This window comes from Desmodus rotundus, chromosome 11 (genome assembly GCF_022682495.2).
Source record: "Desmodus rotundus isolate HL8 chromosome 11, HLdesRot8A.1, whole genome shotgun sequence".
Taxonomy (NCBI): domain Eukaryota; kingdom Metazoa; phylum Chordata; class Mammalia; order Chiroptera; family Phyllostomidae; genus Desmodus; species Desmodus rotundus.
The window spans coordinates 60,801,438-61,075,250 of NC_071397.1; the positions used below are offsets into that span (position 1 = coordinate 60,801,438).

General features: G+C 41.3%; 3 protein-coding genes, 1 long non-coding RNA gene and 1 pseudogene across 4 annotated transcripts; 1 reads left to right on the top strand and 4 right to left on the bottom strand.

Annotated features, from left to right (window-relative positions):
- Window positions 1–16,136: 16,136 nt before the first annotated feature.
- On the bottom strand, window positions 16,137–89,651 carry SEC63 (SEC63 homolog, protein translocation regulator). The gene is made up of 21 exons (XM_053913621.1): window positions 89,355–89,651; window positions 70,353–70,452; window positions 65,794–65,908; window positions 61,136–61,248; window positions 56,398–56,459; window positions 55,697–55,755; window positions 54,420–54,470; window positions 53,183–53,291; window positions 50,479–50,573; window positions 50,249–50,381; window positions 48,873–48,965; window positions 47,924–48,078; window positions 46,204–46,351; window positions 42,626–42,708; window positions 38,226–38,285; window positions 37,849–38,022; window positions 34,450–34,608; window positions 31,759–31,860; window positions 26,502–26,600; window positions 20,766–20,870; window positions 16,137–17,214 (listed from the first exon to the last, which is right to left on the bottom strand). The coding sequence occupies exons 1-21, from the start codon at window positions 89,476–89,478 to the stop codon at window positions 17,071–17,073; spliced, it is 2,283 nt and encodes a 760-aa protein (XP_053769596.1). The 5' UTR covers window positions 89,479–89,651; the 3' UTR covers window positions 16,137–17,070.
- A 12,166-nt stretch (window positions 89,652–101,817) lies between these two features.
- On the bottom strand, window positions 101,818–103,617 carry LOC112297221 (peroxiredoxin-1 pseudogene; annotated as a pseudogene).
- A 24,721-nt stretch (window positions 103,618–128,338) lies between these two features.
- OSTM1 (osteoclastogenesis associated transmembrane protein 1) lies at window positions 128,339–164,192 on the bottom strand. Its single transcript, XM_024551784.3, has 6 exons — window positions 163,702–164,192; window positions 155,085–155,199; window positions 142,855–142,952; window positions 139,875–140,042; window positions 137,558–137,723; window positions 128,339–131,243 (listed from the first exon to the last, which is right to left on the bottom strand). Exons 1-6 carry the CDS (start codon window positions 164,101–164,103, stop codon window positions 131,188–131,190), a joined length of 1,005 nt encoding a protein of 334 aa, XP_024407552.1. The 5' UTR covers window positions 164,104–164,192; the 3' UTR covers window positions 128,339–131,187.
- A 68,274-nt stretch (window positions 164,193–232,466) lies between these two features.
- Window positions 232,467–235,003, bottom strand: LOC123478828 (uncharacterized). The gene is made up of 4 exons (XR_008425599.1): window positions 234,943–235,003; window positions 234,699–234,832; window positions 234,267–234,392; window positions 232,467–233,592 (listed from the first exon to the last, which is right to left on the bottom strand). It is a non-coding gene; the product is annotated as an uncharacterized lncRNA (long non-coding RNA).
- NR2E1 (nuclear receptor subfamily 2 group E member 1) lies at window positions 234,382–255,443 on the top strand. The gene is made up of 10 exons (XM_053914244.1): window positions 234,382–234,481; window positions 235,651–235,923; window positions 240,518–240,663; window positions 243,817–243,904; window positions 245,346–245,581; window positions 246,906–247,052; window positions 249,060–249,156; window positions 249,544–249,693; window positions 249,949–250,054; window positions 253,996–255,443. Exons 2-10 carry the CDS (start codon window positions 235,899–235,901, stop codon window positions 254,156–254,158), a joined length of 1,158 nt encoding a protein of 385 aa, XP_053770219.1. The 5' UTR covers window positions 234,382–234,481; window positions 235,651–235,898; the 3' UTR covers window positions 254,159–255,443.
- Window positions 255,444–273,813: the final 18,370 nt, after the last annotated feature.

The window sequence follows — 273,813 nt, forward strand, 5'->3', positions numbered from 1 at the left end:
AAAACAAACAAACTTTTTGGACAACCCAGTATTAAGGACAGAGTATGAGAAAGAAATGAGTGTTTACTAAGCTAGATATAAGATGGTAGAGAGAGGAAAATGAAAAAATAAAATGTAAACCATGACACAGAACAGTTAAATGATGGGAAGCATGACTATTTCTGTGGTAAGGAGGAGAGAGAATATGAAGACACTGACAGAAAGGAAACACAAGCGCGGGGGGTGAGGGGGTCTTCTGGAGCAGGGCTGACTCACAAAAGCATCAGACATGCCGTGTTTTGCCGTGTGTAATGCACACCCACATTTTTCCTGAAAGCCCAAACTTTCAGGAAAAAAATCTTTCATTTGAATTTTTTAATTCAATTTTTTATTTATTTATCTATTTATTTACATTTAGACACAAAATCAATTAGAATGTTTCAAGGTATTATTCTGCATCCCAATATCATTATTGCTTTCTAGAGTTATACTTTTAAAGCATAAGCACAAATAAAAGGATTTAAAACATTTATATAGATATGGAATTAGTAGTACCCATGTATAATGCACATCCTTATTTCTCCCTCAAAATAATGTACAAAGGAGTGTGCATTATATACAGCAAAATACAGTATGTCCAGAAAGACCACCAAGGAGGCAAGGCACCATGTACACAAGCGATTAAAGAATCCTCTACTGCAATCTCTTTTTATCGTAAACATTGAGAAAAAATTACTAACGTGCTCACAATGTATCAAGAAGCTGTTGATTAAAATGATTTACAGGTACTGCTTAGCAGCCACAAGCCTCAAATGTCCTTGAAGGTGTGCAGAAGGGTGTCAGGCCCTAGAGGCTCCTGTGGCTCTCGCTGGATCAGGGCTTCCTCACCTACCGAATCACTTTATTTTTAAGAACAGAATCCAATTCCTTTTCCCAACTACTCCCTCCGAAGCCCCACATTGCACAGGCAGTGTCAGCAGGGGGCTCCCTCCCTGCAGTCAGCTCTCCCTCCCTTGCGCTCAGTGCCAGATTTTGCCCCTCTCCAACAGACAACAAATTCTAGGGAGACTAAAACATCATATCCCCAACATACTGACACAGAGGATCTTGCTTTGGTAAAAAGGACCATCTGAAATCAGGCTCGGGAGTCCAGAGAAAGCTGTCCTAACGCTGCAGGACATGATGGCCTTAACCACCAAGGTAGCATTGCTGCAGCCTCGGTATCTCCCAGGGGCACCAGCCTGGGAGAGACTGCCTGTGCTGTCAGCTCGCTTTCGACTGGACTGGGCTGCTGCTGGAAAGGTGATGGCTCTCTGGGAATTACAGCGTAATTGACTGGATTCTTTCTCTGCATGAAGCACCGGAAGAACTGGGATTTTCTCACTGGCTTGCATGATTTCCTGTTTCTAATTAGTTTATATCTTTTGAGGATGATACGGTGACTAAAGTCAGGTTGAAACTCATCAGTGACTATGCTCCCTTAGAAAGAAATATGCAAGGTATCATTTTTGTCACCAAACAGCAAATGGGGTCCCACTGCCTGCCACCACCCTCCAGGCAAAATTCCGGAGGCAGAGGTTTGGTGATAAAGAAAAGGAGTCTTTATTCAAAAGCAACACAAATTTGGAATAACAACTTTCTGCATGCATTAGTCACTTTAGCCTATCAGTTAAGGGTAAACTCTTTAACTCTTTAGTTACAGCTTTAGTCACTTAAGCCCATCAATTATGGCTAAACTCTTTAACACCCAAGTTCTCCTATCATTCCCCGATAATTATCTTACTTTTACAGGGTTAGTTTTTAAACCAAAACAACATAAAATATAAAAGCCACACAATTTTGGAAGAATGGCAGGTTTCTGCCTCAGAGGGCTCCCTTCTACCACACCCAAAGAAGAAGAACTCTGCCACCCTCTGCCAGGCCAGCCCAATCCTACGCTGAGCCTGGAGTTCCTTCCCATCCAAAAACCATCTGTTGAAAAACACAGGCAGCTGCAGCACAATCATCCAGGCATCCTCGAGGAAGAAGAGAGAGCCAGTGAGTGAGCCTGAGAGCTAGAAAGCCAGTGCCCCTCTGAGAGCCCAGTTCTGCTTCTTTTATTTTAAATCTTCTCGCCCATTATTCCATGCGCTCTGGAGGCCTTCAGCTTTTCAGCCAATCCCGTCCTAGGCTGTTTACCATCACCTCCTCCTACAGCCCTTCCCTACTCCTCCCCACGGATATGATCAGATCTCTCCGTATCATTTTGAATCCCCTGATTTCAATTGTGTGTGACAGAACATGGAGTTGCATTAGAGTTTTATCATCTGAGTAAAGGAAGACTGTGGGAGCACTTTTGTTTTGTTCTTTGATTTTGAGAGTACATTTGTTAAAGCTGGGGACAGTGAAATAAGGAAGGGCTTAGGGTAGAAGAAACAACAGGAGAGAGCCTAGGTGGGGCTGTTTTGGCTCACTGAGAAGTTGGAGAAAAGGAGGTCTTGGACACAGGTTCAGGGGGTTAGCCTGGGACAACCTGCCTCTGCCCATTGCTCCCCTGGTTGCAAGTCTTGTGGGGTCCCTTAGACTTTAGGAGATGCACGCCTGAGAGGGAAGAGGGGGAAGGGAAAGGCATGGGCGTGGTCCTGGGAGAGAGAGCACGAGCTGGGTCCTTTATATCGAGGGTTTTAAAAGCTGGGGGTTTAGGAGAGGACCTCAGTAGAACATTCATTAGCTTTATTCTGATGCTTCAAAAATGAGATTTATTCCCTTAACTCATGTGTCCTTGGGTGTGGTTTGCACAAATGGTACTAGCTGGATTTCTGCTTTCCCTCTGCCTGAGTAGGGTGATTTAAGCAATTTACCCTCTGGTTGGGGAGGAGTAGTGTAAACTTTTTACTCTTAAGTGTCCTTGATTAGGGAAGGTAGGATTTTGCAATTTAGTAGATGGCCATTTAACTGCCTGTCTCAGTTTCCTTGTTGGACCTGTCCTGGCTTACTAGCCTGTTTCATCTCCCCCTAAGAGCCTTCCATCCCTGAAATCTTTTGGGGGTGATGTGGGAGGACGGTATGTCTTCAGTAACTGCTTCCTGCTGACAAGGGCTGTGGTCCCAAGGCAGGGTTTTAAGAGACCCAAATTACTACGAACATTTATTACACACATTGTTGATTTTTTTTTTTTTTTACCTCAAATCCTTCAAATGCCTGCCCTTGTTTTTCTTTCCTGGACTTGTTCCCAGCTCACCATTGAACTCGGGTGCCACCTTCGTTGGACAGATCTGTGAAGAATGCTCTGCTCAAGGTCCTGTTCCCATCTGTGGTCAAGAAGACACGGAAGGCCCTGCCTGGGAATAGAGAAGGACCCCTGCCTGAGGGGAGGTAAAAGGCTCCCTTTCCTGAAGAAAGGAAAGTGCCTCTCCTGCCAGGACCTCTCCTGCAGGAGGACCTGCAGCTGGCCTCTCCAACCAGGTACAGTTGTCCAACAGGAACAGCGCCTTCTCCCTGGAAGCCAGCACCTCCTGGCAGCTGAGGTCCTGTGTACTGAGGTACTGATGGGACCCCTCAAAGAGTCATCTTTCAGGCACCAGTGAATTGCACCTTCACCATCAGGGTTTCCTTGGTGTTATGGGTTAAACTGTGTCCTGCCCCTGCCAACGATATGTCAAACTCGTCAGCCCCAGTACCTCAGAACATGACCTTATTTGAGATACGGTCTTTATAGAGGTAATCAGGGTGAAGTGAGGTCATTAGGGCGAGCTCCAATCCAACATTACTGGTGTTCTAATAAAAAGGGGAAACTTGGACACAGAGGCAGACATGCTTGGAGGTAAGACAATGTAAAGAGACAGAGGGAGAGGACAGCCATCTACAAGCCAAGGAGAGATCCCTGGAACAGACCGGCCCTCACAGCCTTCAGAGGGAACCAACCCTGCTGACCCTTTGATTTCAGACTTCTAGACGCCAGAACTGTGGGCCAATACATTTCTGTTGCTTAAACCACCCAGCTTGTGGTACTTTGTTACAGCAGCCCTAGGAAACTGATACACTTGGCTTTCTCCCCTCCAAGACCAAGCAGGTCTGGACCAAGGGGAAGATGTAGATCTGAGCCAGCCTGATTCTGGATGGGATTCCACAGTGGAATGAGGGAAACGAACTCCGCAAGTGCCAACCAGTGTAACTAGGGTTATAAAAGACTCCTTCCCTTACAGGGAACTGAGTCCTTTGACCCAAAATCTAAATGGAATGGACACACAGTATGTGTGCATGTGTGTCCCATGGGATACATGTAGAGTATGAAATGGTTACCCAGAAATGAAGTGCCCAGGAGGTGCCCACAAGGCCTCGTTCAAGGTGGCACGCAGGTAGTGCCACGATTTCCCCCCACAGGACAGTTCCTACTTAGCTTGGACTCTAGTCAGAAAGTAAACCTCTGCCAAAATATCAAGATACTGATCTGCCCATAAAAATGAACGAATATAAAAATATCCCCCCACTTACTTTCAAATGCATAAAAGAAGCTGTAAAACTGTTATTCTCGGGAACATTTGAGATGTTGCTCCCTGGCGTATGTTGTAAGTTTGGCTGAAATAAACTCACAAAAATTCAAAAAAACCTCCATGAAAGGAAAGGTTCCACAGACATAAAGGACACTAGCTTTAGCTGAATGCCATGATTAAAATGATCCATTGCTTCTTTTTAAAAATCTATTAAGAAAACTGATGGCTTGGTGGGGCAAGTCACAGACAAGGTTGTACTTGAGTTTAATTGAAACAAACAGAGAGGTTGGAGTTTTTGTTAACTGGTTGGGTGTTTATAAATGGAATTTAAAATACTATATAGATAGGAAGACATTCAAAAGACCCAACAGAAATGACTCTCTTGTAGTGAGGGCTTCCTGCATTCTTTATTACCCCCACAAACTTTCCCCTCCTCCCTCCACAGATATTCATTCCTGGCTAGAGTTGCCAGAAAAATACAGAGCACTCTGTCAAATTTGAATTTCAGGTAAGCAAGGGATGTGTATGTGTAATATAAGTGTTTCCCAAACATATACTATAAAATATACATTTAATATAAATATTGCATGGGTCACACTTATACTAAAAACTAAAGTTGTCTAACTGAAACTCAAATTTACCTGGGCATCCTTGTTTGTGTGCTAAATCTGGCAGCCCTGTTCCTGGCCCCAGAGCACGTCCCCAGACAGCTCAGGTGGGATGTGTGGTGGCGCGTCCTAATGAGGATCCAATTTATTGTGGGGGTAGCTGCATTTCCCTCGCTCTGGCGAGAAATGGAGAGCTCACTCCGTAACCCCTCTGCGGCAATGGACTAGCTCCTGACCCAGGGGGAGGTCCGGGGTGAAGAGGCTGGTGCCTGGGACTTTCGGGCAGCCTTCCCAGGGGGCAGGGCGCCAGCTCCATCCCTCGGAGAAACAAACCACAATGGAAATGGCAACGCCTCCCTCCTGCGTCTGGGGATCCAGGCAGAAGGAGCTGGGTGCTGGGAGTGGGGGCCTGGTCGGGACCTGGCATCGGTGAAGTAGCGGTGCTCGGACCGCCCTGACTCCGAGTGTCTGGGGCCCGGCCAACGGCCTTCAGGGAGCCGGTGGAGGCGAGCGACAGCTTCGGTGCGCCAGCCACACCCGCGCAGGCCTCGGGCGGTCCCTGTCCAAGTCCGCAGGCCGGGCCCGGCACTCCTCGGCCACCTCCCGCCCCCTGGCGGCCACAGCTGGAGACGCCGCTCACTCATTCTGTTCCCGCTTGAATCTGAACACCCGGGACTCAGCGCCTGGACTGGGGATGAGAGTCCTGGGAGAGTTAGTGCTTCCTGGGGCAGAAAAGAGAGTGACTGTTTCCACCTAAGACACCTCATTCAGTGTCTTCACGGACAACGGAGTCACAGCTGTGCGTCCCCCAAAGCACCTACCTGGTCACCCAGTTCTGGTGGCAGAACTGAGCCCCACAGAAGATCCCCGCTGCCTCCCCAGAGCACCTTTGCCCATCTCTCCTGCAGGTACTAGATAGCTAGCTAATGCTTTGCCGGGGGCCCCCAGTTAGACCACCTTGAACACTGTGATGAGGGAATCCCATCTTTTCAAATATGAGACTTGACAAACTGTAAGAAAAATACAAGTGGACATATTCCTTACTCAGAATTAATAATATTCTTAGGCTCTTGCTGCTAACTCAAAATGAAAAGATCAAGGCCTGGGTCTTGTTCTACATTATTCACACAATAATTCCATCCCCTCTCCCCTTCCCACAATGATGTGGGAGCATCCTCTAGGCAGCCAGAAGAATCTAAAGGCAGATGAGCTAAGTGAAAACTAAGGGCAAGAGATATGCTAACTTTCAATTCATTTTTTGCTCTCCTTCTCTGCCCCAAGCAAGTTATCAGAGACTGTCAAAGTCTTCAGTTCATGATGGCTAATTTTATGTGTCTGTTTGGCTGGGCCGAGACACTCTGATATTTGGTCGAACACTGGTCTGGATGTTGCTGTATTTTTTAGGTGAGATTAACATTTAAATCAGTAAACTTTGAGTCAAGCAGATTGTCCTCCATAATGTGGGTAGGTCTCCTCAATCCGTTGAAGGCCTCAAGAGGAAAAAGACTGACTTCCCCCAAGGAAGAGGAAGTTCTGCCTCTTGACTCGAGACTGCATCGACTTTTCCGTGCGTCTCCAAGCCTGCCAGTGCACCCTGGAGACTTCCAACCTGCCATCCTCCACAATTGTGTGAACCAGTTCCTTAGAATAAACCAATATCTATCTATCTACCTCTATACATAGATAGGGGCTTAATAATAGGATGTATAACTATAGATGCAGCCTGTTGGTTCTGTTTCTCCACAGAACCCTAGTTTGGCATACCCAGGACCTGGTACCCAGCTCAGCCCAGATCCATTCTCCTCACCTATTCCAGAACTTGGCTCCAGCAATACAACCGCTTGTCAGTTTTTCCTCTCCAATAGATGATTTTCTTCCACCTAAAACAGTGTTGTTTCATCTTGTCTGAAAAAAAAAAAATCTTGATTTCAGTTCCCATCCAGCTCCTGCTGTGTCCTGATCCTCTTTGCAACAACATTCTTCTAAAGAGTTATCGGTGCTTCCCGTCTCCACGTTCTTCCCTCCCATTCTTTTTGTGCCTTTTTATGGTGAAATATAACATATATACCAAAAAGGGAGAGGGCGTAAAAACAGAAGCAGACAGCGTCATGATTTGTCCCAAACGCCCTTGCTACCACCTGCCAGGTCTGAAACCCGCACAGTAGCGGGAGCACAGAAGCCTTCCCCTCGGCCTCTCCTGCTTCCTACCCCTGCCTGCCCCCAAGGCAACCACCATCCTGACTTTTATAGAAATCACTTGATTTATTGTATTGTTTCACCCTCTAGGCATGCCTCTCTAAACACTGTGCTTTAGTTTAACCTAAACTGTTGCTTAACTTTAAATAATGGAAGGATAAAAAATGTCTTCTGTGGCTGGCTTCTTTCACTCAATATTGTGTTGGTAAAATTCACTCACGTTGACATATGTAACTGCATTTCCTTTATTTTCATTACTTTACAGGATCCCATTGCTTTAGTTATCTATTGCTGTGTAACAAATTACCCCAAAATTTAGCAGCTTAAAACTTGCATGTATGATACCACCTATATGCTGAGAGTCAGGAATCACTTGTGGCCTCGCTGGGTGTTCTGGTTTAGGGTTTCTCACGCAGTTGCCATCCAGCTGCCACCTGAGGCTGCCATCTCGGGGACTTCACCAAGACTGGAGGGTCTCCTTCCAGAGTCACTCACACGGCTGTTGACAAAGAGACTAGTTCCCCACATATGGGCCACTCCATGGGGCTGCTCATGACATAGACTCCCCAGAGCAAATAGTCCATGAGGAAAAAAAATGTGAGTGAGTTCGTTCCCTGGATGGCGGCTGCAAGGTCTTTTATAATGTATATTGTCACCTAACCCTAGACGTTACACACCAACACCGCCGATGTGTGCGACCGAGGACAAGACCGTCCTGCTCCGGTGCAGGAGGGGCCCCCAGGATGTGAGCACCAGGGGGAAGGTTCATGGGGACCATCGTGGAGGCTGCCGACCACAACCTTTGTATAAACACAGAAACATTTATTTATCCATTCTATCATCAATCCACGTCTGGTTGCTTCTAGCTTGTGGCTGTGCAGACAGAGCTTCTATGAACAGTCTATCGGTAATATGTGCATGACTTTCTGCCGGGTAAATACCTGGGAGTATCATTGCCAGGTTACTGCCTGTGCATGATGGGAACTCAGTGACTAACGGCAAACTGTGTGACGAACTGATGCGCGAATTTACACCCCCACCTGGGGTGGACGGATTTCCAGTTGCTCTCTATCCTCAGTACCGCTTGGCATGTCAGCCTCTTCATTTCCTCCATTCTGCTGAGCATGTAGTGATAACCCATTGTGGTTCTAATTTGCATCTCCCTGATGAAAAAAGAGGTTGAATAGCTTTTTTTTTAAAAAAAGATTATTTATTTATTTATTTTTAGAGAGAGATGAAGGGAGGGAGAAAGAGAGGGAGAGAAACATCAACGTGTGGTTGCCTCACATGCGCCCCCCACTGGGGATGTGGCCTGTAACCCAGGTATGTGCCCCAACTGGGAATCAAACCGTCAACCCTTTGTGTCGAAGTCCGGTCGGTGCTCAATCCACTGGGCCACACCAGCCAGGGCTTGAATAGCTTTTTATGTGTTTTTGGACCCTTAAGCTATAGTGTTCTGTGAAGCAGTAGACATGGAGACACAGCAGTCAGTTCCTCCTTCAAGGAGGTGGTCAGCAGACAGCCTCCAGCCAGCAGCAATTTTAGGGTTGGCCTTGACTGCAGAGAATCACCTTGTCCAAGGTCACCCTTGTCCTTGGGAGCCCATGCTCTGACTGAGCAAGGCCATTTCATCCTGACACGGGACACGTTAACAAGCAATATTCACTCCTGAGCCCCCACTGGGTTGGCCCAGACTTTGCTGGGCCTCCACGAAGTACAACTCCTTCCCCTGCGCAAGCCTGCTTTCCACCCCTTTGGCTCAGAACAAACATCTTGCACCCCAAACTCCTTCTCAGGGTCTGCTTCTGAAGAACCCAGTCTGACACAGTGTCTTTTTAAGCCTACTGCTCCTTTTCCTAATGAGTTCTCTTATTTTTCTTTCTTGTCAATTTCTAGGACGTTTTGCTCGGCGTGGTTTCAAGTCCTTTGTCAATTACACGCGTGGCACACACTTTCTCTGGCTCTGGGGCATGCCTTTTTCATTCTTTGTCATGTCTTCAAAACCAGAAATCTTTCATTTGGATGTAATTCAATTTCTCAGGGTTTTTTCCCCCTTTTTAGACACGCTCTTTGTACCTACCTTCAGGTCATGAATAGGTTCTCCCACATTTATATTCTAACAGTTATTGTTGCTTTGCCTTTCAGATTTAGACTCAGGAGCCCCCCGGAATTACTGCTGTAGAAGGCATGAGATGGGGGCCACGCCCATCGCCCCAGCACCACGTTTTAAAGTCCTTCCCACTGCCCTGCAGCGCCTCCCAGTCACACGGATCAAGCGTGTGAGTCCGTCCCCATGGGTGGGTCTGTTTCTGCTTTTGTCCCAACGCCACACTGTCATAAGTCCCATTCCCTTTCCATCCCCCTTGGGCTGGGTTTTTGTCTCCGCTGAAAATTGCTCCTGTGCAGGTTAGAACACCACCAACTCGGGGCAAACCCAGTGGTCAGCTCTGCCCTCGGTGCGCTTGCCTTCTCAGCAGCAGTTGACACCCGTGCCACCCACTTCCTGTGGACAGTGCCTTCCGGAACACCACAGCCTGGGGTTTCCTCTGTGGGTGCAACTGTGAGTGCAATTTACTTCACATCTGGGCTGCGGAGAGGGCGCCCTGCAGGTTCTCACACGCATGCTGTCATCAGCTGGCTCCCACAGCGAGCCCGCCCTGGGGGGCAGCTCCCAGACCGAGGTCCGGGAGTCCGGTTTCTGTCCCCACATTCCAGCTCTGCTTGTATTAGGCTGCGGAGGGGGTGGGGGCCAGGCACTTGCTTTAATCAGATTACACGCACTTTACTACCAAATGCAAAAAAAACTTCACAAATCCTGCTGAGATGGAAGAAAGCTCTCTTTCCTCAAGATTTATTTTCCACTTTGAAAATGATTCCTTTTAACACACTGACACATTCACAATTCTACTTAAAATTCAGTTGTAGTAGCACCAAACCAAAACTCCCTAGTGAAACGCAGAGCTCCTGAGGTGTCACTCCTGGCACTGTGTGAGCCACCCTGTCATTAAGTCAGAACACTGGAAAGATGTGGGGGTTTCAGTGTACAAAGAAATAGCTCTGTGAATCATAACACCACAGTTTCACTGCCAGTTCTCAAAAGCACTTTGCTGAAAATCACATCAATCCTTATAATTTCCACGATAATAGGCCCAGATCAGTGCGTGCGCGTGTTTAAATTATGTTTCATTGATTATGCTATTACAGCTGTCCTGATTTTTCCCCCTCTGCCCGCCTCCACCCATACCCCCCACTCCCTCAAGCAATCCCTCCACCATTGTTCATGTCCATGGGGCAAGCGTATAAGCTCTTTGGCTCCTCCACTTCCTATACTGTACTTTACATCCAGATCAGTGTTTTGAACAGGGCTGGGGGAGATGGGGTAGGATCTCCTAGGGCAGATGGGGAGGATTTCCTGAGAAAGAGTAAGTGCCGCGGTCTGAACCAGGAGTTGGTTGTAGGAGCTCTGTAACTCCAAGACACTTGGAAGGGCACCTGACCTCCCTTTAGCTTGGGGCCCCTCCTGCTGCTCCCCCTTCTTTCTCTCCCCTCCGTTGTGTCAGGAAGAGGAACCGCAGGATCTCGGAGAAATTGGGAAAGTGATGTTACAGCACAGCCAGTGACTGGGGGCCCAAGAATATGGCAGAAAAAACACAGGTTGGAGAGACTTAGGATGTGATTATAAAGGGACTAGACTAATTCTATAAAGATACAGATGCAGACTAAAGTAGAAATGAGGGAGGCTATAGTCATGCCAGAAATATTATTGGATTTTGCCTTGGGAATCCACAATATGGTTTAAAGATCATGATTTTTTTTAAAGTCTCATTGAATTTTAGTCACATGCCTCATTTTTTTAATCAAAATATCAGCAAATTTTATTACCCTCTCTATTCATCTGCATCATCTCTAAATAAATTTTCACAGTCAAAGCAGCCCTGGCCAGGTAGCTCAATTGGTTGGAGAGTCCGCCTGTACACCAAAAGGTTGTGGGTTCAATTCCCAGTTAGGGCACACATCTAGGTTGCAGGTTCGATCCCTGGTCAGGGCGGGTTTCATTCTCGGTCGGGGTGCATGTGGGAGGCAACTGAACAATGTCTGTCTCTCACATGGATGTTTCTCTCTTTCTCTCCCCCCTTCCTCTCTCTCTAAAGTCAATAAACATATCCTTGGGTGAGGAACAAAAAAAAAAGTCCCTCAAAGGATGATCAGGTGCCAGCACAGCTGTTAGAACAATATTTCATAGTTGCCCCATTTATTTCAACCGACGGAGGTTCCAAACACGCCCTGGGCTTGGGCGGCATCTCAGGGAAAAGGGCCTCACTGAAGGAACGGCAAGTCTCCTCCAAGGACCCAGACTCACTTGGAGGCAGTTTGTTGGGAAGATAATGTGGAGAATTTTTGTCGTCATTATTCTTGGGGAGGCAGGACAGGTTTTGGGTTGTGGTTTTGGGAAGGGGTGCAGAGAGCAATAATCAAAATGTGTTATGGTCACAACGAATAATATAGTGTTCATTTTTTTAGACACCCCTTTTCCCTTGTCATGCTGGACCAGATTCAACTTGGAAAATTCTGGTTATTTTTTAGTTGGGGGACTATCTTCATTTGTATGAGTAACATAAAACTGTATTTGACAATAAGATGAAATATTTGCAAGAGGTTTAAATGCACATTATTCTCCAGGAAGATGACCTCACTGGTCCTAATTTTTACTCATTCCCTTTGGAAACAAGTACTCTGCACCTCTTTGTAAATAGAGGTCCCATAGATTTTGAATACCAACTTTTGAGCGTTTTCCATGGGTACCTCACGTTTCTGCACACAGCCTTTCTTCCAGACTATCCTTTTATGGCTGCATAAGGAACAGCCTTGGAAGAGAGAGCATCTCCCTATGGACAGTTTTGCTTGCAGACCCTTTAAAAGGGCTTCCTGAGCTCAAAATTCTTCCACTGTGACAAACACAGTGCACGCGCAGCATCCGCCTGGCCTGCTCCACACACCCCCATGGAACCTGGGGGGCAAGAGGAGCAGGTGGGAACAGGGAGCTCCCGCAGCCTGTGGCGCCTGTGACCCGGGGAGTCCCGTCTTCTGCCCGTGTGCAGGGCCCTATGGTGGGTTAACTTGTTAGCTTGCACATCGAGTACGAATCTCAGACTCTTCACAGCTCTTGACAACAAACATCCAAAAAAATGGAAAGGATTTCTTTGTCCTACCTGACTCCCTCAAGCAAACAGTCTAATATAGTGTACGGTTCTGACATAATGCATATGGATTGTCTTCTGTCATTTGTTGCAAAGGGACTTAACATTTCCAGCCAGAAAATCGAGAAATTGAATGTATAAAAAAAACACACACGTAGGAAAGAAAATGGTTAGATAGGAATAACAAAAATAAAGGGAAAGGAAGTAATCCTAGAATGTGGGACTATAAATTAATTACAAAGCATGTCTTTAGATCTTGGTTCTTAGTCCCACAAGCCAAATCAGTCTATGCTTCAGAAAATTATAGCCTCATCGCCCTCTACTGGAACCAGACTGAAAACTACAGGGTAATATAGCCTCAAGTTGCTCTTTGTGGAATCTGCACTCCTACATGGTACCCATTGCTGCCATTATCTAGATTTTGACCTTATCTATCCAGATTTCTGAACCTCAGATATTCAGAAAGGTAAAAGGAATACAGCTCCTTTTGCATACTCAGCCTGACAGGTTCATGCTGAACCACCTAGTGCTGAAGAGCGTGGGTAGTCCTTACCACATTCACCTGTACTTTATAGCAGCCACTGATTGCAGGGGCAAGAAACAGAGCTGTAGCCTTTGCTGCAAGAAAGCCCAGCCCTTCCGCCCCCACCTGCCCCACTTCCATTCCATGGAGAGCAGCTGCTCAGACCCCTCCCCTCACTTATAACCCCCATCAGCAAACCTAATCAGCTTCATCTCCAAAAGTATCACTTTGCTTCTGGGGGCTACTGTAGGGCCGGACACAGTGAATGCCAACCCCTCGATTCCAACAGAGTAACATTGACTTATGACCTCAAATGGTGAGTGCCAAAGGTCCAAACCTTAATTTTAGCTTAAATGTCACCGTATCAGTATTTCAAAAAGTGTATCCAAATGTTTTTTTTATCATGCATTGAAATCAGAAGGAATGTATAATGCACCAATAAATGTATTTATTTATAAATTATAGAAGTGTACAATTGTACAATATATTATGTACATTATAAAACACACAAAAATAGAAATTTAAAAGGATGAGGTTAAATACAATAGCCATTTTAACATTTTTCCAGTGGACCGATCACCTGCATACCCCCAGGAAGTGCACGTCCCACCTGACGCCGCAGCCCCAAAGCAGGCCATGATCGCTGTATTTGGATTGTTAGCTCAGGCTACAAGAAAATGTACAAGATCACAGCTTTTTTTTTTTTTTAAGTTTTGCAAAATAGCCCTAGCATCAAGTCTAAATATGTGAAGATGCTTGATGCTAACTTCTTAAGACACGTCTGGACTAATCACTACACAACCGGGGAAATGTCCCACTATGGTTCACTGATAAGCAGTTTCGGTGTAAGGCAGACTGACGGGATTTCATGGAGCTCACGCAGTAAGAATATTTGGGGAGAAAAATGCTTTAAAGAAACACAAAAATAAGGAGGAGGGTTTGCCTACTTTTTAAAAAAGCCAACGAATAGCACCTAAAAAATCCCTCTGCCTAGTGTAAAGACAAAAAAAAAAAAAAAAAAAAAAGGCATTCTGAACAATGGCAATTAGGTAATGCAAAATGATTAAAATAGCCCTGTATCTGCCTGCCCTAATACCAGTGAGTCCTTAAGAACATGAATTCCTTTATTTTTATAGCCCCAGTATCCAATCACAGACACAGGCAGAGGCACAAAGAAACTCAGTAAATATGGAATGAATGATGAAAAACCCCTCAGCAAATATGTGAAGTGATGGATTACATTTGAAATAAGAATTGTTGCTAAAGAACCCTCCAGTATCTCATTTTCATTGGCTGAAACAAGTAGCTGGACAGAGATTGTGGTTAAGAACATGCTCAGGGAGCCTCATCACAATCGACACACACCCTCCCCTTTCCACCCTCCTCCCTCTCTGCTTCCACCCAGGGCCTGAGCTTCCCGCTGCGCGGTGGAGACTATTGCCGGATGGGCTCGTCCTTCCCCAGCCCTCAGTGCAGGCTGGCAGAAACACAAGAGTGTTTGTTCTATACAACCATATTCAATGTGCTCCTTAAGTTTTAAAAATTGACAATTTTAAAGGACATGAATATCTGACTTTGAGATTGAAATATGCACAGAGAAGACGAGGTGGGGCCTCAATCAAGTTTCATAACCCTAAAATTGCCAACTGCGGCTTCCTCTTGGGAGAGTTACCCTTTAATAGGTACTTCACCAGTTTACAGAGATAAAAAATATTACACAATTTAAGTAACTTAACTTCATAATGTGTCACGTTGTACACACACTGAGGGTTCTCATCTGTTTATGTTCATCTATTCTGTTGACAAAATGTCACTGTTTCTTGATGGGAACAAAACATAAACTATAGTCAATAAGGGTTTCCATTAGGTTTATGCAAACCAGGGTTAAGTTTAAGTTGGTTCTTAAATCTCAGTCAAAAGAAAAAAACGGGACGTAGAGTCGACAGACTTACTGGAGAGATGAGAACCGTGAACTGAAGGCTCAGCGCGTTGGCTGCTGCGGCGTGGGGTCCACCTGGAGTACCCGTGAGAGGAGAACGCGCTGGTTTTGTCGGGAAGTACATGCACAGAGCAGGGCAAACGTAGGCTCACAGTTGTGAGTACGCGAAACACGGAGGTTACTATTCGCTATTTTCCACACGAACAACTGTGAACCTACTTTTGCCCCACCCTGTGGGCCACACAAAGGACAAAGGAAAACAGACTGGTGGGTTGAGGTGAAGTTTTTTAAGCGCTATGGCGAGTTACTGGGTTGTGACATCATCCCTACCCGAGTCAAACAGAAAGCCAGTTATTCTAATGAACTTATAAAGCCTCTTTAAGATAAAATAGCCACTAGAATAAATACCTTTCTTGAAAAGTACCGGTCAGGAAAACCAGGTCACATGCACGCTACACAGGCATTTGTTCGCTCCCTGCCTTGCCTTCACGCCACACGTCTCGACCTCCCCTCTCACCTGATGCTACTACACCCGGCTCACTGCCTTCCCACCCCGCAGGCGACCAGCGGCTGCCTCCTCTGACACCGGAGCTTCCCAGTAAGACCAGACTCAAAAAATAAACCCACTCCCTACTTGTAAAATGAAACATACCCTTGGTCTCATGCCTTTAAAAAGAAAAACAGGTGACGGAAGTTCCAGTGAAAAAACTAATTTAACCATATTATAGGAAATACTACATCCTCAATTTAGAACCAAAAAACCCATTCATGTTCCTGGTTAATTTTCAAATTTTATTTCCAACTATTGTAGTAACAAAATACCAGTGGTAATTCTGCATGGCAAGTGGCAACCTTTTAAATAAACAAGGTCACAAATTAGTATTCCAGTAGTATTTTGGCCTATGAGGATTTTGATAGGAGAGGATTATTACGGTCAGTCCTATCACATCACAGACTGCGCCTCCTCCATACCTACTCATAAATGCCCATCTTACCTCAATGATTCATCACGCACCGTCTCTACTCGTTATAAGCACTCTGCTTCCGGGCTGCACCTGATGAGGGGAAATTCCTCCCACTCGTGGGATTTTCTTTAGTATACAGAAATAGCAGTCACTTCAGCAGTAATGTACAGTATTAAATTTGTAGTTGAAAAATAAAAATTATCTTATTATAGCCTTTCTCTGGGAGTAAAAAGACACACACCACTACAAACATAAAACGAGTCAAACTTCTATTTTATTGACAGGAGTCCAAAATGAATACAAAAATGCCTCCTTCGCATGTTATATATTTTTTACCTTAAAAGGCTTCTGATAGAGTCAGGTAGGTTAAAAGCTAAGGATGTGTTTCAGCTTTTATAGTGAACCTTTGTAAAAAGGTTTAATAACATAAGTCACCAACATCAGAGAACATATGGTCCCACAATCACTTTTAGATCTATAGCTTATAAAACGAATTAGATCCTCATTGATCTGCTCAAAGAGAGGCTTACAAATGTTTTACACCATTAAAAGCCATTTTTATAATCTGTCCGATTAACTCTGGGAAATTAAGGAAAATCCCCAAATGTAGCCCTCTATATTATGTGGAATGTGAGAGAATGCCAACTTATGACCCATGATAGGTAAAAAAAGGTTTAAAGCAATAAATGGAGCTATTATAAATAATCTTGTATCACTGTAAAATGTCAACAAATGAATGACGGAGCTTATCAAGATTAAAATGAGCAGATGTTACTTATAACAGACCTGTGATATTTATCATATTCAATGGTTGCTAAAACTAAAGCTGAACAAATTAAGTTGCTCATTTATAGATTGTTTTTCATGTACTTTTTCTTTTACTGGGACCATAAATTGATCAGATAATACATAGCCCACACTTCTGGACAGTTATACAAGAGTTTATTATCATTTGCAAATGAAATAAATGCGCCGTCGATACTTGGAAGGCTTTATTAACAAGCCTTAAACATTTTTCAGACTGTACCAAGGCACCAGCACTGCCTAAGTTATATTATGCACCCATTTCTAGGAAAGAACTAACACCTCCCTCAACATCAGCTCTGCACTGTTTCTGGTTTATTTTACACTTCCAAAACAGCAAAAATTTGCAAATATGTGCAAATATTATGGTCCATTTGCAGTCCTGCTTAGTCATCATCTTCCTCTTCTTCTTCCTCTTCCTCAAAGCTATCTTCGAAGCCCTCGCTGTCCTCCTGGTCTTCATCCCCCTCTATTGCTGTATCCCACTGTGGGTGATTTTCTGGCATGGGCTTAGCCTCATGAACTTCCAACTATAGAGAAGAATTAAACGTAGACATCAGAAATTTGGAGATATATATTGGAAGAAGTACCTGATAAATAAAAGGTTTTCTTTGACCAAAGCAATTATAAAGAAACAGATTTTGTATTTGTAACTTTGAATCTGAAACATTCATTTAGAATAGACATTCACCCCAGAAATAAGGTAAAGCTATTAATATGTAAAGACAGATAAGTTTCTGATATTTTGATTTTATAGGTACTATTTATTCTGTGCCATGAAAGATTAATAATTATGACTCTTGAGCCAGAAAAATAAGTGATGTTTTAATAAGTCTTCTGCTGAGGGAAGAAAACCTCAGATGTGACTTTCTAAGAGGTATTTTGTGGCTTCCACCCTCATGAAGTAAAATCCTACAGCTAAGGGAGAGAAGTACGGTGCCCTCGCAGGGAAAGAGGCGCGCTGTTACCGGCTCCCTTTACTCTGGGGCTCCAGCACGCAGCAAAGTACTACTGCAGCATGGTCCTCCTAAGCCAACAGAACACCTTTTTATAAAAACCTGAAGTGAAATAGTAAACACTGACGGAGTGTGGTTCAAATGATACTTATACAGAGTATATACTCTAAAATGCTAAAGAATAAATTAGTTTTAAAAATTAATAAACAGTATTTTTATACACTAACAACAAACTATCAGAAAGGGAAATGAAGAGAAGAATTCCATTTCCAATTGTATCAGAAAAAAATATACCTAGGAATACATTTAAGCAAGGATGTAAGAGACCTGTACTAGGACAATTATAAGACACTGAAAAAAGAAACTGAGGATACAAATAAGTGGGAGCACGTACTGTGCTCAAGGATAGGAAGACCTAACACTATTAAATGTCCATACTACCCAAAGAAATCTACAGATTCAATGCAATTCCTGTCACGATACCAATGACGCATTTCACAGAACTAGAACAAATATTCCAAAAATTTATGTGGAACCACAAAAAAACCCCTAATAGTCACAGCAATCTTGAGAAAGAAGAACAAAGGTGAAGGAATCACACTACATGATATCAAACTATATTACAAGGCTACAGTAATCACAACAGCCTGGTATTGGCATAAAAACAGACACACAGATCAATTGATCAGAATAGGGAGCCCAGAAATAAACCCATGCCTTTATGGTTAATTAATATTCAACAGAGGAATTAAGGCCAGGCAATGGGGTAGATCGTTTATTCAACAAAGGGTGCTGGGAAAATTGGACAGACACATGCAAAAAAAATGAAACTAGACCACCGACTTACACCACACACAAGAATCAACTCAGAATAGGTTGAAGACTTAAATGTTAGCAGAAACCATAAAAATTCCAGAAGAAAAATAAGCAATAAAATCTCAGACATTTCTCGTAGCAATATTTTTTCTAATATATCTTCTCAGGCAAGGGAAACAAAAGAAAAGATAAACAAATGGGACTACATCAAACTAAAAAGTTTTGCACAGCAAAGGAAACCATCAACGAAATGAAAAGACAACCAACCCACTGGATGGGAGAACATATTTGCCAATGATACCACTGATAAGGGGTTAATATCCAAAATTTATTTAAAAAGAAAAAAACTTTAAAAACCCAACACCAAAAAAACAAACAAGCCAGTTTTAAAATGGGCAAAGGACCTGAATAGACACTTCTCCAAAGAGGACAGATGGCCAACAGACATATGAAAAGATGGTCAACACCACTAATCATCAGAGAGACGCAAATTAAAACCACAAGAATTATCACTTCAGAATCAACAAGTGTTGGTGAGGATGTAGAGAAAAGGGAACCCTCATGCACTGTTGGTGGGAATGCAGACTGGTGCAGCCACTGTGGAAAGCAGTCTGGAGTTACCTCAAAAAATTAAAGAACAAAGAAGTGATTCCACTTCTGGGAATATATCTAAAGAAAAACGAAACACTAACTAGAAAGAATATATGCATCCCTATGTTCATTGCAGCATTATTTACAATAGCCAAGATTTTGAAGCAGCCCAAGTGCCCATCAGTAGATGAGTGAGTAAAAATGCTGTGGTACATTTACACAATGAAGTACTACTTAGCTGTTAAAAAAAAAAAAAAAAAAAGGGAAATCTTACTCTTTTGCAACAGCATGGATGGACCTGGAAGGCATTATACTAAGTGTAATAAGCCAATCAGAGAAAGACAAGTACCATATGATTTCACTTATGTGCAATCTAATGAAAATAAACTAACAAAACAGAAGCAGACTCACAGATGGAGAACAGACTGACAGCTGTCAAAGGGGAGGGAGGTTGTGGGCTGGGTGAAAAAGGTGAAGTGATTAATCAAAACAAAACAAAACAAAAAAACCCTCATAGACACAGACAACAGAATGGTAATTACCAGAAGGAAGGGAGGGCAGGAGGACATAGAAGGGCGGGGATAAATGGTGATGGAAGGAGACCTGATTTGGGGTGGTGAACACACAATATACAGATGATGTGTTATAGAACTGTACACCTGAAATCTACATAATTTTATTAACCAATGTCACCCCAACAGATTCAATAAAAATAAAACATAAAATAAAACAGACAATTATTATCATAAGTATGGCATTAGATTTACTGACAACTCAGGCTCTTGGCCATGCATTCATTTAATTGATGTATTTATGGCATCTACTGTGTGAGTCATGTTGGGCAGTGTGCTGAATAGGGACAGGTGGCCAAGGGAAATGGCTTGATAAGCAGGCAGTGGGAGTGATGGGAGGAGACCTTTGAGGGCCCTGTAAGTTACCAGAAGCCTGGCTGGCAGCCTAAGGTGAAAAGCAACCAAGGACCTCAGGCACTGTTGGGAACAGGTGTCGATAAGGAAACTCCTAGTGATGGGGTCCTTTAAAGTGTAGCTTTTACTCTTGTTTATTCTAAACAACTGTCACTTAGAAGTGCCTACTATGAGCTCTTAGTGTCTGTGCTAAATGCTTTATATACTTCATCTTGACAATGGCGATCTTCGAGCAGCACCAGTTGGGAAATTTCCCCAGGCTTTTGAGTTCTGGGAAATGGCTAAGTGGGGAGGATGACCTGCCCTCTCCAATGCCAAGGCAGGACCCGCCTCCACCTTTCCTCATGACTCCCAAAAAGCTTGAGGATGACACCTGTTCACCCCATTCCTTTTGATAAAATGAACCTTCTCCCTATTACAACAATCTAAATAAAATCATCTCCTTAAAACAATTAATAAACATCCCAACAGAATCTGTGGGAAAACACGTCCCTTTGTAAAGAAAACAGAACCCCTGAAAAGTTACAGCATATTACAACACATTAAAAGGTATCACTTAAGTAATTTATAGTCGGGGTTCTAAATGATTACAGTAATTTATATTTAAGGTCCTAAATAGTTACTCCTTTAATGCAACAACTTCAGTTTATTATTGAAAGACTAGTCCTTCAAATATATCATATACAAACTTTTCCCCTCTATTACTCTAAATCTTAAAACTAGAAATGCTTCCCTAATATATTAAGCACTTATCAAACAGACAACCATATTTAATGAAGTCACTATTCTTACCTTCAAAGGTTTTATCTGATCCAAACCCATATAGGAGTCTGATCTCAAAAACACTGTATACTGATAATTTCCAGGCTTGCCTGGTGCAGGAAACTTCAGTTCTACCTAGAAGATAAAATCAGCACTTGAAATCTATATCTTGAGTGGCAAAAACAGCTCACTGATAAAATTCCTACACCAGAGTATTTAATAGTTAGGTGTTTACTTAGATGATACAAGACATCCTAACAAATGTTACAAAAGTTCTAACAACAAATATATACATACGACATTTATGTCAAATATTATGTCTGTGTGTACATATATATACACACACATATATATACACACACAAAAAGAAAACAATTAGGCAGAATTGAGAGGGTTAATTTGTATCTCCACAATTTAAGAAGCATATTTGAAGCAACAAAGTTCTATGTTGACCTGGACAACATGAAGAAATAAAGTTACGGTATAAGAGTAAAATAATGAAATAGTGGAATTAATAAAATGTACTTCACCAGGAAGGTAGTAATTCTTGCCAAACTTCCCTATTTTTAAGATAAATGCTGTGAGATCATTGAAAATATGTATCTATTGGTCTCTGCTCCTGGTTCCTGGCACAGAGCTCCTCAAACCCCTGTAACTTCCTAAGTGGTGAGCCCCGGGCTTTGACCCAGGTTCGTAAATGTCTTCAAACTTCTTAGGTGCTAGGAATGTTTTGTTCTAATGAGGTGACTCCCGGTGGGCTCCTAGATAAGAACTGGTCTCCGGCAAGACCAAGTCATGGTTAAAGAAGCTTGAAACTTTCAGTCCCACCCTCCAATCTCCAGGGAGGGGCTGGAAATCCAGTTAATCACTAATCACACCTACATGATGAAGCCTCCATAAAAAACTCCCAAAGCAAGGGTTCAGGGGAGCTTCCGAGTTGGTCAACATAAGATAGTGCTGGGAGAGTGGTACGCTCAGAAAGAGCGTGAAAGCTCCGTGCCCCTTCCTACATACCTTGCCCTGTGGATGTTCATTTATATTCTTTACCACATTCTTTTATAATAAACGGGTTCATGTGTTTCCCTGAGTTCTGTGAGCCATTCTGGCAAATTACTGAATCCAAGGACAGGGTCATGGGAATCCTGATTTTAAACTGTTTGCAGAAGTACAGGTGACAAGCTGGGACTTCCATTTGGCATCTAAAGTCGGGGAGTAGAGGACAGCAGCCTTGTGGGACTGAGCCCTTAACCTGTGAGATCTCACACTATCCAGGTAGACAGTGTCAGCATTTAATTAATACTGACTGTAGGACGCTTAGCTGGTATGACAGAGAATTGCTTGGTGTTTGGGGGGGAAACCCATACATCGATGTCGTAAGTGTCGTGAAGTTGCAAGTAACATGAGAGTAAAGGAAAAACACAGAAGTTGTTTTACCTTTACACACGCCCCATGCCTTAAAAGGTCAAGAAGGTATTTTATTTCCTATCAAATCATAAACGTCAAATACAGAATTATAAAGTCTTAGAAGTTGCAATTCTACTTGGACAAAGAAGAATACGTTTTTAAGATAACATTTGGAATTTCTGGTGACCTGCCTCCAATCTCCAAAATCCAGATTTTGTAGGCAAGATTATATGAGGTCTGTCCAGAAAGTATCCAGTCATGAAAAAGAGAGACGTTTATTAAAAAAGATACAAGAAATATTGTACATAGGACAATAATGCCTCAGTCCCCTTCAAGGTAGGCACCTTGGGATCTCAGAGTTCTCCCAGTCTCTTCCACCATTCAAAACACTCTTGCAAAATCCTTTGCTGGAAAAGCCATCAGCTGTCCCATTGTATTTCCTGAATCTCATCAATGGTCTGAAATATCTTCCCTTTCAAAGGTGATTTTAGTTTTAGGAAAAGCTAAAAGTCAGAGTACCAAATCTGGGCTGCAGGGGGCTGAGTCACCTGGGTGACCTGATGTTTCACAAAAAAACTCAGCATGAGCCATGAATCATGAGAGGGTATGTTGTTGTGATGAAGCTGCCAATCACCAGTTGCCCATAGCTGCAGCCATTTTCATCATATTGCATCTCTCAACTGATGAAACACTGAGGTAGTGCTCCTTATTAATTGTTTGGCCTGGAGGGGAATACTTGGGATGGATAACACATTCCAAATCAAAAAACACAGTTGACATAATCTTGATCTTGTTGCAACTTTGCTGTGCCTTCTTTGGGCTTGGAGAACCAGGTGACTTCCATCGGGATGACTAGGCCTTTGTTTCTGAATCATAGGCACCCACAATTCATCTCTGGCTATGATCTTCTTGAGGAAATCAGGCTCATTGGTAGTGATTTGAATCAAGTCATTAGCACCTGCAGCACGATGTTCCTTCTGCTCTGATAGCAGAGGCTGCAGAATGAATTTTGCTACGATACATTTCATGCCTAGATCCTGCATCAAAACCTCAGACACAGTAGTTTTGGAATCCCCAGATCAGCTTCTAGTTGTCAGTCACCAATTTTTGTTGATTGCAGCCCATACATGTTCAACATTCTCAGATGTTCTGCTTGTTGCAGGCCTTCCAGAATGTGGATCATTTTCAACAGATTCTCGACCATCTTTGAAGCATTTGTGTCATATTTTTATTTGCGCCGCACTCATTGTACCATCCTAGAAAGCCTTCTGAGTCATGTGAATAGTTTCCACAGAGGAATGTCCTAGCTTAATGCAAAATTTGATGCAGATTAATTGTTCTATTTGCTCATTTTGAATGTGATGGCCACACAGTACAAATGCTCACTCAACAGCATCTACCACCCCCACTGACTAGTACAGTGAAGTCGTGATTGTTCACACATGCACATTCCAGTCCACCCTCCCTGGCTGCCAGGTTACATCCATGTTGTACGAAGTACTCTCACTATACTAACAATGGCTACACTTTTTCTGGACAGACCTTGGTATATTAAAGCATGCCATTAAAACAGACTAGAAAAAAATAATGGGAGAATCTTTTTTATTAAACTAATCTGACAGTTTGGCCTTTCTAGCTATAACATAAAACCTAAAAATCAAAAAAGAAAAATTACTTAATCACTATTAAAGAACTCCAAATAAATAAATGGATAAATAAATATTTATATTTTTGTTTGGTAAAAACAACCTTAATACTAAAACAAACTTTGGAGCAATATTTGTAATACACATAAGAAAGGGCTGATTTCATAATATTAAAAAATATTCCCAAAACCAAATCAAAGATTAATAACCCAATAAAAACGAACAATGTTCACAAATAGATAAAGAAATACAATTCAAACACACTGAAATTCAATCTTCTGTTTCACTCTTTAGAGAAATATATATTAAAACTACACTGATACAACTAGCGTAGCAAAAATTGATTCGGGCAAGAATCATCAATGTGTGCTAAAGTGAGTGGGTAAAAGACTTGAAGAACAGTCTATTTACACAGTGCCCAAGTATCACCCCACGAATTAGAAGAAAATAGTGTTTACAAGAGAGAAAAGCCTTAACTGAATGAGCAACCATAACATCACTAACGTGGGGCAAACTAATATACTGTGCCCCAGATGTGATACACGAAGAATGTTACAGCACCTGGGTAGGATTTTTGCCCAAAATATTCAAGATAAATATAATCACAACCAATGAGACAGATTCAAATTAAGGGATATTCTACAAAATACCTTGCCGACTCTTCAAAAATGTCAATGGCGTGAAAATTAAAAAAAAAACAACAAGAAATGTTTTAAAGAGGAATGGTAACCAAATGCAATGTATGATCCTTGACTGAATCCTGATTTAAAAACAAAACAAAAACTGTAACAGACTTTAGTGCAATATTTGAGAAAATATGAACACAAACTGCATATTAGACAAATGATACCACATCAATGTTAAATTTCTTGACTATAGTGTTATTCTACTTATGTAGGAGAAGGCCCTTAATATTGGGAGATACACGTTCAAATATTGAGGGGTATAATGTCATAATGTCTGCAAGTACCTTAAATGGGTCAGAGGGAGGAAATACACACACATGTGTATTTTCTTTGTGTGTACACAAACAGAAATACAGAACATACAACATGGGAAAATGTTAACAATTAGTCCATTTGGAGAAGGGTTCATGACATTGTGTTTACAATTTTTTTATAGGTTTTAAAGTTTTCAAAATAAATCAGAGAGAAAAAGTAACACTGAGACGCCATTTTTTACCTTTCTAATTAGCAATGGCATTCAAAATGTCTGACATACTTGAGAAGCAATGGGCACACTTAAACATTCATTCTCCCAATGGAGAAATAAATATCTAGCAGTATCTATCCAAATTAAAAATATAGAGCCTGTGATTCATTAATTCTACCTCTATTCTACAAAATGACATATGAGGTTATTTACTGCAGCAAAAGACAAGAAACCGGTAAGTCCATTAAATAAAGTACTAAATAAATAAAAATCCATACAGAAAGAATATCAGGTAGCTGTAAAAAGAAATGAAGAAGCTTTTTCTGTATTAACATGGACCAAATTCCAAGTTATATAACTAAGAGAAAAAGGTAAGGCACACAACATGGTGTATGCTACATGTTTCTAAAACTGGGGACAATACACACACGTATTTGCTTATAATTTACAACGTCACCCGAAGAATGAAGATTTGATAACAGTGATGGTCTCCAGGAGGGGAAATGGATGAGTGAAAAACAGAGATGCAAGATGTTTCAATGTGTACATTTTTGTATATCTTCTGAAATACTAAGTGCAAGTATTATCTATTCAAAAATAGGTAAAATTTACATTTTAAAAAATTGCCCAAAGAAATATCCTTAAGTTGGCTCTACCTTTAAGTGTCAAATAATCAAACTACTTCATTCATTTATATTGGCTATAAAGGGGGAAAAGAACTTTCTGGATTAAGCCCTGGCTGGTGTGGCTCAGTGGATTGACAGCTGGCCTGTGGAAACAAAGGGTCGTCAGTTCAACTCCCAGTCAAGGAACACGCCTGGGTTGTGGGCTGGGTCCTCAGTGGGGGGCATGTGAGAGGCAGCCCACAATGTTCCTCTCCCTTTCTTTCTCCCTCCCTTCCTCTCTCTCTAAAAATAAATAAAAATCTTTAATAGAAAAAAAATCAGTATCATAAAACTATCTCAAAATTTAAAAACCTTGCTCTTGCAGGTAACTTACCCAAGTAGACAGAACAGAACCTTTTCCTAGAAAAGCAAAACTAAAAACCCAAGAAAAAAAACAAAAAAAAACAGAAAAGAGCTCCTAAGGGGTAAAAAATGTTCATCACAATGCTATAGTAGTGATATCATTAACAGTGGACAATGCCACATAATAAAAAAATTCCATCTTTAAATACCTAATCACCCATTCTTACATTTGTTTTTAAGAAGAAAAGTATATATCTTAGCACTAATCCAATGAGAATAAAAATCATACTTTTTTGTACAATATAATTAAATTCTAGGAAGAAGGAAAGGCATACATTCTTAGACACTAACAACGAACACTCCCAAAAATAAGATGTGGACAAGTTTTTAAAAGACTGATCAAGTTGTCCACCTTTAGCAATTGAAACTTTATAAATTTGAAATGAGCTTCCCCAAGAGACATCAAAGAATAAAATGTCTTAAAATGAAATACGCCAAGTATGATGAACTGTTTTCTAAAAAAGAGTTTGTGAAGCAGCAAGATGATGAGGTGCTGCCCATGGCTGCAGACTGAAGAACTGCTGCTGGACAATTACCTCCTCTGTGTCTTTCAGTGTACACACGTGGTATGGCATAGATATTAAGGTCTGCTCCTTCCTATCCGCAATGTACAGCCACCACCATTCTTGTTTTTCCTGCACAAGAAAAAAAAAGGAATATAAATAATTAGAAAGAACCAGAAAAACACAGTTTTACCTTGTTTCATTTAAGAGGTATTGTCCTTGTTTTATTCACCGCTATACTGTATAAAACAGATGTATAGTAAATATTAACCAAACAACTACATTTTTCTTGCCCATTTGTAGATTCACTCTCCAAAAGAATTTTGTATGTAACTTTGGGGTTTCAAATGACCCTTAAGCCCTACTGATGGGCATTTGTATTAAAAACACTTGTAACCTTAAATGACAAAAGATTTTCTAAAAAAAATAAAACAGTATAAACTATTACAATATCACCTAGCAAATAATCTTAGTAATCTCTGACAGTAATAAGCAAAAGCCAAAAAGTAGGAGTGGAAGAGACTTGGGCAACCAAATGAGAAATCAATACATTAAAACACATTACTCATAAGAGACCATCTTGAAATCTAAGAGCCTATTTATACCTTTCCCTGCACATGATTTTACTTACTACTAAGTTCAGCATTTTTAGTTGTATTTCATAAATGGTTAGTTACAGGGCTGGGTTAAAAAAAAAAAACTGCACTGGGATGCATAGCAGGGATACCAGTGAGAACTGACGGGAAAAAGAAAATTTAAAAAAACAAAACAAACAAACAAAAAAAACCTGGCAGAGCAAGGATTCTGGAAACACCAAACTTTAGTCTGCTTGGTTGGTGATCATCACTGTATTACAACACACCAGTAATTACTTAGGTGCTTAGGAAAGATATATTTCTAAAATGGCTTAAAAAATGTTTTGGAGGACTTCCTGCCAAGATGGAGGTGTAGGTAGACACTTTTTGCCTCCAAGCACAACCAAATGAAGGACAACAACAATTTAAAAACAAAAAACCACCAGAACTGACAGAAAATCAAACTGCATGGAAGTCTGACAAACAAGGAGTTAAAAGAAGAAACATTCACCCAGACCAGTAGGAGGGGCGGAGATGGGCAGTCGGGTGTAGAGGACTCACGGCAAGGCAGTGGCGGGAGGACCCACATTTGAATGCAGATAAACCAGGAGGAACAACTGGGGAGTAAGACAGACCTTGCAACCCAGGGTTCCAGCGTGGGAGAAATAAAGCTTCAAACCTCCAACTGAAAACACCTGTGGGGCTTGAGGCAGCAGTGGGAGAAACTCCCAGACTCACAGGAGAGTTTGCTGGAGAGACCCACAGGGTCCTAGAATGTACACAAACCCACCCACATGGGAATCAGCACCAAAAGGGTCCACATTGCTTGTGGCTAGTGGGAGAAGTGACTGACAGGTGGTAGAGTGTGGAGCAAGCGCCACTGTTCCCTCTCAGACCCCTCCCTCACATACAACGTCACAGTGCAGCAACATGGGTTGCCCCACCCTGGTGAACACCTAAGGCTCCGCCCCTTACTACCTAACAGGTGCGCCCAGACAAAAAAAAAAAATGGCCCAAATGAAAGAACAGATCAAAGCTCCAGAAATAATACAACTATGCAATGAAGAGATAGCCAACCTGTCAGATGCACAGTTCAAAACACTGGTAATCAGGATGCTCACAGAATTGATTGAATATGTTCATAAATTCGATGAAAAAATGAAGGCTATGCTAAGTGAAATAAAGGAAAATGTACAGGGAACCAACAGTGAAGGGAAGGAAACTGGGACTCAAATCAATGGTGTGGACCAGAAGGAAGAAAGAAACATTCAACCAGAACAGAATGAAGAAACAAGAATTCAAAAAAATGAGGAGACGCTTAGGAACCTCCAGGACATCTTTAAACATTCCAACATCCGAATCATAGGGGTACCAGAAAGAAAAGAGGAACAGCAACAAATAAAAAACTTATTTGAACAAATAATGAAGGAGAACTTCCCCCATCTGGCAAAAGAAATAGACTTCTAGGAAGCTCAGAGAGTCCCAAAGAAGTTGGATCCAAGGAGGAACACACCAAGGCACATCATAGTTATGTTATTCAAGATTAAAGATAAGGAGAGAATCTTAAAAGCAGCAAGAGAAAAGCAGACAGTTACCTACAAAGGAGTGACCATAAGACTGTCAGCTGATTTCTCAAAAGAGACCTTGCAGGGAAGAAGGGGCTGGAAAGAAGTATTCAAAGTGATGAAAATCAAGGACCTACATCCAAGATTACTCTATCCAGCAAAACTTTCATTTAGAATGGGAGGGCAGATAAAATGCTTCTCTGATAAGGTCAAGTTAAAGGAGTTCATCATCACCAAGTCCTTATTATATGAAATGTTAAAGGGATTTATTTAAGAAAAAGAAGATCAAAAATATGAACAGTAAAATGACAGCAAACTCAAGAGTTATTAACGACCACACCTAAAACAAAAACAAAAGCAAACTAAACAAACAACTAGAACAGGGGCAGAACCACAGAAATGGAGATCACATGGAGGGTTATCAGGAGGGGACTGGGAGGGGGAGAGAGAGGGGGAAAAGGTACAGAGAATAAGTAGCATAAATGGTAGGTAGAAAATAGACAGGGGGAGGGTGAGAATAGTACAGGAAATGTAGAAGCCAAAGAACTTATGTGTATGACCCATGGACATGAACTAAAGGGGGGGAATGTGGGTGAGAGGGGGTATGCAGGGTGGACGGGAATAAAGGGGGGGAAATGGGACAACTGTAATAGCATAATCAATAAAATGTATTTTAAAAAATGATTTGGAGCCAAAAATAAACACTAAGATATTCTAAATACTAACTTAACCCAAACACCACCAGACTATTGTAAATTCTCAATTACCCAAAAGAAGGTTTTAAAAAAATAACTTTCTACTGAAAAGTTTCAGAGAAGATGTCGTGTTTGTAAGCTAAAATCACTTGTACTTTCTACTTTTATCTTTCCAATAATGCTACACTGAAGGTTCTTTTGTTTAAATGACTTATACAACAAAGCAATGCAACATAGATAAGCAGAATAAGTAAGTCACAAGTACATGACTAACCCAACTTCAGCCTAACCCAAGGGTTAGGACTACCACAATAGGTATATGTATAGAAGTTTGTGTGTTTTGCACACACAAAATGGGTAAAAACATAAGGGATTCGAAGTGGAGTATTGATACCTGGGCTTTGTGGGCCATAGAGTCTGTTGCAACTACAACTCTACCATCGTAGCGTGAAAAGAATGAGTGTGGCTGTGCTCCAAAGAACTTCATTCACAAGTGCAGGCAGGGAAGCAGGTTTGTCTGCAGGCTGCAGTTTGCCAATGGTGTTTTTAAACCACACAGACCTGGGTTATTTCACTTCTCTAACTGCCACTTTTCTTCTCTGTTAAATGATGAGAGCCTACCTCAGGCTGTGTAAGTAAAGAGGAACTGAGATAATACAAGTAAAATATATTAGAATGTCTAGCATATAGACTGCAATAATGTTATGATTATTAATGAAATGAGGTAAATGCCTCTGTTATTTAAGTGCATTTCTGACATTTCATTGTCAGGAATACCGTGTCAGAACATGCATGTTACATAAGAAGCACAGGGATACGTTCAAGGACGTATATTTCTCCTTGGCCTCTCCACTTGGAAAGTGCCTCTTCCTCCCCTCTCCCAGACTACTTGATTCAAATGAGACTCATTCAAGAATACTTACTAAGAAACATGTGAGTATCAATCTATGGCATGGCACCTGTGCCTAGACTCCTTAATGCACATAGTGAAAGTGGGAAAAGATGCTTTTCCACTGAGTTATTTGCACTAAAAACAAAATTTGTTTTTGTGTGGGATTCCCAACCATTCTTTACATATTAAATGTAATGAGTTTCAATAACATAATTATTGACATAAATCTTTAAGTGGGTAGTGCGGCAGTTAGGGTAGTTGGGCAGGTGCCTTGGAAGGTAGACAGGTAGGTGTTAGGAAAGTCCTACATAAATTTTATCCGGTAAGTGGTACTTTAAGATGCATAATGTGCAGATGCAGATTAAATTGAAAAAGGGTATTTTTACTGCTAAAATGTTCCAAGAAAGTGAATGAATATTTTGCCTATTAACTAAGCATGGTCTAAAATGAAACTATTACAAGGATAAAAACTATGCAGCTTATAGAATCCCATGGCACTTCAAAAAACCCATCACTGAGTGGAATTTATTCACTTGATTTCAGGAGCCCTGGCGTTGGCAGACTACCAGTGCAATGGGCAAAAGGCCCCTAACAGATGGGCTAATGCTCAGGACACGCCAGAAGATCAGCAGGCGCATTAAGATGGAAACCTGGGCTGACGTCTCTCCAAGTCAAAACAACAGTCTGTGCAGAGCCACTCATTTATTATTAGGAAAGCCAAATTACTTAGGAATTTGCTTTCAGCAGCCCCCAGCAACTCTGGATCGACATTCTAAAGCAAAAGCAGATGTATACATAAAATCACCTGCCAAACATGAGTAGTAAACAGAAGGTTCTGTGGCAAAGCTGTGAGGCAGTCTGTGGAACCGCTTCGCTGAACTGAGGCAACAGTTCTGGACCTCTAGCCACAGACAAACCGTCAAGTGTCAAGCCTCAAGCCAATCCCAAATTCATTTGAAAGACAAACATAGCCTATCAAGGAGATCAAAGTTGAGCAGGGCACAATCACAAAGTAAACAAGGACAAGGGAACAAAGAGCACTGCAGTGATCTGTCCTGAGCTAGGGGCTCAGCCAGGCTCAGCTCTTACTGAAATTAGCTGGCCCCACGATTCCCATGGACTGGGGCAATTACTGGGCCCAGAGAGCGTCTAGTGGCTCCAGGTGGCCAGTAAAGGCCCCTCAGAGAAAGCTCATGGGTCAAATTTAAGAACTTTTTCTCCTATTTAAAACTTGATAGCAGTGAGAGATTCACAACAGCCACATAGAGCCAAAATATACATTTATGTGATTAGCTGCCTGAACTGCTAATGAAAAAATAATCATCAAGCACAACCCTTAGTAATCTGGCACACAAAAAATAAAGCACAGAAAACCACAAAAATTATTTAAAAGTTAACAATCCTCTTTTTAAACACATTCACTGAACACAATTCATATTGAAATATATCCTTCAAAAATGTGGCCTTTGAGCCAGTACCCACCACAGAGAGATAAATGGCAACTGAGAAATATCTGAGAGAAAGTAAATGGAATAAAGAAAGGAGTGGGCATGTATAACTCACCTCGGGAAAGTACAGACTATAAACAGGATGCGTTATCTTTGATTTGGTTTCCAGTAGAGCTCTCTCCTTTCGCTGTATACTTTGTTGTAATTCTTGCCACTCCTAGTCAAATAAAAATTAAATATTTGAAATCAAGTATGTTTTTGATCATTTTGAATAGTTTCTATCTTTTTCTAGCTATCATTCCTGATAATGCTAACTACTGCTAGGTTTAGCCCCACAATCTGATCATTTCCCTACTCAAACCTTACAACGCTTCTTTTTAGAAATCAAATCTAACCCGTCAGCATGACTACACAGCCCTTCACGATCCAGTCTCCCGTGGCTGCGCTCCTCCTAGCACTCCTCAGTCTAGTCATCTCACACTACCTAGACTTTGCAGAACTCACAAAGCTATTGCTCTCCTGCCAAACCTTTTCGATTTTTGTTTTCCCCTTTCTCTACCGAGTAATGGCAAATTCCTACTCATTATTCTTTCAGGAGCATCTAATGCCTGAAGTATGAGCTCCTGAGTTCCACAAATGTCCCCCTACTCTCTGCTTTGTGCTGTCACTGTACCTTACACTAAATGAGCATAATCTCTTTTGTACTATAAGGTTTATCTGCCTTGCCCACTACTCTACCATCATTCAAGGGAAAAACTATTTCATGTTTGTATCTAATGCAATGCTTGCAATGTGACAGATAATAATTATGTTATTTGCATAATTTTTTGTCAATTGAATGTAGTTTTGGTCATCTGAAGAAACTAGTCTGTTCAAACCCTACCTCTACCAAACCTAATCGGCTCAAAAAGGAGTATGTCAACTCTTTCACAAAGCAAGGCTGGGGATAATTTCTTTGCTAGGTTTTAATTTTCTGGCTATCAACTTAATTCCCAAAGTCAAAAACAGTCAAAGACCAGTAACTGTAAAAACAGCCTTCCTTATTTTTTCCCCAATGGCAGGTACATTATTTCCTTTATTCTTATTCTTTGCCCTTTTCTTTTTCCCCCCTTTCTGGCCTTTGCTTTTGCCTCAGAGATTATTCAGGGATCTCTTTTTCTCTCCTAACCCACAAGGGTTATTTTGGATCCATGGCCCAGTCAAAAAGAACACCACAAACATAAAGGGACCAGCTGCAGTTTAGAAGTTCATTTGCAGGGAACTTCTTTCCAATAACCATTCCTTGTCCACCAAATATTCTTTCTAGTGTCCTCCCACAAATCATGTGCACAAACCATGTGCACCTTAATGCCATGCCATGAGATTTTGTTTTCTATTCTCTACCCTCACAATCTTAATTGCTTAAAGATTCCTCTTCCTTAATGTCTTATATACCTCTTGAAACAAGGTGACATTCTAAAAATCTTAGCTTTTCCCTTTACCAACCTCTTGACAGTACAGTTCACAGTAATGTTTCTTTACCCTAAACATTACACTGAACTGCTACCTATTTCATAACCCACTTTCTCTTACTCATACTTCCAGAGGCATCTCCAGCACTGGACATTGCTTTGAAAGACCAAACTGACTTCATCTCAACCTAGGTGTTAATCCACTTAGCAATTTAAGCTTTAAGAAAATTAGGATTTCCAATCCTTGTTAGAAACTATTTTTCTTTACAATTCTGACCACTATTCCTCAAAAATAGTCTTACAAAGCAATATAGGATTATAAAATATACCGGAAGCAAAACAAGCAACAAGCAAGCAAGCAAATAAACAATAACAAAAACCAAAACTATCAGAGGTATAATTCCAATTACTGAAATCTATAAGTCTTTCAATTTTTTAAAAGTTTAAGATTTTATTTATTTATTTTCAGAGAAAGGGAGGGAGAAAGAGAGGGAAACATCAATGTGTGTTTGCCTCACAAACTGACAGTAACCAAAGGGGAGGGGGGAAGGGATGGGAGGGGATAACAGGAAAAAGGAAAAGGGTCATCAAGGAACATGTATAAAGGACAAATGGACAAAGCCAAAAGGGGTAGGATCGAGTATGGGAGGTGGGGAGGGGTGTGGGGAACTGTCCCAAGCGTGGGAAATGTAGCTCAGCCCCCACTCGGAAAAGCCATTAGGGGGCGAGGCTGGCGGGCAGGACCCAGGTCCATGGATAGGTTCTCCAGTGGGAAATCAGGCCTGCATTGTACCTTGACTGCTATGAGACTTGCTCGTGCTAAAACTCCCTCACCCTGAATTGAGGCAGCAAATGTTTACTGACTATCTTTAACTTCCTAAAGTCATGCTAAACCACCTAAGTATGGAGTGTGAGCAGTTTCCCCCTCCAGCTGTAACATCCTTCTCTTTGAAGTAATTAGCAGTATTCTGTCCTTTGTTGTCCTTAAAACGTAATCACCTGTGGTGAACCTGTGCCTAGTAAATGAAAACCATCCTCCATGTAATGTGCCCAGAAAAACAATAAAAGCCTGTCCAGGCGGGGGTCGGCTTTCTCTCTTGGGGTCTCTCTAGCCCTCTCGCCCTCTCTCACTTAGAGAGTGGCTGTGCTGTTCCTTTTTCTCCACAGGATTTCTGTAGTCTGTGTGTATTTGTATATTACAGCCACAACACTGGATCCTGCCGGGCCGGGATCCACATCAGAGAGGTGGGGCAGTGGGGAGTCGTGGGGGGAAAATGAAGACAACTGTACTTGAACAATAAAAAAAAATAAAACTAAAATTGCATAAAAATTTTTTAAACGTCTGTAAGTCTTACTGCTTCATCATCTTTGTTTTGCTTTTCATCTTGTTCTCTATCAGAGTCTTTGTCACTACCATCCTCTTTTTCACTCTGGGAGTCTCTATTGGTGTCTTCTTCTTCAGAATCACTGCCTTTATCAGAAACTTCTTCTTCATCTTCCTTTACTGAAGCTTCCTAAAAGGAGAAAGCAACCAAAAAAGTTCTGAGTATTTCAAAGACTGTATCGCTCTGAGTCCCTGATGGTAACTTAACTAGTTCAAATTACAATTTCACTATTCATAGAGAATTTTAGAAAATTATAAACATTCCTATTTATAAATATGTGCATATGTGAAGGTCAGACTGAAAGCTTTAACATTTGGCTTATCTATCTGTTGTTAGCTATTTTACTCATTCCTCATAGATGGTAAAACAAAGATATTTTATTCCCATTTGCAATGTATACTACCTCAATGGCTTAGGTGGCTCAAGGAAGTTTATAGAAAAGTACTGTTATGGGAATTTAATGTTATCTTCTAGGACTCAGAGTACAATGCAGTAAGGAAAGCCAATATCCCAGACAAAATACTTACTAGTCCATTTCAAAAAGCAAGAAAAAAAATAAACAGCAAATTAAATGCAAAGAAAGTAGAAATAAAACAGAGTGGAAATCAAAGAGAAAGCAGATACACAAAAGGGAAACCCAAACAAAACCAGAAGTTGGTTCTTTGAAAAGATTAATAAAATTGATAAACATTATTAGGCAAAACTCACTCACCAGAGGAAAAAAGATACAGAACACAAATTACCAATATTAGGAATAAAAGAGGTATAGCTACAGATCCAAAGACATTAAAAACAAAGGAGATTATGAACAACTTTATGTCAATAAAGTTGATAACCCAAGAAAAGAAATGGACAAATTAACCTGAAAAACACAATTACAAAAACTGATATAAAGGAAAAAAGGGAGGATATGTTGAAAACAAAAACTCTGTAACTAAATCCTTTTTAAAAACTCTAAGCCCAGACGGCTTCTCTAGATAATTCTTCCAAATAAGAAGGAAACAAACCCAATCTTACACATATTCTTCCAGGAAAAAGAAAGACCACTTCCTAACTTGTTTAACGACGCCAGCATAAATCCAATACAAAAGAAGAATGACAAACCAATATTCTCTCATAAAAAGAGATTTAGGAATCGTAAAAAAAAAAAAAATCAGGTCCAGATATATGTAAAAAAGGATACTACATTATGACAAATGATAGTTGTTCCAGTAATACAATGATTGTTTAAACTTTTTAAACATATTGATATAATAAACCATTTTAGCAGAGAGGAGAATTATTATACAATCATCTCATCAGATGGAGAGAAAGCATTTAATAAAATTCAGTATCTGTTCATAAAAATTCTGAGCATGGAAATAAGAGGGGAACACTTCCTTATACTGAAGAATATCTACAAAAACCCTAGAGCTAACATCATCACACTTCGTGGTGAAATAATGTTTGCTTTCTCCCTGAAGTCCGTAAGGAGACATGGGTAGTCACCATCTTCACTTCTAATCAACATTACACTGAAAGTTTTAGCTAGTATATTAAGACAAAAAGGAAGCAAGAGCATAAAGATTAAAAAAAAAAGCAAAACTGTCTTTATTCCCAGGTGGCATAATTATATATGCAGACAATCTTTTTTAAAATACCTACAAATGGTTAGAATTATTATTAATTCATCAAGACTCCTTGATACAAAATCAATGTTTAGAAAGCAACTCTATTTTTCTATATCAGCAATTAAAATTGCAGAATGATTTTTTTTTAATGTTAACTGAAGAAAGCATCAAATACCTAGCAGTAAATCCAATGAAAGACGAACCATAGCTCTGCCACTGGAAATTACCAAAAACTGCTGAGAAAAATTAAAGACCCAAATTAATAAAGATAAACCATGATTGTGAATTAAGAAACTCAGTACTGTTAACATGTGAATTCTTCCCATACTGAACCACTGATTCAATGTAATACCAGTCTAAATTGCAGCAGGTTTTTTTTACAGAAACTGTCAAGCTTATTCTTGACAATTTAGCTGGAATTTAGCTGGACCTAAATAGTCAAGACAATTTGAAGAAGTGAAGTAAGAGTTTGATGACTTACACTAACATATTTCAATACTTAACATAAGGCTATCATAATTAACAGTGTGGTACTGGCACAAGAATAGACAAATTACCAATTAAATGGAGTAGAGAGTCCATAAACACACCTGCACATACACTATTATAGTAACTGGTTTTACAGCAAATCACCATTAAAATTCAGACAGGAAAGTATGATCTTTTCAGCAAATGGTGCCATAATCCCTACCTCACACTACTCATAAAAATTCATTCAAGACATACCATAGTGCTAAATATTATGAGCAAAATAATAATACTTATAATATAAGAAAACAGAAAAATATCTCCATATCCTTGAGAGGCAGAGATATCGTAAACAGGACACAAAAGAACTAACCATAAAAGACTGATGAAATAGACTTCATTAAAATTAAGAACCACCAAAATCTACCATGAAGAGTGAAAAAGGACTCATATCCAGAATACAGAAAGGAATCTTAAAAATCCATAAGACAAACAACCCAGTAGAAAAAGAGAATATCCAAATGACCAGTAAGCATGTGAATAACCATCATTAGTCATCAGGTAAATACAAGTAAAAATCACACACACAGAGAGACTACAACAGATCTATCACAGTGGCTAAAATAAAAAAGACTGGGAAAACCAAACACTGGCGAGGATGTGGAACAACTGGATTCACTATTTGCTGGCAGGAGCATAAAATGGTACAACTTTGGAAAATGGGCTCTTTCAACAAGTTAAACATACACCCAGTTTTATGACCCAGCAATTCCACTGCTAGGTACATACCCAAGAAAAATGCCCACAAAAGGAAATGCACAAGAATAAGCATAGCACATTTATTCATCATAGGCAAAAACTAAAACCAACCCAAATGTCCACCAACCATGGAACAGACAGATAAACCGTGGTATATTCATACAACAGAATACCACACACACACACAGAGGAATGAACTGCTGCTACACTCAATACAAATGAGTATCACAAGCATGATGTTGAATCAAGGCAGCCAAACATAATTCCACTTACATGAAGTTTAAGAACAGGCAAAACTAATCTATGGTAATAATAGAATAAGGGGGAGAGTAAGAAGGTGGATGGAAGGGTCACTGATTGAAAATGGCACTGGAGAGCTTTCTAGGGTGCTGGTTAAGGTTTTATATCTGGATCTGGGTATCATGAGTACATACATATGTAAAACTTCAGGAGCTGTACAATAAGGTTTAAATATTTCAGTTTATGGTAAACCCCAATAAAGATACCTACATAATAACAATAATAAACTTACACTCCCAATGACTCCATTTGCTTGTTTTTGTTTCTGATGCTTTGATTGTAATAAGGGCACAGGGATAGGTTTTTTTTTTACAGTTTTCTTTTTTTTTGATTTAGTGGTTTTCTTGGGTCCTTTACTCTTCTGTTGCCATCCTCCTTTTGTCCTGTTCTTGTTCGGATCACCTTGCTGTAAATCATAACACACACACACACACTCAAAAATCACAGCAATTGTTTCATTTGGGAGTCCTAGTCATTTTTAGATGGAAATGGCTAAACTAAATGTTTTCATAAACTGAATGATTATCCTGAAGCAATATAAATCAGTCAGAGAATGAAACAAAGTATTTCTATCACCAAGAAAGATAGGTAAGAAAACTCAAGTTTTACCACATCTTCTGCTGGCTGTTCCTCTGCAGCACAGATGGACTGCTCCTTTTCAAATACTTCCTAGAAGTAGTGAGAAGAAAAATGTAGTCTGTCAACCTGTATTTATCTTTCAGATAAGCAAACCAATCTTCCAAAATATATTACTACCAAGCTTTTAAAATGAAGAATATGGGGAGATGGGTAAGGAGGACAGAAGACTGAAGCAATCACTAAATGATAAACGTGTGCAAATTTAGCAATTACTAAATGAAAATTCAGACATTACCTCTGAAATATCACATCTGTCCTGAATATTTTTGAAAAGTACACTCTACTGAAATTTACAGATGCAATGACTTAAGATATGTCAACTCATTATAAACTAAAAAATATTTTATAGTTTAAGTTTTCACTTTTATTCTAATAGTAACCAGACATGACTATTTTAATGTTATGAAAATACGAATGTTATATTATTTTCATTATAACATGAAAACATGAGACCAATATTAGTTTATTCATTATCGTCAGTGATATCGCTCATTGGGTCTGTAACTAAGAAGTGGAACACCAAGAAAATCCACGTACCATCCACCATAAAATCCATTTAGAATTAGTACATTTAACATTAAATTCCATAAAAATCTATACAAGAAAATGATAAGTGATGTGGGTTGTGTTTAATAAACTTCCTGGAATTATTAAAGCTAACAAGTAAAAACAGTAACAACTGTTAGGCTCTAAACTGTTAGCCTAATCCAGGAGTCAGCAAACTATGTTCCATTGCCTGTTTTTTTAAACAAAGTTGTAATGGAACACATTCATGCCAATTTGTGAGTTCAGTAGTTGCTACAGAGATGATGTGGCCTAGAACACCTAAAACATTTACCACCTGGACCTTTATAGAAAAATTTGCCAACTCCTAGTCTAATTCTGTCATCTCTGCTTCATTCCTTCATTTATTACTGGGTTGTAATGGTTAATTACTCTGAGAAACCGGTCATACAAGAATTGAACAATGAATACTTGATTCTTTCCCTTCAGCCAGAGCAGTTTGTCTTTTCTTCTGCCATTTACTCCAGAGTATCAACAGCCCAAGACTGACTTTTTTGTTCATTTCTTAGGCTGGAAATTCCAAAGCATGTAGGTAATATAAATTTAGATTCTAAACCCAATCCTGACCACTGGCATAGTTTCCTCTTCTCCCAGAAGGTACCTCTCAACCAGATCCATGACACAAATGCTCACTTACCACTTGATACCATAAAATTCAACACCTTTTGACTTGATATACCCTACTACAAAAGATGCTTTTCCTACCACAGGTTTTAGACATGAGGTTTAAACGCAGCAGACGTTTCCTGTAGATGCTCACAGACTCCAGAGCAGAACAGGCTAAAATCTACTACTAGTTGAATAAACTAACTTAAAATACTACAGTCTATTAAAAACAAGTTACAACTAGAGTTACAACTTGAGAAGTAATACAAATATGTAATAAAAACTGAGAAAAACAAGACGCAGATAACATATACATGACTGGATTTAATCAAAGAGAATGAGAGAAATACCATTTTTATGTATATGCACATACATATATACAACCACAGAGAAACAAACAAAAGGATATACACAAGCCTGAATTCTGGTCACTGGGGGCTGACAAGGGGCTTCCTGAGGGAGGTGAGTGAGAGACGGGATTCGTGATAAAAACATCACGTAACTCTACGGATATTCACGCATTAGGATATCTAAAGGCGTGAGCTTCAGAACTGACCACCTCAGAATGATAGGATTTTAGGTGATGTTAATTTCTTCCTATACTTTTCTGCATTGCCGGAATTTTTTTCTCAGGGTGAATTCCTCACATTAGCAAAAAGTTAATTTCATTATAATTTTTTAATTTTATAAATAAAAAAATAAAAGGGGAGTAAATTCTCTAAATAATCGACTAAAAAGGAGTAGGTGGTAAAATTCTCAATAAAAATCAACAGTGACCTCTGTATAGCACTTTCAAGTTTAAGAACTATACCCATATTACCCTGTTATTGTAATATTTTATAAAGAATCAAGTCACCACATGAAGAAATAATCTATTTTCCAAGATCTTTTTGTGTGGGTGATAACTAATGTGAAAAACTACAAGAGTTCATTTAAAATTTCAAAACAACTAAAAGAACTTGCAAAATTCAATTATGCTACTCAACAGTTTTGATTTGAAAATGTATAACTTAAAATGAGAAATTAAATATAAAAACCTTAAAACATAACTTTTTTCTTTTTACCACATTTATTGAACTTCTGGTCAAGATGGAGACATTGACAAACACACTTAACCTCCTCGAAAACTACAGAAAAAACTAAAACTAGACTACAAAACAAATAACACCCAGAACTGTCAGGAAATTAAACCATCAGGATTTAAAGAAGCCACATTCATCCAGATGGGTAGGAGGGGCAGAGACATGGAGAGAGGTGGAGAGGCACAGAGAGGCAGTGAATGACTGGCCCCACATTCACATGTGGTGGATAAAAATCAGGAGGGATACCTCAGGAGCCAGGGATCCTGACACCAATCAGACCCCCCAGCAGCCCAGGGTTCCAGCACCAGGAAGATAAATCCCTATAATTTCTAGCTGTAAGAACCAGTGGGGGGTAGGGCAACGGAAGAAACTGCCAGATTCTCCGGAGACTCCTCTTAAATGGCCCACACAACCTTTGGACTTACACAGAGCCACCCCTTCTGGGATTCAGCGCCAGGACAACAGCTGGAAGGGCACAGGAGTCATATAGAGAGAAAGTGAAGTGACTGGAAACAGGGCGAGTGCTAGGAGACAGCTTCTTCCCAAACTACCTGAAGCCAGGCAGCTACAGTGTCCCCTCTCCAAGACCTGCCCCCCACACAGAGCCCCAAACTGGTGAAACAGGTTACCCCGCCCTGGTGACCTAAGGCTCCACCCCACACAATTTACAGGTCTGCTCTTCTACAATAGGCCATACTACTAAGATAAGGAATCAAAGCACCTCTACCTAATACACAGAAACAAACACAGGGAGGCTGCCAAATTGAGGAAACAAAGAAATGTGGCCCAAATGAAAGAACAGAACAAAACTCCAGAAAAAGAATTAAACGAAATGGGGATAACCAACCTATCAGATGCAGAGTTCAAAATACTGTTTATCAGGATGCTCAAAGAACTCATTGAGTACAACAACAGCATAAAAAAGACCCAGGCAGAAATGAAGGTTACATTTAGTGAAATAAAGAAGAATCTACAGAGAACCAACAGTGGAGGGGATGAGGCCAAAATTAAATCAACAATTTGAAACATAAGGAAGCAAAAAGCATTCAATCAAAACAGCCAGAAGAAAGAATTAGAAAAAAAGAGGATAGTCGAAGAAGCTTCTGGGACATCTCCAAATGTACCACCATTCAAATCATAGGGGTGCCAGCAGAAGAGGAGGGAGAACAAGAAATTGAAAACTTATTTGAAAAAATAATGGAAGAAAACTTCCCTAATACTGAAGGAAATAGACATCCAAGTCCAGGAAGCAAAGAGACCCAAACAAGATGGCTCCAAGGAGGACCACACCAAAGCACATCATAATTAATATGCCAACGGTTAAAGATAAGGAGAGAGTCTTAAAAACAGCAAGAGAAAAGCAGAGTTACCTACGATGGAGTTCCCATAAGACTATCTGCTGATTTCTCAAAAGAAACTTTGCAGGCCAGAAGAGACTGGCAAGAAGTATATTCAAAGTGATGAGAAGCAAGGACTGACAACCTAGATTACTCTCTCCAGCAAAGCTATCATATAGAATGGAAGGGCAGATAAAGTGCTTCCCAGATAAGGTCAAGTTAAAGGAGTTCATCATCACCAAGTCATTATTACATTAAATGTTAAAGGGACTTATTTAAGAAAAAGAAGATCAATACTATGAACATTAAAATGGCAACAAACTCACAATTATCAACAACTGAATCTAAAAAAACAAACTAAGCAAATAACCAGAACAGGAAGAGAATCATAGATGTGAAGATCACTTGGAGGGTTATTAGATAGAAGGGAGGAGAGGGAGAATGGTGGAAAGGTGCAGGAATTAAGTAAGAAGCATAAATTGGTAGGCACAAAATAGGCTGGGGGATGTTAAGAACAGTATAGGAAATGGAGGGGCCAAAGAACATATGCATGATTCATGGACGTGAACTGGGGTAGGCGGTAGGCGGAATGCTGGAGGGGATGGGGGGTACCAGCCTGAGAGGGGTAAAGGGGGGAAAGCTGGGACAACTGTAATAGCATAATTCGTAAAATATGTTTAAATAAATAGATAAATGAATAAATGAATGAATGAACGTATTGGGGTGACATAAGTTAAATAATACATGACTTAAAGCATAAAAATATAAATAGATTACTTACTGCCATTGTTTGCCTTGTCAATTTAACCAACACTGTGACTAGAGATCCTACTGTGATGTTGTTGCTGTCTTCATCATCCAATACTATAAGATGAAAGGAAAAAGTTGATTAAAAAATCAAAATTAAACCCTATGTCAACACGAACAACAAAATTTAACTTACCAAAATGAATTTGGTACTTCAGCATGTCAAATATACTGTATTTTAAACTTACTCAATAAAAAATAATTTAGTGACTGTCTACCCTGTGTAAGGTTCTCCAGTATATGCCTTTAGCAATGTACTCATTTAAATCCTTAAACTAGTTCTATGATAGATTATTATTACTTTTCCTTTAAAGAATAAACTGAGATTCAGAAATAAAGTCAAATGCCTAAGGTGACAGAAAGGCTAAACTAGCAATGCCAAGTTTCAAATCCAGGTTTTTTAAAACAAAGTACAATGTGAGGACTACAACACCATAGCTTTCTCTCGCAGTGATACTGGAAATAGGATTGTGTCACTCTACTAAAATGTGCAAACCTTACATTCTCAATATTTTCACCTGTATGATCAGTGCCTATCAGAAGGAAATAATCAAAGCTAGCATTTCAAACCACATCAAAAGAATTTATTTTTAAGGGAAGTTCAAAATATTGTTTATATTTTTAAAAATATTTTTGCAATGTTTTTGTAATTATGTTTTGCCATACATACATTTGCCATACAGCTCGAGTCTAATAATAAATTTAATATTAAAATTACATTAAAATAAATTAACATTAATATAACTTACCAAACATTATCTTCTATCAAATGTAGACATAACTAATTTTTCCTCCAGATTTTATCTATAAATGTCTTCTTCACTATGTATTTCTGCGTACAGGTTTTTCTAAGTTTGCTGTGCTTATTTTACGTAGGTCTAGACCAGCCTACTCTGTTCTGGCCTGCACTGACACACCACCAGTTGGAGAAGAATGGCCTCCAACAACCTGTAACTGCTATCTCCTGTACTGGCTGTGAGGTGCAACAGCTGGGCATCAAAAAAGGCTGTAACACCCTTTCTTCAACCTGGAAGTCTCCTTTACCCCAAATAAAACTTGAACTATATATTTATCCACACAGCAAAGTTATATGTGCATGAGTGCTGCACACAAATTAACAGCTGGAACAATGTTAATTTGTTGTTAATTTGCCTGCCTCCTGATGCGTAAAACTGAACAAGAAATTAATTCTACACATCCTCTAGAAATGTGGGGAAAGGGATCCACCGTCCCCAGCACTGGATCAAGCAGATACCCCTTTTCCTGCTTCTGTCATTCTTCTACTCTCCCTCCATTAACTATGGTACTCATATTACACATTTGGACAGCACTGTAAAAATATAAAATAAATTGTCTCTACAAAATACTATGGAATGAAGCACATCCTAATGATCTGCACTGAGACTGAATAATCTCACCTTACTTACACATCTAATAAAAAATATCTCAAACAGTTTTTTAAGCAGCACGTATTTTTACAACCCTTGATATATCCAAGATTATCTCTTCAGTCCCAAACTAGATTTTTGAGTGGTTTCTGATTAAATTATTATGGTCCTGATAAAGTTTTATGTTTTTAATGTTTGAAAACTCATGGACCCACAAGGAAATACTTCCCCATCAAAGATGTCCCAGTGTTCACTACATATATCCCACATGCCAGACAAAGTGAAGCCAGAATGCTATTTACCCTGCTTTCTCAAGCACCCAGTCTTTGGGAGCCATTAATTTCCTCAATTCCAATTAGAATGCAAACTCAATAAGGCAGAGGCTTTGTCTTAACCACTGCTTCCCTAGCACCCTGAAGGAGAGTCATTCAATATTTGTTGAATGAGTAAGTGCACAATGTTTGTGTTATTCACTTAAGACTTAGCCTAAGATTCCTTGTTTTAATCCTACGTTTATGGCCTATTTCTCCAACAAGACTACCAGCTGTTTAAAGACAACTACCATTCCTAATGCATCTTTTATTCCTGGTCCCACAAGAATGTTACTGAAACAGTAACCTAGTACAGCATGTCAAAGCTCGGAACAATGCCACAATGAAGAAATGGAGCAGATAATCTCTAATTCTGTCATTCTATGATATTATTCAGCAATTAAAATGGGAACAAACAGGGCAATTATGTAGGTAAAAAAAAAATCTCTACTTTTTTCACTCCAAGCAAACATAAAGATAGCAGTGAAGTCAAGAAAAACACATGTAATATAGCAGAGAATATGGTAATTTTCAAGGCTTATTTAATATAAATAAGTTGGGTTTTTAAAATTAATTTTAGAACTAAGTAGCTATGTTTTTTACACTAACAACAGATATATTTTAAGTATCCTTCATTACATCTGGAACTCTCATTCTTCTTTTTTTTTTTTTAATTTTTATTGTTATTCAATTACAGTTGTATGCCTTTTCTCCCCATCCCTCCACCCCACCCCAGCCAGTCCCACCTCCCTCCCCCACCTCCACCCTCCCCCTTGATTTTGTTCATGTGTCCTTTATAGTAGTTCCTGTAATCCCCTCTTCCCACTGCCCCCCCCCGCCTATTGTTAGATTGTTCTTAACTTCAATGTCTCTGGTTATATTTTGTTTGCTTTTTTTCTTGTATTGATTATGTTCCAGTTAAAGGTGAGATCATATGGTATTTGTCCCTCACCGCCTGGCTTATTTCACTTAGCATAATGCTCTCCAGTTTCATCCATGCTGTTTCAAAGGGTATAAGCTCCTTCTTTCTCTCTGCTGCGTAGAATTCCATTGTGTAAATGTACCATAGTTTTTGGATCCACTCGTTTGCTGATGGGCACTTAGGTTGCTTCCAGTACTTGGCTATTGTAAATTGTGCTGCTATGAACATTGGGGTGCATAGGTTCTTTTGGATTGGTGTTTCAGGGTTCTTAGGGTATAATCCCAGCAGCGGAATTGCTGGGTCAAAGGGCAGTTCCATTTTTAGTTTTCTGAGAAAATTCCATACTGTTTTCCACAGTGGCCTCACCAGTCTGCATTCCCACCAACAGTGCACTAGGGTTCCCTTTTCTCCTCATCCTCTCCAACATTTGTTTGTGGATTTGTTTATGTTGGCCACTCTGACTGGTGTGAGATGGTACCTCATTGTGGTTTTAATTTGCATCTCTCTGATGGCTAGTGATGCTGAGCATCTTTTCATATGTCTCTGGGCCCTCTGTATGTCTTCCTTGGAGAAGTGTCTGTTCAAGTCCTTTGCCCATTTTTTTAATTGGGTTGTTTGTCTTCCTGGAGTGGAGTCATGTGTGGAACTCTCATTCTTTAAAAAGTTAAGATATTCCTGAAAGTTGAACTACAGGAGTCCTCAAACTTAATCCTATTATGAGGATAATAAAAGTAGGACTCTATGAGTGTTCTCAAAACTGTTAGTATATATCATTTTCCATCACAGTAAATCTGACAGGTAACTATAGTTCTGCAAAGTCTAACAACAAGTTATGTTATTAAATGAAGTGTTTTGAGAACCCTGAGTCAAATAAACAAGAGCCATTCCATCAAAAGGGAAGTAGTGTTCCACAGAGGAACCTCCCACTTACCCTGTGACTTTATGTCCATAGTCACATACGGAAAACTCCCAAGAACAGCCATAACCTCTTCATATTTTTCATCTTCAAGGAAGTGTAGTAGACTGCGACGATCTGCTTCTTTTAAACTCACCAAATCCTGGATAGTCTTAATTTTGTACTGAATTTAAAAAGAGAGAAAGAAAATAAATCCTCAAGTCATAAAACTTTCCATGAAGAAAAATTATTAGTATGTTTACTTAAAATCCAAGAATGTGGAGAAAAATGTTAAAATTTTATATATATTTCAAAGCAGCAAATAAAATTGTATAGCATTTCACGGCCTTTTTCTTCAGGGAAATTTAAATTTAGGATTTTTAATTACAAAGTTAATACACAGGTTTTTTTTTAATTAGAAAAAATAGGGGGCAGAGGGGTATAAAGGGACTAAATGGTAACGGGAAAAAATACAATAAAGATTAAAGATTTTTAATTTAAAAAATAAATATCCAAAAAAAGAAAGTTATAGGAAAAAAACAATATTCATATAGAATCTTGACCCAAGCAACAACTGTTGTTATTTGATGTGCTCAGTTCATTGACCTTTACTTTCGATTTTAATGATAAAAACCTTTATGAGTATGAATTTATCTCCAAGTACAGCTGTATCCTAAAGGTTCTACTACAGAATACTCTCATTTTTGTTATTTTCTAAATATAGTGTCTGTTATTACAGTAATATCCATCTTAGCTAAATGGATACTTAGGAGAGTAATCTTAATTTTCAGCTGTTGGGTGCTAGTTATTAATTTTACTTTCACAAGCAGAGATTAGATCATGAGGCATGTGACATGCCTGCTTTTGAATTCTGGTACTTCCATTTATGACTCAAAATGTGATCAAATTTATAAGTATAACAATTACTTGAAAAGAGAAGTCTGATGCAGATTTCTTACATATGTTTATTAGTTTTACCTTAATACACTATCAAATCTAATGGCTATCTTCTGCCTATTTTATCTAACACATTCAAAGTAATATTAAAATCTCCTACGAAATTACAATTTCATTCAGTGTTTTCTTATATTTTCTCAAGTTTTTCATTTTTCATGTCTTCACTATAAACTGTATTTTCTAAATAAGAATTATCTTTATCTACTTATTTAGTTTTTTTAGTTGTTTTTTTTTTTTTTTTTTAAATTTAGAGAGAGAGGAAAGGGAAAGGTGACGGGAGAGAGCTGTTCCACCTACTTATGTTTGCATTCACTGGTTGCTCCTTGTATGTGCCCTGACTGGGGATCAAACCCACAACCTTGGCGTGTCGGCATGATGCTCTAACCAAATGAGCTAAATGGCCAGGGCTGATTGATTTATTTTTGAATGCCTATTCTGTTCATACTAAACTCATAAACCATCACCCAACATTTAAGCCACATATAAAATTACTGGAAAGTATACAGTGCATTTTTTACTTGGTACATGTATTTTTAGTAACATAATATAAAGAACAAAGTGTTAACTACTATAAAGGCACTGGCCACATAGTAAAATCACTTGTAGTTGTAAGATATTAAACAGTTACCTAATCAAGAAAATGTTAACAGAACCACTTGAGGGATAGTTTTAGAATATTTAAGATATTCTAAATTTAAGAAATTCATAATAACCATTCCTAATAGAAGACTTTCACTCATGCTATCTTTAAGTGACATGACAAACTGCTTCAAACGGATTCTGAAGTACAAAGAATTACCTTTTTATGATTAGAAACCCTTCTGAGATTGTCCTCTTCAATGTGAGGGAGCTGCAGAAGGGGAGACTTAAACTGCTGAAGGCCTTGCACAGCCATCTGAGAAAGCTTCATGCAGTTTTCTAGGGATGCCAAAGTTGGAGCACGAAACTCCCTTTCTTAGAAAGAATAGGAAGAAAGGCAAAAACAGGGCTGGACTTTTTATATGTTCAGGAGGATACAATTCATGACAAAAATAAGATTTATGTGAACATCCTTAACCCTTCAAATTTTAAAATCACAGTGTTAATTTTCCTTTAAAAGTTATTGGATAAAATATAAAAAATATATATACAAACTTGGTCAAATGAACATTATCCAGCAACAACCATTAATTTAACATAAAAATTCTTTGCATGACCTCCAAAAACAGTAAATTATCAGATATTATCAGTATCAAGAACACACTGACACCATGCCAAGAACTGACATCATCCATAATAACAAACCACATCCACATCGCTACCTCCTTTTCTATGAGCCTCTCCGTCCCTTTCCATCACTGACCACAAACTCCCTCCGCCTTCTTTCCCTTCATGCAAAATACTACATGTCAGATGAATCATTACTACATAACTTAAAGAATTATTTTAAACTCACTGTTAAAATACAGAATAAGCTGACTCTAAAAATAATCAGAGGAAGGAAAAAGATATTTTAAATCTTTGCAAACAATAAATAACAACAAAGAATAAAATACAAAAAAATTAAATTCAAAATATAAGTTATGACAAATGTTTACATAAAGGAAAATGTAAGGAAAGAAATAAGAAAAACCATAAATAAAACTAGGAAAGCTGATTCAACTTATAGATGGAATTATAGTTAAGTACCCATAAAATCTTCTAACTATGAGGTATAATCTGCATATGCTTGCAAGAAAAAGTACAACATAATTGTATCTCCTCCTCACCTTCACGACTCCGGGCCATTATTATTAGTTGGCAGATTACATTAACCACTTCTTGAAGTAGGGAAGGGCATTTTTTCAACATAAATTGCTGATCTGCAAAACAATAGAAAACCTGACAAATCATTCTACCTTTACAGTCCAAAAACTAATACCAAATTTAAGGTATCCTACAAACATCTCATATGACCTCAGAATTTTACAGGTTGAATGCATGAGTAGTCTAATCAGTAGCACTATGCCACAAATCAGTTAGAAAACCCTAACTCAGAGTAAATGTTTCGAAGGCAAATTTTTAATATTATGAAGGTAGGCTTTATTAATTAACCCCTTACCTTTTCTTTTGGAAACAGTCTAATTTTTCACATAACTTACTATATTTAAGAACTTTAGTAATTTTCTTCTGGTGCATGTAACATTCTAAGAGTATAATTATGGATAAATTCAAAGGCTAAGATTGAGGAAAATGTCAACTAAAGGCACAGAGAGAAAGATAGGAAGAGAAGGATGAGGAGGAATGGGGGGGGAAGACTCATCATTTATTCTGCATATAGTAGTTAACCATTAAGATCATCCATTTTTAGGTTAATACTCAACCTAAAACATTCTGTTCCCTATTTCTTAGATAATTGGTTAAAATGGAGGCTTCATATCTTCACAAAACATTAGGAATAAAATTATTAGTTAACTTGCAACTCTAATAACAATGCTTAAATAGTGCTCCTTCATTCCATCATAAGCATCCTATCCTATCACCAATCACTGAGCATGAACTGGCCTTTGTTTCAGAGGCATTTGATTATATTATTGGTTTAAGGGGGGGAGGCGGGTAAATTCAGAAAGTACATTTATTCCCTAAGAATACTTTATTTTAAAACTTCAATTGAAATAATGCAAGTGAAGAAGAGATGACACTGTTTCATGACATCCCTCAAAACACCACTGTCTCAATCTACTGCTCTTCTTTTAATTATTTAATTAGAACAGATGGCTTCAAGTACTTAAGAAGCTTTAAATAAAGATTAAAGAGTGGTGGTGGTGGAGTAATGGAGTTGATCCAGGTATTTGCTGTGAAATCCATTTCTTTCTCCTCTGGACTTGTTGCATAATCTAAAATTGACTGAATATTTCTCCTATAGAATATTATCTCATTGTGAAATACTAAATTTTAACATTTGCTGTAAAATCTTACTTACTTAGACCTTCCAAGTATTTGTGAAGTAATTATGTAGCATACAGATTTCTTTTCAAAATGCCCTTGAACAGTTATTTAATTGAGGAAAAAAAATAACAGTGATGAAAACACTGCACCATGAGGGCTAATTAAATCCACTGCTTTCATATGACTAAAACCCTGCAGAGAGTAGAATCACAAATACCTTCTTCAAGGGTCTCAGGAATTTTCATTCTAGCAAGATGAGACAGTAAAAGAACTCTGGCCTTCAGGCTATATGGACAGGTAAGTGGAGGTTCGTTCTTCTTTAAATTAATGCTGCCAATTTCTCTGATTAGCTAGAGTAAATAAAATAATTATTCAAAAATACACATTCAAAAAAGCATTGACTTTAATAACTAAATGCTTATTAAGGAATTTCAAAGATGGCCTAACCTGAGGTATTAGAATATTATCTGTTGGTCTGCTTGTGGCATCTTTATTATATTGAGGATCAAATTCAGAGGCTCCAGCCAAAACCATGATAAGACCTAAGAAAACAAGAGAAATATGAAGGTAAGTAAATATATTTGCTCACCTATTAATTTCCCCTCGTATGATACTTCATTAATCCTAGAGTGAGGCAGTTTTCCAACCACACACAATGCTTAAAACCAACTGAACCCAACTACTAACAAGTATTCATTTCTCCCATAAAAAAGTCTCACTTTTTAAAATGTCCACAATACTACTTTTCACAAGTAAATAGAAATATACATCAAATTAATAGCCCCAAAGCAACTGAAAGCATTAAAATCACTTCAAATAACATCTGTTTCTAGGCCCAAGCATGTTTTCCATAGAAACTTTCTATAGACCATTAAGTATTCCATGTGATATTAATAATGTTACGTGAAAAAAAGGGGTTCTGTGGTTAAATATGGCTAATAATGAGTTTAAGAGAGTTTTAGGTTTCTTCACTTTATAACTCCTCATAGCCTTCTGTCATTTACAGAAACTTCTATTACACAACTCTTGAAATACACATGATTCACAGCCACGTAGGGAGCAGAGCAAAAGTAGGTTTACAGTTCAGTACATGTTTATTGAGTACAGAGTTTATTCTTGTATTAGTATTTATTAATTATCCTATTTTCCGTACGAACTGTAAACCTCCTTTTGCCCAGCCCATATATTAGCATTACTCTTGTTGGCTTATACAAGCTCTTCAATGACTGGCATTATAGTTATCACAGAAAATACATGCAATGTATTCACAAAAAGCAGGGCAGCATAGAGGTTAAGTGCATAAACCCTGGAGTTTTCACATCCTAGCTAAATGACCTAGACAATAGTCTTCACCTCTTTATAGACCTTAGTTTCTTCATATGAGCCTGCCGCACAGTAAGCACAGTAATGTGAGTTATTACTATGACTACCTTCAAATGTTTTCATGAAAATTGTTCCTAAGATGGCTATATAAATGGTGCCAATGCTAAAGCAACCAAGGATATATAACCAAACCCACCAACTAAACAATGCGCTAATAGAATTAATTGTACAAAGCTAAGTACTGCCCTCAGAAATGAAATACAAATCAAGGACACTGATGCAAAAACCACATTAAAATATATTATAAACATTAAATATTTTCGTAAGGAAATAAGTTCGACATTAATGTTTCAATCCAGCATAAGGAAGAGTGATATGTGTGCATAAGGGAAAGTAACATTCACTCTTCAGAAATCAAAGATCTGCTCATTCCTCCGAAATATAAGCTCACAGTCATATGATCCCGAGAACTCTCTTTCTGGTTACCCAGACAGTAAAATTGGCAAATCCACAATAGAGAAAACTCCATTTAGGTTTTGGAACAAAAAATTTCATTTTCCAGTGAGGCACAATTTAAAACTTGTATCTTCTTTTTTCTTTTTAAGGAGGGCAAGAAGGATGTCTATGATTTCTGCATAGCAGTGATTCTAAAAGAAAATACTATATATTCCAGAGATAAAATTTACATTAGCTTTATGGGATCAAAGAAAGTACCGTATTTTTCAGACTATAAGATGCACTGGACCATAAGATGCACCTAGGTTTTAGAGGAAAATAGGAAAAAAAACCCCTGCTCCACCTCTGCTGCCCCCCGCACCCCCCCACCCACCATGAGCCAGGTAAGCTACATTCCCCACCCCCGCAACACCCCCACTACCCCACAAGAGCCAGGTAAGCTACATTCGGACTATAAGACACACCCCCATTTCCCTCTCAAATGGGGGTGTGTATCTTATAGTCTGAAAAATGTATTATTTAGGATGGCACTTTTTTTATATAAGAAATGTTAAAGTAAGACTCTGGGAATGAAATATCCTGGCAGTTTTCTTTCAACATGCCCAAAAACTCCACTTACTTTATTGTAATTAATAGAGTATAATGTACTGGTTTATGGCTCAGGAACCAAACTGCCTGGGTTCAATCCCGGCTCTGTCACTTACTGTGTATCCTTAGGTTCAGTTTCCTCACCTATATCATGTGCTTAAAACCAACACTTACTTATGGCGGCACAGCAAAGATTAAATGAGTTAATACATGTATAGAGCCTAGTAATGTCTGGCACATAACAAATACTCAAGAAACATTAGCTGGTATTATTACAAAATTAGCCCACATGAAGCTTTAGCATAGAACTTCTGGGGAAAAAAAAAACAGACAGCTGAGTAAATGAGAATAACAAAAATATATCAATAAATGTAATAAAGTCCTGGCAAGTGTGGCTCAGTTGCGTGGAGTGTCATCCCATAGAGCCAAGGGTTGCAGCTTCAACTCCCAGTCAGGGCACATACCCAGGTTGTAGGTTTGAGCCCTGGTCACGGTACATACAAGAAGGCAACCAATCATTGTTTCTCTTTCACATCCATGTCTCTCTCTCCGCCCCCCTTCCCCTTACTCCCTCTCTGAAAGCAATGAAAAAAATGTCCTTGGGTGAGGATGATAAAAAAAAAAGAAATGTGATAAAGGATGTTAGCATTTTCCTCCAGCTTTAGTTACATGAACTGAGTATCCATAAAACTGTAAAATGGAATTTCTCCAGTTGAATGTATATCATCTCCACATAAATGACTCAGAAAATAACCTAATGTCATAGTTACTTAAATTTACTTACGTTTCATGTCCATATTTCGGGTTTTATAAACAAAATATGTATAAATCTGTGTAGTGCGTATTAGAATCTGGTCTCCACTATAGCGTATTGAGCGATACCACCAAGACCCCTAAATACAAACAAAATTAAACAAGAAATAAAGCATGAAAGCTACAATAAATGTTAGGTTTGATAAAGAATATGTTTATGGTCAAATTTTATAAATGTTCATAAACCAATAAAAATACCTCAGCTTTAGAACAAATGCCTTCATTATATATTTCAAATGATTTATTTAGCAAATATTCATATTGCCCAACGCATTTGTACTGCCTGAACCTACCTCACTACATATATGTATCATTAAAGCATTAAGTTTCAGCTAGAAATTGTTTGAAGACAAAATAGGAATGAAACAACCCATTACTATAAGCAACAAGCTGGTTCCTGACACATAGCATATCTTCAATACTTATTTAATAGATAAATGTAGGAACAATTCGATAGCTAGTAGACTGCTTTCATGCACATTACACAGCTGGATGCTCACACAAAAGTCCTACGGCAAAGGCACAACAGGTAAATTACTAGCCTCACTATAGGAATCAGAAACTGTACGGTCAGGAAGACCAGAACCAGTCATAAATCTAATAAATGGCAAGATCACAACTTTATGGTATCTCCATCTTGAGGCGCTATACAGCTGTTTTTAAAAATGAGGTTGCTCAATATGCTGTACCCCTAATATCTGAAGCAAAAAAAGTCCCAGAACAATACATATTACCATACACGTTTTAAAATGTGTGTATGTATACATAATACCTAGAAAAATACAGGGTAGGTTTACAGTTGTTCATACGGAAAAAATACAGTAATTTATAAATCATAAGAAGAATAAACTGTGTTTTGTGTACCCACAATTGCAAGCCTATTTTTCCCCACCTTGTATTTAAAAGGGAAAACACCAAACTTAAGCAGTAGATTATCTCTGACAGAGAAATGGAGTTGAGGGAGGTGGTGAAGGAAAACTAAATTTAAACTACCAGTTGTGTCTAACTTTTGAATTGGGAGGTAACATACTTTAACATATCAAGTGGTATTACCTTTAAAAGACTTTAAATAGCTGAACATAAGAGTCTTAAATGTCAAAGGTCAATAAATTATATTCTAAAACAAATTATAATTTTACAGTAAGACTCCAAAGCATGCCATCAATTCCCTTTCCACAAATACATTAATAAAAAGAGCTAGAACTTACCACAACAACTGGAAGGATAACCATGAATGCCAATCCATATACAAGTAAAACCTAGAAGAGAAAAAAATTATGGCCTTCATCAGGCAACTTATAGTAATATCCATAAACACTTATTTTGAGGCTTACATGGGGAAGGCACTATTAAAAGCATTCCTCATGTATTACTTCATTTAATTCTTCATTTCAAACCCTCTGAGAAAGGTACCATGATGATTTTCGTTTTGGAGAGTGAACCTGTAGCATATGTAAGTTACACGGCTTGTCCTAGGTCACATAGCTAGTAGGTGAGAGCTAGGCCTGGCATTCCAGATACAGAACCTATGTTCTTTTCCACTATAATAAATTACCTTTTCATTCACGCTATAAATAACACCAGCAAAACAGCTTTATAAACTGTATTTCCCTTCCAGTCAAGTACTTACATATTCATACCTTCATAAGTGATTAGTGCCTTGGAAATAAGTAATAGAATACTGCCTGGTTCCTTTGTCTAAACATCAAGGAGTAACTTTATAATGTTCTGTTTGAAGTCTATTGGTCTCAGATTTTTCTCCCACTGAGTGATCCCAAATCTGGTAGCTATCTTTCTCTTCTCTAGTATTCCCAGAGTAACCCTAAACATGATAAACGCAATTACATATAGCAACTATATACCCTTTAAGATAACAAATGTTAATCTGCCATAAAAAAACATTAAATAGCCATTTCAAAACAAATCACAGACTATATGGATTTTGGTTTTTTATTATTTCAAAGACAACTCCTAGATAATTATTTTCAAGAAAGTAGGGAGTCATCTATTCCTGAACAAGAGAAATTCCTGATATTTTAGAGTTCAGCATCCATAACTGACTGATATCCTACTGCCTCATGAAGTACCACATGGAATATATACTATAAATTTAGAATATGTTAAAATTAATTTAGCCTGGGTAAATGTGAAATAAAGGATAATTTAAATTTTGAGCACAACTTAGGATAAATACAGATACCATAAAAAACAGTAGTTCCCCAAACCGAGGGTAAGACCCAATCTGAAACTGCCTCCAAAAGAAAATCACCACAACTTTAAGGTTTTAACACTACTTTTAGAATACAATGCCCTAAACCAGCAACCTAATAATGATAACCAATTCTCTTCTCCATTTTGTAAAAAGTTTCACAATACAGTTAAATTAAAAACCACATACCAACATTTTCATTGTAGTAGCTCTCTTTATATTACCAAGATATGTCAAACACATCATAATTTATCTCATTTAAATTTAAGCACTCACCAAAATTGAATTTTTCTGGTCAACTATCCAAGCTGGCAGGGCAATTCCAAAGCTGGTGGCTAAAATAAGAAGAATATTTCTGTACTTTCAGTTTTATTTATATCCCAAAATTCTGTCTTCTACCCCTCACAAAAAAACTGAGAAAGATCATCTTATTATGTGTGTTCCCATTACACAAATGAATGGATATAGTTTATATCTGAAATTAAATTTTTCCAGTAGGGGAAACAAAATTCAATTTAAGTACATGAATTCTTTCTTTCTAAAAAAAATCTAAATTCTTTTATATTTCCTGAGTTTATGTGAACACTATGAATATGTGAGAAAATGTCTAAAGTCAGCAAAGAAAAACTTTTTTCCATCCAGTTTTTTCAAACTACTAACTGGAAATGATGAATGACAGTGACTACTCTTCTCATCAATCTAAGTTCTATCTTCCAAACTAGTTTCTAGAAAGAAAAATAAAGTTAAAAATTAATTAAAGGGCCCTGGCTGGCGTGGCTTAGTGGACTGAGCACCAACCTGTGAACCAAAGGATCACTCATTCGATTCCCAGTCACCGACTCAATTTACATGTCTATTTAACTCCAAGTGGTTGTAATTTTCCTACTGATAAACTAAGAAAATCAAAATATTTTCAATCTAACATTTTAATAATATATACCATACCCCCAATATTTTTTAATTATCATTTAACACACCTTGAGGTCCATCTGGATTTCCAAATTCTTCCCAATTTTTCCGAGACTCTTCATCAGTTAGACTAGCATCAAAGAACAAAGTTCAATAGTTAGAAAGCCCCATCTGAAAAACAAGTCCTCACACATACAAACTCCATTAACCAACTAACTCATTTGTTAAAGATATTAATTTCAGAAAATCAAGAAAACCCTCTCTGAAATCAGGGGGAAAAAAGGAAATAGGGGAGCAAGGAATTCTGGACAAAAAATACCAACTATTAAGACTTGAAACAAATTCCCGGTTGCCTCGTGGGTCTTCAAGTTTAGCCACTCGAGCCAGGAGATGAAACTTTAAAGGCTGACACAGTTTCTCAGAAGGCAGGGAGAATTATAGTTGCCTTTTTTCTTATATGCTCACACATTTTCCAAAATGTCTTCAATGAACATGTTTGCACTTCAATAATGATATGTATCTATATTCTAAATATAAAATTCATAATTAATAATAATCCCTCCAAAACTGGCACCTTATTTTCAAAAAAAGAAAAGAAAAACACCTATAAACTCCATTGCTGTGGGAAAGGTCATTTACCTTGTATTGAGAGCAAACTTCCTCCAAAGTCAACTGCCCACAGAATTAGAAAAATAGTCTGCTACAAGAACAGGCTGGCAAGATGTATTCAAAGTGATGAAAAGCAAGGACCTACAACCAAGATTACTCTGTCCAGCAAAGCTATCATTTAGATTGGAAGGGCAGATAAAGTGCTTCCCAGACAAGGTAAAGCTAAAGAAGTTCATCATCACCAAGCCCTTATTATATGAAATATTAAAGGGCATTATTCAAGAAAAGATCAAAACTATGAACATTAAAATGACAACAAACTCACAACTATCAACAATTGAATCTAAAAAACAAAAAGAAAAAGAAACTAAGCAACAACTAGAACAGGAATAGAATCATAGATATGCAGATTATCTGGAGGGTTATCAGCTGGGAGGGAGTAGGGGGAGAAGGGGGAAAAGGTATGCAGATTTAGAAGCATAACTGGGTAGGTACAGAATAGACAGGGGGATGTATAGGCAATGCAGAAGCCGAAGAATTTACATGCATAACCCATGGACATGAACTAAGGTTGGTGGGGTGGGGCAGAGATTGCTGGAAGGAAGGGAGAAACCAAGCAAGGGGGGCGGAAATTGAGAAACTGTAATAGAATAATCAATAAAATATACTTTAAAAATGTTTAAAGAAAAAAGAAAAATAGCCACTAAAGCAACAGCTTCCTAACATAGGCAATATGAAAGTGACAGAGTGATTTTTTTAAATGCCTGCATATAAATATAACCCATGACTTGGGCGATGGCTAAAGGTACAAAGTGAGAGTGGTTTTATTCCAGGTCTCATATAGATATTAAGAAAACACTAAAACTTTTATTTCCTTCAAACACTTTACAGTGTTGTTAAAGAGATAAGGCAGACACACACTCACACAAAATGACAATAAAATAAGGAAGGCATTCCTGGAGACCAAAAGATTATGTTTATGTTCAAATCTAATTTTTGCCCTATTTCTATTTCCCAGAACATATGCACTTAAGATACGATATAGAGTTTACTCAACCAAGTTCCAGGTTGAGAGAGAGAGAATGCAGAAGAACCTTCATAAAATAGCAAAAATTTTCAATAATTTGAAAATATTTTTAAACTTACTGATTTGACCATTTATAAAAAATAAGTACCTAAACATCTTTAGTCCTTTATTTAACTGTGTGCCTCTACTTAAACTATTTAAACTAAGACACAGTAAAATACAGGAGCCAATGGGATTCATTATTAGAGAGATTTCAAGTTAATAAGGAGTGGTGCTAAGATTCTTTTCTGTTGAGGGATATTTCTCAAAAAATTTTGCCCCAGTTTACCTGTACAGTTGTATACCCAAAGCTTCAGCTATTCTTTCTCTCAATATTCTGTCTTCTAATTAGATTCTTTTCCTCAAAATAATTATCTCAGTCCCTTCTGCCTTTCTGGTGATGACAGCACAATAGACTGCTCTATTCTCTGTACCAGGGGTGTCAAACTCATTCTCACCAGGGGCCACATCAGCCTCAAGGTTGCCTTCCAAGGGCCAAATATAATTTTAGGACGGTATAAATGTAACTACTCCTTAACAGTTAAGCAGGAGCTCGGTGCTGCTGCTGGGTAGAAACAAGGTACCTAGCTGGATAAAGTAAGGTGGAGGGCCGGATTCGGCCCACGGGCCTTGTGTTTGCCACATGTTCTCTATACAGTGCCCTCAGATTTTGCAAAATAAAGCACAGCTCACATCATAAAGGCATTTGATATTTAATCCACACACATACCTGATTACAATTCCATTAACTCTTTCATTAAACCAACTCATGCAACTGCTGTGTGACAGGCACCATGCTAGATACTCAAATAAAAGGATTCATCAACTTTTTAAAGTCAATGATTTCTTTGCCACTTACTAATGCTTTAGTATAACACCATTCCTAAGACTAAAGTATTTAAAAGCTAGGTGATTTGTTAACTCATATATAACAAGCTTAAATAAACCCAATGATGCTAAGATAACTTTTTTTAAAATTCAATCAGTGTAAAGTTTCCTAGACATGATTATATCCCTTCACTTTGGAGGTGCAAGGCTGTATCATAGATCCAAATATAAATCTAATGGAATCTGTGCCCTTTGCTCTGTAATATATACACATTTACAAATATACATAAATTCTGTATACAATTGTGGGACCCCAGATTATAAATCCTGATCTAGAGAATGCTTTCATTAATGCTTTCATTATATTTCATTAGACTGAGTTGGCTATGTAGAGCTAAGTTACATATTCATGTGTGCAAACATATGAAAACACGTTTTTAAAAGCTGAAATAGCTTTAAGGTAACATCTCTGCTGCCCACTTGTTATAAAGTAGCTTGAAGTTGGGTTTTTACACCTGAAAGCCAAATCCCAACTGCATCCAGAAGAATGAACCAGAAAATTCAATAGTTGATCTAACTCCTCAAAAATAACCAGACTTCCTTTCCTTTAAGTTAATATCTTGTATGAAGAAATAGGAATGACCTAGCTAGTTTATTATAATGGGCAAATAAAGGAAGAGACAATATCCTGCATAACCAAAGCAAATTCTAAAAAGCTTTGTATATCAAAGCCTATAACTTTTACACTCCAGAAGGTGCTTGAGTTATACTTATGCTCCTAGAGTTATACATAAGACAGTACCTTCAAGTCAATCAGTTAGAACTTATATTTACTAAAATGTACAGCCTTATCTCATTTAGTTATACTTGTACAAGTTACAAGATCTCAAAGTCTGGGTCTCATAATCATTTACTTCATTTGTGTGATATGGAACATCAACTAAAACATCTTATATATAAAATACTCTGTATCTCGATCATGTAACTAAGTTAAAACTAAAGGCCACATTTTATTCTGTTCTTTTTAGAATAGTGATTATACATTATAAAGAGTCAGATTTCCAGTAATGTGAGAACAAACTCATGAACTTGAAAATGTTACAGTACCTGAAGATAGGGTGGAACAAAATAACTGCACTAAAATTAAAACTACTAATTAAGTAATCTTGTCTATGTGGCTTCCTCTGGAAATCTTCAATTCTTCTTAAATAACCCAGAAAGAGCAACTAAGGCACTGACATATTTGTGCAATGAGAGTATGTGCTTGAAGGAGACACAATTTAAAAAGAGGAAAAGGAGACACCAACAGAAAGATGTTAATTTGGAGGACATCGGCTTTACAGAAAAAAAAATGTAGTACATACATACTTCAGGAGCTCCTGAATTACAGAATCACATTCATATAGATAACAAGCAATCCACAGGAAGGGGGGGAAGAGGAGACACAGTCAGCATACTTTTATCAAGAACAAAAGTGAGTAAAACAATTCCCTAACTTTTATCATTCACATGCCACTTTTGGTTTGCTATTATACCTGAGTATCCTCTTATTTACTTATATTTGTAAAATTAGATCACGAAATTATTACATATCACTGAGTCCTCAAAAACCAGACACCTTATCTGTATTTTACTCTTTAATTCAACATAAGAGCTCTGTAGATATATCTATCATGAGTCCAGAAGAATCCAGCTAACCGTTATCTCTTGTAACAATAACGCTCAAGGAATAACTGCTTCTAATTTTATGTACTTTATCCTGTTTCCCAAAACTTAAAACTGGTCTTTAAAGAGTTTAAATGAGACAAGCTACATTGCCTAAATACGAGAAACAGATCTAGCCTAATAAAAAGCCTAGAAATGAAAAAGGCTCAATTCACATCTCACTACTTAATTTAACCAACTTCGTATCACAGATGCACTACTCTAAGTTACTTAAAATTAAGGTTTAGATTACTGTATTTTTCGGACTATAAGACACACCTAGGTTTTAGAGGAAGAAGATTAGGGGGGTGGGGGAGAGGAACCCCACTCCACCGCCCACCCCCCTCTCCCTGCATGAGCCAGGTAAGCTACATTTGGACTATAAGATGCACCCCCATTTTCCTCCCAAATTTGAGGGGGAAAGTGCATGTTATAGTCTGAAAAATATGGTACTATTTTAGGGTTTCCAGACAGTGCCATAAATGACAGACTCAGCATTTAATAAAAGGGCATGACAACTATTTTAATTACTATTTTATTCAAATAGAAAATTATCTTTACCACTCTTAAAAATATGTAATGAGCCCTATGACACTTACGCTGCATAAGCTTTTGCTATCCTCATGAACATAACTTCATCACCTCCTTTATCTGGATGATATTTAAGTGACAGCAAACGATATTGTTTCTTAATTTCTGCTACTGTTGCCCCCTAAAAAGAAAAGATTTTTTTTAGTAAAAATGACCACAATGCAATAAATATAAAATCCTATTCTGAACTTAAAAGATGAACTAGTTTTTATCCTATATATTTTGTCCCATAAATTTCACCCCATGTACTTTTTAAATGAAAGTGTAATTATTTGACCCTGGCTGGGTGGCTCAATTGGTTGATGCATCACTTCGTGCAGCAAAGTGTGCAGGTTCAATTCCAGGTCAGGGCAAATACCCAGATTGCAGGTTTGATCCCAGTTGGGGCACATACAGAAGGCAACCAATTGATATTTCTTTCTCTTTCTGTCCCTCCCCCCACCCACAAGTCAATAAACATATCCTTATGTAAGGATAAGGATTTTTTTAGAAAAATTTAAATATATATACTTATTTTGTCCAATACATTTATTTTATTGAGCATCTACTATGTGCATGCAGCACACTAGGCACCAATGATATGAGAATGAAACTATGAACAACGCAGGTTTGAAACCACAGGTGTACTTATGTGTGAATTTTTTTGGTATTCATGGGTTTCACATCACAGATTCAATTAACTGCAAATCAGAAACAGTAGTTTTGCATTCTCAACCAGTTTCCCTACTGGGAATTGAAAATACTGTTTTCCCTCCAATCCAATAATACAAAGTTATACTCTAATTTTTAAAAAAATATTTTATTGATTGTACTGTTACAGCTGTCCCTCCTTTGCCCCCCTTATCCCTTCAGACAATCCCCCCACCTTTGTTCATGTGTATGGGTTATGCATGTAAGTTCTTTGGCTACTCTATTTCCTGTGCTGTACTTTACATCCCCCCATGGCTATTCTGTGACTACCAATTCTGTGAGTACTTCTTAATCCTCTCACCTCTTTGCCAATTCCCCCACATCCCACACTCTCAACACACTCTTCATATCCATAATTCTGCCTCTGTTCTTCCTGCTTGGTTTGTTTTTTAAATTCAATTGTTGATAAGTATGCATTTATTGCCATTTTATTATTCATAGTTTTGATCATCTTTTTCTTAAGTCCCTTTAACATTTCATGTAATAATGGTTTGGTGATGACAAACTCCTTTAGTTTTCTCTTATCTAGGAAGCTCTTTATCTGTCCTTCTAAATGATAGCTTTGTTGGGTAGACCAATCCTGGCTGTAGGTCTCTCTGCTTTTCATGATTTTGAATATTTCTTGCCAATCCCTTATAGCCTGCAAAGTTTCTTTTGAGAAATTGGCTGACAACCTTATGGGAACTCCTGTGTAGGTAACTAACTGCATTTCTCTTGCTGCTTAGTAGATTCTCTCTTTATTTTAACCTTCAGCATTTTCATTATGATGTGTCTTGGTGTGCACCTGTTTATATTCATCTTGTTTGGTACTCTCTGTGCCTCCTGGACTTGCATTCTATTTCCTTCACCAAATTACTGAAGTTTTCCTTCATCAATTTTTCTTATAGATTTCCAAACTCTTTCTTTTCTTGCTCTTTCTTTTCTCTTTCTGGCACCCCTATGAGGTGAATGTTTGTTTGCTTGCAGTTGTTCCAGAGGCTTCTTACACTCTCCTGGATTTTCTGGACTATTTTTGTTTCTTGTTGCTCTGCTTGGTTGTTTTCTGTTTCCTTATGTTCCAAATCATTGATTTGATTCTCAGCTTCATCCACTCTACTGCTGATTCCTGTAAACTCTTCATTTCTATTAGTATATCCTTCATTTCTGTCTAGGTCTTTTTTTATGTTGTTGAAGTACTCACTGAGTTCCTTAAGCATCCTTAAAACCAGTGTTTTGAATTCTGCATCGGAGAGATTGCTCATCTCCATTTTGTGTAGTTCTTTTTCTGGAGTTTTCTTCTGTTTTTTCATTTGGGCCAAGTTTCTTTGTCTCCTCATTTTGCCAGCCTCCCTGTGTGTTTCTGTATATTAGGTAGGGCCACTATGACTCCCTGTCTTAGTAGCATGGCCTGTAGACTCCAGTGCCACAGCCTTCCCTATCATTCAAAGCTGTGTACTGGAGGTGCACCCTTTTTGCACGCTGAGTACACCCTCCTCTTGTAGCTGAGCCTTGTTTGATGTTGGCAGGTCTATGGGAGGGATTTACCCAGGCCAATGAGCTGCAAAGACTATCTGTGAACAATGACCACCAATGTCCACCCTCCATGGAGGGTCAGCTGTGCCAGAGCAGGGTGGTGGTGCTCTGATGTGGTCTGTAGCTGTGCCGGGTGCCAAGACTCTGGTGCAGGTCAGGATCAGCCACCACCTGTGTTCCACCCGGGGCCACCCAGCATGAGCTACAAAGCAATCTGCTGATGGCTGCTAATTGTGCTGGGCTTGAAGGTTCCCAGGCAGGGCCAAGCTGTGATCCAAAGCTAACTACTGCTAGTGCCCAGCCTGGGGCTGCTTAGCTAGAGGTATGGGGCTGGAGGCGGGCCCATAAGTTGGGTGGAGTGGAGCCTCAGATAATAGCCAGAGTGGGGCAAACAGTGCAAGCCAGGTTGATGGAGTCTCAGATATGGCTCCCACCTGCCAGTTCTGTGGCTCTGTGCAGGAAGAGATCAAAAACGGCACAATGGCCTCTACCCACCTTTCTGTCTGGGAGAGAGCTGCCCCCAGCTCTCACTCTGATGCCAGACACTTCAGTTCCTCCCCATATGCCACTGGTGCCTTTCAAGCTGCTACTATGGTGGTGCTGGAGCTCAGAGGGAATACATCTGAGTAAGTTCAGCACGGGCCCATTAAGATGAACTGCCTGGGAGTCCAGTAGTTTTTCTCACCAACTGCAATCCCACTAGTTTTTGCAGCCAGAAGTCATGGGGGCTTCTCTTCCTGGCACTGGAACCCTGGGCCAGGGGGCCTGGTGTGGGGCTGGGACCCCTCACTCCCAAGATATCCCTCCCTAATTTTTTCTACCACATGTGGGTGTGGGCCCCATTCACTCCGTGTCTCCACGTCTCCCACCCTTCTAGATTGAAGTGGTTTCTTTAGTTCTACAGTTGTTGGATTTCCATTCAACTCAATTTCTGACAGTTCTGAGTGATCTCTGGTTTGTAGTTTAGTTGGAGTTTTGGAGTGGTTGTGCGAGGAGGCGAGCCGTGTTCACCTTCTCGTCCATCTTCCATACTCAATTTTTTGACTAGGCAGGACTGGCACCCCATCTGCCACACAGGTCATATGTAACGGTGTATTTAAATAAAATAAAAGGATAGTCATATTTAAATATCAAGAATGATCATGGTAAATTAAGTCTGGCTGAAAAAAGCCTCCAATCAAAGGTTAATTTCCTTTCTAAGAAATAATCTGAAGAATATGTGCTGAAGAATATCTGGTTTCATCTTTTTGTCAATATTTTAATATTAAGCAAATAATAAATTTACCTTAGTTGTTTTCTGATTAGACTTACTTTCTAATAATAAGCTTTTGACATTGACTTTTCATAGCATCAACCTGTCCCCAAACCTTTTAATCTTTAAAATCTCTCAATGACCATGACCATCCCAACACAAAAAGATAAATGATAGGGACACTTTTCTCCTATAAAGCAGAAAGCCGGAAGATAAACACACTCCTTATTAGTGTTATACGTATCTCTGGGTCAAGCCATCTACTGAGCAGTGACTAGAATTAAAAGAAGTAGCTTGGAGAAAAAATGGAAAGAGTACTAGATTTCATTTGGCTAGGACCCCAGACAAGTTACAAATTTTCCAGGGCTCATTTTCACCATCAGAAAAAAAAAAGCTACCCCTGACCAGTGTAGCTCAGTTGGTTGGGCACTGTCCCACAAAGCAACAGGTTTCCAGTCAACTCCTGGTCACACCAGGATACCTACCAACTTTGTGGGTTCAATCCCCAGGCAGGAAACATATAAAAGATGTCTTTCTCATATCTATGTTTGTCTCCCTCTCTTTTTCCCTCCCTTCCCTTCTAAAAATAAATAAATAAACAAGTAAATAAATAAAATGATACCACAAACAATTAAAAAAGAAAAAAAGACTAGATGACTTCCATCATTCATTTCAGTTCTAACTTTCCACTGACATACCTAACAAACTAATTTTCTGTTGGGAACCTATCAATCAAGTTCAATCAAGAGATTACCCAAAGGATACAACCAAGGTCAATCTGAATTTCTATGACAATGAAACCAGTTCTTGTAAGACATAAAGAGTTAACACTACCTTAGAGTCTATTAACACAGGGTCAAAAGACTTTAATCATTCAGCTAACATATATAAACCTCCTGGTTTTAACTTTGCATTAAACCCACCTTACACATGTCCTTTAAAAACATACTCACTAACCTCTTGTCTTCAAATATTCTGACATTTTAGCAATTACCAGTCAATCCTTAACAGGATGGCAATAAACATCTATAGCTTAAAAAATGTACATTAGAATAATAAATAATAGATTAGATATGTATCTTATTTTAGTAAAAAACTTAACTGACCAAAGTCTTATTTTTTAGGCACAGTTCAATTTCTTTTAGGATATGGACTTACAGTACTTTCGTGGGATCATTAAACTAATGTGCATTATATAAGAACACTACTTACAGGATCCAAATTTAATACTTCATAAGGATTGTATTCTTGATATTCTCGGTCTGTTTTGGAAACTTTGTATGCAAGGAATAAGAATAATGCCCATCCTGCAAGCAGAACTACTTTCCTGTTTAGAAAAAAGATAAATGAAGTATAAATAAATACATCTGTATGGTTTTCCTTTCAGAGACATAATGGCAAGATCAAGGCATAAAACAATCTAAAGTAGATTCATATTGCTATGCTTATTGACTCAAATTCTAAACTCCTGTGATAGCAAGAAAACAGTGTGTTTTTCACCTTGCACGTCTCCAGAATCTTGTAGAGTGCCTGGCATTTAATATTCTCTCAGTTACTACTTGCAGAATTTTAAGTGCTGAAGTAAATCCAGCTTATTAACTTATTATTACATTTGATCAAAATATATTAATACCAAGTATTTAGTAAACCATTTAATGTAAAAAAAAAAAAAAGAATTGTTCTTGATCTTCCAATAACTTTTAGAAAAATAAACTACAAAAATAATGGGTCAATTGTTCAAAGATAAATAAATAGACATGTTTATAATAGTGAAACTTTGGACACAACCTAAATGTCCATTTATAGGGAACTAATTAAATTAATGAAGACAGAGCCATACAATGGGACATATTTTAGTCTACAGCCATACCACCCTGAATGCACCCAGTCTCATCTGATTTTGGAACATATTTTAGCCAAAGACATAGAAAGATATACATAATAAGGTTAAAAAATGATATACAAGAGTACTTAATTTGGGGAAAAAACTAATTTCTTCTCTCCGATATGTTCTGTTTAGTGAAAATATTTAAAAGACTGATATCAGCACTGGAGAGATTAAAGAAAAGAAGGAACGCTCATATACATTACACTCTGAAAGAAAATCTGACAGTATGGTATTAAAAGACCTGAAGAAGTACATACCCTTTTAACTATCCATCTACTTTACTTCAAGAAACTTAGAAGGAAATAAACTAGAATTAACTAAAGAAAGTGTAAAAGGGTGGTCACAGATACAAATAACAGCAGAAAAAAACACGCACATAAGTGCCTATTAATAGAGTACTAGACAAATAAATTAACAGTATGTCCACACAGTGAAATACTATCTAGCCATTAAAAATACTTGCGGTGGAAAATTATCTACCTTGTATTAATATTATTAAATTTTTTTTAAAAAACAGGTTTCAAAGCTGTATGTACATGTAATATAATCATATTTTTAAATAAGTTTATTATAAATAAAAATATGGAAAGCTAAATCATCTTAATAGTGGCTATCTTCAAGTGATGAAACTGAATTATTTGGTTTTTTTATACCCTTTGTATCAAAATTTGTTACACAAAACAGTTTTGTCTTTTGTTAAACAAAGACAAAACGGATCATAGGAAGCCTAATCAAATAATATCCGGAGTGAGCTGTTTTCAAAGGCAGAAAGAAAATGTTCCATGTGTTTAAGCTCTTGTTAGGAACCTAGCTTTGGAATGAGACTCTAGAATCCAGTTCCAACTGGCCTGCTTACCTTTATCACCTGATTTTTCAAACAAAATAAATCCCCATCTTCCAAAGTTCCCTAAGCCTGTCCCACTATCATGCTTTTGCTCTTTGGTCTTTCTACCTAGAATTCCCATTCCTCACCTCTGCCTACCCAAACTCTATTCACGCTTCGAGACTCAACTCGAAGTGTTTACCCCCTAAGAAGCAATCCTTAATCCTCAACAATGGGGAGACTGTGGTTACAGCCACAAAGAAGCACAAGCCGTGTCTTTCTTCCTCAGACTCACTGCAAGCTCCTTGGGCATCTGGACAGGATCTTAATTAACTTTTGACGAACTTCCGAGTAGCTTAAACACAGTTAGCACTGAGATGCAAATTCCTTTCCATCTGGCCAAAATAGTTCTCTAAGCCTCACTAAGGGCATAATAAATACTGCAAGCTGCTTTCCACATATCTACATGCCAAAGAAGAAGAGGGAGCCCCACCTGGAGCACTCCCATGTTTCCCTGGCCATCTAGGGAGAGGCAGTTACAAACATGGGCACTGGAACAAAACTACCTGAGGCCAAACCCCAGCTTCACTGCTCCGTAACTGAGAGGTCTTAGCAAGTTGCTTTTAGTCTTTTAAAACTCAGTTTCCAACTTTTAGGGTAGGTGTGAGAATCAACTGATATTAGGTACCTAAAGCACCTACAAAGTGCCTCAGAAATAGTAAATAGTCAACTCATATTAGCTATTAGCTGTCGCTAGTAACTCCACCCAAATCTCAGCTCAGACCTCATTACTCAGGGAAGCTTCTCTGTCTCCAGCCAGCTCAGAGTCATTCCTCCAGTCTTTCATGGCATCCCCCTCACAACCCTTACTAAACTCTATTATCATTATTCATTTACTTGCCAAAAGCTCCCAAAACTGTAAAGAGTTGAAACGTATCTAGTTGTTAATCACAACATATCGGCACCTAGTATAACACCTGACACATAGTGTACATAGTAGGTGCACAGTAACTACTTACTGAATAATAAAAATAATTTAAAATAGTAATTTTTAACTGAAACCCAAAGTTTACTAATACCCTCAATATGCTAAAGAATACATGAAAATATACTTTACTCCCACACAAATTAATAACTCCACATTTTCTTTTACCAACTTTCTCAACAGGCTAACAAAGCTCAGAAAAACAAAGATAAAGGTGAAACTGAAAACCACGAAAGCAAGATTTAAAAGCAAACAAAGGTAGAAAGAAAGAGGAAAAAAAAACCTGGGAATATGCTACACCCCTTGTTAGATGTCTTACTTGTAACATCTGGTTCTCTGAGCCAAAGAATAAAGGGAGGAGAGCAGAGACCCAAGACAGAACCACCACGCTGATGAAAAACCTACCACAAACAATAAAACTACGCTCTAATTTCCCAAGGGCCAAAGCAAAGGTGTAAAGATAACAGACTGCATCATTCTCTGTGACCAGTTTTTTTAACCAAGAGGAGGTTGCTGTCAAAAAAATTACAGTGTAGGTTGCGTGTATCCAGGAGACACATTCACTACTAGTATGTGCTGAAATGCAAAAAAAATTTTTAAACACTGCAAACACACAGCTAGTCATGACCTTGAACATATGCACCTGATATATGTAACAATACTTAAAAAAAAAAAGAAGCATTTTGGTTCCTGTAAAAAGATAAGCATTTTACTACAAATAGCTTCGGTAATTCACTCATGAATTTTTTTATTTTTTTACTAAGCATACTTTAAAAATTGTTTTAGACGTGATTTCCAGAAATTAAGAGTACTACACAATGACTGCCTAGTTTTGAAAGAATGCTTCAGGGTTAAGTAGCAAAAGAGGTTTGATGGTTTCTAACCTTAACCAAATTGTTACTAGTATCTGTGAACTCTTCCTTACTTAAACATCCTTTTAATCTCTATCTCCAGTTAAGTAAACCAGTTTATTAATCACTGGAGAACTTCACAGAGTTGGGGTTTTTTCCTTGAAAAGTGAGGTTCAGATACCCACTATGTTGACCAAAGCCCAGAAAAGAGGAGACTGGGAGGCCAAAAATATTTGTCTTGCTGCTTCACAAAGGTTTAACTTAAAATAAGAAGCAATAGCAAAAAATAAACAGTGAACATAAAACTTCTCTTGTAAACACTTATTGTGACTTTTAGTTTCAAATCACTAAAGAACACAACACCAAAGCCAAGATTTCCCTTCCTCTCCAAAGTAACTAAACCAGGCAAAGTCAAGCCTTACAAAGAAAAACTATTTAAACCCCCTGAAGTTACTAATTTCCTGTTAGGTCTTCCCCTCCTACCTACTGGATAGGTAAATGTAGTTAATTCACAAGTTACGGTCCTCCAATAATGGCAACTCTTTCCCCTGTTACCAGTTCCATCCATTCCCTCTAAACTGAGACTTAGGGTGAAGAGCTGAAGCCTAAACTGTAAAGCAGCACACCCCTTTGCCTCACAAAAGCAAATAGGCCTGTTTAAGCAGATGAGCCTGCCGAAATACAGGGTGCTAGGTCCCCAATCCACCACTTTAAGCTACACAACTTTGGTCGAGTTAACTTATTTTCTTAGTTACAGTTTCCCCATCTCAGAAAAAGCAAAAACATCTGCCCTGAAGTTAATAGAAAACTAATGAGATAACACATAAAGCCCTAGCACAGAACCTGGCATACAGTATATGCTCAATAAACTTTATCACCATGAAATGTCACTTGATCATGTCACCTCCCACCTTTTGATAATCTTTTAAAGATTCCCCTATAATCTTTACAACAAATTCAAATCCTGACCCAAGATGCACAAGGCTTTCCCTCCAGGTTTAACATATCTTTCTCTCCTCCTCCCCTGAGTCAGGAGTACACTCTCCTTTGAATTTATAAACCACTCTGTTCAGACAGCTCTCAGATTTACTATTCACATCTTATCCTTACTAAGGCCACAATTTCTTTACAGATACATATTTTATTCATTATTATACCCCCATTTTAGATGATATCTAGCAAAAAGTAAACACTAAGTTTTTTTTATTGAAACCAATTACTTACTTGACTGTAGGAATAATATTTGGCTGGGGGTTTAATAACCGTAAACGATACCACATACATCTTCCATACACATTTCTGATATTCTTTAATCGAATTTGCTCTGTCAAAAAAAAAAAAAAAAAGGTGGTAAGTTAAATCATGTTTCAGTGAAAGCAAAACTAGACTTAATTCCGTCCTAACCTTCATCACCATGCTAACATTTTCCTGGAACATGAGAGTACTGCCTACTTAAATGACCTTTCAGAAAAATTCACAAGATAGAACAAATAATCTATCTGGCAAACTTTATTCAACTTTTGAATTTCAACTTTTATTCAACTTTTGAAGGTACCAAGGAACCATTTTTCATGTGAGACTTCAATAACTGCCAATTGAAAAATGTAGTAACTGACTTGCACCCAAAATATTCAGTCACATAATCAGTAATTTCTGAGATATTCTCTCCTCCTCTCCCTTCTACTAAAGAAGGAATAAAAAATATGAAACAATTGAAACCTGTGGTTTATTAAGGAAGCTAAGCAGAAATGATAGTCTTCAAACATGAAAATTATATTAAATTAGAAAAGTCACCTAAACCCATAAGAAGTTAAAATAGATTCATATAAGAGTTATGACAAAAAGTATTATTTTAATCCCCAGGAAAAACCTGCAATTCAATTGAAAAGAAATTAAACCAAAACCAAAATATCACGAGCTTTACTATAAAAAAACTACAATCAATTGGTTTGACTAATGCTCCCAAGTTTTTAAAAAAAAGTTTAAGTTTTAAAATAAAATACACACTCACAAAGACAGCATGCAGAAAGCAAAGAACAAATAAACACCTGCCCCTCCAAAGGCCAAAGCCAAAGCCAAAAACAAAGGTTCAGAAGACCAAGAAGGCAGTGCTATAGAGCATCCACAGCGACACACAAAAGAAGAAGATCCACGTTTTATTCACCTTCTGGCCCAAGACACTGCAAAGACAGCCAAATCATCTCAAAAGAGCAACAAGCTTGACGACTGTGCCATCATCAGGTTCCCCCTTAAGACGGAAGTCAGCCATGAAGAGAGAAAACAAAAGCACACTTGTGTTCACTGTAGATGTCAAGGCCAAAAAGCACAAGATCAAACAGGCTGTGAAGAAGTTCTATGACAATGACATGGTCAAGGTCACATGCTGCTCAGGCCTGATGGAGAGAAGAGGGAGTATGTTCAACTGGCTCCTAACACTAAATGATGCTTTGGATGTTGCCAACAAAACTGAGATCATCTAAACTGAGATCGTCCAGCTGGCTAATACTAAGTTTTTTCATGGTATTAAAAAAACTACAAAACCACAGTCCTTAAATGAGATGTCAGATAAGTAAAAGAACTTTACATGTAATAGAATGGTCTCCGAAGCCACCATGTAAGAAGTCCAACTATCCTGTTACCACCATGCTCTGAGGGAAGCATGCACATGGGAGGGCATATGGCAGGAGGTATCAGAACCAGGTGTGGTGCAGAAGGATCCATGTAGGGGAAGGGTGGTGCAGAAAGGGTAATAAGCAAGGGAACTGATCAAGTAACTACAGGGGAGGGCAAAAGTAGGTTTACAGTTGTATGTGAAACCAAGTTTACTCTTGTATTATTATTTATTATTGTATTATTATTGTTGTTAACCTACCTTTGCCCATCCTTGTACATTAGGATAACTGGAATCAGTTTTTCACTGTCACACATATCAGAGAAGGGTCTGACATATATACTAAAAAATAGAAAACAAGAACGAACCTCGTGGCGTTAAAGTGGAATAGACTAATATCTTTTAATACTGATGTAGCTCTACACACATACACACGTATTTCCTAGCTCCACCTAACAAGAGACTAAAACAGTGAAATCTCAATAGTAGTGAGCATACCTCACACCCAGATCTTGACTTCTAAATATCATTCTCCACTAACAAGAACCAGAGATCAAAGTATCTTCCCACAAAAAACATTACAAAAGAGAAAAGAATGATTTCACAGTGGGGAAGTGTGGTAGGCTGAATCCCTGCCCCCAACCCACTCCAAAATGTCTTCATCCTAACACCCAGAACCCATGAATATATTAACTTACATGGACTCTATAGATGTGACTACACTGAAGATCTTGAGATGAGGAGATTATCCTAGGTTATCTGGTGGGCCCAATATAATCACAGGGGTTCTTATAAGAAGGCAGGAGGATCAAAGACAGGCGATGTGTCAATGGGAGCAGAGGCTAGAGATGTCCTTTGAAAATAGAGAGAGGGGCCACAAGCCAAGGAATGCAGGCTATCTCGAGAAGATGGAGAAGGCACGGAACCAGATTCTACTCTAGGGCCACCAGAAAGAACCAGCCCTGCCAATACTGTAACTAGTCCGGGAAACAAATTTTGGGCTTCGGACATCCAGAGCTATAAGAAAATAAATCTGTGTTGTATTAAGCCACTAAAGTTGTGGCAATTTGTTATAGCAGCAATATGAAACTAATACAGAATACCTGGCAGTCACCACCTTCATCAGGTTATCAGTGAACATCACCAGCAATGCGACAAACAATCATACAATCTGACAGAAGGCAATGAGAAGAATATAGAATCAATTTTGTGAAATTCCTGCCTGAATGTAATCATTAAAAAAAACAACAACAACAAAAAAAAAACACCACACACCAAATTCAGGTTCATTCTATAAAATATTTGGTCAGAAACCTTTAAAAGTCAAGAAAAAAAAAACTGAAGAACTGTTTCAGACTTAAGGAACAGGTCAACTAAATGTGATGTGACTATGAATGGAATCTTCTACTATAAAGGACATCATTGAGACAAGTGACAAAACTTGAATGGGATCTGAGAATGAAATGGTAGTAATGATAATTTTCTGATTTCCATGGTTAAAATATGGACATTTTTGAAAATACCACTGGAGATTTTTTTCATCTGTATTTCACGAAATTAAGCCTTCACAGTCTCTCATTTTCAGGTTCGAAACCAAGTAAACAGCTGACAAGATTGTAAGAACAAAGCTGAAGTCTATTAGCCAGACAGTTTGATCTATTCAAAGAAATGACATTCTCCCAATGTCCCTGGCCAAGAGAAAGTACACATGGTTTTCAGCACCCCCAGTGTTGTACCTTGTGTACATTATACCTCACTCTTCCAGTCCAAAACTTAAATCTTACCCTTTTAGAAGAAGGTTTAAGTCAGACGATAAGTACTACAGGGTATGGTTTATACCAAAGTGCAATGGCATTTAGATTTCGACCACAACTAAATATTCATAGTACACATTCCAAATCTCTATATGAATGACCTCTGTCAAAATATCACAAGTCCATCCAATTTTTATATGACACTTAGAAAAATACAAAGAAGTTCACTGATAAGTTTCTAGTTTATAGAATTACTAGTTCCACGGCCAATAAAAATTATGTTAGTAATATTACTAACATATGTTATGTTAGTAATATATGCTAAACTTCCTTAAGAAATTATCCACATTCATAGAAAAAGGAATTACAAGGTCATAAAACAGTTCTGTAGTTTGAAAACAACGTAACACATTATGGTTGCTCTCAGCAGCTGAACATAAAGTTTACATGTCTGTGGGAGTAGTTCAGGTTTGGGGGGGAGGTTATTATTATGGTTATGCTTCATAAACTGTGCGGTGCCTTTGCTAAAACAGTCACACCCATCTGTCCATGCCAGGGTAATTTGCCAGGCTGCAGCATAACTGAGTGAACTCATAGCACCCCATTCCTAGAACCCAAAGAGGTAAAATATTAGCCAGGTCTGAAGTCTTCAAACCTCTGTGCCTGCTTACCACAACAAAAATATTTTTAATCATGTACCTTCTTGTAGATTTCTAATTTGGCATCTAAAATTTTTCATCATAGGCCCTGGCCAGTGTAGCTCAGTTGATTGGAGTGTCATCCCACACACCAAAAGGTTGGGGGTTCAATGCCCAGTCAGGGAACATACCTAGGTTGAGAGTTAAACTTAGGGCACAAATGGGAGGCAATTAATCGATATTTATTTATTTATTTCTCTCTTTCTCTCATCAATAAACACATTTTTAAAATATAAAAATTTTCATAAGTTCAAACAGTTGCAATAGATGCCATTTCTGACATAAAGTTGACATTTTAAAGTAAAATAGTTCCATTGCTTTTAAATGCACCAATGACATCTAAAAAACATACCCACCACCATCCATTTATAAAAATTCATAAACAAGCCCTTCATTCTACTTCCCCCATATAATTTTATCCTAATTTACTTTTACCCTGGTAAGACATTTGTTATAATACTGACACAAACTTCTTAAAATTATTTTTTTTGTATCACTATGACTATTACATTTTCCCAACTTTATATTTCAAAAATTTTCAAGCCTTCAGCACAGTTCAAAGAATATTAAAGTGAACAATATCTTTAACCTAAATTAACCAATTGTTAACATTTTGCAACTGTGGCTTTATCTTTAGCTTCCTCTTTCCTCCCCCTTCCTTTTTTTCTCAATTATTTTACAGCAAGTTGTAGACATCAAGACATTTCACCCCTAAATGCTTTGGCACATACCAAAGATTTATTACATACCATAAGTTTACCATACTTAAGTTTAACATCTATAAGGTTTTACATGTTAAAATTTCTGACACTACATTTTTTTGATGTTACTCAGGCAACAGAAATATTACACGTTGATACATTATTAAAATAAGAGTAAAATATGCTATGCTTTCACTTATAAGAAACTTGTAAACATCCTACATGTTAAAAACAGTTAAAACTCTAAATAATATAACTTATTTTTAAAAATAAAAAGTACACTTCTGCCCATGTGGCAAAATATAAATATAAAAGATAAAATATCTTTATCTTCTACGTTAACTATATCTTGCCAAAATTTGAAGTTGCAAATTATCTTGGATCAATCAATTTACAGAAAATATATGCTGTGTAACCTAACTGGCAAAGGCGGTCCTCACTGTTAAACCAATGAAATGAAAATTAAGCAAACGCAAATTGGTCAGAAAACTCTGATTTCAGTTTTTAGTTCAGATAAATATATCTAAAAATTTTGATATTTTGAGGACTATAAAAATCACTTGTAAACAAATATTAGGACATGCTTTTTAATGTAATTATTAAAGTCAAATGATATACAGATAATTCATTTAAAAAAAACAGATGTACCACACTTCTCTTTCCAAAATTCAAAGACTCCTAAAACTATTCCTAAATCCTAAAGGATCTAAGAAAATGGTGCCAAGAATCAAAAGGTCACATTCCCCATCCTAAAAAGTCTAAAAAATATTATGTATCAGTTTCTTCTACCTATTCAAAGCCTATCTGCAGCGAGTTGAGCACATATCATTGTCGGGACAATCAAGCTGGCGAGCTTGATTACTTCATTCTGAAAGACTGAAAGAGCCAAGGAACAAAAACAGCCTGGGTAAGGCGGCTCCCCCCACCACCCACCAAGTCTCAATTAATGGATGGTAGTTTGGCATACTCAGAGGTCATTGTGAGGCAAACCTCACAATCACAAGTGTTATCACTGTAAATAACCTTTGTAAAGACCATTTTAAAAATACAGCAAGTGGCTACATTATGGAGATTAAAAATGTATATCTGCAGGATGATCAAAATATGGAATGTTACATAATGACACACCTGTGGCTTGGAATAAATTGTCCAGTGATGGTATCACATTCAGAACCTAAAAGTGCTATATCCTGAACAAATGTAAACAAAACATACATATTCTGAAGAACTGTTAGGTGAGTCAAAAAATAGCTCTGGTGATCACAAAGACACTGAGGTTGAATACATGAAGAATTTGAAAACTGTTTCCTGAAATATTAAGGGAAAAAACTCTTTTTAATCTTCACCCTAGGATATGTTTATTGATTTTAGAGAGAGAGAGCCAGAGGGAAAGTGAGAGAGAAACATCAATGAGAAAGAGAAACATCAATCAACTGACGAACAGGCCCCAGCCTGCAACCTAGATATGTGCCCTGACCCAGGATCGAACCTGAAACCTTTTGGTGTATAGGACAACACTCCAACAAACTGAGCTACCTGGCCAGGGCAGGGATAAAACTATTTTTTAAAGTACTATATTTTATAGTATGTGATTTTTAAATATGCAACTAAAATTTATAACTTAAACATTTTAGGTAGATATTACTTCATCCTTAAAAGGACGTATGTTCCAATTGGCCAAAAAACTTGTTTTCATTTCACTGAGAAATAGAACTATATGTCAGATCTTGTCACTTCTCTGCTTATAAACCTTCAATAGTTTCCCATTGCATCTAAAATAAAATCCCAGCCTCTTACCCTTACTTACAGAGATAATGCATCCCAGCTCCCTCTCTGATTTTATCCCAGATTATTCTCATCTGCCACACTCCTGCCACTTTGGTCTTCTGTTCCTGGAATATGCCCAACTTTCTTGCTTTAAAAGCTTTTGTACACAACTCTTCCTCCAGCCTGAAATAGGTTTTTCCTACCCAATTCAGCTCTTTGAATGGCTGACTCTCTTTTGTCATTCAGCTTGAAGAAATGTCCTCAGGAAGATTCTCTGAATACTCTACTTCTCTACAAAATATTTATCATTATCTGATATTTTTTATTGTTCATATGTGGTATGTCAACTGCCTCCCCATACTAGGATGTAAGAGTCAAGAGAACAGGATCTCGTTTGTATTGTTCACCCTGACATTCCAGCGCCTAACACACAATGTCTGGCAAATAGTGGGTGCTTAATGACTTTGTTGAATGTATTTAGTACATAGGAATGTATTTAGCGGTGTATTTAGAGGGGTGTCCTAAATGACACCCTCATCACTTTGGGGTTATGAATGTATTATTATACATTTTTTTAAAAGATGAGGCTCAGAGAGGTTAAATAACTTGCCCAAAGTTATAAATGGTACCAAAGGAACAGCAAGTAATCACTAAAGAAAAGAGATAGGACTTGTTGTGCCCAGGTTTCAATTCATAGGGCTGTGTGATTAATCACTGTATTTTAACTACCTTCCCCTAATAAAATAACTAGATTGCTTAAAATATACTGTGTTCCTCTTCTCATTAACTTAATCACACCTATCCTAACTATATCTCCAAAGCAGTAAATATATGTAAGAAATCCAGGTCAAAAAAATGTAAGAACAAGGGGATGTTAACAACTGATTAGATTCCTTTAACAAAAACTCTGGTGAAACAGAAGCGTATAAAAAAAAAAGTGCTGTCAATAAAACTGCAGCAAGGATTTCAGTACTAAAGTGTGTGGGACAAGGAATACAGCATATAAATTTCTGGGCAGGGAGGGGGCTGGATAGCAAACCAGTTCCTTGTCATTTCTTTTAGCTCAATTTGCTATAGAAACTTCAAGGTCCAAAAGAAAAGCCAACAGCCAGTTTGTTATAAAAAGGACTGTACTCTCCAAAGAGTCCCAGAAGTGGAATTATTAGGTTTAAATTTTTTAACATTGTTATAGCTTTCTAAAAATGTAGGACTATACATTCTGTTATGCCCTCAATCTAGTAATTTGTGTACTCGTCTAATTAGAATCCTTCCACTCGAACCAGGTTTACACACTATCAGAACAGGACTAGATTACATCCATCTTTGTATCATCTGCTGGTCCTAGTTTGTACAAGCAAACACTGAAATGTTCAATCAATAACCACTAGATTTAACTAAACAGACAAAAATCTAAAGCCAACAAGATCTGGAGTCTACATGAGAAAATTCCTCCGACCATACTGATAACAAACACAATTCCAAAATGTAAGGAACATCTTAAGAGAATGAACAACAACACTTTCCAAAGAAGCAATGTGATGATGAGATTGCAAAAATATGTCTTATCAAAAGTCTGTTAATAGGTAACATTTTAAAAAAGAAAGTCCAAGTACAATATGGATATATCTGTTACAACCTTATTTATAGGGAACCTATCCGCGTGGCATGGTGAATGTAGCCCAGCCCCTGATTTGGAAAACCAGCAGGGAGTGAGTCAGCACACAGGAACTGAGCCCACAGATAGGTTTTCCCATGGGGAATCAGGCCTGCATTGTACCTAGGCTGCTTTGAGGCTTGCTGTTTGCTAAAACTCCCTCACCCTGAATTGAGGCAGCAAATGTTTACTGCATAGCTTTAAGGTAACTTCCTAAAATCTATGCTAAACCTCCCAAGTTTGGAGTGTAACCACTTCAGTCACTCCTCCCCTTGCATCTGAAAATATCCTTCTCTTTGAAGTAATCAGCAAGATTCTTTCCTTTGTTATCTGTAAAAGGTAACCAACTAAAGCGAAACTGTGCATAGTACATGAGGACCATCCTCAATGTAATGTGCCCAGAAAAGCAATAAAAGCTTTTCCAGGCAGGGGTCAGGGCCCTCTCTCACTCAGAGAGTGGCCATGCCATCCCTTTTTCTCCACAGGACTTCTGTAATCCATGTGATTTGTTTGTCCCAGCCACAACACAAGGACCCCACCGGCCAGAGTCCGCATCACTTATTCATGTCTGAATAAAAACTATGATTAAGGAAATGAACATCTGAGAAAATAAAAATAAGCTTATTTTTGTTTTTCAGGTTCTCCGAGATCAAGCAAGTATGAGATATGACCTTTAAAAACAAACAACTTTACAGAACACATTTATTAATCCAATGTGTGCACCACATCTATAAAGTCTAAATGTTGTACTGTAATTCACACTGGCAAGTTCCCAGCTGGTTTCCTCTACTGTGTAGGACTTAAGTGTATCTGTGCTACATGTCTGATACCCCTTTCTGTCAGAATAAAGCACAGTGGGAATGACTTTATTTTAAAACAATTCAAACTTCTCAGATTTCTAACATCTCTTCTGCTCTAAATTAAATATGCACATTCATCAAATATACTCCTTTGAACACAAGGCTGATACTAGCCAGTTTTTGTTTAAAAAAATAAATTAATAAATTAATAAGTCAATTCACTCAAGAATGAAATAATCAACTCTACTATAATTAGAAATTATCTATATAAATTGAATCAATGATAAAACCAGCATTTCATTTTATTTTTTATTTATTTATTTATTTATTTATTTAATCCTCACCCAAGGACAATTTTCCATTGCTTTTAGAGAGAGAGAGACAAAGGGAGAGACACATCGACTGGTTGCCTCGGTACCAGACCCAGGATCATACACACCCAGACCGGTGATGGAACCTGCAACCTATGCACGGCCCTGACCAGGAATTGAACCCACAACCTTTCGGTGTACAGCATGATGCTCCAATCAACTGAGCCATCCAGATCAAGATTTTATTTTAAATAAAAATGTTCATCCCCATCCTTCTCCCTGCACTCAATCCTCAAAACTGATAAATATTAATAGGTTATTATTGAGCCAATCACCAGCTTTTAAGAAAAAGAGAAATAAGTAAAGACAGAGATGAGTGAAAATTCAAAATCTGTACTCCACTCTCTCATTCTCTCCATGGTACTTACATTCCATAACAGCCCAAACTATTTCAGAATTTCTCTTTCTAATCTGCCCATTCCCCTACATCCTGACATCTCAATGTACTAATAAACCTCTGACATGGATTCCTTCTCCATCTACTTTTTCTCCACCTAGCCACCACCACCCTCCACCCCCTTCTACCAAACCATTCTTCACACAAGGCTCCACAGAAGCAAAACTGACCATGTTGTTACCCTACTTTAAAATCTCCATTGTTTATGCAATAACTTACAAAGTATTAACTTTCTAAAATGGTTGATTTGCTCCTAAATGTCAATCACATTAAATTTTCACTATTTCTGAACATTTCATTTTTGTATATGCTTTCCCCTACATCTACAATGCTCTTATCCCATTTACCTTTTAAGATATATCGTAAATCACCTCTCTTCTGCATGAAAAACCTAAATCCCAAAAAAGAACTATTCATTCCTTCCTCTGTACTCCCAGAGCACTTCCCACTTGCCATTTTAACACTTATTATAACATGTTATATTAATTACAGGAGGCAGTACAGTGTAGTGGCTAACAAGAGAATCTCTGACATAAGACAGATTTAGGTCCAACACCCAACCTTCTACCTAGTAGCTATATGGCTTTAGGCAAGTTAGTTACCTAGAGAGCTAGGACTCCATTTTTTTTCACTAATAAAACTGGGATAACACATGAATCTAGCTTAAAGTGCTACTGTGAGTGCATTTGGTACTCTCCACCTTGAGGCTAGTAAACATGCAATGAACACCAGTAGAGCTAAAATAAGGAGGATCACAATCATCCCTCTCAGACTGGAGGGGGATGTGGGGCGTTGCTGCACAAGAGGAGAAATTATGTCTGAAGTCATCCCCACAGGAGTAGCATACACCAAAATACTTAATTAGGCTTGGGTGATGGAATTACAAGCAATATTGGTTCTGTTTCTTTGTGCTCTTCTGCACTGGATATGTGCCACTTACTAAGAAAAAAAAAAATCATATGCACTTAAAAATCTGACTCATCACCTAGAAGCTGTATCTGGTACAAAGTTAATACTCTATAAATAAATATTTGCTAAATAAAGCAATTTCTATAGTACATTTAATTTTGCAAGCTTGTTTATATGCATTTATTTCTTTGCTTCTCATAATCACTTCTTGCATAGGTAGGGCAAATTATTATTACAACCCCTACAAAATGAGGTTGAGAGTTCAGAAATAACTAAAAGGGACTAGGCTGAAACTTAAAACCAAATCTTCTAACTTTTCAGAGTTTTCTTACTCTACCACTAAGCACTGAAAGTGGACTCCTACTCACATTCCCAGGTCACAGAGCTGGAACCACTGGAGAGGGAGCAAGCAAAGAAAAATAAATGTAACTTTTTAAAGAAGTTTCACTAATCCCTTCAAACAATAAAAAAAGTCTGAGTACATAAATTCCCAATGAAATTGTTCCACAAAGACCAGCAAAAACAGTAGGAGCTAACAGCCCCACTATGTGCCAGACACTGCTCTAACACTTTACAGGTATCTGTTTAATCCTCACTTTAATTCTCTGAAACAGGTAACTACCATCACTATTTTACAGACAAGTAAACTGAAACACACAGAAGTTAAACAATGTGCCTAAGATCACACAGTGAGTATTGAAAATGACCAAGGAGTAAGGTCAGTCAGTAAGTTTTCAGCAATTCCATTTCTGCATATTTATCTGAAAAAATCCAAAAAAACTAATTAGAAAAGATATATGCACCCCTATGTTCATTACAGCATTATTTACAATAGCCAAGATAGAGAGGCAACCTAAGTGCCCATCGATTGACAAATGGATAAAGAAGATGTAGTATGTACATGCAATGGAATACGGCTCAACCATAAAAAAGAATGAAATCTTGCCTTTGCAACAACATGGTGGACCTAGAGGGTATTGTGCTAAGTGAAGTAAGAAAAAGATAAATACTGTATGATTTCACTTATATGTGGAATCTAAAAAACAATATGGACAAACAAGCATAACAGAAACAAATTCACAGATACAGAAAACAAACTGCTGGCCCCAGATGGGAGCAGGGTTAGGCAGGATGGAGGAAAAAGTGGAAGGAATTAAGGAGTATGAATTGCTAGTTCTAAAAACAGTCATAGGGATGTAAAGTACAGCATAGGGAATATAGTCAATAATATTGTAACAATAATAACTATGTATGTTGCCAAATGGATACTAGATTTATTGGGGTGATCACTTCATAAGATATATAAATGTCTAATTACTATGTGGTATACCTAAAACTAATATAGTATTGTATACTGCCTATAATTGAAAAATAAATTTAAAAAATAAAAAGTTGAGGGACTTCTGGTCAAGACGGCAGCGTAGGCAGACATGGCTTGCCTCTTCACACAACCACATCAAAGTTACAACTAAAATACAGAACCACCATCACTCAGAACTGTCAGTAATCAAGTTGAATGGAAGTCTGATAACTACAGAATTAAAGAAACCACATCCATCCAGACTGGTAGGAGGGGCACAGACACAGAACAGGCTGGTTCCATACCCACATACGGTGGATAAAAATTCATAAGGAATATCTTGGGAGCAAGGAGTCCCAGCCCAACACCAGGCACCCCCAGCCCAGGGTTCCAGTGCCTGGAAGGTAAGTCCCCACAACTTCTAGCTGCAAAAACCAGCAGGGATTGAGTTGGTGGAAGCAACTTTGGGAGTCCCATACAGTTCCTCTTAAAGAAGACACATAGAGACTCACCTACTCAGACTCACTCCCTCTGAGCCCTGACACTGGGGTAGTGGCTTTAAAGGAACCAGTGGCATACTGGGAGAAACTGGGGTGTCAGGCATCAAAGCAAGCAGAAGCCACAGTCCCTTTTCTGAGCCCCCCCCACCCCCCACAGAGCCACTGAGCCAGCAAGCTGGGGCCATATCTGAGACTCCATTAACCTAACACTGTTTGACCAGCCTTGGACATCCCCAGAGACTCTGCCCCACCCAATTTACTGGGGTGCCCAAACTGCTTTTCCATATGAATGGCTGGTCTAAGCTCATGCTTCACAACTTCCCAAATCCTCTCAAACAAGCAACAGCTGGCCTCAGTGAGCCTCAGGCCCAGCACTAGCAGCAGACAGCCCAGATTCACACCTTGGCTTCCTTCCCCTGGGAATCTCCAAGCCCAGCACAAGTAGCAGGCATCTCACATTGTAGCTCAGGCAAGGTGGCCCCAGGCAAAACACAGGTGGGGGCTGGTCTTGGCCTGCACCACCTGGAAAACCCCAGCATACAGCTATAGACCACTTGGGAGCACCACCACCCTGGCCCTGCACAGATGATCCTCCACACAGGGTGGAGGTTGTTGGTAAGTGGTCACAGCCAACCCCTGCAGCTGATTCATCTGCCAGCAGCAAGCAAGGCTCAATTAAAAGAGGAGCATGTACTCAGCCCACACAAAGGGCTTACCTCCAGCACCCAGCCTGGGTAATAGGGGCAGCTGTGTCAACAGACCCTATAGGACACCTACTACATTATACCACACTACCAAGACATGAAGTCAAAACAGCTCTACCTAATACATAGAAACAAACACAGACGGGCTGCCAAAACAAGGAGACAAAGAAACATGGCATGAATGAAAGAACAGATCAAAACTCCAGAAAAAGAGCTAAATGAAAGAGAGACAAGCAATCTATCAGAGGCAGAGTTCAAAACACCGGTTATAAGAATGCTCAAGGAACTTAGGCCCTCAGCAGCACAAAAAAGATCCAGTCAGAAATGAAGGATACACTAATTGAAGTAAACAATTTACAGGGAAACAACAGTAGAGGGGATGAAGCTGAGAATCAAATCACTAGTTTGGAACATAAGGAAACAAAAAACAACAAGAAGAAAAAAGAATCCAAAAAAATGAGGGTAGTAGAAGCAGCCTCTGGGACAATTTCAAGAAGTCCAACATTTGTATCATAGGGGTGCCAGAAGAAGAGAAAAAGCAATAAATTAAGACTGTATTTGAAAAAATAGTTAAAGAAAACTTCCCTAATTTGGTGAAGGAAATAGACATGCAAGTCCAAGAGCACAGAAAGTCCCAAGCATGGTGGATATAAAGAGCCCCACTCCAAGACACATCATAATGAAAATGTGAAAAGTGAAAGATAAAGAGAGAATCTTAAATGCAGCAAAGGAAAAGAAGTTAGTTATCTACAGGGAAGTTCCCATAAGACTGTCAGCTGACTTCTCGAAAGAAACTGCAGGTTAGAAGGGATTGGCAAGAAATATTCAGTCATGAAAAGCAAGGACCTATAGCCAAGATTGCTCTACCCAGCAAAGCTATTTAGAATCGAAGGGCAGATATAGAACTTCCTGGAAAAGGGAAAACTAAAAAAGTTCACTCTCACCAAACCATCATTATATGAAATGTTAAAAGGACTTATTTAAGGAAAAGAAGATGAAAACTAAAAACAATAAAATGGCAAAAATACATACCTATCAACGACTGAATCTAAAAAACTAAGCAAAGAAAAAGAACAGAGACAGATTCGTGGGTAAGGAGAACCTTTTCAGGCTTGCCAGATGGGAGGGGGATGATGGGTGAGGGGATTAAGACGTGCAAATAGGTAGTTACAGAATAGCCATGGGGATGTAAAGTACAGTATAGGAAATGGAGAAGCCAAAAAACTTATACACATGACCCATGTTCATGGACATGAACAATGACATGGGGATTGCCTGAGGAAGTGGGGGTACCAGGTGGAGGACGGATATGGGGGAAAAAATGAGGACAACTATAATAGCATAAACAAAATAAAATTTGTTTAAAAACATGAAAAAAGGAATGATATATTTTATCTCAATTCAAAGGGTCTATAATCCTTAACCTATGAAAGAATAAAAGCATGCTCTTATTTGAAATTCTAAAAATTACAAGCAGTTATTTTCTCTTGTCACATGTCACCATAAGCCTGTATGGTTAGTTTAACAAAAATATTTGGCTTCAACTACAAACTTTACAGCATTATTCTACTGTAAGTGCTTCTTAGCTTTATAAAACAAAAAGGTTAAAATATTAGCCTTGGCTGATATGGCTCAGTGGACTGAGCTCTGGCTTGCAAATCAAAGGGTTCCCAGATCGATTCCCAGTCAGGGCACATGCCTGGGTTGCGGGTCCAGTCCCGAGTAGCGGGCATGCAAGAGGAAACCACACATTGATGTTTCTCCCCTCTCTTTCTCCCTCCCTTTCCCTCTCTAAAAATAAATAAATAAAATCTTTAAAAAAAAAAGTTAAAACATTAGAGGGCTTGGGGTTTTGTTTTGTTTTGTTTTAAACAAAGAGCATGTAACAAAAGCAATACACTAACCTCCCCAAAATGACAATACCATCAAAAGACTAGTTCTCCTCTTAAACCAGTTTTTCCTCAAAAGGAAGTTCTCCTCTTAGCAGCACTTCTCAAAGCTAAAGAAGCACTTCTCAAACTAGCTACAATTTACAATCACACATGGACCTTTTAAAAAACACACAATATTTTGGGGATGGGTATAAGTAAGTGTTTTTAAACAAGTAATTCTAATGTGTAGCCAGGATTGAGAACTACTATTCTAAGGAAATCTAAACCCTCCATGTTATTATTTCACATAGAGCTTCTGTCCACATGGTCTGGAAAAGTATTCAGTCATCTTATTCAGCCAATTTGTAAACAATCAAGAGAGTACAATAAATAGGACCCTCCAAATAATAAAAGAGGTATTAATTATAAGAACACTTAGCCCAAAAGAACAAACAGCAAAGTAAAAGGATTCCACTGGTAATGTTTTGGATAACAGAGTAACTTCAATTAACATGTCAAATACACCAATGACCAAGCTATTTCTATTTTTCAAACCCTAGATTTTACAGTCTGTGAAATGGTGCCATGTTTCTTGAGAGCCCAATAATTCCAAATGAACTACACTAAAACAACTATCAACCACGAAACTGAGAGCCCCCAAAGTGTCATCTTAAAAAAACCAAAAAAATCCCTAAAGATTACTTAAACTGAACTTTAAGGTTGTGTAATTGCTGGCAAAGAAAATCTTTTCATGCCTTTATACAGAGGACATCACTGAAAAACCAAGATTGCCAATAAAAACTCTGAAATTTAAAATGATATGCCTACATTTTTGTACTGGCTACTTAGTTTCAAAGGACAACTAAAATAAGCTTCAAAATCAAATATTAAAATATCCTATTTATTATTGAAAAACACTATTACAGATCTACATCCTGTATTCAAAATCTTTGAGAACAGATATACTTCAGAACTTCTCAAATTTTAAAAAGACAGTATGGTTCCACCATAACAAACTCCCAGAGGGTCTAAAGCAGTTCAAACAAACAAACAAATACTACAACAGCAAAATATGATAACTTTTTAAGTGAGAAGCACAAAGATTGTAAGTAGTCTCCTGTTGGTACAAGTCACTAAATTATTTTGCGGCAAACGTATGAAAAAATTTTTCTTTCCAGAGCTTTGGGTAAATCTGTAAGTCAAGATTTCTCAGTGATATGCTGATTATCAGAAGGAAAGAGGGGTGGGGGGAGTTAGAAGATGGTATAGCGGGATAAATGGTGGTGGAAAGAGATTTTGGGTAGTGAACCCATGATACAACATACAGATGATGTATTACAGAATTATAGAGCCAAAACCTATATAATTTTATTAAACAAAGTCTCCCTCCAAAATTAAATAAATAAAGTAATGAGGTAATAGCTTTTAAAAAAAGATTTCTCTGTGATATTCAAGACACTGCAACTGGACTTTGGGGAAAAAGTCACTATGACAAAACATCTGTAATGTTTAAAACCACTGTAATTCAAAAGAAACAACTCTCTTATGTTAGAAACACAAAAAAATCCAAGTAGTGTCCACCAATTTTCACGATGATTAGAATAGCATTTCAATCCACCTTAATTTTTATAATGCACTTTTGGACAAGACCAAACAAATACATCACCATGTGCACATCTACTAACTAATTCAAGTCACAAGCAGAGAGCCAGCTGTGAAGAAGGGACAGATGAACACCTAACTTTTTATCTAGCAATATGGAAACAACAGAGGGCTTGGAAGCACAGCAAACCTGGCTCCACCACAGAGGAAAGTTACTTAAGCTCTGAGCCAGTCTCTTCATGGAAGAATGAAGGTGATAATAATAGTACCTAGTTCCTTGTATTTTTAGGAGGATTAAATAAACTAACATTTGAAGTCCATATTGACTTACAGTCAATATTAATCCCCTACCCCTTTTCCAAAGACCAGCTATATGCTGAAGGGGCACGGTATGACCTGCCTATGATATATCAGCAATTTTCAACCTTTTTCATCTCGTGGCACTCATAAGCTAATTATTAAAATTCTGTGGCACACCAAAAAATGATTTGGTCATATCTTTTGCTGATCTGACTAAAGAAATAGGTATAATTTTGATTCGTTCACACCGGACAGCCACTGTTGTGTTGGTGGTCGTCATTTTCTTACATGATGATCTAAGGGAAAAGAGGTCAGTGCTCCTGACTAAATAGCCAGGTGCTGCATGTTTAAAAGTACTTGTGGCACACCAGCTGAAAATCGCTGATATGTTACCAGGCAAATTTTATAATACAAAACCCACCATGAAAATATAACATTAAAATGACTAATTTCTGAAATCAGGGCAGCTGTTTGCAACATACTCGAACCAAACCTACCTTCTCTCCCAATACCCTTTTGCCTTCCACACAACCAACTGTAAATACAGGTAAGTGATAAGTGATAAACTACTGCACTGAAAAATGCATTCTTTTTACTTGAAATAAAATTACCAGAATGCTGCCTTGGCTGGCATGACTCAGTGGGTTGAGCACCAGCCTGTGAACCAAAAGGTCATGAGTTCGATTCCCAGTCAGGGCACATGCCTGAGCTGTGGGCCCGGTTCCCAGCTGGGGGTGCGCAAGCCACAATTGATAGATGTTTCCCTCACACGTTTCCCTCCATCTTTTTTCCCCTCTCTTCCCCTCTCTAAATAAATAAAACCTTTAAAAAATTACCAGAATGGCCTAGGTTCTGCAGATAAAGGGAAACCATTATGGTATTAAGACTTCATCACTTATACGCAACTACTGTCCAAAGAACCCGGAGAATTTAAGTAAACTTAGGGAAAAAAAGACACAGCAGACCAAAATCCAATTTCCATAAACTGTCCACTGAATGAGAAAACAGGTAACTTTAGTCAGAACTCTGCACCTAATGGTTATTTGCATTGTGGTTAAATGTACAAAAGGACAGAATCCTTTATTATTTATCCTATATTCAATTTTAATTTAGTTCCATTATGTAACTCCAGAATGTTGCAAAGCAACGAAGCAGTCTTAAAGCACAAGTTCTGAGCTGATTCAGTGCTTCAGTGTTAACTATATCCCCAAAGTACAGTACAGTCTAGACCTCCACCACACCCAAGTTGAGGGGAGATATTTAATCAAGTTAACACAGCTCTTGGGAAGTAGAAGCTCTCCCAAAATGTTGTTAATACTCAAAACCTATGAGTTAGTGTTAACACTTCCATAACTGACCTACTACGGCCTTACAGTTCCATCAGCTTTAAGAATATCACCTGCCATATTCCTAGTAGAGTGAAACAAATGGAATCCAAGCATGACCGAAACTAAAATGCCTTGACAAGAATCTATATTATTTTGGGTTCTAATCCGGTGTTATTTAATGTGAAAAGACTTGTAACTAAAAGCAAAAGACCCAGCTACCTCGTAACTACCTACAGGAGGAACTACCTGCAAGACTTAAACCTTCGTACTTGCACTTTTTGCGCTATAAACAGGAAACGCCAAAGAATAGGAAAATAGAGAAAAGCCTATTTTTGCTAAGGGGAATAACCACCACAAGTGTGAGTTACCAAATGAGAAAGCAACAGGGAAAGGGACGGGGGGAGGGGCAGCTGGTGAGCTCAGATGGAATCCTAAACATTCCACCCAGCTCAGACGGCACCCAGAACATCTGTAACGACAGCTGCGACAGGGAAAACGGGGGTGTGGGAGGAAGAGGACCGTGGTTTGGGGGCTCAGAGTTGCGTCTGCACCTTCGGCTTCCTCCTTTGCTAACTCTTCTCTCACTGGCAATTCCCAATCTCTCATCTCATCATGCTCCCTCCGTAAAGAAAAATACATAATAAAAACCAGAGGCAGAGAACACAAAGAGACAGGAGGAGGCTGGAAAGAGCGTCCAGAACAATGGGGGAAGAGGGTGCGAAGCGAAATTCCCGAGGAGGACAATGCAGGGTGGTGGAGAGGAGCCCGGGGAGGCAGGGAGGGAAGCACCGCCTGCGCGGCCCGCTCTAGCGTCCAGGCGTCCGCCACCGGTGGGGCCCGGGCTCGGTGCTCTCACCCCGGACATGGCAAGCTGGACGGGGCGGAGCGGGCGGGAGCGGCGGGGCCGGAGGGCCGGAGGGGCCTGAGCAGGTCTGCGGGCAGCTGCAAGAGAAACTCACCGGCATTCTGGTCTCGGGGCCAGAGGTAGTATGTGGCCGGGATCACGATCAGCCCCACGAAGGAGGTGAGGAAGTAGAAGAAGGTGTTCCCGCTGTCATCGTACTGAAACTGCTGCCCCGCCATGGCACACCCACCTCTGCCTCCCTCCTCTCACCAACACCCCGGCGACCCCACTCAGCGCCCTGACACCGAGCGCCCAGCCCGGTGTGGCGTAGCTCGGACGCCGACGCCGCCTCTCCTCCCCACCCCCACGCTACTCTCACGGACACGCCGCCGCTACCACCGCTCCCGTCACCAGCTCTCGCGAGAAGAAGCAGGTCCCGCCCCTCTCGGCTGGTCCCACCCCTGCCTCTCCTTCACACGCTGCCTAAGGGTGACGTGGCGCGCAGCCGTGGAACTCCGGGAGGTCCCGCCCTCGGCCCCGCCCCTCAGGTTTCTCCGGATTCTACCCTGGGACCCTTTCTAGTCCGAGAGTCCTTTTACCTTCTCTCTTTGCTTGCTTTCCCAGGGACCCACCCCGGGTCCAGGGGGTCGGCTTGTAGAGTCCCAGCGAAGGCTTCCGCCGAGTAGTGGGTGCGGGCGGTCCACCTGGCTGGGACTGGGGTCGCAGCTACTCTGCACAGAACTTTCTTGCCTCCTCTCTCCTATCCCTACCTCACCCTCTCCTGCCTTCTCGCTTTTTAATGTACCTGGTTGATAATAATGTTCTCTTACGTTCGGATCCACTCCTGCAGTCCCAAAATTCTGGAAACAAGGGTCATGGGGAATAGAGCGGCACAGGGGAGGCTGGTGAGGGTTTTGTTTGCAAAGTAATGTTTGTTATGAAAAGATTGAGGTCTACTGCGCCTATTTTGCAAATGGACATTCCCCCAAGCCGTTAGAGACGATGACCTGTCCATCCCAGGTTAATATTTATAGTCTCCCAACAGCATTTCTTCGACCCAGGCAGTAAGCTAAGTCCTTGATTGCTTTATATCATTTGTCAGTAAATCCCTTGGAAAAAATCAGAGCATGTCCACTACCCAAATGAGGAAATTAAGACTTAGATTGCCTAAATCACGCAGTCTGGGGATTCAAACCCAGGTCACTCTGATGCCACAAAGCCAGTTCCCTTGACCACCAACTTGTCATGGACCTTAAAGTTTCCCTGAGAGCGGCCCAGCACTCCCCACAGGATGTGGGCAGGAATATGCGCTTTAAGGAGGAACCGCTGGAGGAGCAGTTGCTCTAAGGAGCCTTTCTTCTGTTGGCTGTGAGATCCAGAGACAGGTGTCAGCTGGGCTGGGAGTGGAGAGAGCTGTTGCCCTTGATCTAGGAATGACCCTGCGATCCCAGGCAGCCCAGAGTCTCCATCTCCCCTCTGTGGATGAAAAGGAAAGGCTCACTCGACCCAAACCTCAAAGAGTGGTTGTGAAGATTAAAGCGATTACAGTGAAAATGCTTTTCAAAGCAAAAACTGTGTAATAGCCATATACCACATATTACACTGTATTTCAAAAAGTCATTTTAAGACTTTATATTCTGTTTACTAAGTTTCTTTTAATACACCTTCCATTGTTGGAAGATAAATTTGGTCATATATCATCTTTTATATCATATCCTCAAAACTAGTGTTTCTCATTATCAGTAATGTTTTCCTTCATAATGGACTATGTTCACACGGATTCTCTCTTCCCTTTGAAATGTCCTACCTACCCATTTGAAAGGAAATTTCAGAAAATCATTTTCTCTGCATTTCCCTTCTCACTTTTTTCTGTATAAAGTTTTCAGAGACTATTCAGAGGGAAGAAAACAAAACATAGAAATGAAAGTGGTGTGGACTATGAAGGAAGTACAGTATTGTGATCACCCAATGCTGAGGTGCCCAGAACAATTTGCTTTGCTTCAGAAACAAATTAGTCATAAAATTGGCTCAGCTGATGTAGGTAGGATCTTAAAGTTTCTTTTGTTTATGTTGAATTTGTAAAGTCTTCCCAGGTTTTAATAATGCTGAACAGGACTTCTGGCCAAGATGGAGGCGTAGGTAGACACACTGTGCCTCCTCACACAACCAAAAGAAGGACAACAATTTAAAAACAAAAAACAACCAGAGCTGACAAAAAATCAAACTGTATGGAAGTCCGACAACCAAGGAGTTAAAGAAGAAACACTCACCCAGCCCGGTAGGAGGGGCGGAGATGGGCAACTAGGTGGAGAGGACTCCTGGCAAGGCGGGAGCTGGCAGACTGGGCAGTCCCACATTCGAACGCAGATAAACCAGGAGGAACAACTGGGGAGCAAGACAGACCTTGCAACCCAGGGTTCCAGCGTGGGGAAATAAAGCCTCAAAGCCTATGACTGAAAACACCTGTGGGGGTTGAGGCAGCAGCAGGAGAAACTCCCAGCCTCACAGGAGAGTTCTTTGGAGAGACCCACAGGGGCCTAGAGCATGCACAAGCCCGCCCACCCAGGAATCAGCAACAGAAGGGTCCAATTTGATTGTGGGTAGCAGGGGAAGAGACTGAAAGCCAGCAGAGAGGGGAGCACTCTTCCCTCTCGGACCCCTCCCCCACATACAGCTTCACAGTGCAGCCACGTGGGTTGCCCTGCCCTGGTGAACACCTAAGGTTCCACCCCTTACTACCTAACAGGTACACGAAGACAACAACAACAAAAAATGGCCAAAATGAAAGACCAGATCAAAGCTCCAGAAATAATACAACTAAGCAATGAAGAGATAGCGAACCTATCAGATACACAGTTCAAAACTGATAATCAAGATGGTCACAGAATTGGTTGAATATGGTCACAAATTAAATGAAAAAAATGAAGGCTAAGCTAAGGAAATAAAGGAAAATGTACAAGAAACCAACAGTGATGGGAAGGAAACCAGGACTCAAATCAATGATGTGGACCAGAAGGAAGAAAGAAACATTCAACCAGGACAGAATGAAGAAACAAGAATTCAAAAAAATGAGGAGACACTTAGGAACCTCCAGGACATCTTTAAACATTCCAACATCCAAATCATAGGGGTACCAGAAGGAGAAGAGGAAGAGCAAGGAGTCGAAAACTTATTTGAACAAATAATGAAGGAGAACTTCCCCAATCTGGCAAAGGAAACAGACTTCCAGGAAGTCCAGGAAGCTCAGAGAGTTTCAAAGAAGTTGGACCCAAGGAAGCACACACCAAAGCACATCATAATTACATTAGCCAAGATTAAAGAGGAGAGAATCTTAAAAGCAGAAAGAGAAAAGGAGACAGTTACCTACAAAGGAGTTCCCATAAGACTATCAGCTGATTTCTCAAGAGAGACCTTGCAGGGAAGAAGGGGTTGGACAGAAGTATTCAAAGTCATGAAAGGCAAGGGCCTACATCCAAGATTACTGTATCCAGCAAAGTTATCATTTAGAATGGAAGGGCAGATAAAGTGCTTCCCAGATAAGGTGAAGTTAAACGAATTCATCATCACCAAGCCCTTATTATGTGAAATGTTAAAGGAACTTATCTAAGAAAAAGAAGAAGATCAAAAATATGAACAGGAGAATGACAGCAAACTCACTGAACTTAAAAACAAAAATAGAAATGAACTAAGCAAACAACTAGAACAGGAACAGAATGAAGATCGCATGGAGGGTTATCAGTGGGGAAGGGGAGTGGAGAATGGGGAAATAAGAGGCATAAATGGTAAGTAGAAAATAGGGGGAGGTTAAGTATGGTATAGGAAATGTGGAAGCCAAAGAATTATATGTATGACCCACAGACATGAACTAAAGTGGGGGTGGGAGGGGAATGTGGGTGGGAGGGGGTGTGCAGGGCAGTATAGGGAACCTATCTGCATGGCATGATGAATGTAGCCCTGCCCCTGATTTGGAAAACCAGCAGGGAGTGAGTCAGCACACAGGAACTGAGCCCACAGATAGGTTTTCCCATGGGGAATCAGGCCTGCATTGTACCTAGGCTGCTTTGAGGCTTGCTGTTTGCTAAAACTCCCTCACCCTGAATTGAGGCAGCAAATGTTTACTGCATAGCTTTAAGGTAACTTCCTAAAATCTATGCTAAACCTCCCAAGTTTGGAGTGTAACCACTTCAGTCACTCCTCCCCTTGCATCTGAAAATATCCTTCTCTTTGAAGTAATCAGCAAGATTCTTTCCTTTGTTATCTGTAAAAGGTAACCAACTAAAGCGAAACTGTGCATAGTACATGAGGACCATCCTCAATGTAATGTGCCCAGAAAAGCAATAAAAGCTTTTCCAGGCAGGGGTCAGGGCCCTCTCTCACTCAGAGAGTGGCCATGCCATTCCTTTTTCTCCACAGGACTTCTGTAATCCATGCGAATTTGTTCATCCCAGTCACATGGACCCCACTGGCCAGAGTCCGCATCAGGGTGGAGGGGAGTAAAGCGGGGGGGGGGGGGGGGGGGGGGGGGCGTGAAATGGGACAACTGTAATAGCATAATCAATAAAATATATTAAAAATTTTAAAAACAAAAAACAAAAATGCTGAACAGATTATTTTTTCTTACTCTGATTACATGTTTTAGTCAGCATTTGTATAAAGATAACCAGTTTTATCTTATGGCAATATAAATTATTGATGATATATAGTTCATTTCTGACTTTTTTCCTGCAATAGTCATCTTTTCATTGAAGCTTTGGGGTCATGAATAAAAATGGCTTGAACAGAACTGAACCATGAACAAATTGTTCAGTGTTCATGTTCAAACATTTTGAACAAATTGCATTTATTTGCTAACCTCCAGGCCAAACTAAAATATGATTTTTTTTACCAAAGCAGATTAAAGAGTTGAAAATGTATTTTCTATTTTCAAAGGTATAAACACATTTCACATACAACTTAACATTATTGAACATAGATAAACTCAGATCACCCAAATATTCTCCAAAGCAAATCTGAATTATACCTTTAATTAATCACAGTTTCTGATTCATTGTAATGTTTTTAAGCTAACACAATTGTTTCTTTGAAGAGATCATCTTAATGAAATACATGTATTTAAAAGTAAGTAATATGGTAGAACCAGAGCTACAACCATATTTTATTCTAATAGTATATGTTAAAAGACATTTTTGCCTTGTCTCTATATATGTGTCTGTAAATGAATACTTTAATCAATTTCATTTTAATTGCTAGGTAGATATTTCCTCTCAAGTATAGAAAACCTGACTATTTTTAGGTTCCTCTTAATAATTTGCTTTTTCCTTTGAGTGACTCTTTCCTTCATTGCAAGTCATCCTTGTACTACTGGTGTTGATTTACATTTATAGATACCAGAACACATTTGTGTGGCCATAATGAATATTAATTCTCTACTTAATGGAATTAGCCTCAAACAGACAAAAGAATTGAATTATTAAGTAGATACATATAAGTTTTCCAGTCTTTTCTTCCTCCGCTCGCCTTACAATAACCTTCACTGCCAAAGCCTAGGAAAATCATCTGTAATGTTAAACCCTTAATTACTTTGTTTCAGAATCAGGACTTCCTTCATTAAGAGTTAAATCTCCTCTGATATAAATTAACCAATTCTTTATTTGTCTTTAATAAAGATGAAATGTAACCTCCATCATAATGGCAACAGTAACGTCGACAAAGTAACATTTCTACAACATTTGTGATCGACAAAAATCTTCCACAACATTATTCAGTTGCAATTTCAAATCATAGCCTACATGTGTTGACTAGATGAAAGGTACCAAACAAACAATTGCAATTCTTTCATTCCCTAGACCCCTGAGGCCCTTCGCACCCAAAGAAATGCCAGTCTCACACTTGGAGACAATGTGAAGGGAGGTGTGGGTTACAAAGACATTAGGAGGACTTGTTTATGCTCAACTCTGAAACCCTGATAACAGTTTTAAGAGGAGCTGAGTTCTGTGGCTTTCATTTAGTGTTGAGAGCATGTTTGTATCTTGGCTCCTCACTTTTCATGAGTGTGTTGAACTTGTCAATACCTAGTGTTCTTCTATCCCTACTTTTGTGATTACAAAGCTGATAATTTATAGTACTGAAGCAAGCTGTCAATGATGTGTTGACAAATTCAGGTCATTTCTTTATGAACTAATTTTATGCATCACTGACACATCTAAATTACTTAGTGAAAAAAATAATGAATGACATTGCAAAGTAAGCTGTAAAATAGCACTTAGTGAAATTTCTCACCCAGATTGAACCATAACCTGAAAGAGTGGCCATAAACACACAGAAGAGTTCACTCTGGGCAATTTCAAAGGTATAGATATTTGAGTAAGAAGGGAAAAAATCCTCAGTTGAGGTTAGAACTTCAGGAAAAACTAAGTCATCTTGTTGAAAAGCCAGTATTTCTGGGTCCTGAAGCTTATAAAACTGGGGGCCCCTAATTAAGAAAAAGAATATAAAATTAGGTACAGAAGTTAATATTTACTGTGGACTGTGGGTGATAATGATGCATCAACATAGATTCATTGGTGGTAACACATGTACCACTCTGCTGGGGGACACTGATAATGGGGGGTCTAGGCATAAGTGGGGGAGGAGAGTACATGAGAAATCTCTGTACCCTCCACTTCATTTATCTGTGAACCGAAATCTGCTTTAAAAAATAAAGTCTACTAAAAAAGTTAATATTTATAATAATTGTAAGCTGCTATACATTTATCTTTTATAAACAGAAGAATTCTGATAAACTCTATTTTGCATGATTTCCATCCAAATTTTTTTAAGTATAATACATTTATAATTGTATACCCTGCATATTGAGTATATTCCTACTAAAAGAGATTTTCCTTTTTGACAAGGCTCAATGAGAACCAAACCTTCTGCTTAGCATTTTATCATCTAATGAACAGAAGAATTTTCCATAGAGTAGTTTCTGACGCCATACACTTCAAACAACGTTTCTCCTCCACTACCGACATACTTTAGGTGCCACGCCCAGTGAGACATGTTCATGTGGTGAATCAGGGTGTGCCACGCTTTCATGTTTCAGTGTCGGGGGCCTTTGCCACGGGGGGGGGGGGTAGAAGGCATATTCTTGCAAGTGGTAATAACTGTACATGAAATAACTGTAAGCCACATAAGAATATCACTTATAAGAATACTTATCACATAAGTCCAGAATGAATGTAACTCCCAACCTCCAAAAATACAGAATATTATAGAGAAGAAATTCAGTCATTCAACATGAAACATTCACTGAGCTCACACACACTATTAGCCAGCGTGGGAAATACAAGAACATATAAGACAGTCTTTGACCTCCAGAAACTCTCCTACAATCTAGTGAGAAGAACAAATTATTTCAGTAAGCGACAAAACCCAAAGAAGAAATTGATAAATGTTATAAGAGATATAAATATAAAATTATGTGTAAGTTTATAGGAAAGGGTCATTTCCTTTGGCTGAGAGAATCAGAAGGCCTCAAGAAAGATATGGCAATTGAGTTAGGTGTTGAAACTTAAATAGAAATTAAAGAACAAAAATCCAGGTGGAATCATCTAGAGCACACTTGGAAAATAGCGTGAAGTCCATCTGGCTGTGACTGGGAATAACAAGTGCGAAAATACTTTTAAGTACAGCTTCCAGGTTACAGTCTACACATTAACACTATTTACTTGAAAGTGAGCTTTATTAAAGGAGTACTTGGGTGGGAGACATTGTAATCTTCTTTGAATGCCTACAAAGGGGGAGCGGGAATGGTTTTAACCAAACCTTCTTAAGATCTAATACAAAACGTATGTCCCCAGAAAGACACACCTACCTCATCTGGCTGGCTCCTGCATTTCACATCCTGTCCCACTCTCTCTTCCAATCCTTTCTTCCCACCTCTGCCTGGCCTCACATCTGTTCCTTTCTCCTCCTCCTCCTCCTCCTTCTCCTCCTCCTCCTCCTCCTCCTTTTAACATTCTATTTTGACATAATTATAGATTGATAAGAAGTTGCAGAATAGTATAAAGGTGATCCATGTACCCTTCCCTCAGTCTCCTCCAATGGCAATATCTATTTTCTAATTGATTGACCTTGAAGAGAAAGAGAGAGAAGAAGGGAAGAGAGGAAGAAAAACATTGATTTGTTTTATTTACTTATTTGTTTTTTAAGAGAAAAGTGAAATGGAGTATTGAAGTCTCCCTCCTTAGAAGAAAGGGCTACTCTATCTTTATGGCCTTCCCCACTCTTCCTTTTTTATTTTTTAAATTGAATTTATTGTGGTGACATTGGTTAATAAAATTATTTCATTGGTTGATTCTGGTATGTGCCCTGACTGGGGATCGAACCATTAACCTTGGCACATTGGGATAATGCACTAACCAACTGAGCTACCCAGCCAGGGCCTCTATTTTTTTCAATTACAGTTTACACTCAACATTATTGTGTTTTAGTTTCAGGTGTACAGCATAGTGGTTAGACAATCATATACTTTACAAAGTGATCCCCAATATTTAAAGTAACTGCACCAGCACCATACATAGTTATTGCAATATTATTAACTATGTTTCCTATGCTGTAGTTTACATCCCACCAATGGTAACATTTTACATAACTATAGTACAATCTCAAAATCAGAAAATTGACACTAATACAATCCATAGACCTTTTTCAGATTTCACGTGTGTGTGTGTGTGTGTGTGAGAGAGAGAGAGAGAGATCCTTCTAAAGCCTAGGAGAGCCCTGGCCGGGTACCCCACTTGGTTAGAGCATTGTCCTGATATGTACGCCAAGGATGAGGGTTTGATCTCCAGTCAGGGCACATATAGGAGTCAACCAATGAATGCATAAATAAATGGGAAAACAAATCAATGTTTCTCTCTTTCTCAAATCAATAAATTTTAAAAAATGAATAAAGCTGGAAGATTATGTAACTTTGCTCAAAATTCTCCAGTCTTTGTATCTCACTGAGAGCAAAAGCCAAGGGATTGGATCTACAAGGTCTTAAGTCATCTTCCTACCCCTGCCTCTCTAAGTCCATTGCTACCGCTTCCCCTCATTATATCACTCCAGCCACACTGGCCTCCTTATTATTCTTGGGGCTCTTGCACACAGTGAGTCCCTCTGCCTGGAATGTTCCTCCCCCAGCTCTTCGTCTCTTCCTTCAGGTCTCTTTGCCAATGCAACTTCTTCAGAGAGGACTTTCCAGATCGCTCTACAATGTAACATCCTCCTTTATTTTTCTATCTCCTTATTTGCTCTTATTTTTCTTCGGAGCATTTGTCACCAGGTGATACATTCTATGTTAATTTGTTTATTTATCAAGTTTCTTCCCCCATTAGAATGAAACTCCACAAAATCAGAGCCTTGTTTTGTTTATTGTTGTACCCTGGTACCTAGAATAGTGTATGGCATAAAGGTACACATTAAACTATTCATTGAATGAGTGAATATTCAATTATACTGTCATACTGAATTTTGCGATGTACCATTTTATAATTGTTTTAAACCTTGTCACATTCTATATGTTCTAACCCCTTACCGTAGGTGCTCAGTGAATTCACATTATTACAATCTCAGAAACTGGATTTTCTGCTTTAACTTGAGCAAAAACCCTGGTCAGAATCATCCATTTAAAACAAGTTACAGTCCTAGAGGAAAACATTGGCAGCAAGATCTCAGACATTCCACGCAGCAACATCCTCACAGACACGTCCCCTAAAGCAAGGGACATAAAGGAAAGAATAAACAAATGGGACCTCATCAAAATAAAAAGCTTCTGCATGGCCAAAGAAAACAGCATTAAAATGAAAAGAGAACCAACAGTATGGGAAAACATATTTGCCAAGGATACCTCAGACAAGGGCCTGCTCTCCAAAATATATAAAGAACTCACATGACTCCACTCCAGGAAGACAAACAACCCAATTAAAAAATGGGCAAAGGACTTGAACAGACACTTCTCCAAGGAAGACATACAGAAGGCCCAGAGACATATGAAAAGATGCTCAGCATCACTAGCCATCAGAGAGATGCAAATTAAAACCACAATGAGGTACCATCTCACACCAGTCAGAGTGGCCAAAATAAACAAATCAACAAACAAATATTGGAGAGGATGCAGAGAAAAGGGAACCCTAGTGCACTGTTGGTGGGAATACAGACTGGTGCAGCCACTGTGGAAAACAGTATGGAATTTCCTCAGAAAACTAAAAATGGAACTGCCTTTTGACCCAGCAATTCCGCTGCTGGGATTATACCCTAAGAACCCTGAAACACCAGTCCAAAAGAACCTATGCACCCCAATGTTCATAGCAGCACAATTTACAATAGCCGAGTACTGGAAGCAGCCTAAGCGCCCATCAGCAAATGAGTGGATCCAAAAAACTATGGTACATTTACACAATGGAATTCTACCCAGCAGAGAGAAAGAAGGAGCTTATACCCTTTGCAATGGCATGGATGGAACTGGAGAATATTATGCTAAGTGAAATAAGCCAGGTGGTGAGGGACAAATACCATATGATCTCACCTTTAACTGGAACATAGTCAACAGAAGAAAAAAGCAAACAAAATATAACCAGAGACATTGAAATTAAGAACAATGTAACAATAGCCAGAGGCGAGTGGGGAGGGGATACTGGGGAGAGGGGTCTATAGGAGCTACTATAAAGGACACAAGGACAAAATCAAGGGGGAGGGGGGTGGGTAGAGGTGAGGGAGGGAGGTGGGACTGGCTGGGGTGGGGTGGAGGGATGGGGAGAAAATGCAGACAATTGTAACTGAATAAAAAAAATAAAAATAAAATAAAACAAGTTACAGTGACTCTTTTCTCCCCTTTTCCCCTTTCCCTTGTTTCTCCTCATTTTTGCTGATCCTCACACTATAAAACATCAGAAGATGTAGATAATGGGAAATAGACTATGACATGGGATTTTTTGCATTTGCATAGAGAAGTTTAAGGCATGCATAGGAGTGTCCAGGTGGTGAAGCCTGGGTCGCAGCCATGGCCTGGCTGCAGGAAGGCTGCAAAAATGAGTATTCCGTGTTTTTTATCTTCTGCAATGAGACGTTCTGCCTCAGAAGGTAGGAGGTTCCCAAATTTTGGAAGCGGTGCAGATGCCACTAGGAATGTCAATGGTCCACTGCAACTGGGGAGATAAATGTTGAGACCCTGTAGCCATTACTTCATGGTATGCAGTTGGCATGTGGCTGAGACTCTTCACTGAAAAAGGAGAATATTAGAAGTTTGACCTCTCTGTTTTGCTGAAGTTGTAGCAATCCCCCCCCCCCCCGCCCCCAGCAAAGACTAGAGCTGAGCAACTTCAGAAACAAGGAAAAGCATCCATGGCAGCCTGGGCCAGGGCAAGCAGCTAGGGTGGGGGCCTGCTTTGTTGCTGGGCTGCCGAAGGGTGAGTGACTATGGTCACAATAGGGTCCTCAGCTCTCATGGCTCACTCAGATTGGCCAGACTCAGAGTTGCCACCCTTGAGCTAGCCAAGGGTTGAGCTAGCCACCCTTGATTGCTAGCCAGCCAAGATGTTGCAGCATCAGTCGTCATTTCCAGTCCACTGAAAGCACATTGATACGGGCCGTTCCAGCCAACACCGACTTGTCAGATCCAGGGAGGGAAAAGAAATGCACAACAAAATCCACTTTGCTCAGGTCTCTATGCAAACGTCACTCAAAAAGGCCTTCCCGGGCCTCTCTATCTAATAGAGTGGCTCCCTCTACCACCCCTTCCTAGGCCCTGTCCTTTATTTTTCTGAGTGACACTTAGCACTATGTGATACATTGACTAATTTGCTTACTGCTTATCTCCCTCATTAGAGCAGAATCTCCAAGGAGACAGAGATTGTGTCTGTCTTGCTTCTCTCTGTCCCCCGCATCTAGACCGTAGTAGGTACTCAATAAATATCTGCAAAGTGAACGAAGTTAGCTGTCAGAATTGTTACTGTGGTCATCACCTAAGGTTCCTCCCTTGCTTTGCCTGTTCTGATACAGCTCCATGCCTAGGACAACTCTGCCTCAGGAATGATTCCTGCCTTCCTTTTTTTTTTTTTTTTTTAACAAAGGTATATTGAGATATAATTCACGTACTATAAAATTCATCCTATTAAGGTGTACAGTTCTGTGGTTTTTAGTATATTCACAGAGTTGTACAACCATCACCATTATCTAATCTCAGGACATTTCATCACCCCAAAAACCCAGTACCCAGTACCAGTCACTCCTCATTCTCCCTCATCTCCCTCCACCTGTGGCAGCCACTAACCCACTTTCCTTTTTTTTCTCAGTTCAAATTTAATAGAAATTATAAAACATAAAAGGTGATGCCCCACTACTGTACACCTCAGTTGGCCTACTCCATGAGTTCCGGCCATTTCCTCCACAAAAAGAAAGGCTGGGCTCCCCAAACCCTGCAGGAAAGGCCTGTCCTGTCCCAGACACATCTGGCCTAAATCTGAGATCTTGTGTTTTAAGCATGACAATAGTAAAAGAAAGGTTTTGTTCTCATGGCTGCACACTGCCACCATGACCCTATAATGGCCCGGTGCTCACTTCCGCTGAGAGAAATATTCTTTGCTCTTGTGGACACCAGGCGTCATGGTGTCACTGCCAGGTGTCCAGACAGCTGGGCACACTTCCCCATGTTTGTCAGTGAACTGGAAAGCCTGAACTACTCTCAGAGTCTCGTCCACAGAGCGGATGACAGGAAGGTCGTTTACGGTGATCTGGCGGAGGATACCTTTTTCATTGATGACAAAGAGGCCCATGAATGAGATGCCTTCAGCAGCCCTTAAGACCCCATAGTACTGAGCAACGGTGCGCAGGGGGTCTGACACCAAGGGAATGTTCATGGGTCCCAGCCCTCCTTCTTTCCTGGGTGTGTTGATCCAAGCCCCATGACAGAAGTGAGAATCCACAGGGGCACCAATCACTTGGCAGTTGAGTTTCTTAAATTCTTCCGCCCTATCACTGAAAGCAATGATTTCCATGGGGCACACAAAGGTAAAGTCAAGAGGGTGAAAGAAGAACACCACGTATTTTCCTCTGTGGTCAGAGAGGTTGATACCTTTGAACTGAGCATCTGGCACAACAGCTGGAGCCTTGGAGTTGGGGGCAGGGCACCCAATGTCAGCATTTCCTGAAGATGTCTTGCTATCAGCGGCTCCGAGACACAAATACCAAGACCAGCAGGTCAGGAAGAAGACTCACAAAGCACATTAACCTATTATCTGTCTGTATAGATTTGCTTTTGATAGATATGTCATAAATATAGAATCATATAACATGTGGACTTTTGTGACTAGCTTCTTTCAATTCAAGGTTCATACATGTTGCAACATGTATCAGTATTTCATTCCTTCTTCTGACTCAGTAATAGTCCAGGGTATGGACGTTGCCCATTTTGTTCACCCAGTCATCAGGTGATGGACAGTGGGTGGTTTTACCATTTGACTGAATGCTCCTATGGGCACTTGTGTACAGGGTTTTGTGTGGATGTGTGTTTTCAATTCTCTTGGGTATATACCTAGGAGTAGAATTGCTTGGTCATATAAAAACTCTGTTTAACATTTTGAGGCATTGTCAAACTCTTTTCTCAAAGTGGCTGTACCATTTACAATCCTTTCAGCAATGCATGAGGGTCGCAATTTCTTCACATCTTCACCAACACTTGTTAATTGTCTGTCTTTTTTATGTGAGGCATCCTGGTGGGCATGAACTGGTAACTAATTATGGTTGTGATTGGCATGTCTCTAATGACTAATGATGTTGATCATCTTGTCCTATGCGTATTGGCCACATATATGTCCTCTTTAGAGACATGTCTGCTCAACTCCTTTGCCCTTTTTACAATTGGGTTATTTGTGTTTTTATTGTTGAGTTGTAAAATTCTTTATGTAAATCTGGTAAAAGTCCCATATCAAATGCTCGTATATGACTTACAAGTATTTTCTCTCATTCTATGGGTTGACTTTGATAAAGTTGTTTATTTATTTTGAATCCATTTTTGAAATGTCTTCTTTTTTAAATCCTCACCTGAGGAGATATGTTTATTAATTTTTTTTAGAGTGAGGGGAAAGGAGGGTGACGGAGGGAGAGAGAGAAAGAAAAAGAGAGAGAGAGACATCAACATGAGAGAGAAACATCGATCAGTTGCCTCTCATACACCCCCAACTAGGGATCAAACCCACTCCGTTCTCTGACCGGGAATCGAACCCACAATCTTTTGCTGTAGGGGACGATGCTCCAACCAGCCAGGGCTGAAATTTCTTCTTTATCAGATCAGAGATGGCAGGTCTTTGCCCTGTTGCCCCAAGAGCTGGCAAGGACTCATTCCTCATGAACGTCATAGCACCACCTTGGAACTTTGAATCGGCCCCTTTCTCACCTTCTGTGCCATGGCCTGTGCTATTTCCTTATTTGGAATTCCAACTCTGCCCCATCCTCTCTACCTAACCACGTCTTTATATTGCCCTTCAAAACTTAGCTCAGACATTTTGTCCTCCTCTTGGGGGGGGGTCCCTAGCTCTCCCCCCAGAGAGGGAGACAGGGCCCCATTTCTCACCACAGATAGGAATGCAGCTCTGTCTTTCTTCACAGAGGCCATCAAAAAAAGGAATTCTGTATTATTCTCTTTCTTATTGGAGAGTGGAGTCTAAACAGGTCTACACTGGGATTTCAGTCCCACGATTAGCAGACAAATATATACAATGTAATATTCCTGATCCTGGGTCATTTCATTGGAAGTAATGTCTAAGCATAGGGCTATTGAAAGATGAAAGATATAGTAATAAAGTTAAACTAGTTAGCTTGGTGGTTTCTCAATAATGTTTTTAACATTATGTGTTGTTGTTGGTTTTTTTTAATGTGGGAGCTGTCTAAGCGTGAGGCACATGTTAAGTTCTCAATGAATGAATGTTAGTTTTCTTATTTTCTAATTCCAATTCCAATAATGGATGCCCTGCAGCAAAAGAACCACATCTCCTGTGTGGGCACCCCAACTATATTCCTTTTGAAGTTTCTTCAAGCATCTGATGAAAATGACGAACTATCCCCCCAGGAAATGGACTTTACCCAACAGTTTGTGTAAGATTTGGGTGGGGTTCCTAAACACCTAAAGCTCATCATGGACATAGGGACTAAAGGTTAGGTGTCCACACTCTTACTGTGGATGTTCATAGCTGGTGCTGCCCACTTGGTCTGCTTATAAATGAGCAATTCTTACCGGACCATTCAACAATTCTACTCCTTGGTATTTACCCAGGTAAGCCGAAACTTTTTTCACACAAAAACCTGCACATAGATGTTTATAGCAGCTTATTCATAAACTGTCAAAACTTGGAAGCAACCAAGATGTCTTTCAGTGGGTGAATGGATAAAATGTGTTGCATCCGGACAATTAATTCTTATTCAGTGCTAAAAAGAAATGAGCTACAGCCCTGGCTGGTGTGGCTCAGTGGATTGAGGGATTGAGTGCCAGCCTGTGAGCCAAGGGTCAATGGTTTGATTCCCAGTCAAGGGCATATGCCTGGTTTGGGGTCCAGATCCCCAATGGGAGGCACACGAGAGGCAACCACACATTGATGCTTCTCTCCCTCGTTTTCTACCTCCCTTCCTCTCTCTCTCTCTTAAAAAAAAGAAGAAGAAATGAGCTATCAGTTCCTGAAAAGACAAGGAGGAAACCCAGATGCATATTACTGAGTGAAAAAAGCCAATCTGAAAGGCTACATAAAAGGCAAGACTATGGAGACAGTAAAAAGACCAGTGGCTGCCAGGGGTTAGGGAGGGATGAACAGATAGAGCACAGAGGATTTTTAGGGCAGTGAAACTATTCTCCATGACGCTATAATTTTGAATACATGTCATTGTCCATTTGTCCAAACCCATAGAGTGTACAGCATCAAGAATGAACCCGATGTAAACTATGGACTTTGGGTGAGTATGATGTATCCATATAGGTTCATCATTGTAACAAATGTTTCACTCTGGTGCCAGATGTTGATACTGGGGGAGCCTGTGCATGTGAAGAGGCAGGGGGTGTATAGGAACTCTCTGCAGTCTCCACTCAATTTCGCTGTGAACCTAAAACTGCTGTAAAGTCTATTTTTCAAAAAAGATCAACTGGCCCTAGAGCGGTGCTCAGTAAGTGTGCAATCATCTTCCCCGAAAACACCTGCACAGGCATGTCTCTGAGAGGCACGCTCCCTGGAACTTCGGCACCACTCTGTGGCACATCATCTTGGGCATTCAAAACAGCGCTCTCTCTGGGGTTGCAAGAAGTACTTAAATCGAGCAATAGCTGGGTTGTTGCAATCTTCCTGGGAATTTTTATTTTCCAGTATGGAGAGCCACCAGCAGATGGCAATCAAAGAATACACAACCTGAGTTTATACTACTCAGACAGATTTTGATGAGCATTTAATGATAAGGTGATAAATCTAAGGTAGGCAGACTTCTTGAATACTGGTTCTTCACAGAGCCAGAGTTCCTTATGCTCAAAACAAACCATTTTTTCACCAGTGCCTGAAATGTCTGATCTCAAAAAGTCACCAGGGACATATTCTTAGAGTCTTGAATCAAATGAGAATTTTGGTTGTCCTATGTGAAAGTGAATTAGAAGAGTCTGTTGTTTTTCTTTAGGCATTGTATTTCTTTTTAGATTTTCTGCTTACATCGCAAATGTCCTTTGGTATGTAAAAATGAACAGTTGTGTTAATGGTTTTCCAAGATAGAAAACATACAGCTGTGGTACGATAGGGCTGCAAAATCACCAGAGGGAAGGAGTTTGCTCAGAACAATCCAGTGTGTGTGCACGAGGGAGGAGGAGGGGGGTTGAGGGGCGGGGTTCTTGCCAAACAGAATTTTACAACTGGTTTTACCAAAATAGAAATTTCTTCTTTTCTCCTTCTTCTAAGATTCTCAATTAAATCAACCATTCTCAGTAATGTGACTATTGAGCATGAAAGACTTGGTCCTTGTTGGTAAATTCTGGTATTTATGCTTTCCATTTGCTACAATCCCTGAGTCCACAGGGAGAGCTAGAGTGTGGCAGAGCCTTTGGGAAGACAAAGAAGTTACAGGTTATAATTTACAGTTCAGGCATATTTGATGGCATAGCAAAACCCCTTTACACGTGGCTGATGGATCATTGTAGAAAACAATGAATCTGTTTTGTTTAATAATATTTTTTTAGAGAAAAGCTTCATGAAGCATTTTTTTAAAAACAGCATTGGACCTGAAAAGTTTTAGGAATGTTCAGTGTTTCAGAAGAGCTGGGAATGGCAAATAATATTTTCTGGACTCCTACTAGGTATTAGGCAGTATTATCTCAAGTCGTGTAAATCATTGAGCCCCATATTTACAAATGAAAGCACTCAGTTCAGAGCGATTCCTGATTTGCTGAGGTTATGTAGCCAGTAGCTGAGCTGGGCAGTGAGCCCGGGCCTATCTGGGTAAGCACTAGGCTGTCGGCTGTTGTTGATCTGACCCTATTCTAACAGGTGATGTGACACAATTGAAACCTCCTGGCTAAGTCGGAAGTTTGGCCCCATCACCTGGGGAGGTTGTTGAAGGTGCAGAGTCCCAGGTCACAGCCGTAAAGATCCTGACTCAGAAGACTGGGGGTGAGGCCCCGCCCCCCCCCCAGTGGCTCTGCTGCAGGTCATCGTCCCACCTGAAACACTTTAATAGGCCCAAGCCTGTGGGCCTGAACCGCTCATGAGCAAAGAAGCCTTTGAGAACCTGATGAAAGCTCTGGACCTTTTTTTCAGAAAAATGCATATTTAACACCCCAACTTTTGCACACAACTTTAGGAGCTTCACAGGCACTCTGAAGCCTTGGACACTTGGTCTCCTGCAAGTGTCCTGCATGTTAAAAGTGGCCTAATTAGAAGCCCCTTCCATCTCTCCACCCAGAGATGTCACTCTTCAGCTTCAAACAGCCTCTCAAAAGACCAGTAGTTACAAAAGGAAGCGTGTTCCCAGGAAAAGGAGTTTATGTTTGAAAGGGAGCTTCCCTTTGCAACTAGAGCAGACTCTGGCCCCGTGCTTCAGAAACTTCAGCTGAAGCAGAATGATGGCGTAGAATGACCTACGATCACAGCGAGAGCCATCTGGAAAGAAAAGGGTGGGATTCGAACCAACAGCAGGAACCACAGATTAATATGGGCACAACCAGAACCAAAGAGCAGGCAATTTACTTTCCCGTGAGCCCCTTCTCTAACTTCTTTTTCCAATCCCTGGTTTTTCTGTTAGGTGTCCATTTTAAAGCTAGTACTGGCATTGTTAAATAACAAAACTCATGCAGCACATCGTTTCAAACATACAAAAATAACAGTGATGTGGAATCCTCCAACAGGTACCTTTAAAGGGTTCTGGATTGGGCCCAACAGGAAAGGCACCGGAGAACACGTAGTCCTCTCTGCAGGCCCCGGGGTGCAGAGACCAGAGACACCAAGCGAGCGGGAGAGCCCGAGCACGCTGATATTACACGTAAATGCCCTGCCTTCGTGTATTTATTTTTTCCTGCGGAAAGAGCCCAGGGCTTTCATCAAATTCTTAAAGGAATCTTTGACTAAAATTTAAAAAGTGATTATTTATAGAAAGAGTCCTGTCTCACAAGGGCTCAGTATGCAAACAGGGTGAGCAGAGCCCTTTGGGGCAGGCGGGCTGGGGCGTCTTGCTCAGACAGGCGGTGGAAGACAGCGTCGTGTTTGTTGGGGAGGTGTTGCGTGCACACGACGTTGTCGGAGTGCAGTTTAAATTTGGGGCACTGCACCCGGAGGTGCAGTTCCGGGATCCGCCTTCCTGGGGGCGAACAGAAGCATGCTTTGGGGTCAGAAGACATCTATGGGATCAAAGCAGGAAAAAATCAGAAATTGAGTGAAAAAAAATCACTGGATGATATGTTCCGGGCAGGAAGCTCCAAGATGAAAGGGCGGGGGAAGCCATGAGGGAAAGAGAAGAACGTTTCTGGAGAGGCTCAAGGAAGCAAGCAGGGTGGGACCAGGCCAACAAGGGCCTGGAGTCCACAAGATGGACGGTGGACTTGTCCTACGGGCAGTGGAAGGCCAGAGAGAGGCATGGCTTGTTTTTATTTGTAGAAGAATCTCTCTGGCTGTCTTGTGGGAGGAAAGGATCGGGTGGGGTGGTTGTTAGGAGGGAGACTTGCCATAGTCTGGGGGAGAGAGGATTGGGAAGTAGAGAGAGAGACATGCTGACACTTAGGATGCACAACTCACGGGGTGAGGAAGAGATTGAGAGGAAGAGAGTATCGGAGGGGAGGTCATTATTAGCCCAGAGAAGGGAGAGGTATCCTCCAGGGTCGCACAGCCAGCCAGTAGAAGCGCCAGCACTGGGAGCCACACCTCTGGTTCTTTTTACATAAGTATCTCCCACATCTGTCCTCATCATGCTTGTGTTTTCATCTACAGCCTCATACATACTTACACAATCTACAATAGATGTTCTAAGTTCTTTCTCTGTTAATTGCATTACCTATTTCATTTCTGGATCTGTCAGTATTGGTTGGTTTTTTTCTCCTGGGCGCGGGTCATCTTTTCCTGCTGGGTGATTTTTATTAGATGCCAGCCATTGCCAATTTTACATTGTTGGACACTAGATTTTGTTGTATTCTTAAAGAGTTCTGCACTTTGTTCTGAAATGCAGCTAACTTATTTGAGTTTGATCCTCCCAATGCTTTCTTTTAAGCTTTTTCGGGGCAGATCTGAGGAACCTTTAGGACTTCTGCTCTCAGCCATGATGGAGTAACAGGGACTGGATCTACGCTCCCACCTGAGACAGCAAACCAGATTAAATGTGTGGCACAATGGCCATCAGGAGACAGGTTAGGGGAGTCCTATGGTTGCCCCACCTTTCTGTCTTGAGAAGTTTCCAGGCCGTGGCCAGGCGGAACGCCAGTGGTTCCTTTTGGACTTCCTGAATGGAGGCCATGGGGCTGAAAGTGCCGGGAGACCAAGGCAGATGGGATCCACAGCACAGAGTGCCAGAGAGGAGAGCGCAGCACGCAGAGAGAGCCCAGAGGCTGCAGAAAGTCACCTGCAAGTGTTCAGTAGAGGATTTACCAGTACAAATATGTGGGGGGAGGGGACCCGCGGTGGGAAAGAGAGCTATCGGAATGGTAGAGAGAGTAGAGCCTGGTGCTTGCACAGCTCTAAGAACAGCGTATGTTCCCCCAGCCAGACTAGAAGACCTCAGTTCACTGGGAGAGCCTGCAGAAGGGTCTGGCTTCAATCATGAGAAATGATTGTTAGCCCTGGACTAAACACTGCTCTAGTTCACTCTAAAATGTCTGAAACATAAGGCCCAAAAGGATCAAGTGATCCTTAAGTAAAAACTTCATTTCAGAACAATGTTGAAGAATATTTCTAAAACTTCAAAAATATCTATTACCCAACAAGGTAAAATTTACAATGTCTGCCATCCAGCCATTTATTCAAAGAAAATATTCAAATCAGATATACAAAGAAGCAAGAAAATTATGACGGATGCATGTGAGGGAGTGTGTGTGTGTGTGTGTGTGTGTGTGTGGTTTCAGAAGTCTTGAAGGAGGAATAGGAGGCCACCTGGTGGACAAATGGCCATACTTAGGTGACCCAGCAGGAGGGATTATTATGAGCAAAGACTTGGGCATGAGAAAGAAAGTGAGTGTGGAACATGGAGGAGCTGGGTGAGAATAGAGCCTAGTACATAGGAAAGGAGAGCAGGTGACCACACTGGAACGTGGGCCAAATACAGTCCTAGGACAAGCCATTCCTTCAGTTGCTTAAAATAAATAATATTTTTAAACTTACAGTCCCTTTCTCCCTCTCTCCCTCCCTCCTTACATCCATTCCATTCCAGATCATGTTGGCTCTACCTCGAAAAAAACATGAATCCAGCCACTTCTCTCTGCCTGCAGAACCCGCCTTTGCCCACGTGACTGCCGTCGCTGGGTTGGATTGCTGCAACAGCCTCTGGACAGGTCTGCCTACCTCTGTCCTTATCCTGCCCTCCCCAGAATTCGACCCAACATAGCCAGAGTGACCCTTTAAAAATCGAAGTTAGATCAAAACTCTCCTCTGCTGAAAATGTTTAAGCTCTTCATCTTGGTCAAAATAAAATCCAAAATCCTAAAAATGCCCACAACATCCAACATGATCTCCCCCCACCTCCTCCTCCTGCCTCTCCCCTCACTCTGCTCCAGCCATGCTGGCGTGCTCCTTGCCCCCACAGGGCCTTCCTCCCTCTGTTGTTCCCTCTGCCTGGTGTGCTCGTCCCCCAGGTTTCCACTTGGCTCACTCCCTCACGTCCCCCAGTCCCTGCTCCAAGTCACCTTCGCACAGAAGCCTTTCCTGACCAGCCCAGGACAGGGCTGGCCTTCCCTTTCTTCACTCCAGATCCCCGCCTCCACTTCTTTTCTCTTTCCCAAGGCACTGACACCCTTACTTGATTATGGAGTGTTTGTCTCCCGCACTAGAATACCAGCTCCACAAGTGCAGGATTTCGGAGTGTTTTGTTCGCTGCCAAAGTCCCAGCTCCCAGCACAGTACGTGGCACATGGTGTGTGCTCTGGGAATGTTTGGGGCAGGAATGAGTAAATGAATGAAGAACTGTGGAGTCCCATGATTACATTTATGTCTTCGAGATATTTCTTTCAAGGAGGCTGATGCTGAAACAGGAAGATGGACAATAAGAATTAAAAGTCTTGCCACAGAGTAGGACCAGATCCTAGAGATAGTCATACGAAGAACAGAGATCAAAAGACTGTTTGCAAACAGACCGGCTGAGATCAGAACTAGCCATGAAGGGTAAATCCAATCTGAACTAGCAGATATTTACTATTTGCTACAGGCAAGGGGCCACGGGAGGGAGGATGAGATATAGGCAGGGCAGATTGTGCCCCAAGGTGAGTCAAGGGCACGAGAGAAGTTTACTGCGAGGGAGAGAGGACGATACTTGCTTTCCATCAGTGGGGGAAATTAGAGAAGATTCGTGGAGAAGGGAGCATTTAAGCTGGGTCTTGAAAATCGGGTAGAGTTTCAAAGGCAAAGACTGGAAAAGGCAGCTATGTGATAGATTTTGAATTTCATCATCTCTGCCATCACAAAACTTTTGATGGAGTGGGTAACAACCTGAGAAATCGTTCTTTCTATACCCTATAAATTAAAAAAATGTTAAAGAGGGTGAAGGACACCACAAAGCAGAAAAAAAGAGTCAGGATAATTCACTACCTGGATAATTTGGTCCAGAACAAGTGAACCATACCAATAATATTGGAAGAAAACAGGGACAAAAACCACTTCCTTGTTCAGATGTATCACCAAGGGAACAACAACAAAAAATCATCCAAGCAGGTAACTCTGCTGACTCCTGGACTTTGACCTGGGAGGACAATTTTCTGCCAGTGGGACATCATTTTCCAGGCAGTGTTAAGATCCTTGGTGAGCAGGATTCCCACAAAAGGCTGACAGGCATGCTGGCTTGCAAAGCTTGCCTACATTTTTAATAAAACTGTCAGATTAAGCAATGCCTGGCTGCAGTGTATTATTAATACAAATTCTTAACTGTCAATTAGTTAACTGGCTAGTAAAAAGAACCTGGTTTATAACATTGCTGCTAATATAGTGCTTTGTCCTCCAGAAAAACACCTGCTTTGGATATGTAATTAGAAAAAGGGCCCCCTTGCTCCCTCCCCACAGGGAGAACATGTGCCGCTGAAAAAAGGAGCTTATTATACCTGCGAGGGGTCAAAGTCTGTGGATGCGTGGCTTATGCTGTTGTGACAGATTACAAATCACTCCATTATGCTCGACAATCTGTTTCCAGGCACCAAGCAGAGAGCTAGCTGGGCAGCAGCCGCCCTGAAACAAGATTCCCATTGGCTTTCTTCCTAAGGTCTTGGGACAGGTCAAGCATTGTTGACATCACCCCTCAGCTCCTGTGTCAGAACCTTTCTGTCTGGCTTCTGCCTCTGCTACTGCCAAGCTCTCCTGAGAGTCAGCCTGGGCCTCGGGCCACCCCCGCTCCCAGGAAGAGCTCGAGTGGATTGTGAATCCCTGGGGAGCCCCATCGCACGTGCTAATGAAAGGGAAGAGGAGGCAGAACACTTGAACCCCTTGTGCCCTTTGTTTCTGATGCTTCCTCTCTCCTATCCTCCCGACTCCCCTTTCTTTCTCTCCCTCTAGTTCCCTAGTGCCTCACCCCACTCCTTCCCCCATGCGCATGTGCCTTCTTATAAATCACAGTTAGACCAGAGCAGCTAGTTAGAGACCTGTCTCCTCCAAAAGCCTTTATTTTGAAGTCCGTGGTCACCTGTACCTACAAAACCATTTCAAACTCCAGAGGTTAAAAGAAAGTTGCCTGATACTCCAAAGGAGTATCAGGAGTGGTTTTAAGGAAAGTCAGTTTTATTCTCTCAGCAGAGGAATAATGACACCTAAAAGTTTTCCTCCCCCCTACCTCCACTTTCCCAGTGGTGCCCTGCCATTGGCTGGATGCTATGTGTGGGAAGGGAGGGCTGGGTGGCCTTCATTCCTGCCAACTCCCACCTCCCTACCCAGTTTCTGCCCAGTTTCCGTGAATGGCCAAGCAGCCCAGAGTTTATGAATGGGAGATTCGCTGGGGGATGTGACATGACAAATCATAATATTTATAAGCTTTAATGAATGGGAATAAAATCACAATTTTCCAAGTAATAATATCTAAAAGAAAAAATTATGAAAGCCATAGCCACAGAGGCTGGGACGAACTGCTTCCCTGAGGCGGGGAAGAGTTCGGCTCCAGTGGGAGACCAGCAGTCCCTGTGTCCCATTCATTGGGGAAGTCACACTCTTTGGCAGACACCCCTACTTTCCACCAATGTATACTTTTCAGGTGACTGTGAGGGACTGAAAATAGCTATGCTAAGGCAAGAGGTGAGAGGAACCTGGACAGACCCAGGGCATGAATGGTGTCAGCCAGGAGGGCTCTGCAGTTGCAGAAGGGGAGGCAGAAGCTGAGCGCATTAGGGTCTTACGTCAGCCACACCTGCAAGTGACTGTTCAGTGTCATTTTTGCCTTGTGGATTCTAGGCATCCTTGGAGCTCCTACAACCTTATTAATGGTTCCATCAGAGTGATGTGCCCCTGGACCGCACCCTCTTTGTGAAGAAGCCTGTCTGTGCCTACAGGGTTTTTACCTGGTGTGTATGAGATGTTCTCTGGCATGAGCAGAGCAGAGAAGGTGGGGAGAGATCCATTGCAGGTGGAAAATGCAGGACCTGGGTCCTGAAGCATTGGAAACAAGTGCATGAGACGTGGTGCGAGGAGCGAGGGCTCTGGTGCTGGAAGCACTCGGAGTGTTTCACGGCTCTAGTGAGAGGTACTGAATTTTGACTTTCAGTGTCATTGTATGGAAATATAATGTAAAAAAATGCCCAGGCAGGGTCTATCTAGCACATAACAGGAGCTCAGTAATGGGTAGCTTTTCAAAAATGTATCATTACTGGTGTTGAAACACTGAACACTTCAGTGGAGTACAGTGTCCTAGGCTTCCAAAGGTGGAAAATCCAGGAGCCACTGTAACACCTAACATTGTGGACAACACCGCTGAGACAGCTTCATGTGCCAGTGACGATGCTGAGGGCTGGGTGATTTGCCCCCATGAGACTGTAAGATCCTTTAGGAACGGACTGGAGACTTTCTCATCTGTGTCCCCAGAACCCTACATTAACAGGCACAGCACAAATCCTAATACTGCTTGGGCATTCATTCTCTCATTGAGAAATCTGGACTGACACATGGTGGGAAACATTACAAGGGACTGTCAGAGTGCATTCCAGGTTTAGGAAAAGTTCTGGTGAGAAGCAATCTCGCTGGGTTGATGAGTCTATGTGGCTTACTCCCCACAGTATTCTTGGAGGTTTCATGCCTGGTAGGCAATTCTGAACATGGTTGACATTGTAACTGCACAACACATTGCTACTTGAGCAACAATGCACAATCCTCCAGTTTGTGTTATTTCTTAATTCATATACTCAACAAGTATTTATCAAGCATCTACAATGTGCCAGGTGCTATCTGAGATGCCGAGGATATACATGCTGAACAAAACAGGTAAATTCTTATCTTCTTGGGGGAGGAGAGAGGCACAGACAACAAACAGTACACAATAATTTCAGATCACAGTAGGTGCTATAAGGGAAACAACTAGGATGATGGGCTGGAGACTGAGTGAATAGAGGTGGGGCCTCCTTCAGCTGGTGTCTCAGAAAGGCTACCCTTGGGATGAGGAGCCATTGGAGCCCTCCTGGCTGACACCATTCATGCCCTGGGTCTGTCCAGGTTCCTCTCACCTCTTACCCTTGGGATGAGATCATTCCAGATCAAGGGCACAAGTAAGGGCAGGGCAGGGAATGGCAGGTGGAATTCGAAGAACAGAAAGAAAAGCAGCTGGGCTGGAGCATGGTGAACAAGGGGAGAGCGGCCAGCGATAAGCCTGGGAGAAGCAGGTGGGGTCGGTTCAGGAGGACCATGCTGACCGTGTGGTTCTCAGGGCTCTCTCGTCGAATGCTTGGGGGATACTTTCCATTGTGTGCACTCTGGCCCTTCCGCAGGGCACCAACAGGGCGATCCGGATCTCTGCAAACCGCATTGTGCTATGATCAGATACTCTCCAGTCAATCTTCGTCTACCCCTGTGAGCTCCAGGTCCCGTGTTCTCAAACTACACTTCAAGACAGAACTGGAAGCAGCCCCTCCATAGGAACATGTTATCAAGTGTAACCTATTTAATATCTCTTTTGTTTCAAAATCATATTTATTCACCTAAAAGGACAATTGAATGGGTAACTTTTTCAAACATCTGAGAATGTAGAAGAGAGGTAGTCAACCAAATCCATGAAAAGGAAGTGACAGAGCAGGTGAGGCACACGAGAGAGTTCTATGCCTCTTGCACTCATCCAGGGCTAAGGGTCTCCATCGATCAGTGGAATGTAATATTAAGGACATTATCAAAGCTTCGTACTTAACAAGCACTGGGCAGCTGACTGGTTATTAACTGGAGAAAAAAATCATAAATCTACAGATAAACTTACGCTCAAAGTATTTTTATTTTAAAATTTATTTGGGGTTTCTCTTATATGGGTTTAACTCTTTAATGCAGGCAATTAATATTTTGAAAACACAAATGCAGGTGTGATATTATTTTGCCAAGTAAAAGATAAATAATTTTTTTCTGCAAGCACTGGAGTCTTCTTTCTCCTTACTATTCTCCTAGAGAAACAAGGACCATCCCGTGGTAGAAAGAATTTGGGACCATGAGTCAAAGACTTGGTTTCCGACTGCTCTGGGTAAATCATTTTAACTCTAGGAGTTTCAGTTTTCCCCTCAGAAGACATTACACTAGATACTGGGGAGTCTCTTGAGTTTTTCCTAGCTCTAAGAGTGTGTGGTTTTAGAAAGCACGGAGATATTTCTGAGGAAGGATGAAGGAAATATAATGGAAGATGACAGACTCAAGAGTAAGGTTTAAAGAACGAGTGTCCTGGATATTGTACTGTAAGGCCACATGCTCCCAGTTAAGCTTCAGAAATGCTAAATTAACTTCTCTGAGTCTTCATCTCTTCTCTCCTCCCATGCATCTGCTGGGAGAAGTCAAGTGAACACCACACTGGAGGAAGGCAGGGAGCTGGAGGAGCAAGGACGAGGCATGAAAGGGTTCAGACATAGCATAGCTAGCCATCCAGATGGCCAAAGAAACAATAACCATTCTATGAAAAAGGATATGCAGTTTTTAATTTTAAATAAAATATAGTTGCCTACATACAATTAAGTTCCATTCTCCCAGATCTTTAATAGTTAATTATCCATGGTTTTCTCATCTGGGACCTTCTGGGTTCCTGGCCTGGGCATTAAACCACCTCATTGTCAGCATCATTAGACCAAAAGCTCTGTGAAGTCAGGAGCCCCAGGGCCTGGAATCCTGCTTGCCTCTCATCTCAGGGGACCAGAAATGTTTCTTCAGTGAATAAGTAGACGCAATCCAGCACCAGGGCTTTAGGGTAAACTGACTCTGGTTGAATTATTTCTGGAATGGCTGGAAAAAAGGTAACATTTAATGTGTAACTGTGAATCAAAGTAGAGAAAGGGAGCCAACACCAGAGAACTATCAAATGTGCTTGGTTTGGGATTTTTCCCCGGAGTGATTTTTATGAAGCCAAAAAATAAGAGATAAGGGTAAAGTTCAGGCAGAGGAGGTCAGGAAATTCTCAGGAACTTCTCAGGAACTCGAAGTATGAACAGGACAAGTGAAAGATGCATATGCTCAGCCGTGACTGGTGTGGCTCAGTGGGTCTAACATCATCCTGCAAACTGAAAGGTCATTGGTTCAATTCCCCATCAGGGCACACGCCTGGGTTGAGGGCGAGGTCTCCAACTGGGGGCATGTGAGAGGCAATCAGTTGATGTTTCTCTCACACATTGATGTTTCTTTCCCTCTGTTTCTCCCTCCCTTCTCTCTCTAAAAATAAATAAATAAAATCTTTAAAAAAGGTTCCTATGTTCAGAACAAAGGGCGGGCCCCAGATGTCCTTCTTGCTGGTGCTGGTCATGTCTCATACAGACAGGTCATCCATCTTAAAACTTAGATGTGGTCCCCATAGAACCTTTCTTGAAATCAGACCCTGCCTGGGATGGCTTGAAAATTTCAAAACAATTTGACAACAAAAATCTTTACAATGAGTTATACTATAGTTACGGGAACTTCATTCAGCTCAAGGCCGCATTCTCCAAATTATATATTTTTATTTTTTTAATAACTTACATAGGGATTAATAGGGGTTTGTGGGAGGAAATTAGGGTAAGTAAAACAACTGTTAAGTAGATTTCTTTCTTGTAGCCAGATATAGGGAACCGGTCTTCCTGACAGTGGCGAATGTAGCCCTGCCCCTGATTTGGAAAACCAGCAGGGAGTGAGTCAGCACACAGGAACTGAGCCCACAGATAGGTTCTCCCGTGGGGAATCAGGCCTGCACTGTACCTAGGCTGCTTTGAGGCTTGCTTTTTGCTAAAACTCCCTTAACCTGAATTGAGGCAGCAAATGTTTATTGCATAGCTTTAAAGTAACTTCCTAAAGTCTGTGCTAAACCTCCGAAGTATGGAGTGTAACCAGTTCAACCACTCCTCCCCTTGCAACTGAAAATATCCTTCTCTTTGAAGTAATCAGCAACATTCTTTCCTTTGTTACCTATAAAAGGTAACCAACTAAAGCAAACCTGTGCATAGTAAATGGGGACCATCCTCATGTAATGTGCCCAGAAAAGCAATAAAAGCCTGTCCAGGCAGGGGTCAGGCCCTTTCTCACTGAGAGAGGGGCTGTGCCATCCCTTTTTCTCCACAAGACTTCTGTAGTCCTTGTGAATCTTTTCATTGCAGCCACAACACATGGATGGAGTCCCCGCTGGCCAGAGTCTGCATCAGTCAGAGACTTTAATACATTAATGTACATTATGAGTGCCCGAGAAAATGTGTATGTCTGTAGCGTCTCTTAAGACTAGAATTCTGCAGAGCACTTTTTGTTTTTAAAAAAAGATTTTATTTATTTGTTTTTAGAGAGAAGGGAAGGAAGGGAGAAACAGAGGGAGAGAAACACCAATGTGCAAGAGATACTTTGATAGGTTGCCTCTCACACCCCGCCAACTGGGGACCTAGCCCACAACCCAGTGACCTTTCAGTTCACAGGCCAGCACTGAATCCACTGAGCCACACCAGCCAGGGCTGTTGAACACGTTTTGATACTAGCAATAATTCCAACTTCCTCTTACTACTATTTTGCTAAAAGAAAGTCCCCATCAATAGCAACACTTTTCAAAAGTATTTTCTGTGGCAGGGCAAAAGCCAAAATGAAGGTTTAAAGACCTAACATATATCTTTTCAATAAGAGCTAAATATGTTTTTCTTCTAAGTTTTGAGTTGTTGCCAATTGAAGCCAGAACTGGTATTATTCCCCCCTTTTTTTAATACTGAAAATAGGCCCTGGCTGGCATAGCTCAGTGGATTGAGCACAGGCTGCAAACCAAAGGGTCACTGGTTTGATTCGCGGTCAGGGCACATGCCTGGGTTGTAGGCCAGGTCCCCAGTGGGGGCCATATAGAGGCATCCATTGGTATTTCATATCCTCTTTGACATTGATATTTCTCTCTTTCTCCCTTCCTTCCCCTCTCTAAAAAAATATAAATAAAATATTTTTTAAAAAATACTGAAAATAGTCCTTTAGTGACCATTACAAACAGTAAAATATAAGAAAACTACTTTGTGAAAGAACATGAGGTTAGAAAAACAATTTACCAAAATATAACTTAAAAAATACTTTTAAATAAAACTTAACCACAAAAACAGAGATATAATTTCATTGCTATATGTTTGAAAAGCAAAATGGCTCATTATTTTGGTAATTCCTAAGAGTTCCATTTTATAATTTTTCCAAGGATTTGACTTTATTTTTTAGTGTCCCCAAAGGTGGCAATAAATGCTTATAGAAGCTTGATCTGGGCTGTGTAGGCTGCTGAAGTGTTTTTCAGACATTTTCTCATTAAAACAAAATTGCACTCGAGGCGAGCAGTGTCACTTAACTGCTTGTGCTTCCCAAAGGCTTACGTGATCAGAATTTACCTTTTCTTCTTCTTTGCAGTAACAAAGTTGTTCAGAGTTAATGAGTGTAAAATATTCTCCGAGAGGAGGCTATGAATTTTAGAATTTTTCCTTAAGAAGTCAAAAGATTATCAATTTATTTATCCTTCATTTCACCCAAAATATTTTCCCACAAATTCCCTGTACCTCACTTATTTCCTTTTAATGGAAAATTTGTGATAATATGAAATATACACAACTGATAGTGGTACCAGCTTTGGTCCATCACTTGTCCTTTAAGAGGTGTGTGCTGCAATTAGAAATAAAGTTTTGGTTCCTCCTGATACAATATTTATGGATTTAAAGAAAAAAAAATAGATGACTACAGTAGGCCCAACTAAGAAATGTGCCTTTAATCACTGAGTCAGCTTCCCGTTTGACCACCACTAGTACTCCCTTCTGCACACTGACAGTGGCTTCTCCCCCGTGACATGCAGGAATTCCGCAACTAGGGTCGACCCTGTCCTGAAGGATGGCCGAGGAGGTAACATGGAGGAAAAGAGGATGCTGGGACTGCAGGACAGAACCGCATCGCTGTCCTGCAGATTCTGCTCAGCAGGGTTATCCTTGCAAAGCAGAGAAAGAGAGAGACTGGGCCCTGAGCTCCAAGAGCAACCCATTTTTCAGAAAAGTCTGCGTGACAGCTGGATTACAGAGCTGCTGCAGCTCAGCAGCGAGCTGGGTGGTTGTAATTCCTCTGCTTGCCTTCCAGACCCATTCTCCATCTTTGCCAGCCCTGCTCTGTACCCAAGGACACTGACCACTTCAGATGGGCGGGTAGGAGGGGAGAGGGGTCAGGCTTTATTCCCCTGCCCTCCCTGCTTAGGTAGCTGTGATGTTCCGCATCTGCGGCTCCCTCAAGGTGGTCCCTCTCCCATGCTCTGGCTCTCAGCAGACCGCAATGCCAAATCTGAGAAGGCGGTCCTGAGTTGGTAGGAGGCTCTGTGGTGTCAAGAACTCAGCTTCTTGCTCAGCTGTGCATGGCCCTTGTTATCGCTTTCAAGATGGAGCTCCAACCATCACAGCACACTCCGAGCAGCAGAATGAAGCAAGGGGAGAAAGAGGGAGGGCATTGTGAAATCAGAAAAAATCCATACTGGTCTCTGTCTCCTAGCTCCTGGCCCAGAACTGCCTAAACCCTTGAAATTTCCTAAGTGTAAGAGCATCTTTTGTTCTAACATTTGGTCTTTGACACACAGCTCCGAAATGCCTTGGAATTTCCTGGGTGATAGGAGTGTCTTTTGTTCTAAAAAGGCAACTCTTGGTGGGTTCCTGAATATGCTTCACCATGGAGACTGTTACCAAGAAGCCCAAACTATGACTAGAAGCTGGGAACTTTCAGTCCCACCCTCTATCCTCTGGGAAGGTTCGGAAAGGGGCTGGAGATTGAGTGAATAATTTTTCATACTCATGTGATGAAGCCTTCATAAAAACCCCCAAAGTATGGGCGTTTCCGAGTTTCCAGGTTGGTGAACACATCTGTATGTGGGGAGGGTGACGCACCCCAACTCCACAGGGGCAGAAGCTCTTGCACTTCTGGACCTCTCGTGTGTGTGTGTGTGTGTGTGTGTGTGTGTGTGTAGTGACGGGAGCAGACACAGCACCTTACGCCCAGTCACCATACCCCATTCTCTTAGGCACAACAATTGGTCCAGGGATGGGCATGTGTCTCCGTTTAGGCCAATTAAAGTTTTTTCCAGAGATCTTTCAACATGAAACTTGAGAAAAAGGGGTCTTGTTTTTTGGAAGGATGTGAACAGGGACTGCCAGCAGCCATTTTTTTTTTTTTTTTTCCCTCTACATGGAGAACACCTGTCTACAGTAGGAAAGAAAGAAGACAAGTGGGTCAAGGTGCATATGGCAAACTTCTTTGAGTTCCTGAGTCCAGTCAAACCAGAAGCTAGATCAATTCCTGAACTTCCCACTTACGTAATCCAATAAATCTCCTTTTATGCTTAAGCTAGTATTGACTGGGATTTCTGTCACTTGTAATCAAAACAAGTTTGAACTAAGGAAAAAAGTTAAAGAACATGCTCTTCCTATTAGAAATAGACAGTAAACTTCTAGGCGTCCGTAGTAAATTCATGGAATGAATGCTTAAAGATTGTTATCTAAGAAATATTTTTTAGCAAACTGTGGACAAAGCAAAGGTGTTTAGGAGAATTTTGAGGAAACTAGTTTTACCCATTTTAATTTCCTTCTTAAGCTATTAATTTTTTTGCTTTTGAAGTTGTAAGAGGGCCCTGACTGGTGTGGCTCAGTGGGTTGGGTGTTTTCCTGCGAACTCAAAGGTTGCCCGTTCAATTCCTAGTCAGGGCACATGCCTGGGCTGCAGCCAGGTCCTCTGTTGCAGGCATGCAAGAGGAAACCAGTCAATGTTTCTCTTACACATCGATGTTTCTCTCCCTCCTTTCTCCCTCCCTTCCCCTCTCTCTAAAATAAATAAAATCTTTAAAAAAATTGTAAGAGGAAGAAAAACATTAAGATGAATCAGACAAAGCAGGAGACACTGAGAGAGCAGTAAAAGGAAGCATGGGAACAGAGTGATGGAAAGAGAAGGGTGGAGAGAACAAGCGTTATCAGAGAGCTCCAGTCTGGAAGTCAGAGGACCTGCATCACAGCCCTGGCTCTGCCACAATCACTCTGTCTGCTTGGAGAAACCACTTTCACTCATTGTATTTTCTACACCTGAGAAATAAGGAGGCCTGGAATAAAGGATGATTAAGATGCCTTTTGGTTCTAACAGTCTGTCATTCTAACATATCCTCTACTACTAGCAGGAAAATGAAGGAAGCAAGGAAGTAGGGTGCATTGCTCTTGAATTCACAGCTGTCAAGAGAGTGACCTCAGATTTTCCAAGAGGTCCAGCTCAGACAGCAGCTGCTCCCCCAAAACAGCCTCAGATCATCCCATGGGCAATTGAGGCTCCGACTTTCCCCTGGAGGAGTCGAAACATGGTCAATGATTATTGGGCTAGGCATAAGGGCAGACCCAAGATGGGCTCGTTGTTTATAATTCATTAAATAATTGTTCTAATTCCCTAGGCAGAGAGAGCAGAACCAACTGAATCTTCCTCTTCCCTCCCTGCCTTTCCCTGCCCTCTGAGGAATCGTGACCCACACTAAATCCTATCCAGAGGAACATACCTGGAACCCATCCAACCTAGCAAGTGTAATCTGCCCAGCAGAGACCTGAGCAAACCAGCTTCACACAGGAAAATTCAATAGCCTGCTATTGTCACAGGCTGGGAGGCCGGGGAGGAGGAGTTCCATCTAAGCAGGAGAAGAGGTGAGAATGGGGGGAAGTAGTGCGTAAACACACAAGGAAAGGAAGCTCTACCAAAGCATGCTCCTGCTCGAAAACTGGGGTTGAAGGTAGTGTGTGAGAAGAAAGGAATTTTCTTCTAGCTCTCTTACTTTTCCTCATTTCTGCCAAAATGGTCAGCAAGAAGTTTCTCAGTTTTTAGAGCTCTGAGAAATGAGACATGGCACACAGTAAATGCTTAATATTTGTTGAATGAATAAATTGATGAATGGACGGGCAAATCTGTTGGGTCATGTTAACTCCCTTCCACAAACCACAAAAATGGAATATGATCCATAGAAGAAAAGGCTTAATAAGGTTTAGAAGCTCCCTGCAGGCTCAGCTGAGGCTGCTTGTCCCCACTCCGGACTAGTGAGGCAGAGTCGTAACGGGTCAAATCACACGGAGGGTACTTCCTTCAGTCACGGTGCAATCATTAGGCCCTTCTTATGGGCCCAGGACCATGTAGATGGCCGTCCCTGACTTCTGGGAGCTTACTGTATAACTGAAGAGACATCATTAGCACATATAGAACAATGACATAACTCATCTAAGTCAATAAATAAACAGACTTAAGTAATATAGGAAGACCTACAATTGCAATTGGAGTTCAAAAAGAGAGACCACTTACTGGAACAGTCTAGAAAGCTTCACCAAAGTGAGATTTGACCTTGATGCAGAGAATAGGCTAATGTTCATTCATTTGGGGGGAACTTGGGTTAACTCTCTGAACTCTGATCCCACCTGGGTCATCCCAGGGCCGATTTCCATGTGCACGGCCAAGCCCCCTTCTAATTTTCCTTGCAGTCTGCAGGGCAGGTGAGATTTCCATCACCATTAGAGCAAAGGGGGCTTCACAAAGAGCAGTGAAACTTGAGTGCTGATGAGACCAACAGGTTTGAGTCTGAATGGTGTTATTATTGCCAGGCTGTAACCTGGACGTAGAAATTTGCTGCTTCAAATGTTCCATCAGGAGAACCAGCTGGGGAGCCCTAATCCTAAGTGAAACCATCTTGATTACAAAGGAAGAAATGACAGCACCATATTGTTTGACTGCTGAACCTTACAATGAAGCACAAAGCAGCATTAAAGTTCTCTGCCTGTAATGCCACGGTTTAAGCAGTTAATCTTATTTTAGCTGAATGGCATGTTCATTACAGCAAATAAATGGGTAATGTGTAGGATTACTGAAAGGGAAGACAGATTAAACCAGTTATGGGCATCATGTTGATTTTTTTTAACTGTGTGATTTAACATGGTATTTTTCAAGTCAGATCTAGCATATGCTCATTTAGCAGAGATTAAGCAGTTGGGATTCTTGCCCAGAAAAGGTATTATATATGACTTGAGATAGTTTTAACAGCAGCAATCCATGATACTCAGCACTGGGTCCACTTGGAATCTTCAGTGTCTAAACTAGAGTGTTCCTGAGTGGTAAGATAGCACTTCTCTCTTTCCATTAGCTAGTGATGTTTTCACCGTTTGTGGTTTTCATGGGCAGCTGAAGGGCCTTACTTCAAGGTCTTATACATTCTTCTGCAATGACCAGCTACAAAGACACCTTCTAACACAATGTGTGATTTGGGAATCTATTTTATCTCTTTTACACATGTTTTTTCCAAACAAATATTACTCTGGCCTCCAAAAACTATTCATTGAACTAGGGATACAAGAGGAAAAGGAGATAAGAGTCCCTGACCTGGAGAAGATTACAATCAAGAGAGGAGGGATAATAATCACAAACATAGGAACCTAGGAGACAATGTGAGAGGGTGTATAATCAAGTGCCAAAGCCCCAGTGCAGTCTCAAAGGAGAAAGACTAGTACTTATTGAGCAGTATGGAGTTCTAAGTATTAGCCATTACAATGCTGGCTCTTTGTATACTTAATCTCATTTAACTTGCACAATAATCTTGTAAGGCCAGTAGTATTACTTCCCATTTCACAGGTGTTAAATGTGAAAGCTCAAAGAAGTAAATTCCTTATCCAAGTAAAGGGAAAAGCAGGAGTTTAAACCCAAGCCTGACTTGAAAGCCCTTGCTTTGTCCTTTATGGCAAGCTGCTTGCTTCCTTAAGAAATAGAGTCAAAAGCAGAAGAAAGTCACAAAAAAATGTCATGAAAGAAGTGGAAATGGATCTGAGTGAGAATGTATCTTCAATCCAATTTAAAAATGGCAAAATTCAAAACCTACAGCCAACATCATACTCAATGGGCAAAAACTAAAAGCATTTCCCTTCAGATCAGGAACAAGACAGGGATGTCCGCCCTCACCACGCATACAACATGGTACTGGAAGTCTTAGCCACAGCTATCAGACAAGAAGAAATAGCCCAGGCTGGTGTGACTCAGTGGATTGAGTGCTAGCCTGTGAACCAAGAGTCGCTGGCCAGGACCCCAGTAGGGGGCATGCGAGAGGCAACGGATCATCTACCTCTCGCATATTGATGTTTCTCTCCCTTTCTCCCTCAGTTCCCCTCTCTCTAAAGATAAATAAATTTTTAAAAAAGAAGAAATAAAAGGCATCCAAATTGGAAAAAAGGAAGTAAAACTGTCACATGCAGATGGCATGATACTGTACATTGAAAACCCTAAAGACTCCACCAAAAAACTAACAGGATACACAAAAAAGTAGCATGGTACAAAATTAATATCCAAAAATTGTTGGCATTTTTATATAGCAATAATTAACTCTCAGAAAGAGAAGCTAAGAAGACAATCCCATTTATTACTGCAACATCAAAAAATAAGGTACATAGGAATACCAAGGTCCTTGGTTAAGTTTATTCCTATGTACCTTGTACTCAGAAAACTATAGGACATTGAGGAAGGAAATAGATGAAGATATGACAAGTGGAAGCACATACCATGTTCATGAATTGGAAGAATTATGGTAACATCATTAAAATGTCCATACTACCCAAAGCAATCTACAGATTCAATGCAATTCCTATTAAAATACCAATGGTATATTTCACAGATCTAGAACAAATATTCCAAAAATTTATATGGAATTAAAAAAAAAGACCCCAAATAGCCTCAGCAATCTTGAGACAGAAGAACAAAGTGGGAGGGATCACACTACCTGATGTCAAACTATACTACAAAGCCAGTGTAACCAAAACAGCCTGGTACTGGTACAAAAACAGGCATGTAGATCAGGGGAACAAAACAGGAAGCCCAGAAATAAACCCATGCCTTTATGGTCAATTAATATTTAATAAAGGAGGCAGGAACATATGATGAAGTAAAAAGAGCCTCTTCAATAAATTGTGTTGGGAAAATTGGACAGGTACATGTAAAAATATGCAATTAGACCACCAACTCACATCATACACAAGAAAGACTTACATTTAAGTCTTTTAACTCAAAATGAATAAAAGACTTAAATGTAAGTCACGAAACCATAAAAATCTTAGGAGCAAACATACATAGTAAAATCTTAAACATCTCTTGGAACAATATTTTTGCTGATGTCTGCTAGGGTAAGGGAAACACAAGAAAAAAAATAAACAAATGGGACTACATCAAACTAAAAAACTTCTGCACAGCTAAAAAAACCATCATCAAAATGAAAAGGTAAACCACTGTATAACAGAACTTATTTGCCAGTGATACATCTGATAAGGGTTTAATCTCCAATATATATATAAAAAAACTTATAAACTCAACAGCAGGAAGACAAACCAATTAAGAAATGGGCAAAGGACCTGAATAGACACTTCTCCAAAGAGAATATACAGATGCTCAATAGACTTATGAAAAAATGCTCAAATTATCAGATTCAAATTAAAACTACAATGAGGTTATCACCCCACAACTGCCAGCATGGCTACTATCAATAAATCAACAAACAACAAGTACTGGCGAGGATGTGGAGAAAAGGGAACCCTACTGCACTGTTGGTGGAAATGCAGACTGGCGTAGTCTCAGTGGAAAACAGTATGGAGTTTTCTCAAAAAATTAAAAATGAAACTGCCTTTTAACCTAGTGATCCCATTTCTAGGTATAATCCTAAGAATCCCCAAACACCAATCAGAAAGAATATATGCACCCCTATGCTCACTGCAGTGTTATTTACAACAGCCAAGATCTGGAAACAGCCCAAGTGCCCATCAGTAGATGAGTGCTGTGGTAAAAAAGCTGTGGTACATTCACACAGTGGCTGTAAAAAAGAAGGAACTCTTACTCTTTGTGAGAGCATGAGCCAGTCAGAGAAAGACAAATACCATGTGATCTCACTAATATGTGCAATCTAATAAACAAAATAAAGTAATGAACAAAATAGAACCAGAGGCGTGGATACATGGAACAGAATGACAAATGTCAGAGGAGTGGGGGTAGGGGATTGGATAAAAGAAGGTGAAAGGATTAGCTAAAGAACATACATGCATAGCCCATGGACAGAGACAACAGTGTGGTGAAGGCCAGGAGAAGGGGAGGCAGGGGCTGGGTAGAAGTGAGCAAAGGGGCAGGGGAAATGGGGGACAACTGTAATAGTTCCAACAATAAAAATGCTTTTTTTTTAAATGTATGTTATTGGTTGGAGCAGTGGAAGAAACTGCCAGTCTCTCAAGAGAGTCTGTTTAAAGGACCCACAGGGTCCTAAAACATATACAAACCCACCCACTCTAGGAATCAGCACCAGGGCAGCAGCTAGATGGGCGCCAGTTGCACACGGGAAGTAGAAGTTACTGGAAATGGGGTGAGAGCCAATAAATCAGCATTGTTCCCTCTCCAACCCCTCCCCTACATAAAGTGCAGCAAAGGTGGGAAGTGGGTTGCCCCACCCTAGAGAATACCTAAGACTCCGCCCCTTACAATGTAACAGATACACCAAGACAGGGAGTCAAAGCAGCTCTACCTAATACACAGAAACAAACACAGGGAGGCTGCCAAATTGAGAAGACAAAGAAGTATGGCCCAAATGAAAGAATAGGTCAAAACTCCAGAAAAAGAACTAAGCGAAATGGAGGTAGCCAACCTATCACATGCAGAGTTCAACACACGGGTGATAAGGATGCTCAGAGAACTCACTGAGTATGGCAAATGCATAAGGGAAGAAATGAAGGCTACACTAAGTGAAATAAAGAAAATCCACAGGGAACCAAGAGTGAAGGGAGGGAAGCCAGGGTTAAAATCAACAATTTGGAACGTAAAAAAGAAAAAAAGTTACCAGTACAGAATGAAGAAACAAGAATTCAAAGAAAAAAAAAATGAGAGAATAAGAAGACTCTAGGACATCTCCAAATGTGCCAACATCCGAATGCCAGAAGGACATAAGGAGAGCAAGAAATTGAAAACTTATTTGAAAAATAATGAAAGAAAACTTCCCTAATTTGGTGAAGGATATAGACATACAAGTCCCCAAACCACAGAATGTCCCAAACAAGTTGGACCCAAAGAAGACCACACCAAGACACATCATAATTAAAATGCCACTGGTTAAAGATAAAGAGAGAATCTTAGAAGCAGCAAGAGAAAAAGAGACAGTTACCTACAAAGGAGTTCCCATAAGACTGTCAGCTGATTTTTCAAGTAAGTTTGCAGGCAAGAAGGGACTGGCAAGAGTGATGAAAAGTGATGAAAAACAATGACTTACAATCCAGATTACTCTATCCAGCAAAGCTATTATTTAGAAATGAAGGGCAGATAAAGTGCTTCCCAGACAAGGTAAAGCTCAAGGAGTTCATCATCACCAAGACCTTATTATATGAAGATAAAAACTATGAACAGTAAAACAATAACAGACACACAACTATCAACAACTGAACCTAAAACAAAAACAAAAAACTAAGTAAATAACTAGAACAGGAACAGAATCATAGAAATGGAGATATCAGCAGGGTGGGAGAAGGGAGAAGAATGGGGGAAAAGGTACAGGGATTAAGAAGCATAGTTGGTAGGTAGAAAATAGACAGGGGGAGGTTAAGAATACTATAGGAAATGGAGAAGCCAAAGAACTTATGTGTATGATCCATGGACATGAACTAAGGGGGAATTGCTGGAGGGAAGGAGGGTAGTGGGCAAAGCAGAGCAAAAGGGAAAAAAATTGGGGCAACTGTAACAGCATAATCGATAAAATATACTTAAAAAATAAAGGTGATACACATGACTAATATTTATTGTACCAAATGTAACAGTTTAGAATAAGCAACTTGGTATAGTTGTCACTTTAATGTGCTACATATATAATTCAACATAGGACAAAGCCCTTTTTATAACCAATATAATCATCTTATGGAATTTTTACAAGATAAGCAGAGTGGAGCAGTGGAAAATATTTGATCAGGCATCTCAAGTCTCACTTTTAGAGTTGTCTAGAAAACAATGGCTCAGTCATAAATATGGAGCTCTACCATGTTCTGCTTCCTTAGTTAAGAAGATAGGAAATAAGCGATCAACTTCTTAGAGGGAACCCGTGCAGCAGATAGAAGGTTGCACTGAGCGGCTTTTAGGGACTCCATTCAGTTCTAGGATTCCTTGACCAGATGACCTCTAAGGATATCTTCTAGCTCCGAATATGAATATTTATATACTTGAAACATTTTTCCATTTTAAAGTGTTACATAGGTTCCTAGTATATTTTTGCTTTCACAATTCATTGCTGGTGATCTATTATTTATTTGATATCAAGTCTTTGGTTGGAAACGCAACCCAACTACAATGTTGTTCTGGAAAACACTTCATTTTAAGGAGCACATTGCAGTAAAAAGTAGAGCCCATACATAAAACATTGCAGAATACTGGTCCCATCAGAGGTAACATTTACCAACTAAAGCCTGGTGTGATTCATTAATTTAGAGTTACACTTTAAGATAGCTGATGTTATTCCTACCTCTCAAATCCAACAACAAAATCCAAAAGTACATTTCTATTTGCAACAAAATTATAAGATAAACAGTACTTTTAAAGTAGATATTTAAACTCACTATGTGGAAAACTGAAATGTGATTTTTAATTACAGCTGAAGTTTTAAAAATGTATTTAAAATCAAATATGGCACTACAATTTCCTTAAGCTAATTCCTTTATTTGAAACTGTCAAAAAAAAATTAAAGATGCTCTTGTACACACATATGCTATGCGTCTAAGAATTCAGAACTATGTAAAGATTTTTCCAATATGTCTAAAAAATAAAATGTTTACACACTTCGGTGTAGTACTTAATACTTATTTTTGAAATCTATTGCTGAGGCTACTTCTAAAGAACAATGACTCAACCAGAAAAATAGGAAAGGCTGCCTTTTCTTTTTAAAAGTGCTTATTAGCAAACATTTCCAAGGCAATGGTTTTTAGAAATACATAATATTCAAAAGTGCTCAGAGTCACTACTTACAGAATTGAATATGCCATTTTATACCTTTGCACATGTAAACTGGTTTTATCTGCATTAATGAAAGATTGCTTTCAATGGCCCTCAACTATATGCTTCAAATCATAATAGTGCTATTAGTATCAGCAGCGGGAACAGTAACAACACAACAACCCCCCAGCACGTTTTCAATGGATCACAGCAGACTGGAAAAATTGTAACAGCTTGTGGATATGTTACATATCCAGCAATGAGCCTTTTCTTTCATCTGCCTATAAGGTAAACATTAAAAAAATAAAATAAAACACTTTCTTGTCTCTGTACAGAGTATTGTACAGTACACTAAGGTATTCAAATTCTTTTAACATTTAACCAAACTCTTGTTTCTCAACATTTAATACAAAGCCTATTTCCACCAAGAAAGCAAGAAGAAATTAACAAATGAAATAGTTAACACTAAACACCTGAGGGGAAAAAATTGTAAACAATTCTGATATGAAGTTTTTAAAAACAGGATTGATACAGACATTCCAAAATAGAGTATTTTCTGAGAGTTAAATATTTGACTTCTTATCAATCATATTGCTTTTACCTGATTGAGATAATTTAAGGACAAAAAGCATCATCTTAACCTAACTGCTTCCTGTATCAGGCTCTCGTTCTGACTCCCGCTTCCAGTAGGAACCATGCAACAGTCTCATTGTGAGCATCCCCTCAGGCCCCTCTCCATCTTCTGAACCTTAAGCTTTTTCTGCTATTCCTTTATCTCTCCTCCGAAAACTCCTATATTTCCTGCGAGAAAATCTCCATTAAAAAGTCACAACTTAAATACAGTGTGATAATGCCACATTTGATTTAAAAGAGCAATAAATTATAAATTGCCAAATAACTTAATGTAATTCACAATGCAAATCCCTGGTATAAAAAGAATCCATCTTGCCCTGAATACAGTAAAGCAATCCAATGATTTCAAGTTACTTATGAAATAAAGACAAATATAAGGTGTAAAATACTATTTATAAAAGTCAAGTAAGAAACCAGTTCTCATAAATCTTTTTACAAAGATAAATGTAATGTGCCTTCCCACTTCTAAAAATTGTTAGGGTGGCTTATAATTAGTGGTTTCAAAAATGACTCTAAGGAAAGTAGAGATTGAATTACATGTTGTTTATAACATATGACATATTAAGTATGTATGTAACAATAATACTGCAGTGGTCATTTAAATTAATTTTTGGACCTGCTTTTTGGCAAGTATATTTCTTTTTCAAAGTCTTTGCTGTAACTGATTAATTTTTAAATGTTAGTTTTCAAAAACTTTGCTACTTGAGATAGTGTTAATAAGAAGATACCAGAAGTCTCAAATAGTACTACTATGCCTATAAAATAAAACAAAGATTGTTCTTGCATCTTTTGTTATTATAACAAATACACTTTAAAATAGTCCACATTGCTATGCCTAAATTAAAAATACCCAAACCCTTAAAAAGGAGGTGGAAGAGGAAAGAAAAATTGAAAATTCTTATTTAAAAATAAATGTGAAGTCCTTGCATTTCTTAAGAACTTTATCTTCTTTTAGACCAAGCTGTATCTTCTACCATTCATCCATGGGACATGATGATAATTCTCCACTTTGTAGGTTCAGTTAGAATTTTCTTGAATGTTTGCAAAGCTGGTATTGGACTTGAGACGTTTGGCTATATAAAAAAATACATTAAATTTTAATTTAAATTTAATTCTCTAAACATGATTATTATTTTATGTAAACTACAGTATTAAAAAAACTATAATATTTATCTATTACTTCTATATTTGAATCAAAATAGGTTCAATCTTTTAAGAATTAAGACCTATGTCTATCTTCATCTACCAACCTCTAAAAACATAACTTTGCTGGAAACTGTATTTGACTTTGTTAGAAACAGTACCAAGTAAAAGAGACATAATTTATGTCATACTGAACATCACAATCTTAAATATGTAATACAGGTGAAAGTACTCACAAAATGGAAGTGCTATAAAGGTATAATAAAATTATATATTCAAAAGTCTAAGTTAGAAATCCAAATCTAAATTTCTCTTAAAGGAGTTCATAGACACAGACAACAGTACGGTGATTACCAGAGGAAAGGGAGGTAGGAGGAGGTAGAAGAGAGTAAAGGTGGGATAAACAGTGGCTGAAGGAGACTTGACTTTGGGTGGTGAACACACAATACAGTATACAGATGATGTATCAGAGAATTGTACACCTGAAACCTATATAACTTTATTAACCAATGTCACCCCAATAAATTCAATAAAATTTTTTTAATTTGGTTAAATACCTTTGCAATGTTAAAAAAACATTTAAGTGGCTTACAAAGAAAAGTGAGTTGAAAGGAAAAAAAGTGAGTTGTACATTATACATGCACAAATACATACACAAATATATATAGCTGTTAATAAAACATGTACAATCAATTTTGATTATGATGCTAATGGGATTGGGCCATTAGGGTTAATTTAAAAAATCATGGCTATCTGGCCTGGTAATATGTTTTGTGCTTACAGGTAAACATGAATGTTTCTCCTGTTCCAGAAATGAAAAACAACCACGCCACGGTTAAAGTATCTTACACTGGACACGTAGGAATCTACGTACTTCAGAGGTTCTCAACACAGGAGTAGAGGTCATGATTTAGACAGTCTGCATTGGGACCCAGGCATCTGGGTTGTTTTGTTTGTTTGCCTTTGTTTTAAGCTCAGCAGACAACTCTGATATATGGTCAAGGATGGGGACCAGGATTCTATCAGGGTCTCCCCTGACCATCACTCTAAGTGCAAGATGACATCACAACTTCCTAGAATAGTATATTGCTTCAGCCTAAGCTAAAAGTCTACTTCCTAAGTCTTCAGGGGCTTTGGGAGGTAAACTAAATCAAAAGAGTTTCTTTTTTCCAATTATGTTGTTTAAAGTCATTAGAAGTAATCTAGTTTCTACTAAATACCAAATTTACTAAACTAACCAGCAATACCAATGAGTAACTTATACCTGTAACTTCTGGCCTGCTTATTTTCTGATAAATCCCTACATCCTTCAAAACTTTACCTCAGGGGTCGTCTAATGGTGACTTCTGACACCCATAATGCAGAGTTGATCTTGCCCTTATCCCTGGTCCAATCACACTATATATACCTCTACCATGTTCGTTATAATAATTGCATTACGGTCAATGTGTTCTTTGAGGGAATGTATATAATAGGTTCTGTGACTTTAAGACAAGTGATGTATAATAAAACCAAATTTACCATAGGTTAATTATATAAATAAGAGTTGAGTTCCTATGGCATCTCATCAATATTATAATAAAACGACAAAGTTATTTGAGGACTTGCTGGATTGTGCCTTGTTTTTTTTTCATCCCTAATTCTTACCAGAGGACTTGATGAATGGGGGCATATAAAATGATGGCATAAAGAAAAGTAAATTAAAATGTCCATGAGGTAACAGCATGAGAACTATTTGCTTACACTAGCATTTCCTTACACTTTAATTCAATTCATAAAAAATGCTTCTGTGTAACACTAATAGCTACTATGCAAAAGTTCTATCAAGTTTTGGGAATGTAATCTGAGCCTTTAATTTATACTCAACTATATTATGAAGCTCATAAAAAACAATTTACAGGACTAGTTTTTGAGAAACACACTCTAGGAAATGCTAATATTAAGTAAAATGTTTTTATTCAACAAATATTTTTAACCCCTACTGTGGGCCAGGTACTCTGCAGATGCTGGTGATACACTGATGACCAAGACAGACAAAATCTTTGTTCAGATGGGGCTTACAGGTGGGTCAAGGGAGACAAACAAATAAGGTCGAAAATAAATGTAAAAGTTAATTTAAATAATGATTAAGTACCATTATAAGAAAGATGTTACAGAAGAATTAAAAGAAGGGTGTGTTCTTAGGTATGGGTGGGGCATAAAAGGTCTCTGAATAAGCTACCTTTGGTCTAAGACCTGGATGACAAGGCACTAGTCATGGAGAATGGGGAGGAGAAGTACAAAAGCCTTGCAAAGAGGCACTGTGAACGAGTATTTGAGAGGCACAGAAAGGCCAGACTGTCTACATATAGCCTCATGAGCAAGGAGAGCAGTGGATGCAATAGAAAGGTGGATGGGGACAGGTCACATACAGCTTGGAGAGTGAACCCTGGGGTTAAGTTTGGATTTTATTCTAGGGAAACATGAAAGATTTCAAGTTGGAGAGGAACGTAATAAAATTTGTGTTTAAAAAAGTACTTTAGAGAACCAAGATTGCGGCATAGGTAGACACACTGCACCTCCTCACACAACCAGAACTGACAGAGAATCGAACGGCAAGGGGGTCCGACACCAAGGAAATAAAAAATAAACATTCATCCAGACTGGTAGGAGGGGCGGAGACGGGCACTGGGGTGGAGAGGACTTGCGTGGCTGTGGCGGGACCGAGACTGGCGGAGTGTGGGACAAACGATGCAGGCAGTCCGAGCACTAGCAGACCCTGCGGCCCCACATTCGCACACAGATAAACCCAGAGGGCTGGACTCAGAGTGGCGGAGAGCAGGGCAGGCAGAGCAGTGGGTAACACCCCGCGGCCCCACATTTGCGCATAGATAAACCGGGACAAACGGCGGGGAGCGAAGCAGACCGCGCAACCCAGGGCTCCAGCCTGGGGAAATAAAGCCTCAAACCTCTGATTGAAAACACCCGCGGGGGTTGGGGCAGCAGCAGGAGAGACTCCCAGCCTCACGGGAGAGGTCGTTGGAGAGACCCACAGGGGCCTAGAGCGTGCACAAGCCCATCCACTCGGGAACCAGCACCAGAAGGGCCCAGTTTGATTGTGGGTAATGGAGTGAAAGATTGAAACCCGGTGGAGAGGGGAGCGGGCGCCATTGCTCCCTCTCCGCCCCTCCCCCACGTACAGCGTCATAGCACAGCGACCAGTGTTACCCTGCCCCGGGGAACACCTAAGGCTCCGCCCCTTAGAGTAACAGACTTGCCAAGACAAAAAAAAAAAAAAAAAAAGGCCCAAATGACAGAACACTTCAAAGCTCCGGAAAAAATACAACTAAGCGAGGAAGAGATAGCCAACCTATCGGATGCACAGTTCAAAACACTGGTTATCAAGATGCTCACAGAATTGGTTGAATCTGTTCGAAAACCAGATGAAAAAATGAAGCCTATGCTACGAGAAACAAAGGAAAATGTACAGGGAACCAATAGTGATGCGAAGGAAACTGGGACTCAAATCAACAGTGTGGAGCAGAAGGAAGAAAGAAACATCCAACCAGAAAAGAATGAAGAAACAAGAATTCGGAAAAATGAGGAGAGGCTTAGGAACCTCCCGGATGCCTTGAAACGTTCCCACATCCGAATTATAGGGGTGCCAGAAAGAGAAGAGGAAGAACAAAAAATTGAAAACTTATTTGAACAAATAATGAAGGAGAAATTCCCTAATCTGGCAAAGGAAATAGACTTCCGGGAAGTCCAGGAAGCTCAGAGAGTCCCAAAGAAGCTGGACCCAAGGAGGAACACACCAAGGCACATCATAATTACATTACCCAAGATTAAATGCAAGGACCTACATCCAAGATTACTGTATCCAGCAAAGCTATCATTTAGAATGGAAGGGAAGATAGAGTGCTTCTCAGATAAGGTCAAGTTAAAGAAGTTCATCATCACCAAGCCCTTATTATATGAAATGTTAAAGGGACTTACCTAAGAAAAAGAAGATAAAAAATAGGAACAGTAAAAATGACAGCAAACTTACAGTTATTAACGACCACACCTAAAACAAAAACAAGAGCAAACTAGGCAAACAATTACAACAGGAACAGAACCATAGAGATGGAGATCACATGGAGGGTTGTCAACAGGGGAGTGGGAGGGGGAGGGGGGGAAGGTACAGAGAATAAGTAGCATAGATGATAGGTGGAAAATAGACAGGGGGAGGGTAAAAATAGTGTAGGAAATGTAGAAGCCAAAGAACTTATAAGTATGACCCATGGACATGAACTATAGGGGGGGAATGTGGGAGGGAGGGGGTGGGCCGGATGGAGTGGAGTGGGGGGGGGAATGGGACAACTGTAATAGCATAATCAATAAATATATTTAAAAAAAAAAAAGTACTTTAGCCTGGCTGGCGTAGCTCAGTGGATTGAGCACAGGCTGTGAACTAAAGGATCACTGCTTCGATTCCCAGTCAGGGCACATGCCTGGGTTGCCGGCCAGGTCCCCCATGGGGGCCATGTGAGAGACAACCACACACTGATATTTCTCTACCTTTCTTTCTCCCTCCCTTCCCCTCTCTAAAAATAAATAAATAAAATGTTTCAAAAAAATGTACTTTAGCCACTATATGGAGAATGGGTCATAGTGAGTCAAGAAATGTAAGCAGGGAAGTCAGTTAAGAGATTCTTACATTAGTGAGATAAGAGAGGGTGACCTGGGCTAAGAAAAGACAATTTAAAATATATTTTTGGAAATAGGATTGGTAGTACTTGCTGAACTAAAAAGAGGTGGGGTAGGAAAAAAAGAGAAAAAACTCATGAACACATACAACAGTGTGGTACTTGCTTGGGGGGAAGGGGAGGTGGAGGAGGGTACAGGGGGGACAAATGGTGATGGACGGAGACTTGACTTGGGTGGAGAAGACATAGTACAATGTACAGAGGATGTGTTGTGGGATTGTGTGCCTGAAACCTGTATAATTTTGTTAACTAGTATCCCCCCAATAAATTCAATAAAAAGTGAAAAAAAAGAAGTGGGAACAGAACAGGGAGGTAGGGAAATAAAGAAAAACATTAAGAAATTAAAAGAGAACAGGTTTGTGGCTTGTACAAGCAGGTAGATGATAGTGATTTTTACTGTGAAAACAAACAAAAACCCTGAGGAGAAGCAGTAAAAATTTTCATAGTGTTAAATAGATGTGCAAAGCAAGTAAGATGCTAACCTTTAAAAGTACACCAAGCCCTGAAAACTAAAGTTTCTCAGTAGTGAGGTCCCTGCAATAGTATATTATTATTCTAAATTAGTGTTTTAGGACTGAGATATTTACATATATATGAATGCTGGCAATCTTCAAAAAGCTTTACTAAATACACCCATGATAAAGACCCTCCTCCTCTCCAGTAGCTAGCTTTTTAAGGTGATAAGACATTACAAATTCCATTCAAACTGATATACAAGTAACCAATTTTTTTTTAAAGTTACATATATTAAAAACAAAGTTAGAAAAACCATGAAGTGCTAGAAAATTTATGGGGGAAAGTTTTTATATCATAGGTTTCTAGACTAGGAATAATATATGAGGAGGGAAAAAAGCCTAAATTTTTTCTCAAAAAATTTTTTCTTTTAAAAAACTAAAATTACTGAAAGATAAGCTCGTATTTTCATTTTGATTAAACAAGAAACTCATGAGACGCAGAGCCACTTTTTTCCCACTAGTTGGGATCTTCCAGTTAGTGCCTTTTCCGCTCTGCCTTATTTGTTGAGAACAAAGGAAAGGAACTTGTATCAAGCACATGCTATATGTCAAGTAATATTCTTGCAACTGCAGTTTCAAAGTGTTCATAAATACACTGTGTGTAAGCTGTAGTTTATCCTTGCCTGCTGTACCTTCTAGGTGCTTCTGCTACGACTCCAATGGGCCTTATGAGCTATCTCTATTTCCCTACTGTGGCCATTTCAGGTCTGCAAAGTCTTTGTTGCTTATTCCTCTGCTGTTGCCAACCTTTTTCCAGGGAATCTAGCTGTCTCAATTAAAGCATCTCAAAGATACTGTATGTTGGCTTTTGATTATCTGCACTTATAAACTTCCTACACATCTCTTTCATTAGTAAGCATAATTATAAAATTTGAAGTCCAGAGCTATTTTAGACGAATATAGCTTGAGTTCTCAAGAGTATACATCATTTCTAAAACAGGCCCGAATTTTTAAAATATGAGTTTTTAGCTAAATAAATGAACAATTGTAAAAGACACTTACGTAGAATGAGTTTGCGTTTCTTTTGTTCTGAGTGAAGAAAGCTGCTAAGGTAGAAGACAACAGGTAGAAAAAGAATGAACACAGAAACAGCAATTACAGGCACAGTGTCACTGCAAGGGACTGAACAGTTGAAAGTTCGACTCCAAAGTTTTCGGGTAATGTTCATCTGAAACAATAACAAATAATATTACTACTCTATTTTATATATAATTTGTCTTCAATTTCATACAGTTATTTTGTTAATGACTAAACAGCTACTCAGAATTTGGACTAAATACACGTCATAAAAAAATCTATGGATAGTTGAGGACAATTTCTCTTCAGCCAGGAAAGAAGGTAGTTCACAATTAGTCATCGTATAAATTTATACCCATATAAAAATTCCATGTTCTAAATTCATAATACTGTCCACATAATGTCAATCCTTCACAGAGTTCAAACAGAGAAACTCTATCAATAAGAATATAGTTAGGCCATGCTTTATTCATTAAAAAAGATTACAAGGGTAACTATAGGATGTGATGGCTCTGTTAACTTGACTGTGGGAATCCCTTTCCAATGTATTCACATAGCAAATCATCCCATTATAACACTTTACTATTTATTCCTCAATAAAACTGGGGGGGGTGGAAAGACTCACAAAACAAAAAAATTTTCATGTTACATATGTAATCTCTACACTTATTGTAATATTTTTAGATGAAACTAAAAAAATCAACTTTATAAAGCTTCTCTATCCATGAAATGCTTAATATTTTATGAGATATTATGAAAGATTCATACTTGTGGCAAATAATTTTTAAGTACATAATACCTAATGAATCATGGAAACTTTATTAGATAATATTAATATCTTATTTAGCAACACACAACAGATACAAGTTAGGGGCAACAGGACCTCACTTTCACTGAATTCTTAGTTTCTCTCGAACAAGCTTATATAAGGAACTATCAAATTATATGCAGAAAACTGTTCTAACCTGGATTTTGTGTAATTGAGATATGGTTTACAGATAGTACATTGTATGTTTACTGTAAGTCTTGCTTATTGCAAAATAGGTGGTCATGCTGATTTCCTGTGTGCTCCCACAGAATATTCATTTTCATTTTTATTTTAAAAACAATACAATAGACTAGTATTTTAAGTATGTACTTATTATTTATTGAGAGCCTGTGAGAAACCAGGTACTATTCTAGAAACTGGGAATAAAGCAGTAAAAAACAACAAAAATCCCCACAGTGAATCATTTTAAGTGCTTTTTGCCATCTTGAATATTATTGATCTACTATAGTTAACTCTGAGCTGCTATGATAATTCACACTTATCATCAACCATTAAGTTTATCAAGTTGGACCTTAAGTTCTCTACTTTTAGCCAATAATTTCTCACTTTCCTTTAATGAAGTGATTTTCAACCAGTGTGTTCCAAGAATTTTTAAAACATGTAATACCTCACAATTTAGCCATAGGCACTGACCTCTTTTCCCTTAGTCAAATAAAAAAATGACAACAGCCAACACAATAGCCTTCTGGTGTAATCAAAATTACACATATGGTTTTGGTCAGATCAGCAAAAAATATATATTTTGGTGTGCCACAGAATTTTAGTTTTTAGTTTATGAGAGCCATGAGATGAAAAAGGTTGAAAATCACTGCTCTAAAGCCTCAATACTCAGGCATCATATTCCCATGAGAAAGGCATGATCGCCATCTTGTGGTGCCCCGTGAAAGGGCAGGCTACACAATGGAGAAAAAAGTTTTGTTGACCATTCCTTCAATCAATGCATATTACATGCCAGGCACTGTTCTAAATACTGAACAGTGAACAAAAAAAAGGAAAGGAGGTCCTTATCCTCATGTGGCTTATATTTTATACAGACTATAATATAAATAAATATACAAATAAAACATTTCAGATAGTAATAGATATAAAGAAATAAAGCAATGGAATAGGAAGTAATTGCAGAATGGCTTCAGAAACACATGATAACTTAGAGACTTCTTGAATTAGCAACACAAGCATAAGAAACTAAAATGTAAACATATAACAAAGCTCACATCTCAGAAAATGACACACGTTATCAAACTAAAGAAATAAAATGTACCACATTATCAACTCACATATGAAGAACTGATTAATTTCCACTTTAGTTTGACAGATCAGGATATTCTAAAACTTTACTACTTTAGAGCTGGTTATTTCTGGGTGAAGACATCAAATGAAGATTCCAGTTCACCTCTGAAAGGGGTAATACTGAAGGCACGTTCAACAACACTGCAAACTATATATGTATCATATTAGAAGCAAAGTACTTACTGCATCTTCCACATCAATGCACAAATGTCTTCCAGGTTCAGCCTTATTCTCATGTTCATTCATTTTTTGCATTTCATTGTAGAGACTACTCAGATTTTTATATGCTTTGAGACAGTTTTTGCATACTTCTGAATAATTTTTTAACTTTAGAAGACTCTGTATGCTCCCCTAAAATGTCAAAAGCACATGTAACACACACAATAAACACTATGTCTCTTTAATGTATGCTATCTGCCCTCCTAGAAAACAGAAACAACATAGTATGTTAAATGGCTGAGCTATGATGTTGGGCAAGTTGCTAAATCATTCTGAGCTTCTGTTTTATCATCTATAAAAGAGGACTACACAACCTGTATTGTAGGTCCCAGGGATTAGAAACCAGGTATGTAAAACCCACAGCAAAAGATTTGGCATGTCCCAGTTGTCCCTAAATTTTTTTTTAAAGATTTTATTCATTTATTTTTAGAGAGAGGGGAAGGAGAAGGAGAGGGAGAGAAATATCAATGTGTGGATGCCTCTCATGAACCCTCTACTGGGGACCTGGACGGCAATCCAGGCATGTACTCTGACTGGGAATCGAACCCTTTGGTTCGCAGCCTATGCTCAATCCACTGAACTACACCAGCCAGGGCTCTGTCCCTAAATTTTGAAAACCTCTTCACTAGCCACTGTTAACTGAGGAAAATATGAGTTCATCTGCCAAATTCCAAATCCTAAATAACAAAAATTTCCTAAATTATCTTATCACTTAATATGTTTGCTCTTATCTATGCTACTTTCATCAAATATGTAAAATAGGCCCTTGCCTGTGCTGACCTCACCAGAGAGGACTTTATTAATGGGGAAGGGGAAGGCACTAACACTGCATCCCCACACACGTACCCCCAAGGCATATAACCCGGGCCCTTCTACTCAACAAAAAAGGACTAAGGTCAAAGAACTGTAACCTAAATGAAGGTAATGGATATAACATATGATAGATTACGTTAGAGAACCTCAGTCTTTTCCGATTTTAGGACTAACACTTGTCTTTCCAAGAATAAGTTTTCTGAAGAGTCAGCTCACTTTATTCCTTACCTTGTAGCCTGGAGAAATGCTACGTTAACTGAGTATCTGAATGAAAGAGAAAGGAAAACAAAAGGATTTAAAATGAAAGCACCCTCACAATGTTACACTCACCATCTATCTGTCAGAGAAACTGGGACTCCCTTTAGTTCTGCCACAAGAAATAGCCCATTGCTTGTTTTGCACAGAATAATTGTGTATTCAGCCAAATCTGTTCAATCAAAAATTGAGCACAGACCCTTGATGGGGGAGTGTAATTTAGCCATTTATGTTAAAATTTAAAATGCACATATATTTTGACATATCAATAAGAACCACAAAGGTACTAAATCACACAAGAATTTTTAAAAAATAATCTCAAAGTAGGAAAAGTCCTTCTAGTATAACACAAAACCTGAAAGCCATTAAAAATTTTTTGATAAATCTAACATCATAAAATTTCTTCATAACAAAAAGAAAAGCATAATAAAAAGACAAATAACAGACTAGGAAAAATATATGCAACTAACATCCCAGGGAAAGTGCTAATTTCCCTAAAATACATTTATCAGAATACTTGTCTCTTAAACCAGGTTTTCTGGGAAAATAGGTTTAATAAATGCTGTAAACAAAAATTACCATTTAGAGTTTTACAACATAAATTAGTCCACTAAAATTCTGACGTCCTATAGTAAAGAATTTCCCAACTGTCCTGGCTGGTGTGGCTCGGTGGATTGAGTGCCTCCCTGTGAACTGAACGGTTGACAGTCTGGTTCCCAGGTCAGGGAATGTGCCTGGGTGGCAGGTGAGTTCCTGGCTGGGGGCATTCGAGAGACGACTGATGGATGTTTCTTTCACACATCAATGTTTTTACCCCTCTCTCCCTTCCTTGCCCTCTCTCTAAAAATAAATAAATAATTTAAAGCCCTGACTGGTGTAGCTCAGTGGATTGGGTTTCAGCCTGTGAACCAAAGGGTTGCTAGTTTGGTTCCTAGTCAGGGCACATACCTGGGTTGTGGGCCAGGTCCTCATTTGGGGGAGCGTGAGAGGCAACCACACATTGATGTTTCTCTCCCTTTCTTTCTCCCTCCCTTCCCCTTCCTCTAAAGAAATGAATAAATAAAATCTTAAAAAAAAAAAGTCCCAACCTTATTAGTACATGGGCCATCTATTAACATCTTGCAGAACATAGTTTAAGAAATGGTCATCTGATAGTTTTTATTATTGTCAGAGAAATACCTAATTCTGTGTAATAAAGAAGAAATCATGCATATCTATACTCTAAACATGTTTACATCTATTTGTGGGGATTACTTACTTGTTAAGCAATTTTCAAAACTGTGATTTTACCAGAGTTCCAATCTCACCCCTCACCACCACCAGGAAAGTTCCAATTCCAACATTCAAGGATTAGAGGTGGAGACACCAAAAACTACCAAGATAGGTTTGTTGACCTATCTAGGCTACCTTTTATATTATAATTCAACATTCAAAGTTACCTACTAAACACGTAAGCAAATACTGACACAAAGAATAAGCTTCCTAGAAACAGAATTATACTGCATCGCAAATACCTTATTGCATAAACAAAGTCCAGGTAAATTACTGTTGGACAGAACAACATTATGTTTTAGTTAAACAACCACATGCCTCAGTTAGTGCGTTCATGCTCATTATCTCATCAGACCCTCACTACAAAATACTTGAAGGTAGGCCTGGCAGATCTTACTATCCCCGCCCTACAGAAAGGAAGACTGAGGTTTTTGTGATTTGCCTAAGGGCTAGTAATGGAAGAACTTAGGACATCTAGGTCCACTAACTTCTCTACATTGTGTATATAGATAAATATCAATAATTAATGTCATAAGAGTTGGAATTATTTATTATTCATTTGTATAAGGCAGCATTTAAATTTCAAGTATCATATACAAAATACCTGCAGGTTATGCTCAAAGCAGGTCAAGGTGTTATTAAATTGATTGAGGAAGTTTAACGTGCTATTTGATAATTCTTCACTTTGGTTCGTTAAACAATCTGTGAAAAAAGACCAAAAAGAGAATATTAATATATCTCAGGCAATAATTATGTATTGTCAATTCTCTCTCAAACTATCATCTTGTTTCAAACTAGAGTAATTCTCTATTCACAAAAGCTTGATGTGTTCCACATAAGAGAATTTTCTACATACATGAAATTTACCCCTTTTAGTTTCCAGAGGTTATTTTTTCTATCATAAGCATTAAAATAATCATATATTCTCCTCTCTTTATAAAAACAATATACCAAATAAAATTTAAACTGATTTTTGACAGCCAACGTCTTAATCATGAACATCAGTTATCAAATGCTGCCTGAGTAGGGTACTCTTAGTGCTGTTTAGGCAGAAGGCTGTTTATCTTGCATTACTTCTACCTAAAGTCATAAGCTTTATGATCCTTTCCTGTGTTAAATTGAGTAGTTCTGTGTCCCATCTTCTCTAGTGTGTCATTTGTTATCTAAGAGGGTATCATTTTTTCATATGCTCTTTCTAATCTAGTGCAAGTCTGGAGATCAGAAAAATAAGCTGGTGGGAATTTTGCCTTAAATACTTATGCACAGGCTTCAGGTAAAGTCTGGGGAAAAAAATAGAACTGTTTTACATGTTTTAAAAAATCTTATAAAAATAATATTCCACCCTGAGTGGTGTGGCTCAGTGGATTGAGCACCCACCTCAGAACGAAAAGGTTGCCAGTTCAACTCCCAGTCAGGGGACATGCCTGGGTGGCAGGCCAGGTTCCCAGCTGGCGGTGTGCGAGAGGCAACTGATGGATGTATCTTTCACATATCAATGTTTCTCTGCCTCTCCACCTACCTTCCCATCTCTCTAAAATAAAATCTTTATAAATAAAATCTTTTTATTCTATAAATAAAATCTTTTTTTAAGGCTATCCTTATATCCATTATCCACTTCCGATAACAGTTTCAAAATTCTGTACAGGAGAATTCATTGATATATTTTCTTTACTTCTTAGCAGTCCAGTCACTCTCCACAAAAACTAGTTTCCATGTTATCTGTAATATGAGTTGGAAGACTTCAGCTCTTAACACTTCACTTCTTTTGAGTCTCCATCAATCTCCAAAAATTCATTGCCTACCAAGACTAATATCATTCAAAGCATAGGGAGTCTAAAGATAAAAGAGTTGGGAGTAATACATGATTCTAGCCTCTGTTTCTAACAACTGCAAAGACCAGGTGCCAACCCACAGCTAGTAATTAGTAAGGAAATGTGGTGTGGGCAGTGTATTAATTTTAACATTCTTTAAAACAATATTTTAGCTTTTTGTATTTTATATTTTTAATAATATTCTTTTTTCAAATTCTAATAGGCACTTATTCATTTTAAAAGATTTTAACTATATAACTGTATGAAAAACAAATATTTATTTTCTATCAAAAGACATAGCCTACAAACTGGATCACATGTTCAGTCTCAGTTAAAAATAAATTTTTTAGTTTTATTTTTCAATTACAGTTTACATACAGTATTATTTTGTATTAGTTTCAGGTTTACAGCATAGATAATATATTTTGCAAAGTGTTTCCCCCACCACCAATATTTCCAGTACCCACCTGGCACCACACTTAGTATTACAATACTACTGACTGTATTCCCTATGCCTTACTTTCATCCCCATGATTATTAGTAACTACCAATTTGTACTTATTAATCCCTTCACCTTTTCTACCAGTCCCTCAACCCACCTCCCCTCTGGCAACCATCAGTCTGTTCTCTGCATCTATGAGTCTTTCCATTTGTTTGTTCATTTATTTTGTCTTTAGATTCCACATATAAGTAAAATCAAACTAAAAAGATTTTGCACAGCAAAGAAAACCATCAACAAATGAAAAAGACAACCTACTAAATGGGAGAAGATACCCACCAAGGATACATCTGATAAGGGGTTAATATCCAAAATGTATAAGCATTCATCTCAATACCAAAAAAAAAAATCCCCAAAACAACAAAAACAAAAAAAACCAAATTAAAAAATGGGCAGAGGACGTGAGTAGACAATTCTCCAGAGAGGACATGCAGATGGCCAATAGACATATGAAAACATGCTCAACATTACTATTTATCAGAGAAATGCAAATTAAAACCACAATGAGATACCATCTCACACCTGTCAGAATGGCCATCATTAATAAATCTAAAAACAAGTGTTAGTGAAGATGTAAAGAAAAGGGAATCCTTGTGCACTGTTGGTGGGAATGCAGATTGGTGCAGCCACTGTGGAAAGAAGTATGGAGATACCTCAAAAAATTAAAAATGGATTTGCCTTTTGACTCAGTGATCCCATGTCTGGGAATATATCTGAAGGAACCCAAAACACAAGTTTGAAAGAAGTATTCTATGTTCACTGCAATAGAATAATTCTTTAGAAAATAATTTTTTATAATAGCCAAGATATGGAAGCAACCCAAGTGCCCATCAACAGACAAGTAAATAAAACAGCTGTGGTACATATATACAATGGAATATTACTTGGCCATAACAGAGGAAAATCTTACCATTTGCAACAGTATGGATGGACCTACAGAGTATTATGCTAAGTGAAATATGCCAGTCAGAGAAAGACAAAAACAAATTCTTTAAACACATCAGTAGTATTTGTTCTTCCTTTGTAATTTTTTTTCTTCTCATTTTGTCATTTAGGTGCAAGACTGAATGGACTCCATATTGTTTAGTACTAAAGATCATTATTGCTGGCATCATTTAGCAGCTGTGTACTTGCAAATTTAATAACTAGATCATCACAAAAAGGCAACTAGGACAAATGGATTAGCGGCTTAAGTTTAACAATTTCACACAAGTTCTCAGAAAACTTATTTTATGTTTAAATTAAAAATCCCAGTAATCCAGAAAAAATTCTCTCAATATTTATATTGTTATTTTCATGTGTGTGTGTGTATAAATAATATAGAGGAGAAATAATAATTTTCCCTCTACCCTTCTAAGTTCTCAGCTGGAGCACCTGAAACTAAACACAGATTAACAGCAGAAAAACAAACAGAAATTTATTAACTTCTATATCTCATATATACATGGAAGATACACAGGTAAAATGAGTAACTCAAAGAGGTGGCTCAGAATTCAAGCTTAAATCTTCAGCTTAAAACAAAGAAACAAGGGGTGGGGAGGCCAGTTATAGGGAAATGACAAGGAAAAAGTATGGTGAACAGTGTTAAGTTTGTTACACAGAAGACGCCCCTGTCTTCTCCATTTGTAAGATTCTCTTGTGATTTAGAGTCATCCTGCTCTTGCTGGTACAGACACACCCTCTTATACATGAAGATTTCCTTCACAAATATAAATTTCCCTTAAAGTATTACTTCCGTGATTTTCAGAGCTTCTGTGCCTGCTATTTCTCAAAATAATTAGCTCAAAATGATCCTTATGCAAAAAGGGCCATATTTTTGGGGTGGCATATTCTGGTCTCATACCCATATTTTGGTGTAAATATATTCTGATTTCCTAAAATACAAAATGACAACATCCTAGGAAAACTTTTTTTCTTTTATTCAATTTATTGGGATGGCACTGGTTAACAAAACTATACAGGTTTCCATAACACATTTTCTGTACATTATATTGTATGTTCACCACCCTAAGTCAACTCTCACCATTCCATTCATCCATCACCATTCCATTCCATCACCATTCATCCCCTGTATATCACCCTTCACCTCCCCCTACACCCTCTTCCCCTGGCAATCCCCACAATATTGTCCATGTCCATGAGCTGTTTTTTTTTCTTTTTATTTCCTTCCATGCCGTACCTCCTTCCCACCAGCATTCCCCCACCCTTAGTTCATGTCCACGGGTCATACATATGAGTTCTTTGGCTTCTCCATTTCGTACACTATTCTTAACCTCCCCATCTATTTTGTACCTACCATTTATGCTTATTTTCTGTACATTTTCCCCCATCCTCCCCCCACCCATTACCCACTGATAACCCTCCATGTGATCTCCATTTCTCTGATTCTGTTCCTGTTCTAGTTGTTTGCTTAGTTTGTTTTTGTGTTAGGTTCAGTTGTTGATAGTTGTGAGTATGTTGTCATTTTACTATTCATATTTTTTATTATTTTTCTTAGGTAAGTCCTTTTAACATTTCATATAAGGGCCTGTGATGATGAACTCCTTTAACTTGACCTTATCTAGGAAGCAGTTTATCTGCCCTTCCATTCTAAATGAAAGCTCTGTTGGATAGAGTAATCTTGGATGTAGGTCCTTGCCTTTCATGACTTTGAATACTTCTTTCCATCCCCTGCTTGCCTGCAGGGTTTCTTGAGAAATGAGCTGTGAGTGTCATGGGAACCCCTTCGTAGGTAGCTGTCTCCTTTCCTCTTGCTGCTTTTAAGATTTTCTCTTTATCTTTAATCTTCAATAATCTAATTATGATGTGCCTTGGTATGTTCCTCCTTGGGTCCAACTTCTTTGAAACTCTCTGAACTTCCTAGAAGTTTATTTCATTTACCAGATTGGGGAATTTCCTTCATTATTTTTCCAAATGCAAGTTCTCTATTTCTTGCTCTTCCTCTTCTCCTTCTGGCACCCCTATGATTTGGATGTTGGGACTTTTAAAGTTGTTCTGGAGGTTCCTAAGCCTCTCCTCACTTTTTTGAATTCTTATTTCTTCATTCTGTTCTGACTGATGTTTATTTCTTCCTTCTGCTCCAAATCATTGATTTGAGTCCCAGTTTCCTTCCCATCACTGTTGGTTCCCTGTATATTTTTATTTCACTTTGCATAGCCTTCACTTTTTCCTCCATTTTGTGACCATACTCAACCATTTCTGTGAGCATCCTGATTACCAATGTTTTGAACTGTGCATCTGATAGGTTGGCTATCTCTTCATCACTTACTTCTATTTTTCGAGTTTTGATCTGTTGTTTTTTGGGGGGCCATATTTCTTTGTCTGGGGGTACCTGTTATTGGAGCCTTAGGTATTTGCCAGGGTGGGGCAACCCATGTCACTGTTGTGGCACTGTATGTGGGGGAAGGGTCAGAGGAGGAACGGTGCTGCTTGCTTGGTTCTCACCCCGAGTCAGTCAGTTCCTGTTACCCACAAGCAAATTGGGCTCTTCTGCTGCTGATTCCTGGGTAGGTGTGTTTGTGAGCTTTCTAGGACTCTGTGGATCTCTCCAACAGACTCTCCAGTGAGACTGGGAATTTCTCCCACCACCACCACCCCCACAGATTTTTATAGTCAGAGGTTTTGAGGCTTTCTTTTCCCTCACTGGAACCCTGGGTTGCATGGTGTGTCTCGCTCCCCATTTGTTCCTCTCGGTGTACCCTCGTGCAAATGTGGGACCACCCAGTCCGCCAGCCACCACCTTGCCTGACCAGTCTTCCAGCCTCCGTCTTGCCGGAGTCCTCTCCGCCCTGGTTGCCAGTCTCTGCTCCTCCTACTAGTCTGAATGAATGTTTCTTCTTTAACACCTTGGTTGTCCAACTTCCATATAGTTCGATTTTCTGGCAGTTCTGGTTATTTTTTGTTTTTAAATATGTCATTGTCCTTCCTTTGGTTGTGCAAGGAGGCAAAGTGTATATACCTTCATCTCCATCTTGGCCAGAAGTCTCATATTAGACCCATGTCCATGAGTTTTTCTTTTCTTTTCTTGTTTCTCAATCTGTCCAACCTCCCAGCTCAGCTCTCAAACCCCCTGCCTCTGGACAGCTGTCAGCCTGCTCTTTGTTTATGGGACTGTTTGTTTTGCTTGATAGTTCACTTTGTTCATTGGATTCCACATATGAGTGAAATCATATGGTACTTGCCTTTCTCTGACTGGCATATTTCACTTAGCATAATGTTCTCCAGGTCCACCTATACTGTCTCAGTAAGTAAGAATTCCCTCTGTTTATGGCCAAGTTAAGTATTTCATTGTGTAAATGTACCATTGCTTTTCTTTTATTTTTAGAGAGGGAGAGAGGGATAAAAAGAGATAAAAGACGAGATAGAGAGAGACACACATACAGACAGACATCAACGTGAGAAACACTGATCGGTTGCCTCCCATACATGCCCTGACCAGAATCCAAACCCACAATGTTCTGGTGAACTGGATGACGCTAAAACCAACGGATGCACCTGGCCAGTGCACCACTGCTTTTTAATCCACTCATAATACTAAATGAGCCCTTGGGCTGCTTCCAAATCTTGGCTATTGTCAATAATGCTGCAATGAACATAGGGCTGCATAAATTCTTTCAAATTAGTGTTTTGAGTTTCTTTAGAACTGCCTTATGACCCAGAAGTGGAATTGCTGGGTCATAAGGCAGTTCCATTTTTAATTTTTTGAAGCTTTCCAAAGTGCTTTCCTGAGTACATTAATCTGCATTCCCACCAACAGTGCATGAGGGTTCCCTTTTCTCCACATCCTCACCAATATGTTGTTTGTTGATTTTTTTTTTATGATAGCCATTCTGACAGGTGTGAAGTGATACTTCACTGTGGTTAATCATTTCTCTAATTATTAATGACACTGAGCATCTCTTCAAGTCTATTGGCCATCTGTGTGTCCTCTTTTGAGAAGAGTCTACTCAGGTCCTTTGCCCACTTTTTTAATCCTCACTGAAGATTATTTATTGACTGTACAGAGAGAGGAAAAGGAAAAAGAAAAAAAAACATCTATGTGAGAAAGAAACATCAATTGGTTACCTCCCATACACATCCCAACTGGGGAGCGAACCTGCAACATTTTGGTGCATGGAATGACACTCCAACCTTTGAACCACCTGGCCAGGGCCTCTGCCCATTTTTAAATTGGATTGTTTGTTGTTTTGGTGTTGAGTTTTTTAAGTTCTTTATAAATTTTGGATGTTAACCTCCTATCAAATTTGTCATCAGCAAATATGTTCTCCAATTCAGTAGGTTGTCTTTTCATTTTGTTGATATTTTCCTTTGCTGTGCAAAAACTTTTTAGTTTGATATAGTCCCATATGTTTATGCAAAAACTTTTTAGTCTGATGTAGTCCCATATGTTTATGCAAAAACTTATTAGTTTGATGTAGTCCCATATGTTTATGCAAAAACTTTTTAGTCTGATGTAGTCCCATATGTTTATTTTTTCTTTTGTGTCCCTTCCCTGGGGTCATGTATCAGAAAAATTGTTCCTATGAGATATGTCCAAGATTTTACTGCCAATGTTTTCTGCTAGTACTTTTATGGTTTTGAGTCTAACATTCAAGTCTTTAGTCCATTTTGAATTTACTCTTGTGTGTGGTGTAAGAAGATGGTCTGGTGTCACTTCTTTGCACCTATCTGGCCAATTTTCCTAACACCATTTATCGAATAGACTATATTTACCCCATTGTATGTTTTCCGTTCTTTATCAAACCCAACCCTTTACAGGCAAACCCTTTGTTTTGACCATAAAGGGTTGGGTTTATATCTGGGCTCCCTATTCTGTTCCATTGATCTTTGTGTCTGTTTTTATGCCAGTACCATGCTGTTTTGATTACTATGGACTTCTAGTATACTGTGATATCAGGTGGCATGATTCCTCCAATTTTGTTCTTTTTTTCTCAAGATTGCTGTGACTATTCAGGGTCTTTTGTGGTACCATATAATTTTTTGGAATATTGTTCTAGTTCTATGAAATATACTAGAGAGGAATTGGTATCTTGAGAGGAATTATGTTGAATCTGTTGCTCTGAGTAGTATGGACATTTTAATGTTGTTAATTCTTCCTATCCAGGAACATGGTATAGGCTTCCACTTATTCATATCCTCTTCAATTTCTATTTTTAGTGTCTTATATTTTTCCAAGTATAGGAGTTTCACATCCTTGGTTAAATTTATTCCTAGGTATTTTATTATTTTTGAAGCAATTGTGGATGAGATTGTTTTCTTAGTTTCCCTTAGAGTTCATAATTGGTGTATAAAAATGCAACTGAACTCTGGGTATTTATTTTGTATCCTACTACTTTAGTGAATTCCTTTATCAGTTCTCGTAGTTTTTTGGTGGAATCTTTAGGGTTCTCTGCATACAGTATCATGTTATCTACAAATAACGACAGTCTCACTTCTTCCTTTCCAATTTGGACGCCTTTTATTTCTTCTTCTTGTCTGATAGCTAGGACTAGGACTTCTAGCACTAGTTGAATAAGAAGAGTGAAAGAGGACATTCCCATCTTCTTCCTAATCTTAAGGGAAATGCTTGTACTTTTTGCCCATTGAGTATGATGTTGGCTGGGGGTTCATCATATATGGCCTTTATTATGTTAAGGTTATGTTCCCTCTATTCCTTCTTGCTGAGAGTTTTATCATGAATAAGTGCCAGATTTTATCAAATGCTTTTTGTGAAATCTATTGATATAATGATGTGGTTTTTATCCTTCATTTTGTTTCATGTAATGTATCACACATTTATTGATTTGCATTTAATGTACCAACCTTTCCTTCCTAGAATAATTCCCACTTGATCATATGTATTGCTGGGTCCAATCTGCTAATATTTTGTTGAGGATTTTAGTATGTATGTCCATCAGGGATATTTGCCTACTATTTTCTTTCTTTGTAGTGCCTTTATCTGGTTTTGGAATTAACATAATGCCAGCCTCATAAAATGAGTTTGTGAGTCTCCCCACCTCTTCAGTTTATGGAATAATTTGAAAAGGATAGGTGTTAGTTCTTTACATATTTGGTAAAATTCACCTGTGAAGCCATCCAGTCCAGGACTTTTGTATGTTAAGATTTTTATTACTGCTTCACTTTCACTAGTTGTATTAAGATTCTCTGATTCTTCCTAATTCAGTTTGACAGACTGCATTTCCAGGAATTTATCCATTTCTCCCAAATTGTCCAATTTGTTGGCATATAATCCTTTGTATTTCTTTAGTGTTAGCTATTACTTCCCTTTCATTTCTGATTTTATTTGGGTCCTCTCTTTTTTTTCTTGATGAGTCTAGTTAAAGGTTTGTCTATCTTATTTATTTTTTCAAAGAATCAGCTCTTGGTTTCATTGATCTTTTGGATTTTTTTTCTCGTTTCTACTTTGTTTATTTCTGTTCTGATCTTTATTATTTCCTTCTTTCTACTTACTTTGGGCTTTGTTTGTAGTTCTTTCTCAAGTTCCTTTAAGTGTAAAGTTAGATTGGTTGAGACTTTTTTGTTTCTTGAGATAGGTCCGTAATGCTGTGAACTGCCCTCTAGGACTGCTTTTGCTCTGTCCCGTAGATTTAGAGCTGTTGTGTTCTCATTTGCACTTGTTTAAATAAGGTACCTTTTGATTTGTTCCTTGATCTCATTGTTAATCCATTCATTGCTTAATAACATGTTATTTATTCTCCACGTTTTTGTGTTTTTCCGTTTTTTTCTTATGATTGATTTCTAGTTTCATACCACTATTGTTGGAAAAAGATACTTGATATGATTTCAATTTTATTAAATTTACTGAGACTTGTTTTATGTCTTAACATGTAGTCTATCCTAGAAAATTTTCCATGTGCACTTGAAAACAATGTATGCTTTGGGATGAAATGCTCTGAAGACATCAATTAAATTCATCTTATATAATATGTCATATAAGGCCACCATTTCCTTGATTTTCTGTCTGGAGATTCATCCATTGATGTCAATGGGTGTTAAAATCCCCTACTAGGACTGTATTACTATCAATCTCTCCCTTTATGTCCAGCAAGATTTGCTTTACATATTTAGGTGTTTCTCTGTTGAGTGAATATATGTTTAAAAGGGTTATATCCTCTTGTTGGATTGCTCCCTTTATCTTGTTGTGTCCTTTTTTGTCTCTTACTATAGCCTTTGTTTTAAAGTGTATTTTGTCAGATGCAAAAACAACTGCTACATCAGCTGCTTTTCCTTTCCATTTGCATGAAATATCTTTTTCCATACCTTTACTTTTGTGTGTATCTTTCATTCTGAGCTGGTCTCTTACAGACAGCACATTAATGGGTCTGTTTTTCTTTTCCATTCAGCTACCTTATATCTTTTGATTGGAGCATTTAAGCCTTTTACATTTAAAGTGATTACTGATAGGTATATACTGCCATTTTATTCTCTTAACCACGTTCCCCTCTCCCCTCTCCTTCTCCTCCTTCTTCAAGCAGGTCCTTTAACATTTCTCATAATGCTGCTTTGGTGGTAATAAACTCCTTTTGCTTTATCTTGTCTGGGAAGATCTTTTGTTTTTCCTTCAATTTTAAATGACAGCTTTGCTGCATAAAGTAGTCTTGGCAGTATTTCCTTGCTATTCATCACTTTGAATATTCCATGTCAATCTTTTCTGGCCTGAAATGTTTCTGCTGAGAAACCAGCCAACAGTCTTATGGGAGCTCCATGGGAGATAACTGTCTTTCTCTTACAGCTTTTAAGATTCTGTCCTTTTCTTTAATCTTTGCCATTTTATTTATGATGTATCTTTGTATTGGTCTCTTTGGGTTCATCTTGTTTGGAATTCTCTAACCTTCCCAGACTTGTGTCTTTTTCCCTCACAAAGTTAGGGAACTTTTCGGTCATTGTTTCTTCAAATAGGTTCTCGATTCCTTGCTCTCATGTTGTCCCAAAGGTCCCTTAAACTATCCTCATTTTTTAAAACTCTCTTTTCTTTTTATTGCTCTGATTGTGTTTTCTTCTACCTTGTCTTCCAAATTGCTGATTCAATCCTTTGCTTCATACAACCTACTGTTTATTCCTTCCAGTGTAGTTTTCATTTCTGACTGGTTCTTTTTTATGGCTTCTATATCCTTTTTCACGTTACTGTAGTTGTCACTAAGTTTCTTGAGCAACCTTATAACCATTTTTTAACTCTATATCTGATACACTGCTTGCTTCTGTTTCATTTAGCTCTTTTTCTGGAGATTTCTCCTTTTCTCCCATTTAAGGATGTTTCTTTGTCTTTCCTATTTGGCTGTTTCTTGGCGTGTTTCTATGTATTAGGTAGATCAGCCTTATTTAGTAACTGACCTGAAAGACCCAGTGCTGCAGTCTCCTTGATCACCAGAGCTAGGAATCACCAGAGCTCCAGAAATATCCTTTGTATAGGTTATGTGGGCCTTCCTGTTGTAATTGAATCTTGATTGGTATTGGCCCATTTGTGCATGGGGTCAATCCTCAAGCTAGCTGACTGTGAGAATCAACCCCAACCACAATGTATCAGCTGCTGTGGAAGTGTTGACCACACTAAGCCAAATTCACCTCAACCGGGTCTAATGCTTGCTGTGATCTCCCTTTGGAGATGCTACTTGTGAAACTTCTTGGACCCTGCTCTGATGGTGTCTGAAGCTGGCCACTGGGTGTGTTGTTCCTGGGGCCTCTTGGGAGGGACTCTGGTGCTGGACAATATCAAATGCTGTCTATGGCCCTGGACAACTTGTTTGGAGGTACAAAGTGATCCACAGTTTGTGGCTACACAGTTTGCTGGGCCTGGGTGTGCATTAGAAGGTCCAAGCTGTGCACCAAAGATGTCTTTTACCAGTACCAAGCCCAGGGGCAGGTCAGCAAAAGTCCCAGGGTCCCCCAAGACCTGCCTTCACCTGCTGGCTGCCTGTTAGGCTCAGTTGCTGAAAGCACCTCTGGTGATACTCAAGTTGCATACATAGGTTCTCAGTGAGTCACCAGGCACAGGTGAGTGGTATGCACCAGACTGATACAGGTTCAAATTCGGTGCTAGTACAGGCCACTCAGTAAATGTCCCAGAGTATACCAAGTCTAGCTGCCACCTGCTGGGTGCTTGCACAATTTTGTGATGGAGTGGGGTCTCAGGGAGTCATCACAGTGAGGCCAACAGAGTTTATCAGGCCCAAACAGACCAAGATTTGGCCACATGAAGGGAGGGCTGTACTCTGGTCTGGTGTGGGAAGCAAAAAAAAAGGTCCCTGTTCTATAGCTAGTATGTTAGAGCTGATAAGTGGCAGAGTTTAGAACCAAACCCAGATCTGTTGACTTCCAAGCACATACTGTTAACTGCTACACTTTTCTGCCTTTCAGTATTTGCCCAAGTAGTTCCCACTAAAAAAACATGATGCTAATCACAGTTCATTTAAACATACTAATAAAAAGTACTCTATAGATCCAAAGATTTCAGGGTTCATTAAAATAAATTCTGACATCTATATTATTGGACCATAACTGCAACATGAAAATGAGAAGATTACTTACTTGCACAATTTGCCTTCTGCCAGGTGGAATTAAAAAACTCAGACAGAATCAGAACTATTTGTATTCTATCTGCCATTAAGAGACTTCTGGCACAACTATGACTCTCTGAAGTATTCTGTAACCAAAAAAAAAGGAAGAAAGAAAGAAAGAAAGAAAAGAAAAGAAAAATACAGCCTGAGTATTTTTAAGGTTCCAAACAACAACTTAAGGCAAAAAAACCTTTTGAAATAGTTAAGATATATACTCTAAGCATTTTAACATTGTTTGATATACTCAAATAATGATTTCATTAATAATAACAATTGTAATAAAACAACAGTAGCTAACACTTATTGATACCAGGTTCATCTGCAAGGGAAGAAAATCTCTGCTTCTTAAATAGGTGTCTGCTTCTATAGCACAATCTCAACAACCTATGCCCAAATTCTGTGCATGTCACATTTCTTACTTTTTGTGCATAGGAAAAAATTATGGAAAGCTATTCACAAAATGTAGCAGTAGTTATATGTGAATAAGGAAATATGCTGATTTTTATTTTATTTTGCATCTTTCACACTAAGTTTTTCTACAATGAACATATATTATTTACATGATTTTTAAAAATCTGGATAAATGATCACAAAACATTTAGTTTCATCTTCTGAGTAATTTTGGTACACATCCAGTTTGTATCCAGATAAAAGAATATGCTTTCCACAGATCATTTTAATAATAAAACTCACTATGTAAATAATAAGTGCAAGTTTCTAAATTACTTGGTCTTTATATATTTCCTTTCCCTTTTGCCCCAAGCAAGGAACTAAGTCCTGATGACCCTTTCTTCTTTCAAAGTTAATTAACTTCTACTACTGTATTTTTCAGACCATAAGACGCATCTAGGTTTTAGAGGAAGAAAATAGGAAAAGAATTTTTGAAGCAAAAAATGTGGTACAATATTTAATAACATCCTTTAAAGCAGAAATCCTGTAGTGAGCCAGGTAAGCTACATTCGTACTATAAGATGGACCCCCATTTTCCTCCCAAATTGGGGGGGAGCATCTTATAGTCCAAAAAATACAGTACTTGCCAGGCACCAAAAGAATCCTGGTGTTTTGAGGATACAAAAAAGTAAAAGGGAATGCCATCAACATTGGGGCTTTAAGAACCTCCCCAGACACATAAACATAAGGAATAGTGTGATGAGTAATAAAAGAGAAAGACTGAAGACTGTAGAAAAGAACTGACCAGCCATGTGGGGGTGAAAAAGAGGGAAGGAGGGCTTAACAGTAGAATTCTTGCTCTGAAATATCTGATGTTCATTTTAGAATGGTCACCCTCTCTACAGCTTACTTTTGTAGTCTCATTAAAAGATGCATCCAAAGGAATATTTGCTTTTAAAACAGTGAATTAAACAACGCATTTTGAAAACTCCTTTCCTGAAATTGCTTTCAGAGCAATATCAGCCATAGCAGAAAATTTTCATTACTACTTCTTAAATATTAGAGCACAGCCTAAGGAGTCGGACAAGCCTCATTCACTAGCTGGCCATCGTGGGAAGCTAAGGTAACCTCTCTGAGGTTCAGTTTCATAGTCACAAGTCCTGCATAACAAAATCACTTAGCACAATGTCTGGCACCTAGTAGATAACTGATATATGCTATTTCACCTAGCTACCTTGCTGCCAACCTGAAGTGCTCTGAGTGGGTATTGTAGGCTAAGTGTAATCAGTTACATGAGTTGAATCTTCCTAAGCAGATGACTAGCTATTTTAAAAAATCAATGCAGCTTAGTCTGTATGAGTGGTTAATATGTGGAAAAGTTCAACTGAGGAAGACTTCAGTGTACTTGGGAGAAATTAGGAAGAGTTCCCAGAGGAAGTGAGATTTGAACTAAGCCCTATACTGAGAAAGGGAAAAGGAATGATTACATGGTATTCAGGGAGTATAAAGTAGGCTAATATAGCTAGAATGGAGTATACCTCAGTGAAAGTAGAGGCATTGGAGGGACAATTTTAGGACAAGGTTATTAAGAGTCTTGAGTGTCACGAGATTAAGACAGTGGGAAACTTTTTAATTTTTTTAATCCTCAACCAAGGACATACTTATTGATTTTAGAGAGAGGACAATGGAGGGAGAGAAACATTGATGTGAGAGAGAAACACTGATCAGTTGCCTCTCATATGTCCATCAACTGGAAACTGAACCCGCAACATAGGCCTGTGCCCTGACCAGGAACTGAACCTGTGACCTTTTGGTTTACAGGACCATGCTCCGATCAACTGAGTCACACCGGCCAGGGCAACAGTGGGAAACTTTTAAAGACTTTTGAGAAGAGTGCCATGAAAAGCAGTTTGGGGAACACAGGTCTCTCTCTAGGTTACAGTATGTAGGGCGAGGAGGCAGAGAGACTAATTAGACCATTTCCACTGTTAAAGTGCAATGTAAAGATGGTGGCAACCGTGGAAATGGAAGGGAAGAGATGAATAATCCCAATGATCGTGTGCTTGTTGAGTACCTGATGGTTCTAAGTGTTCCAAATGTGTGACTCGTTTACTCCTTGTAACAAGTCTCTGAAATAGATAGTAGTATCCTTCTGGATTCAAACCCAACCTCTTCCATTACAATGCTTTGGATAAGTTACTTAATCACTCTGAGGCTCAGTTTGTTAAAGCATCATATCCACCTGTGTATGCCTAGGTTCCTTATCTGGACAGAAGTTCCTTCAGCATGGAAACTTTGTATTATATCTCTGTGTTCCCAACATATAGGATGTGATTAAAAAAAAAAACAAAAAACCACCACTGGTTCTTGGTTTATACTTAAGTTCTTAATACTCAAACACTCATAACCATGTTGCAGAACCCTAACCACAATAAACCCAACCATCCCCTTTCATCATGTCTGTATGGCAAAAAGCAAACAACCAAGCAGACTATTTACACAATAAATCCATAATCCCAAACTGTACTCCTCACTTTCCTGTCAGCTCATTCTCCCCTCTTTAAAAACCACTATTCCAATCTTCCCTACTCTCCCTGAAACTCCAACATCCCTCTCACCCTTTACTCTCAAGAGAACATCTGGCCTCCTAGTTGACAATGAAAAGAGAAGCTATCAAGCTGAAACTCTGAGCTGACTAACTCTACACCCAACATCTCCCTCTACCCTCCTGTTATAGTGTAGAAAGTCAAAGGCTCATCTTTGTGTGGATGTCCTAGATTCCCATGTACTCTGCCTTCTCAGGAAAACTGACCTTGTTTACTTTTTCCACTCTCTCCTGTATCTTCACCTTCTCTATAGGATCCTTCCCAGGGGCATTTAAACATGTTCATGTCTCACCATCTTAAGAAAGGAAGTAGGGGAGAAGAGACAGAGAAAGGAGGGACAAAGTAACAGTAGGAAATTTTTAAAAATCACTGAGTCATACATTCCTCTGTAGTGACCTACTCAATATCTTACCTCCTCTTTAAGGCCAAACTCTTCATCACTCCTGTAGACTCACTCTTCCCACTTCCTCATCTTCCATTCATTTTAATCTTGCTTTCACCCAAGCACTCCATCAAAATTACTCTGGTTCAGCAACAGTATGGGAAAACATATTTTCCAATGATACCTCAGACAAGGGTCTGATCTCCAAAATATATTAAGGATTCACACGACTCCACTCCAGAAAGACAAACAACCCAATTAAAAAATGGGCAAAGGACTTGAACAGACACTTCTCCAAGGAAGACATACAGAGGGCCCAGAGACATATGAAAAGATGCTCAGCATCACTAGCCATCAGAGAGATGCAAATTAAAACCACAATGAGGTATCATCTCACACCAGTCAGAGTGGCCAACATAAACAAATCCACAAACAAATGTTGGAGAGGATGAGGAGAAAAGGGAACCCTAGTGCACTGTTGGTGGGAATGCAGACTGGTGAGGCCACTGTGGAAAACAGTATGGAATTCCCTCAGAAAACTAAAAATGGAACTGCCTTTTGACCCAGCAATTCCACTGCTGGGATTATACCCTAAGAACCCTGAAACACCAGTCCAAAAGAACCTATGCACCCCAATGTTCATAGCTGCACAATTTACAATAGCCAAGTACTGGAAGCAACCTAAGTGCCCATCAGCAAATGAGTGGATCAAAAAACTATGGTACATTTACACAATGGAATTCTGTGCAGCAGAGAGAAAGAAGGAGCTTCTACCCTTTCAGACAGCATGGATGGAACTGGAGAGCATTATGCTAAGTGAAATAAGCCAGGCGGTAAGGGACAAATACCATATGATCTCACCTTTAACTGGAACATAATCAACAGAAGAAAAAAGCAAACAAACTATAACCAGAGACATTGACGTTAAGAACAATCTAACAACAGCCAGAGGGGAGTGGGGAGGGGATAGTGGGGAGAGGGGTTTTCAGGAACTACTATAAAGGACACATGGACAAAACCAAGGGGGAGGGTGGAGGTGGGGGAGGGAGGTGGGTTTGGCTGGGGTGGGGTGGAGGGGTGGGGAGAAAATGCAGACAACTGTAATTGAACGACAATAAAAAAAATAATAATAAAATAAAATAATTTTAAAAATAAAATTAAAAATAATTACTCTGGTTCTGGCACCAATAATGGTAATGTTGACAGATGTACTTCCAGTCCTGACCAGGATTTGACACAAATAACCAACCCTTCCCTTTTCTTTTATTTGCAGGATACTACACTCTCCTTCTTTTTCTTCACCTCTCAGACCCTTTTCCAGTTTCCTTTGAAACTTTATTCTCTACCCAAGTCTTCAACTCTTAGCGTGACTTGCTCATTTATCAAGTACACTCATCATACCACGGTTTCAAACACTACTTTCTAAGCTGACCACACCCAAACATATTATCTCCAATCCAGATCTCTAGACGTGTGTATCCTACCACATATGCATTATCTCCACTTTATGTATCATAAACACCTCAAAACCAAGTTCATGATATTCTCCCCACCAGAAAGGTTCCTCCCTCCATTTGGGTAAATGGCAACCCTACTCACTAAGCTGTTATTCTTAAAACACAGGAAATCATTATTTTCTTTCCTTTACTTTCCACATTCAATTAACTACCAAGTCTTGTCAATCTTATCTCCTAAATATCTCTGAAATCTACCCATTTCTTCCCATTACAATAGCCTAGCCACCACCATTTCCCTTATCACTGCAAGAGTCTCATTTCATTTTCCCACACCTACTCTTCTTCTACCCTTACCAGTCCCAGTCCCCTCCATTTTCTACCACGTAGCCAGCCAGATGGTCTTTTAAAGTACAAATCTGACCGTGTGATTCTGCAGAATTATAACTTTCAGTACATTGCACTGCTTTACAATCAAAGTCTAAAACCCTTAACATACCCTACAAGGCCCACATGACCATGCACCTGCCTACTTCTTCAGACTCAGCTCCCTAGTCTCCTAGCTCACAGTGCTTTGAGTTCTTTCTAGTCCTCAGACACACTAGACTCCCTCTCGGTCTTCACATCTGCTATTTCTTTATATGTGTACCTAGCACATCCTCTAAAATGTTAGGGCTCAGCTTTAATCACTGTCCACTCTAACTACCCCCAGCCCCAGTGAAGATCAGTACCCTGTTATATGCTTTATATGCTTACATCTGAGGTTTTATCCTGCACACTTATCACACACGAACTAAGTAATTACTTATATAATAATATGTATAATGTTTGTTTTCCCTACCACACTACAAGCTCTACTCATTCACAGCTACATTCCTAGTAGCTACCATTAGTCAGCACATGATAGGTACTCATTAATTTTTTTAATGAGTACATAAGAAACATTACATTTTCTGATTTCTAATGAAAGACACACATTATTGTTATGCCATGTTCCAATTTTGTCTATATTCCTAAGAATTTACTTATTAATCTACACTAAAGTATGTGGAATGCTTCTAGGTACACACCCCCAATCACTAGCACCTTCATAAATAAGTATATATACATATTCATGTGTCTATCTATATAAATTTTAAACAAACCAATTTGAGTAAGATAGAGCTAGCAATTCAGGATTTACAGGGCCAAAGCATCCTGGCAACCACTCTGATGATGCTGAACAACTCAATAAAACCACATCCCTCTCAGTTTAAACTAAAAGACAGTATAACTAAAGAAGGGAGAATCCATCAGTTCTACCTTCAGGTTTCACAAATCACTATATTCTTTACCTTAAAATAATAAAACTATAGGTGATCCTTATCCCAGTAATTCAAAGAGGAAGTAACAAGAAAATATAATTCTCGTGTAATTCTATTATGATTAAATGAATTAACTTGCTGCACCAGAGAAATAGCCTGTTAATTTCTACCTTTGATTCTGTTTCTCGTTGTTACACGCCTCTCTTCCTTCAATCAAGCCATGGACATGGATTGACTCTAAAGAGGTAAGAAAGTATGTTTTGTTCAAAATTCAGCTTGTAGATTTTCTTTGATTAACCTCATCTTGCTCTCCTTTTTAATTCAGCTTATCCTTCATCCTTTTGCTCTAAATTGCTATTGTACAATTTAAACATTAATACTGATTATTAAACATTAATAACGATGTTGTTTCCCATTTTATTTTTCTCAATATAGGTTTATTTCCCAACTACACTAACAGTTTTGAGGCCAGAACCTAATCTTCCTTTCTCCTTCTACATCCTTTTACTAGCCCAATATTTACAAATAGCATGTGCTTACTGATTAAACTAATCTAAATGAAAGACTAAGTCTATGTGAGTCAAAGAAAATACATTACTCTGGAGAAAAAAAACACCCCAGCCCCAAACACAAAAAACAACTGATTCCTGCAAGTTCACTCCTAAGAAACTCAGAACACATTTTTCCATATATTCATCATTATATATTATGGTTCAATACCCGAACCAATTCAAAAAATGACTATTAAATCTATTAATACCTCAGAACTGCAGAAATCATACTTTTGAGCTAATATATCACATCCAACTCTAAGGAAAGGAAGGGAAAGAGACCAAAGTATAGAATGAGTTGGAGAGAAAATGCACATTGGGAAAAGGGTTTTTCTGCCTCTCTGTATCTCTTTACCCTCCTCTTTCACACTAGGGTGAGGAGAGCCAGGTCCCAGATCACTGGTAGAGTCTGAGAGGCACAAAGGAGAAGGAAGCTTCTGCCACTCCCACTCTAGGAAGGGGATTTCATATGGAAATTTTTACAGAGATTGGGTGATGTCCATAATCACCCAAGAGTTTGCAATAATTTTTAACCTTAATTACGCAGTATCTACACAAATGAGAAAAACTTTTGCTGCCTCAAAAAACCCAAGCTTTGCATCATAATCACAGTCATTCCGGCCACAAACAACTCACCTTTGCTCAAAACAGAGTATGATGCCATTTAACCATACCCTGCTAGAGTTGACACGGACAAGTCGTGGGGGCTTTATTTTTAAATCATAGCGAGGTGTGTGTGTATCCCTTGCTACACCTAATAGAATTATGCCTGAAAAATATTGCGCATAAGCCTACATTTACTTAAACTACATTGAAAACTAGCTCTTTACAGAAAGATTGACCACAGGAACCATTTAATGCAAATAAATCACTTTTTTATGTAAAAAAAAAAATAGGTTTATATTACGTAATATCAGACAGACTTAAAGCAAGATTTAACTATATACAAGTTTGCATTTTATCCAAACAACTATTTTTAAAATAATTCCAACCACATTTTCACGAGATTGCTTGTGCTCTCAACACAGGAGAAACTTCCCCACTCCACAATCCCAAAGCTATTCATGTTTTCCCTTTACAATGCAAATCTGGCCCAACCCTCGTGACTTCCACCAGACCTAACAGTATTCCTTTCCTATTCTAGACCCTTAAGGTTCCGAGGAGCAGGAACATACTTTCTTAAAGTCCTTCAACACCTACCACATGACCAAAACAGCTCTAAGGGTGCCAAGAAGGGGGGGGGGCGGGGCGCACCGGGACAACTTACCGTTTCCTAACATTTTAGCTCCCATTTACTAAGAACCATTACTATGTGCCAATTTTCTAAGAGTTTCTTTTCTCTCCATCTTACAGATGAGAAAACAAGCACAGAATACGCAACCTGCTGAGAGTATACTACTAATAGGAAGAAATTAAGATAATCCAAGGTCAAACTTCTAGAAAGTGGTGAATCTGAACATTTCTGGATACAAAGCTCAAGGTCCTAACCACTACCACTCTACAGCTTCCCCACTCTACATGGAATTTGAGGAATGGGTCCTTCCTGGGAACTCCAGGTGGAAAAGTACGACGAAGCTGTGGTGGAGTTTGGGGAGGAGGGTTAAAGGGGAGAAGGAAAGAAAAGGTAGGGTTGGGTATAGAGAAGCCACAAGAAAACTAGTCATATCTCTATCTGTAAATAGTATGAACTAAGAGGATATCCGACAGCGCCACGAAGGCAAAAATTCAAACCCCAAGCCCTATAATGCCATCCACTTTTTGATGCTCAAACTCTACAGTCCTGGCCCAACCCCTTTTTCTTACAGATGGGGAAACAGCTCCACCGCGAGATAACCACGACTACGTACTCCCCCTTTCCCAGCCCTCCACGCCAGAGGTGCCGGGTGCGCTCCTCTACCCACCTGCACGGCCCGGCTGATGTTGTCCATCTTGCTGGCGACCTGTTGGAACAGAGGGTAGCAGGTCTGACAGAGGCGCACCGGCCGGGCGCCGCGCACCAGACACCCAGTCAGCTCTGCGCTGCTGTTGGCAAAGTCCAGCAGCAGCTCCCGGCACTCAGGATCCAGATCCGGCAGGTCCGGGGGTAGAGACTGTGGCCCTAGCCTTCCTCCCTGCAGGAGGGTCAGAGACAAGTCCTCCACCATCAACAACTGCCGCTCCGATAGGAGGTCGTACAAGACCCTGTGGGGGGTGCTGTCCAAGGCGAGCGTGCCCAGAGCCAGCCCCGACCACAGCAGGGGCACCAGCAGTAGCCGCGGCAGTAGCAACGACCTCCGCCGCGCGACTGTCGCGTCCGAATCCATTGCGGGGTGCACACACCCGAGGGTGCTCACCGATACCTCCCCACCCGAAGCCGGCGCCGCTGGCCACCGCCGCTTCCGGCTTCCTCGAAGTGCAGGCCGCAAGTGGGGTCACGAGGTGTGCGCGTCATGGCCCCGCCCCCGGCGCACGGCGCCCCGCCCCATTGGCTACCAGATGACTCTCAAGGCCTTCGCGCCCGGCGCGCGCACATTGGAGCGGCCTCGCGCCCACAACCCGTGTCAGGCGGATGTCAGAGGGGTGCGCGAGGTGCGGGCTGGTGTCTGGCTGTGGGCCCCCCAAACGAGCTCCCCTGTCCTGTAAAGACAGGCGTCCACTCTTCGAGCAATTAAATCTCCTGGGTAGTAGCCCTCGATCGCCCACCGCTTTGGGAATTCTCTGCGCTGTATAAGTCATGCCGCAGAAAGACGGATTTGTGGGAATTACAAGTGAGTTCCCTAAGACCGCAAATTTGCAACCAGTGCCAAACCCTGGAAAATTCATTCAACTTCAAGCTGCCATCCACTTTCTGACAAGCTCAAGGCAATAGTAGGGGACACCCTCACAAACATCCTGATACCACTGCTGGGCTGTAAAAAGAATTTAAGCTAATGACCTGCAAAACGGTTCTCTGACAAGTTGGGTAGAAAATTATTTCTCACCTGTTTTGTGTCATCCTGTTTTTATTTTTGCCTTGTAAATTGCAAAGTTACAATACTTTTATTCAGCTTATGGTGCTAATTTATGTTTCTGAGGGGCCTTAGAGTTACTTTTTACCCAATCTGTTTGGATATTGTTTTGAGTTCCTAAATATCCTTGTGATGGCTATGTTTTGTTTCAATTTTGTTACCAAAAACCTGAATTTGCTGCTCAAATTGTCCCAGATTTGGCCAGTGGGAGCCTATTCAAGCTGGTTTCTGTGTGTTCTTGTTATGTCCCTATTACTCTTCAAGCACATCTTTACTTTCTGGCACAAGATGACTCAGGCTACACTTGCACTTTTCCCGCCCCAGTGGTGGAAGCAGGTATTTCTCCAAGGATTCCTGGCTTTCTGTTTGTTTTTTAATGAAGAATGATATTAAGAAGCCACCATCTGGGCACTATGTATGGACATTATTGGGGTGTCTCTGCTACTAAGCTTTCCCAGTGGACAGAGCCAAGGAAAATATACACAAAAAAAACATGTATATGTGTGTACATATACATAAATATATACACATTTACATATATTTTTATATCTCTATGTATTCCCAGACACTGTTATTGCTAGTTCTAACACTACAGAGTTCATTCTACTTTTCTCCCTTTTTATATTTGTAACTCCTTTCTCCAACAGTGAAAAAACCAGATTCCCATTATCCTTAATATATTTACTTGTTTGATCAGCCCCTCTGAATGTAAGCAAACTCCCAGTCACTGCTGCCCCCTCCTCTCTGTGGAAAGCCTTACCTCACTCACGATGCTCCCTGACTCCCACCAATATCCTCCCCTTGTTTTGTAGATGCTACAACTTCTTTTTTCATCTTACTTCTTCCTCACAGTCTGTTTCCTCCAAGTAGCCTGATGCTGTGGACATAGTAGGCACTTGATATGTACTGCAAATAGTGCAAACAGAGTTTATACGGTGCAAATGCACATCCACTTTAAATGTTCTTTTCTTTGATACATCAGTGGAAACTTACACTTTCTTTTTTTTTATTTACTGATTTTTATAGAGAGAGGAAGAAAGAGAGAGAAACATCAATTTGTTGTTCCACTTATTTATGCATTCATTGGTTGCTTCTTGTATGTGCTCTGACTGGAGGTTGAACCCGCAACCCTGGCGTATTGGGACAATGCTCTGACCAACTGAGCTACCTGACCAGGGCCAACACTTATACTTTCATTTTTCTAATTCTTTAATATGCAAAAATGCAGTGAATTAATTTCTAGTGCTTACAAAATTTGCATACCTGACTAGAATGACCTGAACACATGGAATGTATAGATAATATTGTTCATTTATGACACTTTGGAGAGTCTTATGTATTCACTCCTGTGTCCAGCCTCATCTCCAAATCTCTCATACCCAAATAGAGTATTTTATAGCTTCTTCACTAGGAGATATTTTCAATGACATTTAATCACATTTACCTGACAGACTATATGGTTGCAAACATATTTTTCATAGATGAATCTTATTAGAACTTCAAGTTTGTATCAATATATTTTCAAAGAAATACTTGCTCAATAAAGAAATGAATAGAAATGTACATGAATATGTGCACTTTAGTATTTTTATATTATCAGTAACCAAATTATGATTACTAAATCCACTTCCTAATATAACAGAAATATCTACTGTTAATTAGATACCTAATATATGATGCTGTTCCATAGCCAGAATTCATTGGTCCAGGAATCAAGTAGTGGAAATGGGAGTAGCACTGCTCACTATTACCCCTAATGATCCATTAGCAAAATTTTTTCTTACTGTTCCCAGGACCTTATGTTCTGCTGGTCTTAGTTCCAAAGGGAGGCAATGCATCCACCAGGAGGTACAACAATGATTCCACTGAACTAGAAGTTAAGGCTGCCGCTTGGCTACCTTGGGCTCCTCATGCATTTGAAACAACAGGCAAAGAAAGGAGTAACTATGCTGGCTGGGGTGACTGACCCTGACTACCGAGGGGAAATTGGACTACTGCTTCACAATGGAGGTAAGGAAGAGTATGTCCAGAAAACAGGAGGTCCCTTAGGGTGTTTCTTGGTATTACTATGCCCTCTAATTAAGGCCAATGTAAGACTACAGCAACTCAGTCCAGGCAGGACTACTATTGACCCAGACCCTACAGGAATGGAGATTTGGATCACCCCACCAGGTAAAGAGCCATGATCAGCTGAGGTGCTTGCTGAAGGCAAAGGTAATACAGAATAGGGAGTGGAAGAAGGCAGTAATAACTGCCTTTGATACCAACTTCGACCTTGTGACCAGTTATAGAAACAAGGACTGCGATTGTCATGAGTATTCCTCTTTCTTTTTTAAGATTTTACTTAAAAAAATTTAAGCATATTTTATTGATTATGCTATTACAGTTTTCCCAATTTTTCCCCTTTATTCCCCTCTGCCCTGTACACCCCTTTCCACCCGCATTCCCCCTCCCTTAGTTCATGTCCATGGGTTGTACATATAAGTTCTTTGAATTCTGTTTCCTATACCATTCTTAACCTCTCCCTGTCTATTTTATGCCTACCAATTATGTTTCTTCTCCTATGTCCCTTTCCCCCCCTATTCCCCCCTTTCCCCTTCCCACTGATAACCCTCCATGTTATCTCTATTTCTCTGATTCTGTTCCTGTTCTAGTTGTTTGCTTAGTATTTATTTTCATTGTTCTTTTCTTTTTTAGGTTCAGTTTTTGATAGTTGTGGGTTTGTTGTCATTTTACTATTCATAGTTTTTGATCTTCTTCAATTTCTTAGATAAGTCACTTTAACATTTCATATAATAAGGGCTTGGTGATGATGAACTCCTTTAACTTGACCTTATCTGGAAAGCACTTTATCTGCCCTTCCATTCTAAATGATAGCTTTGCTGGATAGAGTAATCTTGGATGTAGGTCCTTGCCTTTCATGACTTTGAATACCTCTTCCCACCCTCTTCTTATTTGCAAGGTTTCTTTTGAGAAATCAGCTGACAGTCTTATGGGCACTCCTTTGTAGGTAACTGTCTCCTTTCCTCTTGCTGCTTTTAAGATTCTCTTTATCTTTAATCTTGAATAATGTAACTATGATGTGCCTTGGTGTGTGCTTCCTCGGGTCCAACTTCTTTGGGACTCTCTGAGCTTCCTGGACTTCCTGGAAGTCTATTTCCTTTGACAGACTAGGGAAGTTTTCCTTCATTATTTGTTCAAATAAGTTTTCAATTTCTTGCTCTTCTCCTTCTGGCACCCCTATAATTTGGATATTAAAACATTTACAGTTGTCCCAGAGGTTCCTAAGCCTCTCTTCATTTTTTTGGATTCTTGTTTCTTCATTCTGTTCCAGTTGGATGTTTATTTCGTCCTTTTGTTCCGAATCATTGATTTGAGTCCTGGTTTCCTTCCTGTCACTGTTCATTCCCTGAATATTGTGCTTTATTTCACTTTGGGTAGCCTTCATTTGTTTTTTCATTTTGCGACCAAACTCAGTCATTTCTGTGAGCATCTTGATTACCAGTGTTTTGAATTCTCCATCAGATAGGTTGGCTATCTCCTCATTGCTTAGCTTTTTCTCTGGAGTTTTGCTCTGTTCTTTCATTTGGGCCGTATATATCTTTGTCTCGGTGCACCTGTTAATTTGTAAGGGGGTAGGACCTTAGGTATTCACCAGGGCAGGGCAACCCTCCTTGCTGTGCTGCAGCACTGCCTGTGGAGGTGGGGCCAGAGAGGGAGCAATGCAGCTTGTCTGCTCCTCTCTAGACCCACTTTCCAACAAACTCTCTTGTGAGACTGGGAGTTTCTCCTACTGTGGCAACCCTCACCATAGTCCACAGCCAGCTCTGAGTCTATTTCCCGTTCAGCCAGCCCCACCTGTGCAGTCCACTGCCTTGCCACAGGTTCTCTTAGTCTGCCCATCTGCCCCATGTCTTTCCTACCAGTCTGGTTGGTCTGATTAACTGTTTCTTTAATTCCTTGGTTGTTGGAGTTCCATGCAGTTTGATTTTCTGGCACTTCTGGTTGTTTATTGTTTTTAGACTGGTTGTTATTCTCCTTTTGGTTGTGCAAGGAAGCAAAGGGTTTCTACCTATGCCTCCATCTTGGCCAGAACTCTAATAGCTTTTCCTCAGTATTGCTCTTTATTTTGTTATAAATGTGTGTGTAAAATCTTTGTTTTCTTCTCTCTCTTATTCTCTTATCGTATAATAAGGTATATTTACTTTATGTCATAGTATTTAACCATTGCTAATTTTACATCATAGAATTTAAGTTATGGGATGTCAGGGAGAATAGTAAACATCACTAAGGACTGTACCTCCTTTTTCGGGGAAGGGGTTAGTCCGTTTTTGGTTGTACACAGTATAGTTGTATCATGTTAGGTAGAATTATGATTTTGTTATTATCTTTATTTAGAGATTGTTTGGTTTTAGGAGATGCAAAGGGTGCCAAGTTAACAAGGGGAGAGCTTTTCTTAAAATATTTTATTTATTTATTTATTGTTAGAGTGGGGAAAAGAGGGAGAGAGAGAGAGAAACATCAATGTGTAGTTGCCTCTAGTGTGTCCCCTACTGGGGATCTGGCTCGCAACCCAGGCATGTGCCCTGACTGGGAATCAAACCGGTGACTCTTTGGTTCACAGGCCCACACTCAATCCACTGAGCTACACCAGCCAGGGCAACAAGGGGTTAACTTTTGATGGTTAATTTTACATATCAACTTGACTGGTTCATGGAGTACTGAGACATTTGGTCAAACATTATTCTGGGTGTGTCTGTGAGGATGATCCTGGGTAGGCTATTATGTGAATGAGTACTCCGAGTAAAGCAGATTGCCCTCCCTAATGTGGGTGGGCCTCATCTAATCAGCTGAAGACCTAAATAGAATAAAATGCTGAGTAAGAGGGAACTCCTCCCATTTGACTTCTTTGAGCTGGAACATTGTTTTTTTTCCCCTACCTCCAGACTTGTACGGGAACATCAGCTCTTCTTGGGTCTCGAGCCTGCCGACTTTCAAACTGGAACTTACACCATCAGCTTTCCTAGTCCTCAAGCCTTCAGACTCAGACTATAATTACACATAAGCTCCAAAATCTCCAGCTTGCCAACTGCAGACCTTGGGACTTCTCAGCCTCCAAAATCACATTAGGCAATTCCTTATACTCTTTCTCTCTACATACATATATATGTGAGTAAATATATGTACATGTTTGTGTATATATGCAGTATGTCCAGAAAAAGTCCAGCCATTGTTAATGTAATAAGAATGGTTCATGCAACATCAATGTAACTGGGCAGCCAAGGAGACTAGGCTGGAATGCACATGCATAAACAATGATGACTTCACTGTACTAATCAGTTGGGGCTATAGATACTGTTGAGTGAGCATGTATACTGCGTAGCCATCACATTCAAAATGAGTGAGTACAGCAATGAATCGCATCAAATTTTGCGTTAAGCTTGAACATTCCTCCTCAGAAACTATTTGGATGATTCAGAAGGCCACAGCTATGGGCAACTGGTAACTGACAGCTTCATCATGACAACATACCCTCTCATGCATCACCTCTTGTGCAGAGATTTTTGGTGAAATATCAAATCACCCAGGTGACTCAACCCCCTTACAGCCCAGATTTGGCACCCTGCAACTCCTGGATTTTCCCAAAACTAAAATCGCCTTTGAAAGGGAAGAGAGTTCAGACCATCAATGAGATTCAGGAAAATACAACAGAGCAGCTGATGGTGACTGGGAGAACTGTGTGAGGTCCCAAGGCATCTACTTTGAAGGGCACTGATGTATCATTGTCCTTTGTACAATGTTTCTTATATCTTGTATCTCCTTCAATAAATGTCTCTATTTTTCATATTACATGGCTGGATACCTTGTGGACAGACCATAACACATATATGTATAGATGTACATATACATCTATACATACATGCATGTACAACCATGTATGCACACATGCATGCATGTGTATGTGTATAATCACATGCACACATCCTTTTGGTTCTGTTTCTCTGTAAAACCCTGACTAATAAAGATATCTTAATTATAAGTAAAAATAATTGCACTATTTAAAAATCTTAATTGTTTAGTACAGTGATCCCCAACTTTTTGGCACTAGGGATTGGTTTTGTGGAAGACAGTTTTCCACGGACTGAGGCTGGAGTGGAGGGGTATGGGTTTAGCCTGCCACTAGATGTAGCTTAATTGTCACTTGCCACTCACTGATAGGGTATATGAGTCTGAAAGCAATTTATTATTGTGGTCTCTGTTGAGTCAAACCTCTCTGCTAATAATAATCTGTATTCACAGCTGCTCCACAGTGCTAGCCTCATTGCCACAGATCATCAGCCATTAGTTTCTTACAAGGAGTGTACAACCTAGATCCCTCACACGCGCAGTTCCCAGTAGGGTTTGCACTCCTTTGAGAACCTAATGCTACTGCTGACCTGACAGGAGGTGGAGCTCAGGCAGTGATGCAAATGATGGGCGGCAGTGAATACAGATGAAGCTTCACTTGCTCACCTGCTGAGGCCAAGGACTGGTACTGGTCCTTGGCCTGTGTGTGAGGGACCCCTGATTTACTAGTTATTAATAACCACATCTGGAATCTGTGTATCTCTGCACAGTTTCAGAGTATGCTTTATTTCTTATTATTGGTTATCCATTTAATTTTCTGGGAAATACAGATTGTCAAAGAAATAAATGAGATGCTTTTTCTTTTTAAAAATATATATATTATTGATTATGCTGTTATAGTCATTGCACCAGTTCTTTGAGCATCCTGATCACCAGTGTTTTGAACTCTGCATCTGATAGGTTGGTTATCTCCATTTTGTTTAGTTCTCTTCCTGGAATTTTGTTCTATTCTTTCATTTGGGCCATATTTCTTTGTCTCCTCAATTTGGCAGCCTCCCTGCGTGTGTATTAGGTAGAGCTGCTTTAACTCCCTGTCTTAGTAGTGTGGCCTATTGTAGAAAAGGCATCTGTAAATTGTTTGGGGCAGAGCCTTACGTATTGCCAGGGTTGGGCAACCCACTTTACCATTTTGTGGCTCTGTGCCTGGCATCTGGAGGTTTGCCCATTACTTGCCCTGTTTCCAGTCATGTCACCCACTTCCCATATATGACTGGTGCCCTTCCAACTGTTGCCCTGGTGGTGAATCCCAGAGTGGATGGGTTTGTGTACATTCTAAGTCTGTGTGGGCTCTTTAAGCTGACTCTCCTGAAAATCTGGCAGTTTCTCCTGCCACTCCAAACCACCTTTGCTTTTTACAGCCAGAAGTTATGAGAATATTTCTTCCTGGCACTGGACCCATGAGCTGTGTGGTCTGGCTTGGGGCTGAGATGGCTCACTCCCAAGGTATCCCTCCTGATTTTTACCCAATATATATGAATGTGGGATCATCCCTTCTGCTGCCGCCACCACCACCCTGCACCACATCACGTCTCCAGGCCTCCCCACCCACCTCTGCGACTCCGCCCCTCCTACCTGTCTAGAGGAATGTGGCTTCTTTAAATCCTTGGTCGTTGGACTTTCATACAGCTCAATATTCTGATGGTTCTGGGTGTTTTTTGTTTTGAGATCTAGTTGTAATTTTTCTATGGTTGCACGAGGTGGCAAAGTGTATCTACCTATGCCTCCATCTTGACCAAAAGTCCAAGATGCTATTTCTATACAGCATGCTTTTTAATATCAAATTTAAAATATTCTTTGTTAGTCACATTCACTGTGTATGTGACATCAAAAGCAGAAGGAAGCAATTGTTACAAATATAATAAAAGGTATGAATGTCCATGTCTCAGAAAAGTGGATGTTCCTCAATTTTCCTGAGACAGGCAACATTTGGAGTAATATCTTTCCACTGTGCTTACTTGAAGACCAAGCCAATGTTAAATTGTTTGCTTTGCTTCTTTTGCAAACTATTCTATTTTCCTTCCAATTCTATCTCTTCCCAAATACTCTATTCAAGTGAAGTCATTTCCTCTTCCCTGATGTGATTGACATTGTAATTATCCTGCTCTTTCCAGCTGTGTCTACCCCAGCTTTCGTAGAGAATGGAGAGCTATGCTTTCTGTATTTGAATGATAAAACTATGGACAGGGTCATTTTTTTCCTCCTAAAAGTTAAAGAAATAAATTACCCAGCAAAAAAACCTATTCTGCTGCTGTCAGTACCATGGGGGAGATATTTGCCTCTCCATTCCCTCTTATTAGTCTGCTAACATTTAAAATACTGTGACAATTATTTAAATTAACTACTTGATTATACATATACATAAACATTTATATTTACATATAAATCTTGGACCTGTCAGCTATAAACCAAGATTTCATTTGACTTTCCAGGGGTACCATGATTGGATACCTAGATCTGCAGAGACTATGTTCTCTGCCTCTGGAAGAGTAACTCCTGGCTCATCTAATAGAGGCAATAATGTGACTGTGGGACTTGACAATAGGCAGTCTTTCTGTGGAATCTTTTTTCCTTTCAAGAAACAGAAACCAATTCAAGTTAACTTAAACAAAAATTGGAAAGTATAAGGATGAAACGAAGGCCATATCTCAGGATGGGACTGGAACTGTGCACCAGACATTCTCTCTGTCTTTGTTTAACCCTGTGTATCTCTTTAACCACCCAGTGTTCATGGTAAAAAAAATATAGCTGCACAAACTCCATTTTGTTATATCTGCTGTATTGAAGATTTCAACCTAGAGAAAGGCCAGATCTTACTCCTGATTCCAGATTTCCCAAGGCTGAGTTTCAGTTCAAACTATAGTTCAGTCCAAACTATAGCCAGTACAAGAGTTAGGCAGTCATCATTTATAACCATGGCTGCTCAGAGGCCATCCTGTGACCATGTGGGTGATGGGGGAACGGAGGAGCTTGCAGAGAAGGGAGGCTGGACAACAAAATTATTGCGTGCCCACTGCAAGGCCCTTCTCTTCCCTCCTAATGGAAAATTGATCATAAACAGCAGCCTACTGGAGTCCATGGTGCAAAAAAGGAAGTGGATGGTATTAAAGTAAGTTGGATAAAGGGATGAATTTTGAGGCCATTGGCCATTGGATGGGGCTCCCTTCAACTCACTTTTATGTATTTAAAAAAATATATAGCTCTTTCTGCCCTGGCTGGTGTGGCTTAGTTGATTGAGTGCTGGCCTGCAAACCAAAGTGTTGCTGGTTCAATTCCCGGTCAGGAAACATGCCTGGGGTGCGGGCCAGGCCTCCAGTAGGGGGTATTCGAAAAGCAACCACACATTGATGTTTCTCTCCCTCTTTTTCTCCCTCCTTTTCCCTCTCTCTAAAAATAAATAAAATCTTTAAAAAAATTTAAAAAAAGAAATATAGCTCATTCTTTGGGCCATTCTTTCACAAAAAGAATTAATTGTGACAAATATATTCCTGGATTTTGAGCCATTTCAAATACAAATGTTAATTATCCAGATCAGCTTTGCAGAGATTCAGCTCAGTTATCATAGTGACTGAAATGATCATAATATTTAGAAAAGCAGTGACTCAGTTGTTTCCATCCTTTAAACCAGGTTCCAGCCTGAGATCTTTAGGTAGCTAGGAGTCCATACAGGAAGAACTGAAGATCTATAAGTTTATTTCCAATATTTTATAAAGTCTAAAGGAAATCATAAATTTACCTGACACAAAGCTACCTAGCATCAAATTTCTCTGCTTCAGAAATGAATGGTATCAAGTCAGGACAGCCAGCTATTATTTCGTGCCGATCTTAAGCTCAAATTACACACACGCACACTTGCATGACTCTGTGTACCTACAGTGTCCAGCACAAATAACACGCCGCTTTTATTACAAAATCTTTTATTACAAAATCATAAGCATGTAGTTCTATAACATAATAATATCACACTCAAGCACACCATATGACATTTTAGGTAAAATGTTCAAATTAACTATAAATTATTACACCCATATTATTACCCTACCAACCACACTCAAGAAGACATTACTTCTGCCAGACCCTGTATATACAGTAATTAGTTGTATTCTGGGTAAATAAATTCCATCCTGGGAGAAGTGTGATTTTAATAAATTGATATGTGGCCCCTGTTATTCTTTTTATATTCTAAAGACTACAGAAAGAGAAATGTAAGGCTCAAGGTTACAGAAGTCATCTTTCTTAGAGATCTAGAAACATGAGATAATTAGCTGTCTCTCTAAAATAATGACCTCTGGAAAATCCTTCACTTTTCCTCTTAAAATATATTAAAATATCACCTACCCCATTATTAGTAGAGGTATTCATTAGAATGATGTACTATGTTGCCTTAATGACAGAGACATGCGGGTGCTAAATTTATCCCAGAAATGTTCTGCATTTGAAACACAAATTCCAGATTGTCCTGTGAATGTCAAGACCTTGAGTGTTTAGGATTTCCTGCGAATCCTCATTTCCGTAATGGTCACAGGCACTTGGTTATTTCTCTGCTATTTTCCATGATTAGGCCCTCTGAACCTAGATGTAATGAACAAAACAGATAGGAAAAGATTCAAAGACACTAATTCTCAACTTTCAGGTCAATATGTCAGAAACGTTTCAAGCCCTCAGCATTTGCATAGGTTATTGCCTCAAATCCAATCTGGAGCAAAGATACTCCTCTTACTATTTCACCAAGATAGGTCAGTAGTTCATTTTCAGTGGCTCTGAACTCTCACCTCAAACCTTAAGTTACTATTCCATCCTACCTTTCAGGAAACTAATCTCAATTCAAATGAGAAAGCCTATAATTGTATTGATTTAAATGCACCCTCTATTTCAGTCTTCAAAATGATAAATCTAAATTTGGAAAAAGTTATGGGATTAAAAGCAATAATGAAGACAAATTATAATAGAAAGTATCGATATTAGTTTAGTTTTTAAAGCATTGTTTTAAATATAAAGCTACATATTTATTCAAAATTGATTCATATGTGATGGATAAGTCACTTCCCAAATGTGCTTCCTTTTGGAGAGAAGTAGGTAGGACATGCATTAATGAGAGTGAGGTCTTCTCACCCTTAAATATTTCTACAGAATGTTCTTTGTAAAGAAAATGTAATGAAAATTTCCCTTTTCTTCCTTGAAGCATCTGTGAATTTTTCTTCTTTAGATAAAATGAGTTTTGGTGGGCTCATGGTGAGGAACAGTTTAAGTATAACAAGCAATCATGTTATTTTTAAAAGCTGCACCTCAAATTAAGTTTGCATGTGGTAGCTTTTTAGAGAGGATGGGTTGCAACATGTGAGCAATTTAAAAGTGAACATTTCATTTGCAGGTTCAGAGTAGCTTTTAATTTCCTTACTAGTGTACTTCTAATTAAATCTTAATTGTACCATTCATTATAAAATGAAAGAGACACTGTTATACAGGATTTTACATAAGAGGAACTCAAGATTGCCCTCATAAAATGGCTAATCCAAAGAAAAGGAAGAAAATGTGAAAATGAGCCTTAAAATAAAGCCTAACATTTGAAGTAGCATAATTACTAAGTGATCACAAGTAAATATTTTTTGACAGATCCAAGTGATTTAAATATATACAAAGTGGGGCAAAAGTAGGTTCACAGTTGTTCACATGGAAAATAACACGATAATTAATAAATAATACTACCAGAATAAACTGTGCTTCATGTACTCACAACTGTGAACTTATTTTTGCCGTACTCTGTGTGATTAGTTTTCCACCAGAATGCAGAAGGAGCAGCAACTAGGTGACAAAATGTAATGAAAATGATACATCCAATAATTTAAGTTGCTACTTAAATTTCAAATGTTTACCTCTTGCCAATTTTTATGCCAACATTTAGTTGGTGATACGTGGTCTCTCATGGTTCTGCATTTTTTTTCCATATTACCTATAAGGTTGAGCATCTTTTCACATGTTGATAAATAACATGAGTTTCAAATAAACCTAACCAAGAAGGTAAAAGACCTCTACTCAGAAAACTACACAACACTGAAGGAAGAAATTAAGGAAGACACAAACAAATGGAAGCATGTACCATGCTCATGGGTTGGAAGAATTAATATCATCAAAATGGCCATACTACCCAAAGCGATTTATAGATTCAATGCAATCCCTATTAAAGTACCCATGACATATTTCACAGATATGGAACAAACATTTCAGAAATTTATATGGAACCATAAATGACCCCGAATAGCTGCAGCAATTTTGAGAAAGAGGAACAAAGCTGGAGGGATCACAATACCTGATATCAAACTGTATTACAAGGCCACTGTAATCAAAACAGCCTGGTACTGGCATAAAAACAGGCACATAGACCAATGGTACAGAACAGAGAGCCCAGAAATAAACCCAAGTCTTTACGGTCAATTAATATTTGACAAAGGAGGCAGGAGCATAAAATGGAGCAAAAATAGCCTCTTCAACAAATGGTGTTGGGAGATCTGGACAGCTACGTGCAAAAAAATGAAACTCGATCACCAACTCACACCATACATAAAAATAAATTCAAGGTGGATAAAAGACTTAAATATAAGTTATAACACCATAAAAGTCCTAGAGGAAAACATTGGCAGGAAAATCTCAGACATTCCACACAGCAACATCCTCACAGACGTGTCCCCTAAAGCAAGGGACATAAAGGAAAGAATAAACAAATGGGACCTCATCAAAATAAAAAGCTTCTGCATGGCCAAAGAAAACAGCATTAAAATGAAAAGAGAACCAACAGTATGGGAAAACGTATTTGCCAATGATACGTCAGACAAGGGTCTGATCTCCAAAATATATAAGGAACTCACACAACTCCACTCCAGGAAGGCAAACAACCCAATTAAAAAATGGGCAAAGGACTTGAACAGACACTTATCCAAGGAAGACATACAGAGGGCCCAGAGACATATGAAAAGATGCTCAGCATCACTAGCCATCAGAGAGATGAAAATTAAAACCACAATGAGGTACCATCTCACACCAGTCAGAGTGGCCAACATAAACAAATCCACAAACAAATGTTGGAGAGGATGCGGAGAAAAGGGAACCCTAGTGCACTGTTGGTGGGAATGCAGACTGGTGAGGCCACTGTGGAAAACAGTATGGAATTTCCTCAGAAAACTAAAAATGGAACTGCCTTTTGACCCAGCAATTCCGCTGCTGGGATTATACCCTAAGAACCCTGAAACACCAGTCCAAAAGAACCTATGCACCCCAATGTTCATAGCTGCACAATTTACAATAGCCAAGGATTGGAAGCAACCTAAGTGTCCATCAGCAAATGAGTGGATCAAAAAACTATGGTACATTTACAAAATGGAATTCTATGTAGCAGAGAGAAAGAAGGAGCTTCTACCCTTTCAGACAGCATGGATGGAACTGGAGAGCATTATGCTAAGTGAAATAAGCCAGGCAGTGAGGGACAAATACCATATGATCTCACCTTTAACTGGAACATAATCAACAGAAGAAAAAAGCAAACAAACTATAACCAGAGACACTGACGTTAAGAACAATCTAACAACGGCCAGAGGGGAGTGGGGAGGGGATAGTGGGGAGAGGGTTTTTCAGGAACTACTATGAAGGACACATGGACAAAACCAAGGGGGAGGGTGGAGGTGGGGGAGGGAGGTGGGTTTGGCTGGGGTGGGGAGAAAATGCAGACAACTGTAATTGAACAGCAATAAAATAAATAAATAAATAATAAACGTAGCTCTAATAATTTCAAAAAAATAATAATAACATGAGTTTCTTAGACCCTTTTGTCTCTGTTCACATTTATTGTGTTTTTGTGGTTTTTTCTCTAATTTTATTGTTATTCAAGTACAGTTCTCTGCCTCTTCCCCCCATTCCAGCCTAACCCCCACCTCCCTCCCGTTTCCACCCCCACCCCCCATTGTTGTCCATGTGTCCTTTATATTTGTTCCTAAAAACCCTTCTCCCTTCTCCCCTGAAATTCCCTCCCCTCTCCCCTCTGGTCACTGTCAGCCTTTTCTCAATTTCAGTGTCTTTGGTTATATTTTGCTTGTTTGTTTGTTTTGTTGATTAGGTTCCTGTTAAAGGTGAGATCATATGGTATCTGTCTTTCACCGCCTTGCTTATTTCGCTTAGCATAATGCTTTCTAGTTCCATCCATGCTGTCACAAAGGGTAGGAGCTCCTTCTTTCTTTCTGCTGCATAGAATTCCATTGTGTAAATGCACCATAGTTTTTTGATCCATTCATTTACTGATGGGCACTTAGGCTGTTACTAGCACTTGGCTATTGTAAATTGTGCTGCTATGAACATTGGAGTGCATAGGTTCTTTCGGATTTTTTTTCTCTAATTTTATTGTTGTTCAAGTACAGTTTTTGAATGAGTTTTTGTGCTTTTCCTCACACTTTGATTATACATATTTTTTCATACAAAAAAGCTTAATGTAACCAAATATCAGTTCTTTGATGTTATGATTTGTACTTATTGTATCTAGTTTAAGAAACCTTCTGGGATCCAAGATCCTAAAGATATTCCCTATATTTTCTTCAAACAATTTTAAAGTTGTGTTTTTTATTCTTCAAGGTTTAATCTGTCTGAAATTTGCTTTTGTTGTTTTGTGTGACATGGACATCTTAACTTTATTTTTCCATATAGAAAGTAAACTGTTCCAACATCATTTATCAACCCATTCATGCTGTTACCCCTGATGTAAATATCACCTCCCTTATGGACCAAGAGTCCCTAAATGCATGAGTCTATTTCTGGGCTTTCTATTTCACTCAGCTGATGTCTTTGAACATTTCTGAACCAAATTAGTTTCATTGGTAAAGCCTTGTAATGACTTGATATTTTAAAGAGAAATTCCCACATCCTCATTGTTCTTACACCAGAATTGTTTGGTATATTTTTAGATATTTGCTCTTACATTTGTATTTTAATCAATTTCTCAAGTTGCATAAAAAAATCCAGGTGGATTTTTTTTTGGAATTACATTAAATTGCTACATCAAATTTGAGAAGAGAGGAGGGTTAAATAGATGAAGACAGAGAATTTGGAGGTGGGATCACTGAAACTATTCTATAAGGTATTATAATTATGGATACATGATATTGTGCATTTGTCAAAACTTTAGTGCTTTGCAGCAGAAAGGGTGAGCTTTAATAAAGGAAGGTTTTTTAAAAAAATCAGTTAGGAGGTTGGGGGATCCAGGAAGGAACGCAGAGAGTGACAAGTGAATTGAACTGTATTGTAAATGCATGAGACAACTTCACTAAAGTAGGGGGTGAGGGAAAGGTTCTGGCCTAAGCAACTTTAAAAGTGAGCAGAGTCTATAAGATTAAAAGCAAAAGGAGCTGCACATATGCACTATACTCTAGGTAGTGTTCTTCCCACAGGGGCACAGGCTAACGATGCTGATACTGCTGCGCATGAATGCTGGAATTGAACAACCAAGCAAAATGGATGGTGGGAACAAGGTTTCTCACTGTTAGAGTGGGAATGTACTGATAAGCAAGAGACTAGAATAGATTAGTGTTGGAGACATCGGTATGAACTATATTATGTTTAGCTTAATATATATACAGATGGTTATATATAGAACCATCGATAGATGTGTGTATATAAACAGGTCCATATACATGCATATATCTCCTTGTTCTGTCTGTTGACAGGGCCTGGAAGTAATGACACTCCAGTAGCAACAAACATACTTAGCTCCCAAATCTTGATTTCTGATACTAATCTGAAATCTTACTGAAATCTTGGTTTCCAGTAAGAGGAACCAAGGTTCCTTGGAGAAATGTCTGAATCTAGGACTGGGGCAGGAAATACACAAGCTGAGCCTAGAGCATTCTGTACCACCAGAGGGTATGGAAGCACTCTAAAGACAGAAAACTTACTTTGATGGGAATATGTCAAGGGAACACAGGAGCCACCTGAAAGCATTTCCAGCCGTCAAAGAACAATTTGAGCAACAAAGTAAAGTAGTATTGGAGTATATCCTAAATTATGAAATGAATGTTCATGAGTCCTAACTTATATAATAAAGAATTGACTAAATAAATGTGGGAGAAGAAACAAATCTCCCTTGCAAAAAAATTCCAAATAATTTATGTAGATTCTCTGTCCTCAAGGAGGTGGAAAACAACTCCCCACTTCTTAAATTCGCATAGTAACTTCTTTCCAAAGAGTACTGTGATGGGTGTGAAGGGAGAAAGGAGTGACTTTGCTCTGGGGAAATCTGACAAACACCACCTCAGCCATGTGAGCAAGGTAAAAGTCAGCGGTGATAAATCATGATGGTAGCATGTTCTCCTGATATCACATGATGAAATTGCACTTGACATTTGGGGTCTTCCTCACAAAGACCCATAACCCCAATCTAATCATGAGAAAAACATCAGACAAATCTCCGTAGAAGGGTCTACTGCAAAATATTTAACTACTATTCCTCAAAATTGTAAACATTGTTAAAAACAAGGAAACGCTGCCATAGCTAAAAGGAACCTAAGGAGACATGACCACTAAATATAATACGGTGTCCTGGATGGGAATCCTGGAAAAGAAAATGATACTAAATAAAACTAAGAAAATCTGAGTAAACTATGGGCCTTACTTAATAAGAACGTATGACTGTTTGGTTCATCAGTTGTAAAAAATACATCACACTTTTGAGAGACGTTAATAAATAGGGAAAGCAGAGTGTGGGGTGCACGAGAATGCTCTATACTGTCTTTTTAATTTTTCTGTAAATCCAAAGCTCTTCCAAAAATTAAAGTTTATTACTTTAAAAATATTGCTCAGGTTAGTTTTCTCTTTCAATCTTTTATTGGAAAATAACCTTTAATATTCCCAGAGTTTTCTTCCTAATGAAATTTTGTCACGTCCAAAACGAATAAGGTTGATATCTATGTTGCCATCTAACAAACCTACACGGTAACTTTCAGGAGGGAAGAATCCAGGCATTCCGTACCACTGATGAATAGGAGGCCCAACTATTCCAGTGACCAGGCATAGTAGGAACTATATGAAAGTGAAAGACTTTGCGATCTTGGCTAAAACTTTTCCCGAACAGCAGTTTCAAATCTGCTGTAAGCTTAGAGATCTGTGATACAAGATAACCGTTGAATTTTGAGGGCAGGAGTTTCCACATGAAATATTTTACCCTAAAATAAAGTTAATCGTTGCTCACGTGAGATGTTTAATTTTGAGTAGAACTGTTACCCCAAGGATCTATACATAATGTGCCCCTATTAAATAAAAATGTTAATCTGATGGGTGGGATTGTTTCAAATTTTCCAACTCAATCTTGAGAGTAGTAGTTTTCAAACTGTGATCTAAAAGGCTTTAAACACTGTTATGGGTTGAATTGTGTCCCCAGCAAATTTGTATGTGGCAATCCTATTACCAGTACCTCAGAATGCGACCTTATTTGGAGACAGAGGTGGCCGGGTAGAAATGAGGCCACGAGAGTGGGTCCTAATCCAGTATGACTGGTGTCCTTATAAAAAGGGGAAATGTGGATCCACAGACGTGCACAGAGAGAAGACAATGCATGGGGAGAATACGGCCACACACCAGTCAAGAAGAGAAGTCTGGAAAAGATCCTTCTCTCACAGCCCTCAGGGAAAACTAACCCCGCCAATGCCTTGGCCTTGACCACAGACTTCTAGCCGCCAGAACTGTGAGGTGATAAATTTCTGTTGTCTAAGCCCTCCTCCCACCCCCACTCCAGGCTGTAGCAGATAAGCAAACTAATACAAATACCCTTTCAGGCACTTTTGGAAGAAGGATAGAAGTGGAAACCCAATTTTCTTTGTTTCTATGTTAGATTTCTAAGTAAATTTCTTTAAATGAAGCATTCCAAAATAATGTTAAAAACCATTGTGCAAAAATGATTTTAACATAAATGATTTTGAACTCATTTCTAATCAACAGGTTCAGTTGCTCCTTGAGGCCCTTCTCTAACAGTGAATTTCTGTCACTGTCTTAGCCTAGAGGACGCCTCCGAAAACCAGAGCCTGAGCTAAAGACTTGTACTCAGGTAGGTATTCAGAAGGTGATTCCAGGGGAAAGTAGCCGCTGCTCCATCTATGCAATCTATGCATTATTCTCCTTTTGAGTAAATATTATTCTCTTTGGGAAAGTCATTGCCACCTATGAGCTATCATTTTTGCCCGAACCTCTTCTTCATAGACATTAAAAAGTTAGACTTCAAAGTAACATGTAAGTAATTAAAATTCTACATTAAGAAAATCCTGAATTAGAGAAATCCAAGTTGATTTATAACATATATAATGTTTAAAATTGTTCTGATCTGTAAAGCAGGTTGTATCAGTTAGGGTTCTCCAGAGGAACAGAACCACTAGGATCTGCACTGTGCATATGAAGAGGTTCATTTTTGGAATGTAGGAACTAGTTGTGGGAGCTGACAAGTCTGAAATCCGTAAGGCAGATGGGCAGGCTGGAAACTAAGGCCGGAGTTGATGTTGCAATCTTGAAGCAGAATTTCTTCTCAAGAAAACTATTTTTGCTTTTAAGGACCACTCAAATTATTGAGAGTAATCACCTTTTCTAAAAGTCAACTGGTAGTAGATGTTAACTTCACAGCAACACTGGGATTAGTATATGATTAAATATCTGGGTACTGTAGGCTAGCCAAGTTGACACATAGAACTAACCATTACAGGTCAAGAAACAAAAATCTAGGGACATGCATTTCGTTCCCTATGCCACCGTGGAAAAGCCAGAAAATGCTCTGGCTCATTTAAGGAGCAGTTTCATTTAAGGAGCAGCCACAGCAACACTGTCAAGGTAATAATATTTTGGGAAAAAGAATAAGGAGTCAGTAATATAAGTATATTCTTGCAGAAAAAGAATGCTACCTTAAATAGCAAAAATATTTCTGACATGGTCTGAATGTCTGTGTCCCCTCCAAATTTACATGTCGGATTCCTAATATCCAATTTGGATAGTGTTATGAGGTGGGGCTTTTGTGGAGCCTTCATGAACGGGATTAGTGCTCTTACAGAAAGGATCCCTCAGAGCTCCCTAGCCCCTTCCACCACGTGAGGACATGAGAAGTCTGGGACCAAGGAAAAAGTCCTCCCTCAATCATGTTGGCAGCCTGATCTGGGCCTTCCAGCTTCCAGAACTGTGAGAAATCAGTTTCAGTTGTTTAGAAGCCACCCCGTCTGTGGTCCAGTACTTTGTTGCAGCAGCCTGCGTGGACTAAGATAGTAAAACAACCTGTTTCTGCTTTAGTCCTGCACTATCCCCAAAATGTGTGAAAATAGAGCCAAATAATCTTTAGGCCTACAGATTATTAGCTCTTCAAGTAAACCCCCATGGAAATAATCTACTCCATCCTCTTTGTTTACAAGTAAGGAACCTGAGAGAGGGAGAAGTCGGCAACTTGTCTGTGACTTCGCCACCAATTAGCAGCACACTTCCAGACAGAACCCAGGTGTCCTCAGCCCTAGAGTGCTGATAACAACCCCAAGCCATCTTTGTGACAACGAAAATGAATACCGGTGGCTGAAGAATGGACTTTTTCCCACTTAATATTCACAATTTCATTTGTGTATGAATGATAATATGAAGTTTATTTTATAGATAATTTAACTATATAGAATATACTTGCTAATCTTTTAGGTGTGATAAAGGCACTGAAGTTATGAAGACAAATGGTTCTTAATTTTTAGGGATGTACACTGCATATATTTTCTTCAAAATACTTCAAAAAATAAGAAACAAATATGGCAAAATAGTAACAATTATTACATATAAGCAATGAGCATATGGGTGTTTGTTATATTATTCTCCCCACCCTTTGTTATGTTTGAATTTTTCATAATAAAAAGAAAACAGAAAAAGTTTACTTTCTGTTCCTAGATGTGTTGGCAAGTATTCATTTTTTCGTGTGTCCAGCATTCACTCTCCTTGCCTTCACTGTCACTGAGTCTGCAAACCTACGGACTATGCCCCGGGCTTACGCACATTCACTGCTCCAGACTAGGAGATCTAATCCCAGGAGACCCCAGACTGACCCTATGTGGGATATGTCCCTTCCTTCTCGATGCTTGTTCCAGTATTTACAAGCTGAAAAATTATCACATGTTTATATCTCCTAAAAATGCACAAAGCCTTCTTATCCCTCTCTTCACAGGTCAAATAGCTTGATGTGTCAGTTTTTACAAAAACAGAACAAAAAAAGACCTAAAATAAATTGATGGTTGAGATAGGGATGCAATGCTTATAGCAGTCTCGCAGCATTTTTATTTAGGCTGTAATTACAGAACATAGTGAAGCTTTTATAATTATTAGTACTTTATGTGTGAAAAGATTTGATGGAGTGTATCATGCTTTATAAATGTTGGTTGTCACCCTCATCACTGAGCATTCATTAAGTATCCACTGTGTACCTATGCTAAAAACTAGAAAAATTAATTAACATGAGAAAATCCAGGCCTTAGGCTCTGAGTTACCTAGGTAAACTATCAAACAGTTCAAATGAACCAAATAATTGCAAATCTCTGCTTCATTGATTATTATTTGGCTATAGCCATTCCTGTGTTCCAAAGTCTTATAGCCAGCACTCACATTCCAGAGACACTTGATAAAATACAATAAACTGTGTAAACTTGTATATAAACTGTATAAGCTAAGGTATTGAAATTGCATTGTCTGCTATAATAAAATTGGAAGTACTCCATTTCTTTATGATTATCACTTTCTTGACCTTCAAAGAAAATATATTTTTTGACCCAGCTGAAAACATAGTGCTGATTTGTAAAGGGTTAGAGGTAGGAAGGAAATGTTCAAACTTGCAATCAGTTGTTTGTCATCGACAGTTAACAACTAAAACTCAAGATAACTAACAACAAAGCATTCTTCACCTCCTCAAAATGGAACGTGTGAACTGATGATACAAATATGCAAATTTCCATGAATACATTCCACTTTGTAACCAGTTTTACCTAATTTAGCCCTTTTACTAGTCAACTGTAGTTATGTAATCTCTCTGAGCCTCAGTTCATTTATCCAAATAGGAGGGTCAAATGATTTTTTTAAAGATTTTATTTATTTATTTTTTAGAGAGAGGGGGAGGGAAGGAGAAAGAGAGGGAAAGAAACATCAACATATGGTTGCCCTTCACATTCCCCCAACTGGGGACCTGGCCTGCAACCAAGGCATGTGCCCCTACTGGGAATCGAACCAGCGATCACTTGGTTTACAAGCCTGCACTCAATCCACTGAGCTACACCAGCCAGAGCAGGAGGGTCATATGACTTTAAGGCGATTTCAAAATATAATGTTCTATAGATTTTATAATTTTTTAAATTCAGTGATATTCTTAAAAGTTTTTAAATGAATTGTTATTTCTTACACACAGTTTTGATAAGTATTTTCATACTATTTCACCAATTGCCTTTTTCATTCATTTTTATATGTATTTTTACACATGTGGCACTATATTTTTCAGGTTAGTATCAACTTTTTCTGGGGACCTTTCTGGTAGCAGAAAAATAAAAAAAGTAGTGAGGACGCAGCTGACAAGAGCTCACGCAGGCTTTAAAAATGAGATGGAGCGGCCTGAGGAGAGGGCCCTGTGCCAAGGTGGGGTCACCACAGCCCTGCCTCTGGCTTCAAGGGCGGCCACAGGAAGGATTTATTTGCCGGGGCTCCCTTTATTGACTGGTATGGCTCATCTCAAGCCTAAGTCATCATTTGTGTCAGACGTAGTTCAAGGCTGTACCAGGACACAAAGTGGAGAAACTCAGAAAGGGGCATACATTGTCACTGACAACACTCGGTGGGACATAAGGCTGTCTACTCTCTCCAGAACGTGGACTCACCTCACTAATATTTACTGCCGCCCAAATCTTTGGTAAATGTATGCTATAACTATTTCATTGAGTTCTCTCAAGAAAGCCTATTTGCCCTCTATCCAGGATGCCAAACTGATACTCCTAAACTGCTTCTTTCAAAGCAGATTTCAGAACACCTGTGCTCTCTGAATTCTGCCCACCCTGCATCTTCCTCTCCCCCATCTTTGGCACTTGCATTGGAGAGTTACAAGCACAGCACGTGGGTTTTCTTTTCTAGTATACACTCATGCACGACTTCCTGTAGCAGCAAGAATTGTTCTTAGTTGCCGAGGAGGGGCAATATCAGATTCACACCAGATTCCAGAAAGACCAGCCTGGAACCTCCCTGCTCATAGTCCTGGTTTATAAGCCCAAACTCTGAAACTCAGAGATAGTGAACAACTAAACAAGTAGTTCCTGAGAACTGACCCAGGACAAAATTCTGGATAAATGGATAATGGGAGAGGGGGGAATTTCTGGGAAGAGAAGATGCTCCTGCCACGTCATAGGTGCAAGAGAGAGAAGGCGTGTGAAAGAAACCCCTGTATAGTATCGGGACACAGAAGAGTGTGCAGGGAGCAACACAGAGGCACATCTTGATAGTGGATTCAAGAAAGTCTTCAAAAAGAGCTGAAGGCCATAAATGCCACCCTTTGCACTTCCTTGATTAACCTGAGGTGCTCACTCTGAGTAAACAGTGACATGCTCATTAGTGAGACCTTTGATGTCGCCTTGTCTTTCTTCTTTTATTTTCAACTGTTTGACCCTGGACAGAAGCAGAGGCTTCAGTACAGGGGTTCTCCCATCACTGATTTCCCTTAGTGCCAGAAATGCCTCCAGTCCCTGGGCACACAACCCTCTGTCCCAGGAGTGCTCCGTTAAAATCCAGCAATTTATAAATACCAGAGAGGAATGGGCTTGTGTTCTCAGCCTCTTTTTTCCCTCTTGATATGTTGGATTTTTGCCTTACTCACCATCACCTAGCTAAGACTGAGAGATCTGGTCGGAGACAGAAGCAGGGGTGACCTTTTGGCATCTCTGGGCCACACTGGAAGAAGAAGAGTTGTCTCGGGCCACACATTAAATACATTGCAACACATAATCACAAAAAAGATTTCATAATGCTTTAAATAAATTTATGAGTTTGTGTTGGGCCGCACTCACAGCCATCCTGAGCCTCATGCAGCCCACAGGCCGCAGGTTGGACACCCCTGGTAGAGGAAAGAGAAGGAATTTTCTGGAAACTGGATGCTCTCTGGGAGAGGCAGTCAGTGGCTGCAAGTGTCCAACGGGAACCTCCATCTGTCCTCTATAATCACAGAACTTCCAGACCTCCACTGGGGAGAAAGAGAAGGCAGATGTCCCTGTCTGACCCTCGACACCAGCCGGGCCACAAGCATGGATGCATACTCCACCCTAAAAGTTTGGGCCCTCTGAGTCTCATTCTTCCCAGCCTTCTCCACCTACCTGAATTCCACTTGCTGCTATGTGATCTCTCCTGTTTTCTGCCACTTCTAATTCTTCTTTTCCTTATTTATTCTCTTCCCCCCCTTCCTTCCACCATCCCTCTCTGTTGTACAGACGTTTGGACACTAGCGGCTCCCTCAAACCTTCCTAATCTTCTTAAAATTCCATTTTCTTCCACCAGGGGTCGACTTTGTTTCTTTTTTTCTGAAGCTGATGCAGCTCCCACAGGGCGAGAGATCTTAGTCCAGACACAGCCTTTTGGGGGGAATTGTGGTGAGGCTAAAGGCAGGCGTACCTCCCCTGCCACCTGGGTCGGAGTTACCCTACTGAAGAAGAAGCTTGGCTAGGGGGAGGCTGGAGTCCTCTCTGCCACCACAAATGTCCGTTCTTTGCCCCGTTTGAGGCATTTGAGTTGGATCAAGTTCCCCGGGGGCGGGGATTCCATAAAGTGTTGCGGGACCAATGCGGTCACCACCCGAGACTGCAATGCAAACGCCTGGGCGGTACAAACAGCCGCTGCGGCTGTGGTTCAGGATCCTGCCTTTCCCTTGGGGCCAGGGGAGTGGAGACACTTAGCTCCGCTTGCGTCACAGCCCAGGAAGCCAGGGGGTAGGGACGAGGGCTGGATGCCTCGGCCCCGGCGAGCTCCGCCAGGCGGGTGCGCTGGGGCCCAGACTCGGCGGCCCAGGGCAGGCACGCTGCTGTCAAGCAGCTTTGTGCCTTCGAAGTCCCCCAGACGGCCCCGGTAGCAGGCGTTAGCAGCCAAAGCCCAATTCTCTTCGAACCCAGGATGGGACATTCATCTCCAAAAGCCTTTTCTTGTTTTTCCTCCTGCTTCTTCCTTCCCATTTGTATCCCTCTGGCTGCAAACCAAGAAAGACGACCAAATATAAAACGTCAAGCCGAATTAAAAGCGTATGGCTTGTGCGCTCCCAGCCTTCTCCCACCCCCCACCCCCTCCCCTAAATTGTGTTTCACAACAATATGGTGACTTTTGGACAAGATTTCTCCATTTCATCCACACCACAATAGAGATGCAGTGAATGCCGCTGGCAAAATGTTTGGCTGTGTCAAATTCAGTCCCGCAGGCTGGCTTGGGCCAGCACTGGGGCTTCGCTTTGTGTTATGTTCACGGAGAAGATATTAATTAAAAGAAATACATTATTAAAAAGTAATGAGTTGAATAAAAATTATCTCAGCTCATTTTCTGATTATGTTAATTGTTAAAAACCCTTCAATCACGTCGTTGCAGTCAATGGGCTTTAATGTGAAATTAGTGGGCTCTTGATAACTTACAGTCCAGAATAATCCTGGCGGTTTAGTCATCATTCCTAATAACAAGGATGCTGCTAAGAACAGAAATTTTACATGATTTTGATACATACAGCCCTTCCCCCTACGTGTCATTTAAAAAAAAAAAAAAAAAAAAAAAAAGACTTAGCCTGCCCGCAATTTCCAACCTCTCCTTCCACGCATCCACCGCGGCCTTGCGGACTTGAGTTTGTGTTCTGGCCCCTCTGGCTCCCCGCCCGCCGCCTCCCGCCCGCCGGTCCCGGGGTTGCGGGTCCCGACTCCGCGGCCACGCGGCCCCGCGGCCCCGCGGCCCCTGGAAGACTGAGCGCGCAGCTGGCCCCGCCCCCGGGGTGGGGAGCGGTTCCAGCCCCGGGCTGCGCCCTGCGTCGGGCGGTAGGGGGCTGGCGGGGGACACCGTCCTCAGCTACCTGAGCTGGAGGGGCCGCGCGCCACCAACCTGGCGCACACGCTTCGAGACCGGCATGGCACGCCCCAGGGCTTGCCGGCTCGCTGGGCAGGGCAGGCCAGGTGGCGGCGAGTGTGTGTTTGTGTTTTCCGAGCCTGGGAAGCCACCATCTTACAACCTCCCCACGGCGCAGAGGGGCGGGCGCGCAGGGGAAAGATTCCCCGCGACCACAGCCGGGGCCGCGTTCCTCCCTGGGGCAGGGTAGGCTCTCAATAGGTTTTATTGGCTCTAACGAAAGCCAGTAAATTAGTACAGGATTCTGATGAACGTCGACTACCAGCCTTCTTGCAGCCCCTGGGCCGCCTGGGACGCCCAGAAGGCTCGTGCCCGGAGGCGACCTAACTCAGAGCCCAGATTTGGGGGCGAGGGGAGTGTTAAGCTGCTCAAGGGTGAGAAGGAATGTTTCACATACACCATAAATCCTTCACTCTCAAGGAGCCTAGGGAAGAAATGCTCCACACCCTCTTTTGGGCATCTTGGGAAACAGACTGAGCTTCGCAAACTTGGCCTGGGAGGGAGGTGCGACTGGTAGAGTAGTGGGGTCCTGGACCTTGGAGGGGTGTGCCTGATGGGTTGCCTGAGGCGAGAGGGATGCCCTCCCGTCTCAGCCTATCTGGTCCTGGACGTCTAGGAACCCAAAAACTTCTCAGCTGAGGTGCTTTGATGCCTTGCCCAATCATCACCCAACATCTAGCTAGAGTTGAAGGTATCATCTGTAGACAGGAAGGGATTCAATCCTCATTTTTCTTTAAAGGGAAGTAAGTCGAGGAGATTGCGTTTTCTGTCTGCAATTATACGTCCCTGTACGAATGTCCATAGATAGTGATGTGCAAAGGTATGTGAGCTGGGGGTGCAGTCAGCGAGGAGGGGGCATGTGTGTCTTATAGACTGGATTCGTTTCCAGGACGCGGCTCTGTGCCTCAAAGTGCTTTTTCACAGTTTCGACCTTTAAGGCTATCTATCTGGATGGGATGGGGAATCTGGTGTTTCTTAATTTATGTGTGTGTTTCTTTTGCCCCTCGAAAAGAGCAACTTTCTTTTAAAATATATATGTTTTCACTTTCTCAAGCCCAAACACCAGGAATCTTCCCTGGGGAGTGGGGTCAAAGGTGTCAGGGATTGACTGGGACGAATCCGAAGACTAATTCTTGTTCACCTCTTAGTTGCATCCGCCGTTAGGCTGAAGATCATTTCAATAAATAACAATGAAGGGGAATGGCACCTAGAGGGCTTGTCTGCAACATTTAAAAGCCAATAGAGTTTATACTTCTACTCTATCATTTCTTATTGATTAGAGTAATCAAGATAAAAAGCTAGTCGGCTCAGAGAACTTCAGCAGCATATCATTAAAGATAAGAGTCAGTTAATTCTGGAGCTGGGGTAATGTGGCTGAAATGAAGGGTTCATTTGCATGAGATGCTGAGCCCAGTAACAAGGGGACAAAAATCACTAATTAGGATTGCAGGATGCCGCCCTCTCTGCAAAGCACCCTTTCCAGTTCGCGGACAGAGAGGAGATCCGCATTTATGTAAATCTGGGCAGACTTGCTTTGTTGAAGGCGATTATCACCCGGCTCGCTAAGCCATCCTTCCAGGGCCCGCTGCCCGACCTGGGAGGAATGCGGGTCAGTAAGGTCGGATCCACTCCTTCCCTGCCCATCCCACTCCCAACCCCCCGACCACAGGAGGACGGCTGGCCCACTGCCTGTGGACGCTCCCAGGCATGTGTGGGGTGCTGCAGAGTCCCCCTGTCTAGTCTTCGCGGCAGGCTTCGGCCTGATCGGCGTGGTCGCCTGGGGAGTACGGGTTGAGGCGTGAGAGCAGAGCACCGGCTCAGCTCACAGGCCCCACAGGAAGCTCAGGGATCCTCCAGGACAAGATCTCAAAGGAGGCCCAGATCTCAGGGCCAAAGTCCTGCCCTCCAACCCGATAGCTCCCTCCTGTCCGTTCTGGGCAGGCAGTGCAGGAGTGCGTGCGCGTGTCGTGTGTGCCTGGTGTGCAGGAATGTGTGCCTGTCTGTGTGTGTGTGCGTGCGGTGAACCAGGTCTGGTGTAACTGTATGTGTCGTAAGCTTGTTACTGCGTGAATGCTTTTCCGTATGCATGTATACGAGTGTGAGAATGTTCGTATAGATGTCATGTGCATACTTGTGATATTGTGCATGTGGTGTGAAGGTGGCGGGGGTGGAGGGCAGACAGCCTGAAGAGGTTCCGCAGAAGGAGAAGCCCTCCAAGCTTCACGGGTTTGGGTGCCCAGGGGTGAATGGGAGCTGGGCGCAGTCTCTGAAGGCCCTGCGATGCCACGGGAGACTGTGGCTCGAGGCTGAGGAGTCGGAGCACTGGCAGAAGCGGTGCCTCTGAGGCCTGGCGGAGGTGGACAGAGTTGGGGGGTCACCTTCGTGCAACACGTGGCCCCTACTCTTCTGTCCCGCGAGCAAGCAGGTAAAGCAATCTCACCTCTCAGCCGCGGGAGGCTCCCTCGGCCCACCTAGGAAAAATCAAAGTAGCCAAAAAAGGCACCTCCCCCCACCCCCCGACCGGTTTTGTAACTTAGTGGGAGAAGAGGGCCAGTGGAAGCCACTGGACGAGCAGAGACTGCGCGTTCGCACCCAGGCCCCGGGCCTTTCCCTGCCCGAGGTGGTTTGGGAGTCAGGTCCTCCGCGTCCCTCCCAAATCCTCTGCTGGAGAAGACTCGGGTTCCCAGAGCAGTTCTCGACCTCGAGGTTCCTTCGTGGGTGGGAGGTAGAGGGGCGCGCGGCTGCTAGAGCAACCCCTCTCGCAGACAGGGCGGCCACGCCTGGAATCCCACCCCGCGTCCTGCTTTATACATCGGCCTCTTTAGAAACTAACTTCGCCCCTCAGTTGGCTGCGGCATAAAGGAATCAAAGCCCGTGTCAGATAATTGTAGGTGTCAGCGTGGAAAGGGGCAGCGTCTGCGCACTCTCACGGCTCTCACTGTGTGTGCTCCCCAGGCACAGCAATCCTCTCACACCGCACCCCAGCGCACAGCCCGTGGGCCGCAGGGGGGCCGGCGGCTGCGCGGAGCCCGAAGCCCACGGAGCCGGTGCGCGCGCGCCAAGCACCTGCGCCGGCGCGGAGGCCAAACGGCCCAGGCCGCGCGCCCGCAGGGTTGCGGGGGCTGAGGGCGCAGGGGCCGCCCAGGACTCTGGCTGGATCCGGATGGCCTCAGTGGAAGGGACCGTGGGTCCAGGAGCGGGAGGTGCCCACAAGGGGCGCGTTTCTTTGGTACCGATACCCTGCCTCCCTGGGATTTTTTTGTATCCACGCACAGCTGGGGGCTCCCTCACCACCCACCCTGGGCCTCTCCCTACAGAATAAAGTCAGTCTGTATTTAATGGTTATGGTGGATGTGAGAGGGATTTGGCAGAGGCAGAAGGGAGGCCTTTCGCTCCCAAATATCGGTCCTTACGTCGTGTGAGCCTACCAACCCGCCACGACCCCATATTCTTGTGCGGGTGTCTGACTCGAATGACAAGCAAGCTGATTTTTTCAGTACATAGCTGGGAAATGTAGTGAGTGATAATAGAGATTTCTCTTTCATTTTTTACGCTTGACTTGGTTATTGTTGCTTTTCTTTTCCCGTGATTCCTTCTGAGGATTAGCTCTGACTTCCCCACTATTGGCGGTCAAAGTGGCCCCGACTCGGGATGACAATTGACGGGGATCAAGGGATTGCCCATTCTGTGCCTGTAAGAACGGATTCGTGCCAGAGAAACTCATCAAGTGGAGGCGGAGAATAAAGCCCGTTCGGGGGTAAATGTATTCATTGAGAAGGGTTCTCCCAAATTGCTTCTAAGTTTTTTTAATGAAAAGTAACGATTGCAGCAATCAGCGGCTTTTTGGCGGATTACAAACCTGGAGGGAGCTGCGGCCCTGCATTGAAAATCGCCCCGGCCTTCGCAAGGTTCACAGGAGCAGCTCCAGGGGTGGGGGTCCGGTCGCCAGACAAAGGCGGGAGGGAGGCAAGCCGAGGAGGGTGCCTCTGGGCGCGCCTGGGAGGAAGGTGTGGCAGGGAGCTCCCCACGGAGGAAGGCAAGGGGCAAGGTGCAGAGGAGGGTGACGACAGAGATATAGCCCCCCCTCCCCCCAACCACCACCACTGGGTAAATTCCGGGCGTGTGGATCGAGGAAGGTGCGCGAGGGGGACGAAGCAGGTGACTATGGAAGGCGGAGGAATGGAGGGTGCGACCCAGTCCCCCACCTCCATCCTGCACCTGCGCGGGCTAGTTTCTAATTTTAGGAAAGACTTATTTTGCAAACTGGAACTAAAGCGTGGACACCTGCTCGGCCTGGGTAGGGTCTCCCCAGGAGTTACTGGCTGGCTACGTCCCCTGCCCTGGGCGGTGGCGGGCCCGGCTGAGCTGGAGCCGTGCAGGCGCGTATCCCCCCTCCCACAAGCCTTGCCCTGGCTCGCCCCAGTCCCCTCTGCCACCACGGACCAGGAGCGCACGCCCCCGCCTTCACGGAATCCAGGTCCGCAGTCTCCAGCGCCGCTCTGCTCCCAGCCCCAGGACCTGGGGAGCCGCTTTAGAAAACAAGAAGGCAGAGACACAACGCTATTCCCACAGAGGCTGAAATCAACTGCGGAGGCCCAAGGCAGCCGCATTCAGCCTGACTTTATTATACATGTATTTTTCTTAATAGTGTATCTTGGCAGGGGGGTGGGGGGTATGTTTTTCACGCCGACTTCTTTAAGGCACTCTGAAGTAAATAAGGGGAGCAGAGAGACAAGGGTGGGGAAGAGGAGAAGAAAAAGAAAGACTCTCCCCTCTCCTACCCCCACCCCTCCTCAAGTTTAAAAAGAATAAATCCAGCAGGCAAGTCCGCAGCCCTGAAGGTTTAACTTTTTTTCTTTGCAGCTTGTCAATGCGACCATTGCTTTGATGGGAGGCTCCTCAAGGTGACACATTTCTGAACTTCACCCCTTTTCAAACTAACTCCCTACCTCCTTGTTAGTGGCCAGCTCTGAACTTCTGCAGAGTGTTTTTGTGTGAGTCAAGGCTCATTCACAGGCGCTTTTGTGGGCCTCTCCTCCTTTCAGGCCTCAGCGTGTTACACCAATTAAAGGGCGACGTGCTGTAAATGTAATGGGCCGGGCAGCGATTGTTTCTGACAAGCAACAAAACACATAGATCCACCCCTTAGATTAGGCCGTTGAAGGGGAGGTTGAGGCCGGTCAGTTTACTGAATAGTTTGTGAACTGTAATTCTGAGGACTCATGTGAAAAAAAAAAAGTTTCTTCCCACCTCCCTCGCCTTGCTCCCCCTCTCCAAAAGCTCAAAAAAAAAAAAAAAAAAAGGAAAAGAAAAGAAGAGAGAGAAAAGAAAAAAGAAAGAGAAGGAGAGGAACAAGTGACATCCATGGGGAAGAACAGTGTCACTGGAGAAAAACCTGGGTTAGGGGCTTGTCCTTTCACTTGGACTGTCCCCAAAGCCCCTTCAGTTCTTTCCCCGTCTTCCTTATTCTTTGAAGTTGGTCCTCAGTTTTCTCTACAAAGCAGACTTCTCCCCTGATAGTGGGCCTGGTTCCCCCCACATTAGACTTGAGATCAGGGTAGAAGTGAGGAAAAGTCAGGTTGTCTTAGAAGACTTCTTTGGGGTTTGATCTGGTGCTGGTGGGGCACTGTTGAGGCATAGACTGCAGCATCCCCCACCCGCCCTCCCCCGGCTTCCCCTCAGGCCTCTCTCCTCCTTCCTCAGAGCCCTGCATGCTGCAGAGGGCTCTGGTGCCAGCACTCTGCCTGGGCTCTCTCTGTCCTTCTGGGGTTTCCTCCTCTTTTCCAGTGTTTGGCATCTACCCTGGCCTCTGCAATTCTCCATCATCACCTGAACTTTAAAGGGCACAGTTCACCTGGAAAGGAGAAGTTAGAGACTCATCTTCCTCACAAGTTATGAGGCCCAGACAAGAGAAGTGAATTGTCCAAGGTCTCAATGCAAGTAGCTGAGCTACACCTGGAGTTCAGTTCTCCTATTCCATCCCATAAAGAACCCACCCTCCGACAAATCACTGCCCCACCTCCCCACCCCACACCGCCCCTTAGATGGCTTCTCTACCCCTGGGCATACTCAGCTGAGGCTTTGCTTCTGTGGTCCCACCCTCACTCTTCTTCTCTCCCATCCTGCCACACTGCCCATCCTCAACGTTCCCAGCCCAACTCTGTTCAACAGATAGTTACTGGGTGTCAGTTACATATAAAGAACGTTTTGCCTTTTCTATGAAATTTCCTAGCCACTCTTATTCACTCAGTCCCCTCCCCATTCAAACTCCTCTACCTGGAATTCCACTGCTTTCCCCATCACTTTCTGCTTGGAAATCTCCTATGCGTTCTTCAATGCCAGGCTCAAATGACACTTCTGAGAAGCCATCCCAGGGTGCAAAGACCCCAAAGAAGGAAGAAGGTTTAGCTTGATTGAGGAATTCAACAAAGCCCAGTGTGGTGGAGCAGAGTAAGTTTGGATAGAGGTCTAATCTCCTACAGCCTTGTGGATTATGTTAGGAATTTGAGATTTTCCTGCAGAAGCAACAAGAAGCCACTGAACAGTTATGAACAGTGAAAGTCTCTTGTCTTGAAAATAGAGATTGTGTCCTTTTCATCTTTGTGTCCTTCTGTTCGTATCCCAGTGTCTGGCACATAATTCTCAAGAACCAATTGCTAAGTGCGTACACAAACCAATAACTCATTAAACAGATACCATCTAGCCGACCAGATTGTAAGTGCCAGGATGGCAGGGACCAAGTCACAGTGTCTTTAAATTCTCAGCAGAACCTAACAGATACTAGTTCCATGCTAGGAATACAGTACACACTTGTTCATTGATTAAAGGTCTGCAAGAGAAAGAACTTAAAATCAGGGGGCCTGAGACTTTGCCAATGCTAATAGTCTTACGTTGGGGAACACATTATGTAAGCCACTCTGAATCTTTGGTTTCTTTATCCATAAAATGGGGGCAATGCCACTTAATTCCTGGGTTATGAGGAGTAAACGATGCCATTTGTATGAGAATGACTTGATTGCCAAGCAATACATTCATGAACGAAAATTAGTGCATGCCCTGGGGCCAGGATAAGAGCAACGGTGAGCGGGTCACTTTAAGCAAACAGGATCCTGGAAGAAGTCCTCTGACTCTCCGCAGCCTTCCCCTCTCTTGTGGTTGGCTCAGAGCCCAGCTGGTCCCACATCTTCCCCCAGGGCGTGTCACCGCTGTTGACATCCTTCACACTTAGCTCCCTAAGCTCATGCTCTAAGAATCCTGTTTCAAAGAAGCTTGCATTCTCTTGTCGCACGTTGAAGGCTGTGCTTGGAGACGAGAAAACTGGATTCTGGGGCGCCATGGCAGAAATTACACATACTCTGACTCCTACTAAACCAGACTAAAGAAGCCCTCATGGCAAAAGCAGACAGGGCCCACCAGCCCCCTGGCTGCTCACCAAACTCTACTGCCCGGTGGCTGTGGGGTTCTTGTCCTGGAGGCCCTTACTTCCTTGAGGATGGAACGTGAGTACCAGAGACTGCTGAGTGCTGGGGAGTGTGCATGCTTGTATGTGTGTGTGAGCGTGTGTGTGTTCCAACCACCTTAGTTAGCCTCTGACAGTGGTAAAAGAACCCTCCAAGGGGAGAGGGGAAGTCTTTTTATTTAGGTTTCTACATCCAAATCAAATTCTTTTTTAAAATGCAGAAAGGACAGAAAGGAGAAAGACATAGGTTTCTGATGTTTCCTTGCCCTGCCTTCATCTGAACATTTTTTAACCTCAAAGAGCAGGCATAGAAGCTAATATTTGTCAAATGCTGAAGCCAGGACAGCCAGCCAACATGCCAGGGAGAACTCCAGGAGCAGGAGGGGGCCTCCAGGTGGTGGTGGGAACCCTTGAGCATGTCATGTCTTCCCCGTGGAGATGGCTTTACTGTGTATACCCCAAGTAGATGCCAAGCCAGAGGCTTGCCCTCATGGAACTAACATGGGAGTAAATGTGTCCTTAGATACCTTCACCCCAACCTGGTGTGTGTACTGCTAGATCCTCTCCCCACAGGCTGAGACAACAGAAGGTACCCGCCCTGCTTCTCCTGAGGCAGGAACCCCTTAGCCACAAGGAACTGATGCTGCTTCAGCTCTGCGTCAGCTTGTGCAATCTTAAGTGATGTCAGTCAAGGATTCTACACCTTTCTTCATATTTTCTCACAGTGATTCCTCCCAGAGGATATTTTTCAGATGATTGCTTCCCCACCTGAGGGAGTCGTTTCCATTTTCATAGGAGAGTAACTTTGGGGGCTGGGAGTGCAGAGCAGTGGAGGGGGTGTTGGTGAGCAGCACCAGGGGAGTGAAGGTCTGGAGAAACTGCCCTGGGTATGTAGTAGCTGAGGATGAACTAAGCCACGCATCCATGGAGAAGACAAGCAAACACGGTAAACAGACCACGCTGGTGCCTTGTGAGAGCGGAGCAGCACTCTCGTGCCACCGGAGGGAAGGTGGGGGAGGCAGAAACCTAAACAAGTGAATTCAATTACATCTGAAAAAGAATAGACTAAATTAGGATTCTGTCCTTGGGCCTGTTCCAGGAAATATTTGTGAAAAGTTGGTTGAAAGAATACTACCATCCAAATCCTAATTTCGCTATTATATAAAAGCCCCAATTTCTTTGCAGTTTCTGATTAGAAAATGTTTTCCTGATTTTGTCTTTGCTACTGGTGTGTGACCTCTTAATTTAATTTTACTTTTTGCTTATATAAACAAATTGCGGTGGAAACTTTTTGCGATCATGATTCAGCAAAGACAGGGGGAAAGAACATCAGTAATTATATATTGTGTATCTAATTCATTTAATTAGCAGTTATCAAGCATCCTTAATGGTTCATAGCCACAAACTAGGTTTATATCTGAGGATGTCACCCTGCTTCAGAGATCACTCACGTGTGTCTCTGTGATGCAGGAAGAGAGTGTTCTCAGTGGACTGAGGTGAGAATCCACCAGCCCAAAGCCCTGGCACATTCCTGTTGCCTTCTGCCCCTGCCTTGTCCCTAGCCCAGCCCCTGTGCTGGTGGCCAGTCAGTGATGCCCAATTTATCCAATAGCCAGTCCGTGGCCAGTCCGTAGGAGTGAAGATCCAAAACCTAATATTTGAAAAAATTAATTTTTGAGTTTCAGTCACTTGCCTGAGCTGTGAGAAAATGCTCCTCTCCCTGGCCAGGTGTCTCGGTTGGTTGGAGCATCATCGGGTACACACGCAGGGCACGTACCTAGGTTGTGAGTTTGATCCCAGGTCCAGACGTGTATAGGAGGCAAATGATCAAGGTTTCTCTCTCACATTTCTCTCTCTCTCTCCCCCAACCCTGTCCGCTCTCTCTAAATCAATAAAATCAATATCACTGGGTGAGGATTTTTAAGAAGAAAGAAAGAAAGAAAATGCTCCTGGGCCTCTTCAATTTCTCTTCTTAAGACACGCTGTTAACTCTTTGAGAGAGTTTGCAAATCTGTGGGGTACTTTCTACGAGAAGGAACAGAAACCAAATTAGGTGCATTTTTGGGTCATGTGCCATTCCATGGTGGGTGGATTCAGAGCTGTTGCTTACAGTTGTGCAGGTCAAACATGGCACAAAAATAGAGGGAAGTGCTCAATCAGCCTGTGGATGGAATCGGGTCTCCAGCTTACTGAGGTAGGGAGTGAGGACAGAGGAGTCCCCTCCCATGCTAGTGGTCTCTATTCCACCAATTTAGGAAAACTACAATAGATGTTTTAAATAGTGTATTTCTTTTGGGTGAAATGACAAACTTTAAGTTCTGGAGCCAGGCACCTTGGGTCTAAACTCTGTGACTATCATATACTAGCTGAGTCACCTCGGATAAATTGCTTGACCTCTGTGTCTCGATTCCTCATCTATAACATAACAAGTGAATAATATTAAATAATGAGTAACCACTTCATAAGTTTGTGAGGACAAAAAGACTTAATATCTGTAAAGAGCTTAGAGTAGTCTGACATATAGTAATCACTCAATTAATGTTAGCTATTGTTATCATTCTCCCTTGATATGTTGAAAAACACATGTACTTTTCCCCCACTGTAGCAAGGAATAGAAACACAAAGTGCCCACACTCTGTTTAGAAAAGAGTAAAGGGCCTGCACGGCCAGGCAGGAAGAAGAAGGCACTCAGGTAGGATGAAGCAGGTTTAGTTCCCTTGGAACCACCAGTTGTGACCTCGACCATGTCCTCTACAGCTGCAGTCCCCTGGTAAGCAAGCTGGGGGTGATGACAGGGTCTGCCTTGGCAGATCGGTATGCAGATTAAACACAAAACACAGAAAGTGTCCCACACAGTGCCTGCCATTTAATAGGCTCTCAAAAATATTGGTTATCATCTGATTAAAGGTAAGCCAAATAAAAAAAAAGTTAAGCCAAGACATGGCGTTTGGATACTGTTATACACAGAGTAACTGGGGTTGTTCCAGCATCAGTGAAAACCAAACCAAACCAAACCAAAAAAATCTTCTCCCCTCACTCCAGCCAAGGCAGTGGTCTAACAACCTTTATGTGGGACTTAGGTCAAGGCCCCATCCCTCTCTGGACTGATGGACGTTGGTGTTTGTCTTGCGTCTCCCACCTCCCCCTTGGCTCTTGTCAAAAGTGACATTTGTAGGGACTAAGAAAACCAGTCAGGGAAGGTGAAGCTTCTCTAAGTCCTTTCTGGTGTGTGAGGTTACTCTGAGTACTGGACCATCAGCTCCTGAGGGCATGGATTGAGTCTGTTTCTGTTCAACCGCGTATCTCCACTGTCCTCAGTACATATTTGTTGAAGAATTTTCTAAAAATGAATACATTACTAATGACTCTCCTGTACAGCACCGGCTCAGGTAAACCTGAACTCAATAAATGAAACCCTCAATTTATCTCATTTTTTCCCTATATCACATTTTGTGAAAAGAGAAGCTAACAGAAGTAGCTCCTATGACTTTAGTATTTGAAAAACTAACCTCGATTTAATAGTTAATAAGATTTGGGATTTGCACAAATTCAGCCCAATTTCTTATACCTTGTACATGGAGATCCTTAGCACCTTAGAAGTCATTCAACAAACATTTACAGAGCAAGTCCTATATGCCAAGACTGAAATAATATCTTAAGCTTTAAATCTACTAATTCATTCCACGTATAAATTTAAAGTAATTACCCCCAAGATGAAAAGAAAAGATAAGTATTATCACCTCTATTTCCTCTTTGTCATATGAGGAGGTAGGGCTCCAAGAGGCTCAGTGATGTGCCTGAGTTTCCTCTGACAATGAGGCCTGCCGGAAGGGGATGCTCCGGCCCCTAAACCCAGCACTGTTTCCACTTCTCCCTGGGACCTCTTCCACGGAAACTGCTATTTAAAATCATGACTCACAACTTCACCTATAGGGAGCAATATTGTCGCTGTCTTAGAAAAAGAGGAAGGCAAACATTTTAGAAACATTTTCTTGTGAAGTTTAAAACATTTTTTTATTGAGAGAGGGTAAGAGATCAATTTGTTGTTCCACTTGTTTATACATTCATTGGTTGTTTCCTGTATTTGCCCTGACTGGGGACCAAACCCACAACCTTGGTGTATCTAGATGATGCTCTCATCAACTAGATATTGGCCAGGGCTCTGAAGTATGGGGTGTTTTTTTCTTTTTTAAGATTTTATTTATTTATTTTTAGGCAGAAGGGAAGGGAGGGAAAATGAAAGGGAGAGAAACATCAATGTGTGGTTGCCTCTCACGCGCCCCCTTCTGGGGACTTAGCCTGCAACCCCAGGCATGTGCCCTGACTGGGAATCGAACTGGCAACCCTTTTTGGTTCACAGGCTGGCACTCAATCCACTGAGCCACACCAGCCAGGCTGAAGGTTGTTGTTGTTGTTGTTGTTGTTGTTTAAAAAAGCATTTTCTGGTTAACAGAAAGGTTTTGTCAGAAAATGAGTCGTCATACTTCACTCCCCAGTGTACCCATTAATCCAAATTTAAATCTAACTATTTAAGATTTAAAATAGAAAAAAAGATATTTTTGAATATTTCTAACAATCTGAATAGAAATTTTCAGCACGCCTTTCCTCAGTAGATGCTTAATGAGTTATACCCATCCTACCTGGTGGTGACAGAGAGAGCACCGTGCAGCGGGATGGGCAGACTTGCCCAGGCGAACTAACACAGGAAGCCACAGGGCCTCAGAAGGAGAGAGAGAGTGGGAAATACCTGTAGTTTTCCAAGATGTCTAGCTACACTTCCCCGTTATCCATCCGATAACCACCACCCTTTCCCCAATACATATATAAGTTTGAATAGGTCTTGTATCCTTCTAATCGCATTTGTGTCCATTAGGACAATGATAACAGCCACTCTCAAGATGAATTGGGTGGAAATGGTGGGCAGTCTGCATGATCAGAAGTCCTGGGGAAAACTGCAATGCCAGCTAAGTCTGTCTTGCCTCCTTCGATCTCCCCACCCTCCCCAACTTCCTAACCACTCCCCATATGTGTCCTACATCCCCACTGACCTTTCCTTCTGAAAGATCCTAAATGCTACACTTGTCCAGGGCCTGTCCTTTCTGGAAAGTGAGTCAAGTTTCAAAATTACTGTTGCAACAAACTTTTCAAGTAAGTATTAAGATTACCTGACCAAGCTAATTTATCCTAACATGAGTTATCCCCACAGAAGTAATAATACAAAAGAAGATCTTCTGAACCTAAACTACGCTGTAATTTGTAGGGTTTATGCCAGAAATGTTTCAGGAGCCAATGAAAGGAGTCTCCCAGGTCAGATGCTCACCCCTGGCCAATAAGCTGAAGACACAAGAGCATGTGGCTCGCAGGGCAGGCCAAAGTGGGTGATTTTAGACGGAGATGTGGGTGGGGGCAGTGACTGGTATTTCCTTTACGTGGCTCTTGTGTTAATCTGCTCTGGCTGCCATAACAACATGCCATAGACTGCATGGCTTAAACAACAGAAATTTATTCTGTCATGGTTTTGGAAGCTGGGAAGCCCGAGATCAAGGTGCTGGTCAGTTTGGTTTGTGGTGAGAACTCTCTCATTCTGGCTTACTGATGGTTGCCTTCTCTCTTTGTTCTCACATGAGAAAGAGAGAGCTGAAGTCTTTCACTTTTCTTATAAGGGCACCAGCCCTATTGGATTAGGGCCTCACTCTTCTGACCTCGCTTAACCTTTATCACTTGCTCACAGGCCCTATCTTCAAACATGAGTATAGTCACATAGGGGATTAGAGCTTCAACATATGAATTGGGGTGGGGTGACACACATATTCAGTCCACAACACTCTACCCCTGACCCCCCTAAATCTGTGTTCTTCTCACATACAAATACACGTACTCCATCGCAGCAGTCCCAAAAGTCTTAACTCATTGTGGCATCAAATTAAAGTCTAAAGTCCAAAGTCTCATCTAAATATCATCTAAATCAGGTGTGGGCACGACTCTAGGTAGGGAAAAATTCCTCTCCTGCTGTAAACCTGTGACACCAGACAAGTTATCTGCTTCCCAAATGCAATGGTGGGACAGGGATAGAACATCCTCATTTCTAAAGGAAGAAACAGCAAAGAAGAAAAGGGTGACAGATCCCAAGCAAGTCTAACACATGGAAGGTATTCCATTAGCAGTTATGGCTTGAGAACAATCCTCTTTGGTCGGATGCCCTTGCTTTCAGGGCCACCGTGGCAGCGATGTCACCCTCAAGGCTCTGTGGGCAACCCCACCCCTTCAGCTCTCTGCTGAGTGCCCCCCCAGGGCTCTGTTGAAGGGCCCTGCCCTCTACAACCAAGGAGAAAGCAGCCTTCCCTTTTCTTGAAAGATAAGCCATGTTAACAGCATGCCTTCCCTCCATTCCTTTTTCTTTTTAAGCTGGCAGTGTTTCTGATGGTAAAAATCCCATTTCTATTTCTGTCTTTTGATGAGGTGGCTGATTAGAGCCATGGTTTACACCCACGTTAATCTCTTTATCAAAGTGTTGTTCAGCCACACTGTTAGCATTTTCCTCAGAACACCTTCATCATTTTTTTTCAATGTGGATAGGTTGAGAATTTTCCAAATATTTAAGTTCTGGTTCCTTTTTGCTTAAGGATTCCTTCTTCAACTTATCTTTCACCTCTTGTTTTTCTTTCACTTTTATTTTGTATTGGATTCAGTTATAGAGCTTAGGGGTTAGGCAATCATACACCTTAGATAGTGTTCCCATCAAAATTTCCAGCAGCCCATACATAGTTATCATCATCTCTCTCTTTTTGCATTTTACTATAAGCAGTAAGGAAGACTAAAGCCACACCTTCAAAACTTTACTTAGAAATCTCTACTACATATCTAATTTCATTGTTCAGAAGTTCAACCATCCACAAAACACTAGAATACAGCTCAGACAAGTTCCTTGCCACTTATAACAAGGATCAACTTTCCTCCAACTTCAAACAATCTGTTCCTCATTTCTACTTGAGATCTTACCAGAATAGCCTTTAACATCCCTAATTCTACCAACATTCTCTTGTGGTTATTTATGTATTTACTAAGAAGATGGGGGTTTTCTCTCCAGCTCTCTCTCTTCTTTCTGACCCCTCACCAGAATCACCTTTTACACCCATATTTCTACTAACAGTCCCTTCGTGGCACTGTAGACTTTTTCTAGCACACACCTGGGAACTCCTCCAGCCTCAACCTACTTCCCAGTTGCAAAACCACTTCCAAATATTTAGATATTTGTTGCAGCAGCACCCCACTTCTCGGTACCAAAATCCGCATCTGTCAGGGTTCTCCAGATAATTACAGCCAACAGGATGTGTCTCTATAGAAGGAGATTCATTACAAGGAATTCCCTCACATGATTATGGAGGCTGACAAGTCCCAAGATCTGCAGTCAGCATGATGGACCCAGGAGAGTCAGTGATGTAGTTCTGGTCCAAAGACTCAAGGTCCAAGGAGAGCTAGTGTTTCAATTCAAGTCCAAAGGCAGGAAAAACCTCATGCACCAGTTCAAAGGCAGTGAGGCAGTAAGAGTTCCCTCTTACTCAGCCTTTTTGTTTTACTCAGGCGTTCAACTGATTGGATGAGGCCCACCCACATTAGGGAGAGCAATCTGCTTTACTCAATCTATGGATTTAAATGTTCACTTCATCCACATATACCCTCACAGACACGTCCAGAATACTGTTTGACCAGATGTCTGGGCACCCCACGGCCCAGTCAAGTTGACACATAAACTTAACCATCACAGTTCTCAACCTAATACATCACCTTAGATTCATAAGGTGGATTAGAATTCCACCTTATAAGTTTTAGAATCCCCTGGGGAGCTTTAAAAACAAACCACAGTATGGACCCACCCCCAGAAATCCATATGTAATTGTTTAAGATGTAGCTCATCTTGGGAATCTTAAAAGCTCCTGGGGTGATTCTAACATGCAAACAAGGTGACCAGATGAGGTACCTCAATAAGCAAATTTAACAGGGCAGAGAGGCCACGTGGGAGCTTAGTGTGACTCAGCCCAGAGCGACCACCAACTAACCACTAAGAGTCTCTCAACTCATTAGTTGAGGGCCCTGGACTAACTGTAACAGCAAGGGAAGATCAAGCAATCAGACAACCAAGTACACATGATAAAACTGAAACCAAAGGCACAAAGCTTTTGGGGGAAATAGAGGTCTTTTAGATATAGGAATGGTGAGGTTTTACCTTAAACTTTGGTGTTGGTGACAATCAGCTTTGGCTTATGTTTCATAATGTATGTAATTTTGATTTCATGCACTTTTAATCATTTAGCTGATTTTTGATGTTCACTGCTTTTTTTTTTTTTCTGGAAAGTGGGGTCCACATCACTCTTACCTCTCCCGGTGCTGTGGGCACCCCCAGGAGAAGAGGAGTGACTCCTGACTTGAAGGAGCTGCTGGCAGGCCTCTGTGGCAGCTGCTGCCCCAGAGCCCTGATCTGGGGCACGGAGTTTGGCCTCCTGTGGGGAGGGGAAGAGGGAGAGGCTGCATGGCAGGGGACAGAAATGCCTCTCCACCCTGGCCGAGGAGGCGACTGGAGCCTGGGTGTGAGCGGACAAGACTTCGTGTATTTAGAATAGTAGTTCTGGTCCTTTCATTAGTGAGGCTAAGGGCTGACAGGGACACCTCCCTCTTCTCTGAGGTGCAGCAACTCTTACCCACTCTGCCACGGGGTCCATAAAGCAAACCAAAATGGCAATTTACTGTACGGGTAAGGTTTTTGTACAGTATTCGCTTAATATGAATCCAGCCAGAGACAAAAGGACCTAGAAATGTCTTGCATGGTAAAGAAGGACTGCATTATATTGGACCAACTTCTTAAATGATACTGACTCCTTAAAGAGGATTTACTGGTAACTTGAAAACCGGTGAACCAACCCTGAAACGTAGTTTTATGAATGAGCCCCACAATGCAGAGTGTCAGTTTGGGAAAGGGAATGGTGGCGATGGTTGTGCGGCGGACTGTACTTCATGCGGGTGTAATGAACACTTAGAAATGTTTTTGTTAAAGTTCCACATTAAAAAATAAGGCATTTCATATTCAGAATCAATACCATCTTGAAATACATAACACCAAAATTGAAACCCCCAAGGCTTTAGTAACTCTCTACATCAGAAATTCTAGGTTCAAATACCAGAGGAGGAAAGACGCCTAATGGCAGAGAGGTTGTGTCTGCACAACCACCCACAAACGCCCAGACTTGCTCTTGGCTGGGTGGTTCTCAAGATGGCAAAGAGCTAATCAGACTGAAATTTTCCCTTAGAGTTGAGCTGGTGTTTTAGTGACAGAGCATGCACAGGAAGGGAGGGAGGCAGGGAGAAATCTTCCTCCCAAAGCCATGAAAAAATGCTGGGCTGCCCACCAGGGCCCGACGGACACCCCCAACCCGGAGCGGCCCACCCAGCGCCCAGACGGCCTTCGCCTTCTCCGCCGCAGGGGCCGCGGGTTGGGCCGCAGAGACCGCATCTCTCCCGCGCAGCCCACCCCGCGGGCCTCGCTCACAACTCCCAGGGCCTCCTGTGACTGCGAGGCGGGAGCAGCGGCTTCACCCTCCTCCCTCCTGCTCCCTCGGCCTCCAGGTTCAATAGGATTACATCATGGAGCAAGTATGCGGGGCAGCCTGAGAATCAAAGCCATCACAATCAGCGGCTGGTTAACTGTAATGTTGCTGAAACACATCCTTCCCACCCACCCCCTCTCCCGTCTCCCCACCCCAGCCCTCTGCTTTTCGTACCATTAAGGGTAGCATTATTGGGGAAAGGAAAATCTGATCAAAACTGTCGACCGCCAACGGCAGATTTTTCTATGGATTCTGTAAAGGCCACCTTAACGATTTCCCTAATTAATGGATGACATCTTTGGCTGAAGGAGAGGCGATGGATTCGACTCTGTCTTCGTCTTTGTTAACCTTCTAATTAACTTTCGTAGGTCACCCAGGTCTCCCAAACCTAAAAAGTGAAGAGGCCCATTGTGCGAGGAGCAGTAAACTTACTTTTTCTGCTGGGGTACTTAAAAGGGAGAATGATTATAGGCCGAGAAAAATAACTCCATTTAAAAGCTTTGTGGTCCAAGAGAATGCATAGGACCCTCCCTTAGAAAATAACTGAAACACCTTTTATACCCATATTTCTATGCATAATAAAATAAATTAGCAAAATGCACCTAAATTCAGCAGCGCTTTCAAATTACCTTTTTTTTTTTTTTTTTTTTTTAATGTAAGCCTCTGCAAGTCAACAAAAGGAGTGAGGTTCAGAGAGAAAATTGCAACTGCCACAGCTACCACCCTTTCTGCAGAGTGAGTGCAGGACAGGGCCAGCGGCTCAGATGCCAAGTCACCTCCCCAGGAAATGTTCCAAGTACACCTACTGCCCTCGCCCAGGCAGGGGGTGAGCTGCCTCCGGGACCCAAGCACTATCAGCAAATGAACGGGTCTTTTTCTGGATAGAGTGGTTTGGGGGGAGGGAGGCTCAGAAATATTTTAATGGTCTCAGTGAAAAACAGAAACCATGATGGTAGAAAGTCAGAAAGTAAGGTGAAACCCTGCTGTGCTCAGGGAAATGGTAAACCAGAACAATTTTTTTTTAAAGTAAGACATATTCGTGGAATTTTAGTTTTGGTAGATTTGCCAGACTGTACAGGTGAGTTGTGGCTGCCTCTCCAGCTCCTTGGCATCTCTGACCATGCACAGGAGACACCCAAGGGGAAGAGCAGGTGCTCAGCCTAAAACAGAGAGGAGATGGAGGCCCCTTTAAAGCAGGGCTTCGCTGGAAGGGAGCTCCCCTGAAAGTCCCATCCCAAGGGCAACAGCAGCAGTGATTTGGGTATTGTTTTCTGATTATAAACGCATCCAGAGCTAATCGTAAAGAAGCATGAAAACATTAAATACTGTCAAGATTTTAATTATGCCATCCCATTTTTTCTACGCACCCCAACATTTTTACACAGTTCAGATTTGTATCCTTCTGACTGTTCAGAAGGATACAAATGGAATATCATTTGTATCATATACAATGATATGATATCATATGATGAACATTTCTCTGTGTCATTAAAAGTGAGAACAAGATCCTCTTGGGGTCCTGACCACACACCCAGGTTGAAGGTGCAGGGGGCAACTCTATGACACCTCTCTTCTGGAAAGCTTCCACTTGTGGGAAAACAAGGACTCACATGAATTGCTTTGACGGGTTAAATTGCTACCACCTCTCTGGAATAGAGGGCAATTTGGCATTATTTATCAAATTACAAAACATACATCTTTTTTTAATCCTCACCCAAGAATATGTTTATTGATTTTAGGGAAAGAAGAAGGAGGAGAGAGAGAAAGAGAGAGAGAGAAAAAGAGAGAGAAAGAATCATAGATGAGAAAGAGAGAGAGAGAAACATCAATAGGCTGCCTCTGGTACACGCCCTGACAGGGGATTGAACCCGCAACCTAGGTATGTACCCTGACCAGAAATCAAACCCACAAACTTTTGGTGCAAGGGACAATGCTCCAATTAACTGAGCCACCCAACCAGAGCCAAAACATACATCTTTTGATGTAGCAATTCTTCTCTAGAAATGTTTTCTAGAGATATACTTGCACATGTGCACAATGACATAAAGTTATTCTTTGCAGCACAGTAGAGGGAACGCACTCTAAATGTCCACAGATAGGAACTGGTTAAAGAAATGTGGTACATTCATACAGTGGACTATTATGCAGCCATAAAAAATAGATGAGGATGCTCATTATGTACCAATTTGGAATGGTCTCTAAAATAGCCTGTGAGGTAAAAAGAAACCAACAACAGCATGAAGAAGGAGCAGAACAGTATGTAAAGTACACTACCATTTGTAAGGAAAGGTGTGGTTTGAACATTCATACACATTTTCTTTTAGTTGCAGTTGTCTTGGAGGAAGAGATCTGAGTGGCTGAGGAAAAGCTATGAGAGGGAGACTTCAGCATATAACTTTTATATCTTTTGAATTTGTGCTGTGTGAATGTATTACCTATTCAAAAAAACCCCCACAAATTTAAAATTTTAGAAAGAGAAAGTTTGCCATTTTCTAATCTGCTCTGTGCACACTTCTGTACAATTCAAGGGTAGCCCAGTCTTAAAATCATCCTGTTCATTTCCATATCCTAAGCTTCTTTTAGACTTCTCAAAGTCCGCCTAGATTAAAAGACACCCTTAAAATGGAAGGTACACAGTCACTCTCTCTTTGAAATCTTTAAATTTTTTTTTAATGAAAACAGAATAACGCCTTCTGTGACTTGATTGTTGAAAATTAAAATTCAACAAACTGTTAAATCTGTGTAAATAAAACATCCACAGGCTTCATCAGCACGTGCGTCAGGACAAATGCTTTGGGCCTTGGAATTGCGGAAATATTTCCTAACATTTGAGATGTGCCAAGAAAGAGATAAAGAAATCAAATAAGATCTCGTACTATACAAATTCTTCCTGCTCACAAGAGTCTGATTTACTTGTATCAATCAATTTAAGTGACTCACAATTTATGAGCTATTTTAAATGATTGAACTAAAACCTGGAATCACTCTCCTCACTCTTCAGCCTAATCTGTCAAAATGGCATGGGAAATTATTAGGCTGAGCCATACAAAATTAGGGTCGTGTCAATGGTCCAAAAGCAGCAGTTCCAAGATTCAACCTAATATTTTTTATCATCATGATGTTGTAACCTGGAGCTACATAACAGAGACACTGCTAATTGCCTGTCCAACATCTATTTCTCTCTTCTCTCCCACTAGCAGAACCCCCATTTAATAATCATTTGTGAAGGTAGGAAATCTCATTTCAACTAAACCACATACATGGAACTCCCCTCTATCTTGCTTACGATTGCTTTAGATTTGGGTCAATGAGATATAAGAAAAGAAAGCTAAAATCTTCTGAGGAGGATTTCTCTTCCACTGTACAGTTTCAGGTCCAGAGGGACTACCCAGAATTCCAGTAGTCACCTTGCTAGTACAAAGGAAGCAAGCGTACAGTCAAAATGAGCATGCTAGCTAGTAGGAGAAAAGGAAGTTGTGTATTCATGATAGTCCTAAGTGGTTGATAACTCTGTATTCCTTGACCTTGTACATCTTGTTATGTGAAATAATAATTTTCCTTATTGTTTAAGCCATTTTGAAGTGCTTTTCCATTACATTCCAAATATCAATAGACCATCCTGGCAAATATTTGCACCACTTTAAGTGGTGTGAAGCCCAGGTGGTTTCCTGTAAAAGCTCCTCAAGTAGTTCTGTTGTGCTCCTTTAGTCAAGATTATTTTAAATCCGAAAAATAAATTCCTCCTCAACCTCTTTAGTCCTTAAGAAAATGCAAATGAAAACCACAATGAGATACCACTTCACACCACTAAATGGCTATAATCAAAAAGATGGGCAATAACAAGTGCTAGTAATGATGTGGAGAAAGCGGAACCCTCGTGCATGGCTGATGAAAATGGAAAATGGTACAATCACTTTGGAAAACAGTTTGGCATTTCTTCGAAAAGTTAAATATAGAGTTGCTGTATAACCCAACAATTCTACTCATAGATATATATCCAAGAGAACTAAACACATACATCCATAAAAAAAAACTTAAACAGGAATGTTCATAGCAGCATCATTCGTAATAGCCAAAATGTAGAAATGACTCAAACGTCTACCGACTGGTGAGTGAATAAATAAAATGTGGCATATCTATACAACGGAATAGTATTTAGCAATAAAAAGAAATGAAGTACTGACACAAGCTACGACAGGACCTTGAAAACATGCTAAGTGAAAGAAGCCAGACACAAAGGACTATATAGTGTATGATTTCACTTCTCTGAAATGTCCAGGATAGGCAAATCCATAGAGACAGAAAGTGTTAGTGGGTTCTGGGGGCTGGTAGGAGGGGGAAATGGGAAGCGACTGCTAATGGAAATGGAGTTTCTTTTGGGGGGTGACAAAAATATTCTGGAATTTGAGAGTGTTGATGGATGCACAACTCTAAAAACACTTAAAACTACTGAACTGTATACTTTAAAAGGGTGAACTTTATGGTATGTCAATTATATCTCAATAAAGCTGTTATGAAAAATTCAAAAAATAAATGTCTCCCACAATTATAATTGTTTTAAAAGATCCTAGAATTATCATATAACTAAGAGCCAACCTTCAAGTATATATATGACCAATTTGTTAAAAGAAATACTATTTTTTACCTTATTAGACCTGCAGTTTTGCAGCCCTTTAAGCAAAAACTGATAGAAGATTCCGTCCCCCAGTAGACCGTAAACATCACGAGGGCAGTGTCCGCACCTGTGTCTCAGTGCTAGCATGGCCAGCTGGGCAGCACATGCTACAGAATGAGAGAATGAAGAGACCTTGGTGCATTTTCTTATGAGCATTCCTGGGTTCAGTCCCTAAAATAGCCCTCTGTTAACTTACCTGTAAAATGGGGCTGCAGCAGTAACTGCCTTACAGGATGGGCTAAATGAGATAAGAGAGCTAAACTGCAAAACTCTTGGGACATAATAAGAGTCAATAAAAGGTAGTCATTGCTTTTTGTTGTTGTTGTTATCATTATTATTACTATTATCATATTTTGGGGCCTTATGTCTGCTCATCACAAGGGAAAGAAATTTGTCCTGGCTGGTTTAGCTCAGTGTATTGAGCTTTGGCCTGAGAGCTGAAAGGTTTCTGGTTCAACTCCTTGTCAGGGCATATTCCTGGGTTGTGGGCCAGCTCCCCAGTTGGGGGCGTGCAAGAGGCAACCAGTTGATGTTTCTCTCACACAATGATGTTTCTCTCCCTCTCTTTCTCCCTCCCTTCTCTCTCACTAAAAAAATAAGTAAATAAAATATTTTTTTAAAAGATAGGAATTTCTTACCAAAATAGCAAGTGATTACTTTGTAAATATATATTTATTCTTATTACAAAGTTGAAGAATGGATTAGCAATTTTCAGATTCTGAAACAAAAATAATTAGAAATTCCAACTTATCAATCACAAGATTTTACAACAATCTGAGTACATAAAAAAATCTACTAAGCTATAATAGATTTGAATTTCTATAAATGATTTAGAAACACCATTTTCCTAAACTTCTATTTTTTGTTGTTCCATTAAGCTTAAAATGCCAAAGGCCTTTTAGTTAACTGATCAGCTCTCAGCCTGTGTTTACAAGTTTTTAAATTGTCTCCCTTATCCTCCCCTCTCTCCACTTACCAATTTGTAACATGAACCTTTGAATAGGGCAATATTTTTCACTTTGCATGAAGTTTAACATATACCAATCGATACAAATTGAGTCAAAAATTGTTTTGAGGTAGGTAGGGGTGTACCGGTGGCCAAACTCAGTCCTCCCAGCTCGGTGTAGGTAAATGATTTATCCAGCATCCTGTAACCTGTCAATAGGACTTTGAAAGGGAAGCCCAGGACAAGCTGCTCTTGTTGCTGTTGCTACAACACACAAGGCCCCTCTACCACATAACAAATGGACAAACAGGGGACAAGCAGCGAAGCATCTTCCACTAGCCATGACACCAAGTATTATGAGAAATGTCAAGCATAGGGAGAACAGAAAGTGCATGGTTTTCCAGTGCATTCTCCCAGATTTCGGTCCAGGTTTTGAGCATTTATGTGGTCACAAGTTTCCATTAGATCAATATGCTTTACCAGTCTTCCTGTTTGCTCTTGTGAAAATGAAAATACAATGGCCAGGAAGAAGTGGGAAGGAGATGAACAAGTGACTCGGAAACATTAGGAAACCTGTTAGAATCAATTCTGTGTATTCACACCCACCACCTAACCACCCCTCACCTCACCTCGCACAAATAGAGGGAACAGAGGGTAGGACAGAAGTAAGAACCTTCTAATACCAGGCATTAATAGAGCTAAATACCACCACAGTGACCAGAAAGAATGACGACAACCTCACTGTGGCACGCCATCCCTCGTGTCGATGCCTTATTCTTTGTTCTCCATATCAGTAAAACCCACCCATAAGAGGGAAGATTTCTTCCCAGTGTGGAGACACTTCCTAGCAACTAAGAAAGTGGGACGTTTTCCCCGCTGAAAGGTTACATCTTGTTTGTGGGTTGTGTTCTCTATCTTAAAATGGGGAGAGGGGCTCTGTGAAGATGTATTATCCCCCATCCCTCCCAATTTAATCTCCTCATTCAGTCCACAGTTTCTTGTCCTCCCCCCTTTACGTGATTTTCATAGTCCTCTCTTGTCTCCTCCATTTTATTCCTCTCAACTCTCCGTCCCTTCTCTTTTATCACATTAATCTTTTTTCCAGTTTTTTTTAAAGTTTTCATTTACAGTTTACATTCCATATTATTTTGCATTAGTTTCAGGTATACAGCATAGTGGTTACACAATCATAGACTTTACAAAGTATATTTCTCGTACCCACCTGGCACCTTACACAGCTATTACAATATTATTGACTATATTTCCTGTGCTGCACTTCAATCCCCACGACAATTTGTAACTGCCAATCTGTACTTCTCAATCCCTTCACCTTTTCCACCCAATCCCCCTACCCCCTCCCCTCGGGCAACCATCAGTCTGTTCTCTGTACCTATGAGTCTGTTTCTGTTTTGTTTCTTCATTTATATTGCTCTTTAGAGTCCATACATCATACATCTTTAGTAGTATATTTGCTTCTCACCAAAGTGACAAAATCTTGATTCTGAAATTCTAAAGTCTTGACTCTGAATTTTGTTTTGCTTGACGAAACACTAGTTTAATGTTAAGAACTATAGGTGGTCCAGCATTCCTTCTTATATCCCTGCACCCAGCAAGGAGTCTACATGTCTATCAAGAGATAGTTTGTAGAGCTTAATTCGGTATACATGCAATTTATGTATACATATACGTTAAAGAATTTTCTGGATCTCTGTAGGGTACTTTGAAGTTTCCTCTGCATGCTAATTTCCCTCCTAATCCAGATGCCACTGCACTTTGTGACATTTCAGAGAGGTCACTGAGCACCATCCTTATAACCCTTTGGAGAAGAACAATGGAATGTCAGTGCAGTACCATTTTTTTTATTACCTAACCTTTTAGTATTCTTTTTTCTTTTCAAGAAAAGCCAGTCAAGTCCTAGGAGGTCTTACCACTGATGCTAATTCTCTCTAGCTCAGTGAGTCGTTACCCTCTGCAGAGAACTTACGAATGTATCTGTGCTCACAGATTTACACATTTCCTGTTTTATGTGATTACTCCCCAGAAGGAACTACCTTGAATCCTTTTGCTCTAAACTGATCTTTCTGGCCTTTCCGTGATTTTGTAGTTCAATGAATCATAGTTTTTACAAATGAGCTCGCCTCCTGATTTGGAATTCTAAGAACTTTAACTATAGTTAACCTGAATATAGAGTATATGGGTTTGAAAGAAGTAACAAATGTTAGAAACTGCAGCTTTTTAAGAGATAAATTTCATAAACAAAATACCAGCTTAAGTTAGAAGCTGGAAAAACATTTTAGTTTTAGTAAAGCAGATTTTTTAAATCTGCTAATAAAGTAAAAAAATCATAAATTCTGAGGGAATTCATCTAAAACGTTAACATTTTTCACACAAATTTATCAAAAAATCTTAATGTGTTACCATTTGGTGAGTTTTAATTTTGCTAGGATGAAAATAAGTTTCTCAACACTGGAGTAACTTATGTGGGTGTGGTTTTATACAGTATAAAGATTAGTATTATACACTGTGCATAGGGAAAACCCATTTGAGTTTAAAATGCAAATTCCTGAAGATGTTTTAGGTTCTTGCTCTGTAAAATAAATTTAAAGATAATTTACATTTGAGTATAAAGTTATTTGTGTTTATTGTAGAAACTTTGAAAAATATACAGGAATATAAAGATGAAAGTAATTTAGAATTCCACCATCCAGATACCTGATAGGGGACTTAAGAGTTGGAAATTTTTAGTTTAAGTAATAGCTAATAAGCTTAGTAATCAATGCATGTAAAAGCTTTTGTTCCAGGAACAACTGCAGGTATGACCCACCCTGACTCCAGGAGACCTTAAGCAGTTCCACCTTTGTTCCTCAGGAGGGCTTTCAGCAATTCAGGATGGTATCTGAGCCACTGTACTCCAGGATGAGATGACCACCACCAGGGACACCACTACAGACCGCCGCCTGGGGCACAGCTTAAGACCACGTCCAGGGCGAGAATGCTGATCCAACTAACTTTTCCCTCAATTCCAAACCACTTACCTACACTTTGTTTTCCTTAAAAGGGCCATTTAAAAATGGAATTTAAGATGATCTGTCAGGGTATGAACCCGCCATCTTCTCAGATCGCCGGCCAACTGAATAAAGTGCCCATATAGATTCAATCCCTGTCTCTGCTTATTGGGTTTGGTAGTGACAGGTAGCCTGAACTTCGGGGTCTTTTCAGGTTTCATACCCCCTGTTCATTTTTTTTTCCAGGCTCTTAACTATGCATCTATCTTGAAATTGCTGTTTTTTAGACTTCCGCTGTTCTGTTTTAGACAATAATGCTTCATGCTGAGGCATGGCTTGACTTTTCATGACCCAGAGAAAAAAATTAAGAGAGAGGGAGAAAAAAATTGAGAGAGAGAGAAATTGAGAAAGAACAGGAAGGCCGCAGGATTCTCTTGCTTCCTCTCTCCTGGCTGTTCACACTATTCCCCCACACCTTCCCCTCCCAGAGCATCCTCCCAAATTCTCCTCCCGGATAGAACGACAACAACAAAAAGCTTCTCCAGCATTTCATGTGAGCCTACTGCTCTTTGCCGTGAAGAAAATAGCGACATTCTGTGTGTGGTCAGCTAAGTAACTAGGTAATTTGTGGATTTTTGCATCTCTATCATCATCTGTTTCTAGGCTTCTAAGAAATCATGAATAATGGTGGTCAGATAGGAGGGGTGGGTGAAGAGGTAAGGGAATTAAGAAGTACAAATAGGTAGTTACAGAATAGCCAGGGGGATGTAAGGTAGAGTATAGGAAATGGGGCACCTGAAGAACTTATATGCATGACCCATGGACATGAACAATGGTGGGGGGATTGTCTGAGGGAGTGGGGGGTGTAGGGGGAGAAAGGGAAAAATTGGGACAACTGTAATAGTATAATCAATAAAATAAAATTAAAAAAGAAATCATGAATATCTAGGAAGGAAGAAGGAGGAGCGGGGGGAGGAGAGGACGGGAAGGGAAAGGAGAGAGAGAAGAAGACAGAGAATCTTTTCAAATACCCCAAAACACCCTTTAGATTCTAAAACTGTAATGACCATTATTCTGTTCCCCCTGCAGTGTAGTAGTTTCTCTCCTCAGTTTGTCCGTCTTTATATTTTTAGTTTAAAATATTAATAAATTTCAGCCAGTTTGAGTAAACAATAAAACTTTTCAGAACAGCTTGCATTATTGTGGCCTAGAACTTAAGGCAACTAAATGTTTTCTCCTTTTCCTGCAATTTGGTACAGAAGAGCACACTTGGCGCTTACCTACGTAAGCACCAGACTGTGGAAACAGAACAGCCTGTCAGCCTGCGTAGAGGGTGTTCAGTGTCTCTGCAGAGCTATTCTCACTGAAGCCTCTAAGCATGGCACTGTTGTGCCTCCTTGTTGTGCTATCATTTCACCATGAGAAATCATAGCTCTCGCTTCTGTTCCTAGCACTTGGGTGGATTACATGCTGCAGCGGTTAATTTTATGTGGCACCTTCACGAGGCTATGGGGCCAGCGTTTGGTCAAATGCCAGTCTGGATGTTGCTGTGAAGGTATTTCTTAGATGTGGTTAAAGTAGGTTTTGTGTGAAGCACATTACTCTCCATAATGTGGGTAGGCCTAATCCACTCAGTTGAAAGCCTTAAGAGAAAAGACTGAGGTCCTCTAAAGAGGAAGAAATTCTGCCTCCAGACCTGCCTTTGAACTCAAGACTGAAACATCAACTCTTGGGATTTCCAGCCTGCAGGCCTGACCTGTGGATTTTGGATTTACCAGCCCTCACAATTCCATGGGCCAATTCCTTAAAATCTCAATCTCTTTCTCTCTCTCTCTACACACACACACACACACACACACACACACACACACACCCTGAATGACAATCTCAACTAAAATGCTTATATCATATTCTTTTTTTTAAAGATTTTATTTATTCATTTTTAGAGAGAGGGGAGGAGAGGGAGAAAGGGAGAGAAACATCAATGTGTGGTTGCCTCTCGAGTGCCCCCCACTGGGGACCTGGCCTGCAACCCAGGCATGTGCCCTGACTGGGAATTGAACTGGCGACCCTTTGGTTCGCAGCCCTGCGCTCAATCCACTGAGCCACACCAGCCGGGTCTTATACCATATTCTTAAAACATATGTTTAAATATAACACTGGCACAAAAGGGAGGTATGTTCAGATCCCAAAATATAAGTGAAATCCAGAACCCTGGTAGGCATGCAAGTCCCAAAGCCAGCTTTCACCCTGAGAGTTTCTGTCAGACTCGGAAGACCCTAAATCTCAACTCTGAGGTGACGGTCAGCAACTGCCCGGGGTGGGGGAACTGTTAGGAGAATCATTGAAGTTAAAAACACAAAGGGTCACATCCTCAGTGTAAAGATACATTTTAAAAATAAACCCTGCCCTAAGGAGGGGCCACAGCAAGGACATTTGCCTATCTTAATGTCGATGTTGGGAGGATAAAAAAAACTTGCAAAGAGTTAGAAGCACAACTAGACCCTACACAGTTTTTCTATTTGGATTCATATCACATAAATTTTTTAAACAATAATAATGGAGTATTTCGCCCTCACTGGTGTGGATCAGTGGGTGGACCTGGCCACAAACCTAAAGGTCACCAGTTCGAGTCTGGATCAGGGCACATGCCTGGTTGCAGGCCAGGCCCCCGGGTGGGGAGTGAGTGACAGGCAACGGATAGATGGTACTCTCTCTGGCATATAGATGTTTCTTTTCCTCTTTCTCCCTCCCTTGCCCTCTCTCTAAAAGTAAAGAAAATATTTTTTAAAATAATAGAGTATTTCAATATAAAAGGATCCCAAGTTGGTAGTACAACCAGGTGACTTGACTGGAAAGAACAACGCAAGCCTTTTCTGCGAAACTCCATCTTCAACTGTGGCCTCTGAGAATCCCCATGGATAAAGTGCCAAGGCAAATGAGAAGCTCACCGGAGAAAAATATCACAAAGCCGAGGGCGAAACATGGCACCAGAAGGAGCAAGCAGAAGACACCAAAAGTAGTCCCTCAGTGACACCAAATATTGACATTACTAGTGACCAAACACAACTTTTATATGCTTAATGAAATAAAAGAGGAGCTTTAAAATATTTGCAAGAAATAAGGGATTATGAGAAACATCTGAGCAGAACTAAAGTATAACCAAAAAGTACTTCAGGAAATAAAAAAATAAAATGATTAATTTTTAAATAGGAGAGGGGGATTAAATAACTGTTTAGATCCAAAAAGAAAAGAGAATGAGTGACTAGAATATAAATTTAAAGATACTTTCCAGAATACAGTCCAGAAGCAAAGAGACAGACAATCTGAAAGAGATATTAAGAGTTTTATATCTCTTAACCAGTGTTCATGAAGAAAATAATAGCACAGGGAGAAGGCAATTTCCAAAGAGATAACAGCTGAGAAATTTCCAATATTATTGAGGACACTAGTGCTCAGATCCAGGATGCCAAGTGCTTCTCAAGCAGGAGAAGTAAAAGAAACCCACATGTAGAAACATGACTGTAAAAATGCAGAACAGAAAAAAGGCAGGGAAAACTGAAAGCACTCAGAAAAGAAAGACGGATCACCTGTGAACATGCAGGCTCAGACCAAATACTGACTTTTCAACAGCAGCAACAACAAAAAACAAAAGACAGTAGATTCACGCCATCAACGTGCTGAGAGAAAATAACTATGAGTCAAGAATTATACCTGGGTCAGGAGTTGGAACAAAATATTCAAAGTGACGCAAAGCAGGAACCTACAACCAAGATGACTCTAGCCAGCATGGAAGGACAGATAAAGAGGTTCCCAGACAAGAAAAAACTAAAGGAGTTCATCATCACCAAACCAGTACTACAAGAAATGTTAAAGGGACTCTTAAAAAGAAGGGGGAGGGAGATCAAAATATGAATACTAAAATGGCAATAAACAACATACCTATCAAAAATTCCTTTAAATATAAATATATTAAATGCTCCAATCAAAAGATACAAAGTAGCTGAATAGATAAGAAAACAAGATCCGTACATATGCTGTCTTTAAGAGACTTACGTTAGATCAAAAGACATAAACAGATTGAAAGTAAAGATGAAAAAAAGGTATTTCAGGCAAATGGAAATGAAAAAATTCTGAGACAGTAATACTTACATCATACAAGATAGACTTTAAAAGACGGTATAACAAGAGACAAAGAAGGGATGCAGCAATTCCACTCTGGGTATTTATCCGAAGAAACCCAAAACACTAATTCAAAAAGACATGCATTTCTATGTTCACTGTAGCATTACTTACAATAGCCACGATATGGAAACAACCTAAATGTCCACTGATAGATGAATGAATAAAAGAGAGGTGGTATATGTATACACAATACAATATTACTTGGCTATAAAAAAGAATGGAATCTTGCTATTTGCAACAACATGAGTGGACCAAGAGGGTATTGTGTTAAGTGAAAAAAGTGAGACAAAATGACAAATATCATGATTTTACTTATATATGGAATCTAAAAAACAAAATAAACGAAGCAGAAACAGATACAGAGAACATTTTGATGGTTGGCAGATGGTGAGGGAGGTTTTGGGGTTGGATAAAAAGGGGGAAGAGGTTGTGATGTGCAAGTTGTCATTTAAAAACAGTCACGAGATGTAAAGCGCAGCACAGGGAATATAGTGGATGATATTCTAGTAACTATGTGTGGTGACAGGTGCCACACTCACTGGGGGGACCGCTTTGTAAGTTATATAAATGTCTAATCGCTATGTTGTACACCCAAAACTAAAATGGTTGGATGTCAACTGTAATTGAAAAATAAAAATAAGTTTTAAGAAAGAATTATATCCCCAGTGAAGTATCTTTCAAGAAGTGTAAAATATAGTTATTTTTAGTCAACCAAAAATTGAGAGACTTTAACACAACCAGACCCTCACTAAAGAAAATTACAAAGGATGTACTTCAAAAAGAGGAAAATAATCAACAAAGATATAGGTAAATATGTGGATAAATCTAAAGAAATTTGTATTAACAGTAGTATTTAATCTGTGTGTGTGTGGCAGGGGGGAGGTATTAAGCTAGAACTGGATCCCAGAACCAAAAAAGGATAAGAGGAAAAGATTTCTGAGGTACTCATATTGTTCAGGATCTGGAAGGATATTGATTAACTGATTGCCGAGGGGAGGGCAGTGGAGGAGGTGGGGGAGGATTTGGAGGGATACACTGTGATGGGCGGAGACTTGACTTGGGATGGTGAACACACTATAGGGTACAGAGGATGTGCTGTAGAACTGTGCATCTGAAACCTGTATAATTTTGTCCACCAGTGTCACCCCAATAAATTCAATAAAAAGGAAAAAGTTTTATACTATTAAAAATAGCTAAGTAACCACTAAAAGAATAGACATACAGAGAATGTAACGTCCAAACAAGAACAGGAGGAAATGGGACTCTGAGGGGGGAATCCTCAATCAACGCAAAAGCAGCAAAAGGAAAGGAGCAAACAACAGCAACATAAAGCACCAAAAAGATGGTAGTGACTAGTCCAAGTGTACCAGTGTTCACAATAATGTAAGTGTACTAAGGGCTCCAGTTAAATGACAAAGATTGTCAGGTTGATTTAAAAAAACAGTTATATACTGTTTATAAGAGCTTCTAAAAACATAAAGTTCATAGAAAAGTTGAAGGTCCAAGGATGGAAAGCTAGTGTGGCTAAATTCCTGCCAGAGAAAACAGGCTCTGACCACAGCATCACTGGAAACGAAGAGCTGTCACCTAATTCGCCAGCAGACGTGCCACTTCCACACTTACATGTACCCACACACATATGCCCCCTTTCATATCAGAAAAATGTGAAGTTACTGCCATCACCACTGCTATTCAATATTGTATTTCAAGTCCTAACCCATAAAAGTATGACCAAAACAGAAAATAAATCAAAGGTTTGATTAGAAAAGGAACATTGTCATATTTGCCCGTGGGATTATTGGCCACTCAGAAAAGTCAATAAATTATTAGAATTAGTAGAGTTTTTCAATCAATATACATTTCATACTATAAAAATCATCAATAAGGAAATACGATTTTAAAAGAATGCCATTATAATAGAAGAAATATATGATAAATCTAGATAGACATCTAACAAAATGTGTACCTCATTAATAGAGGAAAATTCTACCTTATTGAAAAAACATTAAAGAAGACTTAAACAAGTGAAGAATTATCAAATTATTAGTAGGAAGCTTCAATAGCATGAAGATGGCAATTTTTCCCATATTAATTAAACCTAATTCCAACAAAAATCCTAACACTATTTTTCATGGAACCTGACAAACTAATTCTAAAATTGAAATGGATGAGCAAATGGTCAAAAATGGTCATGCCTTCCTAAGAAAAAGTACAAGATAAGGAGAATTCCCCTCACCCATAGTAAGACAGTGGGATGCTGGCAGAGGGCTAGGCAAAAGAGCTAAAGGAGTATGATAAGGAACCCGGAAACAAATCGATGCATATAGGTAGATTTGCTTTTATAATGCCAGGGGCAGTAGAGTTAAACAGAGAAAAGAGTCAACCAGTGGTACTAGGAAAATTTATTAAACCACTGTGAATAAACTAAATTGGAACCCTACCTCACACCATACACAAAAACCAATACCAGTTGGATTAAAGACTTAAATGTGGAAGACAAAACTATAAAACTTTTAGAAAACAATTTAGGAGAATACTTTTACAACCTCTCAATAGAGAAAGATTCTAAAACAAGACAAAAATATCAACTCATGAAGGAAAATATTGATAAATTCTACCACACAGGATTAGAATTTTAGTCCATCAAAAGACTTTAGCAGGAGAGTGAAAAGACAATCATAAATATGCTGTATACATAATGGAGACAAAGGATTAGTCCAAAATATATTTTTAGGTTTTTTTAAAGATTTTATTAATTTTTATAGAGAGAGAGAGGAAGGAAGAAAGAGAGGGGAAGAAAGATCAATGTGGGATTGCCCCTTGTCAATCACCCCCTACTGGGGACCTGGCCTGCAACCCAGGGATCTGCCCTGACTGGGAATCAAACTGGTGACCTTTTGGTTCATAGGCTGCTGCTCAATCCACTGAGCCAGACCAGCCAGGCAACTTTTAGTATTTTTTAAGGCTCCTTTGAATCAAAAGAAAAACAACCCAATGAGAAAATGACAATCACAGGCAGGTATCTCATATAAGAGAAAATAAAGATGGCCCACAGACACCTGACAAAATGCACGACCCTATTAATAACCAGAGAAATGCAAATGAAAACTACAAAGGATATTTTTCCATATGAAAAAAAATTTTAAGTAAGTCAATAGTAAATGATGACATGGATGGCAAACAACAATGGCCTTTATCACCTCCTAGTGGGAGTATAAATTAATACAATTATTGAGGAAAACTGATAGTACCAACTAAAATTGAATAAGAAAACAATTCTACTGCTGGGTTGATAGACTAGAGAAATTCTTGCATGTGTGTACCAGGATGCATTGAGATGCTCATAGCAGCATTTGTCATAACTACAAAAGAAAGAAGGGAGCCCTGGCTGGTGGGTTCAGTGGATTGAGTGCTGGCCTGCGAACCAAAGAGTCACTGTTTTGATTCCCAGTCAGAGCACATGCCTGGGTTGCTGGCCAGGTTGGAGTGTGTGAAAGGCAGCTGATTGATGTATCTCTCCCACATCGATATTTCTTTCCCTCTCTTTCTCCCTCCCTTCCCCTCTCTCTAAAAATAAGTGAATAAAATCTTTAAAAAAAATAATAAAGAAAGAAGGGAGGAGAAGCCAGATGTCCATTCATCATGGGGACCAACCACATGCAGCATGGTCACACAGCAAAGTACTATACAATGATGGTAATGAGGAAGCCACATTGTGTGAAGATAGTGATGTTAATTTAATACCAACCATTAAACATAGTGTAAGATAACAAATCACTGAAGACTGTGTAATGCTTGCTTCTGTTACATAAAGTTTTTTTAAAAAAGGAAACCTTCACACTATATCATTTAGGGATACATACAAAAGTAGTTATACTATAAAGAAAGCAAGCAAATGAGTAAAGCACAATGCAGGGTGGGGCCTATTTCCAGTTTGTGTTGGTGGGGAGGGGAGATGCAATCCAAGAGGGCACAGTGGAGTCTCCTCACAGACAGTACTGAGATATTTTTTAATGTCGCTGTTAAAATATGAGCATTCATTTTATTTTATTCTTTAGATTGTACAGATACATTCATACAGTATTTTATATGTGTAATACATTTCATAATCGAATGTTAGATATGTTCTTTCCAGGACGTTGGCTAACATAGCAAGGCTCAGTCTGTCTCTTTTGCCTTTCTTTTCTAAAATTAATTAATTGATTAATTAATTAATTTTAGAGAGGGAGGAGGGGGGAGAAAGAAAGGGAGAGAAACATTGATGTGGAAGAGACACATCCAATCTGTTGCTTTCTTGCGTGCTGCCAGCTGGGGACTGGCCCGCAACCCAGGCATGTGTCCCAACTACAACTGGGACCTTTTGGTTCTCAGGCCAGCACTCAATCCACTGAGCCACACCAGCCAGGGCTCTTTCACCTTTCTTCTTCAAGGGAAAGCCATTAGAAAACACCATCCTCTTATTGATTTAATATAATCCATCCCTGAATCTAGTGTTCCCTCTTTGTGGCTCATGACCACCATACATGGATCTGGTACTATACTTGTCCCTGTTCTGCCATTATCAGGAGTCTTATTTCTGTAGTTTTCTGGCAAACTAAGTCTTGGGGTAGCAAGATCATCCTCCTCCCTTTCCAGCAGTGTTTCTCAGCCAGCAAGGGTAAAAGAAGGAAGAAGGAAGAAGGAAGGAGGAGAAGGAGGAAGAGGAGGAGAAGAAGAAGAAGGAGAAGAAAGGAAAGAAATTTAATTTAAGATCGGATCCCCAGGAGCTTCTTTACTCTAATGAAGTTCATTTTGAATGACTCCAAAAGAATTCTTTCTGAAATAGAGTTATTCAAGGCCTTGAAAGCTAACCAGAAGTTATGGAAAGGCCTGATCCAGTATGTCACCCTTTCATGGGTGGACCTTACCAAAATCACCTAGTGTTCCCCTCTCTCTGAAGACCTTGACCTGTAAAATAGACATGATAAGCAATCATGCTGATTGTTCTTAGAAGCTATGGTCATGCGCTTTCTACTATTAGACAGAAGAGCCCATCACTGATTCTGTCTACACCTACACATTGCTGTTAAATGATCCTTTAATTTGGATGTTTCGTCACTCTGACTCATATTTGGATTTCCTTTTCTCTTCCTAATAATGCAATATTTTAGTCTTTACACCCTCACTCAACTTTTGCTGGCATGGACACACTCAGCATTGTCATGCTTGCCAATAAAAGTCTAATACTATATATTTTTGGTAGGCTTTAGTAAGTTTCATATAAGCAAAAGATCCTGTCACTTACTTTATTTAAACTTGCAAAGACACCAATAAACTAAAAGAAAGCATACTGGGTATTGATGGAAGAAAAATGTTGATTCCCAAATTTATCTTCTGGGAATTCAAAATACACAATGGAGTAACAGCTGTTCTAGCATCAGAGATTAGCAGAAAGTTATTATTGAAATTCAAAGTTGTGACATCTTTAGATAAATATTTGTGGTTGGTTTTCACAGCCTCTGACTCAACAGAAATCGGAAAGGGTTCATTGAGTGGCCTGGAGAAGATCGTTTTAAATCTTCAGCTGTGGTTGAAAGGGAGCCCAGGTTGGATTCTGCGGGCAGGTCCATCTGCCGCTGTTGCTTCCTGATGTCAATGTCTAGCTCTCTCTGCCTCCAGCCATATTTCGGCCTGGCCTTGAAGGTTTTCTTCACCCCTCTTTCTGAGCCTGCCACAGAAGAAAGCTTTCCTCTCACTGCGCCCGCGCGGCCAGAGGAGTGCCAAATACTCTGGCCTGATGCCTTTGGGGGGAGGGTCCCTCCACTAACTCCTAGCTGTGGGAGACTTCAGTTCACCAGCCTTAGAGCACACAAGTGCGTAAAGTGAGGACAAACTCTTTTGCCTGCCTCCTATCGGGAACATAGTAGTTGCTCAATAAACATCTGATGAATGGTCACATCTCGGGCAGCCTAGAATGCCACGGAGGCGTCTCTTTCCGTTCTTCCTAAATCATCTGCCCGCACTCCCCCGTCGGTGTCCGCAGCCTTCCCCTCGGTCTTTGCCACCACCCACCCCGTCAGCGTCTACGCGGCCCCCAGCCTGGGCAGGGATCTCAGCTCCTGCAGGCGAGGCAGGAGGGCGCAAACGCCGTCCAGAGGGTGGCGGCGGAGGCGGGGACGGGAACCAGGACGGGGACAGGGACGGCCAGACTGGCGTCCCTCTCGACCGCAGGCTCCCCCACGCCCCTCTTGCTCCAGCTAAACACAACCGCCCCCCCACCCCAAAAGCAAACGGAGAATCTTGGCCGCGGCCCCCTCCCCCGCCTTATAAAAAAGAAGTTGACTTTTGTTTGGAGTTTGTGAAAAGTGGGGCTCCGAGCCCAGTCAATGGGGCTCCCCGCGGCGCGGGCTGAGTGGAGCTAGCGCGAACCGCTCAGCCGCGGCCCCAATTAATCCGCCCTTTGTGCGGCCCGCGCGGCCGCCCCCGCCGCAGCAGCACCCTCGGCCCATTGTTCCGCAGCGCCGGGCCGCGGGATTTACCATTTTCAAACAGCCGGTTTTGTCCCGGGCAGTTCGAGCGGAAGTTTCTCACTGACAATTTGCCCCAAATAGATAGATTTGTCAGAAGCGACCTTCGGGAAAGAAGCAAAAAGCCACTGGCCTAAAGATTGGGCCGAGACGGGGACAGGGCGTCCCCCGCCCCCGCCCCCCTCTGCACCCCCCGCACCCCCGCTGGTGTCCCCCAAACCCTGCGGGGGCCCCATTCCCTGGCACCTGCTGAGCCAGACACTCCGCGGGCCTGACCTTCATTTACCCGTCTGTAAAATGGGACAGTTGGGAGCTTGCAAGCTGTACATCCAGAGATTGAGCTCAGTTAGGGTGGAAGGCTTAGTTTCCTCTCTCTCCGCACCTCCTTAAAAAAAAAAACAAAACAAAACTGTAACCAAAAACCTGGCGAGGCCTCGGCGACCCAGTGAAACAGCCTTGACGGTGGGTCCAGGGTAGCAAGCTCGGGGTGGTGCACGTGCTGTTTCTCTTCTGCCCTCCGGCTCCTCCTTAACAAAGACGTCAGCCGTGCTAAATCACAGGTGGTGCCTTTGTAAGGCTGGCTATTGTGCCCTCATAAGTCAAGATATAAAACGCTTTGTACGGAATCGCTCGTGATCTGGAGCTCTCAACTTGGGAGTCGGGCTCTTAGATTTTTTTTTTCCCACCCACCAGAGCCGCTCTTCTCCCAAATGACCTCACTTAATAAGCAAAATCTAAAAGCGGGGGTGGGGGTGGGGGGGGTGGGGGGTGGAACTAACATGCTGTTGATGAAAAGAATACTTACTGATTTCTTCATACTTTATGGCAAATATGAGTCCTTTAAAATACAGTCTCATAGCAAACTGAACTGTGAATTTTAAGCAGAACTGAATTGTATTAATCAGTTAATGGGTTGGTTCATTTTCTCTCACTGGAGTTGAAATACAAAGGTTGGGACTCCGCAGCGTCTATTTCTACTGCACTCAGGCAATCTCTTTCTTTAGTCCAGATTGAAAAATCTCCTGCTAGTTACACATGAGAGAAAAATTGAAACCAAAAATCTGTTTTTGTTTATCTACCAGGTGAATACACACTTCAGCATCGTACAGAGGAAACCCTAGGTGGTCTTTAACAAGGTTTCAGTGGTTAAGAGCTACAATTCAGAAGAGATGACAATACATACACAGTGTCAACAGTATTTAAACAAACATCCCAGACAACAGAATGATGGTTATTAACTATGATGCTTTGGGCTTCTGACTAATTTCCCATGCCTGTCTGCAGCCAAACAGCTGCAGGATTCCCGCCCCCCCATAAACTGTTTGTGTGCATCATTTTAAAAATTGCATTTAACAGTAATATCCTTCAGCATAGTCCTTCTGTGTGCAACAGAAGTGAATGGGTTAGTAATAGTGATGAATGAAGCCAGTAGCAAGAATGTCTTTCATGCCAAAAGAACTCCAACCACTCTGCTAAAACTCAGCTCCTTGAAAAGACTACATTCCCCTGATGCTGTGTGCCCTGCAGCTCATACATTACATACATCACATACATCACACACAGCACACGCAGTACATACAGTCTAAGTAAATGCAGTTTTTTAGTCCTACTCACACTTGCAGTATTTTCAAAATCAATTAAATTGTGAACTGTACTAAAGTGTACCCCTCCTAGGGTTTGACAATATTAAAGAAATCCAAAGAGAAAGTAAGGTTCTTTTGCATAATTCCTTCCTCACTTGCAGACAGATATTAAGTTTTAAAAATTACTTTAGTGATCAGGACATTGAAATGAATGCATTCCTTCTACACTCCAAACATGTGACTCCAAGCATTACTCAGCTAATGCAACTGTAAATAAATATACTTAGGGATTGAATATTAGGGATCCCAACTATGTGCAATTATGAATACTTGGGTAATTATACATTCTTTAGCTAATCACAAATGCATGGACTAAAGTTGAATTACCTCCACTGTTTTTGTTGTTGTTTAGCATTTAGTAAGCATTTGCTTTGCACTAAAAGACAGCCAAAACATTCCAAAGAAATTCAGCCTTCAAAAAAAAGCATCTAAATATTTGTATCTTATCTATAGAGAAATACACATATGTTGGACGTGGTGCATGTGGGTATTTCAAATATCTCATTATTCAATGTCCTAATCTGATAGAAACGTTAAATTTCAAATTACTGTTTCAGCTACTCCAAAATCATGTCAGTTACACCCGACATTTTAGAGCCTGGAGGAAGTGTCTGCAGCCCACCTCCTGAATGGTGGACTGCTGTACCTGAAAGGCCAAATCCTCCTCCTCCCACCAGGCAATCATCTTATGCCCTGAAGCATGAGATCTGATTACCCCTATCATCGTCTTAGCTTGCATAGATACAGATGTTATTAACGGCTGTAGTTTATCCAACCCTTTTTTGAAACGCAGCTGCAGCATTTGACTTGGGGACCTCCTGTGAATCCCACTGGTTGACTCTGTCTTGCACAAAGCACGTGGGGTTTGGGGGAGGGAGAAGCGGGGTAGGGGAGGAGGGGAGGTTTGTTTTGTTTTGGAGGGTTTTTTTTCTTTTTTTCTTTTTTTTGAATCACACTTCTCTAAATAGCCACTTGGCATCTTTGTAAGTGATATGAATTCTGAAATTACTTGCTAGAATAGGAGGCCAACAGACTACTGTGCGAACTAGATCATTTAGAAACAAAGCATACTAGAATCTATGATGTTTTCACTGCATTGGCAGAGATCAAATATGAGGTCCTGATATACTTATTCATGGAAAAAAGAATCATAACTATTTTCAAATATGTTAGCCACATTTATACCGAGCTACCCTGTTTTATATAGCAACTGTTTCTACTAGAGTTGAAACAGTAATTTGGACAGAGCAGGGATGTTTTTAAAATGTGAAAGGCCCACATTGGCAATTCACACTGATCAAATTCAGTGATTAATCTAATCATTGACTTTTTCTCAGTGTTACAATTAGTGCCTCCAAGCAGTACCTCTTGTAACTCACATGATGCCCTCTACAAAACAGAAGGAGACCTCACAGGTTTTCTACCCACTGTCACACAGAAAATTTTAAATATTGGCAGAGAGGGAATTTGAAAAAATGAAAACCTGTGAAGTGAAAGAGTTTGAGGTTTCAGAAATACTGTACCATTATTTCAAGATGCACAAAATGCTTTTCTTAATTCTGATTAATTCACTCCTAAGAGAGTGAAATTGCCTTAACTGGGGCTTCTAGAAGTCCTTCTGGAAAATGGGAGGTAGCTCAATGCAGTGCGATTAGTATTTCAAAGAGCATGAGATTCAGCATTGAGAATTCTGGCTCCTGCAGTTGGCCTCTGTCTCTACATGAGTGACCTGGGACAAGCTTTGTCTTTACAGGGCTCAGTTTCCACACCTGTAAAATGATGGAATTAAATACGTATTGATCTCTGTGGTCACTTTTGACTAGTGTGCCCTGTAATCCTGGGCTAAATGGAAGCCAAGTCGGACCGTGTAATTCACAGGAAATTTGGAGGTTAAAGAAGGCTTGGTGGCCTGTCTCCCTAGATGCTGTCAGCTCTCTTGTTTCTCTAGTCATTCTTTTGTTACAGCCAAAAATGACCTGCACTGCTTCCCAAGATTTGGCGGTCTAGAGGACCTGTTTCTAACCCCTCCGCTCCCCATCTCTGGGGCACAGTAAAAGAAAGCCAGCTCCCCCTTCCTCAATACCATCAGGGTGGTCACTCATACATCTGCATTTATAAAGTACTGCTGTATGCCAGAGTGCTTGGTGCTAGGGATCCAAACATAACTCCATCTCTGCCTCAAGAAGCTCCCTGTCTTGTTGGAGAGCTGGGTGTCCCTCACGTCTCCTCCTTATTCTAGCCACTAGGAAACAAGAATCAGGCAGCTTTGTCTCTGTTGACCTATCTTCCTGGGAGAAGGGAGGGAAACTACATTATTTCCTTGCCCCTGGTAATCTCTCTGATTGTTTTTGCTTTAAGTACATCTCAGGTGAGTCATCTGATAGGGAGGGAGCCCGGGTCCCAAATTAAAGCAATTTGACAGGACAGCCATAGTAAATTCTTCCTGGAACAAGGCAGGATATCAAAAAATAAAATATTTAATGTAAGAAGTAAAATAACAGATGGGAGAAGATATTTCTATTTGATTACTCTTGGGGCAAGAAGTATATCAAAGTGCAGAGACCCTGTAGAACGTGCCAACCAGCAGTTTGCCCCTGGACCTGAATTTCTTCTGCTTATGTGGCCTTGAGGGACAGTGTGAATAAACGCAGAGGCATGATTTGTCATTTGTTAGGGGGGGAGAGGAGCCTCTCCCACCTACCATGGTCTTACTACTATTGCTGTAAACAGTGTTGTCTTCCCGCTGGCGGGGAGTGACAACAACTCTTAGCCAACGCGGTCCTGGAAAGGGCCAAGGAGAAACTCTGCTACTCGGCACTCACAGGGCTCTAACAGACCTGTGTTTCTTTTTTGGATGGTTCTGTTTCTTTTCTGAGCACCGTTATATACAAGCCAAACAACCTGAAAAGAGGTTCACAGCAGAATCGGGAACAAGCCTGAGGAGACTGTTTCTCTCGTTGTCACTTGGAAGCCCTCACTGAGCACCTGCTATATGCTAGACACTCTGCCCCGTGGCCCGCCTCCTCTCTCACCCGCCAGCCACTGGGGGAAGCGACAACCAAGCACAGGTTAAATTATGCCTTGGAAGAAAATGAAAGCCAACTTTCTCCTTCATGTAAAAAAACACACAAATAAAAACCTGTGCCAGCGTCTTCAGAGATGGAACCTCAAACCTCAGCCAAGCTCAACTGGTGGGTTTCCCCAGCCATTTTCTGGGTCTGAATATTTCTCAATTTGGCTCAGCGGCGAAGAGAAGGTCATTTTAAAGGCATGCAGCTCTAGAGGTTCTAGAATGGCCTCTGAGAGGGAGTTCATCACTGGTTGGGAGAGGGGCCTCTGTTCCACACCAACTTCATCAGCTCTGCTTGCTGATGAGAAAGCTTTTTTCTTTCTTCTTTGCCACCTTAATTTAGAACCATGAGGGGAACAGTAACAGAGAAAGATGACATTTTAGAGGAGCTAGTGAACTGAGAGCTAGGGGTCGGACCCAGATAATGTGGTACCCTACGCTCCCGTGCCTCTCACACGATCTAGTTAACAGGACTCTACTTCCCTTTTAAAATGGATGGGAAATGGCTTTAGCAGGAGAATAAGCTACAATACAACGCAATTTTCAGAGGCAGTAAATTTTCCGAACTCAAGTCTGGCTTTCCAGGGCATTCCCTGACAGCCTACCCTACTACACCCTGGTTTAGAGCCCCTTGTATCTTTCCAGAAAGTTATGCATTTTAGTCCACTCCAAAGCCCTTACCATCTTTTTTATGTGTCTGGTCCCCCTGTAACTTTCTTGAGAAAGGGGTCATGTCATTAATCTCTGGCACATAAGGGGTGCTCAGTAATTGATGAAGGAGGTAGACTGAGGGATGGACATAGAGACCCCTAGATTCCATGGCCCTTCTCCTGTTCTTATTTCTTATATTCTGGACCAATACGCAAACATCTTGGAAAAAAAAGATGCCTCCCCTGTGTTTTTGGCTTTGGTTTGTTCGAGAGCTAAGAGGCTCATAAGAGGCTAACAAGGAAGTTAGAGGCTATGTTTGGACTTCGAAGGGCTTAGGGACCTGTTGGGTGTGGTTCCACTCACTCCCCACGCCAACACTATAAACCAGTGATTTTCAACCTTTTCCACCTCATGGCACATATAAGCTAATTACTAAAACTCTGAAGCACACTAAATATATATATATTTTTGCCAATCTGACAGGATAGGTATAATTTTGATCCATTCATACCAGATGTTGTCATTTTTTAATTTGATAATCTAAGGGAAGAGAGGTCAGTGCCCCTGACTAAAATAGTCAGGTATTGCATATATTGAAAACTCTTGTGGCACACCAATTGAAAATTGCTGCTATAAACTCAACCTTGAACTTAAGATCTTGCCTCTGTCAAAAGGTGTATCTGAGATAGGTGGCATTGGCTGCTCATTGACCATTTTTCTTAGTGGACTCACAGGAAAAATCTTTGAAAGTTAAGGTTGAACAGTACATGGTCCTCTTGCATATAAGGATCTGGCACCCAGAGAGGTCTAATCAGTTGCCCAGGTTTACACAGCTAGTTGGGGCAGAGCCTGAACCCCCCCCCCCACGTTGTGGCTTCCAGTTAGTTTAGCCTTACTATGCCTCCAAAGGCTTCTTGGGAAATCTGCAGAGGACTTTCTTCCTTCATTCATTCCCCCACCACTCATGCAAGCACTGTACTGGAGCCTGCAGGTGGTAGGATAAAACGTTACAGTCCCTGCCTTGCACAGGCTGTAGACCCTGGGGGTCTACTCCAACCCCCCATGTCTCTACACCTTAGATCCCAGTTCCCCGTGGCTGGCAGCAGCGTTCATCAAGTGAGTGCAAGCAGGTCAGCACTCTGGCTCAAGGCTCCTCCTGGACCTGGTGGGTTCCAAGCCCCAGCCCCTCCCGCCTACCCTGGATCTTGTCGTTGCCATTGCCACCAAACCAATCATGCCAGAAAGTCATCATGATGATTTCAGAACTGCATTGTGATTTATGCAAAGCGCGAGGATAATTACAGCTGGGAGGGCAGAACGCAGTAGGAACATGCTGAGGGTGTGTGTATGCGTGTTGCGCCTTTTGCCAGGGCTGGGTTGTGTGTGGGTGGGTGAGAGTGGGTGTGTGTGCGCGTGCGCATGCGCCCATGTGTTTCTATTCAGTGGACTTATTGACATTCTGCTTGATTAGGGGCTGGTATCAGGAGAAAGAGGAACATTCCCATTTTGATTTTGAGACAATTTGATGAGCCTCAAAAGTATTTCCCCAAAGTTTTGATGCCTACAAATGCACCAGCAGGGTAAAAGTGTGGGGGAGTATGGCAAGGGGTAGTTTGGACCCCTCGAGGGCCACAGTCCTCCTACCTGCAGCCCCTGCACCCACGAAGCGGCCTCTAGGTTTCCTTTTCACCACAGACTCCTACATTTTCCCCGGGAGACAGGCCCAGGTCTACTGTGACTCCAGCCTTCCTCTTCGCTCCAGATAAGTTACTCGGACTCGAAGTTCTTTGTCTCTAACCCCCACCCACCCTCCGCGTCCACAGGATGATGGTGGTGGTGGTGGCGGCCAAGTGGATTTCTGGCGGGAGCCTGGCACAGCGGTAACTGTGTTTAAACCCCGCCGGGAAATAACTTCCCTTTCTGAGTACTGAGTTCCAGTTTGCACTACGTCGCCGGGGGGACTCTCTGCTCAAACGTCTGCCCAGCTTGGCTGTCAAAAATGTTGATTTCTTGTCCTGCCTCCTGGAAAAAAACAAACAAACCCACCTCATTTATGGCTTTGTCCCATAATTTCCTAATCTTATCCCAATTCAAAAAACCGAGGATGGGTAATTTAGGAGATAGTCGTCCCCCTTCTTGGTCTTTCTGGATGTCCCCAGCCCCCAACCCTGGTTGCTGCACAGGAGAGCGGGCTTTGATGTGTTTCGTGTGCGCGGGCCGGCGTTCCAGGCCCAGCCCAGGCCGCTACGGAAAGTTGCAGTCACGTGCTGCCGCCGCAGACCTTAGCGCACAACCTGTGCCCCAGAGACGCCTTTGCCCGAGAGCTGCTGCGCCCTCTGAGGGCTGGGGCTGGGGCTGGGAAAGTAGGGGTGGGGGTGGGGGGGTGGGACACCTGCAAGCACTCACTTGTACACGCCTACTCTGATCAAAAGACCGGTTTGACAACGAGCCTGAACACAGCGGGGCCGAGGTTGAGCGGGCAGAACTGCAGAGTGCTGGCCTGGGTTCTCCTTGCGCCCCTCCCCCACCCCCACGCGGGGGACCAACGCGCCGCGGAGGACGGGTGAGCGGGAGGTGCGACCCCTGACCTCTGGCCGGACCTACGCCCGGAGGAGAGGCTGGCAAGCACTAGTTCGACAAGTTCAAGCGGCTGGGAGAGCTTAAACAAGAATTAATCTCTTAGAGATCAGAATCACCGGCTCCTTTGGCGTGCGCTGTCGCAGCGCGGCACAGGGACCAGGACGCGAGGAGCACAGGAATTCCGGGAAGGCGGGGATGGGAGAAGCTTGTTGAGGCGAAGGAGCTCTTCAGAATCCTTTGGCCTGGAGAGAGGGAGCCAGGAAAGCCCACTGGGGACAAGCTGCAGGAGAAAAAGCTTTGCCCTCCAGCCACTCCAGTTCAGACAGTGGAGGTAACAGGAGTTTCTCCCTGCTCCGTACGGACTTTGCTTTGGGAAGCGGGGGGGGGGGGGGGGGGGGGGGGGCACCCTCCCCACGGCTGGTGCCCAAGCAGACAGACAGGCCTAAGGAACTCGAAGCCTCCGACAGACCCCATCCCAACCCCAAGTCCCCACACAGCGTCCTTAGCTATAACTTTCCATAGATAGTTACAAATGAATAATTACTTACCTCGAGCCAGATCCAAGTTTTACCCAACAGAAGGGGCACGGGACCAAGACTGAACCGACTCACTTGGCCACATCCGGCGCGCACAATCAGACTCAAACACACAGCCACCTAGTTTCTTCCATGAATTTGGAACTCTGGAGAGAAGGGGAAAAGCGTTTTGAGAAAGCTCCATCTCCCCTCCCCTTCCCTTTTGCCAGGAAATATAATAATTCATTTTTTTTTACAAGAACAGCACCGTCCTCACCATCATGCACACACACAACCACACTCCGTATTCACAGTCTAACTCAGCTCCAAGAGTGCCTGCATTTTCTTCGGGAGCCGCTTGGAGGTTCATTAATATCATTAGCATTTAACCCCCTCCCTTTTCCCATCCCCTCCCCGCACATGGCTGACGTCAGACCCCGCCAGGAGTTGGGGGAAAAGCTAAGTGGGCCAGGGACGCCCTATTCCCCTCCCCGCGGCTGCCTGTCAGAGCGCTTCTGGAGATATTACAGGGGACCCAGCCCGCCGCGACAAGCACAAAGTCACGGGGGTAATGAACTTCGGAGACCCTATGCCGCTTAGAGCGCGGCTCTCCCGGGAAATCAGGACCTGGCCGCCTGTTCCTTCGGAAGACTTCCCAGCAATCTAGTTTTCCCACAACGCGCTTGGGAACCGAACGGGCAGCGCCGAGCCCATCTGCCTGAGACTGCGGTTGTTTTCCTTCTTTCTTTAGAAGACCAGCGGTCTGTAGAGATCTGTCCACACTCTTCATGCTTAATGTAGAGGGAGAAATTGAAGATTGAAAGACAGGAATGGGGAAAGAGAGGGGTTTTGCCATTCTTGCTCCGTAGGAAGACCATTTTCGTGTCTCCATCTCTGTCCTTCAATACCCCTCTCTTGTTCTCCCTTCTTTCGATCTGCTTGTCCGCCTCTCCATTTGTCTGTTCATGCGTGTGTCCCTATCAAGCAACATTCCTAGCAGCTGCAGTTTTGCAAGAGCCGGGAAGAAACTTAAGGATGCTTAAATTTCCACTGTGGAACGAATTCTGAACTCCCGGGGAGCAGCGCCGCGCGCGATCGACATCCACCTGTCCAGCCCGGGAGCCTCGCAGGCTGGAGGGCGGCTGGAGAGTGGCGGAGCCCGGCGGCGAGGCGGACGCCGGCGGCCGGGACTCGAGCAGCGCCCACCAACCGCTCCGCCCGGGGACCGCAAGCATGAGCAAGCCGGCCGGATCAACAAGTGGGTACCTTTAGGGCCGCCGCGGGGCTCAGGCGCGCAGCCTGGGGCGGGCAGGCGGGGAGGCCTTGAAGAGCCTACCCAGAGCGCAGCCGCCCCGAACCCCGGAGAGGTACTCCATTGGCGTGTGCGCTTTGGCCCAGCTCCTTGTAGACCGTGAGTCGGGGCGTTTGGTGGTGAAGGCAGAACAATTTCGTTACCCCTGAGTTTCTTGATTCTCTCCCCCACCCCTTTCTGGTAAGGTGAGAAGGTTGCGACCCGTACAGCCAGCCCACCAGTCCGGCGAGTTTCCCCCACTTAGCGGCCAGGTGTGGGGAGGAGGGGGCGATGGGGGCGGGAAATAGGCCCCAGCTCCAGGCAGCAGCACGATAACAGGCTGGCTCAAAACTCAGAGCTCCGGCTCACAGAAGCAACTCTGAGAAAAGCGGATTTTGAATGGAATGCTTTGCACCCCGTTTATAGCTTTTTCAAATAATCCTGCAAACTGGGAAGCAGAAACAATTTAAAAGTCACATTTTCCTTAATCCTAAATCCGCGTAGGTCATAACTGGGGAATTTAAAGTATGGCGAACCGTTCTAGCAAAGAGAGGACCAAATCCTTAATCCCAAGGGCTTCTCGAGCAGGAGCTCGGCAGAGGCAGGAGGTGCGGCCTGTTCCTTTCGCGCGCTTCTCTCCTTCAAACTTGCTTAGCTGGCCGCTGTCCCTCCGCATACCAAGCCAAGGCTGATCTCCAGCCGCCCCTAGACGCCCTAGGGCAGGACTTAGTGGACGTGCAAGGGCCTTTGCGTGCGCCGATACTGCAGAACCCAGGAGGTGCAGCCAGAGCCGGTGTCGGGCGCCAGGGCCGCAATGCTCCGGTCTCCCAGCGGCATTTCAGTTCCCGCCTTCTGGTGTCCCGGGGTTGCAGTTTCCAGGGTCCGAGGGTGGGGTTGGCCCCTTCTGCGGTCCCCATGTTCCCTAGTTCTGCAGCCCTTGCTGCTTTCACCTGTGGCATTTTGGGCGATTCGTGCTTTCCTCGACAACATCCCCTTCTCCCCTCCCTCGCCCTTATTGTCGCGACTCTGAAAGTTGGCAGAGTCGGAGACCCTTCTGAGAACTGGGAGTAAAGTCCCACTTCTGTGGGATGCAATTCCGCCTCCACCCCCCAAAAAGTGGGTTGTTTTCACTTTGTCCGATTGTTTTGGTTTGCGTGCTGCCGTTTTAAAAATTAGAGAAAAATGAAATTGGACAAAAAGAAAAAAGGAGAAATACTTAGATTTAGTCAGAGGAAACGAGAAGGAAACATAACCGCGGTCCGCATCAGAGCCAACACTTGAGGACCGGCGTTTCTAGCCTCGGGCCTATCCTGGCCTGGCTGTTTGACTCTCTGGGAAGGATGGCGAGCTCGGTTTTTGTGGCCCGTGTTCCCTCGTGCGAGGGTCCTTCCCAGGAGGCGCAGAAAGAAACCTTTCCCGTTGCATTCCCAGCCTCATTGCAAAAACCGTAGCCCTAACGGGCCTCGGCAGGCCTCCTGCTCGCTCGCCCTGTGACAGGCCCCCTCGCCTCCTTCCCTGGAAGTAAGTAGTGTGGGACTCTTGCACCCACTTGGGGGTGCAGAGCCGCCATGGTTGAGGGAGTGCCTGAAAGGTGAGGCTTCGGATGCGAGAGGAGGGGCGGGCTCGAAGCCCGTTTCCTGGGGTCCCGCCCGCGTGCTGAGGACTAGGACGCGTCGGGCCCTCTGAGCTTTTAGAAAAAAGAGTGAGCGAAGCATCGGGGAAACTTGGAAGATTTCCAACTTCCCGAGAGCCAGAGTGTGGCCTCGGAAGCCTCGAGTCCCCTGCGCAGGTCCAGCTGCTGCTGTTGAGGTTTCTCTGGCCGGAAGGACCGAACCTCCGCGGCGCCGCTGCAGCCGGGCCCTCCCAGAGCCGTGGCGGCAGCCCTGCGAGACTCCTGCGGCCCGGGGGCCCCGGGAGGCGAGGAGGTCGGCGCACAGCGGGCGAGGTCAGGGCCGAGCCAGGCCACGAGGTCTGCAGCCCCTGCAGCGCACGGCCTTTCGCGGCTGGAGAGCAGTGCGCTGTCAACCGGGAACCCCGCCTGGGTGGTAACGAGACCCCGGTCAGTCACCCATGCAGCCCAGACTAACTTCTTTCAACAGCCCCTGATGGTGATTACAGTAATCGAAGCTGCCATATATCTTTAGGCAATTATGGCACACAAAAAGCCCCGATGGGACCCCTGGCGAGGGAAGTTAAGGACGGTTTTCCAGCTTCAGGAAACTCCCGCTCGCCTCACGTCGGAGCTTGCTCGGTTTGTTAAATGAGAGGAGCTTTGCAACGGGGTCAACCAGCTTGTCTCGTGACCCCAAGTCACCTTAACGTGGCTGGGCAGCGGAGTCTGAAGCGCAGACTCGCTAGGCTCTGGAATTTTTGCTTCCCACCCTCCTGTGTCCAGCCCCAAGAGGGCAGCGGGTCTCTAAGCTGCCCTAGTCTACGCAGAATCAGGGCCGACCCGCAGCCGCGGTGGCCCGGGGGTCAACGGTGGAGGAGCCCCGCCCGTGGGGGCCGGCTCCTACTTCCACCCCACCGGGGTTCTCTAGAGAGTGTGTCCCTACCATTGCTCCACCTGCGCACTCATCTTGGCATCATCAAAAGTGCCCTGGGGAAGAAGAGGACATCTGGGGCGTCGGGATCCCAAACGTGGACCCTAGCTCTGGCAGAGGGGTGTGTTATGCACAAGAGGATGGTTGCAAATTATGGAAACCAGATTTCCTGCACCTCCGGACTGAGGCCAGTGCAGCAGAGCTCGAGCCCCGGCCCGCTGGGTGGCCGCGAGTTCCCCCGGGCGCAGTGACGGGCCCAAGGGGTTGAGGGACAAGACTCGCTGTGGCCGCCCAGCGCTCTCTCCAGCCCCTCCTCCAGCAAATCTCTCCTCCCACCCTGCGGGAGAGGGGCCGCACAGGCGGTGGTCGCCGCGCCGCGCGCCTCCCCTGCGGGCCTTTGTCGCCATCCGAATTCCCATGCTACTCTTTTTGACGGGTCACTGGTGGCTCTATAGGCAGGTGCTTCGGCGGGGTTGTAATTACCCTGGCCGAGCCTGGTGGTTACCGAGCCCCCTCCCACTCCACCCCTCGGGCCCATCCGCTCCCTCCCTCCCCCTCCCTGTCCACCCTGGCCTCTCCAAGGCCACCGCATCGGGTGCACGCCCTCCCGGACGCCTCGGAATCCACCGGCGAGTTTTCACCGTAGACGTCTCAGGGGGGCCGTCCCCAAGTCGAGCCCTCTCCACCTCTACCCCTCCCGCGCATTCTCACCCCTGCCTCTCTTCACTCCAGCCTGAGCGCCCCAGGGGGCAGCGGTCAAGTTTCACCCAGGTCTGAGGCCGCAGGGGTCCAGACTGGAGGCCTTTGGGTACCGAAATGAAAATTAAATGTTAAGAAGTTAATTATTATTAACATCATTATCATTAAAGTGTTAATTAAGTTAACACTTTATTTAATACTCCCTCTGTAGGAGGACGGGTTTCCAAGTTCCTGTAAAGCACTTCAGGCTGGTTGTACTCTTCTCCATTCTTAGGGAAAAATAATTCCATCCCTACTGAATTTTCGAATATTATCTCATCCCTTATATTTCTCCAGGGTCCGCAGCCACCCCATGCTTGAGGGGATTTCAAGGAAAGTTCTCTTAAACCTGGCGATTCTAGAGGCCAATGGGAGTGTGTGTGGAGGGAGGGGGCTTTAGAAAAATCACCTTTAGAACAATTGCCTACACCCTTTAAAACATTAGCCTGGACAGCAGCGGAAAAACAGAAAGGAAGAGATCCAGAGGACACAGAAAGAGGCGAGTCTTTAAGGAGGAACTTGGGGGATGGAAGGAGAAAGGGTGACGTTCAAACCGGTCAGACAGTCTCACACTTGGTCAATCACTCTTCTCTGACTTGCCTCTAGCCCCATGCTATCTAGTTACTTTGGGGAGAAGATTTTTTCCTAAAAGACATAATTTCTCAAAAGCCGTCCACCGAGCATTTAAAAAAAATAGGTAAAGCGAAAGTTGGGCAATTACCACTACCCTTATTATCATTAATAATCCTAGTATTAGCATTACAATAATAATCCTCCTAATAACAACCGCCCGGCAGCTCAGAGAAAACTCGATTGCCTTCCAGCTGCCATCCCTGGTTCCAGCCGTGTTTGTTTTTCTTCTGGTTCCTTTTACATTTCAAGTTTGTGTCCTCGTGCGCTTCACTAACAACTTTCTCTGTTAAAAGCAGGAGCAGGGGAGGGAGGCGACCAAACTTTCCGCGGAGCAGAAAGGCAGCGGCGGGCAGCGCTGCTGCCTCGGCCTGCTGTAATCTTTTATTCCAAAATGGGTCTCGGCGATTAGAGGAGACCCAAATACACGTAGCGGTGCATGAATAATGCTCATTGTAGGAAACTGACACTTGCTCAAGGAAAAAAAGTTTGGCTATAAAATCACTTCATTATTTGCTTTTACCGCAGCTTCGGTGCTAATCCCTTCAGAGGTCAGATTGCTTAGCATCTCTCTCTCCCTCTCCCCTTTCCTCCCTCTCCTCCGCCCTCCTCGCCCCTTCCCCGCTTCCCTGTCTTCTCTGCGATTTCAGGCCGCATTTTAGATATCCCCTGTAAAGTGTGTGGTGACCGCAGCTCCGGGAAACACTACGGGGTCTACGCCTGCGACGGCTGCTCGGGTTTTTTCAAACGGAGTATCCGAAGGAATAGGACGTACGTCTGCAAATCTGGAAACCAGGTACCTTAGCCAGGCTGCGTTACCCAGCTCCCCTCTGCTGCCTCCCCCTCCTTTGTTTGTGCCAAAGGGTTCTCCTCTGAGATTCCAGGCTGCTCCAGAGAGACCAGACCTTGACCTCTCCTTTCCTCTCTTTCCTGACTCAGCTCTTGGAGGCCCTTTCCCTTGGGTAAGGCAGGACAGTGTGGGGGCTTTGCGGGGCGGGGGAGTGGGGGGAGGTAAGGGAAGACAGATGAGTTTACAGTAGGAAGTCTGAAACCCCAGTGTCACGCCTTACCTCCCCCCAACTCCCGCCTCCCCCCACATACTTTTAATCCTCTAATTTTGACACTGGTTGAGGCCTACACTCAGTAACTATAAAGACAGACCAGGGGACCTAAGGGACCTAAGGACTTAAGAATCTACACCTCAAGTGTAAGCTGGAGAGAAAGGGCTATGTTGTGCTGTGTGTCCACCACACCCCTGCTCCTAGCAGCCCAGTGCCTTGACCACTGCCTGGGATGGCAGAAGTAAAAGGCACGGGGCATCCTGGTCAAGGTTGAGACTCAAAGTGAGGATTAGCCACTGGAACAGAAAGGATGTGCTCTGTGCCCTTTCAACTTTGGAGACGCAGGGCTGTTCTGACTTTTGCTGAGCCTTGTCAGAAAAGGGCAGATTGAACAGAAAGAGAAGGTTCCCAAGGAAGGAGTAACTGGGCCCTTCCTTCAGGTCCCCATATCTCTTCTTTCTCTGCTTAGAAGAGGTGCCTGGTTGGTTGTGTTTTGGTCTTAGGCAGGCTGAACTGTCTCAAAGAGACAAGTGAGTTGGGGCACATGCTGAGTGGGAGCCAAGACTTCCTGGATGAGTGAGTAGAACCCCTTGACTCATGTCGCAGCTGAGTAATAAGTTTATTTCAACCTAGGTGCTCAGTCTTTTGGTCCCACACTTTGCCTTCTCCTCAGCCAGGCACACAGACGCTCAGCACAGAGCCACCGGCTTGACTCTCAAGGAGATGCCGGAGAGCTTTTCAGTCAGCAGGCATCCTTTGGTAACCAGAATGGCAAAACATCTTCCCTAGTTAATATATATGTGTGAATATGATACACATATACAATATACACACTCATATGATGCTAGTGAATTATTCTTTTTCTGAAGCCATGTCTGCTTATATCAGTTTCTGGTGGATTTGGATTATCAACAAGAAAAATAAGACATCTATCTGCATTTGGATAAGTAGTTTGGAACTCTCCAGTCCTGTCACTTGTTTAATTGGGTGCACAGCTCTGGATCAGGTTCCAGCCTCACCACGCGGGTGCATCACACTGTGCGCACACAGGACTGCATCCCAATAGCTTCACAGGGATTTGGGATCACTGTGGGGTGAGCGGGCTTCTACTTAAATTATCTGCTACTTTTATACAATGCACGGAATTGGGAAATCAAAACCTCAGATGTTATGCTTGATATTTTCAGAGAGGTTGGCTGTCAATTTATATTGATGTCAGTCCAAGTGTTTGTAAAGGAGTGATAATAGACTCATCAGGCTTGGTAGAGAGAATAAATGGCCCAAGCTGAGGAATTCATCTTTCTCTCCCACTCGAGATACTCATATACATATGATCTGGTTTGAAGACACTCTTAAAAACTAACGAAGGCCTCCGTTTTGTATTAACATGTTTATCAGAACACTAGGGGAATAATGTTTGAGGATAGACATATGATTACATTCAATAAGTTCTTTAAGCCTCTTTACATCCAGCTATTACACTGGCCAGGAATGATGCCCTGAAGAATTCACTTAGAGACCAAAAATTATTTCCTTTCTCTCTTTTATTTTAAGATTGGATAAATAATATTCCAAGTTATTATTAACAGCAATGAGGACATTTAGAAATTGTTATGAACCCATGCCCTACTTTTATTTAAATAAATCTATATTTTAAATCAGATGGGTGTGATATTATAAAACTATGTTTTCTAATGTGTAATTTTTCTGAAGGGATATTTTAGAAAATACACTTAGTCCAACTTCAGCATATATGAAATTTTGATATTATGAAGCAAAATAAAAATACAGTTATTTTACTATTTCTTCCCATTGCAAATTTAACAGTATCAATTAGTATAAACACCAGAGAGCATCAAGCCTATGTATTTTCTGTATATAACATATATATGTAGATATGACTGCTTATGTGTCTTCTCAGTAGTAACACCTAACACTGAATGAATTCCATAAGAAACTTTCTCTGTAAATGTCTTCCTTCAATGGCCAACATTTTCTCATAAAATTGCATTTGGTAAAATATTTATTTTCTCACTCGTCTCAGATAAATATGTCCAAGGCAGCAAGTGCCTCATTTTCCAGTTATCGTGCTAATATTCTCAGCCTGTATTATCCTTTTGTTAGACAGGCCATCACAGTCTCTTCCTGGTCGTATTCCCGTGGTGTGCACTCTGGGTTTTGCAGCCTTGGGCTGTGCCCTCCCACCCTCTGCTCTGTGGGCGCTGCCCTCCTGCCCACCCTGGCTTCTGCCTCAGCTTCTGGGAATGGCTGTGTGTCCACAGACCGGGGCTGAGGCTAGGCTGTAAGACAACTCTCGCCATGCTGGTTATAAGGATGGCTTTCGACACAAAGGCAAAAGTTTGAAAACGGGAGAGTAAAGAATAAATAGGAGATGCTTATCTGATCCAGAAAGGTAGACTAAAACGGGAAGGGAAAGTTGAATCGCGGGAGGGGGACAGGGCGCGGAGCCTCGCGGGCCAGCCTGCGCGGGACGGAGCGCTCGGGCCAGGGCGCTGTCTTCGGTCCTGAAAAAGCCTCCGCCCACGTCGCCACCCTCTCCACTCGCGGAAGTTCGCCTCCGCAGCTTCTCCGCGCCCAGCAGAGTCTGGCAGAGCAGGCGAGGTGACCCTTCGCCTGCTTGGAGAAGGATTTCCCTCCCCGTCCACTTTCACAGGGTCATGGGCTGGGCCTCTAGAAGTAGCCCCGGGAATCCCAGCCCTTTTTCTACCTGGTCCTGCTGGTGCCCAGGGCCCTGGCTTCACGGTCCCAGGTGTCGGTGGCCAGGTCTGTTCCGGCCTCGCCCCGGGTCCCCCGGCCCAGCGCCGGCCTCGCGTGCCAGTCTAAAGGCCTGGGGCCCGGGGCCGCTAACAGCCTGCACTCTGTTCCAGGGAGGCTGCCCGGTGGACAAGACGCACAGAAACCAGTGCAGGGCGTGTCGGCTGAAGAAGTGTTTGGAAGTCAACATGAACAAAGATGGTAATCAGTACATCTTTTTACTCTTCTAACGTTGGTTAATAAGTGAATTGTACGTACAGAAAACACATGGCACTCCTTCGCTTGTAAACCATCTCCCCAGCACTTCTTTCCAGATGCTAGGGATTGGCCTCAGACTTTCAGGCTCTTCCTTATCCTTTCCCATCTTCCAGCGAGAGTTCCTTCCCGCCCCCCTCCCCACCGTGAACTGCCTAGGGCAAGGCCCAGAGCCACATAAGAAACCCGTACCCCACAATCACCCCCAAGAAAGCAACGTTCCTGGGACCCCACTCTGCTGGGGACACAGGCAGCATTTCCTGCCTCCCGTCTTAATTCCTCATTTCACCTCCCCTTACAGCCCTTTTGTAGCCACCCCGGGGCCTGTTAGCCTCCTGCAGGATCTCGCAGTCTGGATAGTCTCGGGGGAAGAGGAGGAGGTCGTGGGGACTAAGAGTCGAAGTGTGGGAGGAGGGAGGGTCACACGGAATTTTGAGTCCCTGTTTGGAAATTCAACAAGATTCCAAAATTGGGACCGTCACTGTGGTTATCTGGGTTATTCCAAGGCTTTCTCTCGACTCTGCAGAAAGGGACTGAAGAGGTTGGGTGACACCTGTGAGTGCCTTGGGCACCAAGCTCCCAGAAAGGCTCTTAAAGGCGCTTGCAGCAAGAACTAAGACATGCGGTTGCAGGGTGGTGGCCTGGCGAGGGTGCCCCAGGCCGGGGTGGGGCCGGGGAGTAAGGGCCCTGAGAGAGGAATGGGGCCTCAGCACAGGGTGTGGTGGCACTGGCCCAGGTGGCAGCCTGAGGAGGCACAGCGCTCACCGGGGAGAGCTTTTTCCTCCGAGGCCCAGGAAGCAGGATGGAGTGTCCAACCTGTTGAACTTGTGTATTGACAAGTTGTCAAGCTAGGCTAACGGAAGATTGCCCTGAATTAATTTGTTTGTTTAAACTGTTGGTGGTAATTGTCACATCTCCCCTGCCTTCCTCCAGCACACTCTGAGATAGGCTCTCCCTTGTCCCATCCCCCAGTGTCCCTGGGCTCAGGTCCTTTTTTCCTGTGGTCTACAGAGGCCAAAAGACATTTCCACATGGGCGGGGTGGAGGTGGGGGGAACCAACCTTGGGCTGAGCAGGAAAAGTCTGTGCAGAGATGTAGTGCCCCCCTCTCCTCTAGGCTGTGGACCAGGATACAGAGCTACTCCCTCCCAGAGGGTCTGTGTGTTCCTGAGACCCCCCTGTGTGGGGAGGAGCCCTGAATGGACAAAGAACACACCTAGTCTTGCCGGAGGCATGTCCTGATCCTGATACTTTGTGCCGGGCTCCTCTTCCCGGCCTCCCTAAAGCATCCAGTGGAGCTGTCAGATGATCGAAGAGCGCCCACATTCCTCTCCCTCCTCACCTCTCCCATGGCCTTGCCTGCCCTGACCTGGCGTTTGTCCCTGCAGCCGTGCAGCACGAACGGGGGCCTCGGACGTCCACTATCCGCAAGCAGGTGGCCCTTTACTTCCGTGGACACAAGGAGGAGAACGGGGCAGCCGCGCACTTCCCTTCTACAGCACTGCCGGCGCCAGCCTTCTTCACCACGGTCACGCAACTGGAGCCACATGGCCTCGAGCTGGCCACCGTGTCTGCCACTCCGGAAAGGCAGACCCTCGTGAGCCTGGCTCAGCCCACACCTAAGGTCAGTGGCCTTTCTGGGAGTCCCGTGACAAGGGGAGGGAAATGAGAGGGGCACCCATTCCTTCTGAAATGGGATGGGGTCAGGCAAAAGATGGAGAGACCTCGCAGGTTACTGGCAGAGACCTGCAGGGAGCTCTGGGCCTTTCAACTCTTCCTGGTTGAGCCGAGGGTGCTCAGACTTTAGTATGTAGTAAAGTCACTCTCTGGGCTGCTACAAATATGGACTCCCAGGCCCCTCCCCCGGAGAGCCTCTTTCAGCAAGTTTGTTGTGGGTGCCGGGGAGGGAAGATGCACTTTTGGAAAATGCCCTGGTGTGGAGCCCTGTCTGAACTGAGAGGGCAGCCTGGGATCTCCCCGGGGGGCCAGAGAGCAGGCATTTCTTTGGAGAAGAAAGGAGTTGCTTAGAGCTGGCAGAAGAGTCCCTTAGTTGCAAGTCTCAGGGATCAATTCTCTTGGGCAAAGCTGTGGGTCCCTAATGTAGGGGGGGAATGTGGAACTCACCCTGCTGGGACAGTTTGAGGAACCTGGCTTCATTTCTCACTCTCCCCTCACTCTCTTCTGAGCAGCATGGATTTACTCCAGGACTGAGCCTCTACTGGCAGGGCCGGAGCCAGAACCACCTAAAAAAGCTGCCACCTAGGGACTACCCTTCAGGCTTCCAGCTGGTACCTACCCAGAGGCCCCACTTCAGGCCAAGAAGGGCTCTCAATCTCCCCCCAGGAGGGCCAGCTGCAGCCCCAGGGAAGCCAAACACCTGGGCACACATGCATGCAAAATATTTAATATTGCTTCCTTACCCTTGATGTGTATAATAAGCTTGGGAAAGTAGTGTTATGAATATGTTGTCAGTTATGAATGGGAATGTTCTGTGAATGATTAAGATGTCTAATTGAAATATTTCCATAATATACTAATCCTTTCTAAAAATACTCATATGCATATTTGTGTTTGGGATGCCTATTAATTTATACTTTTTTTCACATCTATTTTTATTTACACAAATGCAAGCAGCTCTTGTCTAAATTGGGAGACAGGCCTGGCACTTGGCTCAGCCCAAGGAAAATTTGCCACAGGGGATAGAAAAGCCAGATACCCCTCTGGAAGGAACAGGCCCACAAAGAGTGGAAATGGTTCTCTCCCAACGACTTCCCAAACTCCATAGATATAGATGTTTAGTTTCTACCCCCCTATAGCAACTGCCCATTTGAGCCAAACGTCCAAATTCCCATCTCCTTCTGTATTTGAAGTAGGAAATGAAAAAGTTGGCTCTCTCGCAAAGCTGTGGTTTCCTCACTCTCTGGTGTCTCCATTTCTTCCCCACCCAGTACCCCCATGAAGTAAATGGGACCCCAATGTATCTCTATGAAGTGGCCACAGAGTCAGTGTGTGAATCAGCTGCCAGACTTCTGTTTATGAGTATCAAGTGGGCTAAGAGTGTACCAGCTTTCTCCACCCTGTCTTTGCAAGACCAGGTATGACCAAAAGGGCTTGGAGGCCTTGGGGGGTGGAAGTTGGGAAGGAGCAACAGGGGTTGTCAGTCTTATGAAACTGTAGGTTACCTGGATAAATCGCCAAGGTCAGGCATCAGTTCTTAAGAGCAAATTTCTTCTTACTAAGAAATATAATTATGTTATTTCAGGAAAGTTGGATCTGGTCTATGAAAAATGAACAAGGACATTATTATTTTTTTTAGTTTAATTGAAACATCAAATTTAATCACAAATTCTTAATGATTTTAAAAATTGTTAACAAAACATTGTTTCCTTAAGTACATTGGAACTGAGAGAAATGGAAGAGTATTCTCCCGTGAGATTTTTGGAAGTAGTTTTAGTATTCTGTAATCACAGCTTTATATTGTCCACTGTGATACAGTTTTGGCCACCAATTTACCCGCGTGTAGGATGAAAGTGCATTACACACCTCCTGCAGGCTGAGTTCTCCCTTGATTCTTTAAGTGCTTTTAGAGATTTTATTAACAAATAGGCATTGTGCATAATTCTGTGCTCGTAAATCACATTCTGAGGCAGTAAAAGTTTGTGCTGCTAAAAACTGCATTATTCCAAAACCCAGATATTTTGTTGTTCGGGGCATCAGAAATGGCCTCTCTGCCAGAGTTTTTCTAACCTTAAACGAAAGGAAGAAAATGAAGTATTCACAACCATTGGCTGTTACCAGTGCATTCATGAGAATTAATGACAAATTTCCCAAAAGGCTAATAAGCAGTTCTAAAAGGATTTATTTCTGTAATTCATTTTATACTTAATTAAAGCATAATAGTGCCCCTTAATATGAAGTACGTTTCCTACAGAGAGACCTGGCAATGTGCTAAAAACATTTAATCTTCTAGCATGGAATGTTCTTTTTTTCAAGACCTGGACTTTCAGATATGGCCGGAATTAGATACTGTTTACCTTGCATTTTTAAATCATTCTTTTTTTAGTATTCAATGCAGTAAAAGTAAAAGTAAAAATAACACACTTTGAAAGTTAAACCTTTTAATTTTGCTTGCAAGCCTTCATAATTTAGCTCTTAGCTTCCAAAAGGAAATCCTTTCACATAAATCATCCAGATTTGGCTGAATTTTTATAGATTTTTCAAAAACCAGATTTTTCTAGATGGTTAGGTTCTATCTCTGACCAGGTTTACCGGTTGCCTCTATCATTTGCTGGTGTGTGTGTAAATGGGCTATTTTTTCCCTCAAAACAAGTATTTGTAGACTCTTTAATTCAAACAAAATTTATTTACTGTCTGCCACTCAGCCCTTCCGTAGAAACCCTTCAACAGCTAGCAAACTGCAGTGAAGTGGAATGCAGTATATCCATTTGGAGAAGGAGCCAGATTCTCATTTTAAATATTCAGTAGCACATTTTATTAGAATGAAAATGACAAGCACCTTGATGCTGTCCACTTATGAGTCTCAGAAAAATCAGGCAGTGAGATGAGGTAAACTCAGCAAAACCCGATTAACATAATTACACCCTGATTTCCCTGCATGCCTCTTGGGAATTAATGATTTTTTCTTTCTCTCTCTTCCCCCCGCCCACCCAGCCCCCTACACCCACCAGGAAGATGGGGGCCCAGATCTGCAAGCTTAGTCTGGAAACATCAACCCTGATAATAACAGAATTTTATACAAGGGGAATCCACCTGCTGAGATGCTGGTGTTACTTCATTGAGCCTGGGTCTCTGGGAGAAGTTTCTAGGTGGTCAGGAGCAAATGGATGGGAAGACTAGAAGGGTAAACCCTTTCCCAAGGGAAGCAAACTTTGGGCGATTAGAATGGCTGACTCTCAAATGCATGTGCTTATCTATAGGCACCTTGTCAAAAAGGAGAACAAGGGAAAGCTAGAATATCCAGAGGAAAAATTACTGAGACAGGCATTTAAAACACTTCAAAATAATAGAAATTTACATATTGAAATTGTTTGTAAATTTATAAATTACACACTATATTATATTATACATCTATTGTATGACAGCTGATGCTTTTGGAAGATGCTTGGAGAGAACTGTTTGTTCTAGGAATAGCACAATGGGCCATTCCGGTTGATGCTAACACTCTACTGGCTGTATCTGGTAAGAATTGCACAATTTAATGACTTTGTTGTAGAAATTACCATAAAAATACATTACTGAAAAAAGAACAACATGTAAAGAATAACAAATTCCTGCCGAACAATAGAGTATACCTGTCATTTATAAATCTATATTTAAATGCAAATAATGTTGTTTTGTTGTATTCATGACTGCTTGCATTGTTATTTAAATGCAAATTACTGTGTTTGTTATCATCCAAAAGAAGATTTTATATTAACTTTCATACAATATAACCAGTTTACATGGAATCAGATATCTTAGAGTGACAATTGAATAGATATTGATATGCAGAATTTTGTCAAAAATCAATATTAAATTATGAAAATGCCTTCATATTACAACATTTATTCCATATTTTTATTCTAGGCATGAATGGTGACAACACAGATTCCCAGAAGCTGAACAAGATTATATCTGAAATACAGGCTTTACAAGAGGTGGTGGCTCGGTTTAGGCAACTCCGGTTAGATGCTACTGAATTTGCCTGTCTAAAATGCATCGTCACTTTCAAAGCCGGTAAGCAAATGCAACCCCCTGTCTCTTCTCCTTCCCCAGCTTTGCCACCTCACCAATTCAGCCATCTCAAAGTCCAGACGTACCTTTGCAAAAAGAAGTGATAGTTTTCAAGGGAGAAGAGACTTTTAGTCTGGTCCCATTTCAGTAGCTGTGGGGATTTGTGTGTTCTCCTGCTGGCTGTCCACTTCCAGGGGGGTGCCTTCCCATCTGCATTTCCTGTGCTGCCTCTCATGGTTTGATGGTCTTCATTTCTAGTTCCTACACACAGTGGTTCTGAACTGAGAAGTTTCCGGAATGCTGCTGCCATTGCAGCTCTTCAAGACGAGGCTCAACTAACTCTCAACAGCTACATCCATACCAGGTAACTCTTGTTTGCCTTGAACGTGTCCTGAAGAAAATTGCTTCCATTGTGAATGTGCGAGCACAGGGTAATAAGCCAGTTCAAACATTGTGACTAATTGTTCTGTTGCCAGCCAGTTAATTTACTTAGAATTTATGTCCTTACCTATCTCTCACAAGGTGGGTGAGAGGAGCAAGTCGAATTAATCATCAATTAGATGGCCAGATGCCTTATGGCTGACCTGGTTGATCAAGCTGACTCATCAAAATAGTCGAACACATTTGTATGGATGGATCCAGATGTAGAAAAGGTCAAAAATGAAGGCTAAGTGTTATAGTCGATATAGTAGAGAGTACTCAAGTCATCCTTTAAAAAAGGAAAGTGCCTTTCTTTGGATGCCAACCCCAAATAGAAGGACTGGAGAACTTTCTAGAGAGGCCATTTCTACTCCCATATAACTGCTGGTTAGTATCTGTTGCATTACTGGGAGCCTTAGCACCCACCAGGTATGTCTGGCCAGGCAGGGCCCATTGGCAGAGGCTATACTTGTCTATTTTTAGAAATTCTCAGCCACTGGGGCTTCAACAATAGTCCTGCTGGCCCACCAATGGGCAAGTCCACCGGGAAGTACAGACTTTCTGTTTCCATTTTCAGAGGAAAAAAAGCAAGGCTTTAAAGAGGTGTGGAACACTGCTAGGTCTGTGGGGGATCTGAGGTTAGAATAGAGTTGCTATTCTTGTTTACTCTCTAGGTTGGTCTTAGAGGGAAGCCCGCAGAAGCCTGTCTCTATTACCTCAACATTACCGTAGACGTTGTGTTGGGGTAACTAAATCAGATGACTGGAGGCTCTTAATGTCCCCCTTATGTGAGGGGTTAGAGAACCCCCGAGTCAACTGTACCCATTTGGAGTAATACCCGTTTGTCTAGGATCTCCGTATTTTTAGTACAAATCCTCTTTTGAATACTATTGAATACAACTGTCCCCTGTCCATGGAATATCATTGAAACCGTGCTGTGTGATAGTGCAAAGTGTACATGTGCCATGGTTTTAAAATTTTAAATCCATGTTAAATTTCAGTATGTATATAATAGGCACTGAATATTTGTTAAAAATTATAAAATGGACCAGTACCAAATTTCCCCATTAAAAGCTAATTTGTATATTAGAACTGGCCTTTGCTATTGAGAGCCATTAAGGTATAAAGAACATCAAACCGAGAAGAATATGATGTCCTGTTAAGGATTCAGTCCAGCCTTCGCTGAGTGCTGACTCTGTGCTGGAGAGCGTTCGGGACACCAGTCAACAAGACCCTGCCCCTTATTGTTGCATGAAGGAGGTAGAAGTGTAGGAGGTAGGAGGTAGAAGGAGAGATGAATTCTAGTTGGGGGAGGCCGGATGAGGGAGAATCTGGAAAGGCTGATTTATGAAAGAGACAACACATGACTGGTATCCTTGTGTGACAGGGAGAAGGGGTGCTTGTTAGAGCCAGGAGAGGGGCTGGTAGAGGTGCTGTGGGTGGTGCTGGAGTGGTGACTGGGGAGAATCTGAGAAAATTAAACCATAAATCAACAAAAGTCTATTATAGAGAAACAGCAAGTATAGTACTGCTCCCCCACCCTCAAAAACAAGGAAATTATTCATGTAAGGACCTCAACGGCTTTATTCTTATTTTGTGATACTTGCTATAACTCTAATTTTTTTAAGGGATTTTATTTATTTTTAGAGAGAGTGGAAGGCAGGGGAAATAGAGGGAGAGAAGCATCAATCGGTTGCCTCTCACACGCCCCCAGTTGGGGACCTGGCCCGCAACTCAGACATGTACCCTGACTGGGAATTGAGCCAGTGACCTTTTGATTCACAGGCTGCTGCTCAATCTACCGAGCCATAGCAGCCAGGGCTATAATTTAATACTAAGATATAGACTCATGCATGTGACAAACTGGCTATCCCTTATTTCTGAGGTCCTTCAGATCAGTGAACATTGTCCTCTCGCACTTTCCTGTCTAGAAAAATGAAATCTAAAATCGAAATGAAAAGTTAACATAGCAAACTGAACTATTTGTCCATTAGTTTTTGAGATTACAAGCTGAGCTCATTGTTACAGCTCGGTAAGCTATTTCTCCAAATATCTATGATATAGGGAGAAAGCTGGGAATTGGCGTTTCACACGAACCACATGCTATATTTAAAGATTGAATACATGGGTCTGTGACAGACTGAAAACACACCTGAGAGAAAACATCCACTTATTTTTGCCAGTGGATGAAAGCAGGGACACAGCTATTTAAAAAAAATAATTTTGAGCTGTCAGAGACACACACTCTTTCTGTGTCTGTCTCTCTCTTTCTTACACACACACACACACACACACATACATTATTATTTCTTGGTAGTATAGTACTTCACATATAAGGGAGCATTCTTATTGAATGACTAACCAGTCCCTCCTTAACTAGAGAATAAAAGAAGTGGGTGAGAAGGTGAGTAATTACTTGTTTACAGAAAATCAAGAGTTAATTGTCTATGGATTCTCCAAAATCCATCCTTTTTGGAAGTAATCACTTCCCACAGTTGTTTCTCACCCCGGGAACCACCCAGCTGTTAGGTGGATGCTGCAGACACCGAGAGGCTGGTCTCTGCAGCTGCTGTGTCCCACCCACTGCAGGGCTGTCTTTCTTCTTCCTGGTCCTGAGAAGGGAAAGAGAGCTATTAAAGAGAGTAAGGGTTTGAGGAGAAAGGGAGACATGGGTCTTGGGATTTCTTTCAAAGAAACGTAGGAGCTATTTCTAGTAAGGAGAATAAGTGGTGGGATTTAGGCTTTAAAAAACGTAGATAAACTTCACTGTTTCCACATTACATTATTAAGTGTGGCGTGGTGATCCCCATCCATGGGTGCTCTTGAGGCTGGCTGTGAAAGAGCCAAGTGAGATTCCCAGAGGCCCAGAATGAACTATCGGCCTCATATCAAGTTGAAGAGAGGGACCCTCATGTGCTCAAAGCCAGGAGACAAGTGGGAAAGTTGCTTCCCTCTACTCTATTTTTTGCAGGGTGGAGTTACGGGGCAGTTAAACTCAGTGTTCAGCTAGCTAAATCCTATGAAGGGATTTCCATATCTGTCAGTTTCTAATACCTTGTGGCCATTGGTTGAGCCTGGCGCAGTCGCACATCTGTGACCCTAGACCTCAGTATCTTAGGTGGTTTGTTTCTGTGGAGGGAGCTCCCCAACCCCTGTGGAGTGTGTGGATACCTGATTCCAAGCTATTGATGAAGAAGGATCGGGGCTGCAGTGAGGAGGTGACTTGCAGGCATCTGAAGGCAGTAGAAAATTGAACTTGCATATCTGAGCACAGATGTGTGTTGGACATTAAGAGAGGAAATTGTTAAGCAATTTCTCACATCTTTAACTACATGTCGATTGCATTGACATGAAAGTTGGGTGGCACTGCCACCCAACAGAACTTAGTCTTTAATTTGCAGTGTAATAAGGATAGAATTATTCCTGAAAGTGACTAAGTATAATGCCTGAATAATAATTTGGAGAATTTCCTAGAAAAGGGATCCATTTTATTTGAGGGAAATTGCCTTGCAAAAAGGAGCCTTGAAAATCAGAAGACATGGATACTACCACTAGCTACTACACCAGGAACCCTGAGTTTATTATGCAGCCTAAACTTAGTACTGTGTTTCTTATTTTTTTTTTCTCCAAACAAAATGCAACCTCTTTGCTAATGTTGAGACAGTCATCATGTCATTTGGACATCATTTATGTTCTCTAGGCTGAGATTACCTATGTGTGAAACAAAGACAGTAGTGCCTGTCTGGGACTCTGCTGCAGGGACAGTGTGTTACTAAAGAGGCCCCACCAGGCCATTGTGCTGGAGACGGTGTGTGTTCAAGTATGAGATGTCAATTCCCAGTAGTAATGGATCTGACCTTGCTTTCACGGCTTCTCCTATTGCAGATATCCCACTCAACCCTGTCGCTTTGGGAAACTTCTGTTGCTTTTGCCAGCTTTACGTTCTATTAGCCCATCAACCATAGAAGAAGTGTTTTTCAAAAAGACCATCGGCAACGTGCCAATTACAAGACTGCTGTCAGATATGTACAAATCCAGTGATATCTAAGCCCTTCAAGTCCCTACTGTTCTGTATGGGACAGTCCCCATGGAGAACAAGTCTCAACTAACAAACCCTTCAGGAAGCATACATCTGGGGATGTGGAGCCTTCAGGAAAAAAACGTCCATTGACACAAAACAGTTCCAGGAGCTTTGACCTGCTGCCTCAGCCAGGGTAGGGCAGCCCCAAAGGAAAGGGGGTGGAACAGGACCGCCTGAGCAGATAACTCGCTGCTGCCATGCCCTGGGGGGGGGCCAAACTGAGGGTTGCCGTGGGCCATGCCACTCTGCCTCTCACCTGGAAGATCTCTCTGAACTATCAAATGCTGAAACACAAGTAGAACTTCCTTTCCCTTTCTAGCACACAAAGTCGGCTAACCAAATATAGCTCTGTGCATAACACCATGCAGCAGCCTGAGAACCGTCTTATGGCGGAGACTTTATTTTAAAAACAATGGTTAGGTTGAAAATTAAAAGTTTTATCAAAAGTTTCCCTTCTATTGTAATACATCATTAAGTGACCTTCAGGACTGAGTTAATAAGTGAAAGGTAGCTTATGCCTTGAGATTGGCTTTTTCGCTTTTTCCTTTCTCTTTCTTTCGTTCTTCTTTTAATACGGTAGGCCAGGCAACCTTGTCAAAGGAATTGGTGGACGAAAATGAAATTCTCACCAGGACTTCAGGTTGGATAACATCTCAAAAATAGAAGAGCTTTACTAAAAGAACAGAAGGCGAGGGAGGAAGAATAAAAACAGCAAAACCAAATAAAGTGGAGGTGAGCGACTGAGTGAGGCAGATTGAGTGTGCAGATTGCTGTCCCATTAAAAGAGTGCTGAAACCAAAGGCAATGAGGGTCCAAGCTGATGTTTCAGCGAGTCACACCCCCCAGGAAATGAACACAGACTTGACGCCGAAGGGACTTCAAGGAGATGAGCACTACGTGGGTGCTCAGCTGATCTACTGCTAACAGCCTGAGACTCTTAAATGCCTTCCAGAAAACTGGTTTCTAGTAAAGCCTTGACCGTGTGCATGGCACACACACACACACCCCATTCTACATTACACGCTGCTCCTTTGGTATGAACCTATACTTATGGAAGTGTAGAAACAAACATTTTAAAAATAGCTGCTGTACTTTACACATTTTGATTTAGTAGGTTCTAGCACTGAGGAAAAATATTCAGCACTTGAACTATCATAGGTTGAGTAAAACTTTTCTTGTACAAAGTGAATTAACTGATTTGTGAAGTTAAAAGGTTGTACTCATTGTATTTACAAAGAATAAAAATATATTGAATCTACGGGAACTGCACTCTGTCTGATCTCTTAGCCTCCTTCTCTGACCGGGTCTCCCCCAGCATTTACAAGGTGGCAGCAGCAGCTGGTCTCAAACTGAAGCTCAGAGCCCTCCAGCCTGAAGAACCGAACTACAAAGGCAATTTCCTTTTTACAGTGAATCCCATTTATAAAACGATGAATAAAGAAATAAAACCTAAGATTCCGTTCTCTTCAGCTCTCAAATGTAATTGCATCTGTTAGAAAAATTGCTGTGTGAGGAAGAAAGAGGATGATTCACAGAGTCTTCATTCACTTACTCCTCTGTTTCTAACTCTCTTGCCAACATTTCAATCCTGACCAGGAACTTAAAATCATTTAATGTTCAAAAAAGATAAAGTGTGAAGAACTTTATTGGGGAGAAAGATAGGGAAGGAGCAGTCGGAAGTGCATTCAGATGTTCCCAGGAAGTCCCCGGGCACTGTGTCCACAGCCAGAGGTCGGGGGTGGAAACCAGAGGTGCCCGAGGCCACGGGCATTGTGGATTCCTCTTGGGGAGCAGCTCGGGCGAGTCTGGCAGAGGCACTGCAACCGCTGGCAAACTGACCTTGCAGGTGGCGTGTGCGGCAATCAGCTGTGCATTTGTCTACTGATTCCGCATAGGAGTTAGTCTTAAAGAAAAGCAAGGCACTCAAAGATGTGTGCATCAATGTCCCTGCAACACTCTTCACATTTCACAACTACAGGTCGAATGACAGAGAATAGATACACGGCGGTGAATACAGACAGGGTCGAAGTGAAGTGAGCAGACTGGAGCCAACCTGTCAACAGGAGTGAATCTGAAATACAGCACTGGGGAGGGAGGTGAGAAGTGAATCGCATAGGTGCAGCTTGGCATTTCTATAAATAGGTCGTGTTTATAGATATATAAATGTATAGGGAATGTTTAAACAGACACAAGTATGATAACACTGATTGCAGGAGAGTGGTTGTCTCTAGGAATGGACAGGATTGGGGAAGGGTACACAGAGGAACCTCAAATGTTTCTGAATGGGCTTCTTTCAAAAGACAAAGAATCAGAAACAAATACGAGATCAATGACAAGATTTGGTAAAGATGAGTGATGGGTCCAAGACGGTTCACCCATGTATTAGTCAAGTTTTGCTTCAATAATGCTGAATCATAACCCCAAAGTTTACAAGAATAAGCCTGTACTTTGCTCACGGGACTGCCAGGCTCCCAAGTCTCAGCTGGGCCTGGCTGTCGGCTGTGGTTTGTGTTCAAGTGAGCTCCAGTGTTTCATCATTCTGGGCTGACAACTTCCCGAAAGCGACGTCTTTGCCTGGAAGAGGGCAGAAGTGCAAGAGGCTGAGCCAAACTATGCACATGCATTTAAAGCTGCTGCCCACGTCACACTGTTCACTTTCCACTGGCCAAACCCAACCTCAAGTGGGCAGGGAAATGGACTCCTCTCGTGGAGGAGGGAAGGGGGGGATATCACCCACCTATAATAAAATCTATCAATCATAATTTACTGTAATCTATTTTAAACTTTCTCAGAAAAATTAAAAGGAAGTAAGTTGCCTGTGACATGCCACAAATACTGATTCCCACTGGAATTACCTTTGCTTCAGGCATCTCTGTCATTACAAATAAGAATCAAACCTGGCTTGCAACGTTTGAAAAACCCGGAATTAAAAACCCAGCTATCTCTTCTGGGGTTTTGGGGGTTTCTGCCAGATGCAGCCTGGGTATTTTTTTAAATCCTCATTCAAGGATATGTTTATTCATTTGAGAGAGAGAGAGAGAGAAACACCAATGGGTTGCCTCCCACATGCACTCCGACTGGGGATTGAACCTGCAATCTAGATATGTGTCCTGACCAGGGATGGAACCCACAACCTTTTGGGATATGGGACGATGCTTCAACCAACTGAGCCACCCAGTCAGGGCCAGCCTCGGTATTTTAAGAACCTCACTGCTTACCTGGATGTTAAGGCTGGTGCTGTGAGGGAGGTGCCACAGTGGTATTTGAATATATAAATTCAGGATATACAGTTCTAATACATGCAATTTAAATATACAAACAAGAGAAGATGAATCCAATCAAATGATTACTATGGTCAAAAACCAGTCGTCATTGCTTCTCCTTTGACAAATGGTTTTCCTAAGTCCGGAAGTGTCACTTTTCAAAACTATCATTTACATACTGTGACAATTAGGTATGAAGTCTTACATTTGAGTTTGAGTTCCTTTTAGTTATTCTTGGATGCTAGGGAAGAGAAAGAAGAGAGGATGAGTTCAGAAACTGAACTGAGACTCCTAGATTTATTTCATTTAGGGTTCAAAGTTTTCAATCCAATTTAGGAATTCACGAATTGAACGCATTGGCCAGAGACTTCCACTGTTGTTATTGTACTTAATCATTTCTATAAAAATGGAAATCTATTTTTCTGCAAGTTATTTTTGTAAGTGTGTGTCTCTCCTGCTGGTATATATGGCCCTGACTCATGCTTTTTAACATCTGGCTAGTATTTTATCTTATGGATGTCCTACAGTTTGCTCAACAAATTCCTTATTGATAGATTTGGGGTGCCTGTAGTGTTTCACTAATACTTTACACTGTAAAGAACCACCCTTCCATGTACACTTCCATGTGGACTTGTGGGGTATCTCTGTACACTAAGTTCTTAGAAGTGGCATTTCTGGGTCAAAGATTACATGCATTTTTAATTGTGATACATACATATTGCCAAATGGCTCTCCAAAAGGGTTGTATCAATTTGCACTCCTGCCAAGAGGGCATGAGAGGAACCATTTCACTGCTCAGAATTTAGAAGTGCTTAATCAGACAGAGGCTTGATGAACACTTCAGAAGCTGTTAGAAAAATACAGAGGATGCATATGTTTCTATGATGAATATGCCTCTGCTACAATTCTTCCTGGACTGGGTAAGTAGGTCTCACCCTGTACCCATGGTTAGAGCTTGGGTCCTCCAATTTTGTGGTCCAGGCCACTTCTGTGAACTTTTGGGAGCATCACGCCAGAGGGAAGGTCGAAGCGATAAATGCAAATGTCGAAGCAGTTGGCAGACCTTCCTGCTGCTAAGATGCTGCTCGAAGAATCTCAAGCCATTCCCTTCACAATAACATTTTTATAATCACTTACAGAAATTGAGGGACAATAACTTTAACTGAATAACTCTAATATCTTTACTGCAAATGACAAATTTCTCTTTTATGTAGTCTGTATTTTAAATCATGCTTTTGGGTTTTTGAAGCTCATTTTGGAACATGAAGTGGCTTTCCCCCCCCCCCCGAATATTGCTGATGTGCACATAGACTGTGAAGGAGGGTCATCAGGACTTCCAGCTGCCCACTGAGCTCATCAGCAATGTGCAGAGGGAAGTCTCTCCAGTGAGGAAACTAAGATGTTGCCACATAGCCAGGGCATCTTTCTGACATGCCAGAATATTGCAATGCTCTGCTGGGAAATGGTGAGTAGGGTCAAAGTATTTAGGAGGCCAAGGTCATAGATTTGACCTTTAGGGAGAGATAGGTATCCTTATTGTGGCCCTTCTGTCTCTAATAAATGATGATCATTATGTCCTAGGACACTGAGCAAGGGGCAGGGACGTCCTGGGCTCCTCTACCATGAAAGCTGGAGAGCAGCTCTCAGCTCTTGTCCCCTCCACCCTGGAGTGCCATCCAGGGCATCCTCTTTGCCCTGGCCGAGTGATGAACACAGTGGAAGGAGCACGGGCCAGGGTGAAAAGGCGGGGTTCTAATTTTGACCACTGTGATAAGTCAGTTCTCTGCACCTCTGTGCAGATATCTCTGCACCTCAGTGTTTCCATCCATGCGAAGGAGCACTTGGCTCAGTGATGCCTAATCTCCCTCTTTCTCTTCTCCTCATCATCACCTTTAAGTGGGGCCAGGAGACCATGAGAACAAAGTCTCCTCGGTGGCAAGAACTAATCAGATTAAGTGCATTTCCACATGTGCTCAGCTTTGACTTCTTGCCCTCTAAATCCTTTCGTCTGAGGCAAGTTGTTCTCAGTCTTGGCTGTACATAGAATCACCTGGGGGAGCTTTCAAAGCTCTTAGCGCCTAAGCTGCATCCCAAACCAATCACGCAGTGTCTCAGGCGGGGCCCAGGCATCAGCATTTGAAAGCTCCACAATGGCCCCAGTGTGCAACTGAGGATGAGAAGCACTGATGGCGCTTTGGTTGGGAGCCCTGGGACAGGAGTTCGTGTTCAGGCTTCAGGATCATCTGTGCCCCTCATCCCTCTTGCATGGTAGCTGTCCCCGCACTTACTGGTGACCTTTAAAAAAGTTAATTCTTTCCCTTCTTTCCCTGCTCTGGCCTGTCATTGAACTCACCCAGCTGATTGTGGCGCTTGTGATTGAGAACCTCTTCTGACCGTCTTTCCCCAGAAATTAACGTGATCATTAAGGCTTATAATTTCACTCACCAGTGCGATCAATCAAGGGGGCTGCGAACAGAGTTAAGAGTCCTTTTGTAATTGGCAGCAGCCTGTGATTTGGAGCAGGCTGTGGGGAGGCGGGAGGAGGGGAGGGCCTGGTGTGCAGAAAGGGGCTGTGCCCCTTGAACTGACTCCCCAAGCTCTTTATGACCTGCTCCCCACAGGCACCAGCAAGCTCCTAGCCTGTCTGCCTTGAATGTCAAAATAAGGAAGCCAGCTCTTGCCAACAGTGCTACTCCTTCTCCAGCCCAAGCTCTCTGCAATGGGAAGCAAGGTCTCTTCAGAACCCAGAAATGGGGAAGCTCTCCAGACTGGTAGGGAGGGCCAGTGGGTCTCAGTTGTCTGTATTTCAGAAGAGGGGTTGAGGCTCTGGGGCCCAAGGGAGCAACACATTTCTCCCCAACCCCTTGAGAGATACCTTGGAACCCTGTAAGCAGCAGCTGAGCCTGGATAAATAAATGCACTCTGCCTACCCCTCTCAGCCCAGGTTAACTCCAGGCTTCCTGCTGCCAGCAGAGCCCGTAATGGGAGTGGCCCTGGGCCTGAAGCTAAGTTTTCCCTCCTGAGAGGGCTGGGCTGGCTGACTCAGTTTCTAACACACACAGCACGCAGTGGAGTGTCTTATACGTGCATGGTAGGCAGCATATGGGCCAGAGGGGAGAGGCAGTTACTTTATTTCAAATACATTATAAAAACATTAAAATTGACTTTCCTTTTCTAGCTACAGGAAATTCTGGAGGGGAAAGAATCATCTGTAATCCCACCTCCCTAATACAACTATTTTCATTTTTGCCTACTTTTCCTAGTTTAAACAGCAATATAATAACATCACAAGCCAGACTATTATTTAGAGTTCAGATCCTTTATTCTCCTCTTTTCAAAGGAGGAACTTAAGAGAACCTGGTTCACAGTGTTGTGTAGTGCGGAGAAAGTCTGCTTGGCCCATGACTATGAAGCCAGTAGCAGGTGAGCTTACCTGTGGCTTGAGGTAAAGAGGGGAAGTAAAAAAAAAAAAAAAAGCTCCTTATGTTTCTTCTTCTCACATACGATGGGAGAAGGGAAAACAGAGTGAGAGCGAAGCAGAGCGGATCAGAATGAGGTTTATGCCCCAGTTTCCAGGCCTTTGACCAGGTGTGGGGGCCTGGAGAAGTGAAGGTGATTTTGAGGGAAGAGTGGTTTGGATCCCGTAACCCACACACCCTGGCACTGCGTCCACAACACTCCTGAGGTGTCCGCATCAACCTGTTTGCAACGTGTGGAAGGAAAAGCGAGGGGCTAAGATTTCATTCTCTTTCTGTTCCCCTGTAATGTGGGAGCTGACCCAAGAGCTATGGGCAGGGCAAGATGACAGACCAGTCAGCAGAGGGTAGTAGGGCTGGCCCCCTGGGTCTGTGACTGGAGAACTTGGAAGACGTTCAGGGATCAGCAGCCAGCAAGAGCTGAAGTAGAGCCCTGTCAGCAGGGACCACCAGGGGCTGTGGCCAAACCTGGGGACCAGAGCCCACAGTTGCTGTGAAGCGCAGCACAGATACCTGCCGGTGAGCAGCAGGGACGTCTTTCCAGAGTCCAGCGGGGTGGGAGTGCTGTGCCTGGAGCACCCCTTCCCGCAGCCAGGAGCACATTGCTGTGCACTAGCTCCCATGACATGGACACCTTCTTTGGGAGACAAAGCAGGGAAAGGGGCGACTCTCTGGAACACTGCAAACTACCTAAAGGGTTATTTAAGTCAATCCCAGAAGAAGAAAGAAAAGTCGATTTTTATCTTTAAGCAGCAGGTGTGAGTTTGTGAAGAAGACCAGGTGAATAGTAGAAAAAAAGAAAGAAATCAAATATCTATGCAATTTGTGAGAGGTTCATCTGGGCCTCCTGACATTAGCCCAAAACAGCTGGACCAGCCCTTTGAACTGGGGAATGAGGGGTTAAGTAGAGAAACCTCAACTCTGGTCCCGCTGTGGCATTCCAGGGCCATAATCCAGAGTCAGAACTTTGAATGGGGGAGGGGAATGAGATGCCATCACCCCATGGGTTATTCATCATCCATTCATTCCTTTATCCAGTCAGGGTCTTTTTAAAAAAATATATTTTATTAACTATGCTATTACAGGTGTCCCAATTTGCCCCCTTTGTCTCCTTCCTCCTGGTATCCCCCTTCAGCATTCCCTCCCCTTAGTTCACGTCCATGGGTTGGTTGTACATATAAGTTCTTTGACTTCTCCATTTCCTATAGTATTCTTAACATCTCCCTATTTTGTACCTACCAATTATGCTTCTTAATCCCTGCGCCTTTCCCCCCATTCTTCCCCTTCCCAGATGATAGCCCTCCAAATGATCTCCATATCTGTGATTCTGTTCCTGTTCTGGGTGTTTGCTTAGTTTGTTTTTTTAGATTCGGTTGTTGATAGTTGTGAATTTGTTGCCATTTTACTGTTCCTAGTTTTGATCTTTTTCTTTTACTTAAGTAAGTCCCTTTAACATTTCATATCATAATGGCTTGGTGATGATGAATTCCTTTAGCTTTACCTTCTCTGGGAAGCACTTTATCTGTCCTTCCATTCTAATGATACCTTTGCTGGTTAGAGTAATCTAGGTTGTAGGTCCTTGCCTTTCATGACTTTGAATACTTCTTTCCAGCCCCTTCTTGCCTGCAAAGTTTCTTTTGAGAAATCAGCTGACAGTCTTATGGGAACTCCTTTGTATAACTCTCTGCTTTTCTCTTGCTGCTTTTAAGGTTCTCTCTTTATCTTTAACCTTTGGCATTTTAATTATGATGTGTCTTAGTGTGGTCCTCTTTGGGTCCAATTTGGTTGGGACTCTCTGTGCTTCCTGGACTTGTATGTCGCCTTCACCAAATTAGGGAAGTTTTATTTCACTATTTTTTCAAATAAGTTTTTAATTTCTTGCTCTTCCACTTCTCCTTCCAGCATCCCTATGGTTCAGATGTTGGTACGTTTGGAGATGTCCCGGAGGGTCCTTATGCTATCCTATTTTTTTTTTTTAATTCTTCTTTCTTCTTGCTTTTTTGGTTGAATGCTTCCTTCTTCCTTATGTTCCAAATTGTTGATCTGAACCCTGGCTTCCTCCCCTTCACTGATGTTTCCCTGTAGATTTTTATTTCACTTACTGTAACCTTCACTTCTTCCTTTATGTTGTTGCTATATTTGATGAGTTCTTTGAGCATCCTGCTAACCAGTGTTTTGAACTCTGCATCTGATAGATTGGTTATCTCTGTTTTGTTTAGTTCTTTTCCCGGAGTTTTGTTCTGCTCTTTCATTTGGGCCATATTTCTTTGTCTCCTCAATCTGGCAGCTTTCCTGTGGTGTTTCTGTGTATCAGGTAGAGCTGCTTTGACTCCTGGTCTTAGTATTGTGGTCTATTGTAGAGAAAGCACCTGTCAATTGTGTGGGGTGGAGCCTTAGGTAATCACCAGGGCAAGGCAACCTGCTTCACTGCATTGTGACTCTGTGGGGGAGGGGGAGAGCCTGGAGAGGGGATAATGCCACTGCCTGGCTTCTGGAGGTTTGCCAGGCACTTGCCCCATTTCCAGTCACTTCACCCATTTCCCATATGCGACTGTCACCCTTCCAGCTGTTGCCCTGGTGTTGAATCACAGAGCGGGAGGGTTTGCCTATGTTCTAAGATTGTGCAGGCCCTTTAAAAGGAATCTCCTGAAAATCCAGCAGTTTCTTCTGCCCCCCTAACTCCCTCTGGTTTTTATAGCCAGAAGTTATAGGGATTTATCTTCCTGGCACTGGAACCCTGGGCTGTGCAGTCTGGCCTGGGGCTGGGACCACTCACTCCCAAGGTATCCCTCTCAATTTTTATCCACCACATGTGAATGTGGCACTGTCTGTTCCACTGCTGACACCATCCCGGCTCTCCATGCCTCACCGTGTCTCTGTGCCTCCCTGGGCAACTCCACCCCTCCTACCCACCTGGATGAATGTGGCTTTTTAAAAAATCCTTGGTTGTTGGACTTCCACACAGCTTACTTTTCTGATGGTTCTGGTTGTTACTTGTTTTGAGATCTGACTGTAATTTTTTCTATGGTTGCATGAGGAGGTGAAGTGTGTGTGCCTACTCCTCCATCTTGACCAGAGGTCCCTTGTCAGGGTCTTTGCAGGACCACTGCCCACGGGGCCCTGAGCTCCATGGCGAGGACAGAAATGAATAGTAAAGTCCTCAGGAGATCATCCATGGTCTAGTTAGGGAGACAGAAGCACAAAGAATTACCACACAGAGGTTTGCCCATCACACATGGAGACACAAACACTGCCTAGGAAACACCAGAGAAATACTCAATCTTCTCTCTGAAACAAGCAGGAAGCTTTCGTTGAGCTGGCGAAAGTTAGGCTGACTCTTAAATGATGAGCAGGGGTGAACCAGAGGTGAACAAGTTTAGCTGGAACAGCATGGGTGAATGCCTGGCGGAGCGGTATTTTTAGGTCAAGGCTTCAGAGGCTGGAGGGTATCTTGTTAGGGCTGAAGACTGGGGCACGGGGTGGCAGATGGTGTTTGAAACTAGATTGGAATCAGGTTGTATACATCTTTCTTTATGCACCACTTTCTACCTTGAGTTGTTAATTTTCAGACACACCTGCAGTCCCCTTGACCGCAACAGCACTGTGCTTCCAAAGCCGTCAACAAGTATTTGTTGAATGAAGAGTTAAATGTGTTAATCTAGAGTACATGGGTTCTGAGAAGATAAATTCTGTAAATCCATTTGACAAGTGCCAAGACCAAATCAATTAAATTTAGGGACTTCCTCTAGGGAAGTTAGTAAAATTCTGTGGTCACCTTGAATCCCTTTAGGAATTATTGACTTCTGTGTTTCCTACCAAATCGTTCAGCCTAATCCAGTATCTGATTTTGCCTGTAGATCCCCTTTTCCCTGCATTTCCCCAAAGCACTGTACCATATCATTTTAAAAAATCCATCTCATCTGCAAGGGAAATTCAGCTGCTGCTGAAGAAAGAAACTGATAGCAATCCATTCATTGTATACACTGCCACCATTACCCTTTAGAAACATAAGCAGTCACCACTGGAGGAGATAAGGCCAGCAGGTTATAGTGCCCGAAGAGCTGGCTAAGGCCTGGAAATAGTATCTTTCTTCCAGAGAGCAAGCCAGCAGCAGAATTAGAGTGCCAATTTCACCGCCTAGCTGAAAGAATACACCCACCAGTGAGGCATCCTCCCCAGAGTAAAAGGCGCCACAGAGAATTTTTACAAAAGGCTGTTACAGTAAGTGGGCACACAACTCTTGTTGAAAGATAATTCAGAGACTTGTATCACAAGCCAAAGATATTCATTCATGTCTTCAGATTCACTTCTAGAACTTGGGCTTAAAGAAGAACCTAAAACTTAGCAAGAGCTTTATACATAAGGAATTCTCCATAACACCATAGTGTTATTTATATTTTTAAGTTGGAAATAACAAAAATCTCCAATTGAATGTAGCACAAACCCATTTTGTATACCCTCCACATTTATTTTCTCTGTGAAATTATTTGGTAGTATTATTACCTGAAAATCTACCTAGGAAAAAGTGGTGGGACTGTGGATAAGTTATTCTTTCATCTGTTTGCCAAACAATCTATAAGATGGTTTTGTTTTTAAAATTACTTGTATTTATTTTTATTTTTAAAAGGATTTTTTTCTGTTTATTTTTAGAGAGAGGGGAAGAGAGGGAGAGAAACATCAATGTGAGAGAGAAGCATTGGTCAGTTGCCTCTGGTACACAGCCCCACTGGGGACCGAACCTGCAGCCTGGGTACATGCCCTGACCAGGAATCAAACTGGTGGCTTTTGATTTTGCAGGACGATACCCAACTGAGCCATACAGGTCAGGGCCTAAATTATTTTTAGTAGCATGGCATATTTATTGTATTGATATTTATTGGTGTTTTATTACTTATATTTATTTTATAGTCAAAGTTACTTAAAATTTCCAAAGCTAGAGCATTGACTGATTCAATTTTTTTTAATTTATTTTTTATTGTATTTTTTCCCATCACCATTTATCCCTTTTATACCTCCCTTCCCACTGAGATTCAGTCTTTTCTGCAAGGAATTCACAGGTGCTGGAGGGTCTGTGGAGACACATTCAGTCTGGGAGATAAGAGCAGGTGCCTGCTTTCTTGGGAATCCCTATGCAAGTTCAGGCAAAACCTGCCCATCTGTTGTGTCCACAGGAAATATACCTACAGGAGAAACACAGGCATGGGGGCTGGAGAGGATTGACGAGGGTGAGACTGTGAGGGAAGAGAGACAGAGCAGAGGATGCAGGGCTGAGCTGTGCACTCCCATCGCTTCACACCGGAGGCCCAGGAGGTGAGTGTCACCTCCCTGGTCGCACAGCTGCTCTGAACCCAGAGCTCAGCTCTTTGTACAGCTCAATTTTGCACTCCTTGTAAAAGCTCGGTCCCTTGCTTCTTAATAAGGGGTGTGTCTCGACGCTTACTTTTCTCCTCATTTCCTCTCACTGTGGCCTTTCCTCCCCTCCCCCATGCTCCTTCCCAGGGCTTCCTCTCAGCAGGTCGGGCCCCAGGACTCAGGGCTGGAGTGTCCCCAGGAAGGGAGAGTGCTCTGTGGTGTCACATTTCAGCACAAGAAGTAGAGATCAAGGATGGAAAACACACTTGGTTTTCTCAACAAAGTCTTTGCAATCAGAACTGCCTCTTCAAAGAATTGTTTTTTTTTGTTGTTGTTTGTTTGGTCTTTTAAGCCAATTACTGACATATGCAACAACACGGTTGTATCTTAAAACATGTTGAGTGAGAATCCAGACCCCCCCCCCCCCCCCCCCCGCCCCACAAAAGAGAGTACCTACTGGCCCAAGGACTCAGAGCTGGGATTTGAACCCAAGTCTAGGTGGCTCTAAACCTTATCCTTTTTCTACTACTCCCCTGGGACCCCTGACTCACTGCTGCCCCGCTTGGTTTCCAGTTTGAGTTCTAGGGAGGCACTAGGACAAGTCCCTTCCTATGTCTGAAAAATGAGAAGCCTGAATTGGATTGCTTCTAAGATTCCTTACTGTTCTACCGTCCTATGGCTAAGTCGAATTCTCTGTTAAAGTTTACTTATTTTTGACTACGTGGTAGTCAGATATACAAAATTCCAAAAGTCTGAAGGGTCTACCTGTCAAGGACCACGGAGACTACAGAGATGTGATGACTACGTGCCATGTGGCCTTTGGGACCGGACCCTGGAACAGAAAGAGGACATTAGTAGAAAACCTGGTGGAAGTCAAATGAAGTTTGGAGCAGTTGATGGCAATGTTCCGCTGGTTTCTTAGTTTTGACAAAAATACCCTAACCATGTAAAATGTCCACATGAGGAGAAACTGGGTGAGGAGGTGCATGAGAACTCTTTGTATTATCTTTGCAACTTTTCTGTAAATCTAAAATCACTCCAAAATAAAAAGGTGTGTGAAATGTTTTCCTCTCTCCTCTTGTCTTGGGGCCACTCAGTCCCCTCAACCAAGCAATCAATGTTATGTTTCTTATGTGATCTTTCAGAGCTATTCAATCAGTAATCAGAAAGTATTATATTCTATAAATACTATTTCTCAAAACAGAAAGTATGCCAGTGAGATTAATTCCTGAAAGTAGAATCCCGAGCTTATAGATTTGATAGTTATTGCCCAGTTGCCCTCCATGGAAGGTGTGCCAATTTATCCTCCTACCAGCTAACGCGTATGAGGCCCTGTCACTTCAGCAATGCTGGCGGTTGTCTGAGACCAGTCTCTGGAATGCCGTCCCAGAATGGTGGGTCCATGTGGAAGCACACAGCTGAGGCAAGCGGGGCAGCTGCAGTGGTCAGTCAGGGGCAGCCCAGCCCTGGAGAAGTGATGGCCGAATGACTGACTTTCCCAGCATCAATTACTACTGCCCTTGGGCGAAGACGTTCACAGAAGGGCATTGTCTCTGCCCCGCAGCACATAAAAAGTCAAGCCTCACAAATTTGTTCATAGTGGGGGGAAAAACACAATAAAAACCCACAGGTCAAAAGTGTTCAGATTACAGGTCTAAGAAAATCCCTTTGCAGAAAGACAGCAAATCCCCAGGGCAGTTGAAAGGACAAAACTTTCTTCACCTCAAGACTCTTCAATGCATAAACCGGTTAAACATGGTCTGGATTTACTGAACAAGAAAACAACTGGATTAAAGTATAATCTAGCTAGAAAGGAAAGAAAATGCACCGAGAAAGCTAAGTGATGACAAAGCTGCAGTGTTTACATCTGCCAAGCAGGGATGGCCACTCCAGTTGTATAACCAAACTCTCTTAAAAGTTTAACTTTCCTTTAGGTCGAGACAAGGAGTCTGCTCTCCTAGGCCTCTTTGATAGGAGCGCCGGTGTTGAGGCAAACTGTGCACGCTCGAGGCGGCCAGAGGTCCCGCACAGCAGTCCATAGTCACCGGCTATCAGGGCGACACTCTGGCGAGGGCCCCAGCCTAACTGCTGACAGTCCAGCACCACCCAGGCACAGGTGTCGGAATGCCAGAATCCGAAAGACCTGGGTTTGAGTCCCAGTTTCATTGTTTACTGGCTGTGTGACCTTGGGCAAATGACTTCAGCTCAGTTCTTCTCTTGGTAAAAGGGGGTAATACCCACTGCATAGGGTTGTTTTGAGAATAAAGTAATAACAATACATGTAAAGAACCCAGGCTGAAACCTAAGCACTCAAGAGACATAGGCTGGCTGTTTTCCAGTCTCTCCCTCCTACACACGCAGCGAACAGCAAGCACACTGCTCCACATCGTGCAGACTCAGGGCACACCCACGTCACACTCTGGGGCAGGAGGGTTCAGAATGTGTTACTTTTAGGGTTCCTAACATTTTTTGTACCAAAGATCCCTACTCAGGTGTTTTTAAAATAATACAATATGTAGGACTACAAAAGAAACCAATTTGTTCAAATACATTTATAAGTGTTTTTTTAAACTGGTGATAACATGTGTCTCTCTTTAACACATTAAACAAGATCTTGGGGCTGGTGTAGTAACTACAATAATTCTCAAGTATTGAGGGTCCATATTTCAAGATCTGCAGCAACAAATGTGATATAACATATTCACAACTTTTGAGAAGAGTCACAAGATCTGCTTTTCTACTCTTACGGTTTGTTCCTGTATTCTTAACGGGAGAAACATTAAATTTCAGTCAGAGAATACTAAGTATAAAGATGTGACTTTTTTCCTATTCAAATTCAGACTGTATGTTAGTAACTCAGCTGTTATAAAGTATCACCAACTCTGGCCTCAAAACTACTGATAAAAGGTGTTTCAAACTGGCAGACCTGCAGAGAGTTTGCTTGGAGTGGCGTGCAGTGTGCAGATGATGTTTTTTGAGCTGCACCCCTGAAACCTATGGTTTTGCAAACCAATGTCACCCAATACAGTAAATTTTTAAAAAACCTGTCAAACCTGACCCTAGCCAGGTACCTCAGGTAGTTAGAGCATTGTCCCAATACTCCAAGGTTGCAGGTTCGATCCCTGGTCAGGGCATGTACAGGAATCAACATATGAATGCATATGTAAGTGGAAAAACAAACCAACATTTCTCGCCCTGGAGTGAAAAGGACATTAGTAGAAAACCTGGTGAAAGGCTGGTGTGGCTGGTGTGCCTGAGAGGATTTGAGCGTGGGCCTGTGAACCAAAGGGTCACTGGTTTGATTCCCAGTCAGGGCACATGTTTGGGTTGCGGGCCAGGTCCCCAGTCAGGGTTGAGGGAGAGGCAACCACACATCAATGTTTCTTTCTGTCTCTTCCTCCTTTCCCCCTCTCTAAAAATAAATAAAATCTTTTAAAAAATCGTTTCTATCAATAACAAAATTTAAAGAAAATCTGTCAAACCTGCACTGCTTTACTGCATACTTTTCCTCTGGCTTCTTAAAGATTTTGTATTGGTTTTTGATTTTCTGCAGTTAGATTATGAGATGCCTGTGTTGTGTTGTTTTTTGAAGCTGTTCTCTCAGCTCCCTGGATCTGTCATTTGGTATTTTTAATTTTGAAACATTTTCAGCCATTACTACTTTAATAATTTCACTGTTCTCTTTTTCTTCTGGTATTCTAATTTACACCTATGATATACTTTTTGAAAATGATCCCAGTTTTTGGATGTTGTTCTGTTTTCTATTTCCCCTTTACATTTCATTTGGGGAAATTTCTACTGACCTATCGTCACAGTTCAAGTCTTTCCTAAACTATTTTGAATCTACTGACGAGCCCATGAGCCCATTCTTCATGTCTGTTACGGTAATTTTGATTTCTAGCATTTCCTTTTGATTCTTAAGTTTCCATTTCTTATTACACTACCTGTTTTTGCATGTTGCCTTTTTCCATTAAAATCTTTGACACATTCATCAGTTATTAAAATTCCATTTGATAATTCCAACATCTGTGTCCTGACTCTGGTCCTGATGATTGCTGTATCTCTCAAGACTGTTTCGTTCTTGCCTTTTGACATGACTTGTAACTTTTTGTTGAAAGTCAGACATGTTGCTCTGAGTAGCAGGAACCAAAGTCAGCAGGTCTTATGTGTGAGGGTTTATCTGGTTAAGGAGTGGACTGTGCTTCACGTTTGCTGTAGTTATGGTACCAGAAGCTTCAAATTCTTCTGTTGTCTTTGCTTGTGTCTCTATTTTAACTTTCTTTACCCCTAATTATTCCTCAAGAATCTGTCTTGCAGCTCTTGCCTATAATCCACTATGATTACATTGGAGACCTGGTGGAGTGGTAGTAATGGTGGGGGATGGGGATTCTAATCTCCAGGTCAGATCTCTGTGATTTGTGGGCCTGTGACCTTCACAGGTGTTTCCCTGGTGGTACAGCTTTCTTCCTCGGGTCCTTCATCCCTTGCCTGCCTGAAGCACTCTCAGTATATTTCCTTTAAGTCTTGACCCCTGTTACATTTTCCCCCCCTTAGGTGAGAGAGGAAGGGTAGATGGGCTGGTATGAGAAGAATGCCCTTCCTCCAACAGGAAAAAAGTTCTCACAATGTCTTTTATTCTGCACAGTAGGACTTTAATAAAGTTTAGGCATATTTTATAATGATTATTCATCTTCTCCCTGCCAGAGCCATAAGGAGATCTTTCTTGTTCTTCACTGTGGGAATCTGGTAAGGTTCCTAGAGGTAAAGCCCAGGAATTTGTGGGGGCCCCTCTAAGACTTCGGTCTCCACTCAACCTCCAGCAACTCATCAACATCACCATGGAAGTGTTCCTGCCAGTTATCGCTCCAGTAGTTTCTGCTCCGGGAACACAGGCTGTAACTGTCTCTCTAGAAGAGCCCGTCTCTCCAGATTTGGGGGTGGTAGTTTGCCCTGCAACCTCAATTCTCTGATGGGTGGGTACGAGAAAAGTCATTTTCAGTCTGTTCAGCTATTTCTTGTCATGAGGACAAGATCTTCACGTTTCAAGCTCTCTAGGTGTCAGAGCTGAAACCAGAAGTCTTTATTTTACTTCCCTCCACTCCATCTGAACTCCCGTGTCCTTCTTGTCCTCCTATCTGCCATGCCCCTGACCTGACTGTACTAGCAGTGAATCTTCCGTTGACCTAACAAGGTCAATGAAAGTGCCCTAACAAGACTGAGTTTCTTGAGAAAAAGGCTCGTGTTTAACCTCTTGTCTATGTTAACACTTCACACATGTAAAATGCTTAATGCTGTTTGACTTTTTGGGTCACTTCATTTATGGCACTTATCTCACCGTGGAAAGCATCCTCTGAATCTCCTTTTGCAGTTTTGAATGAATTTTCCTGGCCTCCAAATGAAGGTCTTATTTTCTTAGCAAGGTTGGAATAAGGCAAACTTCATCTACTGTGAATTACTACTTACAAAGTAATTCCTCAAGATCTGATAAGTCCTGACTTTTTCTGGATTTCCTGGTGTCTTTGTGTAGTGACGTAAGTAGCCAGGTTAAAGTAGCCAAGATAAATCTGACCAAATTCCTGGAAATCAAAGGGCATCCTAGCCAAGTGCCCAAACCTGGCTGTTTCAAAATTATCTGGGATGCTTAAAAAAAAAAAAAAAAAAATCTTGGACTTAATCCTAGAGAGTAATTGTGGTGCACAGCTAAATTTAGGAAAATAAAATACTTCTGATCAGCAAGCTCTTCATGTCCCAAACCAAACAAAACCCAGCCATTTAATCACTCATGTTCAGCCTAAAGGACATAGGAAATGTTACTGAAAATTCACCCTTCCATTCATTCAATACATTTACTGAACATCAAATAAGGCCTGGGTACCAAGTCACAGGCACTGTCCCCAAGAGTCAGACTTATTCCAGGGCCATCACATCCAGGCTAACCTTGAGCACGTTTAAAGGAGAATCTTATTTATTTCATAGGAAAGTTCTGTGACAAAGATAACAAAGAAACTATTGAGGAAGACTTTTATTCTATCCTCCTAAAACAGTTTGTATCTCATCTCCCAGCCCAAACACTTGCATATTGTAGTAAATCCCAGCTAGCATCTATAAGCCAAGCAGTGTGCTAAGCTCTCTGTCCACCCATCCTTCAAACAAATCTTATCTGTCAAGGCCTAGGGGCCAGAAGACTACTCCTTTCATCCGCTATATGCATCCTTGCTCCTGTAACCAGAACAGGCAAAAGAAGTGCTGAGGCAACAGGACAAGGACTTTGAATGAAGAGTGGGCCATACATAACAAGAGGGCCAAGCTGAAAAGCCATAGGATGTAATAAAGAGATGCTCTCCAGCACCCTCCACCAGAGGTCTTCATCACTACTGAGGGTCATGATGGCAGAACCTCCAAGGAAGAAACCAAATACCAGATAAACCCACCCCAAAACGGCCACCGGTTTAGTGGTAACCCTTACTGTTACCACTAATGCATGTCTGATTACCACCGCCATCAGAGAACTATGATTAGGGCTTTACGTGGCTCAGACACGGCTCTCCTACGGATTTCACATTTAGTCCTCTAACAACTCTGACTGACTCAAGGTCCCACTGGGGCTTGCCCTTTACAACTGGCCGGAGTTGAGACAAGGAGATTACTTACTGAGAAGACACAGAGCTTGTACCTCGTGCTCCATAAGCCACTTCCAAATTCACTTCTATTCTTTTAGGAAGACTCTTAAGGACTTCTAGAACATCTCCCTAAGTGTAGAGTTAACAGCCCCTGCAGTTTTACTCTACAGGGTTAAAAGTGTAGTTTTGACACAGACCATGGTTTCAGTTCTCTGAGAAGCAACACTGGAAAGTACCTTCCCTGGCAAAAACATATTATCTGGAATAGAACAACTTTCCACCTAACTTCAAACCTTTGGCTTTCTTAGGAAAGCCTGCCCTTAGGAAACCGTAGGGGTTAGAAGCAAGCGAGGCCAGTACAGCTCATCTGAAACCACATTATTCCCCCATATATAAGTGACCAAAATCAGAAGAATTCCATGGTGAGTGGAAACCTCAGCACTACTGACATTTTTCTGTCGTGGGAAGCTACCCTGTGCATCGTAGATTTAGCAGATACTCTAACTTCTGACCCCTGGTTTTCAGTGTCATTCTCCAGTGAGAAGCAAAAATGTCTCAGGACGCTGCCAAACATCCCCAGGGAGAAAAGTCATCCCTGGTTGAGAACCGCTGCTTTGGAGGCATCATGCCATTTAGCAGAGCTATTACTTTGTTCTGAATACCAAGAACTGACAGACTTTGATTTTATTCTGCTAGCTGGATGAAATGAAATTCACGTTGTTTAGCGTTGTGTGTTTAGCACAGTAACTGAAAGGTCCGGTATTACGGCACTGTGAAATGTGAAGGCCTTCAGGGCAGCTCCGACTTCCTATGGTTTCAAATCTTCTTGGTGGACATCCTACTTTGGCCAAGACCTAAGCTGGTTTCCTCTTAAATGACTGACCTGTCTCCAGGTGACACTCTGGTGTGGG

Excerpts from the sequence above, each read along its gene's own strand:
- SEC63 (XM_053913621.1), bottom strand. The coding sequence starts at position 89,478 with ATGGCGGGGCAGCAGTTTCAGTACGATGACAGCGGGAACACCTTCTTC. Across the intron at positions 55,756-56,397 it reads AAATCCAGATGGACCTCAAG|CCACCAGCTTTGGAATTGCC; the intron begins GTGTGTTAAATG and ends TTCTTATTTTAG. Across the intron at positions 48,079-48,872 it reads AATGGCCCGGAGTCGTGAAG|AAAGGGAGTTTCGTGCTCCA; the intron begins GTGAGGAGGAGA and ends ATTCTTTCTAAG.
- OSTM1 (XM_024551784.3), bottom strand. The coding sequence starts at position 164,103 with ATGGATTCGGACGCGACAGTCGCGCGGCGGAGGTCGTTGCTACTGCCG. Across the intron at positions 155,200-163,701 it reads ACATCAGCCGGGCCGTGCAG|AATACTTCAGAGAGTCATAG; the intron begins GTGGGTAGAGGA and ends TTTTGGTTACAG. Across the intron at positions 140,043-142,854 it reads GCTTTGAGCATAACCTGCAG|GGGAGCATACAGAGTCTTCT; the intron begins GTATTTTGTATA and ends TTGACATTTTAG.
- NR2E1 (XM_053914244.1), top strand. The coding sequence starts at position 235,899 with ATGAGCAAGCCGGCCGGATCAACAA. Across the intron at positions 235,924-240,517 it reads CAAGCCGGCCGGATCAACAA|GCCGCATTTTAGATATCCCC; the intron begins GTGGGTACCTTT and ends CTGCGATTTCAG. Across the intron at positions 240,664-243,816 it reads TCTGCAAATCTGGAAACCAG|GGAGGCTGCCCGGTGGACAA; the intron begins GTACCTTAGCCA and ends ACTCTGTTCCAG.